This window comes from Cinclus cinclus, chromosome Z (genome assembly GCF_963662255.1).
Source record: "Cinclus cinclus chromosome Z, bCinCin1.1, whole genome shotgun sequence".
NCBI lineage: Eukaryota > Metazoa > Chordata > Aves > Passeriformes > Cinclidae > Cinclus > Cinclus cinclus.
Window position 1 is genome coordinate 24996582 of NC_085084.1, and position 218379 is coordinate 25214960.

The 218379-nt window shown below is 39.3% G+C and overlaps 4 protein-coding genes across 10 annotated transcripts; 1 reads left to right on the top strand and 3 right to left on the bottom strand.

Annotated features, from left to right (window-relative positions):
- Nucleotides 1–1809: 1809 nt before the first annotated feature.
- DCP2 (decapping mRNA 2) lies at nucleotides 1810–28346 on the bottom strand. The gene is made up of 11 exons (XM_062513107.1): nucleotides 28264–28346; nucleotides 17373–17524; nucleotides 15555–15682; nucleotides 15048–15146; nucleotides 13435–13587; nucleotides 11741–11853; nucleotides 11529–11636; nucleotides 10644–10767; nucleotides 10001–10108; nucleotides 8240–8291; nucleotides 1810–7573 (listed from the first exon to the last, which is right to left on the bottom strand). Exons 1-11 carry the CDS (start codon nucleotides 28314–28316, stop codon nucleotides 7410–7412), a joined length of 1254 nt encoding a protein of 417 aa, XP_062369091.1. The 5' UTR covers nucleotides 28317–28346; the 3' UTR covers nucleotides 1810–7409.
- A 7922-nt stretch (nucleotides 28347–36268) lies between these two features.
- On the top strand, nucleotides 36269–57442 carry REEP5 (receptor accessory protein 5). Its single transcript, XM_062512899.1, has 5 exons — nucleotides 36269–36393; nucleotides 36497–36590; nucleotides 48627–48765; nucleotides 53265–53433; nucleotides 54846–57442. The coding sequence occupies exons 1-5, from the start codon at nucleotides 36276–36278 to the stop codon at nucleotides 54893–54895; spliced, it is 570 nt and encodes a 189-aa protein (XP_062368883.1). The 5' UTR covers nucleotides 36269–36275; the 3' UTR covers nucleotides 54896–57442.
- Nucleotides 57443–63762: 6320 nt separating this feature from the next.
- Nucleotides 63763–68271, bottom strand: SRP19 (signal recognition particle 19). Its single transcript, XM_062513399.1, has 5 exons — nucleotides 68228–68271; nucleotides 67116–67191; nucleotides 66093–66164; nucleotides 65003–65114; nucleotides 63763–64083 (listed from the first exon to the last, which is right to left on the bottom strand). Exons 1-5 carry the CDS (start codon nucleotides 68269–68271, stop codon nucleotides 63950–63952), a joined length of 438 nt encoding a protein of 145 aa, XP_062369383.1. The 3' UTR covers nucleotides 63763–63949.
- A 12038-nt stretch (nucleotides 68272–80309) lies between these two features.
- APC (APC regulator of WNT signaling pathway) lies at nucleotides 80310–143892 on the bottom strand. 7 transcript variants are annotated; one of them, XM_062512682.1, is made up of 15 exons: nucleotides 143399–143892; nucleotides 121343–121427; nucleotides 120201–120402; nucleotides 114455–114563; nucleotides 112805–112918; nucleotides 107415–107498; nucleotides 100810–100914; nucleotides 97085–97183; nucleotides 94228–94303; nucleotides 93034–93129; nucleotides 92321–92460; nucleotides 91235–91312; nucleotides 89210–89326; nucleotides 88346–88560; nucleotides 80310–87948 (listed from the first exon to the last, which is right to left on the bottom strand). In XM_062512682.1, exons 1-15 carry the CDS (start codon nucleotides 143531–143533, stop codon nucleotides 81393–81395), a joined length of 8211 nt encoding a protein of 2736 aa, XP_062368666.1. In that variant the 5' UTR covers nucleotides 143534–143892; the 3' UTR covers nucleotides 80310–81392. The 7 variants fall into 7 exon arrangements, with proteins under 7 accessions (XP_062368666.1, XP_062368665.1, XP_062368662.1 ...); XM_062512681.1 differs by having other exon boundaries at nucleotides 92998–93129; XM_062512678.1 differs by having other exon boundaries at nucleotides 94228–94606.
- Nucleotides 143893–218379: the final 74487 nt, after the last annotated feature.

The following is a 218379-nucleotide window of genomic DNA, read 5'->3' on the forward strand; positions in this document are numbered from 1 at the left end:
CTTGAGGTCACCTCATAATGTCCACGTGAAATACCTTTCACTGGAGAGGACAGAAACAATACTGCACTGGGCTGCCTCTTAGGCTTTTCCTGCCTAGTTAGAATAATGGAATTACAGAATGGTTTGGGTTGAAAAGGATCCTAAAAATCATCTTGTTACAATCCCTTTCTGAGGGCAGGGACATCTTCCACTGGACCAGGTTGCTCCAAGCCCATCCAGCCTGGCCTTGAACATTCCTGGGACAGGGAAACCACAACTCCTCTGGGCTACCTGAGCCAGTGCCTTAGCACCCTCACACATTTAACTTTCTTCCATAAAAAAATTCTCTTGGATACTATTACACAGAAGCATAAAAAACTGCAGCCTCAGTGCATTTTCCAGGCCTGACACTTTGCTGATTATTTCACTCCATTTAGCATGAATTTTCTGAGTCAATTGTGCTTGAGAAGTGCTTTAGAACAAATTATAAACCATCAGTAACTGTAAGCCACTCCCATTTTTGTCCCATAAGGATTGCACTGGTACTATCCAGCCTCAGTAGTAGCCATACTTTGCCAGACCACCAGCTGATATATTTACCTCAGCAAGCAGCCACTGCATCATTTGTTGGCATATGGGAAAGGATCAACAGGGAAGTGGTCACAGGTTTAATGTTACTGTGAAAACTGTTCAGTAGTGATAATCAGCTGCAGCTCCAGTGTACTCCATTAAAATGGCACCAACACACAGAAAAAATGTCAAAAAACCTTGAAACTCCTTTTATACAACTCTGAAGTATCAGCACACCAGAAATACCTTGAGTGTGGAGTGCACCATGAGTTACAGCAACTTAACTCTCTTAACTCTTGTTGCAGAAATAAATTTGTAAAGCAAGAAAAAGAGGTAATTATTGCCAACCTAAGTCCATTCATGAATTAATAATTGGATTTTTTTTTATTTTCTTAAGTCACCAGAGTGCATGGAAGTTTTTGATTTCACAGAGTGCTCAGAAAAAAGTTACGTTTTTTCTAATTCTATAATGTATAAATCTTCACCTTGAATGTAGTGTTAGCTATTGCAAAGCACATGTGACTAAGTTTGCATTCATGTCATGTTCTACTGGTTTTATTAGAATTTTCTCCTCTTTTAGTACTGCACCATGCATTGTAACTTCAGACACTTTTCACCTTACTGAATTAGCCTTAAATGTGTTGCTACCTTTTTGTTTCCTAGCAGCTGTAAAATAGCTGTTTTTGTTCATTTGATATAGAATTGTAAAAACTGCATTTATTTATACAGAGGCATTTATAATACTTATTTTACAAATGTTCTTATATTCTGAATAAATTTCTAATGCTGTTTCTTTGCCTTGGGAGTTGTTTCACCATGGCTTGTATTTGCATGTTACTCTTCAGTGGGACTACCTAGAGATACCTTGGCACAAAGCTACCTCATCTCTAAGCTAAGTTACTGAGGGAGATAGTTTGACATTGTCAGTAAAGTTCACTTAATAGAGCCATGAAAATTTGTTAAGAACTCAGATCTGGCCACAGATTTTAGCTGGGCTCAAGAACATCAGTACTTCTTCCCACGAACCCTCTACATCTTCAACAAACACTTTATAGAAATGGAAGGGTGCATGTGAAACTCTTACCCCATGTCCAGTTCTTTCAATAACACGTTATATGGACCAAAACAAAAAGAAAGTAAAATACCCAGTATTATATAAGTATTGTAAAAGCATTGATTGAACTTCACATAATTCCTTTCTCCAGTTTGTCTAATGCATTTTATTTTTTTTCCATTGCGTTGAATGGACTCCTCATTCACCTTTGCAGCAGACATAAAAAAATACTTAATCTCCTGGCACTTAGATTTAACAGCAGCTGGCTTAAGGCAAAATGTTATACAGTGAACGAATAACCTGTACCAGCAGCACAGGCATCACATTTCATGATGACCAGCAATCCTTATATTCATAATGCAGTACTTGATTTATTTATAAAGTAATTTAATTTTACAGAGGAAAAAATAACAATATAGAAGAAAATGTCAACTTAGTCGTAGTCTCTTAAATGATGTGTTTCAATTTTGAATCAATTCATAACAAACAAAATCATCATCATGAGTACAATGGATGTTACAGATGCTTACAGATTTTACTTAATACAGTTGAAGAGCTGACTAATCAAACTTTCTTCAAAAGAACATAATGGAAGTTGAATTAAAACTGCATTGATTTTAACTCTTTAGCTGTATGCACTTTCTACTTAATTAGCACCGACATGCCACTTACACACAGAGGAAAACAGATTAAGTTCTTGAGCTTTAAACACCCAGGAGGAAGGTATAACCCTTCATGCCTGAGCCACACCACAAAGCACTGGCTCCTGTTTTTTGCGAGGCATGCAGTGCTGCCCTGAAAAGTGTCGTCGTTTGGAATCAATACCCAAGTCTGGGTCTTGGAACATTAACAATAACACCAATCTAACATTCTGCCTGAATTAACAACCCCACACCTTTTTCTGGGGGGTCTGTTTTGCTTTTTAATGGTAAAAGTGCCTTGCAAACTCAGCTAAACTGCTCCTCAGGGATGAAGTTCAACTTCCACATAGTGCAGAAAAGTTCTATTGCAAGTATTGGCATGAGAAGTATTTGCTGAGAGCTCCTAATCATGCAGTTTTCCATACTTTTGCTGCATAACAAAATAATGTACCCCACCAGTGAAAAACAAATTTCATGCCCACAGTTTAGTAATTTTGATCAAACATGCTTTCAAAAATTTGCAAAGTTTTTCCCACCACTGGAAACATGTCACAGAGAACTGTGTTTGCAGGATGTGTTTTCTTAAAAAGCTATGAATGCCTTATTTTAAAATGATTAATGCTCCATGAGCTGTAATCATTTTCTTAAAGGCACTGAACTATAACCCATTCTGGAAACAAGAAGCTAGAATTCTTCTTATCAACAATATAAATGCTTAGAAATGACTAAATACTCTGTTTTCAGTAAAATCCATAGAGACCTGTCCAAATTTAAACATGCTGTACTTTGTGAAATGTTAACAATTACTTAAAAGGAAGTGCATTTTTCCCTGGAAGAACTGAAGGAGGACTCAAAGACACTTCTGACTTCCCAGAAATTTTGAGATAAGGGTTCCTGTAAAGCTGAATATGTACAAAAAAGTCTTGCTAAATCTGTACAAAAAAATATTGCTGAACCTAACATTTCAATGGAAAGAGAAGTTAAACTCCAAGTATTTTGTTGTCTTGTACTGCTACCAGTCTGGAATAGTTCCTCTGGTACAATTTTGAATTTAGCCAATGTCACCGTTGCTTAATGCTGACTTCCTTTTAAGTTCACAAGCTACATGAAAAAGTGAAATGCACACACAGCACAAATCCTACTGCATCTATCAGTGCTTACAGATGGGATTAAGAACAGTGCAAATACTAGCATTTAGCCTACTTCCATTATTGAACTACACTATTGCTATAAATGCATATGAACGCAAACCTATTATGGAAGAGTTTCTAAGTCTAATTTACTGTAAAAGCACCTTCAGTTAGTTTGTGTAAATTTACCATGTCTTAAATAATTTTGGTTGTTTCAAAAGCCAAAATATTGTAATAACAAAAACAGTTTGAAATTATGAAGTTGTGTATAAGCACCAGATTAACATTTACAGTGCAAGACTTAAAATCAGTTTATTTACAGAAATCAATGTCAACAAGACTGTTCTACTAATTCTCAATAACTATGAGCTTTCTAACAAATATAACCTTCTAACTTCAAACATAAAGGCACCTGCTTTACCTCTGGAACAGAAACCTGTTGCTCAGAATTTGAAGTAAAACCCCAACTATCTGAGGATTAAGCAGCCCATTGACCCCACAACTGGGCAGACAGTTACCCCTGGAGCAGCAGTGCTGTCTTGCACCACAGGATATTGGAGCTTGGATTCTTAATGTAGACTCTTTGCTCTTCACACTGTAATGGTATGAGTGCAAAAGCAAATCACCACATTAAGTAAAGGTTGGAAGAACTGTGTTCTTACCTGAAATTACAATCTGAGAGCAATTATGTTAGAAGTAACCAGACGCAAAGCCTGCCTTGTTTTTAAAAGGAACTGTTACATCTATAATAGCCACAGGTAGGTGAAAGAAAATCACTATGTATTGTTCTCAAATCACCAAATTAGTTCAGGAAGGTTGGAGCACAGCACAGAAGCCTGGAACAGTGATTAGGCCCAAAATTTCATTAGAAACTATTTATGCATGCTTGGTCTAGAGAATTTACAATGTGTTAAAAAATAATACTTTGTGCAATAAATAAAACTATTTCCCCCTCTCCTTCCCAGAACCACTGTTGCCAGACTTGAAACTATGCAAGATACAGTTACTTTCAAAAGCTGGATGATTGGTGTACATCAAGGAGCTGAAGTCGGCAGCACTTACAGTCACTTAACTGGGCAGGCCGCTCTTCAGTCCAAAGTCAAAGTATAGAAGCATCCTGAGGAGAGATGCTAAAATCCTCATGCTAAAGCAGGGAGTTGATGTAGTACTAGAAACTACACACTAGTACCAGACTGCTAGCACCACACAGCTGTAGGACTTTTGCTAAATATTTGTTTACTCTGCAAGTTGATTCCAAGAACACTGACTGACCACTCATTATCTGAATAACCTCTAATATGGCAGCATTCTCAAATTGACAGTTTTTCTTTTTCAAGTATCTCAACACCAGTTCTTGAGTCAGATATGCAAACAGTTCCAAAGTCCCTGTGTCTAGCTCCTGTAAAGTAAAAACTCACAGAACTAAAGTCTGTATCTCACTTTCTTCACTGTTTTATGGAAGATAATGTAAACAGTACTTCTAAACTTAGAAATACAATTATAAAGGGATGATGAAATAAGAACATGAACAACAGTAAACAAAATGTTAACAGTGCAGGGCATGATGGAGCCCACCAAGTGGATCACATGCCACCAAACTTACATAGTTTTAGGATAAACCTTACTCAGAAAGCAGAAAGCAATGCTACTACAGGAAACAGTACCCTTATACAAAGAAGTAAGTTATTGCATATTTATTACATTTATTTGCAACTCACATTAAGGCTAGGTTTACTAAAATCAATGACATATGTATAAGCTTCACTTTGGGTTGCTTAATGAAGCAACCAATGTCTCTTATACTGAACCAACCTTTCACTAAGAAGAAAAACATGACACAGTAAACAGAGCCAGCATCTCCTGTTCCTAGAATAGACTTCCATTGTTCTAAACACTTTCGCTTGCCTGGGACGGGACTTCCCACACAGAGGACAGATGCTCCAAGTTCACTGTTTCATCAACATCCCCATTATTTCACAGAGCACTAAATGATCTATAACTAATTTATCTGAAAAGTCAATTTATTTATAAGATTTCCACAGCCTGTTATTTAATTATGCCTTAGGAGAGTCCTGTTACCTCCACAGGCAGTAGCAGCCTCAGGATATGATACAAACTTCTGCCTCACCATGAGTAAAGGCACTTTTGCTGGGAAATCAACTAAAATAGCATAAAAAAGGAACTAAAGATTAGTTTTCACCTGAAGCTGAATAACATAACCTCCTCCAGCATTATCCTAACTTCTCAATTACTCTTCTTTGTCATTGTATGGCCTTTGGATACATTTAAGGAAAAAAAATCCACAGAAAATAAAGTGAGTCAAAGCTAGATTGAGCTATTTCACAATTTGGTCTTGAAAAACAAGGCCCTCAGAACCCTTGTCCTCCAGAAGGAGGAAATGCTGCATTTCTCCTGTTGACTGATACAGAAGTTGAACACTCCCATGGCCAAAACTATTACAGCATTAGAGTTCCAAATCACCTGGTGCCAGGCAGGTGAATAAACTAGGAGAAAGTTCTAAAGCTATTTCTGAGGAAAACACTAGGTAGGGTATATGAAGTAGGGTGGTTGAAGGAAGACCACGATTTTGGTTTTGGATGACATATGAGTTGCATAAAAACTCAGTGCATGTACATACACTACAAGGGTGTAGTTCATTCAAGCTGTGAAGTTATCAATTACCTCTATTCTAGAGAAAAGTCTATTTTTAAATCTGGGACATGCTAGCTATCACAAGCTGCTGTGACAAATTATTTCAGTGCATTTCTCTCCACTGCAACACACATGCTCAAAACCCACTGACTTGAAGATGATGTAACAGCTCATCACCTCAACTCTTACTGGTTTTCTGTTCCTCCCCTCCATCCCCATCCCATCTTTCACGTTTTTCCTAAGAAAGCACTGTAGCTGAAAATGACTGAGGCTAGATCATTTAAATGCTAACTGCAATATATATACAGATATATATTCTGGATATATACAGAGCAGATACACTACACAAGATCTGAGGACAACAGCATAGAATACAATACTGAACACACCCTTGGAATAGCTATTGGAAGCCTGATTAAGCTGTTCAGTGTCACACAATGCCTCTATTATCCATGCACCTGCCTTCCTCCTCAGCAAGATCTACTGAGGCTTATTTACATCCAGTATAAATTCTACACCAGTAACCTCTCACAGACAAGTTTAAACTTCTCTTTTTTTGCAAGCAGCTGCTTTGTAACATCTTCATATGCAGCTGTGGGCAGTGCACAAGAGCTGTTAGACATTGAAGGGCTGAGTTTTACCCAGTTTGAGTGTCATTATCAAAGACCAAGGAAGAGTAGCTACAAAAAGTCAACATGATATAAATTTGACTCAAGTACTAGTGATTGCCAACCAACAAAAACTATCAGTGTGAAGGAGGGAAGGTATTTGGGGCAAACAATCAGTACAGAGAAAGGATGACAGGCTGAGGCTAGGTTTGAAATGTGCAACTTGATTTCAAAATCACTAGGACTGAGGTGTCCTTTGTGAATTAGTTTCTTTGTCACTGCACAATATTGCAATGTTCTACAAAATAATGACTAACAAGTCCAATAATTTACATCAGAACAGTTAAAAGGTTAGCAAGCTGGTATACTCCAAAAAAAAGTCAGTGACATTCTACAAAACACACAGCAAGTTAAGAAAAAATTAAAGCCACAAAAAAAAAAACCCACAAAAAATAAAAAAAAAAAACCAAAACAAACAAAAAAAAGAAGCAAGTAAAAAGAATGCCCTCTAATGCACAGCTAGGAACAAGTGAACTGAACATTGGAAAGGTACTTATGTGGACAAAGGCTAGACTGCATTTAAAGTGCAACACTTGACTATGCCACTCCCATACTGCAAAGAGAACAAACCCTTCCAAACCAGCAGTCAGTCCCTGCATTGCATTTAAAAACAAACAAAATAAAATAAGAAACTCCTGAGAAAGAGTAAGGCTGGATAAGAAACCCTCTCAATTACAACAGGCAAGTCTGATTCTTATTCCTAATAAGTTTGCTGTCAGAGGTCAAAACTTTTCATTATGGCATCATGGTCAAACTTGAAACTCAAGAAAGCTCTTGATGAAAAAGCGAATTTATAATGGCCATTGCATGCCACGGAATGTCCCTCTACATGTTCTGGCAGTGGGTCTTCACTGGAGCAACACATCTCATATGCTGCTTCTGGATAAAGAGAAAAAAGTATGAAACAAATTTTAAATGGGCAGTTGCCAATAAAAGTATCAATAACAACAAAAAACCATACCTCAAACCATAAATTCAATTAATATTTATATCCAAACCTGTATGTTTGGTGATAAACAGAAGAAGGTAACTCAAACAGCCATATTTACAAATTGTCTAGAGGCTAGAATAAATCTTCACATTCACTGCAATCTGAAAACACCTTCATTAGCCAGTTTTACATATATAATACTGTTTCAGTACTCAATTACCATTTCTTAACAAGGAGGAAAAAAATGGCACTGTTTCATGAGCAGTAAGCAAATAACTGTGTGCACTCTGCTGCAGCTTATTACTAGCAGGATAGAAAGCCTTGAAACAACATCCAATTACCAGCAGTGTTGACTCAGATGCTGTTTTTCTAAACTAGTTTTTACTTTTTTACTCAGACATGCTGTGTATCAGTCAGCCGCTAAAATTAAGGAGAAGAATTGCAAGACCAACATGAAGCAGTTTATTTTGCCTTAAACAAAACCTCAGACTACCTTGGGCAAACAATGGCTTTATAAGATTTAGAAGACTGGCATAAGGGAAAGCCCTAAACCGTCATCATTTGCCTTCAGCCTGTAGCACAGAACAATGGAAGAAAATTCTGACTGCACTTGCCTGTTTCAAAATTATCTTGAAGTCTTCTTGGATTAAGCCTCTTTTCACATTTCTGGTGAAGAGAATGACCACACATCACACATTTTATGATAAAGCAATGGCATTATATTTAAGCATCATCTAACAGGCATGCTGGTTATATTTGCTTTGACACACCTCATGTGTGAATTACTTTACCTCTAACTAATGAAAGTATTAATTCTGTCACGTTACTTGATGTAGTAAGTCCAGTACTACATGATGATGCATTAAGTCCACAAGTCTTTCAGAAGCATGCAACCTTTTAACAACCACTAAAATGTTTCTAACATGTAGGGTTTTAGAAGAAAATTTTGAGTACTTTCTAACCATTTTAAGATGGAAAGGTCTTGCATATGATGGTGAGAAATCAACACTGTGCATGCATAAGCCCACTCTTCAATGAGCTTGTCCCAAAAAAGGCAAGGGGAATGCATTTACAAACATGCTGCTGCTGCCATTTAAATTAACATGCTTTAGAGACACAAACTTAGAACTCTCTGGGGAAGAGCTGTTTTAGCCCCAGGTATTGCTGCTGTAAGTACACTGATATAGAAAAAATATGGCTCTTTGCACTCTCTGCAAATTAAGAGTTTCTCGGCCTTCAAATTACATCAGAAGGTTATCAATGGGATTCAAAATATTTGAACTTCAAAAGACTGACCATCATGAAAACACAAGTGAAAGAAAAAGAGAAATACTTAGAAAAGCTTTTGAAGAGCCTACAAGGTAATTGTGGAGCATTAACAGTTGTTTCCATTAAAATCTTATAGATTACCATTACAGTTTTTTCCTCTCCATCCAAATTTCTGGGCAGTCAATTCACTCTTCTACATCCAGACTCAAACATAACTAATAATTTCTTACTGCAGTGAGGATTTTAGGATGAGCTTTTGGTTTCTGTATGTTTACATGAATAAGAGAAAGAAGGCAATAACCACAAGCCTGAATGGGAAGAATCTAGTTTAAACCCTGTAAACAAGAAAAACTAAAGCCTGGACAAGCCAGCTGAGCTGCATGAAGAACTGGGGTCTCACTGTTGCACAAGAGCAAACAAAGTACCCTGAAAAGCCATAAAAAACAGGGAAAGCACATTCTGCTATTAGAGGAAGCACAGCCCAGTGAGTCTACTCCCATTGAGAAGAACTGGACAAACACAGTTACTGCAAGGGAAAGTAATACGCAAAGAGTGTGATACTGGGATTTACAAACTGCTGTAAACAGCTGTACTGTATAATTTAAAAACTACATGAGATTCTGCATCCAAGCCAAGTCTGTGTCTCAAAATTTTTTTGCTGGAGAGAAGACAAATAATAAGTATTTGCATCACCACTTTCTAACTGTTGCCTAACAAAACCCCATGCTTACATAAGACATCATACATGAATAAATAAGGTATGTACTACACTGAGTTACTACTACACACCACAGAAGGCTTTTACATGACAGGAACCTGAAAATCTGCAGGACTGTGTACTAAAACAGCTGACAAATTTTCAACAGCTAAAATCAATTATTTCTAAAATGAAAACCTTGACATTCAGTATGCTTGTTTATAGATGTATATGCATACAAGGTAATTAATAAATGTTATATATACATCTACAAACACCTACCAAATACTCTGATCAAACATACTCTTAATAGATATGCACTCTACCTCATTTCAGCAGGACATTATCCTGGACATTTGTTAGGCATTACTGGAACCTACTAATGACACAGCCACTGTATGTTTCTTACCAAGGTGTGGTTTTGCTTAACTGGTTGACTGTGCAGTCCATTTGTTCGCTTCTTCAGGCTGGAAGTGTCTTGATTTTGCTTTCTGCCATTGTTCCTCAGGCTCTGACTCTGCAGTTAAGTCCAAAATAAGTAGAGGGAACAGTTTACATGTCAGAATTGGACATCATAGTGTTGACACTTACTACTTAGTAACTAAAACTTCACTCCAAGTAACTTCAAAACATGTAAACATGTTTTGCAGAAAAACTGAAGCCCACTGAAATTAATCAAACATACACTCAAGCTACAGGGCCGTCAGCTGTTACTCATTCTATTCTCTCTTGCACCATGACAGAATTATTACACAATTAATTCAGTTCAGTGAATTCCCATGCACTGAGGCAGATACACTAGAGATAACACCAAAATGGAAAGTACTAATTACTATCTGTACATGAAACAATAAAATTACTACCTGATACCACCACTTCTAGGGTGAGATAAATCAAAGAATTCCCAAGAGTATTCCCCCACTCCCCGTTTCTATTTTTGCATTCTTTGGTAATGAAAATGACTGTTTTTGTCCTAGAGAGGAAACCCTTATGAACAAAGACATCTCTTTTAAATAGTCCAGATGCATATGCTTGCCTAAAAAGCAACCTACCTTCATTTTCAAAACTTCAGACACCTCAGGATGATTATATGGCTTCTGTGGCTGTTTTGGCTTCAACAACTGCTCTCCTGAAAAGCCATCTGTAAACACCTGTTGACTACAGCGAAGTTTGGATCTAGTACAGGAAAACAAAGACAGTTTACAACACACCTTCAAATCTACTGAGAGCAGAAGACAAGCATGAAAGAATTTTCTGCTTTTTGAGAACAATCTGGAAGACAATCTTAAGTAACCTAGTATGGAAACTCTAATAATGCTCACTGCCATTTGTAATCTCCACAAACAAGAGGCCAAGTCCACATTAATATTGTCCTGTTGTTCTCAGGGTTGGTGTTGCCCTAGCTCAAATTACTGAAGTCCTCTCATAGGGACTACAGATTTTAAAATTTCCTCTACCATTTTTCATTCAGCTGAATCTAAAGCCAGCAGCACTTGTTCCCCACCTGGTTCCCACAGATTTTATCTAGCTAGCCACTTCTTAGGGTACTTTACAGCCCTGCTTTACAGAATCCTATTTCTCCTGTGCAGAAGTGCCAAAAATATTGAACTTGAAGCACTGGATGTTATCTATTTACTTTAGCTTCTGGGCTTTTTTTTATTCCCACAAACAATACTGAGGAAATAATCTCAGGTCTGACACCAGTGTACCATGACATTAATTGAGTTTTCTCCTTACTTACAAGCTTATGATACATACCTACACTCTTTTTTTATTTATTTACCCATTACTGGAACACAAATCCTTGGAGAAAGAGAAAAGGACATGCAGTATTGTATATAAATGTAATGGTATAATATTGTCATATTGTCATATTTGTATGACACCAGTGTTTTATAAGAAAGAATATAGAGATGTTAAACTGACCTGGTTCTTACCTAGCTTTTTCCAAGTTGGGCTTAGAGGGTGTGCTCCCTGCAGATGAAAAACCATTGTCACTGTCTGAGGAGTCTCCATTCCTTCGGGAAATCCATTCCCTCAACGGCCTGTGAGCAAGAAGTACAACATAATCTACTTACCAAAACAAATCTAAAGAATTTAAAGTCATCTGGAAGACCTTGGCCTAGCATTTGCCTCATCTCAAACATACCTGATGAAGGGAATTGCCATAAAAAATTTGTTAGGTGCCAAGCCCAGCTTGGACTTTGGGGTCATGTCATTTCTGTGGCATGGCAACTTGTCGATGGAAAACCACTCAATATTCTAGAAAAACAAGAAATAAAATCAAAATACCCTCTATTGTAGCCTTAGCAGAATGTTACAAATGTGTGTCAGCCACAAATATTTCCCTTAATTAAAAAATTACCATGGAAGACTTAAATTAACGGGCCACAACAGTGTTTTTCACAAAAGGTTAATTAACTCTTCCGACTGCTACTACAGTAGCAGATGGTACAGCACAAACTCATTGCATGATATCGCATCTAAAATATGAAAGGCATTAATCAGCAACTAAATTCTGAGCAACAGTTTCATAAACAAACCAACCAAGCCATTGCACACAGAACGCCATAAATAAATGTACAGGCTTTGAATAACTTTCAGTAACTTTTTACTTAAAACACCATCAATACTGGACCACTTAATATCCATTCAAAAATAACAAGGGTGTTTAGTTTGACAGTAAGTTTCAGGTTTTGTTATAGAAGAAAGAAACCCCTGGGGATAGGATAGGATTTGTATTCCTGCTTATACATTATAGTTTTAATAATTAAAACTGTGTATTTTGCAGAAGGGGGAACAAAACAGAAATTCTACCACAGACAGTGTAGAAGAATCCACATGAGATTTGCTTCACAGAATCTGCTCCAAAAGCCCCAGGTCCAGACAAGATGCAAATTACACAAGTAAGTTACAAACCAAACAAGTTTTCAATATAGTTCTACAGCCTGCCTGATGGCATTAGATCAGATGAGGACAAAGCTTCAAAACTCTGTCACTGCAAGAACTCTTTAACATTCCCACACATACAGTCACTGTTCTACAAAGTACAATATTTACTGTTTATTTTTAAAAACCCTCAAATTTCATCTCATGTCATATTTCAAAATACAGGTCTCTAATACAAGAAACTAAGACCTGTCCAGTCAAATACTTTCCCTATTTAGAAAACATGATGCCTTGTTCAGTGACACACTCTGCATGGAAATATAGCTGTTTTTTAATTGAACTGCCATAAAAGAAAAAACATATTCAAAGATTATAGATACCACTTACCAAGATTCTAACAGGTTGCTACCTAAGCCTTTGCCTTTCCCTTTCACAATACCTTTTAAAAGCCTAATGGTACACAATACATCCAAAATAGTTCCTTGTTCTGTCTCCTTCCCAACCTCCTCCTTAAAATATACTATTTTTCAAATCTGGACAGCATGAAAGAGAAAAAAAAAATCCTTAGTTTGTCCTTTTGATACATTGTAGGCTTCTGCATGTCCCCAACTAATAGTTACAATTTGAGAATATATAGTTACATATGCATCTGTAACTAGGAATAATATGAAATTATTAATATATACACCACCTACAAGAAAATAAGAGAATTGTATTTTAACAGCATGCTCTATTGTCTTTTCATGATGAATGGAGCTGTCAGACAGATGGTCAAGTATCAGACTTGCAGGTGAGCTGCAAGAAGTCAACACAAAACCCTAAAGTGCACAGATGCCACTGGTACCTAGCATTCGAGGTGTTCATTGTGCTTAGTGAGTTCATTATTTTACACACTTCTGGCTTTATAAATCAACCTTTGCAAAGTTCTATAGATGCAAACAAGGTAGCACATACCCGAATTTCCCTTCTAGTTTTGGGGTTGAATTTCGTGTTCTTGGGAACTCCTGGAATGATGTACAGCCGTGCTAACTGATCATTGATTCGCAACTCAATATAGTCCTCTTTGCAGATATAATCTTTTATGTCAAACCCAGTTTCTTCAAGCACCTGAGAAATATTTAGATTAAATCAGTGTGTGTGTGTGTGTGTGTGTGTATTCAGAGTTATTCTTTCACAGCCTATTACCACAAATGAAGGACTGACTATTTTTCTGATATATCCATTAAAGCTGCTGGGAAAAACAAGCCTTTACACATAGATGTTTGCTCAGAAAGTACCTACATACTTGAGATTTCTCTAAGATGGCAGACCTGTAATGCAAGTTGAAACAATGCTATTACACTTTCATGTAGCAATTTACTAATATGGATGGGGTTAGTCCTCATCAAATTCTGAAAAACTACTGAACTCTGTAGGCACTGCCAAGTGAAGACCTCTTTAACTAAATTTTACTCCAAGGCAGCTTATACTTTCAGATATGTGCTGACTTCATTGAAAGAAGCTGAAAGATTTATTTCAGATACAAAATAAATTGTCAATTTATCCACAATGATGATCTAACTTGATGGAAAAAAGATGGTAACAACAGCTGTTCACTAGTGAAATCTAAATCGATTTTTCAAATTAACAACACCATCAAAAGATTTCTTTCCCCATAGTAACTGTGCCCCCTTTAATGCTTTTGCTGGCATAACTTGAAGAGAAGACATACTTCATGTAACTCCTTTTTGAAGCAGCTATGTCTTGTTTATCCTTGATAGGTATACTTTAAACAAACACCAAAACCCTGTGATTTCTCACATCCTGATTCAATCCAATTGAAGAACACTAAATGCATCATACTACTTTCCCTCACCTTAATTTTCTCTCTCAAAAACTCTGAATGTATTATGTTGAATGAACACTGAATTTGTACCAGTAATGTTCTTTTATAGGCCATTTTGAATATGCAGCTTCATATATCTAGGTCTCCAGGGGCAATAAATACCACAGATTATTTTATTTTTAAGATTTTACTTGCCATATACATTGATTCATGTACAGTTCCTGCATAACTGAATATAAAAGCAAAGTTCTTCATAATTTTTACATAAAATTGTACACCATCCAACTCAGCTCCTTAGCCTCTTTACACAGACCAGTGTACATAGGCTAAATTTCCATTCCTCCATGTTTTTAAAGCTATGGTGACCCTTGAAATGAATATGCCAAAAGCCATGAATTACATAAGATTTCCCAAGCACTACAAGTAATTCTTAAAAGGAAATTCACAGATCAATAGAGAACTTTGAAAATAGTATTCACTTAATTTAGCACATTAGTGCAAGAGAATGTGAAACATAAACTTTTTTTTCAATTATTTTTCAACCTCAACCTTGATTACCTTTTTGGAACTCAGAAAGGCACCCGAAGGTACAGTCATCAGAAGATGACTGCAAGAACAGAGTATTTATTCACGCAATTTCAATAATGGGATTACCTAAGTAAAGTGCCTTCCCATCCAATACATTTATCTGGACTTCAGCAAAATTTTACTTCTTTATCTTAAAGGAGTTGATATAACTTACCTCTCTAGCAGCACAGTCATGAGGTGCCTCTTCTTTATTTACTTTCCCTTTTGGAAATCCCCAACCAGATTTTGCTAAATAGCCCTGAACCAAAAGAACCTACAAAATACAAGGTAATGCAACTGTCAAACATGCAGGTGTTCTAACCAATTTCATTACATGTCTTTCCTCTACCATCTCCTCGTTCTCCAAAAGAATATGTTTGACTCAAGGAAGAAAACCATTAGGTTTGCTGTGCTTTAGTAAGAACTGCAAAATTTTTACAGAATCATGTAACCCAGAATCAAAAAATAAAAGCTGAGAAGGAAAGCAAGCAGAAGTGTGTTTACTGTCTCACATACTATATTTCTGCACACAGCCACCAATACCAAGTAATGTCAGATCTCTGTGAATCTGACAGTGAATGTATATTTCTTCAGAAGAAAAATGTAAACAAGAAGAATTATTTCTGCCAGCATAAGCCATCCCTCATTCCAGACAGTCCTTCACAACTATTTCCATACTTACATTTTCAAGTGTCTCATCAAGAATAATTGCACCATAGGTTGGCACTCCCATTTTGTATTCTTTCCACTCATCTAAAACCTTTTGTACATCTTCACCTTGAGGCAGCAAAAAAGGGCAGTGATTGAAGAGTATAGCAACATGTTAAGGAAGATAAACTTAAGCAGCCAGTTCCAAAGCACATATCGAATACAAAACATATTCACTCAAAATTTAGAATAAACACTCCCTCCCATAAGTCTTTTCAATATATATTCTTCTGGAAGTAGAAAAATATTATTAATAATCCATAACCAAGCACTAAAATTTGGAGAACATACAGCAATTTGGCAATTCCTATACAAAGCAATCTAAATAAATGAAAAAAAAAAAAAAACAAAAACCCACCCACACAAAAAAGACACCCACAAAGCAAAAAGAAAAAAAAAAAAGAAAAAACAAATACCCCAACAAAACAGGGAAAAAAAAAAAAAAACAGCACCAAGAAAAAAGACTGCACAAGGCTACTTGTACGAAGGAAGGTAACCTTGGGAAAAAAAAAGGCACCCCATAATAGTTATTTTGAATATGCATTGTTGAAACACATTTTCTTTATTTTGAAGTTAGTGAGACAGAAAAAACTTCAGCTCCTTGTGCTTGAAATAAATGGGAATAAATTTTTACCACAATCATTTATTAAGAATATGGAACAGAATCCTGTCTTCAGTATTTACTATGCAAAAAAATTACTTTAATGGCATATAGTTACAGAAATCTAAATTCTAATTCACTTTATCAAGACTCACCATGCAGGGAAAATATAAACAACCCCTCTAAGTCTAAAATTCTGAGAGAAAATCTGCAAGTCCTTAATAAAAGTATGAATATTATATATTACATATATTATACTACCAATAGAGAATACTCCACAGCAGAATGCTTAAAAATACTGTGCAGCAGAACTAATGTTTGTGGCAAATATGGGCTAGAAAAGGTAATATGTAATGAACATAAAACATCTGTTATTCTGCACTCCTACAATTACTAGGAGAATTTTGTTGGTCTGAAAATACAATTATAATTTAAAATATACATAAAATAACAGCATAACATCAACCAATAGAATATTACTTTATTTTTATAGTTTACTGTTAAATCTGTAATGATTCAAAGTAAATATATATTATGAAAGTAACAGATAATTATGTCATGTAGTGAAACCATGGATAATACTATCCTTAAAGTTAGAAGCAATATTCCAATCTTGCATCAAGAACATATAGTAAAAGGTTAAAACCAAAACATTTGCTGGATGAAAGCCACAAGGTTTTCTCTAGCAAGGGCTAGACAGTACACATTCTGGCAGCCCTTGCATGCTACAAAAAGCAGCAGAGGCTAGCCACTTGAATTCAGTAAAAATTCAGCCTTTACCCTACAGAAACTTCCAGCTTTCAACACTGTCCATGGGGGAACACATACCACCTTCAACTACTTTAACATTTATGTCACTATTTACTTGAAAATTCATTAAATTGTGGAGTTCAGTTTGAAGAGCACCAACAACTCAGCCTTGAAATCAACCTAGCATGCAAAGTGCAACAATGAGGAAAAATCCTCAAACATCAAAAGGTATTTTCTGTAGTTCTTTAGCAGTCCAAAAAGTATCTCTTTTGCTACAAAATTACGGAAGTAGTGAACTCAGTACCATCACACACCTAGCAATACTAACTTTTAATCATTAACACATGAACCAACGTTATGATACTATGAAATACTGTTAACAATATTCAGTTTGCACTTTATCACAGAGACAGAAAATAACAGGAGTAATAAAAAGGATATCAGCTTTAGCAAAGTCTCTTATCCCACACTGAGGTAATCCTGGTGTGTTTTGCATGTAGAAATCCAAATAAAACCAATGGGCAAGTTCAATCTGAAAACACACTCTGATTGCATTGTCTCTCTCTTCACTTGGAATGTGCAAAATAAATCGGCTGCCAGGAAACAAAAAGTAAGTTTAGCCAAATATACTGATTTAAATACAGCTAACAATAAAAAACTGCAACAGTATGATTCTTGATCCATTAGTACATACCAACAGACCACCAGATCCTCTTCATGTTCTACAAGTACAGTAAAAAGTTTTCACAAAATAAAATACAGCTTTTAAAGTCAAGAAGGAAAATTGATTACATTCTTTCAGAAACATCAGTTACAATATACTAAGTAAATTAACTGTTGTGAAAACAGGCAGTGTGAAGACAAGCTACTTAAATGGCTGTGTTACAAAAATGAAAGCATTTTTACAAGTCCATTAAGGAGCATCTGCAAACTCTGATATTTCAGTGCTTTTTTTCAAGACACAAGTTGAACATAGTTACATGTTATTACTTAAAATCACAGTTAACTAATAATTTATGTAGATTTTAAAATTTAATATGTTCCTACTAATTTTCAGTCTGAAACCAAACACAGAATTGGATTGAGCACAGAATACTGGCACACAAACAGTCATTGAGATAAAAGTTTAAGCAGCACTGTGTGATAGTCCATTTTAGTTAAGCAGAAGAATCTTTATTTATATCTTCGTATCAAAAGCAGAACTTCCTTTTTAGAAATTTAAGGTCATACATCCCACTGAACTGAAATAATTTGATGGAGATCTTTGACATTCAGTTCCTGAGTGCCACAAGCTAAATTCCAAAAGGGCATAATACCATTGCTCAAACCAGAAATACTGTATCTTTACTTAAAATCTGATAAATATGAATTGCCATAGAATCTCAGAATTGGTTGCTCCTCCAAGGCACTCTGGCCAAGGACAGAGGCAGAAAGTCACTAGTTCAGGCACACACTTGACACTCCTCAGGCTTGTAGGCACATTCACAGGTCCTTAAGTACTAGCACAGGTCTCCTTTTCCACCCCATAACCCTGCCCAGACCCTCACACGCATTACACAGGTCCCTGCCCCACCAGATGGTTCAGTTTGAAGTTTGCTAGTGAGTACACGTGCATGACAGGACTGGGGAAGACACCTGTCCCACTCCCACCCAGTGCATGGAAGGTGACCCACAGTCCTACTGCACCTGCCTGTGCTCTGCCCCTCAATCCCCTCACTCACACCGTTTCCCCCACAGAAGCTGGTATCCAGGACACTCATCATTGCCACCCCAGACACTGGGAGCTGAGACCCCCTCCCTTGGGAACGGCTGGCACTGAGAATTGCACTCCATCAGCTGACATCTTGCCCACTCTCACACACAGCTTTCAGCAGCAGCTGGCACTTCATCCTTGCAGCACACATATACAGGGTGTAGAGAGAGGAATTACCCAGACAAAAACAAATGTCTACTGAGAAGATGTAAGACAAGACAGTCTGGACACTTGGGCAGAAGGGTCAGACAGAGAAGTGTACTGACATGCCCAGTTTTACAGCCAGCATTTTTTATACCCCTTTCTGCCTATCCCTGCTTTATCCCTCTCTGCTTCTCTTTGTCTGTGGCACTCATTCCAACTCAGAGTGTGGGATCCCCCCAGGTCTAAAACCCTACCAGAAACAAAGGCTAGGCTGATATTCCTGGGAGTGGTACCTATGGTTTCTTGGCAGCTGGTAAATTAGTGCAATTAACAGGTTTGTTTCTTGTAATTACATCCACTTACGATTTCTTAGGTCTGTGTCCACATATTTTTTCATTCTGATTTCTCCACTTTTTTCCTGTTTTCCAGGAGTAGGTCCATATTCAGAAAAACTTGCTGAAATGAACATTCCTATACTGCCTCATCAGCCAGAGGCCAGGTTTGGTTTTCACCAATGCCTTTTTTATCATTCCTCTGTTGGGTTTGTAGCCTTGTATGCCACAACTGACAGATGGGACTTCAAAGGAGGGGTGCAAAAACTAATCCAACAAGAAGGTGAAGTCACTGAAGTAATTTATTGTTCTCTCAAGTCAGCCTTATATACTCTTGCAGCCCCAAGCAGTCACATCCTCAAGTCAGAATTTCCCCCAGTTACAGAATCAGCCTATTGCTCGCATTACTTGGCATCCTTATAAAACCACATAATTTCAAAAACTTGATAGCTACACATGAAGCTCTTTCCTTCATATCTGTGCTTTCTTATTCCGTGGTCTGTAGCTGACCAAGGCCAGAATATCTCGATCAACTGTGCACTCTGTTCCATCTCCCATCTGTTCTCCCATACTTCCCCCTTCATTTTGCACCAATAAAATTTTCTTTACTGATTTGATCAACCTCTGTAAACACTGCAAAATACAAGGCACTACAACAATTACACATAAAATAATGCCCAAAACATAAATGGCTACTTTAACTAAGTTCCTTATCCAGTCACTAAGCCCCCAATCTCCCAAAAGCTGTCCCAACCAATCTAAACTGTCATCAAACTGTGATTTACTCTCAGTGCCTGAATGCTAGCGTGAACAGCTTGAGAATGGTCAGACAGATTCACACAATACATCCCATCAAAATCTTAACATCCATGGCCTTGCACTAAAAGCAAAAAATCTATCATGGCTCTATTCTGCAAAGTAGCTTGTCTAACAGAGTCAGCATCAGTCAGCAGCCCTATCAAAGCCAGGGACCTTTAGCTAGCCAACAACCTAATTTGTTCAGCAACTCTAAAGCCTTCCCTATGGCCACTCCTGGGACAAAAAATGATGCTGCCCAGCACTGCCCTTTAGACCAAAAATCAAGCTGGTCATCACAGTCTTTGTTGAATGCATGCAAACTGCACCCCTCTCCACAGGGATATCTATGCCAAAAAATCATGGATGTATCAGGGGTCAGTACGGACAGCCTTCCTAAACTACAAGGACCTCCTTTGATGTACGAGGGGATAGCTGCCCAGACTTGAACCCCACAAACTAAGAGCACTCCTGGTGGTAATCCCAAGGTAGTGTTACTGGATTTGGAAACACTGAACATGGTATGATTGCACCAAAAACTTTGATTCTTATACACAGGGTGATATGGAAACATCCCGCATTTTTGATTGATCTTTCTTCATATAGTTAAACCTAACACAAAAATCCATTTTCTCAGAACCAAGAAGCTCTAACTCCTGGGGCTCCTAAGGTGCCTTAGGAAGGTAAGGGGTCCATTGGTTCTACACCTCACCAGGATTTTCTATGCACTTCGTAGTGCAAGCAGCAGCCTTTGGTATTGGCTAAACATCCACCAGCAACCCAACTATACAGGTTGAAAATGGATTTTCAGGGGATGTAGTAGCTAAGCATAGGGTATCTTGTCCTGTTAGATTTGCCAGGGTTAGCCAAACATGCATCTTGGATTGGTTAATAGGTCAAGCTGTGCTAGTTAAAACAAGCAATGCTAATAAGCATAAGCATAATATTCAGTTTAACTTCATGCTTTTCCTTAACTATTTAGTGGCAGCAAGCCACTGCTCATGAGATAATTCTTGCCCTTCAGAAAAATCAAATTTATGTCCACATACTAATGAATTTGTATGAATTTGTATGTTGCTTCAGCTGCCTCTTAGGGGGTCACGCTGGTAACAGGCAGCTTGCCTTCTGTGAGATGCACAATGAAACAACACTCCACATTCCACACGTTTACATTCAACCCAAACCTGGTGATGCCCAGTACGACAAACTAAGCAGGGAAAAGAAAGTAGCAGTCCCGCACTAAATTCTCACTCAAAAGTAGTGACTGTTCAGCTAGGACCACTATGTTCCCAACCTAAAGCAGGGTCAGATTCTTCAAAAGGAAACTGGGCACTGTATAGACCACTCCTAGATGTGAGATTCACCAGTTCTCGTAAAGTGGATGACCTAATCTTGGTGACCTTAACACCTCTAGGTAACCCAAAACATCTTCCCAAGGGCATAAGTCTGTCAGTCATCACACAGTTGCTGATGAGGCTCTTCTCACAGGTATCCTCAGAGGGCAAAATCATGAATCTTCAGAGGTCAATGTCAAGGCTGGATCCTCAGGTGATGTCACCACGGATTCTCAGAATGGTTCCACATTCCTTGCCAGAACCCACTTTGGTCCAGCTTCTATGGAAACACAACCATAACTTTGACTCTAGGTTAGTGAATCAGCTAGGCCTCATCACTGTACACTCAATTAAAGATTTTCATGCAAAAACTTTCGGAAATTTGAAGATTTGCACATGCAAATCTTCAAAGTAGTATCACTTGCCAGGCAACAAATTTTATTTGATTTCAAAATTTTTAGTGTAAATATTAGTGTAAACGTTCTTGAGGAGCCCTACTCCTCCTTCTTTTGTTTTATAACAACGTGTGTCCCTCGTTATGAACATGAAGGCAGCATAAAAAGCAATACAACATGTGGCAAAACAATAAACTCACACCAAGAAAAAATTAATTAGATAATACACACAATTAGTAGTACACAAAAGATAAAATGGTGATTTCAAACAATGCATTATCAATTCCCTAAATACTGTACCATCACCCAGAGTCTGCAGTAACTGACAAGCCTCATTTTAGAGTGAGGGCTTGGATAACCATTCCCAGGTAAGATTTTCAAGTTCACTGCAAAAGGGGTTCCAGCTATTATAGGACCAAATTCAGCAAGCCAGAATTACCTGAGTATAGTTTTGGCGCAGGAAACACCTGGTTTACTTGCTGGTTTACTTCTCAACTAGATAAGGTCAGGACTTGGCCAAGACCTGGGCCTTAACTGGAATAGTCTCCCTAACACATTCTAAAAACCTGTCAGTAATACTAATTAGGAAAGTTTCTTAAAATTATACATGTCTTGTAGATAGCTATACAAAGGCATATGAAGGCTTATAAAGCAGCCAGCTTTGTCATTTATCCTTAGCTAAGTAGCAATAAAGAAAAAAAAAAAAACATGAAACAGTTTATAAGCAATAACAGTCATAATATGTAATTGTTACTCATTTTTCAGTGCTACCTACAAAAATAAAACAGCAGAGAATGTCTTCATTTCTATAACAAAATAGCTGTATCTATAATTTATATCATTTAAATGAGAAAATTTTAACAAAAATTCATTCAGGCTTTATGCCATTCATCTGTATAGTAAAAGAAATGTATCTTAAAATTTAAACAACCATATTTTAACAAAACTTAAAATCTATTTCACTGAAACTTCACTGAAACATAACAGAAAATATACCTAAAAGAACTTAAAGTTAACATCACTGAGACTGAACAGAAATTATTCTTAACAGAAATTAACTTATTTAGACTCTATCATTACAAATAAGATACTGAAAATTTGTCATACAACAGCTGAACATCAATGAACAATATATAAATGAACTGATTTGTAACTGAAATATCAGCAACATGGATTTGCTGGTGAGAGTATAAAGGTGTGACAAATATGTTGTGATTTTATGTCATTTAGTTTTGAGACTACCTCGTGGTAACTACAAATAAAACTGAAAATATCTATTTGTAGTCAAGACTTTTCTGGTGTCAGTACAACTTTTCCAGGGTTTTTTAAAGTACAGCATTACTCAAAAAAATGACAACAGCGTAGATTTTGGCAAACTGCCCTTTCCACCTGCACAAGAGATTTGAGCTTGGCCTAATAAAAGTAAAGGGATATATATATATGCTTAAGGCTAAACCAGTAAGAATTTAGTCACATAATAGGCCACGAGTTTTACACAAGTAACTTGGTTAGGTTAGTGGGTGTGTAAGACTGATACTTGCATACAGCTACAAAGCTAGGGATTCAGTTTATTCTAAAGAGTAAGCTACTGTTTATTGTATTTGTGGTCCACCAATATCAAGTCTAATTTGAATTTAAATGTAGCAAGGAAGAATAATTATACTTGAATCATTAAACAGCTGTATCAAAAGATTCACAATAAAATTACCTTGTTAAAACTGTGGAGTAAAAGGCAAGCAACTGGTAAAGCTGACACTGGAGCTTCATGTACTAATTATAGCTAAGTCTCAAATAACTACCACAGAAAAAGCTCAAAGTTAGCTTTGAATGTAAGCAAAATAACATTAAATTTGTGACATAGCTAACTATTCTCAGTAAATTCATGTCATCTTGCTGTGTTACCAATATGCAGAAAGACACCACATCCACTCAAACACCTTTAAATCTTTGCAGTAACAATCCTGTTGAAAATCACAAATCACAGGTTAGTGAAATCAGAAGGTAAATTTTAACAGAGTTTCAATCAGTACGTATCACTGTCCGCTGTAACTCTTTTACCTCCTGAAAAGACAGCGGCTCCCAACCAGGATTATGCTGCTTACTACCGTGACATATGACAGGGGCCATGTTCCCGTCGGCCATTTCCAAGTCTCACGCAAGTAAGACTTCCCTTTTTAAGTGAACCCAGTTATCATGAGGGTGTGGGGGAAACACGTCTGGCTCATCATCAGAATCTACAGAATCAGGATCAAAGGGTTCTTCTTTATCTTCCCCTTCTCCATTTCTTGGGGCAGCGGCCGGCAGCAAAAGCTGCCACAGATTGTCATGCCTAGTACCTTTCTTTCGCCTCCGGTGGGAGAGGAGGAGTGGGTGGCTTTAAAAAAGGATTTCTAGCCTTCAGGGGGTCTTCCAGTCCTACTGGATCATTACCCACATCTTGACACTTCTTGTTTTTCCACAGTCTCCTAAATCACCCTCCAAGAGGGGAGCATCTCAGCCGCTGCCTTATTCCCTCCTCTTCGTGGCACAGTCCCTGTATCGTTCCAAAAGTCTTTTGCAGAAATAGTAAACAGGGTGACATATTTTCCTTCAGCAGTTGCCGACTTCAGTACAAGTTTTAAGTCATGAGTGGGCAAGGACTTGCTATGCTTCTTAAGCAACACAAGCATAAGCATAAAAACGCCTTTCCTGGGTAGACATTCTCTGACCCATATTTCCTTTCCCCGGCTCACCTCCCGATCCTGCGGAGGGATTATGTTGGGCACGATCCTGTTTTTTCCAGCAGCACTTCAGTTCCGGGTGGATGTCGCCAGCTGCCACACAGCCAGGCAGAGCATCGCTTCCTTGCACAGGAGCAACAATTTCCGCAACTGACAGACTGGACTTCAAAGGAGGGGTGCAAAAACTAATCCAAGCAAGAAGTCGAAGCTGAAGTCATTGAAGTCATTTATTGTTCTCACAGGTCAGCCTTATATACTGTTGTAGCCTCAAGCAGTTATGCTCCCAAGCAGCCACATGCCCAAATCAGAATTTCCCCCCAGTTACAGAAACAACCTACTGTTTGCATTACTTGGCAGCCTTACAAAACCACACAGTTTCAAAAAACTTGATAGCTGCATATGCTGTACTTTCCCAGCTCTTCCCCTCATATCTGTGTTTTTTTATTCCACGGTCTGCACACTACCAAGGCCAAAATATCTCAATCAACTGTGCTCTCTGTTCTGTCTCCCATTTGTTCTCCCATACTTGTATGCTTTATTTATGGACTTCTCATCTTCTTATCCAATTTTCACACTGAAAAAGGGCCTGGACCAGATACCCTTAAAGACCTTGGCACTCTGTGTGAACCTCTTAAATTTCAACACAGCCAAATGCAAAGTATTGTGCCTGGGTTGGGACAACCCCAAGCACAATGTAAATACAGGCTGATCAGAGAATGGATGGAGAGCAGCTCTGGGGAGGAGGACTTGGGGTGTTGGTAGATGACAATCTTGACATGAGCTGACACTGTGAACTCTCAGCCCATTCTTTTGATCGAATATAGTGTGCACAGCAGATTGAGGGAAGTGATTCTCAACCTTTATTCTGTTCTGGTGAGGCCTCACCTGAAGCGCTGCGTCCAGCTACTGGAACCCCAATAAAAGAAGATGGGGACCTGCTGGAGCAAGTCTTCACTGAGGCCTTCCTGGACCTGAAGGGGGCTACAAGAGCGCTGGAAACTGGTGTTTTACAATGTCATGTACTGACAGGACAAGGGGGGATGGCTTTAAAGAGAAAAGGGGCAGGTTTAGATAATAAGAGAAAAAATTCTTCACTGTGAGAGCCATGAGGCACTGGCACACATTGCCCAGAGAAGTTGTGGATGCCCTGTCCCTAGAAGTGTTCAAGAGCAATCTGGTCTAGGTGTCCCTGCCTACAGCAGAAGGGCTGGGATGAGATAATCTTCAAGGTCCCTTCAATTCAAAGCATTCTCTGATACCCCCTTGCATAAATAACCTTATTCACGTCAACATCTTACCACTTTTCAATTTTCAATTGGCACTACCATTCCAAATGTCTTTTGAAGGCTCTATTCTGACTGCTGAAAAAGATTCCTTATCTATAAAGCTGCTGTAACTAAAAGATAAAAACTTAAAAGTCTATTTTATATCTAGTTGATTATATTTTCTTGCCCCAGTGCTACAGCTGAACATAAATCAAAAGATAAAATAATGCAGCAGTATCAAAGAGGAGTAAGAACATGCCAGGCATCAGGCTTAGAAAACAAGACCAAAGCTAAGAGCAAGTTTTATTAATCAAAAATTTAAACTTCTAAATTACTTGGAATGACTGCAGTGCTAACAACAGGAATCTCTAGGTTGTTCTAGGTGCAGGTGCCAAGTGCTGGCAGTGATGGGCTGATGCTGGACACACTGTGGGACACAGCTGAAGGCAGCAGCTGAGATGGTGGTGACTACGGGGAAGTGTATTTAAGGACAAAAATGCCAGACAGGCAGAGGAAGTGAAAAAAACAGCATGAAACAGCAGTGCAAAGTTGAAGAAGAAGGAGGAAGAGAAGATATCCACCCTATAGCCTGTGGAGGATCATGTGCTGGAGCAGACAGATAAGTCCTGAAGGAGCCTCAGTGCATAAGAGTGATCCCACACTGGAGCAGGGGCAAAGCATAAGAGGAAAGGAGTGGCAGAGAGGATGTGTTACAGACTGGCCACAATCCCCATTCCCCATCCCCTGAGCTGCTCACAGGGAGGAGGTAGAGGAGAGTAGAGAATGAAAGGATGAGATATGAAGTTTCCCTGGGAAAAACAAGGATGCAGAAAAAGCTGCCTTTCAAATGTTTTTTGAAGAGGAGAAGTGTGTGGCTGGGTGAGCATCTGGTTACTTGAGCAAGGTAAACCAACCACAGTCCTGAAGTCAAAATACGGCATAACAGCACTTGCTTACAAGACAAAGGGAGTATCAAGAAGCTGCTAAACCTACATTACTTCTCTGCACCTCCACTTCTTAGTTAAACAACTCCACAGCACGAAGCAGCATGACAAAAACTGACATGGATACCTGAAACTTGTTATTTAACAATACCCAGTAACTGAGTAGGAAAAATCACTAGTCACTTTCTACCAAAATTCCCACTAATACCATATATATAGATTGAAGAATGTAGGAAATTACACATATTTTTATAACACATTTATAACATTACCAGAAATATAATACAAAACAGTATTTTGAAGACAGAAGATGATAGTATCTCAAATAAACATAGTGAGACAGTGGGACTGACCCTATTACAATGTAAGATTCAAACACCCATGTGCCCTTCTATCAGTCATCCTATGGAAGTGATACTAATAGGCTGTATCAGTTCTGTAATCACTACAATTTCCCTCTGGACTTTCTGAATGAAAATCCTGTGTCATATATGAGCACTGGTCTGCAAGACAAGTTCCTCTCTCTGCAGGGAACCCAATGGAAACACAAACATCCTTCAGAGGCCAGATTTAGGGAATTGAAAATTTACACGCCTATCGAAAACTGACTCTTACATTAGACAAGTGCAAAACAAAACTTGAGCAGGACAGTTCTACCTTCCTGTGGTATTCTCACTTCTAAACACTTTTGCTCATTTGAAAACCGTAATTACAGTAAGTGGGTTATCTTTCCTCTTCACTAACCTTTCCTTCTTTTACATAAATATGTCACAAGGAGTCCCTTGGAGGCGATAAAATAGAAGGATTATTTCATGCCAAATATCACATGCAGTTTGTGTCATCACATTCTGGGAATGACAGACAAATTACAAAGTTGGAAGGGCTGCACCACAGATGATTAGAGGTAGAGACTATACGGGGAAAACGCAACCTTCCCCTTTTAAAGAACACAGAATCCACCCTTTATGAAGATTCGAACGCAAAGCCCCCGGAACAAGAAAAGCATTTCACTCTGAAAGGATCGACAAGCAGGAGAGCAGCTTCAACCGAAGGATGTCCCTGTGGCTTTTCCCTTTCCGTCTGCCGGCACGTTCCCTTCCAGCAGAGGCAACTCACCAGAAGGGATTCCCTGCCACTCCTTTCACATGAAACCAAACCTCGGAACAGCAAGTACCACACATCAGTGCTCGGCTATACGTCACGCCAGCCCCACGCTCCCAGCTCTTCTTTCACCTGCAGAAACACCGCCGACGCAGTTCTACCTTTTCCGGCCCAAACCCCGCAAGAAATCCCGCAGATAATATTCTTCCACTTCCCCCGTGCACTCGGCTCCTAGCCCGCCGCCGGAGCAGCCCCACACCAGGTCCAGAGAGTGCCGCGGTCAGCCTTCCCGCCCTTCCAGGACGGATTCCATCGGGAGGGCGGAGCCTCGGGCACGGAGAGAACGGGGCGAGCTTCGTCCTTCCGCTTCCCGGCCGCCGCGGGACGGCTGCAGCCGCCCCTCAGCCCGTGTGGAGCCGCACCCCCGCAGTGTCCCGAGCATGCCGGGCCCCGCGCCCCGCGGGGAACCGGGCAGGGGCAGGCGCCCTTCCTGCCCTCCGTCAGCAGTGGCACCACACCCCCGGGGCCACCCCCACCCCATGGCCATACCTGCATAGGTCGTCCAGGACGCTGCTGGGAATCTCGGCCCGTTTGGTCTCCATAGGGAAGCGCGGCTCATCCCGACGCGGTGGAGGCCGGGACGCAGGGAAGCAGCGGGGGCGGGGCCGAGCTGCGGAGGGGCGGTGGAGCGGCGGCTCCCGGGGCCAATCGGCGCGCGTCGCTGGCGGAACGGCAGCCAATGGGGCGGGGCGTGGGGCAGGACCGGCGCGCTCAGGTGATCGCGAGCGACCAATGAACGGCGTGGGGCGGGGTCGCTGCGAGAGCGCTGATAACGCCGCGCGCGGGGACACAGGGCAGTGGGGTAGGGCACGGCTGCGATAGAGGGAGGGGACTCTGCCCGACCCTGGTGAGATACAAATGGGGTGCTGTGTCCAGCTCCGGGCTCCTCAGCACAGAGATAGGGAGCCACAGTAGCGGGTACAGTAGTAGGCCGTGAAGATGAGCATGGTGTGGAGCATCTCTGCCTTTTGAGGAAAGGCAGCAGGAGCTGGGCCTGTTCAATCTGTAGAAGATTGAGAGAGGATCTCATTAATTAATATAAATATCTCCAAGGCATGTGCCAGGAGGATGGTACCAAACAGTTTTCGGTGAAGCCCAGAGACAGGACGAGGAGCAGTGGCCATAAACTAAAACACAAGAAATTCCACCGCAATATGAAGAACTTCACGTTGAGGGGCTGGCAGAGCTGCGGAACCGCTGCCTGGGCAGGGCGTGGAGTGTCCCCCCTGGAGACATTCAAACCCACCCGGACGCGTTCCTGTGTCACCTGCTCCAGGTGACCGTGCCTTGGTAGCGGGGGCGGCTGGAGGGGATGTTCTCCGAACGGGAATAATTCGGTGATACTGCGAAACAAAACCGGCTCCGGTGGCATTCACGGAGGAGCCTCCCTACCGGCAGAGGGCATCGCTGCTCTCTCCGCGACAGTTGCTGCTGGCATTGCAGCCTCTGAGTTCAAGCAGCAGCGAGAATTTCATGCATTTCTTCTCTCCTTCTTCCCCTTCCTTTCCTCGCCAAACTCCCTTAACTCTGTCTGGCTGCTCTTTCCTTCAGCGGGATTGGGGAGAGAATCAGAGAAATGAAAAGACTCGTTGGTTGAGATAAAGACAAAATTGTCTAGTAAGTTATTAGTATTGCCTATTAAGCTATAGGGAATGCAAAAGCTTCACACGCAAGAAAGCAAGACAAGAAGTTAATTCACTGCTTCCTGTGACCAGGCAGGTGTTTAGCCATCTCCAGAATGGGGCTCCATCATGTGTAACAGTGACCTGGGGAGACAAATGCCATCACTGTGAATGTCCCCCCTTTTGTTCTTCCCACAGCTTTACATCCTGATAATGATGCTATTTGATATGGAATATAATCAATGCTGTGTTCAGCACAAATCCAAAACAAGGCTACATACTGGTGAATTAGCTTTGCCCCAGCCAAAACCAGCACACAGAAACAGCAGTGAAGCTTTACCCTGAAGACACCAAAAATATCATGCAGACAGTTGAGTTATTGACTGTCAGGCACAGAGAGTGAGAGATGTATCCTTTGCCTCTTTTCCAAAATTATAACAAAAAACAGGAGGTTCCATGAGATCCAGAAGTATAAGGGAAGGTTATCCAACTAGGTATAGAAAGAACAATATTGTAAGAAGACTTTGTAGTCCAAACTTAGTAGGAGCAGAAGCCATAGTATTTACATATATTGATGCCTCACTCATAAGCAAACTCCACTAAGGGGTATTTGACAGTGACTTTTGCTTGACTCCCTTTATTGCTGTGACGTTTGAGGTGATGGGTGGATCAGTTTACCATTGACTTACAGAAGTACTTTGGTAGGGAAAGTAAAGTCCAGTAACCCTTCTACTGATATGTCTAGACAGAGAAACAGCTGGAAGGGTCTGAGTTCAAACTGATCAATCCTATTGCTCAGGGACCCAAAAATCTCAGTTTTTACCAGAAAGAGTAGATGTAGGAGGTTCTTTAAAAGTTACATAGTCTGGATTATTTAAGGTATCAAGATACTGTTGCTGTTACTGTTTTTCCCTGCTTTGCTACATTCACCAACTGCCCGTGTTCCAGTCCCCATCTTCCACGTGGATTTGGTATCAGGAGCTCCTGCAATTAATAAAGAGGAAAAAAGTGGCTTAGAAAATGCACTTTAACATCACATGACATCTATGGTACTTTTAGCCCCATTATGGTTTCTGGAAAATACCCAATCTGATACAATGAAGAAGCAAATGTGTAAAATGTTATCTAAGTTATAAATCACTCTTGGATAATAGAGATCCTTAACATAAGAGAAATGTACTACCTGAAGAACATAATGGAAGTTTGTAGACAGTGTTCCAGGACAAGGGAGAGGGGAGAGGCACATTTGAACATTTCTGCTCGCTCCATTTTGGAGACATTGCTGGAAGATTAGGTTAGTCAGAACATGGACATAAGAAAAACTACATTCATAAGTAGGATTTGGAACTGTGTGTCATTGTAGTTTCTTCTTCTTGCTGTACATTTTCTATTTTCTTTGATACACTAAATGTACTCCTTTCACCCATTAGCTAGCATAAAGCAAGTTGAGTTCAAGCTGATACATTCAGGTTATATTTCCCCAGAGATAAATCATCCAGGGAACCTGCATGCTTTTGTGGCAAAGTTGGCAGTAGCTCTTGTCAAGCTCCAAGGGCAATTAAGAGAGTAGGAAGGCCAGGTATAAGACTGAGAAGCTCACTCAGTACCCATAACACCTCACAGCTCCAAGCAATGCACAGAATCATGCAATGGTGTAGTCAAATTGGTTTTTAATCACTGCTTATCAGTCAGCCTTGTCAATTAGAAAGGCAACAATAAGATATTTGGAAAATAATATTGTCTGTTTGCTCTGAGCAAGAAGAGAAGGTGGCAGAAAATAAAAATGGGGCCAGCCATTTGCACATTCAGAAAAGGATCTCAGAAGAGATTGCACAGGACAATCAAGAGCTGAAAGTGGAGAAAATTTTGTTTGGAGAATCTCACTGAAGTGAGAATTGATTGGATAGGAAGACTCCCAGATGCCAAGCAGCAGCCAAATGCACTACTCAATAAACATTTATTTGCAGTTCATGTGAATTAGAATAAAGACTGAGGCAGGGCCTTGAGAGTCTGCGATCAAGAGACTGCAGACTTCAGCCTGTCTAAGTAATCAGAAAAAGGCATTAATTCCACTCAGTCCTTCAATAAACAAATTCTATACTAAATCTCCAACAAACAACAGATATGGCAGGTAAGTGGATGGAAAAGCAATATCTTCTGTAAACAGTATGAGCTCAGCACCCTCAGTTGCTACAAGATGGTATTTTGGGTCAAATTTGTATGCAAGGAGACAATGCAAGCACTAGTCCCCTGCTTTGCTCCGTGTATTATATGGTAAAAGGTGAGTGAAAAGCTGACACAGACCATCAGGAGGACAGTAATAAACTATAGAAACAGTACCATATAACCCACGTGGAGAAACATAAACACTTAAAATACATTGAAACAAGTTTTAGGTAAAGCAAATGCCCACATAAAAGTTAATGAAAATTTAGGCTTAAATTTGTATTCATCTCTGTTCCCTGACTGTAAAGGGAAGAGAATCATAAAGATCTCAGAATAATCTGGAAGGGTTTTTATTAAGTGAGAAGCACCAGAGAAAGGGCCACATTTGTGATGCACAAGACATTATAATAACTAATAAGATGCACTCAGTAGCAGACTTGGATGAAGAGTGGTACCTAAACCCTGGAAAGGTTCTCTGAGCCTTGCAGAGGAGATAGAAGATGCACAGAAACAGGTAAGCCAGCGATCGTGTGATCACTTTATGTATAGAGAGCTGTGGTGTATCTGTTCAGAAAACTATGTACTGGGCTTTTCCTAACATTACAGTGCTTTCATAATCAGACCAAATAACTTATGATTCAAGACTTTGTAGGTAATCATTAATTTAATGGCAATAACATGTGCATAGTTCTACATATAAGACGTGACATGCTATAGGTCAAGACAGCAGGGCTTGTTTAGGCAACACTGATCTCAAACAGGCTTAACCAGCTGATCCAGATAACACAGATACCCCTTGGGATGTGTTCATCCATTCAAACTTCAAGTCAAGCAGACTTTGGAGAAAGTCCATCTCTGGGATCCCCAAATATCAGCAGGACATGGACCCCCTGGAGTGAGTCCAGAGGACCACAAGGATGATCGGGAGGCTGGAGCATCTCTCCTGGGGAGACAAGCTGAGAGAGACAGGGTTGTTCAGCCTGGAGAAGAGACAGTTCCAGGGAGAGCTTATAGCACCTTCTTGTACCTAAAGGCAGCCTACAAGAAAGATGGGGAAAGACTTTTTGCAAAGGTATGTAATGACAGGACAAGGAGGAATGGTTTTAAACAAAGAGAGTAGGTTTAGATTAGCTATTGTGAGAAATCTCTTCACTGTGAGAGTGGCAGGGCCTTGGTAGAGGTTGCCCAGAGAAGCTGTGGATGCCCCATCCCTGAAAGTGTTCAAGGCCAGATTGGATGGGGGTCTGAACAACCTGGTCTAGTGGGAGATGTCAGTGCCCATGACAGGGGGGGTCAGAATTAGATGAACTTTAGGGTCCCCTTCCAACCCAAACCATTCTGTGAGTCCATGAGGTACACACCTGTCCTAAAGCCATAAGCTGACCTTTAACTCTCTGTTGATTATAGCAGTGGACCACAGCTCAGGGTGAAAAGACAGTTGTAGTGTGTTGAAGACAGATAAAGAATTAAGAGAGCTTACCTAGTGACTAGGCCAGTCTGATCCTAAAATCAGATTAAATAGCTTAAAACATCAAAGAGAAAAAGATACAGATTTGTATTAAATGGAAAAATAAAGGAAGAGAAAAAATTAGGACACAAAAGGGAAAATAAAGAATGGACTATGATGAAAAGGACATAACCCTATGGACACAAACCATACACCGTTTTCTGTTAGTTTGTTTCATAGCACAACCCTCAGCAGGCAGGATAGACAGCCTGCCATTCAGCCTGTGGTGCAGAATTCTAAGGGTGCAATTCCTCTCCCAGCCCACGTGTGTCCTGTAGCCTGATGTCAGCTCTGGTACTTCATGGCAACCTAGAGATAGTGGCTGGGCAGTCTGGGCAAATGGGCTACTGTTGCACATGCTTAGGTTCTGGTGTGTTTAGGACACTACTTTAAATCTTTCTAGGTGGAAAGGCACTTAATCCTCTTGGTCCTCCATGGGGTAGTTCTGCTACCTTTTTCTAGTTTTCTTCTTCTTCTGCAGAAGCTCCTTAAGCAGGTCATGTGATTCACCTTTAACCTTCCTCTCAGTATCTTTCAAGTTACAATATTCCTTCCCTGTTCATATTTTCAGGTTTTTCTGGGAACATGAAAGACCACTGCCCAATACAGCATGTACTCCATATTGAGCTGCACAACTCTGGTTATGTTTTAGTACAGTACCCTGCCTTTATTTTTATTTGGCTTTCCAGTTTCTTTCTTCTAAAAACTCATTTTTCTCTTGCCCCATAACATAGGTACCTTAAACAAAACAGTTATGCACCTGCTATGAAGAGTTTACACAGCACGTTGTAGTGCACTGAAAATATTTGTCAAGCACAGATCAGCTGGGGGAGCTATTAATGCCATGTTTTATAGTTTAGTTTTAAATAAAAGAAAAAAAAAAGCAGACAGTGAATTATTATGAAAACTCAACAGGAATTTAGTTGGTTTTAATATTATTATTAAATTCTCTTTTCTATAATACTTTTGTGTCTTACCTGCTCTCCTCCTCAGTCCTTTACTCTTACAGGGTATGATCTAAAAAACCCCAGATTTTTAGAGGGACCTTATTAAGTACAAAGAGAGTGAGCATGTGAGAGAAACAAACCCCAAAAGACCAAAGTAAGACCAAAGGCTTTTGCACTCCTGCAAACCATAATCCAAGTCTGCAAATCTTCAGTTTGAGAATTGCTCATTTCAAGTTCAGCAGGTCCTGTACTTTCTCCACATCCAAGCATAATCATAAGTAAAATGAGAGTGACACTGCTCTCTGCAGCTTTTGGTGATGCTTACCTTTTTTCACTTTTAACCCTTAGGCTCATTAGAACATCAAAGTATCATATAAAACATGTCAAATCTACACAGCAATGTCCTCATACTTGGCAAAAAAGGATTCTCACTTGAGTTGCTAACATTTTTAATATGGCTGTATTTTAAATTAAGGTGTAGAATTTCACTCTGCTTGAAGCCAAGACTTAAATCTCTCACAGTTTTTGTTAAGGACCATTTCTTAAGGCTATCTAGCACTGTTACTAATCTTTATTAATTTGAAAGCACCGGTATATGCCCCTCCATGCTATGTAGTTCCAGCCCAAACAGTTCCCCACATTCTCTGTAAAACCCAAGGCATATCAGATGAATCCAGCAGACAAAGAAAAAGGAAAAGGAGGGGGCTGGAACACATGGTGTAGGAGGAGGGGCAAGGATCTGGGACTGTTGTGCTTCTTCTCAGAACTGAAGATTAAGTGAGGACATCGATTGCTACCTTCAGCTGACTGTTTGGAGGTTGAAGTGACCCTCCTCAGAAGTATAAAAAAATCAGGGCAAAGGACAAGATGAAACAATCACATGTGACATCAAAGGACATCTCCATTTCAAATATGAAGGAAAATATCTCTGTGGTAGCAGTTAAGCACAGGGAAGGGCTGTCCAAGGAGGCTGAAGGATTTCCATCCATGAACATTTTCAAACCCTAGGGGTCCAAATCCTGAGCATCAGGATCTAGCTTTAGCATCAGCCATACTTTGAGCAGAAGACTGCACTACATAACCTCCAAAGATCACCTTTAATTCTATTTTTTTATTACATTAAAAAATCAGACAATCAAAACAAACAAACAAACACTGGAAACACTGTATTATAAAAAAAGAGAGAAAAATTAAAATTACAAACCTTTTGACCATGGTTATGGACTAAAAATTATTCTCCCTGTTCTCCAGACCTCTGCTTTAATAAGACAGTTACTGGAAAGAAGAAAATATATTTCAGCAATTAAGTTTAAATTCTTTCCAAGATGCCTTCCCCCAAAATATTGACAGTTTCAAAGCACTGTGCAATGTTTACATTTAAAATTTTTTTTAGGCGAAGATAAGACATACACAGAAGAAGACTGATTAGTATTTTGTGGCACATTCAGGAGCAACACAGATTTGAAGAGGGCATAAAGAGTTCCAGTAATGCTGAGTCAGACACAGAGGAATTGCTCGAAAGGGTTTGCCCAGCAGAGGAAGTTCACAGCCAACAAATTATATTTAGTTGGCAAGAACATTGCACACACCATCAGTTCCAGGGTACAGTTACAGCAAGGCGCTACTGCCCTCGGTATGGTCACACACGCCTTTTGGGTACCCATAAATTGTCATAATCTTTCTTCTACTTCACATCAGTTCCTACCATCTGTTTCTGACTTTCGTTCACCGTGTGTGAAATCGATGGGATCACACGCTGATTTTAGGGGTGGGGGGACATTCTTGCAGCTGTAGGGCAATCGGAGCCGGCTACGCGCGTGGCCTCCTCCTTGGTGGCTTTGGCACTGGGGACTCGCTGTTTGATTACTTCAACAAGGCGCACCATCCTTGCAGGGATCTATGTCCCTGACTCCCCTCCAGGATTAAAAATCTACTCCTGCCGGCGGGGCAAGAAGGGCGGGAGGCCGCGGGGGGACATCGGCTGCGCGCACCGCGCCGGGTGCCGCATCCCGCCCCGTGGCCTGGGCCCCCCAAAACCATTTGAGACAGCGTCTCCTCCGGCCGGGCGCGCCTCCATACCTCCATTTCGCGCAAGGGCGGGCTCGCAGCGCGCCCGAAGATGGTCGCCGGCGGCTCGCCACCGCCCCCGGGCGCGGCGCTACGGGGATGCGCGCTGGGTGCCGGGGCGGCGCCTGCGCTGGGCCGCGGAACGCGCGGGACTGCGGCGAGGAGCGGAGCAGCGCGGGCGGCACCAGCGCCATGACCGCGGCGATGCGGCAGCGATTCGACCGCTTCTTACACGAGAAGAATTGCATGACCGCCGTACTCGAGCGGATCGAGAGCAAGACCGGCATCAGCCGCACCTATATCGCTACCGGTGAGCCCCGGCCCCGCCGCACCGGCTCCCCGCTGGCGGCCGCGCCCTGCCCGTGCCTCCTCGCTCCGCTGTCTCGGGGCTGACGGCTCACCTCTCTCCTCAGGAATCCTCGGGGTCGTGGCCGTGTACTTGGTGGTGGGATACGGCGCGTCCCTGCTCTGCAACATCATCGGCTTCGCCTACCCCGCCTACATCTCGTGAGTGTCGCGACTCCTACACCCCTCGCCACACGATGGTTCCGGGTGCTATCCGCCGATGTAGTTGCAAAATCGGATCTCTTGCGGCGGTGCCGAGCCTATCTGGGGTGGCATTCGGGGACTGTGCTCCAAAGTGGTGTTTTTGCCGCCCACCCCTTTTCCTGGAGCAGGGACAGGTGCCGGATGTCAGGTGAAGAGCGAGGCTTCTCCCATCTGGCGAGTGCTACGTCCGGAGTTACAGCTGGGAGACGCTGGGTGGTTTCCACACTTGATAACCAGTTCTTGTAGAGGGTTATGCTTTGGGGTTGGATTTCCGGCTTTGTCATCTCCAGCAGAAAGCTGGATCGTACCCGGCTGGTGATCGGCGCTTTGAGGGTGTTTATTAAAACTCACGCTGATGGTTTGAGCGGGGGCAGGAAGGCACTAGCGCATCGTCAGCGTGTGCCTGGTACAGAGTGCTGGGTACTGTGGTGGGCTAGAGACAGAGGTGCATAAAGGAGTGCTGTTTACTCCAAACCTGCCTCGCTAATGGGTGTGGGGGGGAGGGGAGAGGAAAATGCTGTGACTCCTCTCGAGCGTGAAAGGCTTTTAATTACTTCCTTTTTCAGAGGAAGGGCTCCTTAGATATTCTTAAAAACAAAGTGACTGTTACCTTTCTCATGCCTTATATACTCCTTTAGACCAAAATGCATTTCCTCTTAGGCAGGACCACAGTCAAGTATGATCCAAAAGACTGCAGAAACGTACTAAAACCTGTGTAACCTCACATATCCATAAAATGGAAGTCCTTCCCAGTAGGACTGCTATATTGTTGAAACACAGTGCTTGCCTTTTATGTAACTCTATTTAAATACAGTCAGCAGCTTTTAAAAATATATTCTCTGTAACTGGATCCTGGGCAATACAAAGTCTTTTTTTTTTTTTTTTTCAGAGATGTGAGAGTTTGACTTAGACTGTTGAAACACCCTGTGGTTATGATGCTTTATAAGAAACAACATTTTTCTAAATGCTGTTCCTAGTGTTCACTAACTTTGGAGATTACAGGCCAATAACTGGAGAAATTTAGGTTTTGCTTCCTAGAAGATGTTTATTAGTGAAAATACTAGTTTAAAAACACTCTTTCATTGTAATCTGAAAGGGGAAATATCAGTCAACAAACCTTCAAAATATTTAAATGATTGTGTAGGAATTACTTTTATGTACCATTTTGTGTGTGACTTAGTTCACTTTTGAAATTATGCAATTACTTTCTAAAATCCTATTTAAATTTTAAAATTTGTTTTAAAACTGCTTTAGGATTTTATTTTAAATGTTCCATTATGCAGTGATGCTAAATAAATTGATAATACAAACTCTTGGAACTGTGGAAGCAAAGCAGTAGCAAATCAAATGTGAATAATAAGGTTTCATTACCAATTTTTTCTTTCAAATCAGAGATTTAAAAAAAAATCTTTTTGTAGAGTGTCTCCCTTTTTCATGTTGGAATGTGGTTTTAAATGTTTCTTAATGCAAAAAGTTACTCCCAGATCTTACTACTGTGGTGTGTTTCAGTTTTTTTACTTTTTAATAATTGGAGCAATGTCCTTGGCTTCAAGATTTACTTAAACAAAAAGCACCCAAATACAATGCCAGTTCTGTTGGGTTTTTTTATTTGTTTGTTTTCCCCTTTCATACTCAGGTAATGCTTATCCTTTAGCTGCCTTTTTAATGCTGGAAAACATTTATAGTAGGAGATTATAATCCTGGGTGAAAATCTAATTTAAATTGCGTGTGGTGTGCTGCATGCCAATGTCTTTGTGGCAGCCTGCTGACAGCACAGGTGGGTTCAATCCCCTTCCCCTTCCGTCCCTCCCAAGTCCAGAGCTGGTATGTAGAGTTTATCCACATTTCACTCCGCCTGCTTTTGTTTTGGCTGCTCTGAGTCATGTGCTGTAGTCAGGGTGCTGCTGAGTGTATCCCCCATGCTTATAGAGCATAGTGACCCAAAGCATAAAGAACACTATCCAGAGTGGTTTGTTTATTCCTCTCTGCTATTTGGTCCATTCCCCATGGAAAGGCAGATGAAGAGCCTGCTTTATAAACTGACAGTAGTGGATTTGCTTTCTAGCACTGAGGAGAAAACAGTTTTTAGCTGTTCTTACCAGCTGCACACACCCTCAAATGCCTTTTTGGTCTAAAAGCTGTGGCTTGTGGAAGAGGTCAGGAGCTGTAAATGGAATATATTGTGCAGTATGTTAGTTTGATATTTACACAGGTGTTTCAACAATGAAACCAAGCCTGAAATGTCTCAGGCACTGAAAGAGAAAAAGCAGATTACTTTTCCTTGGTTAATTTGCTTTCTTATTTTGTGAAGTAGGCCAGTGTATAATTTCTCCATTGTCAGTAACTGAATTGTTTAAGTGAAAAACAAGGAATGGTTTGGGTTAAAAGGAACCCTGAAGGCCATGTAGTTCCAGCCACCTTGCTACTAGGGACAAAGTAGTGGGTCAAGCTCTTTGTCAGTGGAGAAGGCACTCATGAAGGAGTGGGAAAGATGTCTGTGCTCAGCAAGGGACATCGAGTCTTTCCAGTTGTTTAAAATGGCAAACAGGCTACCTAATGGGTGTTCCACTGGCATGTTTCCAAATCTGCTTTACTGGGATTTCAGTTCAGGGTTACTTTAATAATGTAAATGACTGTCCATCTCTATGCTTTCTTGAAAGAAAATATATTGGAGTCATAGCAAACCCAGAGACCCTCAGCTCAGAGTTAACTCCAGTCACACATTAAACCAGGACAGTTTTGTGCAGGTATCTGCCTATCAGGCTATGTATAAATCTGCAGTTTATTTTCTTTGGTCTCTGTCATTCTCTGTATTCACTGTGAGTGTGTGCAGTGCAGCAGGTGTGAATTTCAGTGGAGTAATGCTGGAGGCTGTAACTGCTAGACCAAGCAGATGGTGTGAAGTGGTGCAGCTGCACTGCTGCCTATTTTCTTATCACTGTGGTGCAAACCAGTGCCAGGGGAGGGGGCAGCTCCCTGCTTAATGCCTTAAACAGCTTCAGGCAGGCACAGCTGTTTCCCTCCTCATTCCTCCTTGTTCACCTTCAGCTTTGCCTTGGGTAAATCTTCAGCGGTTTTATACATGGAGAAATTTATTCCTTGGCAATGAAAAATCTCCCCGTAAATACAAGTCTATGACATGTCACAACAAGGGCCCACCTGAGTCTCTTAACATAAGCAAAATGAAGCAGTAGTTCTCCAGCTGTTTTCCAATAAGTCAGACAATCTCTACTCTCATGCCTTAGAAGTCTAAGTGGTATGTAATGAAAGAGAACAAATAATTTTAAATTGAAATCTAATACTTAATTTACAGGCTTTTGTGGTTGCAGTAGATGAGCACTGAAAAATTTGCCACAGGTGATAGACACAACTTTTTAAACTTCTATCAAGCTTTAACTGCACAAGCAGTAATCAGACTAGAGATGGAAAAAGTGAGTGTTGGCAAGTGCATAAATATCATTGCCAGCGTTTTCAGTGCTTCTCTAAACTTTCCAGAGCTAGCGTGTTCAAATGTAGCTCCACCCATAGTTAGTGGTGGTTAACTGGCTCAGAAAACTTAAAGAGTGCAAGCAGGAAGGGAGCCCTTGATGACTAAGAAATGCGTGCAAAGGATTTAATATTTCTTAAGTGCTGTCATGCTTGGTTTAAAAATTGCAAAGATGGAAATAGCTTTGGGCAGTAAAATGTCTGAACTTATTACTAATGTCTTCAAGGGAAAAAACCAGTGTAGCACAATAATGCCTCTCTCTGCTTTGGCTAATTTTATGCTGTTACTTTGCTTTAGCTGTTTTTACTATGTAAATGTTGATCATGGCATTTTACTAGCAGGAAGCAACCTAGATTGATTATAGAGAAGTATAAACACTATTTAAGTTTGAATATTGTCATGGTGTCTTGAGTCTGTCTCCTAGTTCCTTTTCCTCTTTCATTCCTTTAAAACGGGAACACTGCTTTTCTTTGGTCACAGTTATTTAGAAAAGATAAAATGGGTTGTGTATTTCTGGACAACTAGGGCAGCAAATTTTCTTTAAGATGTCTTAAGGTGGATGTTTACTTTCTTCCATCATGAAAAATGATATATGATATGCTGAGGTTCAGAGGTAATGCTCTGCTGCTGCTTTATAAGTATGATTTTTTATAAGCGTGATTTAATATCTAACAAGTAGAAAAATTTCAAATCTGTCTGCACTTGTGCTGTTTTTTCTTGTGCCTAATAATCTGGGGTTTCAGACACTAAAAAGGGTATTTAGAATTTTTTTATTATTTTATTTTTTAAATTATTATTATTGTGGGTGTTTTGTTTATGTCCTGCGAAATTGGTCCCTCCAAGCATTATTCACTTTTTGGTCTTTAGGTTTTAGAGTGCTATGTTTTAAAGCTGTCTTAGCAGTCACTTGGACAAATTATGTGCTTTCCTTTCTAAAGAATGCAATTTTTTAGGTGCAGGGAGTTTAATGCTGTGATAATAGTATGAAACTTTTGATTTTATTTCCACATCTTACATATAGGTTAAAAATATAAAGGTCTTTCTTTGTTATACAGATGGGTCTACTCTGAACTGAGGCAGTAACACATTAATCCCAGCAGAAGAGCCAAGGTGTGTGGGATTGTGTTTTGGGGAAGCTGGTTTTGACTTGAGTCAGAACTGGGGAACTGACTCATTGTTGGCCATACAAGTACTTGTTCCAAGAGAGAGGGAGCCAAGAATGAGCAGAGAGCAGTGAAATGACAGGATGCCTGTTTTTTCCCCCCTCGCTTTGTTTCAGGAATCTGGCTTTGTGCTGAGTTACCATGTAGGCTGTAGGACTGCATGGGTGGGCAAAATGACATGTGCTCCTCTTGCTGCCTCAGTCCCCACTTCCTTTCAAGAAACACAGTTAGAACCCTGTGTACTACTGTCACGTATCTTTTTGGTGTCTTCTAAAGTATGTCTGTGCATGGTCAGTGAAACCCTCCGTTACTACCCTTCGTAAGTTTTTCTGCTCCCATCTGCTACGTGCACAAAATTGAGAGAAGGGAACTGGTACACTTAAATCAAAGCAATTATGTAAGTGCAGTTGGCAGGAAGATCTTTTCTATATCTGCAAATGCATCAGTCTGCTACTGCAGTCAGTGAGGAGGAAGAAAGATGGAAAGCAGAAGGCTTTTAGGTGATGGATAGAAACATAGAAGCCAGAATGATAAAGCAAATCCAAGGGCACAGGTACTTGTTTCACTGAAATGATGTAAGATGTCAAGGAGGCAACCTGCCAGGATGAGTCTAACATGAGGATGACAGGGAGGCACAAAGCTAAGGAAGTCTGTGGTGCAGTGGAGTGTTGATTCTGTGTGGGTGGATAGATAGCTAGAAGTAAATTATTTTACAACCTTCTGTAAGGAGTTGAGGTAGACCAGTAGGCATAACCTCTAGAAGTATAGGTGATTTCAGGGGTTTTTAAGTTAAATGAAAAAAAAACCCAAACCAAAACTTACGTTTGGCTAAGGGTGTGACAAATATGCCTGCCTAGTCACTTTGTATAACACTGCCCACAAAACTGAAGGAAGGGAGAACAAAATGGTCCAGTCTTTCCCAGCTACAACATGAGCATTGGGTTTAAGGGAGACTGATCTTTTGCCTTGAACTTATAACTATACTTATACAAGAATCTTCAGGTACACCTTATAAATTGCAGGGATAAGGGTGATCACATGAGATGACAGCAATAGAATTGGGCATTTCTTTATTTCTGCCTCCCACATCTGAACTCAGCTCAGTAAAACCCGCACTCCAAACTCATAACTTAGCCTGTGAGTACCGTATGTGTGAATTTACTGTAACAAATGATTTCTTACGTCAGAGCTAATTGAGGAGCAACGGTCTGCTCTTGGAAAAGAGCTGATTTTTTTGTTGAAATGAGTCAGATGCTCTAAGTGAAAGAACTCCACTTGGCAACTTACTAAAATTAGACCAGTGTCTGTTACTATCAGTAACAGGATAAGTAACCACACTTGATACAGGGTTCAGTTTGGCTGATTTTTAGGATTGTCATGGTTTAGTTTGTTTGCTTCCCAGCCAACACACCAGAAATGTAATAGTTAGAGTTTGCCCATTGTAATATATTTACCTTTTGTTGTGAAATATAATTAGGAGTAAAAGTAAAGCGGGCCTAAAACTTAAAAGGGAATAAAGAAAAACTTTATTAACAACACAAAGAATAATGAAAAATTCAGAACAGATTTTCAGACCAGTTCTTCTTTTCCCCTTTGTTGCACCTTAACAACATACAGGGACACTTCAGTCAATTTCTTACTTAAATAATCTTTATAAGTTCACTTTAGAGAGAGGAGTTTCTTCTTTTTGTTTCGCTGTAAGGATCTTTTGCCAAGAGAGGAAATCACCAGTTCTCTCTTGACTCCACTTTTTCATGATTAACAGCCTCCCGGGATCTGCCATCATGAATTTCCTCCCACTTCACAGTCTTTCCAGAACTGAGTTGTGGGCCATGTGAAAAAGTAATGGAGTATTACTTTTAAGGATGGGCTACTCAAAGGCAAAAATTCTTTAGCTCATTCTCTCTCTGTTCATCTATTATTCCCAGGAACAGAGAACCCCCTCTTTTCCTCGGGGCAAAGGATTCTTCAAAAGCTTTACAACTTACTCCACCCCCCATGTCTCTCTTTCTTTCATGGTTTAAAGGAATTTTTTTTGTTAAGTACAGTCCACCTCTCTAACTTACAAAAAGATATTTAAGCCAACCTTCATGGCGTCTCCTCATTCTCCTTCCATTTAGAAACTAAGCTTTTACTTCATTGACTTTGGTGTATCCTTTCTCCTCCCTCTCACACAAGGAAAGATGGAAGTCTGTAAGTCTTATCTGAGCATTGGTAAAAAAGTTAAAATCTCACCCAGAAGTTTCAGGGGCTGTGCCAGGCCATGCCGGAGCTGTGTCAGGATCTCAGGGTGCCCAGGCCACGCTGGAGGGGCAGGACGAGAACTGCAAAGTGCACGCAGAGGAGAAATGGGTGCCAAGGCCGTGTGTCCATGGCTTTTCCCCGGCGCTGCCCGCCCCCAGCTCCAGCCGCAGCCCGGGGGTTCTCCCTCTGCCCTGCCCAGCACACAAAGCCCTGGGGGCTCTCCCGAACCGGGCCCGGCTGCCTCCCCCCAGCCCGTGAGGGCGGCCGGGCGGGCTCGGCCACCCCAGGGCTGCTCCGAGCCGGGGCAGGGCAGGGCAGGGCCCCCCGAGCCACGGACACAGCGGGAAAAGGGCGAGGATCCCAGCAATGGGCTCGGCTTCTTTTGGTTATCGGGGCTCCTGGTTGGAAACGGGGCCCGGCAGCCTCTGGAGCTTGGCCCTCTGCCTGGCCCAGGCTAGGCTACTGCCACACCGCAAGAGGCCGGAAATGCAACAGAGCTTTCCTGCCGTTTATTTGCTTCAAATGTGATTCACGGCGCGAACCGACTTTTTCAATTGGTTTTTCAGGCTGTCAACAACTAAGCCAGCCTCCAATTGGTCCCATCAATCCACAGAGGAAGTTCTCATGGAGAAAAACTTCCTAGTGTGCCCTCCCCTCAGGGTAAAACCAGCGCAAGGATGCAGAAGGTGAAAGCGAAGCCAGTGCTCTGACACTGTAAGTCAAGAGTGCATGGAAGCCCTGGGCTACTACAGAATGTGACAGCCTCCACTCTTCCCTCTTGGCACCACCAGCTAGCAGGGTTACTGGGGAACAGATCTCACTGAAATTGAAATTTTTCTTGGCACCCACAGTGCTGGTCCATAGCAGGTAATTTTCATTATTTGTCAGGCAGCTGTTTTTAAAATAATGGTGCTGTGATATTTACTGTCCAGACTACTGGAGCTGTTCCTAGTGATTACTTTTACCTCTAAGATGCAGAACTACTGTAGGTAGTTGTTTGAGGCTCCATTTAAAGTCCTCTACAGTTAGTGTTTAAGCAGTATAAAAAATCCTTTGGACTATGTTATTACTGTGCATATCGAAGGTGGAATTTAGTCAAATCAGCACTATACAAAACGGTATAAATTTTAAAAATCTGAAGCTATTGTCTTTGGATGGTCCGTCATTTGTTAGAAAATAATAATATTATGCGTTAATGAGACTGACTTATTTGCTCTCGCAACACAAATAGTTTATAAGAAGGACATCCTAAAGTAGGATGTAATGTCAGCGCCTCTTGCTCTGTAACTTTTCACTTATTGATGGAGATTGCATTTTGAATATCAGCCTGCTCGATTGGTGACCTAACATGGAGAAGAATGAAGTGTTCTTGGCTTGAAATAATGTTTATGATGCCCCTTCTAAACTTAATAGTATAGGGCGTTACACCAGGATAATGCCTCTAGAATAACTTGAAAGACTAAGTTTAATTATCATGTGATTCTCATGCTGAGAAGAGTGTGGTTATAAATGGATAAAATAATCCCCCTCTGTTCAGATATTCTAAATAACTTACAGTGCTTGTTCTTGGACAAGAACTATTTTTTGTGACTTACTACTGAAATAGTGTGTAAGTAGCAAGGGATGGAGGTAACTTTTGCCCTTTGATTCAACAGGGAGATGTTATGCTGGATTTTCCTGTCTCATCTAAGGGACATACTCCCCCGTTCCAAAGCAGGATATTTCTAAAATACTTGCCTTTCCTTGACTTTAGTTAAAACTTTCATTCACTGATGGCCCTGCTGTAACCTTCTTTTCTCCCCCTCCCTCTCTTCCTGACTGGGACTGGAGTCATGACCAGCAGGAGTAGTTTAAGCTGGGCTGTGGTAGGGGGTTGCCTCTGACCTTGCCCACCAAGATCAGACCACTACAGAAGGATGGGAGGTTTGCTGTTCCCCACTGTGTGTAGGAAAACAGCCACGTGTGGATTTAATGCTGCATACATTAGTTGGCTAAATTTGACTACTTGTAGTGCTGTGCTTGTGTCTGTCTGACAATAAAAGTGTGTTGTTCGTGTATCCCCTAAGGAACCACAGCAGCAGATGGTGAACGTTCAAAGGGAGCACACCCATTTAGGCGCTGCATTTAGGAACTCTCAAAGGCTGTTTGTTTCCAGAGGAGAGAAGATAATAGAGCATGGCCCATTAAAACAGCGATATGCCATCTGCCTTTTGCCACAAAATTGGAAATTCTCAGCTTTTTTTTTTTTAATGAAAACTGATTTTTGTGGTTACCATGACTTTAGTAAAGTTAAAAAGGAAAATGAAACAATGCTCCCTTAAATCCATATATGACTTCATATGGTGACTGGAAAACAGGAAGACTGCTGGCAGTTTCCCTGCAAAGTATTTTCTCACAGTTACCAAGCTAGGATGCTTATTGTGGTAATATAAGCCTTCCCCTCTATGCCTCTAATGGTGAAGTTGTCAGCAGAACTAAAGGAATTCACATGGTGACCCTCTACAGCAAGTTTTCCTTAGCACTGAGAAACTTTGCAATTGGTTCTTTTCTCTGCTCCATTTATGCACCACAACATCCCTACTATTCCATGTACTTTTTTCATTCCCTCCAGAGTGCAGCTTCACACATTGAAAATAGCTTTATGGCCTTCTTCCTTAACTCCTGTACTGTCCAGTGTTTTAATACAGCCCCCTCACCTGGTCTTATTAGAATACTTCAGAGGCATGGGTTTGGAAAATATGTGCTTTACAGTGGGAGTAGGAGCATCTGGAGTTGTCAGTGCCTTTGAGCAGACTACTTGGATTAGGGCTGCCTGTGATGCTAGGAGTAGCAGGAATTAGACCTGTTGTTGCAAAACCCATAGAAAACCTATTCTTCCAGTTGTGCTGATGCTGTGCCTCGTGAAGATCCCCTTATTAATGGGGTATGGCAAGGACTACTGCTTTTCCCACTGCAGGACACTGCTGGCCAGTCTTACTCCAGCAGAAATAACTCATGAATTAAGTATCAGATCCTTGTATTGCATTTCAAAGTAATCCAATCCGGCAGCTGTGCCAGCTCTCTCTGTATGTGGTGGGTTTGCCAATGCTTTTGCTGAAACATACAGCATGTCACAGGAATTATTTCCCCCAACTCCCTCTGCTCCCCTCTGACTTATAGAGCCTGGAAGTGACAGAATCCACAGCATTTCTCAATTCCCAGACCAGGAAATGGATTTACAGACGACTTTCTGATTTCTGCCTTGTAAACCTCCCTAACTCTGCCTTTTTAGGGAACTAACAGAAAACTTGGCACTTCTGATACATTTCACACCTGCTGCTTCAGAAACAATATAGCTGATATTAAAGGAAAAAGTGATAGAAGAATTTAAACTAAATTCATTAAACTGAGGCTACAGATTTTAATCCTCCAGCATGAGGGGAAAGGACAAATGCTTTCTGTCACTCTTAAACTCGTAATTATCAGGCTTAGATTTGCTAGTATTTTATTTGAAAACTTCTTACAGTGCTAATTTGGAATTTAGTGGCTCCAGAAACTCCATTCCTTTTGCTGAAAGAGCACATATACATCTTTTAGTGTCTGGTTTTTAGAACTGTATAAACTTGAACTGGATTCTCATAGCAGGTGGAGAACAAAAGCCCATTAAATCATTATGCAGAAAGCCCAGTACTTTAGTAGCAGTTGTTTTACCCCATTCTTAATACTTTCGTCTACATCAGACTTTGTGAGTCCTATAACAATTAATTTATAGACCAGTGCATTGAGTGATGCAGATACATATTCCTCAGCATGTGGATCTGGATTCCCTCTGCTGATGTTGACCAAGTACTTCGTAGGACTTAAAGCAAATCTTATGGATAAGTTTACCTCTTCAAAGAGAAATCTAGTGCATGTATGTTCAAGTACATTTAAAATGCTATTTCTTAGAGCTAATGGTATAGAAAAACCCAAGAGAACAGTACAGACATCTTATACCACTGGTGGTCCTGGGAACCCCAAGCTGTGCAGCACCAAATGAATTTCTGATCCACACACAGCCCACTGTGCAGGCCTTGTCTGGAGGCAAGGCTACCCCATTTTGCTAAATTAGGGTATTGTAGGATTTTTCGTCCAGGACAACAGCTCTGTTCATCATTCCTTTCCGACTGCCAGAGAGGGAGGATAGTCACTGATAGGTGTAGGCAAGGCCAGGCAAGTATTGTGATCACTGGCATCCTGTGCCTCACAAGACTGGGTTCACTCAGGTTATCTGTTACATGGATCAATAATGCTCTGATGTACAGTAGCCTTCTGATCAGGATTATCAAAATGCCTCCAGAACTGGAACTATGGTCAAAGATAGTTGACCCTCCCTTTCTTGTCCCTCAGAATGTTTCATGAGCAAGGTCAGAATGTTCACTGGTTTTGTTTGGGTCTTTTTCTCCTCCTTGTAATCCCAGAGCTAGAGGTAGCTTGAGAACCCTTTAGTTTTGAAGTGTGATATAAAGGGAAAAGTTTTACTGTTCAAAGATCTTGACACATCATCTGTATGATAGATGCTAATTAGTTTTCTTGGCATAATTCAATTATGGAGAGTCATATGTAACAACAAATCTGAGGCATAACATCATCACTATAGATGAGTGTTGCAGTTGTCAAGGTGGACATGACTGGCACCATCACCAGTCCCTTATTATCTTAAAAACTTCTTATGCCTTCTCTCAGTAGACTCCTCATGGGCAGCTCCATACAGCTGACACTTCTCTGCAAGTTTCCTTCTTCCTTTGGCATGACTGGCAAACCCCAAACTGTCCCTTACCCAGCTGCCTAACCCTGTCTGTCCCTGACACAGTATCTTCTTAGATTGTCTGTCCCTTGCACGACCACATGTCCCTTCCTTCTCACAGCCATCAGACTCTGGTTCTCTAACTCCAGGCCAACTTGCCCAGCTTTTTATAAACCCCATCCTCATTGGACAGGCAAGGCTGTCTCTACTTCTCAGCAATTGGTACAGCTGTAATTCACTGAGGAAAATTGCCTTCTGCACTATCCTTACAAACCATCCTCCCACAGATGAGACTGATGTTGCTGTTCTGTTCACTTGATTTGTTTTCCTTGCAGAATCAAGGCCATTGAAAGTCCCAACAAAGATGATGACACGCAGTGGCTGACTTACTGGGTTGTATATGGTGTTTTCAGCATAGCTGAATTCTTCTCTGACATCTTTTTGTCCTGGTTCCCTTTCTACTATATGCTAAAGGTATGTTAATTCATGTGACCCCTCTCCTAAAATGGAACCTTTTGATAATACTGATCTAATGTCTCCAGGAATGGGTGAATTACAACGGATTCATTTGGAATCATTCCCAGGTCACACCTTCTTTTTAGATGTAGGTTATGTGTAATTTATACTGTGCAAGTGATCTGTTTACAGCTGCTGGTTTTGTGAGGAAAGAGGGGAAGTTGCGATAGGTGGAAGGGGAAGGTCTACTGTATTTTAGGGAAGAAAGAGACATGTAACTGTCCCATAAAGCAAAAAAAAAAAAAAAAAAAACCCAGAAAAAACAAAGACAGTTCTTTCTTTTGGTGCTCAGATAAATTTGGATAAATAACAGACACAGTAAGCCCCACAGAGTAGTTCTACTTTTGCTTTGAGTGCATTAGTAGAAGTGGAGAGTAAAATCATGAAGGCTGTTGAGGCAAGTAATAACATCTGTGCTAATGGAGCAAAGAAAGAAATTGGAACACAGGAATAGTTTGTCCTACAGTTTAAATTTAAAATTGAACTCAGTTTTCTGAAAGGAACTGGTAGGTATCAGAGGAGATGGTTGCTAATGTGCATTTATTAGTGTGATTTGACTGCCAGCAATGATTTGGTTAATGTGATTAATGTTTGTGATCTAAGGTGTCAGTCAACTTTAACATGTTAAATTCTTCTAAGGGATGGATGATCACTCTGTGCTGTTGGGTAGAAGACATTCTGGCTTGCTGCAGAGCCTGCTCTTTATCTCAAAGAACTGATACATATTTTCTGGTTCAGTGGGCTGTTCTCTTCTTTCTCTTTTGTTTTGTTAGCCTGATTTAGTCCCACCAAAGCTGTTAAAACAATTTGTTTGCCAGCTATTCTGGTGAGGTCATTTAAAATTTTAACTATAAGACCTGACAATGCCAAAAGCTGTTTCCAGGAAATGCCATATTTTATAGACAAATTTGACTATGACAGCTGGTTTACACATCTGCTGTGTTCATTTTCAGTCTTCAACAAGCCTCAACTGTGGTAATCATTTGGACACCTTCTACTTTAGTAGAATTATGACTTCAATCCATCATCTGCAGTGGTATATACTCACAATTCTGAATTCATACAGTGTATTTTCAGAGCTTCTTTTCTAAATTCTTGGTGGAAAAAGATGTGGCAATGTTTTCTTCATGCCACCACAGCTCTCTTTCTGAAGAGCACATGACTGAAATTCAGGTTGAATTTGCAAATAAAGACCACAAATGGCTTTGATAAAATGGTATCAGGAATGCCACAGTTACATGTAGTGTTGCAGTCAAGGTAAAAGCACTCTTCTCAGTTCTGCAAAAGCAAACAGAAGGAATTACGTGAATACGCAGCTTTCTATGGTAGCAGAAAAAGACAGAAGCACACAGAAGGCACATAGAAGTCAAGTGTTTGCTGTCAGTAGTGGCTGATAGGAAAATTTTACTTTTGTGGTGCAAAGGCAGGGAGGTGTAGGCTGAGAATCAGAAAGTGTTGCTGAATGGGTGGAAGCATGGAGGTTATTCCACAGGGAAAAGGAGGAATCAGGCAGCTTTGGCACTTCATTCCATCCACGAACTAAAACCTCTTGGAGTGTAGTTATGATGTCTCCATATCTCTTTCATGAAGTAGAAGCCCAGATATGTAATTCATGAAAATTTTGAGCTTGCTTTCATTCTCAAAATGTGCTCAAGTTGCATATTCACATTTATTTGGTACGCCTTGTAGCTTCCACTCCAGCCTGAGATTTAGTTGCTCATTGTTTCAAAACAACTTCATGAGACATTTAGCATTGCTGCTCCCAGAGTCCCCAAAGTACAGAGTTTAGACTCTGTGACATTAAAGTTTTCAGCAGATTAGAAGATTTTATGACTGGGAGAAAGGCATGCTGAAGAGCTCCTTTAAATATGTTAGGATGTTTGTTCTCCACATGACATTTCTTGGATTTTATGGGCTTTTTTTTTTTTAATTCTTTTTTGTAATGGCCACTGCTTATTTATCTGTTTGGGGCTTTTTATCTTTGAGTGCATGCAACTCATAATTTATTGTGTATATGATAAGTTTTTAAGTACTTCCATTCAGGATTTAAAGATTTCTGTGACATTCAAATCTTTAAATCTAATACTCTCAGATGTTAGAGTACAGCAGCCAGTAAAAGTAGCAGAGTTTTTATCATCCTATGAGTGTTCTTGGTGGTGGAAATGAGAAAGATTGCTTACTCCACTAATGGCTGTGCCTTGGAAGTCCTGTAATGCTATGTCTCAACAAAATTGGTGCTGCCAGGGCAAAAACATCTGCTAGGAGCAGGTCTAAGGAAGCAAGTCAGTGAGCTCAAGTGAATTCCATTCCCTCTCTCTGTTTTGGAGGGTTGCAAAGAATATATTTTGGGTTTGGTTTTTGGATTTTTTTTCCAGTTAATTTTATCATTATGAGCTTCCTGGAACTTCTTACAACCCTCTTTATTTTCATTAGCCTATGTTTGTTCAGTTTCATGAGAGATTAAGGTAAAATAAACTAAGTTAGCAGTATAACATTCTCAAGCTTTGAAAAGAGTGAAAATCTCAACTTTGATACATGTCAAATAGAAAAGGCATATAAACATCTGCTTCAGTACAATTCAAATGTAATAGGTATTTGAGAAAAAATCTAAAATTACTTTTGTCTCAACTATACTGGAACAAAGCTGTCAAATCAAAATTACTTTTATTTTCCTAGGCAGGGAAAGGGAAATTTCAATTTCTTTTGGTTTTAGAGGAAGTTGGATTCACATCAGGGATTTTTCTGAAACAAAGGAGAACAAACTTTTCTTGTGTAGAAGTGGAGATACTTGTAAAGTTTTATGGGAGAAATCACTTACAGTAATTGATCAGATATTCTTGAACAGGAAATAAAGTCAGTGTATTTCTCAGCTTTTAATGAAAGATAACAAGATAAGACAGCACAATGTATTCTTTCTGTTATATTAAGTTCCAAAGAATTAAAGCTTTTGAAAATCAATATTTATATTGATAAAGGCACTTTTTGGTCTTTATTTTCTCTGACCATACTTAATAATTCATCAGTTGCTACTTACTGGTGCCAGATTTTATTTCATGTTGAATTATTTTTTTAATTCACTGGAATTTTCCAGATGGGCCAATCTGTCTGGTGAACACTTTACTTTAAAAAACCTTTCTTTCTTGTTTCAACAAACACTCAGTCATTCTGTTTCAACATCACAATCAAATAGTTTAAAGAAGAAAGCTTATTGCTTACCCAAAAGGATGGTGGTTTGGTTTGGCACTGCAGAGAAAATATACCCAAAATTTTACATGTGTGAAGAGCAGAATATACAGAAATTCAATCTCACTATACCTTGTTGGGAAAGAACAGAGGAAATATATTCCAAAATATTTGAAGGGAGAAGACTTGCTTGAAGAAGACTGTGTGGTTTTTTTCCTTTCTGCCCAGAAATGTGTGTAAATCTTCAAACTTGGAATCCAGTCTAACATGAAAACAAGGCATGTTTTGAGGCTGAGGTTGTTTTGTTTTGTGTTTCAGGAAAGTTTAAGAATGTTATGCCTTCATTCTCTGGGGAGGCTTTTGACATGGAATAATATTGTACTATTTGTGTACAGAAAGAACTGTACAAATGCTAAGAAACTGCACTTAGTTTTGTTGCAGTTTTATTCTATAAAATAATTTCATATATATTTTCTAAGCTCAAGTGAATTTAGTTTATGGCACTCCCTGTCCCTTAAATGTTTCATCTTGTTCTGCATGGCTGCCTTTGTGTGGTGTATGGCAGTGAAACTGAAGCCAAACAAAAGTGCTTCAGTAGTAAAGACAGGGATTTGCAGTACATGTAATAGCTCTCTTTCCAGTCCCCTCTTGTAAGATGCAGAAACCTGATCCCACACTGTGGTCTTTGATTTTTCTAGTGCGCAGATGGTGCGCAACTGTAGTCCAGCTGTAGTCAACTGTAGTCCAGAAGCATTTCTCTTTTTTGTACGCTATATGTAGCTTGGATTTATCTCTCCTCTTTGTAAATTTACCTCTAGGGTACACAGAGTCCTTTTCTTTCCACCACTGTGTTTTCAAGGCAGGGAGGCAGAAAGGACAGGGATGTGTTTTGGCTGAATTGAGGTCATGTAGGGTCCTAGGCGTTCAGTCAGGCCTGTAACGTATTTTGGGAATATTGAGAGACTGATGTTTTTGTAACCAGAGTTTATAGTTCTGCCTTAAAGAGAAAAAGAAGCATGTAATCATGATTAACCTGACAGAAATTAGATTTACTGCTGCAGCCCTCCTTCTTTGTCCTTACACTATCCATGAAATTATTCCAGTATAAATATTCACTGTGTGTAGCTGTCCTGGTGTGCAGCCTCCTGGAGCCCTGACCCCACAGGGAATGTCTCACTGTCCTCAATGCACTCAGTTCTGTGGCACTTTGGAAAAGCACCTTGTTTCCTACTCATGGTTCCTTCCACTTAGTTGATGTTCTTGTTTTCTTATAGTGTGGCTTCCTGGTCTGGTGCATGGCTCCAAGCCCTTCCAATGGGGCAGAGTTTCTCTACCACCGGATTATCCGTCCTTTCTTCCTGAAGCATGAGGCCCAGCTGGACAGTGTTGTGCAGGACCTGAAAGACAAGGCTGCAGAGGCTGCAGACACTGTCACTAAAGAGGGTGAGCAAAAGGCTTTTCACTGGTCACAGCAAGTAGGGGGAATTCCACTGGGGAGCTCTTATTATTGCACTTAATATCCATCATTTAGAGGAAACATAAATAAATTGCAAGAAGACAATGTAAATTATAATGGAGAAGTTAAATTTGGGAAATGGGGGTTGCAGTGGATCTTACTTTCTAGAATTGCAGTTAGGCTAGAATGAGTGGAAGAAATTGAATTGTCTGTGTCATACATACCACTAAAAATGTTCTCTCTAGAGGCAGGTCCAGACATACATACATAAATACAGTTATCGTTTCAGTGTATCCTCATATCTCCAAAAATACTCTTTCAAATACCTGGTAGTATAGAGGGGCTTCCAATTGTGCAGTAAATAATTAACAGCAATACACTGCAACATGGAAAGTGCAGTTTTCCCATCTATATGTTTTTGCATCTTTCCTTCCTCTGGAAGTCAAAGGATTCCTCACTCCTAAAGGAATTACTTGTGTTTTATTTGTATACGTTATCACAGCCTGTAGATTGCTTAAGTTTTTTATTTCCTTGCATTCTGTAGTGAACCCTTGCATTCTAAAATATCTGACAATGGTTTTATGTAAAAGAGAAGGAAATGTATTAAGTTGCTAAAACAAAGGATTTTTAAAGTTTCACTTGAAAGGGATTTTATCTGTATGCTATTTTAAAACATCTTAATTCTCCTTTCCACAAAACAATTAATGCAGTCCTATTTCATCTTACCAATTTAAGCAGTTTTCCTGTCTGCATAGAAGATCTGTCTTGCTCAACTATTCATGCAAATTTTGCTGCATGACTCTTTCCAAGTTCTTATTGCTAGGCATGTATCTTCATGTTCTTCCATGTTGCACGTGTGATTTTCCTATCCTCATTTCATCACTCGTTCTTTCTTTTTCCTATTTTTATATATAAAGATTTCCACCAAAGAAAACCCCAACAACCCAAACAACAACAACAAAACAAATCAAATCAAAACAAAGCAAAAACCCACCAAAACAAAACAACAGGCTTTCTTCTTAAGAAACCATGCACACACATATGTACGTACACAGAAATATTAGCATTATTCCAAGCCTGTTTTATCACTACGGTATGTTTCTTGCTGCAAACCTGTATGTCCTTAACACTATGAGTAGCCCTGTTTTAACAATAAAATAGGCATATGTCCATCAATCTTTAATGTTTATTGTACTGCTCCTTGCTTATGTTTTATTTCTTTAAATGTTGTTATGATCAGTTTTATCACTGTATCTATGTGTATACAGAAGCTATGATTTTCTTCTGTGTTCTTTCTCTCCTGAGAAAAAAGGAAATTTTTCTTCATGAAGCTCAAGAAAATTTGATAACCCCCTTTGTCCGTAGGCATATGACTAAGCTTGATTTTATTTTCCTTCAGCCAAGAAAGCAACAGTGAACTTGCTGGGTGAAGAAAAGAAGTGCACTTAGACTGGCTAAGTTTCCTTACGACCTCCTTTGTGCAGCTTGATGTTACTGGGGACTGTGGTATAAGTTCAATAATATTGCCTTGGAAACATTTTGATATATTAAAGGAATGTGCTGTAAGTTTACTTAATATTTTGCTGTGACTGATAGAGAGTATGCATTTTTATTTAAAAGCAATGCAGTGGGCAGCATCTAAAGCTTAATATTTTATTAATCTTCAAGCATAAGAAATCTTTCGGTAATCTCTTTCTGCAGTAACATAAATAAAAAGTATATATCCCTCAGACTCTGCACTTTAGTTGTCTCTTTGTCTGTGAAATTACTCTTAACACTTTGATTCTGGTACATCTAGTAGCACAAAGCTATTTCATAGGGAAAATTCTGAACAGATCTTCTCAAATATACAGGGAATCATTGTAAGAGATTGCATAATGGATGTATCCCCCATTACTAAAGGTGTAAATCCTGAAATTACAATTGTGAAATTGTGAAATTGTGAAGTCAGTTCTAGGCACCTGATTATAGAGATTATTCACTGTTGCATGTTTTGTTGTAACACAGTATTTGGTACAGTGTGTGTATTCTTAAATGGATAGATACTAAATATAGGAAAGAATAACTTCCTTGGAGTGATTAAGCTTATATTGCCTAAAGTGATTTGCTAGAAATGGATGCATTAAATCACACAAGATTAACACAGTGTCACTGAAGTACTTCTTCCCTATTCTTGCTTAAATAAGTTGTTACACGAAATCATTAATAGAGTGCTTTTTAAGATCACACTCAAAAGCACAAGCCATCTTTAGCTAAGGAGTGGTATCATGACAAACACTTTCTTCTGAATTCCTTTAAAAATATTAACTGCCTTGGATGTCAGTCCTCAAAACTACATCTTTAAGGGGACAGACTACAACTCCTATGAGCTTTTTCTGTTCATAAAGATCTGCAATCTCTTCTGACTTTACTAAGAACAACTCTGTATGAGCACTTAAACTTCCTGAGTGGAGATGCTCTTCTTGTTACTTGATATATTCCTGACCAATCAGTAAGAGTGCAATCAAAGTTGCTAAGAGAATAAAGGGATTTTTTACAATCAGTGTAAAAATATATATATATTTTTCTTAGATTTGCATCTGTACTCGTTCACACTGCAGTATTTTCAACAAAAATAATTGCATTAATTAATTAGGCATGAATTACTAAAATTCCCCTATTTTATTCTCCAGGCTGACATTTCTTTAAACCTAGAATAATGGTATGGCAGTTCTGAGCTCACAGAACATGCAGATAGGAAGCATAAGCTTTTGATAGGATAAAAAATTATTTCCAGTCCACAATCTTGAATTCCAAAGACTTAATCTTACAATAAAGTTTTGAGGACTTCTAGCTTTCTGCAACAAATGGTTGTATAAACATTCATGGTAAATTTTCATATGCAAGAACTGCAAAAGTGTGAAGCACACAGTGCCACTCAGCACCTCAGTTTTAACCTGGAGATGTATATTTTATAAGAGGGGATGTAAAAGCATCATAAGAGAAAGCATTTTAAGCTTTCAGCTGGAAAAATAGCCCTTGGGGCTAGCAGCTTGGATAGGGAAATACAAGACTTGCTGTACCTCGTGTTCTGTAGGGTAGCATGCAGTTTGTCATTTGAAGAAAAAATGCAAAATTTCACAGTTCATAATTCCTTGAAAACTTTTTGTTGGGAGTGGATATGCTGAAGAGGATAAAGCTTACAGCAGTGTTCTAGGTTTTATGCAAGTAAAAACTTTGAAGTATATCAACATTTAAGTGTTTTAATTTCTTGTCTTGCCTTCTTCTGTCGCAAACCCACTGGACTTTCATGTAAGCCTTACTAAACCTTAGTTCTGTGTTTTAAACTCTATCAGCTGCATGTGAAACACTTATGTGGCTGCTGTAATTTAGTTACACTTCTTGAGATTAGATGTAACTAGATAAAAATAAATGAGGATTCTTAATAGATTGTTAGCTTTCAGTGCAAAATGCTACATAACCTTCTTATCTAAAAGCTTACAGTAAATTTTACTTTACAAGCCTAATGACATCTGTAGTAGAAACAGAATTTGCTTTTCATTTCTTAGAGTACTCAACAGTTCTTCCATTGTTATTAATGGGGATAAAACATTCTAGGTAGATGTTAGGTAAGTGTTAAAACTGTCCCTTGCATTTATCTCGGAACTGGAAAAGCTTTAAATCAACTTCTTGTCTTTACCAACTCGATATTACCAGCACATGCAATCAGTGCTCTTTTGTCAGATTTCTACTTGAATTAGAACTACAGTCTATTGTTAATAGAAGTTGCCCTTGTTTTTTTGCCTTGATGCAAGTGGAAATGACTGAATGTCTGCAGCAAGTTATCCTTTCCTGCAAGTAACTCCACTGGGCTGGGCCCGCAGATGAGTGGTTTTTTTTGGGTCTTCACAACACTTATGTACAAATGTTGGTACACGTTGTCTTCATGTCTTTGCTGAAGTTGTAATGTGCTAAATAAAATTGGACACAAATAAAGAGATTCTTATGGGACTGGTATGATGCCTCAGTATTTCTTAAGAACCTAATACCTCAAGGGTGAAAACCTGGCTGCTTTAGGAAGGTTCATTACTTTGGAACCAGTGGAAACCTCTTGAACTCCAAAGGAAGTGTGCTTCTGCTTCATGCCAATCTGAGGGTGCAGCCGATCAGATTTAGAGCATCAGGTCCTTACAGAAGAGTTTGGAATGGAGAAGTCTTCCCAACAGTAAGCACCACAAGCATCTTTCTAGGCTTCATAGCCTGGCTTACATGAGGAATCATCAAGGTTTAGGATTCTCTAGAAACAGAGAGGAAAGACTGTAAACTACAGGGATTTTGAAGTTTTTCTCTCGCATGGGTTTCCTAGTGATCCATAAATAACCTCAATAAAAAATGCTGAATAGTTATTGGCAGTGTTACACTTTCTTAAGACTTCTGTTGCCACTATTTATAGATCACTTCATCTATTTATCTGACTCCTTTCCAAACTCAGCAAAAAAAGGAAAATAAGTTCAGGAAAACATAACCTCCCCCACAATGATAACATCACCACTAGCAATAAAATAATGAAAACTCTTCAAACCAGAGCAAGCTAATTAACAAGTATAGAAATTCTTCTAAGCAGTGGAAGGTGGGACTAGTATTTGTCAGGTCAAACCCTCACTACTTTTAATTTGACAAATAAAACTAAGTTTCTTAAGTTTACATTCCAGTCTTGCTGACTCTAAATAATCTGACAATCAACTAATTTTTTTATTATTAATTCCTTAGTCACCTTCCACCCTTATTTCATATTCCAGAAACAGTTGTTTCCTTATGCGAAGGAGGAAGAATAGTTTTAAAAAACAAGATCACACATCCCTGTGGGTCATGAGAGACTCTCATTTTCTGTAGAAAGCACCTGACAAGTATGTTGAACATCTTGTCTTCTAGAGAATTTCTACATCCAGTCTCATGGAATTAAACAGTACTTAAGCAATGACAACCCAGGGCTACTGAGGAAATCCTCAGTTGTTGAACCACGTTGTTACAACTTTTTGAAAATTTTGTTTCCTGAGGGTACAGAAACCATTAAGAAATTCTGTAGCAAAAAATCTTCAGAAGATCACATGAACTCATGAACTAGTCAAGTAAAAATAATTGAAGATGGACTTTGAATTTAGCATACTTTGGGAATGCTCTGTAGTTAACACCTTTGCCCAGGCTATGGAATTCCACAAAACTTTATATTTTGTATTACTGCATCTTTTCAGGAGATGAATACTTAAAGACTTCTTAGATATGTCTAACTTCAGCTACTTGAGAAGCAAATAGACAAAACCCAAAAAAATACATGCCAAGCAACCCCCAAACCTTGACAGATAAAGAGGCACACATGCTGTTTAATAGGAAATAGCATTACAGTTTAGGCTACTCAGTTCTTGCCTGGAGTGTCCCCTGCTCTTTCCCACATCCTAAACTACCAAAGTCTTGTCTTATATATTAATTAATAGCCTTATTATATAATAATAAGGCTATTTAATAATAATAATAAATTTTCTTTAGGGGAAAATAACACCTTTGAAAAGGGTATCCCTTATCCTAAGAGAGAAAATAGCCCCAAAAAGGCCAGTCTGTAACAGGAAGAAGCTAAATAACTGGTGTCCAGTGAGAGAACGTGGGAATCTTTCAAAGCTGTGTCAGGGGAAGCTCAGACTTGACACTGGGAAGCATTCACCAGGAGGGTGCTCAGACCTTGGAACAGGCTTCCAATGCCCCAAGCCTGTTAGTGTTGAGGCATTGGGACAATACCCTTAATAGTGTGCTTTAACTGTTGGTCAGCCCTGAAAGTGGTCAGGCAGTTGGTTTAGATGATCATTTTAGGTTCCTTCCAACTGAGATATTATGTGCCATTCCATTCCATTCCATTCCATTCCATTCCATTCCATTCCATTCCATTCCATTCCAATGTGTAGCTCCAGAGAAGGAATCAAGGGAGCCACCATTTCATGCTCCCAAGCAGAGCACATACAAATATCCCACAGGTATATGTTCCCCAAAATGGAGTTGTGGCTAAAATTTCTCTTAAGTACACACAAGGGACAGGATGCACACAGAGGAAAGTTAAGACCAGCTGTTTTTCACAGAACTGGTCTTTGAGTTACTTCATGGCTGAAGGCTGGCAAGTACATATAGTCATACATTATTGCCACTTTCAAAGTTAAAACACATTTCTAAATAACCTTTTAAAGCACCCTATATTTACATTAAGAATTGAGTCATTATGGTTGTGCTTCTGCTATAGCAGCTATATGCTATATATGCACCTGAAAGAATAAACCACCTATCTCACATCTGTGCTGAATTCTCATTTTAAGCCATTCTGTTATTGATTGTCCATATCATCACACATCCCTGATGCTCAATGTCAATGTTACTATCCATTCCCAACACAGAAATTGTTGTATGGATTGTTATAAGGACTTTGAGCTCATACATCCATTTCTAATGCTTAATTTTTGCTTAGGTACATAGAAAACTGTATAGGGAAATAACAGACATGGACTTTCAGAGAGCTAGACCAGGACACTTGTTCGTTTTCCATATCCCTCCTGTCCTGGATGCTGAGTAAATTCCCACTCAAGGATGCATGCTTTGTTACTGTTGCCACCTACAGGAAATCTCGGACCAGATTGTCTTTTTAGCAATGATGCTGCATAGGTAAAACCTCACAGAAAACTGTAAAGTCAAGGCAGGTGGAATAAAAAGATGTTCGTTATCACCCAGTTTCCCCCTCAAAAGTAAAATAATAATTAAAAAAATTATTCACAGCATTTATACTAAAAGTTTCAATACTTCTGTATTTTTACAGAAGACTTGTCTCCACTCCCACAATGGTCCATAAGATTTTGCCTGTTCCCAGAAATGAGGCATAATCTGTTAACTGAGGAAGAACTGAGGTGGTCTTGACCTGCTTGTTTTTAATCCTCCAAGGAACCTAGTTTATTAAAATACAGTAATGAAAGTCTAATTTATAACCTTTGTCAGGAAAATGGGAGTTATGTTTAACTTTGTGCTACCTCATTTAGGAACAAATATTGCTCATATAATATACTTAGTCTAAAGCCAGAAATCATAAAGAGCAAAACAGTCCCATTAAAAGATGGGAGAATAAGCAGATAGGAGTTGAGGAAATCAGTCTTCAACTTCCTAATGGTAGTGGTCATCTGCTTTCCTAGTAGGACTTAAAAAAAATAATAAAGTCAGCTTTACCCAAAATACCCACAGAGGTTTCTTTGTTAGTTTGACTAATTTACATTTTATGTATTTGAGCTCAATATTACCCTTTTCAGAAGTCTTCCTTGTCTTTCCTTGCAAGATCCCTAGACTTTAAAACAGCTTTACTATTTTGGGTTCTTAGAGTGGGAAAATTTAATAAGCAATGCCACTAAGATTTTTTGCACACAGGTCAGACTGCTTCTGAAGGTATTTCATTTCAGACCACAGTAAATTATATCACATGAGACTTAACCTCCACATTTTTCAGCTGTCTATAGTCTAAAGTTCTGATTTACAGAAGTTAAGCATAATGTGATCATAACTTGGCTGGAGTCATCCGCCTTTAATTTACATCTTGATGATGAGTTACCTTGTATGAATCAATTTTCACAGAGCTCTCACTTTATTTAAAGTTTCAGAAAAAATATTCATCACTCAGAAAATTCAGAAGTAATTTAAGCCTAACAATCTGTGGGCAATTACAGTCTTTTATATCACATGTGTATTTTCCACTCCTGGTATTTTTCCCATGTTGCAACTAACTGTAGCACTTCCCTAACTACTATAGAGTAGATGTGCCTTAACAACCTCTAACCATGTCCAATTTTTTCTACTATAACTACTCAAAAATCAAAAAAATTTAGGCCAGACACTCTAGAGAGAGCTCGTATAAACTCTTACATCAGCAGAAAAAAAACAAAAAACAAAACAAAACCAACCAAAAAAACCACAAAACCCCCAACAAACAAACAAACCCACAAACAAACAAACAAACAAAAACCACCAAACCACAAAACTGAAGATATTAGTATATGACCATGGTCAATTACAGCCTTAAAACACAGGACTTCCTCTCCTAAACACTCCTGTTTGAGAGAATCTGCATACTGCTCACACTGAAAGATGAGAATTCTCCCTAACAGTGAGAAGAGAGCAGGAGGGATGTGTATGCACACAGACAATCTTTTCCTATAGAATCCAACATCGCTCTGGAAGGAATCATGGAGTGACATGGGCAGGGTCCTGTCCTGGCTAAATTGATGCTCTGAGGGGTAGATTAAACAGACACTATCACAGAGGTTATCCATGGATGTGAAACAGGCAGTGTGATTAAGCCAAACAGTTAAAGCCTCTCTGGTATGGACGATGGCTGAAATGTCAATATGGAGGGGCCAGGCAGCTTGAATGTATCAGTCTCCCAGATCTACCAAGGCAAGAGCCATGTGCTCACAGTGGGGAGATCAACCACTGGATGGCTGGAAACACCCTTTGTACCACACTGTCCTGGGCCTTGAAAAGTAGGTCTTATGTGGGCAGAGTACACCGGAAATAATCAAGTCAGACAATGGGATTTATTTCTCAAGAACCTCATAGACACCCAGACCAAAGAGCAGGCACTGAGTAGGAATATCACATTCCCTGTCATGCATCAGCCTCTGGAAAGATCAAAAGATGCAACAGATGGTAAAAGACTACTCTGAGAGCAGCAGGTAGTGGGACCTTCACACCCTGGGGTGCATATTTAGCAAAGGCCACCTGATCAGTCAACACCCAGAGATCGCCCACTGGCCTGGTGCAGCCCAGTCTAAACTTTTGCTTATTGTACAAGTCAATAAAGTTCCTGCAGCGAACATTAAAACATGCTGGGGAAAGAACCTGAGTTATCCCTACCTCAGGCAAAGGTAAACCCTTCCCTAGGATTGCTTTTGCTCATGAACCTGGATGCATGTGTTGGGTCCTGTGAAAGGATGGAAAATCTGGCATGTGTCAAAGTATTCGATTTTGGGAAAGAATAGCCAATTAATTAAATCAATTACTGTGTAACACTGTGAATTATCACTTCTGATGGCCCTGTGCCCATCACCACATTGACAACCTTGTGGTGCATGTCTTGTGCTGTGCTGGATAGGGGGCTCTGGTCCCCACTCCCTTTTGATCGCACACTAATGAAGAATGAACTTTGATGGAATCATGAGTGCAGCACTGGTGGATTCAGAGAGGCTTTCCACATGCAACAGTCCAACACTACACACCTTCTTTCCTGCCTGAAAACTGGTTCTGACAGATAGAGCCCAGGATCATGCACTCAGAACTCAATGGGCTTTTATAGGGATGGTCCATAGTTTAAGGGAATGGTGTCTGTGTGTGCATATGTACCAGAAGAAAGTGATGGGGTTTTGGGAAGTGGGACCTGACATTACAGAAATTATATGGAATAAGGGGTTCCTGGTGTCCCGATTTCAGCTGCAATCCAGTGAATTTTCTTCCCAGCACCTGTCAGTGCTATATTTTGGATTCAGTGGGAATAATGTTGCTAACACACTGGTGTTCTGCTTGTTCCTCACCAGTGCTTGTCTTAAACCCAGGACTTTTCAGTGCCTCATGCTCTATGAGTGAGGAGGTGTGGCAAGAAATCAGGACAGGTGGCCCAAGATGGCCAGAGGGTATTCCCATATTACAAAGTAGCAGCATATAAACAGGGGGAAATTGGCCAGGAGGGACTGATCTCTGTTGGGGGTAGGCTGGTCAAGTGAGTCAGCAGGTAGTGAATAATTGTATTGTGCATCATTTGTTTCCATTTTCTTTCTCTCCTTAAAAAAAATTGTAATGACAATTATATTTTATTACAATCATTGTCACTTTCATTATTGCCTTTTTTTAAAATTTCAATTATTAAACTATTCCTACCTACACCCACAATATTTTTCTTTCCTTATTATCCTTCTCCACATCCCATTCAGGGTGGGGAGTGAGAGGGGCTGGATGGTACATAGCTGCCAGCTGGGGTGAAACCATAACAATTAGGTTGCTCCAAGTCCCATCCAGCCTGCTCTTGAACAAAACCCACAACTTGTCTGTACAATCTGTGCCTTCACTACCGTCAGAGAGAATTTCTTCCTAATATAGAATAGCACAGAATTAAGAAAATTGCTTCACTATTAAATAAAGGGTTTACTAAGGCAACGAGATTCCAAAAGGTGCGATTTCTTCTGGAAAAAAAATAATTCTCCCACCCATCCCTTTTGCTTATGTTCTTCCACTTTTAACATGGGTGCTAATGTCAGACTTGCAGATTATGTATGAAAAGAGATTTATTGTTACACAGATGCAAGGCAGTTACATGCACTCCAGTTCCAAGAAAAGCAAACAGTTCTACTCAGCTTCGCCTCTTCATGTCTTGCTTGTAGCTTCACTTCAAAGTCACGGCATGGTGTCCATCTGCACTTGTTGTAAGTACAGCTATGCGATGCAACTCCAGATGTCAATTCATTTCTTTTTCTTCCCTTTACCTTTCTTGCCTCCCTCTCCTTGCTGAAGGCTTTGATCATTACCTCCCATCTTCTGAGTTCTTGTTTTCAGTTTGGGAATGGTTTCTGCAGCATACAGCATCACTGATTTACCTAAAATAAGGGAGAGCTCAATGCATGCCTGCTATGTTAAGAACCAATATAAAGCCTAGGGGATCTGCTTTCTTCCCCTGGTACCGCAAGCAACTTGTGAAAGAAAGAAAGAAAAAATGTGCAGGACAGATAAATGTCATAGTAGAATGGAAAAGCCACATAATCTGACAATCTCCGAAGTGTCTACATGCTTCCTGCTACACTTTCCCTCCCCCTCCTACTGGCCCAGAACACTGGGGACAGAATGATCAGGCAGAAGCTACACGCATTTTTAGAAAGGCACTGCTGCCTTCCATCAGGACTCTGGTTTTAAATCATCTCCCTCTGTCATTACTCTTATGCTACTGTACACCCAGAACTCTTCTTGCTCTTTCCTTAAGATATATACTGTTTCCCTTTTACACAGGCAATCATCTTCAGAAAAAATGCAAAAGATGAAATTGTCATTCAAGACAATGTATTTCCTATTAATTAGCTAAGGGCAGCTGGTTCATTTTTAATTTATGAAAATGACCAGTGGAAAACTCAGCTGAACTCAGTATTGTGTTATATAAATCTAGCATCCACTCTGATGCCCAGATGATGTATGTATCCTAAGAAATCAGTGGAATTTAGCCATTTAAGCACTGAACTGTTTTAAATGTCAACAAAGCCAAAACCATATAGATGCTTTGTTGAAAACAGCAATCCTCACAAGCCCCTGTTGCAGAAGCAGCAGAATCAAAGGCAACTATATTTTACAAATGTTACTAAATGTTCACAACTTACTTTTGTGGACTTATACAGGCAACAAGATTTAATGTTAAACTGTAGAATTTATAATAGCTAAAACTAATTAAACAGGCTGTTAGCATAAAATAAAACAAGTCTTTCTGGTTTATTCACAGGTGAGGTACCTAAACCCAGGCACTCTACTCACGTGTTGGAAACTGAGGTAAACATGGGTTGCCATCATCTTGCTTGAGCTGGATTCGTACTCTACCTCTGTACTGCACATCTCTGTTCCACTCTCTGGGATACATCTTGTTTTTCTGTCACACAAAAGGAGAAATGTATTATAACATGCATTGGAAGACACAACTGTTTCATAGGCACTGCTGAAAACAACTCCTGGTACTGAGCAATTCTGTGAGTAAACCGTTACAGGGACCATTTTATATCCCCAGTGGTCTGCATCACAGGGGCACAGGTTTTTGTTTTATCTCCACTGCTACAAACCCTTCCGGACACCTAGGGATAGCAAGTGACAGGTCACAATCACTGGTTTTGGCTAATCAGAGCCTTCATTCTTGATGAAACTTCACAGGTTTCTCAGTACAGATGGTGTGCACTTTCCAGATACTTCTGAAACACCAAAGTGATTTTGTACTAGGCTTTTACGTACTTCAGGATGAGGACCTATATTCTTCTTAGAAAAAACTACACTGATCTAAATTAATAATTAGTTTTAAATTAAAAATTACTTCAGGAAACAACCTGAAGTTGAAGTGAGGTCTAGAAATCCAGACTCATTCCCTAAGGAAAAGGTAACCAATAAACTATTGCATGTGCTGCAATAAAAAACTAACATTCTCTGGCTGAAACATAACTCCAAAGGACTATGGGGATTCCAGTTATCAGAATCCTATTCCTATACATGACTCATTGCAAAGGTCATCACCTTCCATTAAAAATATTCCTTTTTAAAAGTTTAATTTGCAGAGTTGCAGCCTGCAAAAGCAGCTTTTATTCTGATATAATTTTAAGCATCTAGGAAAGTCTTCTAAGAAGGACAGTAAAACAGAAGTAATCTTTTTTATAAACTTTAGAAGTCACATTGTCTGAGAGATCTGAGGTATTCCTGACTTACATCAGTTCTCCAATATTTACTTCATGATTATGGTCAGTTATCATATAAAGCAAGCAAAGCTAATAACAAAACTTGTGAACCACAAGCTATAAGTTCATGAAAGAACAGAGACACATAAATTTGGGGGCTCTTTATATGTGGGGATTTTTTTTAAAATTACCTCCAATAACACGTTGAATCCTACTGCTGCACATACATCTTGGATTTCTGTAGATGTGGGATTCTCAACAGCCTGTTGAAACAATTTATTAAAATTAATTCGTTTTCAACTATGATCTGCTTATACAAAAATAATCACCAGTTTCCCACCCTATACTCTGTAACTAGGAAAAGCTGGTGGGGAAAGAGAAGATGCAAATCTAGTGTAGAAGTCATCTGTCAGTGCTGCTGTGGTTTAGAAAACATTAAAATAAAAATAAAAATTAAAAAAAAAGAGCTAAGACATCAGGAAACAGATGAAATAGAATTCACTAGGGCAGGGGAGCAAGTTAAAGAATGGTTTAGAAAAAGTAACTGAAATTAATTAACAGTTTCTGTATGTACAGAGATGCCAAAAGCTGTGAATCAGCAACAGCAAACTTATAGCAAGGACTGAGTGAAAAACAACAAAATTTCTACCCACAGGGCAGCATATTCCTCCCACAGGTAGACCTTTGATTGGCAACTTGCATACCCAAGAAAGATTTTATTAGGGAAAAAAAGAAACAAACCCAAACCCTAAGCAGTAAGAAAAGCCCTTCATATTCCCAGAACAGCATGCTAAAACGATTACAAATGAGTGAGATGACAAAAAGCTATTTCTGGACAGATTCAAAGCAGCAGTAACTACCATGCCTGTGTGTCACACGCACAGAACAGAGTTTAGGCTCATACAGTCAGCCTCCAGAACCCAATCATTAGCCAGCTGCTCTTTTTCTGCACTGCTTTCAAATTCTGCAAACTACCTGCATAGGCATCTGAGTGCATTCAGTTTCTCATACTTTCATCTTGCTCAAGGTGCTGGTCACATGAAACCAAACACTTCAACCCAGGGCTCTCCTACAAAATTCAAATGCTGGGACTAAGTTACCTTCAAATAGGCTGTAATTTCCACGCTGTGGGGGAATGGAAAGATTTCTAGCACTCTAAACACTGCTACATAGTGAAACAAAATGTCCTTTTTCCCTGCCACGCATGAAATCACCTTGTCTATAGGTATCCTTCTTCCTTCTGCTATTGTCTTCTTGTTATTCAAATAAGCCGGATAAATGCAGATGAATCTAAGAAGAGAGAACAGTGAGTTTAAGCAAGCTATATAAACTCCTTAATGCTTATCCAGTATTTTCTGAGTAAAACAGAAAATAAATGTCATGGCTACAATACAGAAGCTCCCACAGCAGCTTAGAAAAGCCATTTATTTTCCCTAGACTGCTTAGTAAGATGCTGCAAAATCCCAACCACTTTTTGGGGCACTATGTGTACAAGGGATGGCACTACCCATCCTGAGGAGAGGGAAAAAAAACATTAAAAAAAATAAAAGGAGGCTGAAATAGAAACTTTTGACTTATTTCTTACGAACCTGAAACCTGGAACACATATATTTCCCTGAGAAGAGGTAACATTTCCTGAAAAGGTTTTACTGTGCTATTAGATAACTAAGTTCTGTGATTGTTTTGGTTTTTTTTAAATTCACACACAGAACAACCCAGATTTAGTTACATTTATAAAAGCTACTGAAAACAGCGCTTAGAAACTTGCTTAAGATTTTTCAATAGATTCAGACCTGTCAAGCACATACACGGAATTAGCGTAATAGAACCTCAATTACGCTATTTAGACAATTTCAAAAACCAGCTCGCTGAGACCAAGGAGATGTGGAGGAAGGCCCGAATTGATTTAAATAAGGATCTATGACTGCATAAGAAAACAGGGAAAATGAGTAAAACGTATGGTGCACAGATTCAAATTACCTGAATAGCAAGAATAACAAGGACCACGTTCCTTGCTGCCGCTGCATCTAAAAACCAGCCCAAATCACCTCAACTCCTACTGCTTTCTCCTTCTCTTGTTAAGCGGTTTTCCCCACTCTTTGCTATCGCCGCCTTTTGAGCCGACTAGGTCTGGGTTCTGCCCGGGAATTCCAGTCTCTTGACTGACTTCTCAACCACACAAGTATCACCACCACCCCTTGTTCCACGGGGATTTAAACCACCACCCCTTGCTCCGCTCTTGCTTTCTTTTTCGAGAGCCCTCAATGATAGGTAAGAAAACGAACCCACGAGAGACCCAGCCGCAGAGAAGCCGCGCCTACAGTACCTCTCCTTGTCCGCCGGGGACGCGGAGCCAGCGGCGGCGGCCATGACAGCAGCTCCTCCCCCGCCCCTCGCCACGACGGCCGGGAGGGCCCGCCCCAGCAGCCCGATGCGAAATTCCATTGGTCAAAGGGCTGTCTGTCAAGCGCCGCAGCCTGTGAGAGGGCGCGACATCAGCGCCGGGGCCGCACGCGTGGCTTCTGCCCGGCTGAGGGAGTGGGGGTGGGAATGGCGGCAGGAAAGGTGAGGGAGCTCTTGGGATATGCGGAAACGCCGTGTCACGCACCCGTGGGCAAAGGGCTTCAGGCGGGAATGAAACACGAGCGCAGAGAGTGGCGGTGGGGGACGCAAAGTGTGTTCGTAGGGCGCCAAGCTGCGGTGTGTGGCTTCATTTACAGAGCTCCAGCAGTGTTTGAATCAACGATCTAAGAAATGCCGGGAAATGCTTATTTGCAGCTTCCGGTACATGTACAATTACATGAAAAAAATTGGCTAAAGCTTAAGGAAAAAACTACGGGGTCAGTACGGGATCCAATCCTGTGTGACACCTTCATGGACGCTGTGGATGAGGGGCAGGTGCCCCCTTAGCAATGGTGACACAGTGGTGCCGCACCCTTGCTGGTGGCATCGAGTGAGTGGTGGCTGATACACCAGAGGGTCCTGGTACCATCCAGAAGGGCCTGGACAGGCTGGAGGAAGGAACTGACAGGAAACTCAAGCGGTTCAGCATGGGAAGAACCAAGCTGGTAACAACCCCCTGCATCAGCACGGGCTGGGAATGCCCAGCTGGGAAGCAGTTTGTCAGGAAAGGCTGTGAGGCTCCTGCAGGACCCCGATCTCAACATAAACCAGTAACATGTCCCTGTGACAAGGCCAGTGATATCTGGGCTGCACCACAAGAAGCATTACCTGCAGAGCTGGGAAGGTGATCCTGCCCCTCAGCACTGCAGAGGCCACACCAGGAATGCACTGGTCCAGCACTGGGCTCTCCCAGACAAGACTGACACAGATAAAATGGAGAAAGTCCAGTGACCATTGGTCACCAAGGCCATAGAGGGACTGAAGCAGCTCATCCTGGAGAAGAGAAGGCCCAGGGGAATCTCACCCATGTCCGTAAACACCTGCAGGGAGGGTGCAAAGAAGATGGATCTAGGCTCTTTCCAGGGATGCCCAGTGACAGCACCAGAGGTAATGGGTACACACTGAAACACAGGAGGTTCCCTCTGAACACCAGGAATCTCCTTTTCCCTGTGAGGGTGACCAAGCATTGTCACAGGTTTCCCAGAGAGGTGGCAGTGTCTCCATCCTTGGAGATACTTAAAAGGTGTATGGGAATGATCTTGCACTACTAGTTCTTGCTGAAGCATTGGTTGGACCAGATGACATCGAGGTCCCTGCCAGCCTCAACCATTCAGTCACCCTGTGAATTTCACAGGTCATGTTTTGTGCACTGTTACACACTTCATAGAGCAACAATGTACCAGGACAAAGAACTGAAGGTATCTATTCAGTATTTATCTGTGGGGGTGTCTTTTTTTATTTTTGTTTTGCCAACACATCCAGCTGGCAAAAAAATATTGAAGAAGGGATGCTAAGACCCAGTGCACACAGTGGTTTCCCCATGGGAGAACTGCAAGTACCATTCATAAGAACTTGGAAGAGTTAAGAGTTATGGAGAAGCTTCAGAAAGAATGAGGGTGGCACAGATGAAAAAGTTATTGTCTATTCAGGCTTTTGAATGATGAGCAATTTTGTTGTCTTATGTCTTTGCTCTCATTCTGTCAGAATGAATGCACTGCACAAAATAGTGCAGAAAACACCAACAGCACAACAGTGTGGCATCAGCAGGAGTAAGCAGCTTTTGGAAGTGCGACTGCAGCTGTCTGGGACCAGCTCAGCGATTTGGCAGCTCCTCACAAACATGGCTCAACAAACTCCTCAGCTGAAAAACAAGGTTATGTAAATGAGTTGTGCCAGTTACGAAGGAAGTTTTTGATGCAATACTTGTCCAGTGCTTGTCCAGACAGGTTTTTTTGAGGCTTATCTCCAGATTACCATCGAAGTGACTGATAAAGAGGAAGGTGTAGCTTTCTAAGAGATAATCCATTACAAATAATTGCTTAGATTTTGTTGCTTAGCAACAAAATGTTCTCATCTTGTTAGCTCGATAATGGATTTCCTGTGTTTTCATTTCTTTGCACAGTGTTATTTTAAATCTCCATTACTTGCACACACTTGTCTTTCTATTGAATGACTTTATTGAGATTCCTAGCCTCTAAAAGGTGTCAAGAGCTGTCATTATCTTCGGAGGTGTCCCGTTGTCCAGGTTTTCACTGCTTAAATCAACCAACATGGGCAGAAGCTTCTTCTGTCAACTGCTGTCACCTGCTTTTAGCAAGACAGATGTGGGCTGTCAGAGAGGGGCGCACAGTGTCAGAGAGGAGAGGGGTGAACTGTGGACAGACTAGGGTGCAATATATTCATTGTGTGCAGGCATAAGGTGTGCAGGGCACGTTCATGATCTCACCATTTCATGAGACGTGGTCATCCTAGACCTTGTTACAATGCCACCTGGGTTTGACCATTATGTGTTGTCCTTTTCTTCTGGGACACAGGTCTGAGCCCACTGAAGGGGTATAAACATAAATCTCTCTCTGCAGGACAGTGCTCTAGAAGGGTCTGAATCGATAGACAATAAAATTTAATATTTCAGGAAGTAATGCTAAGAAATATTTATTTGCCGCTGCCACAGCTTAATTTTTTTAAATTGAAAAACAGGCCAGAAATTAATGAAAAAATACTAAAATTTACTTCATACTATTCCCTTAGATTTCTGTAGTGATTTTAGTTTCTCAGTTAGATTGTAAAGCAATTTCTGGTGCATCACCTTGAGAAACAGTGCTCTAAGAGTATGTTAAAGGCAGTGAACACGGCTGCAATTTTTGAGTACCATCATTGCATACTAAGATTACTCTCAGTTCACCTCATTCACTGAGAAAAGTTTTTTGTATTTTAATGTTGTTTTATGTGAGTTGCATGTTATTTTTTTTCTTCAAATTCACATAGCTTTTAAATACCAACATATTAATGGCTTATCTTGTAAAACAATATTTAAATTTAGTGTTGCAAAAGATGCATGGCCTGTATCAGCATTTGTGAAATACAGAGGGTACAAAGGCAAAAAAATATTTTCCACATCTTTTTCAGATGGAAAAATTTTTAAAATTGTCAGATAAGGAGGTTGTGAAATTACAGATTGCATTACATGGCAAACATAACTGACCACATAGGGGAAGCATAGTTGTTTGTTTGTTTTTCTGCAGATCTTATTACTTACCAATCTCCTTTACAGGTGCTAGAATTCACAGTATCTTGAAACCAGGATGCCTAAAATGAATCAGTGAGTAGACACATGTCAGTTTAATCCCCATCATCACTGCAGAATTACTTCATTGAGTATATGGCATCCAATCACTGCATTTGTTCTAGTGTTGTAAGAAATACATTTCAAAGTCGAATTCTGCATATTTTCAGCCTGAGGAATTCAGAGACAGAAGTAGGTCAGGAAGCATTCCTGCTCAGGTGCTTTGTAGCTGCATGCATTTCCTGAGTAGATGCTGACCTTGAACTCAGGCATGGAATGAAGCATTCAACACCTGACAGCTTTTAAGCAATTGTGAATGAGGATTACACTACACAACCCTAAAGCAGAGAATTCTGTCCCTGTATACACTGTGACTAGCAAGTCAGGTGTCCTGATTGAGACTATTTTTACTGTTAATGGTGTTTGGAGAAGAAATCTCCAACAAAAAACAACCAAAATGCCCCTAAAACCTTGAAGAAAACCTATTCCCAAACAAAACAACTCAGCAACAAGAGCCCTGTACAAATATGAAATAGCAATGCAAAATTCTTGTGATAGATATCTGCAATTCTGGGGTAAATGCAAATGCCCTAACTGGAACTGAGAGCCCAAGAAAATGAAGAGGATTTGAGGTGACACAGCTTGTATGTGACAGTGTTTTACTGGAAGTGTCACATGCACCTGCATATTCAGACCTTGCATCCATATTCAGTGTCTTCTCACTGGAAGCTACACTTCAGTCTAAACATGCTAAAAATGCCTACATAATAATAGTACAAGTGAAGTTATTCAGGAGAGGGCAGATTTTCAGTTGGACTGGTGGAACAGCTCTGTAGTGAACTGCAGATAAAATGCAGAACAGCCATGTAGAGGGAAATTATGATTGGTCCAATGATCACTGAAGGGAGGGGAGCAACATGGGAAGGTTTTTCTTCACTGTTTTTGTAATGAAATTCCAGAAGGGTATTTTAAAGTAAAATATAATGGCTGGGAAAAAAACTTCATTAACTCAAGCTGGAAGTAGCAGGTAGGTCCATCCAACAGTGAATTTTCCACAGCATAGAAGAGAAAATTATGCTGTCTTTTAATTTAGTTTCATTTTGCTGGTATTTACTTAGCATGAAACTTCAACACACAGAATTAACCACATTAATTTTACAAGACTGTGCACATGAACTACCATGAACTACCATGGCATACAAGACTATGCCATGAACAACCCATGGCAGTTTCAACCCAGAACTGGATGATTTCTAATGTCCCTTTCCTACTCAAGCCATTCTGTGATTCTGTGATTTTAAATCCATAGACTACGTTTCAGTTTTAATGATCCAGAATCCTGTCTGCTGCATAAGGGCTTCCAGAAGAAACACTGCCTCATTCCCATACAGAGAATACCAACACAGCAGTCTTTATGACAGCAGAAGCACCACTTCTGTGCATCTCAATGGCAGAGGACTATAAACAATGTCAATAGCTTATTTAAGGAGTGTGGGATGTTCTTAAGCCACTTAAAGCCACTGTGTTAAGTACTGCACCACCAAGAACAGCTGACAAGTGGCCTTTAAACAATCAGCCTGAATTGTACTGTTTGGAACTAAGTCTTTTGGATTTTGTCACCTAGACTCAAGCTTTGATTTGCATAAATTAATGTAGGAAGTACAGCAAACAATATATACAGTGTTTCACTGAGATCCTGAGGAGAATGCTGGGCACAACATTGCCAAGATTCTATCCAAATCCCTATAAGCAGGCCACAATGGAACTGGCAAAGTGGAAAACCATGGATTTCTACCCATCTCTCATTCTGATTGCAAAAAATGTATCTCTTAAGTACAGAACTCAGTTTTACACCCATTCTTTGTCCTTCTGCTTTAGCCTTGTAAAACAGCTGACAGCTGTGCAAATTCACAGCTGTGTACAGCCAGATTCCAAGATCAAAAGAAACCATCAGTCATCTGTGTGTGACATCATAATACAGTATTTCCACTGAATTCATAGCTATTACTTAAGCTAGATTTTCACTTCCAGCAAGGTCAAATGATTTCATGCTCTGGTTTTGGCTGGGATAGTAAATTTTCCTTCTGGTAAATAGTACAGTACTGTGTTTTGAATTTAATATGAGAATGTTGAAAATGCACTGATGTTTTTGTTGCTAAAGTAAGTTTCTCATGTCCTGCCAGGAAGAGAGCTGAGGGGCACAAGAAGTTCGGGGGGGACACATAAACCAGCCAAAGGGATATTCCAAACCTTATGGCATCATGCCAAAGATATACCTGTGGAGAAAGCAGGCTGGAGGCTCATGTTCCGGGATTGCCTAGGAATCAGTCAGCAAGTGGTGAGCAACTGTATTGTGAGTCACTTGTTTTTGTATATTCTTTATTATCTTAATAACTTTCTTGCTTTTCTTGTTATTCAACTGTCTTCATCTGAATCTACAAGTTTGCTCATTTTTACTCTTCTGATTGTCTCCCCCATCCCACTGGAAGGGAGTGAGCAGCTGGATAGTGCTTGGTTGCCAACTGTGGTTAAACAATTCCACTTAAAACACTTGAAAGTGCCAAATAATCTATCACAGCTGTTCAGCTGCTCAGTATAGTCAGGAAAAAAAAGGATGCCAACTCCTTTTCATCACCCAATAGAATAACAAAATACTACTACAAAAAAATAAAAATTGGGAGTTTTCTCATATCATGGCTTCATTTTCACGTTTTTTTGTGTTCCAATGTGAATGTGTGCCATTCCAGACCTCAGCAACAGTCAGGTAAGATGCACAAGCATTTCCCTGCTACCAGTGTGCTTTTTGTAGAGGATTGTTAGAGACAAGAAAGAGCAGAATTAAGCTTAGCCTACCTTAATTTTTATTTAGTATAATCATCACTCATAGCCTCCTTGTTTTCATGATCCCTACTGACTTTAAATTGCAGGTGACAGTTATAATGCTTTTAACTATTATTATGCTCAATAAAACATTTAATTTCTAGCAAGGCAATTTCATTTTCTGCACATGTACCAAGACTTAAGTGCATTTTTTTCTAGAACAACTTGAAAATCAAATACCAGTTAATTAGCCCTCAAATTAGAACTTAATATGAAAAAGTGGTACAACTATTAGAACTCTTAAAACTATTAGGAAACAAGGGACCTCAGTAATCAGCAACGTTTAAATACTTTATTTTAGTTTACTTTTGTTAAAGTGTGAAGTGAACAGGGGAGTGTAAAATATGTATGTAAATATGCATGTGTGTTGGGATTTAATTGACTTAGGTTCCTTAATAGTCTAACTGGGGATGAAAAAACATTCATTACAGGAAAGAAAGACTGTAATTAATAATCTCTGTTGTGCTGTTGAGTCTTAATGAACTAAGCCTTGTGAAATTTTATAAGTTACAGAAGAATAATAAAATTACATTCTGTCAGACTAGATATTGTTTTGTGCAGTTCCTTCTAAGGTGAAACACAAAGAGAACAGAGAACTCTACTGATGAACCAGATTTTGAAGCTTCTTTTCTCCACTTATTTATCTAAAATGTATCAGTAAAATGAAAATGCACGGGGGTTTTTAGAGCATTTGTTCTGATATACTGAATTACTTAAGTATCTTAACAAAAAATTCCTTTTTAAATGAAATTGTATTTCTAATACAGTGAACAGACACTTAACTTTCAGTAGTAGCCAAGAAAACAACTTCACTCTCACAAGGTGCAATCAGGAAGAAATTTTATGTAACACTGCAAGTAATAAATAAATTATGCATAGCAAGACTAAATTCAGAATAAGTATACCGTGAAACAAAATACATTAGAATAACTGAAGAAAGAATTAATTACAGAGTTAGGATATAAACAGTAACGCATCTCAGGCAGAAGCAAACAACAAAATTGAAGGAAAGATAATTGTGGGCTGAGTTTGTTCGAGAAACATTTACAGGTGGGCAAAAATTCATCTGATTTCACAGGATGACAGTTTACTTGCCAAGAACCAGCACAAGCTTTATTCATGTTAGATCCCACCAGAAAGGATGGTATTAGATATACTGTTTATATGCATGGCTTGAGCTCTGGACAGAAGTGCATTTTACTGAGTGAACCAGCTCCCTCTACATCTCCCTGATAATCCTAACTGCAATTCTACAGACACTCAAGCTAAGGATGCTTTCACAAACAGCAAAATTCTAATAATTTCTTTGAATCTTGAAGTGGCATAAATTCACTCATACATCAGCCTGTAACTGTGTGGAAATTTCCTAAGAAAGGTAATTTGCAAAACTATGTTAGGGAGGTGTTCCCCAATCTTAAGAGTAAGCAAACAGCACATCTGGTAAACTGAAACTTTAGAGCAGAAAATTTATCATGGCATCACAAGTTTATCGACACTGCATTAATTATGTTGTGAACTCTTTAAAGCTCTTCTGCACCCCAACTTCCCTTGCACTTCTAGTATGTAACCAAACACAACACATAAGCAGGTAACTTACCATTCTGACTAAAAACTCAACCTCAGCTACATAACATTCTCTATAAAAACACATTTATAGATACAAACTGTTTTCCTGCAAACTATGATGCAGCAATCTTAGTTCTACATGTGATCTGAAATGAAATTAAAAATGGACATCCCTTCTGGCTAAATGTCTAAGTGCAAAGGAGATGGCAATGGAACCAGTAAGTGAATACACTTGGCTAATTTGGTATCAAGAAGGTCATCAAGTTTTAAACGTGTGGAGAAAGTAATGCATTACATTAAATAACACTTCACTTCTGATTCATAGCTTCATCCAAATCACACAACTCATCAAGAACAAAGCTGTCACACAGGTGGATCCAACTTTGCAAGGCATTACTAAAGATGTACAAAGTTACATTAGGTGGAAGTCTACATGTGACTTTTAGTGATGCTCTTATGGCTGTTCATACTTTCATGAAAACTAGATGGGAAAAGACATTCGGGAGGCATCTAGTAACTGTAGAAGAGCTTGTAAGAGTCCACCTAAAGATCTTCCAGACCATCCCTACAATACTGACCTCATTAAGAAAGGGAGATGTTACCTCCTTCTTCAAGCCTCTTTAGGTAAGAAATAGTTGCAATAAGTCTTTTTACTGGAAGGATTTACTGCATTGAATTTAATATTGTAAATCTAAAAAATGTTTCCCAGAAGTTTACATATGATTGACTTTTATTTGGAGGGGTAGTTTTGATGAAGAAATAGATCTTTTCCACATCCATATACTGATACTTCTGAAGTTGTCAGAATTTCCAGGATTAAGGACTTACCTGAACATAAAATATTTAAATGCAAAGCACTAGAGGCCATTAGGCAAAAAATGTCTTTAAAAAAAATAAATCCAACTTTAATTTGCTTTTGCTGTGTCAAAATGGGTGAAGGTCTGAAACCTTGGCCTATAGCCTTAAACTGCCTGTAATGGGTCAGTCCAATGACCTCCTATAAAGGAAACTATTCCAACTCTTTCAACCAGCCCTAGTTTTGTTCTTTTTTGCTGACTCAGGTGGCACTTGTCCAACTATGTGCTGAGCAAATTCAGCATATCCATGCAGCACTAATCCTACTTACCCCATCAGGGGAGCAGGTAAGAGGTGAGCAAGTCCATTGAAAGGTCACGTAAGAGCCAGGATTCATAGCCAGGAGCATGGAATGAAAAAGAAAACTTCTTTAAACAGCACATGCCATTTCTTCAGTTCTACAAATAGTATGGATCATTATCTTTAAAAAGTAAGACAAAGCTAACACAGCTATCTTTCTTGGTAATTGCAACTTCTATTAAGAGGATCAATGAGTGGACAGCTATGAAGTACTCCAAAGCTGACATCAAATAACTCAAGTTTTCAGATTATAAGGCAGAGGTTCTGCTGTTTTGTGGTCATCTGGTATACTTCAAAATAATGCCTCATTAATTTGTGTACAAGCTGTTCTCTCTCTTATGCAGCTTATGTAATTTAATGAGGAAAAAAGGAAAGTACATCCCTACGACAACATGACTTTTTTTTAAACCGTCCCTTTTCTATCCCTCCTCCTTTAACAGACAGTGCAGCTAACTTCCCAAAGCCATCAAAGGTACTAGTCTGTGTTGAAGAATACTGCATCTTACTGACAATGATAGCATAAACTAGTTGTACTCTGCAGCCAGATCCTGCTTGAAACAATATTCCAGTCTCATCAGGAAACTGGGGCAAGGCTTTCAACTGCTAAGCTGTCATATCTGACAGAGCTGTGAGCATGATCATCTTTCAGGGGAAAATACTCTTGATAGATAACTGCACATGAAAAATAGAAACAGGTTAGTTCCCCTTCAAAGACTGCAATATTTAGTCAGGGGAGCTTTCATAGAAATTGAGCAGTAACCTTAACTGTGGCACACTGCAAGAAACTGAAATGGAAGCACATTTTAAAAAGTGAACCAATTACAAATTTTGGGGAGCTCAGATCTCTGCTTTTCGCATCAAGAGGACAAAGCTAGAAGACAGTCTGAAATTAGCTTTACGAGTTATTTTTCAGCAGAAACTGATTTTTAAGTATAAATTTTGAATGCACTAGATATGATAAGCTAATTCAAGGATAAATAAAGGTCTGAGTACAAGTCACAAAAAAAATTCTACCAAAATTGGTAGAAAGGCAGTGCATCCCAGAAGAACAGTAAACTCAGTCTTGGTTTCCTTAACTTGCTACTCTTTGTTTAGCCTTGACATAAAAATGTCCTTCTACCTGCTGTGGCAACTTCATACAAATGAAACCAAGGAACGAGAGGTTATCTTTAGCAGCATAAATCAAATCTGACTGTCATGACTCTGACATCATTAACAAAATCCAAGACCAAATATACTTATTGCAACCATTTTCCATGTCTTTGATTTTATATTTCTGGGATTTTTATTTTTTTTTTTAGTTAAGCTTATAGACTATAACTTTATATCCCCATCATAAATCAAACATCATGGATGTCTTTAAATATTCTGAAAGGCTCTTAGTGGATACGAAGTATTTTAGATAAAGAACCAGAGAAATGTAGATCTGGAAGAGATTTCAAAAGATCAACCATCTCTGCACACAGGCAATAATGAAATATACTACAGTCCATCCCTATGAGATGTTTCATAAACCTCTTCTTAAAACTTCTATAATGGAAATTTAACAACTCCCATGGGAAGCATATTTTAGTGTATCACTACCCTTATAGTTGGAAAGTTTCTCTAGCCTGTCTTTGCTACAAATACAGGTTTACTTAAGTGGATACTAAGAGAAACTTTCCAATTATAATGATCATGAAGTATCCCCAAGTCTGCATCAAGAAGCCACTATAATTTTCAAAGACATTCTGGTGTTTGATATGCATACACTTATAGTTTCATGTTATCTTCTGATTAAAAAAGTGATTCCACTAATTTCTCAGTAACAGAACGGAAACCAGAATTTATTTTCTGAGACTGAGTTTATCCTTAATTCTTAAATGACAGGACAAATATGTAATGCTGGTGTTAAACAACTATTCTGGATTATGTCATATATTTTTGTATTAGTTGTTAAAAGCCCAGCACAAAATAATGATTTAAAAAAAAAAAAACCACAACTAAAGTGGTCTTTAATTTCACACTCAAGGATGGAGTTCTGTATTCTACCCCAGCAGGAAGTCCTGACTTTAAATATACCATAATCTGTTTCTATCTCATCTTTAAAAGGACACTAATATTATTCATATTGGAAGTTTTACGAAGACACTGTATGCAAAAGATTTCAAATGCTAATGTGAGGAGTGCTGCCTAACAGGTTCACAAGGTGATACAGGAACATGGCATGTCTTTAAGTAAATTTGATAGGAAGCAAAGAACAAAAGAGCAAGTAAGATACCACTTCTGCCAAACAGGTATTTTTGGTACTGGCTTTTATATAAATTGACTTCTGTCTGCTGATAGTGTCTTGATTGTGTTCCTAAATCAGTGCATGATTTATAATAAATTCAGCTGATTCATTTCAGTATCTGAAGTACAAAAGCCACAGAAGTGATACACTTTCCAACTGTGTTCAAGCTACCATAAAGGTAAATTGCTGTATTTCAGGGCTTCCTGAAATCAGGGCATTCTGACATATCAGTTATTTAGAAAACTACCTTTAGGTCAGGCCAGTTGAGATACAATGAAACTGATATACCACTTCATTTCATGGTTTGTTTAAACATGCATAGAATGTTTAATGTTCTGTTCTCTCATGTTCCTACTTTGAACGTAATCCTCATCTGAATTCGCACTATATTTGTATTTAAAACACAAATCTGTTATTTTTCAGCACTGTTCTAGAACAATCTATATTTGCATCAAAAAGGTTTGAGGCAGCAAATGTCATGTTTTGCATAACAACCTTTTTCTACTACAGTAACAAATGTCTTGCTGCCATGGGATTCTTCTGGTATTTCCACTTCATAATCTTTTGAAAAACAAAAACAAAAACAAGCAGAGAAAGCACAAATAGAAGCAAAATTTCATCTTACAGTCACTATTTCACATTCTACATTATATCCCCAATCAAAAAAATGGTTTGTTTTACAAATATTATTTGTATAGATACAATATTTTTTCAGGCTTGCAGTCATGAGAACAATTATACTGCATGGCTACTGGAAATACCCTGCCTTTAGCATCGTTATGCACCTGAGATGTGTGAAACTGTCTCAATTACAAATGTTACAGAAGATCTAGGGCCTGATCCTGCAAGTGTTAAAAGCATCCTACAACAGCCATTTGCCAGTGATAAGGAAGAACAGATACTAGAAGTGCAGATTATCCCAAATCAGGCCTTAAGTGTTAAGTGCATACAACCACATTATACAGTGACATCTCAAAGTAAAATCCTGTATTTTTATGTAATGCAGAAGTAACACACACAACTTAGATATAGTAATAATTTATTCTGAAATGTTCATTTTAGTCTCTGTTGAGACATCTCCCACATCTCATTAATAAAAGAGCAGCCATCTCACCTCAAATACCAGAATATACAACAAGTTACAGCATAGCAAAAAATTCTACCTACATTAAAATAAAATCTAACTCGGGTAAAATAATTTTGTTCAAGGTTTTACAGTTACACAGGGTTATTTTTTCTGTTGTTGGGTTTTTTTTTTGGTTTTTTTTGTTCCTTCTTTTTCAGAGCACAAAGAATGTGTAAATTGTTACACCATAACTATCTATGCACATTATGTGACCACAGAAATTTTAATCATTACTCCATAAAATGAACCATCAGTTCCATTCATGCAGAAAAGCAGGCTAGGAAAGCTTGTTCAGAAGAAACCATATTACTGTGAATTTCACAGCCACATGATTAATTATTGGGTTAGATGAACTCACAAATACTAAACATGAGTACATTTTTTGCATAAATAATACCAATTCTTCCCTGATGTAGTTGAGTTGGTCTGTAATCTAGAAATTATTTGCAAATCAGTACGACTACGTTATTTCTATCTGTTCTATTCCATGATTTCAATGACAAGCAATATATAAAGGATAATGGGATGGGATGCATGTTAAACATGGGAATACATGTTAAACATACTGTACAAACTGTCAATCAGGTATTCCTACAAAATATCACCAGTGGAGACAAAGTATACTATCAAATATGGCTTCCAGAACAAGGACCATCTAACAAGAATCAAAGCTATTTACAACAAATAAAAACAAAAGCAAACAAACAAACAAAAAGCAATCCCCATTTTTTTTGTTTCATTTGAAACAAAGTTTCTAAGTAGCTGCTGCATATAATACATCAGTTTTAACTTTGTTGTTGTTGCACTTAAACAGAAGTTACCAGATAAGAGCCAGAGTGACGTTTAGGGCTTTGTGTTCCACTGGAGTCAGTGTTTTCAGACTTGGTGTCGCGTTTCTTGGTGCTGTTATTCACTGGGGTTGGTATCTGTGAGGGCCGAGCAGAACTATTATCCATGCTGCTCTTCCTGCGGCTCGGATTGTAGTTGAAAGGAGTCACCCTTGCTGCCACAGCACCGATGGGGGAGCTGTGCTTGCTTGAGCTACTGGAACTGAATGGAGTACGCTCACTTACAGTACTTTCATTAATTTCTGGTGCAGGAATGGGATTATTCTGCAGAGGCTTTGTTTCAGTGCCTTTCTTGTCTGGACTGTCTATCTGAAAGAAAGAGTTCAGACGGTTTTCTAAGCCAACAGTACGAACAGGAACACCTCCATTCCCTGGGGTTTGCTTTTCTTGAATCTCTTTAAGATCTTTACCATTCACATACCCTTTCTCTGAAACAGTGTCAATAACAGGGGGAGTATTTCCAGTTGGGGACTTTCCAGATCGAGGGTTGTTAATTGGGCAGTCCTCTATCCTCACCCACACATCCTCTGTCTTAGAGACAGCTGGAGCCATCTGATAGATGAGGGTTTTGGAATCAGAGCCATTTGTGGTACCTGAAGAAGAATGCTGAGGATCATTCATTATCTGAGGAATTTCATTTTCTTTTATTTTTCTCCAAGTACCTTTTGCTGGTGCTTGGCTTTCTTTACTTTGCTTGTGTCCAGTGAGAGAACCTCCATGCTGCTTTTCATCTTCACTTTTTGCCTTTTCACTGGATTCTGAAGAAGCTGACAGGATCGAAGAGGAACTTCCAGTTCTTCGCCAAGTGCTTACACGAGGAAGTGATGAGGAATGCTTACTGTGCTCGCGCTTCCACGTTCCTGATCTGTTGATCAGCAGCCTAGATGGACTCTCAGAATGGGAACGAGCTATGTCATGACGCTTTGCTGGTCTCCCATCAAATTCTATAGTAGGACTGTGATTAGGGGCTAATTTTCGCCAACCACTACTCTGGGCAGGTGAATGAGTGGATAAAGACATATCAGGAAGAGAAGGACTTAAAACTGGGGTTTGCAGTTGGGACCTTGTGGGAGAATCTGGCCTGGAAGGTGACAGAGATTCAAATGAAGCTGACTCTTCTAATTTCCGTCTCAGAGTTGGGCTCGGAGCCTCTTTAATAAAAGTTGACTGACGAACGAGAACAGGTCTCTCAGATCTGTCAGATTCACTTCCACTAGACTTTGTGGATGACATTCTGGATAGGTCAATCTTTTTGTTTGATCCACCAGTGCTGAGAGTTTGGTTTAACCCCTTTGAAGCAGATTCACTTCGTGGAATACTACTGGTGCTCTTAGGTAAGGCAGTTTGCTTTGTAAGGTTTTGCTGGCTCATCTGCCTGCCTGGTGGTGTGTATGACATTCTACCTGAACTTGAGGATTTAGTTGAAGCTGTGCTAGGAGATGATGTTCTTGGCAACTGTGACAGTTTGTTGGGAGGACTAATACCATTTCTTCCTGGGGAAATGGAGTTTCGTCCAGGAGATTGCAGAGGCCTACTTAGTGGCTGCTGTTGAGGTCTAGAAGGAGTGGAGTCTCTAGATCCTGATCTAGAAGGTCCTTTACTTGATCCACTCTGGTTCAACCCTGATGGCTGCCTAGTCACAGGAGCTGGCTCAGGTTTCACTGATGATTTGGCTCCTCTTGGAGAACTAGTCAAACTTTGGCCTTCATTGGGACTCTTAGAGTTAGTATTTTTCAGTGGGGGTCCTTTCTTGGAAACAGGACTAGTACTTGAAGAACTATTTCGAACTCCTGGAATATGGATCATTGTTCTACCACGTGAAATTGAAGGCACACTTGTCTGTTGGGGTTGCTTCAAACTTGAAACTTCTGAATTAGAGCGTACTTTTCCTGTGATCATACTTTTATACACCTTCTTCCCTCCTTTGATACCCCTACTTTCTGATTCTACTTTTTTAGACTCCAGTGTACTCTTCTCTCCTGGCTTAATAATTCTTGGACCTTTATTACTAGTGAAAGTTTTTTCTTCTTGGTCTGGGGTAAGATGAAATGGTGACCCTAGAGAAATACCAGATTTTAATGAAAGGATAGAGTCGGAGTCTGATGAAGCTTGTCTAGACAGTGATGCAGCAGCTGCAGCTTGATGCAAGCTACTAACGATAGAATTTGCACCTTCTTGTATAGCTTTCCAGTCGAAGTTCTCCGAATCAGGTGAAAAACCATGTTCTGAATCTGCCCTCTGTACCTCTCTCAAATCCAGTGTTAAATCTTCTGCTAGAATACCACCTGTGTTTCTGGAATTATTTTTTTCACCATCACTTTTTATTCTTGAGGGCTTTTTCTTTTTAGGCATAGCAGAACTAATGCATTCTTGCAGAAGATCATCTTCTGAGTCAATACTAAGAGAACTCAGAGAGCTATTTCTAGAGAAGCACACAGGAGTATCTTCAACATGAAATGATTTAGGTGCATAACCAGAAGTCTGTGGTCTGTTGGATTCTACCTGTGACTCAGGGGCCTCAGGACGTTTTGCAGGTACCCCTTCTTTGTTGTTGTTGTTTTCTTGATCAATATCACTAAGGGAGCTAAGAGATGAGTTGAGAGAAAAACAAACAGGTGTGTTTTCAATAGCAAAATTCTGCATTTTCTCATCTGTAGCTGCTCCTCTGTCTGGAATATCTTTAGTTGAATGAGAGAAAGTTTTTGTCTGGCTTCTGCCTGCTGGGTGTTTTTGACAAACTTGTGTCCTGTTACTTGGCTGCTGATTTGAAGACTGTTCTGCAGTAGAGGACTCTTTACTTTCAGTTTCCTTTCCTTCTTTTCCTTTCCTTAATTCTGCCTTTTCCCTTGAAAGGTCAACATCATCATCATCAAAATCTAAAGAACTCAGGGAATCATTCCGTGAAAAACAATAAGGAGTTCCCTCAATAGGTGTGTAATGATGAGGGGAATCAAACGCAAAACTTCCTCTTACACGCTCTTCATTATTTGGCAATTTATCATGAAAATCTCTTGAATTATTTTTAAGGTTTTGTTTCTTTCCATCTCTGTTCTCTGGATAGCCTCTTTCATTACTAGCATTGCTTTTAGGGTCTGTGCTTTTTCGCATGCGTGCTCTGTATTCATTGTTTTGGGAAACAGGCTTTACTGGTGATGCTGGCTTTTTCTCACCTTCAGGTTGTTTTTTATTACTTGGGGATGAAGATGCTTGTTGAATTTGATCCATTATCTTCTTCACTCTGAAAGGTTTGTGACTTTTTCCTTTTGGCATAGCTGAGTTAATACACTCAGCCAAAATATCACCCTCTTCTGTTTTGTCATCATCCAGGCCAAGGGAAGTTACAGCCGAGCTTTTTGCTCTCTGAGAATCGTCAGTACTTCTGCCTTCTGTAGGAATAGTGTCCCGCTTTTCAAACTCTCCTGATTCTGCTCCCACACCCACATTGTCTGCATTGGCCAATTCACTTGGGGGGGATTCTATTGTCAGGTCACTCAGAGATGTAGCTGTTGAAAAATTTATTGGTGTACCCTCAACACAATATACCCGTGGCATATCATCTCCTGGTGTAAAAGTCACATGCTTTTGTGATTGCAATCTGCTTTGTGAAGGCAAAAGTTTGTAAACTGGCAACTGGCTGGGCTTTCTGGCTACAGGAGGAGGTATTTTTGGAGCAGATGCTTGGGAAGGCTTTTTGGTTTTACGTGAAGACTTTGTTGGCATTGCAGAAATAATACATGCTTCCAATATTTCAATGTCATCATCAGAATCATCCAGAATGTCTTTGTCTGCTTCAGCTGGCTTCTCTGCTTTCTTCTCCTGGTTGTCCTTTGTATCACTTGACTGTTCAGGTTCTGCTTCACTTCCATGCTCATTTTCATGAACTGGAGGCATAATTCTTAACTCTGCATCTTTCTGTATAAATGGCTCATCCAGGCTCAGAGCACTCAGGCTAGAAGAGCAAGAAAACCCATCTGGTGTGCTTTCTGTGGCAAAATGTAATAGTGTATCAGCATCTGGCAGTACCTGAACTCTTTGAACAGCTGCATTTACAGCTGCCTGTCTAGGGCCAGACTCTCTCTTCTCTGTAGTGGTTGCTTTTCCCTTAGGTACCTCTCTTTTTTCTTGAACTCCTTGAGCAGGCGGTGGTGTTTTACTTCTGCTTGGAGGCATTGTTTGTCCAGGGCTGTCTGGAAGGTCACTGGGACTTATAATACCACTTACTATTCCACTGCAAGGCTCACTTTGAACTGAACTAGCAATTGAACGACTTTCAAAACTATCCAGGGAACTTACAGAAGTACATCTGCTGAACATGAGTGGTGTTTCCTGTACATAATGTTCTGGTGGGCTTTTAGGAGTTTGGGCACCACTCTTTGAGGGAGATTTGGCACCTGAAGAAAATTCAACAGCTTTATGTCTAGAGGAATCAGAAGGAGACAAGCTAGAAGTCTGAAGTCTAGTGGATTTTGTTCTGATGTGTTGTGCTGCTGATGTGATTTCATTTGCTGCACCTTCTGTAGGTAGAGTCCCACTATTCTCCTTCAGTTCTGCAATCTGCAGTGTGTTACTGGCATCTGTGCCACGTGTAGATTGATCACGTCCTATTTCATCTTCAGCTGATGACAAGGACGACAAAGAGCTACACCTTGAAAAACATATCGGGGTATCTTCCACGCAGTAAGTTTGTATAGTTTCCTGATTAATAGAGGGAGTCTTACAGGATGTGTTCTTTGTATGACCATTTCTGCTCTCTGCAGAGCTCGGGTGAAGCTGGTTCTGCCTCTTTGAACCAGCTGAGGGGGCTGATGTGCTCCCACTGCCTGGGGGAATATGGTCAGTTTTATTAAGTTGCACTGAAGAAGTCTTTGGAAAGGTGTAAGATGGCTTCTGAGAAGGTGCTGGAACTTCTGTTGAATATTTTAAACTGTAATCAATAGGCTGATCAACATGATGTTCCTCTTCATTGTACTTTATGCTGTAATTAGTTGGTCTGTCATCCTCTTCATGTTGCTCCTCCTCAGAAAAACGTTCACTATAGTTGGTTGGCTTGTCATCATCATAATCATCAACACGACACAAGGACTGGTTTACTTTCTGATTCATTCCAAGAGCTGGGCCTACTCTGTTCTGATCTGAGCCACTGGATCCTCTTGATCTAAAGGAAGAAACGCACTCCTGCTGTCCAAAAGCTGTTGAATATTTCATGTGTTTATCATCTCCACTTTCAGTGTACACAGGATAGGCTGCATTTTGGTTCCTTGACTGTCTTTGTTCATTTGGTTTCATTTCATCATCTATTATATGTTTAGGCCTTGTCCATCTTTCATTCTGGGAGGGACTTTGCCTTCCAGAATTTAACTGCTCATCTGAGTATTTAAGACTATAATTAATAGGAGTGTCTAGCTCTCCATCATTGTCATCCATGTGATTTGCACTATGAATCTTGTGTGCCAAGTCAGCTGGATATTTGCCATAACTACAGAATTTACTTTCATCATCTTCGGAGTAAGACTCAATGGAAGGTTTCATTTGGCCTCTTTTACCATAGCCATCACTGCTGCTGACACTATTTAAACTATCATTTGAAGCTCTTTTATATTCCATTTTTGTGTAAGGCGCAGGACATGTCCTGTTTGAGTTCTCAGATTTTGGAAAGTATGTATTTGAATGAGTATGGGCAGAGGCTGATCTCCTCTGGGCATTTCTGTCTTCTGTCAAACAGTTTATTTCAGAAGTGGAACCAGAACTTCTGTCTTCTTGTGGAATGTGTATGCTTGTTACTTCTTCCATAACTTTGGCAATCTGAACTGCAGCAGTAGAAATCTGCATTCCAATTCTCTTAGAGGAATTACCAGTATTCTCTGCAGCTTGATGATAAGTATTTAAACCTACTGTTCGATCCCTTTCAACACTCCTGTCTTTCTCAGATCGAGAATTTTCTGCGTTTCCTCTACTGTTAGAGGAGGAGTTAGGCAATACTGTAGTATTTACATATGGTGAGAGCACAGTCATATTGCCAGCATTAAAGCTCTCTGACCTGCATACCCCATTGTCGTGGCAGCTGGCATCCAGGACATACTCACTGTATATATTTTGCTTATGTCTCTGCTTACTGCGGTGAGATGCTTTCGGGCTTAAATTATCAATGTTGTCAAAAGTCTCTGATAAATGCTGAGCATCTAATTCTGCTTCCAGTGCCTTTTGCTTTCTGACATGGAGAGATGGGAGGCTTGATCCTGGAGACATAATGTTGGCATCCTTGTACTTAGCTGGCCTGTTTGCCATGAGGTTCCGCAGAGCCGCAGCACTACCCATGGCTATCATTTTGTGTTTTGAGTGAATCAGGTTTTTCAGCATGCTCACGGCTCCCATGTCCCACAGCGCCTCCTGATCCTTCGCATTTCGAGCAGAGAGATTCCACAGGGTCCCACATGCATTACTAACTATTGTCAAACTGTGTGACTTCAAATGTTGTAACAAGGTTTGTAAGCAGCTGTTCTCTCGCAAGATTTGCCTGGTGTTGAGTAATTGAAAACAAACATCTGTAAGTGGCATTTCAAAAGGATAAGAGACAAAGCAAAACAGAAACGAGTTTGCTCTTACAAATGATAATTAAGAATTCTCCAGTGCAAGTAACTCATATTTCCAGTAGCTTTTATCTGAATGCTAACCAAATCCTATTACAAATATGAACAAGTTAGCTTTTAGTACAGTTCATCATTAACAAGCAGCAGCTCTTAATCTGCATATTCCTGTTACTTAAGTGAAATACCCACTCTATCAAATGTACTACATATTAACTGTTTTTAAGTACTATACTTAATGCATGCATTTATATTAAGGCTTGGTGATAGAAACTGTCTACTAAATAGACATATGGAACTGCTAACAACTGTCAGAAGTGTACCTACCTATGGTCCTCATTAGTAGCAATTAGGCTAGAAACATTTCTTAATATTCCTCCTCCACTTTCTATGATGGCTAAAGTATTTGTTTGGCTCCGGTATGTCAGTGTGCCGACCAGAAATCCAAGAGCACCATCAACAGCACATATGTCAGCTTTGTTTCCTGTGCAGTGTGCTGACAAATTCCATAAGGCACTCAGAACGCTTTTCAGGGTGGACTCCTACGAAAACAGCAACATGACAGAAGTTTTCAGCTATTGATTTGAAGCCCTCAGAAACACATTAAGTTAGCTTCAAGGAGCTGTATACATTTTGATTCTGCTCTCTAGGGTGTTAAGCTGGGTGTAGGCAGCAGTGCACTCATATTTTGGTCACTTTGCTCCTTCCTTCAGCCATGGATTTGGTACTGCCTGCCCCAGAGATACCAGAAATATGTGTTTCAATACTTGTTTGGTGCCACAATGATAGAAAGGACTTGAAGACCTTTGAAGTTGGCAGGAGTCTCTGGTATGGAATATACTCCCATCTACACACCAAAGAAATGGTAGATACCTACTAACTAACTGAAAAGAGCTTTTATTAAATGATAAAATTATAAAAAAGACTATTTTAACAGCACAACTCATGAAACTGAAAAGCAAAAGTGGTCAACCCTCATAAATAAAATCAGAACAATACTAGTTTTGAGGTGCCATTGCTCCACTGTGGTCTGCTGCTATGCTAAATCAAACTATTCTTCAAAGCAAATTACCTCAACCACATCAACTGGTTGACCAACTGCTGTTACCAAAACTGGTAAAACAGTATTAGTATCTTGTATAAAACAAATGCATCTCTCAAAAATTCAACTATATCAATTATAGAAGATACCTTCTTAACTTCTAAAGCACATTCCATCAATGCTTTCACACTTCCAACTTCTCTCAGAGTCTTTTTGCTGTTTACATCTGCTCGCCAGGACAAGTTCCTCAACACACTTGCAATGACCTGTAAAATGTGAAAGAAAAATAACGTATTTCAAGACAGATACTTTTTTAGCAGGTTATCAGGTTTAGCAGGTTTCTTCCTGGACTCATCAAATGCTATGATTAATTAACAGTGGTCATGTTGAATTACTGAAATAAAATTTGCTAACATCATCTTTTTGTTGTTATCATCTGCTAGACTGGTCTAATTTTTCAGCATCAAGTTTGATCAAATGTACTGGCTTTCGTGTGTTGGTACTTAAAACAGATTTGAAATCGGTTTCCCTGCTTCCCACACCAGTAGAACATTTGTAGATAGATTTCTTTCTCTACTCTTATGTCTGTTCTAGAATTATGTTGTCTCAGGGGAGAGATTTATATAATCTTTTTACCAGCTTTTCCACTTAGAAAATAGAACAATATCACTTGCCTGTCTCTCAGATGGCATGATTATTTTGATGTTTATGAAACTCTTTAAAGTACATTGTACCTTTTACAAGCAGAATAGTTATCTCCAGAAGATATCCTTGTACTTGGCAGCATTTAGACTGAAATAGGTTGTCACTGTAGTGGACAGTCATTACACAATAAACTCCATCCATTCATGAACAGCTGCAAGCATGCATATCCATGAATTTGATAGAAAACTGTTGCTTGTGGATGCTCTCATTGTCATAGAAGTGCATAAACTCTTCACGTTACTCCCCCAGTGGAGTGAGCCAGTGGCACATGGAAGGGCCTGGGAACACCCTGCCCTGACTGCTCCCAAAGAGCTCCAGTTCCTCAGAGCCCACCTCAGCACAGCCAGAGGAGCACAGGAGCCCAAAAACAGGTGGGAACTGTGCCCTGTCCAGGCTCTTCCCAGGACATTTCCAGGGGACCCACCACCCTATGGCCCAGCTGTCACATTCCGGTCAGTCAAAGGGAGCAGCTCTCTGCCCATTTTGGACTTGGGATGTGGGACACGTTGTGGGATCCAGGGGAAGAGCATTCTGGAATGCAGAACACTTATTGTGGGATGCCAGGACTCAGAGGTTTCAAAAGCAGGAAAGCAGATGGACTGACGTGATCTTTCAGCACTGGAAAGCACAGGGGACAAAAAGGCACAGTGACATCTCTGGCTGATACAGTTGTGTGGACATGCCTTTAGAGTACACTCAGTCTCATATTCTTACTAAATCCCATTTATAACTTGTCCTGAGTGGAATACTTCCTGCTCTGTGTGTGTGGTGTCTAGGTGCCAGTGGCTGGAGACATCCTGGAGGTCAGAGGGCTCATGGGGCTGTGACTCTCTTTTCAAGAAGACTCAATACCTGTCCTAATAACACATCACAGAATTTATGCAATAACCTCTACTGTAATTCTAATATTTTCCTCAACTGTAACTAGCGAGCTCCTCCTGTTAAGGAAAGAATATTTTGTTAACAGCATTTTAAGAGATAAGGTCAATTTTATTTAGAATTTTTCTTTTATCTGGTGATTCACTCAGAATGCAAGGAAAAATGGGTCTTCTTTTAGACAGCTGTCCCACTTTGTATGCAATAAGCACTAATTAAAGTTGATCATGATTTAATATTTAATAATTTCACACAAGTTCCAACAGTACTGCTCTCTCAGCCCTGAAGATTATCCTAAGCACTTCCTAAAGGTTTTATTTTCAGGACCCATTAGAAGAGACACTAACAGATCTGAGTCATAAAAGTTAAGATTTACAGCCCACGCATTATAATTAAAAAAAAAACAAACCAGAAAAAAACCCCAAAAAATACCAAAGCACAAAAAGACCCAGAACATGATCCTACAGATAACATTTTACAAGAAGAATGAACTTCCTAATTAATGAAATTATTTCGAGAAAAAATTTGCATCAAACTTAAGGTAGACAAGACAACAGAAGAAATATTTTATCTCTAAAGAGGTAAAATCTTACCTGCTGTAAGTCTTCACTTTCAGATTTCAGCTGGGCTACAAGGGCTCTCATGCAGCCCTTCATGGAACATAATGTAGCCTGGTAGAATAAAGAGAAAAAAAAAGTGAGCAGTATTAAACAGCAGGTTAGATGGCTGCTTCTGCACAGTATTTTGATATTTTAAGCAAATAATATCTAAGTTCTATAAAAACTTAGTAAATATGTTATCAACAATAAATACATGGTTTACAACTACTACAAATTTCAGCATAGCTATCAGTTTCAATACGGAAGTGGTAAAGTTGTGCTAAAATTTTATATTTTTTGCAGCAGTTCTAGGACATGATCTGGACTTTCATAATCTTAGAAGCCTTCTTTCCTCTGCACCAGATAGAAACCCCTGTGAGCCAGCAATGTATTGTTACCTAATGCCTAGTGAGAACAAATCCCGAGATCGCTGAAGTCTATTTACTGCTGAAACATCTTCCCCTAGAGCAGAAAGGTTAAGTCTTCAGCATGGAGTTATTTTAAGATCCACAGGCTGGTAAAATTTGGGGCAAAAATCTATCTTTCTAGCCTTTGAAAGAAATGTCGGCATCAGAAGTTAGGGAAACCATTTTTTCTTGTAATTTTTGAAGTTGTGTCCAGTTTCATCCAGATATGCTCCATGTATTTCAAAACAAGCTCCAGCTTGAAGACGTTTGAAAAATGTCATTAGACAGTGACAGTATAGTTAAATAACTGAAAGCTTAAGAAAACTTGACCCAATTATGAATTTTAGTTCAATATTCTCAGAAAGAATCAGTTACTATAAAATCACTGTGAGCCATACTAACCGAGTTCTCATTAAATTATCAGGCCAATAGATAAAATACTTGCTTTCAGTGACAGAAGTGATTTGAGAACCAATACCATACTTGTATGATGCAATATTCTGTTTGTGGTGCTCTCTGTCAGCAACAGGATGCAATGTGAGAGGTATGTGAAACTCCCGCCTTGAGTTTAAACTCAATATCCTATCCTGGAGATTTTAATCACCTGTGTTGAAAGCTGTAATTCAAACAGTGATGAAATTAAATTTCTGCAAGTTTACATTTCTGCTCTCACCTTGTTTGCCACATCTCCAAAAGTCAGGTTTGTCAGAGCCATGCCCGCATACCTCCTTAGAGTAACACTATAGTGATCATTTGTGAGTCCATACATTTCACAATCCACTTGCAGCAGTTCAGCAATGGCCTGCAAACCTCCTTTAAGAAGATTCAGGTAAGAAAATAAAAATAAAGTATCTGTACTCTAGTATTTTAAGTACAGGACATATATAGCAGGGAACAAATTGCATTTTTATGTTTACCAAACAAACCTCAAACATCTGAAAACCACAATGCTCAGAAGGACATATGAATTGCTAAAACTCCATGCATGGAATTTACTGAGCATGGACTAAAAAAATTCAGACTAGCAAACAAGAACAAATGCAGGATGAAAAAACCCCACTAAAACACCAACCAAAAAACCACATATTCTGGGAAGTAGTCTCCATTTTAAGTCCAATACTTGTAAAATTGCAAGTATTTCCACAGTAAGACTACTCTTCCTAAATTCACAATTCATGCCAGAAAAAAGAGTAACTGACATAATAATTTATCCACAAGGAAATGGTGTGTTTAATTTCAACTTCTTTCAGCACTTAGGGGGCAACAACTGACACAAATAAATTGTTATTAACAGCTTAAACTGTCAGTGAAAAAAAGCCATATATGCAGTGACATGCACAAGGTCATAGCCACTGTTTCTAGCAAGCTGCTCAAATCTGATCTTACCAAGCTCATTCATTGCATGTCTGTGCTCTTCATCAAATGAAAGTTTCATCAAAACACACACTGCAGGACAAATCTGATGATCCACTGGAGCAGGCACTGATTCAGAAACAGGTAACAATTAGTACCTCCCACATGATTTTGTCTAGATCTTAAGTTTTCCAGAACAAATCTAATCTTAAAAATAAATCAAGCTGCAGTTTTGATCAGGTTTGTATCCTCCCAGTAATCCATGAATACACAATTAGTTAAGATTATTACTAAAGAAAGTGTGTACTATAAATATATTTGATACTTCAAAACGTATTAGAGAGAATCCTGAATGTATGTGCCGAGTTAGAAACACAACTTGCAGTCCAAAAATATTACCTTATTACTCTCAAAAATTAATAATCTTTGTGAAACAAATCAATATGGTCAAATATTCCAGTGACATTAAATAGTATTGTTTCTTTGGGTGCTGTATCCTTATGAATGGTTAATTAAACCCTTTGCTTCATAACCTAAAAGTTTTTAAGTTCATACTTTTGTGAGCTAGGTTCTGGATAATGCAGAAATGGCACTGGTGCAGCTTGTGTAGAACCCACTCCTGAACTGCACCAGGCAGCCCTGATTTCAGTCACACACCTGCAATGGACACCTACAGGCTGCACTTATGGGATGCCCTCAATTCAGAAAAGCAACTAAGCTAACTCTAAGGTTAAATCTATTTTTCTAACAATTCCCTGAGAAAAATCCGATTAATTTACATTTACTGAATACAACTTTATAAATAGTGGTTCATTTTGATAGATGGAGATGATTTGTGCTCTCTGACCCTCTCCCAAATGGAATGTGCTATTTCCTAAACATCTGCAGGAAAAGCAATTCAGGATTGTTTATCCGTAAAAATGTAGAACAGAATTAATACATATTCAGTATTATTTTGCAAATTACAAATATAAACCACTAGAATGTCTATCTGGAAAGCACACCGAAGTCTAAGATTTAAATAAAAAAGCTTGTAGGTAGGGTACCATATCTGACACGTACTATTTCCTAACAGTAGCTGAACTTAAAAAAGAAACCACACACACACACGTATATAAGAAAACTTGCATACATTCAACAAGAAGTCAGATTAAAGTTGAACTTTCTCTAAATTCCCTCCTTTCAATACGTCCTTAGAACCATTTTTATATAGCTTGCAGAACCTACTTGGGTTTTTGTCTTGGTCCATGCCTTGTTCATGTGCCTCCTGCCATTCCCAGCACGTTTCACAGTAAGCACGGATCTGCTCCAAGAGATGGAGCACACGGATTTCCCGTCTGCCTCGCTTATCATCGGGCTGGGAGTGAATGATGTTGTGCAGCGCTGCACTGGCTCTGGCACGGGCCTCTTTACTACCACGGGAATTTCCTAACAACACAGAGTCCTTATCGTTGCCATGTAAAAGCTGGATGAGGAGAGGAAGACATCCAGACTGACGCATGGCTATGCAGCTGTCCTGGGAGCTAGACATCGCTAGCAATGTTCTTGACATGTCATCTTTATCATGAGTACCAAGCATTGATAACAATGAATACACCATTTCCACCTGCAGGTCAAATGATTTTAAAAATACAGTTATGTTTCAAAAACACACATCGAATTGAAATGAAATTTGAATGGTACATATGAGCAAAACCCCCCCTTATTTCATGGTGAAAAAACCTGTGCTACTTAAAAGTAATTAAATACTATTACTATTTCAGCATTCATAATCTTAATAAAATCCACTTAGTGGTTAAATGGCTGCAAGTGGGGGGTAGCTGTGCGTAATTGTATTAATCTACAATACCAATAGCTAAGACTTCCATATTTTCACTGTACAAAAAGATTAAACAAATGTATAATGAAAACATTTCATTTTGGGAAACCAAAATATCTTCAAACTAAATCTGTCTTTAAAAAACTGTCTTCTGTGTGAATTAATTACATATTATTTATAGTCTACATCATGCTGGAAAAAACCTGACATCCACATTTTTTAACATTTTCCTTTAAAATACCTCAAATTAATGAATAATTTTTTGTTCTGATGACTGACTTTTATATGGACCAGATTATTTAGAGCAAATGCAAAAGAGTTAAATTAATACTTTTTCAAGTTTACAGGGATAGAACAATAAAGCAAACAAATGCTTATTTAGTATGTATAAAATACTGAGCGTTTGTCAAATTAACACATGCCATGAAAATCCAACATTACCCATTTAACTTGGAGTAACCTCATTTTTTAAAATTAAAAATAGTGATTTTTGAGTGATTCCCTTGGCTTTTGTGTAATATTTTGGTCAAGGCACTATTTGGTTTGTACTCCTGCTCTTCAGTAACAGTGTTCAATAAGGAAATGCATCTGATTCTTCTAGTCAGCTTTTAGCAGAATAACAGGATGTAGAGGATGATCTTAGATACTACCTAAAAACTCCAAATTCCTAAAGCCAAGATAAATAGGAACATTCAAAATCAAAGCACAACATAAAGAAACTATCAAAGGGAATTATAAAGTAGTAGTGTGTGTGTTTCTCTAGAATATAGTAATTAAGGAAGAAATGAGACTTTGGCCCATTAGACAAATTTTCATACTAATAATTACATATTTCCATTGGTTACCCTATCAGTGAATGATTTGCTGTCTTCAGTGACAATTCCAATGTGCTTAAAGATTAATACACATACTGACTTTTTTTAAAAAATAAACAGCACTAGGCAGACTAAACAGTGAGTCTGGTAACACAGACTTCTCTAAACACTCCAGGACTGCTGAGGCAATACAGATCTGAAGAGTTTGTATAGTCACATGGCAAAACCCACTGAAACAGGAGCCTCTTCTATGACAGTCTAGCATCTCCCAGTTCGGAGATCCTGTCTTCCTGGTCTGGGAAACCCCAAATGCAGCATTTAAACAACCCCTCTGATCCTTAAAGAAAGTGAATTTAATTAGCTTCATGCGTATCTCTTCGCAGATATCTCAACTGACAGGTATAATCCAGTGTTACTTGGATTTGGAAGGTAAAAGTTTTTGCCAGAGAATAAAGCTGAAGAAGCCACCAAATCAGGCCTCCAAGTTGCAGCTCATGGAAAACAAACAAAAGAATCTGTTTGTTTCTCTTGTTTACACAAACTGCCCACAGACTCATATCTTTTTGTACCTGTAAATGCACTCGTCCATTTAGAATCACTACCATTTTCCCTTTTTGGGCATTAAGATTATTAACTTCCTACCCCAGAGCACACTCAGTTCAACCCATGTCTTTGCCTATATCCTTCCACACTGACTCCTGTTCCTGCCTTCAGGGCTTTCACACTATTGTAACTTTGTGGAGTTCTACAATTTGCAGTGAAAACTGTAAACAGCTGGTGTCATCTCCATTTAGGATGTGCATACAGCATGGGACTGAAATAACAACATTACAACACTATTTGAGGGCCCCAAATCATTAACACTATACAAAATGAATAGGTCCAGCTTCCCAGGGGACTGTGCTCAGCACAGCACCCACAGTATCCATACTGCTGCTGGTTCCATAGGCAGTGTGAGATCCAGTGGCTCATGAATTCAACATTTTCTTCCCCTCCCTTTTCACGCTGCGTATGTATTTTTGAGTGCAGTCTTAGATTTGCAGATGTTGTGAAGGGTTACGTAATTTTGTCTGTTTAATTTCTTGGGAACTGTGTCTGTTTTGTGGATTTGGATTCTGTAAAAGTATTTGAAGAAGGGCTCTTAGAAAGGTTAAGTTTAATCACTGATTATAAAGCAGCATCACAAGGTTTTTAGATATGCCAGTAACTTCTAGGAACTGCTTGTTCCTTACTGTAACAACTCATAACTCATCATCAATAAGTTGAAAGAAAGTACTTCTCTGCATGTATTTTCAAAGTTGAAAAGCATACTAAAAGTTTAACTTAATAAAAATTACTATGGGTTGACAAGACTGTTCAGATAATATTAGTACTACTGGCAGAAACAATGAGGTTATTGTATTAGTAAAAATGTAGCATTAGCGACCTGTGGTTTGTAATCTTCGGTTACCTTGGTACCCAGGTGACTTGTCAGTCTGCGAGGAACAGAATAGTTACTACTAGAGCTCATAACACTGGCTGTCTCATGGTCCACTCGAGCAGCAGAACCCTACAGATTTAAACAACAACTCATATAAAACAGAGTCTGAGGGAAAGAACAACATTGGCTAATTCAGTTTCAGCACTGGATGATGCTAGTTGTGCTGACAGCAGTGAACTGCCAAACTGCTCTGTTAGGTCTTCTCTGCCCTGACACAACTTAAAGGTCACTGTTAAATCTGGCTTTATTAACCCCCTTTCCCAAGATTCAGTCTCAAGAGAACTGTATTTTCAACTGAATGGATTTACAATTACAATTTTCACCAAGAAGAAATGGAATTTAGAACAAAATGAATAATAAAAAACAGCCTCCATTTTTATGACAGATTTTGCAGTGCACTGGAATAGGTATCCAAGAGCCCACCAGCAACAAGACACTGATCTGGGCAATGAGTAACTGTACCTGAATTTCTCAATTTCAGAAGCAAACTAAAAATGGCTGTGTATTTTTCTTTAGTGAAAATTATACAATAATGCTGACAGTACTGGATGTAATTTTTCTAGAATATAGGTATCCTACCTGTATTAGCAAGACTCAATTATTAACATCGTTGTCCTCTTTTAATTAATTTAATGTATTTATATTTTTCCTTTTTCTGCCACTTTTTATCCGCTATTATTCTTTACTTTTTTATTTGCTGTTGTTTTCTTTCTATCTGAAGTTTTCCTTACTGTCACTCCCTTCCCATTTGCTTTGGGAAATTAAAACATGTATTTATTTAGAGAACGCTTCTAATATCAATAGCTGTTTTCCTGCAGTAGTCAACAGTTTCTCTTTGATCCTCTAAAAACGCTAAAATCCGTAAATGGAATTACTAGCCTAATTTGCACAACATTTACAAACTATCTGGATCAATGAATATGATTTTTTTTTTCAGTAAAAATAGGTAACACACTGAAGAAAACTCCATGGAAGGCACTTTGAAAGAATGTCTTTTTCTTCTATGTGCTCCTTAAAGAAAGGAATTTTGCAGTTCATACAGTTCAACATCCTAAACGTGACACTGAAAGACACTGTAAGTACAAGGTAGGAGTAACTTAATGAAGTGTTTGTATAGACAGAAAAGAGTTTAGTCATACCGCAATATTTAAACACATTAACATTATTACAATAATTTCACTCCCGCATTTGAATCCAGAAAATGTGATACATGTTCCAGAAGAAATGTTTTATGATACAAGTGTGTAACTGGAATTATTTTTATTAGCACCATTTGTTTCAATCTGTACTTCCTGTGTAAACAAACCCTTATTTCCTCTGTTGACTACAGGGAAAAAAATAAAAATCTAAAAGTTTAGGAAGATAATCACACCACATTTTCTCCATTATTCACTTAAATGAAGTACAGTGCTAGGAATATGGGAATGATTTCCCTGATTTTTAGACCATGCAATCCCTTCATATTTCCTCAAATTGCATGCAGAGGATTACAGGTTCAACTTAATGTACGTACCAGAATTGTCCATTATTAAAATCAGTGTGATTGTTTCAGCCAAGAAGGTAAAAATGATGTAAGTCTGGGGCATTACCTATTAAAATTCACTATGGTGTAGACAGAAACAGCAAAATTTTCCTATCTTTTCCCCTAAACTATATCAACCTCAGTTCAGGTAAGCAATTTCTTCAGAACCACCACATGGTTCTGCTACCTGAGGGACACCAGGATACTCAAATGAAATATAACTACATTTCTCATGGCTTGTAAAACCAAGGAACTAATGTCAGGTGAGTAGCCATTCATGCAAGAAAGTGGGAAATGACAAGGAAATATTACACAGACTTTTCCTGGGTAGAACCTCCTCCTTCAAAATATTTTCCTGTCTACTTCATCTTGTTTAAGCCTTTTATACATCAGTGTCTTTCACTCATTGTTTTACCCTGCTATTTACCATGCCAGTTGAGTAATTTTTTATGTTCTGTGACGTATTTTCTTAATAACATGGACATTCTCAACGACTTCCTTTATAGAACTTGAAAAACTAAGCTATAAACAAAATTTTACTTCAGCGGCAGAATAGCAACTGCAGTGGAAAAGACAACTGAAAGATGGTGCTGAAAAGGACACACTTGAATAGTGAAAAATCCTAGATCCAATTAACACTGACTACAAAGCCAACTAAAACCAAGTAATTTGGTGAAAACTTTTTCTTTCCTTCACTCCACTGAATGGTGATTGCTCTAACTATACTAAGCTGGTTTATCAGAAATAAATGTTATGCCAAATCCATTAAACCCCCTCTGTCTGGACTTGCACTGAATGCAAATAACCCCAGACAGCTGTTTTAACACAGATACAGTACACTGGCTCTATCCCCCACCAGGAGAAAGGAATATCCACATTTCATACATTTTTGTAACGCAAAGGTCAAAACTGGATAAATCCTCAACATTAAGGCCTCTACTGAATTAATCTTCCATTTGTGTAAGTCTGCCAAGACATGACAATCCCTTCTTCCTTCCTTCTCTTTAAAATACATTGTCCAGGAACAACTCCTAATTCATTCTCTGAAGATGGATGATAGAGCAACAATGCAGCAATTATTTAAACACATTACGCTTTCAGCCCCAAAGCAGGAGTAAACTTTTCTTCCCAATCAATAAAGCTGTGATAAGAATTAAGACTCACTACCTCAATAAGATACAGATGATAGAATTTAATTCCAAATGGTGATCAAATTAATTTCAAAAGCAAAATTATGGGCTGTGCTTAATGTTTAATCAAGTGAAATACTCCAGCCAAACCACAATTATTTCTGACACTTTTGGAAATATTTAAATAATTCTACTTCCCTGGAGTAACAAAAATATCCTGTATATTAATTAAGCTATTAAATCTGCACTGTGAAGTTTTAAAACCCCAAATTATTAGTGGGAATGTCTAAACTACAGTTGGAAATCATGAAGGAAATAATCATGGTAAATAAATTAAATAAATAAAGTATTTTTAAGCAAAGATATAAGTAATAAATATTGATAAATACTGGTTTTAAAAGAGAACAAATTTAATGTATACCTCAAAATATTCCACTAATGTATTTCAGTAATAAAAGGAGGAACAGCAATGAAAGATTATTTAGAAGCATTTCAATAACCCTTCAGCCAACTTTTAGGAGACTACCTCGTTGTTACTTCATTTCAAAGCTTTAGACAATACAGTATTAATGAAACATTTAATGACAAACCTGTCATTTACTTACTTGCTTTTTTAAAAATCACCAATATCTTAGCAGTAATTTCTAAAATGAAAATTTGAACTGTTTTCCATAATTTACTAACACTTCTTATATTCCAATTCACCCATAATGCATCACATTTTCTGTAGTCTTTCTTGCTATCTCTTTCACACCATTAGGCTCATTAATCATTTAAACAAAAGAAAAATGTTCCCTGCATTATTGAATATTTATACTTCCCTTTATTAAAACACTTTCTTCCAGTAAGTACAAGAAATTTCCCAGATATAGACGAAGGAAGGAAAATGTTCTTTCTTTGAATAAGTAGCCATGCAAACACAGGAAGGAAAACGTACTTTCTTTGAATAAGTAGCCATGCAAACACAGCAAGTTAAATACCAACATGAGCATCATGTGTCTCAAATATTTAATTATATTAAACAAATAAAATACTCTATTTACCTGACCAGTACTGCTGTTCGCCACACTGATTTCTGCTGCTCCTTGACCTTCATTCTGCCTCTCTGTATCATGGGAACCTGCCTCTTGCTTGCTTTGAGGTGCTCTCTGTTAATACAAGGGTTTATGAAATTACAAACAGAAATGAGGTACAAATAACCATTGAAAGCTTTCTCGGGTATGAGCACATCAATACTACATCCTCAGAAAGCCACTGAGCAGCATTTCGCATTTCATAAGCCCGAACCTCAAAAATTAACAGCAGAGACTGAGCACCTTCAAAAAAATGAGATGAAAGAGAAACATTTCCTCTGAGGATTACAGCCCTACAAGACAAAGGATCTGCTGTGACACACAGCAGCACCATTTTCCACCAGCTGTGCTCACATCCCTATCAGAAATGTAACAGAATCGGAGCAAACAACTGTCTACTCTTCTCAGCCACGTGATCCCTGCTTTTAGTGGGCTTTTACATGGCCAGCACTGTTCAATTAAGCTTCATGTTCAAAAATGAATCATTTCTGCTTGAACAGAAGGATATTTGTACTATAAGAATCCTTCTAAATGTCAAGGACAAGTAGTGCAGGAATTACCACTTCGACAGAAAGTAAATTCACATAGCCTGATACTGATCCATCTAAAATTTTGTCAAAATAAATTTAACTGTTGTGGCAAGGTGGTACAGACAGGTTTTAGTTCCCTTATGAAAAAAGATTTTCATACATCTACATAAAAATTATACTGGTCTTCCTGCCATTGACAGGCACTTAAATGAACAGTTATGAAATATGTGAAGTATCAAACATCATATTTTAATGTGTTTAAAATTAAAACATTTAAGATTTTCAGAAAGACACAAATAACCCCTGGAAATGGCTGAAGTCTGGAGTTGAAAGTAAGATCATGTGCTAAGTATAGTTTTTGTTGTCAAGCTTCACTTCACAGACTGGGAGGCTACTACCTTACAGACAATACAATCTTAATTAATTTGTTTAGCCACGTATGGTATATGTCATGCAGTTTCTATTTGGGTCTGCAATGTTCTTGAGCTGCAGAGCCTAAAGCACAGTCTACCTCATCTTGCTTTAATGATATTTATCTCTGACTTTTAGCAACAGCTATCTTTAATGTATACAGCCTGAAATATCTTTGGATACTCTCAATGATTAAGTTCATACAGTATCACTGGCATAAATAACTGTTTCATTCATCTAAGAGAGAAGAGTCTCATTTAACATTGAGCAGAGTTTCAGAAACCAGTAATCAGCATCTGTAGTGATTTAGGGATAAACTTAAAAATGTTAATGTAATTTAACTGAAGGAATAAGGTATATTCAAAAATGCAGGCTATTACACCAACTAGTAGTATTAGAAAATGGGAAACAACTATACATAACAAATTTCTTGACATTGTATCTTCACTTACAGAAAATGAGTAAGGCACACAGCAAATCTCCAAGTATTTTAGGACACAGTGTCACTACTTTTTAAATGCTGTCACTGTGTATGAAATGAAACTGCTGTTGAAGCTCATATGTAACAGAAGAAACTTTGGTTCCCAGTACAAGAGTGGGGCACCCAGTCAAGATCAGGCCTTGCCATACATGAGGTGAATTCAGTATAATGCTGGATTCCTGTCTTGCAACATATTGAATTTTTAATAAAATGTAATTATGAGTTTGACAAGATCTACATCTAAGCCTTCAGCATAAATCAATACACAATTTTCCAGTCACTAAATGACTTTTTGAATCCCACTAAGAAAGCAGTACTGAACATGTCTAGAAGGTGAAAATCTGAACGGTTCATTAGCAAGGCTCTGACCCACTGGGTCACCTAAGGAGACTAATTCTCCTCTTCCAAGAACACTCCTGGGGTTGAGGCAGGGTGGTGAAAATGGGGTGTATCTATTAAATAGTTCTGCTGAATCCGAAGGACAGATGGGGATATTTCATTCCTCGACAAGAAAAGTTCCTGCTCTCCTTTAACACTCTGCTCCTATCAGTATATATATTTGTTTGCTACATGCTACTTATGCATGAAATGCCTTCCCATTCCCCCTAAGCACTCTCAAGAAGGGTGCCAATATGCCAATACACAAAAAAATAGTCAACACCCAAATTAATTTAAGGCAGTTTTTAGCAGTTACTAGCAGGCAGGGTTTATCTAATTTGAAATGCAGAAGGTGGTTGCAATGTGCCAACCCATTACTGTCGTATTGTCAGCTGGACTTGAACATCAAATATGCAAGCTCTCTGTGAAGTTCCCTACCAGTGAAGTCATTTGCAGTGAGCTGTCCTCTTCATACAGAGTAGAACAAAGGAGTTAAGAGTAGCTCAGGCAGCAGAAAGCAGATAATTGAAAACTGATTATTTCTATAAGCATGCGTTGTCTATATACATGATTAAACATATTTATTAATTATATATGAAAACAGCGTGTATCCATGCACATGGATAATGAAAATATTTTTGTATACACCATTACTGACAGAGTGCAGATTAATGGTTAGAAAGGCAATATAACTACTAAAAGTATGTCCCCTCTTCATGGTGCCTTTCAACACCAAACACAGAACCTGTGCAAGAAAATACAGAAGCTACCAACCACATCAGTAAAGAACCAAAGCACATGAACACCAGTAGGCTCTGTAAGGCACAGCTGCCACAGAACGGCACTCAGGTCCCCCATGTTAAAATTGCACTACCTGTTTTGAGGCACAAATTTTGAGGAGGCCTAAGCTGAATTTGTAGCCTCTGTCATTGCTGAGTTTTGGCATCAGATAAGGAAAGTCAGTTTGACGGAGTTCACTTGTTTGCTTTTGTAGTAAAATTTTGGGACACTGCATGTGCTGATTACAGGATCATGGAGCCGCTTCTTCCATCACATTCTAAGTGTTTCTGAAGAACTATTATTATAAATTACCAATTTCAATTATTTATTAGTAGAAAATTATAAACTCTAGCTAGCATAGTAGACCTTGACTATTTCTGCTAAGAAAACCAACGACAAATAACTTTACCTAACATTTTGTCAACCTGAGTTGCCAAAGCAGACGCTTACATATACTCTATATTAAACACAATATACATACATGTGTAAGTAAGACATATATAAGAAAACAGAAAATGCAACAAATGAAACTAAGAAACTGTAAGAAATAATTTTGCTACAGCTGATTTGAAGACAAAAGAAAATCTCATGAGTTAAATCCTTGAGAATACTCCTGTCCATCACCTGCTGAGCATAATCTCAGGAAGAAAAAAATCCCTTACATTTTATCTACAGTGACACTGCCTAATGGAAGTACTTCACATATTTTTAGTTGCAAACATTACAAAACAATGGTATGTTACCACTACTACCAAAAATTTCCTTTTTGTCTTTTAAATAATTTCATATTGTACCCAACAGCTGAAAATTCTTTTTGGACAGGTCTAACCCTACAGTAGATGAAGACACCACCACTTGCAGGTAAATCACTTCAATTTTTCTAGAATCATTCACGAGACCCAGCAATTTGCCAAACCTTAAAAATGTGATTAAAACGTGTGCGAGAATTTTCTCTGCTCACTGATTTCCAAAAGCTGATTTTATGTTGCAGCATTATATTTGGGCTTACTCTTCAAGAGATATTGCACTTGGATTCCACAAGGACTAGCATCACCATAGGGCCTACCGCATCAGCAGACAAGCTGTGATATTTACTGTTGATGTTACCAGATCTTTATAATGCAAGGAGCACATTCAATTTGGTTACTGGCACTGAAAACCAGGAAATAAACTCTCCACCCATTTTACCAGGTTAGAAAGCCAACATTTCTTTATTACCAGTGCTGAATGCATGGGGAATTCCCATTGAAGCATGCTCAGTAAAAGACTAACAGATAAGGCTATATTCCTGAAACAAATACATATTCATCACATTTCCTGAATACATGCATATATTATAATTATTTCCATGGATTTATCTAGATATAGTTTGAATCTTCTGGTGAATCTTTTCTTGAGACTATCTCAAATATGTGATCAGGCCCTCTTATCATTCTTTGCTGTCACATACAATCCTTGTTCTCAAAATTAAGATATCAGCTAGTACATATTAATCACTAATGTAAGTAAATGAGGAAGTATTGGTTTGGAACACAACTTATTAGTCACAAATGTAGGGTGTAAACACAAGGCCGTGCTAATCTCTGGCATTTTTACTAAGCACTGTAGGCTACAAAACTAAGCATTAACCACAAATATAGGCATCAAACACTACTGTGCTACGGTTAAAGGAATTTTCCAGCATTTTCCCACTGCTTCACAGACTTCTGAAAGAACGATACTTGTTCAGTAACAGTAGTATAATGCACAGGTTAAAAATATGAAAAATATCTCATATGTTTGTATTTTGCAGTTATATGGAATTTGCACTCTGACTGCACCACCAGACAATTTCAGAATTAAATCTAGCTGTTCTCTGTAGGAGACAGTCATCACTTGGAAATTATTAAAACACACTATTAAGTATTAGGGTGTGTCTAGTGATTGCCTCCTCTACCACCATCAGCACCATGGTAGCTCTGTCCTAAAACACGTAATCATGCAACCAGATATCCAAGTATTTCCCAGATAAGACACATTATATGAAAATTTCAATATATCATATCTTCAGTGTATGAGGCAGCCAAGTAATTTGGTGGAAAGGAGTGAAAAACTAAGACAAAACCTTTTTTCTGAAGTCGCATTTCAGTGCTGTTCAAGTCCTTGAGTTCAAGCAAGTTCAAAATACTGTTTTTTTTTTTTTCTTTTTCCTTCCAGGGTAAAAGACAAACACTCCGGGGACAGGATGTATCTGACTATATGGGGCAAAAGCATCTGTTGAGAGCCTGGTCAACCAGGCAGGGAGAACTTTACACCAGAAATGACAGGGGACAGAGAGTAGAGCTGGCAAGGCAGGAGCCCTGGCTGGTGGGAACACAACGGCAATGCACATGGCTAAGAGGCATGTCCTTGGGCACAGGCACACAAAGAAGAACAAGGTGAAGCAGAGGTGTCTTGCTGGGAAAGCTACCAAACTTGTGTTGGGCAATGGGCACAGCCCTGCACCGCTGCTCAAGGCACAGGCAAGGAGGTGAGGGCACAGGGAAGTGGACTGAAAACTGCTGGAACAGCTGGGAATCACGGTGTTGCACCAGTAGTACAAGGTACACGTGGAGGCAAGCCAGAGTTAATACTGAGACCAATAGCGTCCAGCATCTGCACAACAGGACACAGTGCAGCCTCCCCAACTTGGAGAAGCTTATACAGCAGCATAGGATTCAGCTGCCTTCCAGAGGGACTGGGACGGGTGGGAAGAATTGGCTGAAGGGAAGCTCAGGCTGTTCACGAAAGGGAGTGCATCTGTGAGGGAGCAACCCCAGGCAGCAGCACAGGATGGAGCTGTCCAGCTGGGAAGCACCTGGAGGTCCTGGTGAGTCATTGTTTCAAAGGCTTAGTGGCAAAAAGTCCAACAGTGTCCTGTGCTGCAGTGAGGGGCATATTACCAGCAGGGCCAGGGAGGTGGCCCTTACTCTCCATTCAGCATTCAAAGTCCTGTTCAGGCCTGCCCAGCACAATAAGGCTGGATTTACAATGGACTCACTGAAACAAGTCCTGTACATGTTATAGCAGTCCTTAAAGTGTCCTGAGCATCTCTCACACATAGAGAGGGAGAGAAATGAGACACTTCAGCTGGAAAAACAGAAGGCTCAGGGAGATTTTGCCAATATCTATGAACACGTGGACTGACTCATGTCAACAGACCAGGAAACTTTAACTCCACACACTACGGTCTGTATCACCTATAAGAACTGATTTCCCCCCAAATCCTGGAACTATGAAACCAATATTTTACAAAATGGAAAAATACACATCCTTTAGTGATCCAAATGATGCTCTGAGCTTCTTCTGTAGTTTTTCTTTTCTTTTTTCATGAGTCATAAAATACTCATGTCAAATACACAATTTAATTTACCAGTACAAGAAAGGGAGTTGACATCCTAAGTGAATTTCCATGAGAGCAACTTTTGAAAATGGCAATTACTGCTACGGACTTTGTAACTTACAGGAAACATCCCGCATTTCCTAATATAGAATCCTGTACTTAAACACTAAAAATCTACCAGGCTTCTATAATGAAGTCTGACAGAAGCTTTATTTATCCTTTTTTAACATCTTAACTCCTTCAAAAGACAAGCAAACCATGAACATGCTCATCAGAGATTCTTAATTAGAAAGGCATGTACAACAGTTTGTTTTAATTACTTCTAAAACCAGGACTCAGCCTTTATAAGCACATTGCACACTGACAATTTTACTGAAATTTCAAGCTATATTTTTAACTTATATATAATTATTGATTGTAGCGCCACAGTAGTATGAGGACTAATCCAAGTATTCCATCCTCAGTTCATAAGAAAAAGAGCAAGTAACAGTCTAAGAATGTTGACTACCTGATTAATTGTGACATTGAGAGCTCATGGGAATTATCCTGCCTACCACTTTATCCAAGTATTTTTTGTTTTTTTAGTGAAAACATACACACCAAAATAAGAAAAGGGAAGTTATTGCTCACTAACCTCTGCTTCAGCTGCTTGTGACTGCAGAAGCTGTCGTATACGAAGAATGTCCTTCTCTATTTGTTGAATTCTGGCCACCCTTGCCTGAAATGAATGGATTTTCACGTTTGATTTTGTTCAAAAACTCCTTTCACTTACTATACAGAGTGACAGCATGAAGAATTCTTGACAAATACTGCTGACTACATAAAAACAAACTTCTGACTAAAATAAACCTACTTCAGTAGTACATGCAGCAGGTATTACATGCAGTAATTCAACTGTTTATCATAATGGAAGGAATGACTGCAAGCATTCAAAACGTAAGTGAGCAGTTGGTGTTTTAATAACACTGAATACTCATTTGGATGTAATAGGTCGTTCACACAACACATTTTGGTATTAAAAAATGTTCCCTTTAATTTGCACAACATTCCTGTTTCTGAAACTGACATTTTATGCTGGTCTTTAGCAAATTATTTCACTTTTGTCTCAAATATCAGAATTTCTTATTTCAAATATCTCTTGCCTTACAGAGATCTGAGAGATACTTTTATTTACACAGTGTCTTTGAAGGTATGACACCCTGACAGATTTCTATTATATTCAGCTGCTACATTAATTTGGGAATTTTGCTTATGCCCAACCTCTGGGATTTTCTGCTCCTACAAATCTCAAAGAATTTAACAGGCTAACTATTAAAAAAAAAAGAAAAATCTACATACTGCTCCTTTAGTTTACCTGGGATTTTACAGACATCTCTGAATCAGTCTTTAACAGACATATTGCTACTCATTTCCTGCTGCAACCATTACATGGTTAGAAAAGGGAATGTTAAAGAGACTCCAAATGTAACAGGATACATACTCCACACAAACTGCACAGTGAAGCCCAGGATGCATTATTAGTCTGTGAAACAGTAAGTGCATTAGCTTGATAATTTAATAAATTCACATTATTTGATTCTAAATGTGGGCAGAAGTCCAAACCAATTAAACGCTATTTGTTTGTGCCATGGACAGATTAGTAAAATGGACATATTGTTGAAAGAAGTTCTGATGCCTTTACTCGATCAACGTTTACAGTGCTATACTAGAAAAGCAATCTAGTGAAAACTGCAAAGATCAGCATTATTACCAACCTTATTTGACACGTTTATAATCTGAAAATGGAAATAAGATGAACTTTCAAAAGGTGCTACTGCCAAAAGATGCACATGCAACAGAAACACAATGCTATCTAAAAAATTTATAAATATAAAAGAAAATTAATGTTAAATGTACAAAATATGAATTACTGAAACACACATCAGAAGCAGCTGTGGGAAAAGCACCATAAGCATCATTTAGTAGAGCCAGAAAGCTGCAACTTTATAAATTCGATTTGATTTTGTAAAGCAAGTTACTGGAAAACACACAAAAGCTTCAGCACAGAGGCAAACATAATTTATCCCAGCCTTTGCTCCTGGTTCAAGAAATTTTTAAACATTAGGAAATAATAAAATATTTCTGGGAATATCTATGCATTGGTGACATGATGCTGACTGACAAAATACATCTCTCACTGTCCTTAAGAATTATTTGAATTTCAAAGAAATTACAGAATAGTCTGGGTTAGAAGGGACCTTGGAAGGTCATGTATTCCAAACTCCCTACCAAGGGCAGGAACATCTTCAAGTAGATCAGGCTGCTGAAAGCCCTGTCTGACCTTAATTGTTTCCAGGGATAGGGCTACTGCTGCCTCTTGGCAACTTCATCCAGTGTTTCACCACTCCCACTGCAGAACATGTCTATCTTGTACCTAATCTGAACCAACTCTCCATTTAAAACCATTACCTCTTCTCCAATCATTATTCCCTGCTAAAATCCTTCTTACAGATCCCCTTTAAACACTCAAAAGACACAGGTCTCCCCAGAATTTCCCATAAATTGAGTTTCTTTATGTGTAACCAGCAATGTATCTAATAAATGACATAAAAAATAGAGTATATTGTATGTGCACCTAAATACAGGAAGAAAGTTTTGTGCAGATGAAAACAATTAAATACTGCATGATTTGCCAAGTATTACTGACTGAGTCCTCCAAAGGGACAGGAATTCTATCTGCCCTTTCCAATTTTAGTACAGAGATTTAAACATCAGATCATTCTTCTAGTTAATGTTTTTCTATTATGGGGAAACTGAGGAGCTCCCACTAACCAGAAGCGTATTTTGTGCCAAACACTGCAGAAGCAGAAGAAAGGAATACATTTCTTGCCACAAGGGGTAGAATCCAATGGCAAATGAGCAAAAATCTGAGATACACAATGGAACAAGCAACAGCAATGTTTTTAACTTTATAACCTACTTGAGAAATATTACCTATGATTTCTATTTGTTCATATTACATTCCCATTTATTGCTATATTTGCTTGTAACTTTTATTAACAAATAATAATAAATTTATTATTTATACAACACAAAATAAGTTGTATAAAGTAACTTTACATTTGAAGTTACACATTATTTGACTTTCACAGCCCCAGTAAGGTGTCTAGCAAAACAAAAATAAAACTTCTCTACACTCACAGTGACAGAAAAATAACCACTATATAGAAAGTAAAAATAAGGAATAATATTATGTTTTTAAAATGCTGTCAGCTTTTTTTGTTTGGTTGGGTTTTTTTTCCAAAATAAACATATATAATAGACAACTGCACTAATGCCTTAGCATACATACAAGACCACTGTATAAATATAGTAGTGCTGAAATGTATATCTGTGTCAAACTCCAGGATTTAAATTTTCTTGTATCTTTAGTGATCTGCTGTTTTAGCAAACTTTCAGAGATCTTGGGATAAATTCTTCTACGAGTGGTTAATTTAATTTAAGATTTTAAGGAACTCAACCTCAAAAAATTAGATCCTTTTTGTTCTGACTTGAAGGAAAAATAAATTCTACATGAACATGAATTCAGTCTTGGAATGGAAATATTTTTTAATGGATCTTACAGAAATTAAGTTTGCTTCTACTTATTACCAAATACATCAGCAACAACCTTTGAACAGCATAAAAAATGTCTAAGAATCATCTTTTCCTTTTTTTAAGTAAGCAATACTAAGTAAGATTATCAGCTTCACACAGTAATTACAAGTTTACAAGTTAGTGTAAATCATTCAACTAGCTGAAATAAATTGCCAGAAGGCTTTTTAACCATCTTTCTGAACAACTGCTGGGCATGTGCTTGTGAACAATCTTCACAGAAGACAGAAGTGATTTGCTGTGATTTAAGTTGCTTCAGAAAGAAACAAAGCCAAACCATGCCAGACAAAAAATTGAAACAATTGAGAAAGCCATTGTTTCAAGGCCCACAAGAAAAGGGCAGCCACAGAAAAGTGCAATGACTACTTGGGCAACTGCAGGTTACCAGCTCTCTCACAGAATAATCTCTGGGACTCTTAATTCAGAGATACCAGCCTTTATATAGCTGAAATGTTCCCTCCCTTCAGCCTACATTTTACATAACACTGTGTATCCCAGTCAGGCCAGTTCGGGTGGAAAGAAAATGCTGAGCAGAAAGAAAATGATAAAACTAAGTTGAGTATCCTTGCCAAATACAAATGCTTCATTCTGCACATTTAAAGATCACAGTGAAATAATGCAGAAATTGCTCTTAAGTATCTGTACATCAGTGAGTTACTACACATTCTGGCACTGCTCCTTGTCAGAATGGAACCAAGGGGAATTACCAGCTAAATTCACAAGAAGCACATGCAGTAGTTACCAAGGGGAATTACCACTTAAATTCACAAGAAGCACATGCAGAAGTAGTTACTTTGTATTCAGTAATCTTTATATAATCACAGTAGGCACTCTAATTTCTACAAGATATATATAGCACATATACAGAAAAAGAGTGGAACAGCTGCAACAAACCTCATGTCAAACATTTGATTCAGAAACCCATAAAATGCTTCAACATCATCTTGGCAGCATTTTTCCCCCCACTAAATTTAAACTGCCCCAAAAATTAGGAGAAGTTAATTCAGAGTCAACTTGATTATTTCCATATAATGATCTAACTACAGCCGAAGTGTGTGTCTGAATAATTTCTTTTGATCCCTGCCTGAGTGCATTTAGAATGCTGCCAGCAGCCTAGCCTGACTATTTAGCTTAATTCACCTTCCTCTGACTTAAGCCAGTTTACAGCAGCACAACTTTCTCTAGAGTTTTGCTGGGCAGGACGTTCACTTGCGACAGGCTGACACAAACTGCACAGCTGAATCTGTGGAGGGCATCACCTCTGCTGATAAACCTCGGTAACAGCCCTGCAGCTCCCAGATCAGAGCCAGCCAGCCACTCTCCAAGCAGACTGAACTTGGGTCTGTCTGAGAACATCAGCACAGAAAAATCCCTGTACAGCCCTGCACGCATAACCCAACAGCTGCAGGGTAACTCTTCGGCCAAGTACTTTTAACAGTAGGAATTTTCTGAAAAGTCCTGCTAGATTACTCACTTTAAAGCAGCTCTTCTTATTATCTCTTGTAATCAGAACAGCTGTCTTAAATTGAATGTCAAACCAAATTAGAAATGTTTCTCATGTAGCAATATTTTGTGTTGAGTCAACCTAATGAGGGAGATACAGCCTATAAAAACACTTTGTATTGAAAATACAGATTACTGCTGTATTCACCATAAAACCCACAAATCTTACTAAAGTGGTCATTTAACACATCTAGAAATAAACGGTAATAAGTAATTCAAATTGTTGCTTTCCTGCTACAGGGGGTTATTTTTTTATAACCAGCAACCCACCAATTATTTAATTTATCATCTGCACCTGATTACATTCTGATTTATACTTCCAAATGGGTGTGCCATGTGGTTAGCTATGTACATATCCTCATCACGAATGTGAAACAACCCTTGGCGAGAGTAAACACCTTCCAGATGTGTATGCGAATTACATTTTTCAAGAGCCCTTTGTTTGAAAATATCACCCTGATACAACTTTTCTGGCTAAGGAAACTTAAAAACAGTAGCTGGATTTCACTCTAAACTTACAGTTATGAAGAAACCCAGCAGAAAGATGCAAAATAAAGCAGTTGCAAATGCACTGGGCTTTTCTGAAGATAAAAACATACTAAATTGTAAGGAAATGATAATTTAAAAAGTACTTTCTCTTGAATAAATGGTCTACATCTGCTGAGTCAAAAGACTTTTTTATTTACAACAGGCAGATAAGGGTAATTTTTGCTGAGCAATTATTTCCTATGTCCTGATTTCTATTTTTTCAGTTAAAAGGCTAAGTGCTTTTACATTTAGACTTTTACAGAGTGTTCACACACAGTTTGAAAATACAATTACCAATAATTTAATAAATATGCGGGAAAGCCTTTTCCCTTGGTTCTACTGGTGAGAGACAAACTCTACCTGTGCTCGCTTCTCCATGTCCTGACAAGTGCCCAGTTGTTCTTCCATTGCAGCTCTGATTTGCCGGGCCTCGTACTCCAGCTGCCTTCTGGTCATATCTGTTTGCAAGGAGAACTGAAACCATAGCACAGGGAAGGCATTTAGGAAATACTATTTATGTAAACAATGCATTTCTCAGAACAAAAAGCGGAACAATTACTTTTCTACAACAATTTCATAAACATACAAAACAGTAATATTTAAAACATGACTGCGTTACAAAAAACAAGAACACAACGTTTTTCAACCAGCAGATTACACTTGAGTTTTGTCAAATGACTACATATAATAAATAAGCATTAAGAAAGTATCATTCCTTACAGGAATATCTGGCTGCTCTCAACAAAATTGTGATGTGTGCCACCTGAATTGGCATTTTAAAAATATTCAGAAGTATTAAGCTACTGCACACAGTGATGGTATTTATACTGCTTCTATTTACCTTATTTTCAACTACCATGTGAAAAGAGTACAAGTGTTAAACCCAGGAGCAGCAATGCAGCCTAAGGGAAGACTTTTGAACTAGAATAAATTTTGAGGCAGGAACAAAGCTCTTCACTGGCTTTGGACAATTACTCAGTCTGCAAAAAAATGAGTCTCCAAGAGCAGTCCTTCCAGAAGAATTCACCAAAGTCAATTCAGAGAGTCAAAACTCAACAATCATCTGCAAGCACCAAATGGACCCGTCATTTTGCTGTGTCTGGACTGAATATTAATGGACATAAATTGCCAGAAAACTCCTTTAGTGGAAATGTTAAGTAATGCATTCTAATCCTAAGAACAGCAAAGTGAATTAATTGTCTACGGAGGAGGTGAGACAAAATGGAAACCTACGATAGAGTGACACAGATACAGCTGACAGTGCTTTGAGAATGGGCTGCACTTCCTCAAAATCTTTTTCAGGCCTTCTCCCTTGGTTCTGGTGCTCTTCTAATCTCAGCCATTACTCAGTGTTACTTCTGCCCACTGAAGTAGTGTTTCTGTTATGTTTCCATTTCCAGAATGCTGACTGATCCTTCATCAGGTGTGACTCAGCCACACCTTACCAACTCAATGTGTGAAGGAATGCACTGCAAATGCATCCAGGTTGCTTACATCTAACAGGAAATCCTGCATCATGTGGCATGTCAGACATCTCCACTATCCCAGACAACGGTGACTTGACTATAGATAGTTTGAAGGTGCCAAGGTAAACGCTTGCAACACCTGCATAGTCTATAGAATCACTTTACTGATTGTCACAAAGTAACAGTTCTTGTGTACATTGTCTTATGCAAATATGACTCTCAAAACTAGAAAAATTCCCCTAAAAAGAACAGGGTGAAAGAGAGTTAAGGAAGTGTACTGACAAGCAATTAATTTGTCATGACTTCTCAATGCTCCTCTGTTTTCACTGACATTTATATTGATATGTATGAATTTTGACATGTAAAATTCTAGGTGAAAAAATGCATTATTTAGGCTAAGTTATCACTGCATACTGGAAAAAAATTTAAACTAAAATTTGGAACTAAAGTGATAGTAGAGAATGTCACTGAATAAATAAAATACAAAATTCTAAACAGAGACTGTAGCACTAGACACTTCACCCAGTACTCAGAAGGTACTTACATTTTCGGTAAGGGGAAGACTATCAATCCTTTTAGTCAGGTTCTGAAGCTGGGCATAATACCAGTCCTTTTCTTTCTCTTCCTTCTCAAGCTCCGCGAGCAACAGAGATCTATTAAAAGCAGAAGGAGGAAGTGTCTCACCATTAACACCTCATTTCCATCTGGATGTTTGAAGAAGGCAATAAGAAGACATTTGCATTCAATTCCCTGGCCCTCTCTAATCAACCTACCCAATCCTCTGTGCTAAGCATTTCAGGGCCTCATCTAAGAGAGAGAAAAATAGACATATTTTTCTAAAAAAACCACTTTGAAATCCAAAGCTAAGAGACCTTTTATGAAAGCAAAATCATAGTTATTAGTTGTGTGTTAACCCGTTCCCTGCTTCTTTCAAAAATACACTGCATAGTGCAAACAGCATTTAAGAAAAGATCTGTCACATAAGCAAGTACAACCCTCAGTCCTGAATTACTGAATTGAGAATCTTCACCTTTGGACTGTTCTTTCACCCATTTTGTCACCCATAGCAAAATATGGGTAAAGCACACAAAACGAGTGAGTGCCTGAGATACTTTAAACCAGTATTTTCCACTGAACTTTTTATACAAGATACATTTGCAGCTGTTAAAAACATGTTAAATGGGTATTATAAGCACACTGCATACGTGAGTAATAACTGAGAAAGACAAAATTAATAATATATGCAGACTACCAAGGCATAAAACCTATTAGAAATTTCAAATACTATTTTAAAAATCCTTCATGAGCTGAGTTTTACATAATTCCAAATCTTATAAAAAATTAAATCATTCTCCTGGCTACAATACTCCTCAAAATATGTATATTTAAATTTTCCAGCAACATGTGGCTAGTAGGAATAAACAGAAAAGCCATTCTTTAAAAAAAAATTACAAGTTTATTATTTTCTTTCTAATGCTTTCTGCAAGTACCATTTGTCCTTCTGATGTTTTAACATTGCTCATTAACAGAAATGACAAAATCAATACTTAGCCAAAAGACAGAATGCTGCAAAAAAGTTTGCCCAGTATTATCTCCTAACCTTTAAATTTTGCATTCCTCTCTGGCTGTAGCCTTTCTGAGCAAAAGTACATGAACCTTCATCAAGCACCAAAACACATTATGGATAATTACTGTAAGTCACTATGGAACAATTACACAGCATACAACAAAAGCTCAAATTTCCTCTGACTATTTTCATAATACAGACATGCTTTGAGAAGGTAATCCATCTTCCACACAAAAGAAAGAATTTTAAGACTTGCATTTAAAAGAATCTGCTTAAAAATGTTTCAAGCTAATTTTTAGGACTTAACATTTATTGCATATGCAATATAAGTGGCATGGCCTGTGTGAAAATGGAAAACTGAAAGAAAGGATCTCTCCTTTCGATGTGAGATTAAAAAACTACACACAGCTAAGAGTGTTAAATGTCTGTAAATATGAACATAATTACATAAATTTCCAGATTTGATGCAACAGTCAGGTTGAAACAGATTTGTTTTAAGGATGCCAAGGTTTACAATAAAAATGATTGAAATGAAGCAAGAAACAATTACCATAATTTGGCAGGTAAATGGAGCAGTACCACAAGACAGCAGTAATTCTTCAGTCACAAGGATGTGGCTGGCAAAAATTCCTGAAGTTCTTTAGACAGACTGAAGGCAAAAGTAATACATGGTGCTTGGGGAATGCTAGTTGAGACTACCTCCCACCTGCCTATTCTCTTGCTACACAGCCCTGGTTCCTAATCTCTGGACAGAATGGAATTCTGTACAGCTTCCCTTTTTACCACCTTGAGTATCCATGCACCAGTTGTGTCCAGGCTATGAAATAAAATCTGCAAAAGCACAATTAATGCAATACTTATAAAAAGTATTTTTAGTTTTGAGGACTTGCAAAAGTGAAAGGACTGAAAAATTCTGCCCCAGGATGTCAAAGAACTGGCAGCAGAAACTGGAGAGATTAGTTTCAGATAAGTAAACATACAATTAAATTCCTCTTATGCAATGTAGAGTCTTCAGTATGTGAGACAGTGGGTCATTCAATCTGTTTTGACATGCACAATGGATGCTAAAAGCAAGAAAATAACATAAGAACCATCACTGCTGCATAAACAACACAGTGCATGAACTGAGGGTGACCTGTTTATTTTAACATTGTCATTTTGTCTTCTGAAGTGATGCTTCGTTTGGGAATACTAGTTTGGTATCACTGCTCTGTGAAAATTCAGGTTTTAAAAGTATTTAATTCTCTCAGCACAAAACCTGAAAGGTCACTACAACTACATGAGGTTGCACTTCAATCTTCCTTGAAAATAAGCAGCAATAAACAGCAGTTCTCTGTAGACTTGTCTGGTAAGCTGCTCCACACATTTAACATTACTCTCAGATACTATTCCAACCAGAAGTACAGCTGCTTCTCAGTCTCTGGGAGCTTCTAAGCATTAGGAAAGGATTTAAAGTGAAAGAGCAGTTACAATGATCCTGAAAAAGATGGAAAAAAACAGGGCAGTTATTCCATCTTTTTATACCCCCAGGATTTTTACATTAGGACTTGCACAGCATCAGAAAAATTCTGTTCTCTGTCATACCCTGTCAAGTTCTCTGAGAATTCAGCAAAGCAAATGGAGACAGCTCTTGGAACTTTACACTGTTTCTATGAGTTAACAAAAAGTTTTCAATTTGAACTGGTTTTCTGAAGGGTGGGTTTTTCAAAAACTTCTCATGTAGCATTTTTGAAACTCCCAACAACAGAGGAAACTGAATGAATGTAGAAAGCTCTCATTCTTTGGGGAGTATTTTCTGCATAATTATGTCAATATTATTCCTGGCTAAAAGGGAGAAGGGAAACAAACTATATGATACTCTGCTTGGATTATGTAAATTACAACTATAATTAATACTTTCACTTCAATTGGTGGGAGATGGAATAAAATCTTGAAAAGCAGTGCTGATGTTGTAAAGTTTGAGGTAAGTTTTACCAGTAAGCCTAAAAGAGATAAGCATAGTGGAAGAAAGAAGTCATGTGATAGAAAATGTTCCAAATCGACATTACAGAAATAAAAAAGGAATGGCATAAACCAGAAGGAATAAAGAGGGCATACAAACATTTTCATATAAAATTCCTCAGAAGACTCTCATCTTTAGTGGCAAATTACAGGATTTAAAAAGGTGAGATTATTAAATTTGCTAAATTGCCGAGAGCAAACAAACACAGAAATTAACCTACAGTATACTCTGAAAAATTTTGTTGTTGATATAATGCTCTTACCAAGTATACCTGCAAATAGCCAGAGAAAGCAAGAGATATTTCATGATTAAAGTATTCTAAAATGGCAATTTAAAAGCATAGCGCTGCCACTGCCCATTTGCCTCCTTTTTTTTCCCTTTGTTTTTTTAAACTTTGGAATTAGAGGAGAGCCAAACAAATGAGATATATGCCAATAACTTCATGTTTATTCTGGTGAATAAATTGATACATTTTCTTCCCCTCAGAAGTTCACTTTCAGTCAAGTGCGGTAGGTTGACCCTGACTGGACACCAGGTACCTACCAAACTGCTCTAAATATTTAAATATATCGTTTAGTCCGCACACAAACACTGTTGCCTGTATGCAGCACATATTGTGCCAGCATGTTAAAATACTGAAATTTTCTCTTGTTGCATATTTCTGAAAAGCGTTAATTTAGTTTAATTTATTTTAGGCTTGTCAAGTTTCACAAGTTCTTGAAAGTCTGTTTAAGTGCAAAAATCCAAAACTGATTAGCAAATATATACATTTAGATACACAAAAATTTAGTAAACGTGCCAAACAAGTTTAGAGACAAACCACAGGAAAATAAGTGGTCAATTTTCTTTAAGAAATGGTAGTGATTTTAGATGCTCATACCCCGCCAAGTTCAGATTAATTTGGCTACCCAGGGTTCTCATCAATGCTCTACATGCATCTACATGCACCCTGAAACAGCTTAACAGAGTAGCTGTTTCATTATCCATCATTTTGCTAATAATGAAGCCGGATGTGATCTGGCCAGACCTCCACAGATGCATCTTCTCCACAGCACAAATATTTACCCCATCAGCTACCCCATCAGTAACAGTGCCTAAGCTTCTCTGAAATTTAAACATCCTTATTCCCTTTTCTTCAGTGTTATTTGGAACACAGACTGGTTCACTGCCTAAGCTCTCTTCACTGCCAAGAAAAATGTCCAAAGAACTATCACCTCAGAATCCACCAGGGTGGGGAAGGATCACAGATCATAAATCAGAGGTGCTAATCACCTTGAAGAACTCTGGCTGCTATAAATGCTGCTTGTTCCAAGTGAGCAGGAGCTCACTGGAACCACACTGAAAGTTCCAACTGTGTTTAAAGATTTTAATATTATCTGTAGTAAAAAACAGCACTGGAAGAATACAAACAAACACACAGTTTTTTAAGACAGTAAACAACAGACACATCAGACTCTTGAAGACTAAGATGCAAGCAAGTCAATTGATTCCTAAATTCCTAAATATTCTTATACAGCTCCTCAGGAATCTATATTCAACAGAACATTAGTGGTGGTCCTGGCTAGGAGAAGGAAAAAATAAGAGTGGCTGCTAGAACAGGCTCAGTATGGACCCATGGGAAGCTACTTTCATTCTGCTGATAGGACCGAAGAAAAAGGACCTGGACATAATATCCTGGAAGAAAAGGATACTCCTTTCAGGTCTTGGCTGCAAAAGTTTTGCTGAACTCTAGAGAAAATCCTTTAGAGGAGCGGTTTCTAGAGTGCTGTCCACAACCCACTCATTACTCAGAGCTTTTCTACTACAACTTGAAAATGCATTTTTTTGCTTATTAATGTCTATTAGGCACAATAATACTCTGTTGCATTTTATTTGGTTTTGCAGCCCACAGCTTTATGTCCCATCCATTAAATAGGAACAAATCTTTAGGAAACCCTGTCTTGCAGATGGGATTCTGAAACCATCTGGTATTTCAGTCAGGTTACTTTTAAGAACTAGAGATGACTTCAGTGGAAACAGCTGCATGTCTCTTACTTTGCATTTCCTTTATAAGTGACTGATAAAGTGCTACAACTCTGTATTATGACCTGAAAGCATGTTCTTCCTAAAAATGGATACCACTGCCTTTCAGGAAAAGAAATTCCAAGATTTTGTCAATACAAAACATCTGATGGGAACAACATCATGAAGATAAGAACATGTATTTTGTTTAGCTGATACTTTTTCTGAGAGAATAGTCACCAGGTAAATGTCCACTAATAGTAAATAATTGATAAACCAGTTAAAGTGCTTAATAACCATCTGCAAAAGAGAGAACGTGATTTCATCATCACATTGTTACAGCTTCAGCATTTACCAAGAGAGGTGAGGAGATATGGAGGTAGCTTAGATTGCTCCACCCTCACTGCTGAAATATACTTGAAACAGTGACAACCTGCTTATCAAAATTTAAAAAAATCTTCAGCCAACAAAGAGTAACAATACACACATATGAAGAAGTAGTAGAAACTGAACGATATTTCACTTTTTTTTGTATTTTCCTGCATGTGCATCTAAATAAAATGCAGATTCCTGGTTTCTTACCTGTCAAGATAAATGACAGGTAAATATACCACTGTTCAAAACCATATTCATGATAGCTAAATACTACGTGTGTTAGCGAACTTCCACATTAAAATCAGATGTCAGTCCATACTAGAGGAATAAAAAAAAGAAATTTACCGCTCTTTTTCTAGCTCTTCTAAGTAACCAGTGCTTTCTCTGCTTCCATTCATAAAGCCTCTTCTTGGAAATGACCCCAAGGGGACTGGACTGCACTCCCCAGAGCGACTTGACACGGACCCTTCCCGGCTCCCATAGGAACGCATGGACACCTTTGGCCTTAACTTCACCCCAGCAAAGCTGGTGCTTTCCAAATTCAGTTCTAGAAAATGAACAGCAAACATCCTTCAGAGCTGAAGGTTCCAAGTTAAAATATCATTTCTATCTTGATTTCTTACTTCCTGAACAAATCCACGGGGATTTTTAACAGAAACATTTTGCACAGAAATGCAGCGAAAATACTGTGAACAAAAACAATGGATATGGTGGACTTGGAGAACAGCAGTTATTTGAGCAGATGGCCAAACAGCAATCCTGGCAATCAGAACAGTATCCCCACAAAAGCCTGCCTGCCTCCTTCCCAGAGGACTTAAGAAACGGGTAGAGTTCTGCATAAATATCATGTGGCCCACTTCCCAAAAATTTCTTTCCCAGAGATCCTGCAAATGCTTCACCATCACGTAACAGATGACTCATCACAGGGGCTCTTAAAGATAGACATCCCTATCAAATTTCTTGGTCAGTGACAGGGATTATGTACGTAGACAGGGAGTTAATGGTCTGGGCTTGCTGGCACTTCCCATACAACGGGATGATACACACTCCAGCACATGCTATAGGGAAGGGGCCATCAATTTGCAGCATGACAGAAATAATTCTAGTAATATGACAAGGAGAGGGCAGGACATGCAAACAAGTTCAGATAATTGGTGGAACTACATCAACATTAACTTCTAGGGATTTTTTTCCTAAAAAAGGAAATGTGAGTTATATCAAAAGTAATGAATATTAAATCCTAGAGGAACAGCAGCAAAAGTATGAATGGAGAAGAATTTTTTTGTTGTTGTTTTTTTCTTTGTTTTTGTTTTGTTTTAAAGAGTGCGTCTTAAAATGTTTATCAAAAATGTTTAGGTACTGAGAATATGCATAATCATCAAGGTCCACAATGGAAAGAAGATATAAATGACTTCCAAAATTTTATCCCAAATTAAAAACAATGGAGAAAGAAATGAACCTACTTAAAACACAAATTTCAGATTTACCTTTAAGTCGTTCCAGTAAGTCAATTTGTCCAGAAGATGCCATTGCCTCATCTTCAATACTTCCTTGCAGCTGTTTCAGTACCTCCTGTAAGAATAAGCGTAATTAAGAAATCCTTACAGTAATAAGCCACAAGGTAAATACGTGCTTTCTTACCCAAAAGAGCACACTCATTTCTCAGCTGCTGAGACACTGATGTAAATTATATTTCATGTGAGCAGTGATCAAGCATCATAATTTTAACTGTTATCAGATATAGTCTACAATGGTACTCCCAGCATTGTCATCTTGTAAAGCGTATCCTGCATAAACCAATCTGGCAGTTCAATCTATTGGATTACTTGGAAGTTCTTCTCAAAATTACTACCAGTTATTTTGAATTAAGAGATGGAGAAATGCAAGCACAGAGAAATCAGTCAGTCTTCTAAAAATCAATTTTTGCTATGTAACTAACAGAAAAGTATCTTGACTAGAAGAAATCCCCAGGATTTGTTTTCTCTGAGGTCTTAGCACCACTGTAAGCCGGCAAGAAGAATCATGTTATTTGCACTACAAATGCTACCATTATTATGCCTGAGAGCAAAAGACCTAGGTTTCCTTCAAGGCATCAATTATTTTTATTATTACTACTTCTATTTCAACCACCATCAGACCCACCAGAAAGAGATATAGACTCCTTCATGCAGCTGAAGCTTCAAACCCAAGAATACTGCCATGTGCTACTGAAACTATGTATGATAAAATTATACAGCTGAAGGAACACAATTCTGATGCACCAAAAACCCCAAAACAAAACAAACCACAAAAACAAACAAACAAACAAACCCACCCAAAAAAGCCCCAAAAAACCCAATTACTAAAGTGGCCTGTTAAGTTCCCAAATGCTCAGTGGCCTAAATTCACATAGAAAATTAAATGCAAGTTAGTGAAGGTTCTTTTCGGTATCATCATGACAAATACATCAATAGCAAGTACAAATAAAAAAGACTGGCTACAAGGCAAAAAGCCCTTACTGGAACTTTAAGTATCACTTTTCATACTGTGGTACAGAAAATATATTTAGAAGCAGCAACAATCAGGAGATGAAAGCAATTCTGAATAATGGAAGGTATTTTGCAATGTATTTTCATGCACAGACTCCACACACAGGATTGTACTTCTGTTTAGATCTGAAAACTAATTAATTCTAGACAATTTAAAAAGATGTCTACACCAAAGTTTTGTTCTTTTAAGAGTCTAACATACCTCACTGTCAATATTGGCAGGTTTTGCAACTTACAAGGTTGGTACCTTCTAAATGCATTGGTACCTTTGCAACTTACAAAAAGGTACCTTTTAAATGCATTTTTCTCTTGAAAAGAGAAAAAAACCTGTGGCATCTATGAAAACTCAGGATTCTTTAAGCAGTGGAATGATGAGCTTTCCTGTATTCAAAGTGCTGTCACTTGTAATTAAAAGGATTTTGAGTACAGAACTGTACAGAGCTCTATGGAAATAATCTCAAGCCTTAGACCAAATGGTAGCAGCCTAATTGCGGCAGCCTCTGCCATTGTGCTCTGGAAAGAAGCATTCTGGACTACAGACACCCAAATTTCCAGTTTACTGATAGAGGTGTTTGCCCACATTCATGTCTTAGTTTGGACCAGTTTGATGCCAGACTTCCATACTCCCACTCTAGCTCTACCTGGATTCCCATAGCAGATATCTCAGAGCATGAATCAAATTTCTTTTGTAACAAGCCAAGCCAGCAGTTAAAACCAGGAGTGCTGATGGGCATTCACTCCCCAGGAGGAAGCTGAAGTTAGTCCAAACACAAACTATCATGATACATATATATACATATACATACACATATATATACATGTATATACACACACACATACATATATATATATATATATATATGTATATACATACCGTATGTCTGCTGGGTCCTCAACACAATTCACCTGCAGAGCTGCTCCTACTGCACTGCCTGTTAATGTCAGCTTTGCCTTTAAGATCAAGCCTGGGGTGATAAAATTTGTACTCTTGTGAAGACATCTTTCCTTTGCTTGTGCTCTTAAGGATGTTCAAGGGTACCCTCATCAGCTTTATGGTCCAGATATCTTTATACATAACATCTGCCCTGTCAGTGTTGGGGGTTGGTTCTTTCTTTTTTTCCCTCTGTGGAATTTTCCCCATTGTCACGCTAAGATACCTGTTGACTGGGTCCTGGTGACAAGGAGGAGGGGACGGGAGGGAAGAGAGAAACCCCTCGAGATTCAAACAGCCAGAAGAGGAAGCGGAAGGCTGGGCCTCGGCCCATTTCCCCCGCGGAGTTCGGACGAGAAGGACGATCGCCACCGGTGTCTCATCCCTGCCATCCCAGCGTCGGGAAACCATCATCGGACCCTGTCCGGCTGTCTTCTCGCTGTGAACTACCACCATCCAGCACTCTACTGAGCACCGGGACCGACACCGTGAGCGGAGGGCTCTCTCTCCATCTCTCTCTCCCCGAGACAGCGCTGCCATCACCCCCAGCCCTCCTGCGGCTCTGCGGGACCTGCCTGCCCCCAGCACTGGGAACTAAAGCTCAGGGAAAAGGTGCCTGCAGCCAAAAACACTGGGACTGAGTTACTGTTCTGTTTGTGGGTAATTTCATAGCTGTTGTTGTTCTTGTTTGTCGTGTTAAATATACTAGTAAAGAACTGTTATTCCTACCCCCATATCTTTGCCTGAGAGCTCTCTTAATTCCAAAATTATAATAATCGGAAGAATCACAATTTCTTTCAGTCCAAGGGGAAGCTTCTGCTTTCCTTGGCAAACACCTGTCATTCAAACCAGGACAGATTTTGGCCACCCAACGTGGGGCCCGAGGGCATTGAGTGAAAAGGGTGAAAAAGGAATAACAGTTCTTGAGTTACCTCAGTTTTGTGTTAGGTGGCATCATGTTGTCCAGCTTACCGTGGTTTGGGCTCCATGTGGCCACAGCTTTATCTCTCCCATTTGCAATCCCTTACTTGAACATGGGTCCTATAACTCAGGCTGCTGTAACTATTATCCAGTTCCTTTTGTGGGCTGATAACGTGAGAAATTCATGGATTTTTAACTTCCTCTGGAAGGTGGGCACATGGATTCGGAGCTATCACACTCTAACTGTATGTTTTTGGGGCTACTTTAATAATGGTACATACTGTGAGGATATGACACCAGGGAAAATTTTGTCCCAACCCCTTACACAGTTTTTTGGGTCTGCTCCACCAGCTTTTGAGGGGTTCAAATCTCTTCTAAGCAGTAATGATATCATACAGTGGCTGACATTGCTAATAGGCCTTGTAAACCTGTTCTATTTAACATTCCGAGATGAGGGGAGATTGACTTGGATGACAACCCTGATACATCCTCCAAGGAATAGGGATCCTGCCCCAGAGCCTGGCTCTGCCCCAGAGACTAAGGACTCTGCCCCAGAGCCTGACCCTGCCCCTGCCCCAGAGACTAAGGATTCTGCCCCAGAGGTTAAGGATGTTGCCCCTGAGCCTGATTCTGCCCCAGAGCTCACCTCAGAAAGGAACCATCCAGAGTGGGTGGGGTTTCTAGTGAAGGAGATGGGCCAAATGCTGAAGGAGTACCTTTCCCCAGCTCTTGAGAAACTCTCCCCCTGCCTTAAAGAGGGAGAACCTGATGGTGCAGCAGTGGAACCCACAAATGTTACATCTCTCCAGGCTCCAGCTGAACTGCAAGGGCACTCACAGCCAGCAGCAGTTGCCCCCGTGGAAACTAGAAAGTCTAAGGTGAAAACAAAGCACCTAGATAATAATGATCAGAAAGCAGGGCCCTCACAACCAGCAGGGGAGCCAGAGGTTGAGATCATCACGGAGTCCCTGTCATACGAGAGTCTCTGTAATCTGCGTAAAGATGTTGTATGAAGGAGCCGTGAGGCTTTTACAACGTGGTTACTGCGGGTCTGGGACCTTATGGGTACAGGTGTGCAGCTGGATGGTACTGAGGCAAGGAATTTGGGACCCCTGACCCAGGACTCAGGTGTGGATCACATATTCGTAAGGGAACCAGGCCCCCTTTCCCTCTGGGAGCGGCTTTTAATGAGTGTAAGAGAGAGGTTTGTCCACAGAGAGAGAATGCAGGAGCACCACCATAGAATGCGCTGGAAGACCGCTGAAGAGGGGATCCAACAGCTGAGAGAAGTAGCAATACTGGAGGTACTCTTTGGGAGGGGTGGACAACATGACAATGACCCCGACGAGGTCAGGTGCACAGGGCAGATGTTGTGGAATCTGGCACACCTGGGGCCATCCCAATTCACCACATTCATTGCAGCCATTAATGCTGACAACAACCACGAGACAGTGGGTTCTGTTGCCAATAAGCTCAGAAATTTTGAGAGTATAATGAATGGCCCAATGCAGGCTCAGGTCTCTGCCGTGATTAGGGAACTCAGAGAGGAGTTCAAGGAGGAGATAAGAGGGGTGAGGGAGGAGATGAGGAAGGTCAATGCAGCACCAGTGCGAGTCACAGATCCCAGAGTTAGAGCCCAATGTCCCCCAGCTAGGGAGAGAGGATACACCCCACGAGCTGACCTGTGGTTCTTTCTGCGTGACCATGTGGAAGACATGAGGAGGTGGGATGGGAAACCCACTTCTGCCCTGGCAGCACGGGTGCGTCAACTCAGGGAGGGAAACACTAACCAAAAGAGCTCCACTAAAGTGAAGGTAGCCTCAACTTCCCATAACCAAGATGCAGGGTATTACAAAAGGGAGGATTTGTCAGATCCCCTTGAGCGAACCTCCAACATGTATGCCCAGGAAGGAAATAATAACCAGTGCTAGAGGGGCCCTGCCTCTAGCCAGGGAGAGGCACAGGAAAACCGGGTCTTTTGGACGGTGTGGATCCGATGGCCTGGCACATCAGAGCCACAAAAACATAGGGCATTAGTTGACACTGGTTCACAGGTCACTCTAATACCATCAGAACATGTGGGGGAGGAGCCTGTTTCTATTGCTGGGGTGACAGGAGGATCACAGGAATTGACTTTGCGGGAGGCTGAGGTGAGCCTGACTGGGAAAGAGTGGCAGAAGCATCCAATTGTGACTGGCCCAGAGGCACCGTGTATTCTAGGCATAGACTTCCTCAGGAATGGCTATTACAAAGACTCAAAGGGACTCAGGTGGGCTTTTGGAATAGCTGCTGTAGAGGCAGAAAACATTAAGCAATTGAACACCTTGCTTAGACTGTCAGAGAACCCATCTGTAGTGGGACTCCTGAAGGTGAAGGAGCAGCAAGTGCCAATTGCCACCTCGACAGTGCACCACCGGCAGTACAGGACAAATCGAGATGCCGTGATCCCCATCCACAAGATGATCCGTGAGCTGGAGGGCCAAGGGGTGGTCAGCAAAACCCACTCACCCTTCAACAGCCCCATCTGGCCTGTGCGTAAGTCTGATGGAGAATGGAGATTGACTGTGGACTATCGTGCATTGAATGAAGTGACTCCACCGCTGAGCGCTGCCGTGCCGGACATGCTGGAACTCCAGTACGAGCTGGAGTCCAAGGCAGCAAAGTGGTACGCCACCATTGACATTGCCAATGCATTTTTCTCCATTCCTCTGGCAGCAGAGTGCAGGCCTCAGTTTGCTTTCACCTGGAGGGGCGTGCAGTACACCTGGAACCGACTCCCCCAGGGGTGGAAACACAGCCCCACCATCTGCCATGGATGGATCCAGGCTGCACTGGAAAAGGGTGAAGATCCAGAACATCTGCAATACATCGATGACATCATTGTGTGGAGGAACACGGCAATGGAAGTATTTGAGAAAGGAGAAAAGATCATCCAGATTCTGCTGGGAGCCGGTTTTGCCATCAAGAGGAGCAAAGTCAAAGGTCCTGCCCGAGAGATCCAGTTCCTGGGAGTAAAGTGGCAAGACGGGCGGCGCCAAATCCCCACTGAGGTCATCAATAAGATCACCGCGATGACTCCACCAACCAACAAGAAGGAAACACAAGCTTTCCTAGGTGCCATAGGCTTTTGGAGAATGCACATTCCTGAGTACAGCCAGATCGTGAGCCCTCTCTACCTGGTCACCCGGAAGAAGAACGAATTCCACTGGGGCCCTGAGCAGCAGCAAGCCTTTGCCCAGATCAAGCAGGAGATCGCTCATGCTGTAGCCCTCGGCCCAGCAGGACGGGACCAGAGGTGAAGAATGTGCTCTACTCTGCAGCTGGGAACAAGGGCTTGTCCTGAAGCCTTTGGCAGAAGGTACCTGGTGAGACCCGAGGCCGACCTCTGGGATTCTGGAGTCGAAGTTACAGAGGGTCTGAAGCCAACTACACTCCAACAGAGAAGGAGATCTTGGCTGCTTATGAAGGAGTTCAAGCTGCCTCAGAGGTGATTGCCACAGAAGCACAGCTCCTCCTGGCACCCCGACTACCAGTGCTGGGGTGGATGTTTAAAGGGAAGGTCCCCTCTACCCACCACGCCACCAATGCCACATGGAGCAAGTGGATTGCCCTCATCACACAGCGCGCCCGTATCGGAAACCCAATTAGCCCTGGGATTTTGGAAATAATTACAAACTGGCCAGAAGGTGAAAATTTTGGTCTTGCCGATGAAGAGGAGCAAGAACAAGTGACCCGGGCTGATGAAGCCCCGCCATACAACCAACCGCCAGCAGATGAAACTCGCTACGCTCTTTTCACTGACGGTTCCTGTCGCATCGTGGGGATGAACCGGAAGTGGAAAGCAGCCATATGGAGCCCCACATGACAGGTTGCACAAGCTACTGAAGGAGAAGGTGGATCAAGTCAACTTACTGAACTCAAAGCTGTTCAGCTGGCCCTGGACATTGCTGAAAGAGAGAAGTGGCCAAAGCTTTACCTTTACACCGATTCATGGATGGTAGCCAATGCTCTGTGGGGCTGGCTGGAAAGATGGAAAAAAGCTAACTGGCAACGTAGGGGAAAACCAATCGGGGCTGCTGATGAGTGGAAAGACATTGCCAGTCGGGTAGAGAAGCTACCCGTAAAGGTCCGTCATGTAGATGCCCATGTCCCCAAGAGTCGGGCTAATGAGTAGCACCAACACAATGAGCAAGTAGATCAGGCTGCAAGGATAGAGGTGTCACAGATAGACTTAGACTGGCAACACAAGGGAAAGTTGTTCCTGGCTTGATGGATCCTTGATGCCTCAGGTCATCAAAGCAAAAATGCAACCTATAAGTGGGCACGAGACCGAGGGGTGGATCTCACCATGGACAGTATTTCCCAGGTTATCCATGACTGTGAGACGTGTGCTGCCATCAAGCAAGCCAAGCGAGTGAAGCCCCTCTGGTATGGGGGCAGTGGTCCAAATATAAGTATGGGGAGGCCTGGCAGATTGACTACATCACACTGCCTCAGACACGCCAAGGCAAGCGCTACGTGCTGACCATGGTGGAAGCCACCACTGGATGGTTGGAGACCTACCCTGTGCCTCATGCCACTGCCCACAACACCATCCTGGGCCTGGAAAAACAAGTCCTTTGGAGACATGGTACCCCTGAGAGAACTGAGTCAGACAATGGGACTCATTTCAAGAACAGCCTCATAAACACCTGGGCCAGAGAACACGGCATCGAGTGGGTGTACCACATTCCTTATCACACACCAGCGGCTGGGAAAGTGGAACGGTGCAATGGGCTGCTTAAAACCACCTTGAAGGCACTGGGTGGGGGGACTTTCAAGAACTGGGAGATTAATCTACCAAAGGCCACATGGTTAGTGAACACCTGAGGTTCCACTAATCGAGCAGGCCCTGCCCAGTCTGAGCCCTTGACAACACCAGATGGGGACAAGGTTCCAGTGGTGCATATGAGAGGTATGCTAGGAAAAACTGTTTGGGTGAACCCTGCCTCCAGCAAAGACAATCCAATTCGGGGGGTGGTTTTTGCTCAAGGGCCAGGGTGTAGCTGGTGGATCATGCAAAGGGATGGAAAGACCAGATGCATACCCCAAGGAGACCTTGTTTTAGGGTGAACTACCTACAATACTGTGCCTGTATCTGTAACTGTATGGATGTCTATAATTTGAAGATTTTTAATTTGATTTGGCATGATGGTAGGGGAAATTTGGGGTGGATAATGTTGGGGGTTAGTTATTTCTTTTTTTTTTCCCTCTGTGGAATTTCCCCCATTGTCATGCTAAGATACCTGTTGACTGGGCCCTGGTGACAAGGGGGAGGGGACGGGAGGGAAGAGGGAAACCCCTCGAGATTCAAACAGCCAGAAGAGGAAGCGGAAGGCTGGGCCTCGGCCCATTTCCCCCGCGGAGTTCGGACGAGAAGGACGATCGCCACCGGTGTCTCATCCCTGCCATCCCAGCGTCGGGAAACCACCATCGGACCCTGTCCGGCTGTCTTCTCGCTGTGAACTACCACCATCCAGCACTCTACTGAGCACCGGGACCGACACCATGAGCGGAGGGCTCTCTCCATCTCTCTCTCCCCCTGGGACAGCGCTGCCATCACCCCCAGCCCTCCTGCGGCTCTGCGGGACCTGCCTGCCCCCAGCACCGGGAACTAAAGCTCAGGGAAAAGGTGCCTGCAGCCAAAAACACTGGGACTGAGTTACTGTTCTGTTTGTGGGTAATTTCATAGCTGTTGTTGTTCTTGTTTGTCGTGTTAAATATACTAGTAAAGAACTGTTATTCCTACCCCCATATCTTTGCCTGAGAGCTCTCTTAATTCCAAAATTATAATAATCGGAAGAATCACAATTTCTTTCAGTCCAAGGGGAAGCTTCTGCTTTCCTTGGCAAACACCTGTACTTCAAACCAGGACAGTCAGCAAAGGCAGACAACAAACTGATGTGGTGTTTTTCAAAGAAGGGCTCCTGCACTGCCAGATGCAAGGGCAGATCTGCAGAAAAAAGACTTAGCCTAAATGGCCAGTGTGGATACATGGAGTGGTCTTGAGAGTTTTGCAGTCTTACTGGATACCTGTCAACTCACGTAATTTTACAAATAACTAATGAATAATTTTTGTCTGAAAACGGCATTGTTTAAAAGGAAAAACCCACAAAATCCCACCTCTCCTTCCATTCCCTATTTAGAAGCCTCTCACACATTTGTGGCATATCTGCTGTTTCAGCATGTTCAGGATACTTCCCTATGTAATGAGTTTTCCTGCTCTAAGAGCCAATATGAGAAACTAATGAAACTATGATCAGCATTTCCTGCCCTACCAAATGACATGACCGAGGTGTCCAGGCAGCAAGGGATTGCTCTTTGTAAATACTCGCAACAGTTAACGTTAGCAAGGATCACCTTGCTCAAATTTTGCTTCAATTAATTACTTAAAGTTTTAACTTTTAGTTTTTGTATCATCCCCTTTTTCCTCCAACAGCACATGCATTTTTCTCAAAATCAGCTTTTCTGTATTTTTCTACATTTCTTTTTTACAGTACCATTGCTAAGGCAACAATGTCATTATTAGGCTATGACATCAACTTCAAACTCCATCACAGTATACTACAAAACGTAAGCTGACAATTCAAGAGGCAGTTTAATAAAGGAGGCAAAGGTTACAGAAGGAGATGCAGCCCCTGGGCCAGGTACTGGTGGAAAATGAGGCTGTGTGCTAAGATGACAAGTCAGGGAATTTGCAATTTTACTTGAATAAGAAGCAGAGAAGTGTTGTGCAATAATCCTTCTGGAGGAAACACGGCAAGTTATGTTACTGTGCTAATGAAAAGTTTTATTTATTCACTATTTATAATCTAGGATTCAACACTAATACTGTTCACATGCATACAGTGCTTTGAAAACTTAGTTTTCTGTAATAATTTTATATTAAATTTTATATCATGTTTGCTAAAGCATAAAATAGTCCCCAAGGTTCAATTGGTATCTCTTTAGTTATGCAAATTTCAGTATGTTAGTAGTGATTTACAGCATTATTCTAAGCAAATTCTTTACTGACTTAGCAGTGATTTACTGAAAAAATACACAAATGTAAGTCTGTAAGAAAAGGCTGCAAGGTTGGGTTTTTTTAAATTCTTTTGCAGAATGCAAGTCAAATTATTTTAATGGTCACTTAAGTATAACCTAGTTTATCTTGTCCTGCGCAGAAGTACGAAGAATGTTTTAGGAAATGGAGCAGGCCCTATGTCTCATCATCATTTAAAAGGGCTTCTGTCTTCACAGTCTCTGGACTGTGAAGTACTGAAGCTGTCTATTTTTGTCTGGTTGGCTGGTTTTTTTTTGTTTGGACTCTGTGAATATAATCCTGATGTAAAACCTACTTTATGAATACTTAAATAAAAGAGTTCAGATCCGTCAGCATGTTACTGTACAGCTATGGTAAATAAAAGAACTTTAACTAACAGTAGGTGCACCCAGCTACGTGGTAAGGGTTCTTGTAGGGCTGTGAACTTACTCAAGCTGCTAATAAGGAAATGAATCACAGAGGAATAATGCTTATAATAGCAGATTTTAAATCCCAAGGAGTTAAGACTTGAAGTGTATTCAAGTTTTGGGAACTGTATGTATAAATATTAATAGTTAGGAATGTTTCAAAATATGGTAAATGTAAAAGGACATTTTGATGACAATTCAGATATGTTTAGTCTTCTGTAAACACTATTCTCTCCTCCCACCTTTAAAGATTAAGCTTTATTACTTGTATTCACTTTTGTCATAGCTATGTGTATTCAGTGAAGGCCAAAATATATGAAAATTGCAATGAAAAAATACATTAAACTCCTGGACATAGCACACCAGATATACTTACAGGCCAGTTATGTTGGTTATCACTGTGTTTACAACATTTGAGTATAAAACCAGGTTTAACTGTACAAATACAGAAAGTGTTCACAATTTCAGAGAGCAATTCAACTTCCATTAGCAGCATACAGGATGGGAATATGCATATTGAATGAACAGGAACTCATGGTTAACCAAATCAGCATTATTTTTAAACTACCGTATTTCTGACAGCACTGGTACTAATGTTTTTTTCCTGGTAAGCTGAAAACTTAACATTTCTAAATTGAAAGTAATTTTTGACTTCCAATGGAGCTGAACGTTGTTTCAGTTACTATTGAGAAGAACAGGAAGAAAGGTAACATATACTAAAAGAACATCACTAAAATTCCAGAAAACCATTAAATGTCAGAACCAATGGGGGGGGGGAAGGGGGGAGCACACATCAGAATACCGTTTGGGTTTTTTTTAAGATAGCAGAAACTTATGTTCAAGGTCTTACATGACCTGTCATAACCACATGAATTTGACAGTGCATTCATTCAGTCATACATGGTACAGCATTCACAGGGGCTGAGAGTGCTTGGAAGGAGCTCCTTGTTCCTACACATTTTGGTGAATTATGCTGCTGCTTAATCAGGCTTGGTGGGAGCCCTTATAACTGCCCCAAGTGCTCTGGCTGCTCAACCCTGTAACAGGTCCAACACCACCAATGACAGAATTGCTGAGTGAGGTGAACACGGGGGCAGATCAACTTTCAACCTTGCAGAAAGAAGAAAACATTTATTATGTGAAATGATGCTGTTCATTTTAATTGCCAGCAACATTATTTTCTAAAAGGAAAATATTCACCCAGTGCCACGATGTTCAGAAGCTGTCACTTGCTGTAACCACTTAGAGAATACAGTACCTAGTTTTTAATGCAAGCACACTGTCACAGGTCAAATAAAGTTATCTGATTTTATGCTCAGAAAAAGAGCTGTCTAAAGTAATGCCATTAACTATATACATCACCAGCTTCATTTCATCTAAATTCTAAAAAGAAAAGTAAAAAAATTATTTTCTTCAATTTTCCAGCTGATTTGGATACTGGTAGAAACTTCAGAATTGAAAAGATCCAAAAATATTACTGTAAAATTGTAAAAACACACAGACCTCCAACAACATAACACCACTGCTGCTCTTCACAGATGAAATAAATTCATTGATATCTTAAATATCTATGTTTTGTAGGATTTTAAATGACTTTCATAACCATATTTTTAGTTCATGTGAGCTTAAGAAGATACCTGACTGCATTAATTGTGCAGTCACTGAATTCCTGCAACTTCTCAGAATTCATCACTTGATACAATTTGTAAGAATCAGTTCAGCTTATGACAGTTTCTTCCATTAACACATTAGAATTTACTGAATGATCAATATGCATCGTTGTTTTCAAAATTACTTACATTTTGCAACATCTGACCACTGTGGATCTCAATGATAGCATTATCTACCATGCTATCACTATTTTAATTCCCTGCATCACTATCCTGATGTGAGTCTCCTTCTTGTGCCTTCAGAACAACACCTCTTCCCTTCTGAAATGCCAGACTGCATGGGGCACAAAAAAAACCCCAGAAAAAACATTCTGCAGATGCAAAATCCAACTGAGAGCAAGTGAAATAATTTGAGAATGAAGATGCAGGCTCACATGAGGGAGAAAAAATAAATTAGAAGAACATACAATATTCCTGTGATTACTATTTTCCCTTGCAAGACTTCAGAAGTTCAAGAGCTTACATGGTGGGTAAGGATGTATTGAAATTAAATGAACACCAGGCAGATATAAAAAGGAAAATACTGGATGAATTCACACAGCACAAGTTACAGAAACTGAAAATTTAGCACCTATTTCATAAATACTAACACAGACAAGGAATGCTACTGCTGAAATCAATCCCTTTTCTCCCCATCTGTTCACCAAACAATGCATTTGCTAAGAAGCAGACATCATTTCACTCTCAGATAAGACCAGCTATTATCATGTACAGTAAAGCTGTTCATACAAGCAGTTATATACAACAAATATGAAAAAAATCAGAAACCTAGCATGGCTACTCAAAGAGAAAAACTAGGTAACCCCATATTCTGTCCATTTTTACCACACTTATGCAGAATGGAATGAATCCAAAGGTAAAATAAGCTCCCACTGAGAGGAGGGGCATATGTGCACCTGCTGTGCAAGTTCCTGTGTAGCCAACCCTCTGGAAGGGACCTGACTTTTAGAGTGTCAGACACTCTCCGACTCTTATGTTTCCAATGTTCTCCCTTAGTAAGCAGGCAAAACGTTAAATTTCTACATCTAGATGATTCACAGCTAAAATTTTTAAAAGCTGTATTATTTCAGAATAGAGAACACAATTTGGCTACCCTGAAAGCAAAATATTTTGTTAGCTTGTAATGAATACAATTCGATTTTGAGCAATGTTCAATGTCTGTTCAGTGCTGCCTGAGGTGCTTATCTCAGAATTCTCACTTAATTCTACCCTACTAGTTTGGCTGTCCAAAGACAGTGTTTCTGATGGGGACTGCAGTGGTGCAATTATCAGAAGGTATGTGACCCACTCATAACAAGACCACAGTCATTCAAGGAGACAGTTTAGCCAAGAAATCCATCTGACAGAAGATGGAGTTTTAGTTTACTTTTAATAATGGGAAAAAAAAAAAGTATTTTCTAGTAAAAAAATGCTCAATTCTTCCTGTAGACTAAATTTCTATGAAGGAGAGTAACTTTAAATTAAATACGTCACTAGTTATGCAACACTATATGCTTGAAAATATGGAATTAAAAACTTCCTTCGCAGAAGTAAATTACAAAATAACACTATGTTACATGAGGATATATGTTCATCCATCCTGGGAGCATTGAGCACGTCAATGTTTTTGTAGAACAGGCAAAACTGTATTACAGGATGCAGTGACCAGCTGGCAAAATCAGTATGGCATCATCTACCTGAAAACTGTCATTTCCTTAATATTTCCATCTGCAAACCCAAATAAAATACCTTTGTTTGTTTTTGTTTTTTTTTTTTTAAGTCTAAAAATGAGGAAGAGTAAAAATAAACTCAGTTGTGCTAATTACTAAGGTTTTTTTTATAGTTTACCTCAAAGAAAAAGTTTGTTATTGCTACATATAATACACATATTACATTCTGTATACAAAGAACAGATCTGGTGGTCAAATTCACTGCAACTGATACAAACATTAATTGCACACAAGTTTTTTAAATTTTTGCTTTTAATTTACTGATTCCCTCACATGGCTTCGTTCTCAACAGAAGGAAACTTATTACACAAACGCCTCACTTATTACTGCATCTTTAACTGCTCTTGAGAGCACTTCCAAATCCTTCTGCACTTCCTTTTATTGAAGGCCAGAATTTATGTTCTTGTTTAATGCTCTTCAAAAGGGAACAACAAAATCCAGTGAAGTATCAGAGAAATCAAGACATGCACCTCCTGTGTGCCAGACAGTGTATGGATCACAACATGCTTTAAAAGAACTAAGTTTAGAGAAGAAAAAAAAGCTCTGTTAAGACAGCAGAGCCCGCAGTACCATATAAACAACTCCTAAGAGCCAGGAATACTGAAGTGCTAAAAAAACGCCAAGCCCCTTAACTTCGGCCACATCAACAAGAATGCTGAAAAATCAGTAAGACAAAATAAAGTTGACTCATTAGAGTTGGCTAGAAGCTGCAAGGAAATAATGCCAGGACAAGGGCAGATTTAACACAGGTACCACTTTCTAAGGTGCATTCCTTGCATAGCAATGAGCAAATGAAGAGTGTGCTAGAAGGTTCTCATCACTTGGTGACACAAAGCCTAATTAAGGAGGGAAAATTTATGTTCAACTACTTCAAGAAAGAAGCAAAAAGAAGGAAGTTTCTTTCACTACAGTCTCTAGCCAGGTAAACAGGATTTTTCTCCAAAGAGCTGTAAACCATGTATGCACAGACAGACCTAGGATGATGGGAAACAAATACATGCCACAGCTGAAGGATGCAGTAGAAGTGGTAACTTGTCTGCAACCTCACAGCAGCATAGTACTGACATAACAGAATGATCACAAAATCACTTAGGCTGGGAAAAATCTTCAAGATCAGCCATTAAACCCACCACTGGGTTAGTCCTACATGAAACCATACCCCCCAGTGCCACATCTACATGTCCCTTAAATACATCCAGGGATGGTGAGTCCATCACTGCCCTTGGCAGCCTGTTCCTGGGCTTGACAACTCTTTCAGTGAAGGAATTTTCCATAACATCCAATCTAAACATCTCTGGTACAACTTGAGGCCTTTTCCTCTTAGCCTCTTGCTTGTTGCTTGGGAGAAGGGACCTACCCCCCAACTCACCACAACCTCCTGTCAGGAAGTTGTATAGAATACCAAGGTCCCCCATGGGCCTAATTTTCTCCAGGCTGAGCCTCCCCAGCTGCTCCTCGTATGACTTGTGCTCTAGACAAGAAGTAAGAACAGAATCAAGAACAACACCAACCCTAACACAAAGAAAGACCAAACATCTTTCCAAACCAACCTCTTTCCTCCCCAACAGCAGGAACCTAGTGAGGATACATGAACAAAACCTACTGTTCATTCCTCTTGCTTGTCCACTCCCCAGATTCCCTCTGGTCTTGACTTGCAGACTTCCTGAAATCACATTTCTAGTGGTTCTACCTCCCACAGCAAACACATGACACAAAAACAAGCTCTGTTTTGTTTTCCACTGTCTATCTCACAGTATTACTTGGTGCCCTTAGATCTAGTATTCATGAAAACTACTAACTCCCTAATAAGTCTCCTCATGACTTATGATCTTCATTTAGAGCTCAACTATCTTCTTCACATCCTGTTTCTTTCCTTTCCCAGTGTCTTCACCTGAAAAGTCACATTTTACTCAATCATGTAACTTAAGGAACATTTTCAGATTACTTGATTTTTTTTTTTTTGGCATGTAATATGATGAATGCTACTAGGTCTTTCCTGAGGAGGTTCATCATAACAGAATACCCATCTTCTGGACCAGCATGTACTCATCCTGACACAATGATAACTCTTCTGTTTCCATATTAATATCAATATTAATTATTAATTCAGTCCTCATAGTGTACATAAAGTTAAGGCTCTTTTCTACAAGCCGTGATTCTTCTACCCTTTTGACCACGGAATTTTATTTGCCATGAATTCACTTCACTAACTCAATACCAGAAGATATATTTGCAACTGTTCACACTCCTGTCTTCATTTTTGCCACTATGAAAATCATCAAACTCTTCTATCTCACTCTTTTTTCCATATGACTTAAGACTACGCTGAAAAGAAATACAGGTAATGGCAGAAATCTCACTTAGATACTACTGGTTTTCTAAAGTAAAGACCATTTATTCTGCACTTCATTTTCTACTTTTAAGTTGAATAACCATCAAAGAACCAAGAACCTTAAAACGCCAGACAGGGAAATATCCTCAAGTTCCCTATGACCAGTTGCTGTGGAGATAACAGGGATATCGGTCCATGAAGCAACTATAACCCACTATGTTATGTCTGACTTGACCTCTTAGCAGAAATAACATACCAGATAACTCAAATCAGTCAGAAATCAGAATCCACAATCTAGTTCTGGAAATAACATTAATATTCTAATGTGCAACAGGATGCAGTAAGAAATGCATGCTGTACTACATTCAGGATTCAAATAAAACATCCCAGGTTACACTGCAGTTTAGTTACTATGTGTAGCCTACTCACTAACAGCAATTCCAGATCAAATATATATATACATATATAAAAACATATTTTAACATTCATATCTGAAATGTTTGCTTTCATAGTTTAACATAATTTTTCAGTTGTGTTCTTCTGTATATGCCTTGGCGAAACATTTCACTGTACACAATACCAACCAAAAATCTTTTCCCTGAAAAATGAAAAGAATTTGCACAGAGATGGAAAAGTGATGTTATCCGACACAGTAAGTATCCCCAGCAAAACAGGTAATTTCTGGTACCTTAGAAGAAAAACTGTTGTTAGATTTCTGAAGACCATATTGCAAACCTGTTTATCTGTCAAACATATTTATCTACCACCTACTTGACAAAGCACACACACAGGCAGATGGACACTGCATGTCCATATAGCACAAGACAGTCTGTTAAGCAGTGGATATTAGAGGTTTCTGTGAATATGCTGGGCTTCAAATTCTAAATTGCAAGCACATGCAACAAGACATTGAATCAAAATTGGTGTGCCAATTACAGTAATATCTCCAAAATCTCCTATGTCTTACAAGGATCAATAAACACTGATGATTAGAGACAGCTGGATCAGAACAAAACAGGTTTTCAAAGTTAAAAATCAAGAACTAGTGGCTAAGCAGACTGTAAGGCCAAGTGTGGTTTGTCAATTTATAAGAAAATGGAATCACCTGCTCACCTGATCAGGGAGACATCTAACAAGAGCAGTTACTCCTAAAAGAGAGAATTGCCCAGTTGACATTTAAAAGGAAACCTTAAATTTAGTCAGGAAGCATAACGGGAACAAATAGTATCTGAAATCTCACTCCTAAAAAGGTTGTGATTAAGCCGCAAGTATATCTGATGTAAAGGACCAGCACTTTTAAATTTTTTTTGAACTCTTATGTTTTATAGATCACAAAGTGCAGCTTCCATGTCAAAACAGCGCAAGACAGTTAAGTTAGTTTCTGAACATCCATCTTCTTTTTTTTTATAGACAAAGACAGGCTAACAAGGTCCAATCTGCAATCACCACATTTTCCAGAGTCCCTCTTCTTAAAATGAGCCAAAAAAAATCACTGCAGCTGCTAAATTGCTAACTTGCTGGTCAATCTGCTATTCCTGATAAGGATTTGTATATTATTTCCAACAGCTGTAAAAAGATAAAATGGGAAGCTGAATTTGCCAATAAAATAAAATGCAACTTAATCATATTTAGACATAAAAGTATCCTGTAGTTCTTATAGGATATAAGCTTTTTCACAATTTTTTCAAAGCCATCAAGACAGAAGATGAAAACCAGGCCCCATGGCATCTTCTTTAGCATTGTTTTTTAACTTTTAAATTCTGTTAATTTCATGAACATACCAAAGTATGCACAACACTGAAAAAATATGCAATATTATACTCTACAGACTTAATATTCCTTTTGCTACCACATTAAATTACTGTAGCTTAGTATTTTACAAACACATTTAAAATAGAAATCCTCAAAATAAAATACCTTCGTTCTTGCTTTTTTATTTAATGAAAATATATTTCAATCCAACATAATAGCATCACAATTTTTAAGCTGTCTAATTAGCAGAAGAAACTCACAAACATAATCAATGTAAAAAAAACCCTCTGGATGTGCAATGGATGTGATAGTAATGAGCTTTCTAGGACTTTGTCTTTCAAACATGCAAACTACATGAAAACAAAAAAACAACAGAAAAGTATTAAAACTAAAACGTTTATATGAAGAAAATTATCTGCCTAAACACCACCCTCCACAACAGGTCATGATTTTCTGAAAACATTTTAACCACTACCATGTTTCTTTATAATATATATTTATCCAAACACTTCTAAAAAAGTCAACAAATTTAAATCACTTCTAGCGAACAGTCTTCCTATTTTATTTCTGATACATGTGGACACAGTACAGAAGACACTGAATAAACTGAAAAGCCGTATGTAGGATAAAATTTTAAGTGCACTGTGTAAAAAAAAAGAGACAATATCGTGCTCACAGAGCATCACATATACTAAAAATGGCTTTCTTACACACATCATGAATTACTGATTTACTATAAAAATCAAAGTACTCAGTGAGTGTAGAAATCAAGTATGTTACACATAAGATGTCACTCATAGACATGTATTTCTAGAGTTCTAGAGATTAACGTAAATATACCTATTTCCCCCCAGATTTTATATGGGGAAAAATGCTGGTATTAATTAGCTACAACATTATAAATGAATATATAAATAAACAAATGGCATCATTAAAGAGACGAATACTTGTCTTCTAGAAGAACCAGGCAAGAAAGTCTCACAAAAGTCTTCTACGAATATGGGAGACATGCAGGTATATGCACAAAGTAGTATAGCTGATATTAGATTACTTCTCGTCCCTCCATGAATTTTACAGGTTTTTGAATTCAGATAAAACTGTTCATATTTTTCTAAATTTGTTCACAGTCTGTGTTTTATGCAGTTACCCTTACATCTAGACACTGACACCATTTTTCTTTATTTATAGGTCAACATTGTTATTTCATTGATCATCAAATAACATATTTGTTGATTTTGAGAGAACATATTATCACACCAAACTGCTGTATTTCATCTGACAGTAAGCCAGTAAAAACAACTGCATTTCCCAAGTCAATCATAATACTCTGAGGGAGTCCTAATACTCTGAGGGATTTCTTTTGTTTGAACAGTTAATCCCTAGGACAACGCAAATTAAAAAACAAAGTGGAGATTGTTTTACTGACCATTTTGACACCTCCCCCCCCCATTATCACATTTCTCTTTGCTTTTCCATCATGTTGTTTTCTGGTCAGCAAATGGAATTTTCACTTTTAAGTAAGAGATTTTGCTTTAAACAGGAAGCATTCAGACATAGTTCTTATATAGGTCAGTAGTAGTTTACAATAAATACATGAGCAATATGAGCTCATGTTAAGCTTTTAATTCCCGCATGATTACCTTACAATTCTGAAATGAAGGGATTATAAAGATGGGGCACACTTACACAACGTTTTAACACTGTACTTCCCAAATATAATTCCTTCCATATTGTCTTTAAAATGCCCTTCCTAACTACTGCCCTTCACAGCTGATTAAAGAATGTAAGGAAATTAGGAGGCAGACAGAGCAGCAGTCCAAAGAATCATTGTGCGATGTCCCTGCACTCGGCCACAGACCCAAATTCACACTGCAAGAACAAGGGATGTTTGCCACGGAACCACAGCTTGTTTTCCCCACTGCTGCTCCCCTTCCTCTGCTAATATCTGGGATTTCACTTGGCAGGACAGGTTACAAGGGCTCTGTGACACTTCTGTGCTCCCAAAAGATCATTTTTTTTTCCCAAGGCATTCGGGAAATTTTTTGACTGTATATATGGTAGCCAAAGGGCTTTCAATCCTGGCTGTTCTGGCTTCGCTATTGACTTTGCTTACAATTATCCGTAATTATGGCACTGGAACCATCCAAACCATGTCATTTCTTTCAGTTCAAAAAAATCCACACATACCTTCTCCAAAAGCCTGCAAAACTAAAATTATCTTCCAATTTAAGAGAATGCAGCAATGATCCCCATCAAACTTCACCCACAGACCCCAATCTGATACCAAGATCATTCCCCACCATCTTTCAGGTTTGAGTCAAATCAAAAAGACGCTGTGACCCTTTCCAAAGAAAAGGGTCTGAAACAAGTAAGGGAAAGACATAACTTCTTGGTTCTGGTGCAGGAGAAAATACACTCAAGGAATGAACCTGTGACTTACTAACAGAACACGGTTTAAAAAAAAAATACATCTAATTAATCTGAACAACCTCTTTGCCACCCAACCGCCAAAGTGAAAAGAAACATATCGAGTTTGATATTTGAGCTGGAGGTTTTTTTGTGTTACATTCCTTAGATCTAGAAGGGAACTTTGGGACAAAAAAACATGAGACCTCTACTTTGGGTATGTTCATAAGCACAGAGGAGTGCAATAGAGCCAACTGCTGTCTGGTGGTCTGTCACATTTAAAGTAAGAACACAAAGCCATTCCACATCCCAAATTTATGCCCTAGAGACCAGCTTGTACAGCTGGACTGTTTTTACGTCTGGAAATTTAGTATCTACACAAAAGCTAAAAAAACCTCAAACAACCAACCAAGAACCAAAACACCTGTAGGTTGACAAAGAAGAGGAAAAAGATATATTTTTACTCTTCTTTTGTAAAACTAGCAGGAAGATCATCCCTCCTGTTCTTTCCTCCCTTGTTTTATACCTTAATGACAGGGAGTAGAGGGGAGTTACTGACAAATTTGTTGCAATATCATCTTAGGAAAATAATATAAATGACAGAACTAGTTTTCAGACATGTAACTCGGCAAACAAACATTTTTTTCTGCAACTCCAAATTCTAACCATTTCAAGTAGCTGGTGTAGAGGACCATAATTTCCTTCTCATTTAGGTAGCAAAGCCATTTTCATTTTACACTGCAGTCCAAGGATTAAATGCATCTGAAGTATCTATGCTTTTTTCAAGTGTTGTAAGTAGTGTTTCAGAAAGAGGGAGAATTTTTCTTCTTACAGTGAATATACAGTCTACATGCTGGAGGAGAAGAAAATGGAGTTAAAATATTTTTAATTGCTATATTAATTAAATTACCGTATTTTAAAAATTAAAGTTTGTTTGTAACAGAACAGTCTGTCATAAGAAGATTGGGAAGCAAAGCAAGGAGATGGAGAAAAAAAAGTTTACTATTTAGAATATGCCCCTACAGGAGTATACACAGAAATAACAACAATTTCTGAACCCTTCTAATTGAGGTAGCAAGAGCAGACGGGTTTTGCTGGCTGCTAGCAAAAAAAGCAGCAGGCTTTGTCAGCTTAGGAAGAGCACTTCATTAATGCAGCTCTAAGGTTTGCAAAATTCTGCCTTGTTCAGTATCATGGATCACACAGATGCAGCTGAAGGTGCTTCCTCCTACTGATTAAAATCCATCTAAATTCCACTTGAGTCTAATGTTTACTCCTGGATGGGTGGCTCTGAAGGCCTACGTTCAGCCAACAAACACCATCAGGAACAGACCTGACGGAATTTTTTAAGTATTAACATAGACTTTGGGAGAGATTGGAGAACTAGTGTTTTTATGTTAAAAAGAACTTCTCCGGTTGAGGCCTTAAATATTGTAATTATAGTAAACACCACAATTTTTAAAATTAACTGAAAACACTGAAAACCTCCAGTGTTTCCCACGTTTTCAAGAGCTGAACAATTCTTGCTTTGTCAACCTTGGTCAGCACTCTGGACTTCCTGCTGGGAAGTACAGCTGTGTTAAAATGCCAGTGTTTATCACAGCACACTGGAAGCTGTTTCTAGAAAACAGTTTTGAACTTAAGTAACAGTAATAAAGAAACGCAGCTTTGATAGATTTTCCTTTACACAGCCTTGACATGGACTTCCATAGGAATCTAAAAGCACACAAAGTCTCTGAGCAATTCCTAGTCCATGACACATAGGGCAGTGACAGAAACCCCACACAGGCACAAAGCTTGCAATACCTTCATAGTGGATGCCTCAGTTTCCAGTTTTGTGAGGTGATTTGAGTTATCCTCCAGCTCTTGCCGAAGGTTGGAGTTCTCCATCTTTAATGCCTCAACTTGCTTTAACAATTGATCATATGAAGCTGCGGCCATCCTGGGCTACCCTCAGCCCTTAAAAAAAGAGAAGATATTAAATTTAAGCAGTTTAGGAAAAAAAAAAAGCCTTCACTACCCCAATGTATCTAACCACAAAATCATTTCTCTCTCCCATTTACCATGACTTTCTAAAGATTTAATTTAAATCCATTACACCAAACTGTTAATGACTAGAACTAATCCCAGATCAAGACTTCATTTTTTCAGTGGGCTTCCATTTGGTATGCATGATTAAGAAAATGAAAAAAGTTCATTGTTAATTGCATCAGATATTAGGGGAAGCTAGAATACATGAAAGAAAATCACTGCATCACACAAAAGCACCTTTACTACTGGCACTTCAGTTTCAACATGGAGAAATTGTAGATAATAGACCATATATAGTAATTTTTTGATAGATACCAAACATCTTCACGCCTATCTGAAAGATGCTGATTGCCTACTTATTTTAGGAAATGAATGGTAGTCACAGATGCAAAATGTTCCTAGAAATAGCACACACTCTGAGAGAGATGTTACATGAAAAGAAAAGCAGTAAATACTAGGGAATTTTGACTTTGAAAAACTCCACATCATCAAATGTAGTAAATATGTAGATATTTTGTAAATATATCCTTCAAGGCACAAAATTAAAACAAATTTCTTTCACATAAAGTGGTCATACTACACAGTTCAATTCAAAGATGAAAAGCTATTCTTGATATTAAGGTATCCCATACTGTTTTGAGTAAAACTGTAACACAGTCCCAGAATACCAGCACAACTACTCAGCCATTATAAGGGAGGAAGAAACAAATACTTCAATTTCAATTATAAACTACAAACTGTTCCCTACTTTTCAAACCAAAATCTGACAGAGTTGTTAATCTAACAACATGAGTGAACTAAGACATGGCTAATGAATGTTTGAAGCTCTTTAGAATTAATGCTATCAGTTTCTTATTCATCAACCATTGCAGAGAAAAAAAGGAAGCCTAGCACTCCACAAAACACAAGTTACCCTTTCATGTCAAATGCAGACATTTTCTGAGTATGCGGCCTGTAAAACAGAGGAAAAAAAAATTTAAGAAGCTTACAGGGTAACATTCCCTTTCGTCATCACTGCAGTACTTTGGAAAAGACGAAACTATTAAAAGCTGTTATTTAGCATTTTTATTGTAACCTCTGACCAAACTTTGACCTTACTGCTTGTGTAACCCCTTATAAAATCAAGTTTCTTCTTCCCAGTGAAACTCAATTGAATTATCCAGTCAACGAAAAATTAGGTAAAATTTAAAAAAAAACATTTTAGTTCCTCAGTACAAATTTTAAAAATTGAGTTTAACCTTTCTAAATTTAAACTGAACAAAATGTAAACAAGAGTGTACACCACCAAAGACAGGAACAATTACAAAAGCTGTAGTGCATTCAGTATGACTGGTTTATTTCCTTTCCAAGCACCTGCCACCAACAAAGACAGGAGGAGAAAGACGCCTACCACTTATGAAATCCAAGAATGAAAAGAATCTGTAACATTTATTTTTCAAAAATTGGTCAGGCTTTACTGAAGACCTCATTTTTTGAGAAACAAAGGCAATCTGAAAAAACTACTCTAAATGTGAATTCTGAGATTTTACCATCAGGCTGTTTCACCTAAAAGGTTGATTCTTGTCAAGGAAGAGTTGTAGCAAAAACAAACACAAAGACACCAAAAAATCAGTAAGGGCAGACTGCCTCTGTTTCATTTCATGTGTGCTTTTAAGTAACAGTTTCCATTATTATTAAGAAAAACAATAGCTATAGTTCACATTTCAGAACACACTGCATACACAAGCCCAAGGAAAGGCAGACAGAAGTGAAAAAGAATGGAAACTTTTACCCATTATTTGTCATGAATTAGCACTATATAGTAATATTGATAGGATGTTTTTACTGAAGTGTATCAGTAAAATATATTCCATTTATTCATCTACATGTGATTTACAGAAGCTGCTCTGTGCTATATAGGACATGCATTTTGTTTCTATATAATCTTTTACTCCCATTGCTATAATTCATTACTAATATCAAAGGACAGATAATAAAAACAAGTATCCTTTCTATTTCCTGTCCATTTTTAGGAATTCTAACTTACAGATTTAAATTTAGAACAATCAGCCTCATTTACAAGATGTACACATAAAATAAAGGAAATGCAGAAAAATGGATGACAGGAGGAGCTACAGTAGAAACACATAAATTGCATAGCTCTGGTATCTTATATGCATAAAAAACTTAGGTATATTTTTGTTGAATGAGCAAAGATGCTGAAGGAGACATTTGGTTTAGCTTCCCACCCTTCTAAGTTCCTAAACTTCCTTTATTCTCATAACATGAATGTAGGATATCACCACTAAGAGACAGTATCCTACCTCAGACTAGGAGTCACTTCCTCATTTTCAAATGTCAAGCTTTGTGTGTTTCAGATTAAAAAAAAATGAAATAAGTTAGCTGATTACCACAACCTGGTAACCTAGAACTTTTTTTTTTTTTCTGCTAGAAATGCCCAAACGAAGCAACACTGTCACCACTGTTGCAAAAGAGATGAATAGAAAAGCTCATAGGTAAGGAGCAGCGCAAAGACATCAAGACTACACAGGGCAGTGCTGAAACCCAAATTATTAGGCTGAAGGCAGGCTGTCAGCAAAGTTCCCCCAAAACTAGACTGTGACAGGCATTTAAAAATGTTTTCTTATTGACTTTGGCACAAGAAGTAACCTCAAAACTTGCTCCCATAAATTCAAGAGGTTGCATAACATCAGAGGACTCCACAGCAGACACAATGAATTTGATTAACTGAGAAATCAACAGAAACAGGGTGGAATTGCAAAGCATAGCGACACAGGGTCAATCACAAAGGAGTCTTAGCCTGGAGCAGCGAAACCTCAGCAGCCAGCCTGCAGGGCACCGTGTGCTGCCAATGAGACTGGCACCAGGAGAACAAACACAATCCCCAGAGTTATCAAATGATTTTACAAAGAGGTGGGTATGAAAAGTGATTTTAAGTGAGTGCAGATAAACTTGTGAAGTGATCAGGGGATGAGAGAGTATCTCAGAAGAGATTAGCCAAGCAAACCTTGGCTACCTTAGCACATCAAAGGCTGGAATGACGCAGCCATACTTCTTTATTAGGGAAGGGAAAACACTGAAGAGAGAGAGCAGTATTTACATTAAAACACAATACTGACATAGAAAAAATCGGTGTCAATCAGACAATTATCAACCTAGGCTAGCAACTTCAATTAGAACTTGTAATTCAGCAGGATCCTTGCCAAGCACACTACACAAGAAGGAGCCAGACTTCACGGCTCAAGAAACCCAATCCTGTATTCCTAAACATCAATACAGACAAATGCTGTACTTTCTTTTGGTATCTCCAAGATATTTGCTGCTTCTTCTGAAATAATGCAATGATGAAGACGACACCATTATTTAATTTTAAAACAGGGGAAACTGACAAAGGTAATGTATGACCGCAAAGCAGCTTAGGCTTTCTGATGCTGAACGTTGTGTCATCTCTCAGGCACATGATCTATACAGTGAAATCACAGGGCTCCGTTACACATAAGCCGTTCCATGTATGAGATAAACCCCTCAAAATTAAAATCTGCCTCTCTTCTGGAAATATGTTTTTACCAACTGCCTCGAACTTGACACATCAGATCAGAATTCAGGTCCCCAAAACAATTCTTGAATTTATGCTCCGAGTAAAAAATTACTTCTAAACTAAAAATAATTTATAAATTATATATTATACGTTTTCTAAACACAGAACCATCAGCATAAATAGAAACTGACTGGATCATCTCACCCCCTTCTTGAAGTTTCTCAGTGGTCAAATTACTTGAGGAAAGCATTAAACTCTGGACCCTCCTGGCGACAGGTCTCCTAGCCACATCCCACCTCATCTGGAGCAGAATTAACCAGCTCAAGGAAAAACAATGAATACCTTAGACATGGCCAACTAGTCTGAAGCTCTACCACTGGACATGCACACATGTTCAACACCACCAGTGTCAGAATCAGCTGGATGAAGAATAAACAGCTCTTCTTTCCCATTTTAGGAAACCACTAGAGAGAAGGGAAGAACTCTGAATCCATTTAACATTTCACCCAGCCTAAGGGAAAACACATCACAAATGCAACACAACCAACCTTTGTGAAATTCTCTATTATGCTTCAAGTTAAGCTCCCTTTTACACCCTTAACTGCATTGTTTCTTCACAAAGTGGTCATCAAAGACAAGAACAGATCCCAAGTTCTCTAGATTTACCCAAAAAGTAACTGTATTGGAATACAGAAACTTTGAAATTCAATATCCTCATGTAAGAGACATCCAAAATCTAGCTGTGTTACTTCCCTGACCCATATTTCTCATCTTTAAGAAGCTTCTTCTCCATCTCCTATCAAAGTAAAGTGAAATTGTGACAAGAAATTTCACGCCTTACTGAATCAGCGCTTTGCGTGAATACACATATCAAAGAAGAATTTCAAACTGGGTAGAACCCTTTTATGCACTAAAATCAAAATTAATGAGAAGCCTAAATTTATGCAAACATACTGTTAAGATTTAGATATGCATTCTCCTATATTAAGAAAACTGTACCAGTAATCACTGCCCAGACAGGAATTTACACGCACCCATTTTGATCTCAAATCCCAAGTGACAGGAAAAAAATGTAACGTGCCTGAAAACTCAGAATTTCTTAATTGATCAGAGCCTTCTTCTCTGAAATCAGCAAGCGTATATACTCAATATATCCCGAAGAGGTTCTACTTAAGAACCCAAAAAAATTGTCATATATTAAATCTCATTATACAAGTATTTCAGACTTCCATTATTGCTTTTATCCATACATTCTATCAACACTACCATCACATTCTACTACCACCAGAAAACATATATACTGCTCTGTAGCTCAGATTTTTCACAATGTTATCTTATCTACTTTGATATTTTTCATCTTTGTATCCAAATTGTGAGGGTTTTTTTGGTATCGATTCTGTCCAAAGTTCATTAATATCTAGAATATAATTTATTAAGGCTAGGAAGGACCATCAACTCTGATTTCCTTCTATATTCACAAATTCTATGCAACTGTTCAGTCTGGAGCCCAGTATCTCATCCTTGTTATACTTTACCATTCTGTCAATTTTTGTCATTCACTTCTGGGAATGTCTCTAATGGGCAACTGTTTCTTTAAGGGCACTCTGCACTGAATTCAGGGAGAAAATGGTGATAACTGTCATGACATTTTCCCAATTAGTTTCTCTATGCTACCTTTAGAAACAATTCTTTTTAAGCACTAGGCCAAGGGGTTCTGACTTGCAGCGGTCCTGGCTAGTGGTGGGGGGGCCGAGAGAGCTGTGCTGGTGCCTCCCCAGATGTCTGCCCCACCCATCTCTGCACAGCTCCCACCCAGGAAAGAGGGGAATGGCTCAGCTGCTCAAGTGGCAGCTGTTAAACCACTGCATACGACTGCCCGACTGCCAAGGTAATCTGAAATAGATGTCAGTTTAAGCTTACTGTGCTTGGTCACTAGCCACAATGCTTCAGCTGCTGTTGCACAGCTATTTCCAAAAGAGGGGCAAGACTGACAGGCAGGGGCAAAAAATCCAGCACAGCTGTTCCAAGGTAAGTGAGCTCCTGAAGTGGACAATTCTCACACAGCCTCCTTATCTATACACTCAGAAGCATGGTCGGGGCTTTGTTACTCTTATTTTGTACATACCAAACCACGCCAATTTGCATTAGTTCCATTTCTCTGTTGATTGAATCCTGTATTGAATTTTCCATTATTTTATTTGAAGCTTGCGTCCAGGTTTTCAGCCCTGGCAAAATACCAGCACTCCAAGAACTGTGTTCAAGAACTTATCAAAAATGAGTATCACTGTGTCAGGGGCTGTCTTATCCATTTCAGTTTGGGCAGGCTTTCAAAGTTTGCCAATCTAAAAATGTTTATCCTTCACTAGCATTGTTTAATTCTCTCCTACCCTACTCACTGAAAATTACTTAATGGGACTCAGATTATGGAAGCCCATTTTCCTGATTCTCTCCAGACAGCAGAAGAAATATTTCTGCCTTCTCCAGCAGAAGTTTTTCACACTGAAAAACTTTCCATCTGGTGATAAATTCATCCTTTACAATAATGGCCTTTGTTGCCAACATGTTTGATCCTCCTATCCCCACCCAAATTTAAGAACAATCCCCACAACTTCAAGCCAGGAGCAGCTGAAAGGGAAGCCATTTTGGTTGGGGTCTCTTCAACTGAGCAATAATGCAGGCACACAAATATAATGAGCTGTCTGGAAGTGGCTTTGAGTGTGGTTAGAGACAACTAAGAAAATAATCAGCCCAGAATGGGAATCACCAAGGAGAGGGGCAGCAGATTTGTTCATGTTCTCATTCACTCTGCTTCAGCACCCCTAGCTGATCAGAGATGGAGGAAGAAGTACAAAAAACAATCATCACAGAAAACTGCTCTTCATCTAGTTTCTTTTACCAATAAGGGCTTTGATAACAGAAAATTAATTGCAAGGTATATAACACTACTCATTTTAATGAATTTGAAAAGTATGACATTGAAAAAAAATTGATAACTAATCATACCAAATTATAATCTCTAGATTACATGTACTGTGGATTCCTGGAGTTTTCAACCATGTATAAAAAAGGCAAAGACCAAATGAAGAGCCGTTACTGTTATTAGTTATCTAACACAACTTGTGAAAGCTTTAGTCCCTTTAAAAGAAGACCACCAATAAGACAATTTTCTCTAAACTTCAGTTGCATAAATAAGATTTTCTTTTTAGCTTTTTTATCCATTTCTGCATGATGGCTATATTTTTGTGGACAGCAGACTAAAACACACAAAGGTTACTATACCTGACATTCCTAAGGGTTCCTTTTGAGTGGGGACTGGGTAAAGACTTGGTTTTTGTGTTTAATTATTTCAGAAATTAATTCATAACTTGGCAAGAGCTTTCAGTCTATCATTATATTTTGGGATACTTCTGTAAATTCAATACTAGGCCTATACTCAGCAATCACAAACAGAAGCATCATCTGTTCTTCTTAACCAAAAGTGATAAGTGATGCACGTTCTCAGCATTTCGTAAAAGACCGTGAGGAGAAGGAATGTGAACACCATGGTCTGAACTCTTGTGCCTCATTACATGTCAAGAATGATAAAGGTCAAGTGTGTGTTTGTGTGAAAAACAGAAATAATTTAATGTTTGGAATTTCACTAAAGAATCCTAACAATGAAAAAAAAATTATTTACATACAAAATAATTTAATACAAAAAAGAGTAAAATCAAGAAGTCGTATGTTTCGGGCTATGAACTGCCAAGTTCCGCTTCTTTACACTATCAAGAAAATTCCCACTTCTTCCTTTATAATTCTGGGTTGCGAAGTTCCTTTAGCTGGTTAGTCAAGCTGTATTTAGAATTGACTGTGAAAATTCGAAACATGATTTGCATTTAAATACTATATTGAACACAAACCACTCCAGACATCATATGAATCATAACTTACCAGGAATGATTCACAAGCTTGAACTTGTCACAAGTCACCCTTCAAGATGATCATCTTTGTTATTCATGACCAATTGTGTATGCCCTCATTGCACATGACTTGCTCCTGTTTACTTTTACATTTCTTGTAATCTTTAAGGATTCAATTCTAGAAAGTTTAAGCTATTAAAAATTGAGACAGGTATTTCCTTTCCTATTTTACCTGAAATCACAATCTCAAAACAATTAACATTAAATAAATCAGTTGTAATTAAAAACATTATACAAAACATATACACACACTATAAAATTATTTACAATAAATATTTATCTATCTTGGAGAAACCTTCAGGGCCATCTTCAGAGCTCCTTTCACCACTTTTAAGGACCAGAAAACCATTTGTCTTGCAGGAAATCTATCAACACCTGGTCACACAGGTGCTGCATGAATTTTGGAAAACCATTAGTGAAAACCAGGTCTTTGCTGACAATAACTTACCATCATGGCACATCATTAGTAGTATGGCCTATTTTAAACAGGATTTTGCCACATTGATAATAAAAGAATTTACCATATGTCATCAATGAACACTTCACCAACTAAATTAAGAAGCATACTGAAATCCAACATAAGAATTTAGAGATTAACAGAACCAGTTTTAGCCACATGCATTTCCAACTTCTGCTGTATTATTCCATGCTGATATAACAAGGGCATACTGTGACAAGATGTATCAGAACATTTATCATAACCAAGTATTTTGTATTTCAGGAATGACGTTTAGGAAAGTCTGCACCCATAAATAATTTAAAGTGTTATATTAAAAAGTGATCTTGTTACCATTTGATTATGAAGTGATTCGTTACCATTTTCAGAGTGTGACTAACAGAACTACTACAGTGGTTACACAGAATGATACTATTTAAGAGCTGAAAAGGTATGGCAAGAAGCATTGCCATAAAAGTCACCATAATCGCTGTGCTTTTATCTCGTTCTTCCCTTTTAGGGAAAAAAAAAAAGGGCAAAAACACTTCTTCATATTCTGTTTCTTTTAACAGTTAAGCAGTTCTAACGAAGATTCAAAATGCCAAAGCATAAATATCTAGTATCACCAATTTACCTTTTGAAACCAGTTATTCCAATGAGTAAGTTCTCAAATTACGTTTTAAAATGTAACATTATTCAAAGCCACTCTTACTGACAAGACAGCATACTCACGATTTTAAAAATAATGGCATATACAGAAAATGCTTTGAGGGGATGTATAAAGCAGGTATTTAAACTGAGACTTTTCTTCATCAAACCTTTTTTGTGTATCACTATATGTAACAGAACTGAGAGGGATAGGAGCATTTTAACAGTTATTTCAAGTCTCCTTAAAAATACAGAATAGTCTGGTTCCACGAAATGGCTTTCATTATACATGCTTTTGTGTATTTTCAAAGAACAATAATCTTGGCAAAACACTCATAAATCTGTTATCTGCATTAGATAACAGAAAAAATAACAAATTGTAAAAAGGCAGTAGGAAAAAAACATTAAGAAGCATTTTCGACAGAACAAACAGCAAAGGATGGAATAAATACTTAAAACCGGAAAGAGATCTATACTGTGCCATTTACATATTCACTGAAATGTACTGAAAATACTTCCATGCACACTACGAAGCTGTGTGTTTCTTACTACGCCATTAAAAGGCATTTTTCAGGGTATGACTCTCCAAATCAAGTCAAAACCAGGCCCTACCGGTCCTTTCAAGAAAATCCTATCAAACGAAAAATGCCCCTCAGAGCCCGCAGACAAGGTCCTCCACGAAAGTCAACAGGAACAATATTTTATCTTGACACGAAACCCGAACAGGACGAAATGATCAGGAAGTATATGCGTCCTCCAAAAATCGCCATACATTTTTACAAAAGCAAGGAGAGCTCTGATAGCAGTGACCTAATTACTAGCATAAAAGCTGCATATCTGACAAAGGGGAAGCAAGGACCCACTGCTTCATACATAATTTATTAAAATTTCCCACAGCATTCAGGTTAAGTCGCGGACCCAAGCACGTCTTTGTGATGTTAAATACATCTGTAAGAAGTCAGCGGATCCCAGGGCGCGCCGAGGGCTCAGCGCTGCCCACCGAGCGCTCCCGCCGGCCGCCCACCCGCGCGTCCCCCGCGCTGCGGCAGCGGAGGCGCCGCCGCCGCCGCCCGTTCGTAACAAAGCCGGGCCGGTGCCACCCGGGGGCAGCGCCTCGCCGCCCCTCGAGGGACACTTCCGCGGCTCTGCCCGCCCCAAGACCCCGGCCCGCCGCCGCTCCTCCTCCTCCCGGCCCTGGAGCCCGCGCAGGGACTCCGCAGGGCTTTGTGCCTCCGGCCGGCGCGGCGGGCTGCGCTCGGTCCCGCCCGTGGCAGCTCCCCGCCGTGCCGGCCCGCCCACCCGTCCCCGCGGCTGCGGGGCTCCCCTTTCCCGCCGCGCGACAGCCCTGTCTCGCACGCCAGGTTTTTTCTTTTTGGCTTTTCGGGAGGATTGGGGGGGGGGGGGGGGGGGGGGAAACGAACGACGACGGGGGTGGGGGGGGGGACGACGGGGGACACGACGACTTGTTTTTTTTTTTATTGTTCTTTAACCTTGAAACCGCTTCCTCCCCCTACTGCCCGTCCCGGGCGCGGCGATCCTCGCCCGCGCGGGAAGCCGCCGCTGCGGCCATACTCACTCACCCCATGGCCACGGCCGCCGCAGCTCCATGCCCGCGCTAGCGCCCGGCCCTGCCCGCGCCACCGGCTGTGCCAGCGCCGCGCGCACGGCGCGGCCCCGCGGGTCACGTGCGGCGCAGCCAATAGCGCGCGCGGCCGCCCCCGCCCCGCCCCAGGCGGAGCTCCGCGCGCGGCCCCGGGCGCGGCCCCTGCGCTGCCCGAACGCCCGGACACCGAACCCTCGCTGCGTAAATCCGCTCGGGCCGCGCCGCTCCCGGCCGCTGCTGCGGCTCCTCGCCGCCTGCCCAAAACACAACACTGTACATTTTTCATGTAAAAATGAAACGAGGTTCTGCGTGTACTTTAAAGCTGCTACAACAGACGTAGAAATAAATCGAGACATTGCTTATTAAAAAGGCAGCAGGAAGCGTGTCCTTCAAGGCCATGTCAGATTTCTCTGCAGTTCAGTAAAACGCTGCATTCATGTGCTTTTCAGATACGAAGCTGTTACTGCTACTTGGTAACTTAATAACAAATCAGATATAGATTTGCCTAACTACTAGGTGGAAAAAATCTAAAAGACAAATTTATGAAATGAATAAATGTATGAAACTATTTTATAATCTCCTTTCAGAAAATAATCTCTCTCCAAGGGTAAGGATGTGACAATGTGTTCATGAGGATGACTTAAAACCTCACAGAAGCCCACCACTAAAATCCAAGAGATAGTGGAAATCAAGCCATATTTCAGCTGTTCACATTTGTTTTACACTTTAAAAATCAACATTTATCTGTGTAACAGGTACTATAGGAATATTTGAAAAAACTATGATATAAAAGTCACCTTCGCACAACAGCACAATATTAAACCTTTTAAATCATCTAGAATGATTCAAGAATAGATCTATGGGAAATGCAACAAATCTCAACAAAATAGGGCATCACAGAAGACATCTGAAAAAAGTGCTAAAAGGTGCAATGGCTCCTCACCTAGAGCAGAGCAATGCCTTTCCCTGTGCTATGTTACATAATATGGAGTTACATGCTTATACAAGGGGACATAAGGATAGGTAACTCATTACAAACATATATCCTGATATGCCTTCTTATAATCCTTCGTTCTGCCTATAATAATTTTTTTATTTCCATAAGACAAGCAGACATGGAGGACCTCATGGTTGGGGTGAGATTAAAGGCACTGCAGGCCTGTACATGCATGCGAGCAATTGCACCACACATTACTTAAACACTACTAATTTCATTTCAGCTGTTTCCTCACACCTCCTTTTTCAAGTCAGAGAAGGCAACAATCCACACTCAGAAAAGATGCTCTTTACCAGATAATCTTTTATCAAACATCTTCACAATTAAAAGGATGTCTGACACGTCATCTGCCACCTTCAGGATAGTTTTGCAAAAAAGTCTCTCAAACTTCACCGCTCAGGTTAACTGCAGAGGTACTGTCACTTCAGCTGTTATGGTAAAACACATTAAGCCAAAGTTAACTGGCCCATTAGTCAAAGGTGTTCCAGGCTTTATGGTTTTTTGCTGTAAAGCTTCTATTAATTACAGTAATTGTTGACATCCTATGGCTTATGGTGGTTTATGAGCCACTTGATTTTATTTCACAGCAACCCAGTTCATCCTCCCTCAGCTGTAACAAATTGTCACAGTGCTCTTAACAGGTTCAAAATTTAGGACCTAGCTAGGCATTAGACTTAAAGCCATCTTATTTGATATCTTAGTGATATATACCACTGCTTCACCCCTCAGAAACGCAAACCAATATGCTCCCAGTTGTTACTGTGAAGCTCTCTCCATCCTAATTTTTTTTACATTAATATAAGTATACGTTGAAGTAAATACAGACACCACTCAAGACCTGTGTTAGCAGTTGGCAAGTTGTTGCAACAGGAGTTGTAGCTTAATACCAAATCAGGTTGCTCCAGTAACAGTTTAAACCCGAAGAGCCGCAAGCCTTCAGAAGTGGCAAGTACCACACATCCTGGAATGACTAGGTTTGCAAAGATGGCATAGATATAGAGAAGCAAAGAAACTGAAATACTATGTTCAGCTTTAAAGCTGAACTCCCCACTTGAAAATGAAAAAAACTAAGCTTTGAAAAATACAGTTAATTTTCTGGAACCCAAACCAGGTGTATTAAAGATGGAAGGCTATGTAATGTATTCATTTACACACACCATAGTGCATTTTCTGAAGCTCAGAAAAACTAATTGTACTTCCCACTGCGTGAAAAGATTTTTGCTACTCCTGATACTGGTTAATCCTTTTTGAGTCTGGGAGTCACAATCTGAGCAAATTCACTGCTCTGTAGCCAGAAGTCCCATGTTTATTTACAGAACAAACAGAAGCACAAATTCTTCAATGCCTTCTGCCAAGATGACAGCCGAGTGGGAGGGAAAAAGCCTTCCCTTCCACTTTCATAGTAATGCCCACTGTGTTATGATTTCATAAACATGGCAGTCTGTGTCAGTGTCACATGCACTTGCCTCTGCAGCAAAATCCAGTATTAAGTGAAATCAAGTTTGCTTTGACCCTTCCCATATTGCATCTTCCAGTAGTGTCAGACCACTGCTATACAGGTGACTATATTCCCTCAAAACTGCTTTCTATGTACAGTACTGAGTTTTCCTAATAAAACTGATACCAACAAAACACTATTGTAGAAAATAAAAATAAATCGGGCTCTCAGGCAAAAAGAAAGAAATTGCACAGGAAAAAGTCTTTGGACTAAGTTTATTTTTGGCTAGTTATTTTCTGTCTGACAGATGGAACAAGATGACTTTTTTTGTTCTTTGAAAGAAACCATTACCAAGACAGACTTAGCAATACCTGCATGATATTACATAAACCCACCCTTTAAAATCTTTTAGAAGACTCAAATGCCTGCATGAATCCATGTAAGGTATCAAAATCAAAGGACAGAGATTTTTAGTATCTAGAGATACTGGTTCAGTTTCAAACTACTTCTATGATTTTGGACAAGATCCCTGCAGCCTACTCAGCCTATCATTCTCAAACAGTCAGATGGGAATTTGGGTCCAGAAATGGAATTGGTAATATTTTTAATGAAATTTTTGATGCAATCTACGCAGTGTTTCCCACTGCATTTAAGAATACATTTTGCGACTAAATAAAATTAACTCTTAAACCCCACTACTAAATCGTGCTAATTAGAATCTCTGAGTAGATTAAGGTCTAAATTTTTAAAAACATAAGGTACATTCCCCAAAGCACCTATTTACCTCATAAAATCATGACTTCTACAACAGAAAATGCAAGAGGTTTTCTGGTTTTAGATAACTGTCTCATAAATGGGACAATTTTCTCAACCTTTGCAACCTCACCCTCAGCAGTAATACTCTTCTCCCTAGATTTTCACTATTTAATATATTTAAAATGATTGATATTTCATTTTTAGTCATTTAGCATGTACAGAACTACCTACCTCAGAAACCCTGAGCAGAGAGTGGCTGGGTAATGAGCTAAATTCTCTCTCTGGTGCCAGGAACTATTTTGGCATTACTTGCAAATGGGAAACAATAGTGCTGCTGAGAACTTTCCTTCAGAACTTCCTAGTGCACGATTTAGGCATTGACTTGTATTATACTGCACTTTTTAGAAAGGTGGTATATTAACAAAATAAACTAAAGACATTTCACATCTGTTTTACATAGACAAAAATTTCATCTCAGCACAAGACCTGATGATGAATTTTAGCAGCTGCTGTAGCCAAAAGTTGTCGTGTGCCTTTCAACTTGACATGGGAACAAAACCCAAAAAAAACAAAACAATGAAGCTGAATATTCTCTTTGTTTCTTATTTTCTTTAGTACTGTGAAGGTACATTCACATCTCACTACCACACAAAGACCAGGTTTCCTCTGAGGCCTGTCCTTACCATGTGACCAGGACCAGTGAAGTTTGTATACACACACTTGAGAAAACTCATCATTTGCTTCTGTTGGCATTAGTATCACTGTTTTTGCCATTAAGAACTGTAGCCCTGCTTTTTCCAACAAAATTCTCTCAGATATATTGCATATTTCCCTAACTACAGGAACTTCCAACTATGAGAACTAGAAAGGTCATCAGAAGAAGGTTTCCTGAAGGTCAAGAACCTAAAGGACTGCCTCTCTCATGCAGATGAAGAACAAATGAATAACTCCATCATTGTTCCCCACACATCATCCAGAACATATGCAGTCCTACAAAAACAGACAGGAATTTTCTGTACTGAGAACAGATTTTCTACTATACTAATGTATTAAATTCTACTTTCTTAAGTTTCAGAAGTTCCTGAACTTGAGAAGATTTTTCCACAAGCAATGACAAGGTCTGTCTTTCACAGGGGTCAATTAAGTACCCCACAGACATATACCATAAGCTAAATGAGAAAAGCAGAAAATGGATGCTGTTTAGTTATTTCATAACTAAGTCAGAGGTATATAAATACATCACTTGCTCTTTAAATCCTTTACTATTTAATGCTCTCTCCTGTTTGCCAATTCCTTACTTTTGTCCAGAAGTAGTCTGCTCTCTGGGGCATCTCCTACTCATACTTTCTTCCCTCTAAGTTTTTCCATTTGCATGACGCTTTCTTGCTTGAAATAAAAAAAATTAAAAAAAAAATCAAGGAGAAATACTGCTTCCTTCCTCACATCTGTTAGCTCTAGTGTGGAGCCATGGCCCAGTTTGCAATATTAGTCATATTTTCTAAAGACAGTAAAGCAATAATGAAGAGAGTTTGTTTAGAAAACCATCAATCCAGTGCATCTCACTATCCACTCTTCTATCTCAGCTACATAGTAAGCATCACCTGACAACTTTGTGTCACATTACCTATGATTTCCTCATCCACTGATTAAGAACATCACACTATCCTGGCATTTTATCACTTCATTTCCTCGTTGTACCTCTTTTAGGCTTGTTAGGTAGTTTACTGTATCTGCATATTGTAGTTTTCATTTCTTGCTTCATGGACGGTGCTTATTTAATCCACTAAATGGCTCAACCTTTGAAGAAATTTGGAAGCTGATTTTAGAGCTATGAGCTTGGAGTCCCGTCATATGTCTGTATGCTCAGACAGTGAATTCAGAGTGATCAAATGAAGAGCTGACTTTCAAGTGTAGCTTACCCCACTGACCATGCTGTGTTGGTGTGTGCCAACTCACTCACTCCAGGTGCTTATCCAGTGAATTTGAAAACTTGCAATTGCACCATTTAGCCCATCTGTAATTGTCTGTTAATGATATTGAAGGCTGAACAGCTTCAATATTAAAGCCCTTGGTCAGCATACCTCAGGGACTCTTGTGATTTTTTTTCAGACTTATGGTTATTCCTAGAAGACTTTTTTCATTAACACATACTTTTTTCTACATTGGGGCCATAGACTAGAAGAAAGATAAAAAAGTATATTTTCCCATATATTTTTCTTCAGAAGTGACAGACTCTGGATCTGTCTCATGGCAGATCTGCACTAAGTGCACACTCAGAACACTCACATGGCCTGGGTTACAAGATAAAGCCCTATTTTGCTGCTTCTTCATACTCACCATTAACCGTAAGAAGTCACAGTGCTCACATGACACATGGATGACTGCATGTGCAAGTGGATGGTCAGATTCAGTTTCTTGTTACGCTTTGGTTGACAGAGGCCCCTGCTAAAAGATGGACGGTTACATGGTTATGTAAGCTTTATAGTACCCAGAAGCATCCCAAAATTCTACGCCACTCTGACAGATGTAAGCTCTATCAGTGGAACATTTACCTTTTTCTTCACAGTCTTCGTCTCAGTCCAGATGTTCTTAATGCAAGAGCTTGTAAGCGTTCTGACATTTTAGTAGTAAGAATTCAGTAAGCTGAAGGTCATCTATTTAGCTAAAGGTCATCAACACTTTTTTGCCAATGGTATTGAAAAGGAGGGAAAGTTAATACTCATGGAATCCTGTAGGCAACAACCTTTTCCAAACAATGTATGTTAACCATGGCCATTCTCTAAGTTTGCTAAGATTAAAAAGGTTCCATCTAGAGAAAAATTTCTTAAAACCCACTGCATTAAGAAAGGCTGTGACAATCTAGAAACAGAAAGCTCTTGCTAAGTCATGGCTGTGAGATTTCTCACCATAATCATAATATTTTGAACACTTAGAATTAAGAATCAAGCCTTAGAGGTTCTTAGCTACAACTGGGCAACTGTATCAAATCAATCTAGGAAAACTATAATTTACAAGATAAAGTGTGGGCAAGGAATCTAAGGACACATTTATTATACTCAAATATATTAAAAAATTCTACATTTCAGTACATAAAAGTAATTACTAGGGAGTTTGAAGAAAGACCACAAATAAAAACGGCTTGTCAAGGAAGATTTATGCTGTATGGTTTAAGGAGTCCAACTAAGCTGGTTTAGAAAAAGGTAAGCTGTTTTTTATCATTCTACACTGAAAATATTTTTTAAGTGTCACAAGTTTAATGAGATCCATCAGCACAGATCAGACAAACTATAAATGAATTTCCCAACATTGCTGTGGTTAATCAAATCACAAAAGTTCAGTAGGAACTGAGCCCACAGGTTGAGACAAGGTATTTCAAAAAACACCAACTTCTATTGTTCAACAGCCTCTAATATGAGGGTCACACTGAACAGAACTGGGATCTACTCCAGGACTGAAATACACAAAAATTAACAATTCAGTTAATGCTGCAAGAATTTAATTCTTTGCAGTGTGCATATACCCATAAGGTCATGGAACAAATATAATCAAGTCTCACACCACCAATATTGAGCTGATTGCTTGGTAAGGTTAAGAAAGAAAATCCTCCAGCTCATTTCTTGGGACCAATATAGAACTTCACCATTAACTGATTTCTGTGCATGTAGAGATGAGCTGCTGTGGAAGGCAGCACTCATAGAGAAGGAAGAAAATTTTCTCAGCTGAAAACCAGGACAAGAATGGACTTGTGCTCTCAGGCAGCACAACCCTCCAAGACACCTGCCCAACATGCAGGTTTTCTGCTCACTGCCATATTAATCATTGCAAATATTGTTTCATGTAATATTTTTGGGTTAGCTCTTTTTTTGGAAGCATTCTTACTCTTTTCAGCTTATTTATTCACCGTAAAAATGTGTCATTAGACGATTTGGGTCTCACTCCCTCAGGGAATTGCTGTTACACAAGCCTCTAGACAATGGCGGCATACTATTTTTTTCCCCTCCCCTTTTGGCACACAGTTTAGTCAGTTTATTGAAAGGTAAAAATACACAGCCTCAATTCAAAATATGTCTTTCTGGTGTGGGTGCTAGGAGTTACACTTCTCTGTTGAGGTTTTGAATGAATGACATTTTAAATCTTAATTTCAGTAACACTAGTGAAGTGGAAAAAACTTTTTTCCTTTCATTGGAGAGGGAAGTGTTTTTATAAAAGTCTGAGAAATCCGTAATATCTTTTGAATAATATTCTCCTAATAATAAAGGTCCAACTTACTGAATAGCCGACCGGGGATAAAAATTCAATCATAAGCTGCTCTGCCCAGTATTCAAACAGCATGAATAATTTTTTAAAATTGATCTACCTGCAGAGTAAACAAGGAATACAAATTTCAAATATTCACTTTATTTCTAGACAAGCTGCTTCCAGTACTCAGCTCTACACATGTAGCAACAGTGCTCTATGATCCACATTTTTTATGAGTGACACAAAACTGCCCTTTATTTGGGGCCATTCATCATCTTTGAAATCACCATGCATCTTCAAAGTAACAAAACCAGCATGTGAGACAGCTACTACTGAAAATTTACCACTACCCAAGTTATTTCAATACAATACTGGGAAAAAGCAGTTGAAAAAAAGGACTGATATCCATTCCCAGAACAAATAGAGCATCAGTGGAGTAAAAGAGCAGAAAAAACACATGTAAGTCTGTCAAAAAATCAAGAAGACAAAAATTCCTTGATCTAGACAGAATACATATTTCAGTGCCAGTTTCTCTTTTCCCAGCTTGAATCCAAGGTCACCAGCTACTCAACTAAAATAATTAAATTGCATGCACTAAATCTTAGAACTAATGATAGAATTGCATGATTAAAGTACATAATGCAACTCCATAGAAAAAGTCAGGTTAAGATGTAACAACTTAAAACTCTAAGATTACTGGTGTACTTTACGTCTTAGATTCCAACCCCTATAGACATGGGAAGGGAAAATTTTAATTACTCACTACAATACTTAAAAAAACTCTCCATCACTAAGTGTACTAGAAAATTACTTTTTCTCCTAATACATTACCCAAATACTTCAATCTTAAATGAAAAGACTGTATTTTCAAAAATCTTCAGTGCAATTCAGCTAGAACACCAGCCCTTAGTCATATTTGAAACAAATGGTCCTTCTTAGCATGAATTTGCATTTCATTGATCCATTACTCTTTTATAAATGCATGTATTTCTAATAAGTACAGAATCCCTTGCTAGAAGTAATTTGGAATGTTTTAACATTGAAACTCAACTATTCAAGTTTCAAGTTTGCCTCACAAACCCAAGTAAAATGAGCAATCCCCAGAAAACTCTGGCAAACAAACATAATAGGGAAATTAGCAGGGAATTGCAGGGGAAACTTAATGCCTGCAAATTAAGGTAAGCTGAGAGCTCAAGAATTTTAAGTATTTCCCATAACACTGAAGGAGTTAATTTTGTAAACTCTATACCCCAGGTGGCAAGAGAAAGGCAGAAATCTCCACAATAGGTAATACTTGTTCTAACAAGGAAGAAAAAACAGGAGAGATCTTATGCCATTGACAAAAATCCCTTCTGTCACTTGAACAGATAACCAAAGTCCTTCTCCAGAAACACAATAGGCAATAATTGAAATCTTCTTATTCAAGACTATGAATGAGCTGTTCTCCAGTCTCACTTCTTTATTTTTCTGCTTTACTTGATTTTTTTTGCCCCATCTTGTGACCAGACACTTGGAAATTTTGTGCAACATTCACGTCATGCTACTCATTCATCATGTTATCACAAATAGGTGTGACTAGAGTCACCTGGATGAATGACTCGCCCAGAACTGCCCCTGTGTGCCCAGATGTGCACCACCACACACAAAGGTGGGACAGCACCTGTGACATGGTCACTCCACTGTGTCCAAGCACTTCCAGGAAAGGCTGAAGTCACAGCATGACTTCACTGAGTGAGCCACAAGAGCAAGGGCTTTCTAGTCAACACGCGGCTGACACATTTCCTGGTGTTCTCATATTTCCAGGTTTTTGCACTTCCTTTCCCAAAAAGCAAATGCTGCTAAGTGCCGATAGTGAGGCTCATGACAGCCTTACTGCCCTGTCTAAGTGCCTGCTAATGTTCTGCACCACGGGCCATGAGCAGCAGAATTGCTGTAGCACAAAAACTGTGCCTTTTTAAGGACTTGAGGTTTCCACAACATAAAGCAATTCTGAAGCTTATGGAGCTTCTAGAGAACAGAAGCAATATAATTAGAACTTAGAAAATTCAGAACAGAGACAAGAATGATGAAAAGCACTACCCATTCATGTTCAGAAATGGTACAGCAAACTTAAAGGAACACAGATTGAACAAAATAGACAGTTTTTCTTCAAACAGTGAACTAGGTGGCAAACTGCCCACACAAACAATTGCTAGGCATTCTAAAGAACTCCATTACTTCTATGTCACTAGTCAGAAAATTTTCAATCAATAGACACTGACTAAGGAAGTAATGGATAAGTACTTTCCAAAGTTGCCCATATTCAGAGCAGCTGACTTTTAAGATGAGAATTAATATATTGGCAGAGAACAAAAATAAAACAGTCACAGCAGCATGAGTACCTTGAAGGTAGACACATCTTCCAGTATTTTCTGAACAAGTTCAAGTATTCTAAACCACCTGAGACTTCTAAATCAGAAAACAGTGAATTACAACCAGGCTTTGTCACTACAACTAGTTTCAAGTCTTCCTTGCTGCATGCATACCAGACTGTCACATGGACTCTTCAGTAGTTTCACATCATTCTGGGCACTATTTCACTGGTGGAAAGAAAAAAAAATAGACCTGGACATCTTGCTCACAAGTAAAATTGACAGAGTGATTTGGAACACTATAAGGACAGTCATGTATGGATAACTACTCTTTCATGGAGACAAAGCAATACACAAATCCACTGGTTTTAGAGGAAGAGAAGTTCTCTCTCTCCGTCCAATTAATTCTTTTCAGCTTCCCGGCACTTGAAACATTTTTTTTGGGAAAAGCTTTATGAATCAAGTCTAGTTCTCAAGGTCTTAATGACATTTAGACATTTAATTAGCAAGCCTTCAGCTGGACTGGCATATAAAGCTTTTGTCAGAGACCTAACTCCATGCCAATTCAAACATCCCATTAGTCTTATATTAACTAAAAAGAAGCCTTATAATGTTCTGGCTACTTGATTGCATGGACATGCATTAACACAACAGCAGAATGAATCTAACTGAATGCAAGATTTACAGTGTATACATGTTAAATTAACAAATATGTTCTAGGACAAAAATATAATAACCATATATGTATATGAACTGGTACTCAGGCATACTTTGTGCTTCTTGGTACCCTGTATGAAATGTCAGTGACAGTCTAGTGAAAAAAAGGAAAAAACCCCAAAAAGATTGACTTAATTAAAACTGTTTCATTTATTCCCAGCAATGTCCTGGTTTTAAAACTTTCTAGAGCTTATTCTGAACACATTTAGACACTTATACGTGTGAAGCAATTATCATTAATCTGTGCTGTAATTTCTCCCCCAAGACATGTTCAGTACGTCCCATATCTGAAAAGATATTACCATATATAAGAATACATATAGACAAATAAGCTACATTTGGGATGAAAGAAAAATCACAGTAGCAAGTTCCCTTTTCCATCTTGTATTTCTAATTTAGACCTGTAGTTTTCACTGAAATAACGAAACAAAATGTAGAAAAGCGCTAGACCAAATGCTAGAAACCATTTGCATGCATTCTGTAAGGTTTTTTCTTTGCATTTGTGGAAATAGAGTCACTGCTCCACTACAATGTACAATGAAAAGCTTGTAGTTGAACAATTTGAATACCATAGAACAAAATCCTAATATAGTAATTCTGCTGAAATACAGAGGAGAAGGAAGACTGGTACCAAGAATGAATAAAGAAACAGGTATATAAATAAATCAGGAAGTATTCAGTTGTCTTTAATTCTGGTATTGATAAAGTCTGTCAATAAATTTTGTAGTATACTGTCTTGTTTTTAAAAATCAGTTTAGCTTTATGTTAAAAAGTGTGTGGAAGGATATATGATCATACATTGGACTAACCTTGGAATTTCATGTATTTCAGCACTGCCTGCTGACACTATCTTCTCAGTAATGACAGGTGACAATTGCAGCATCAGTGTTACTGGCCCTGGAGCTTTTACTCCAAAACTGCTGACAAATGTGCATTTTAACTTTTTTTAAATTGCTCTAGATCCTGTACAGCAGGTGCTATACAGCAATTATTTTAGTTGCACAGCACCAGCTGATAGCCAACAATTTTACCCAAGCTTCAATCCATATCCAAGTCTTTCATGGCTAGTCCAGAGTGATCAAGGAGACTTGACTTGAGCCCTTGGATTGCAAATCTGTGGGAAACATCTTAGAAAGAGTAGAGATCTTAAATGCAGATCTTTCTGAGCAGAAAATACAGATGTTGCAAGCAATCTCAGTGAGAGGAGGTAGGCATTTAACTCCAGAAATCCCATTATTCAAGGCATATACAACATTTTCTTTGAAGAATGTCTGACTCAAATACCTGTATCTCTCCTTCCACAACACAGCTGAATTCTAAAAAATAAACAAACAAACAAAAACAAACAAAACAAAAAAAAAAAAAAAAAACAAAACCCAACCAACACCCACCTAAAAAACAACCGAAAAAAAAGTATTGAGGAGTTCAAGTAGACGTTTTTTTTTTTTTTATTTTTGTCGGGTATCTCTTCTACTATACTAGAAACAGCACAGCTTCCTAGCCCTTTACAACCTATGCTTTGCACATCATAAATGGAAATTTTTCACTCAAAGAACCTCTAAACATAAAGATAAGAGACACTCTTTCCTTTGTGTAAACATTAGGGGCGCTGGAAGGGCACTGGCGCAGGCCTGAAAGTACAAACTTTTGTTTCACAATGAAAGCTGATTTCCCTTTGTCATGAAAATGAAGTGTCTACTTCTGTACTTGAAGCTTTACTGAACAGGAAAATGGTAAGATGGCCAGCATTTTCACTGAAATAAGCAGGTTGCTACAGAATACCAGAATTTCAAACACTGAGCTACATCAGCGGCAGGAAAAATATTTTTTACTAAATAGGCAAGAACAGTGTAAAGGTCACCCACTTGTACCCTTGAAAGACAGTAAGTAGACTTCTCACAATGTTTCAAAGTGTTGGGCACTAGAACTCATCATTTAATTGCATTAAAAAGCTAACAAATGAAAGCACGCCAAATACCTGGTCCTTACATTACATCTGGTCCTAAGCTTACATTTTTTTGAATAGTAAAAATCAACATGACCAACCATCCAGATCAATATGATTACAAAAAGAATTTGTGACACACAAATAATACTTTCAAATGTGTATTTTCAAAACACATCAAATATTAGGATGGTGTTTTGGAAACAAATAACCATGGAAAAGACATATGAAATATGAGCAGCACTAACCAAGATGGACAGTAGCAGTATGACACTAAGTTGTCAGCAACGTGAGACAAAGTGGAAGTTCTTTGCAAGAGTTGCATCTGAATTTAGAACTGCGAAGACAGCACTACTATGACCAGTGTCCAAGAGCAACAGCTGAGGAACTCAGTATAAATGCAACTTAATAAAACTAAGAGCTTGTTAGAGCAAACTAATTCATTTCCAAAAGAAATGTCTTGTTTCATAATTTGATGAAGCTTAGCCCATTCCAAAGGACGTCAGACTTCTGAAAGCAACGGAGGTAATTGTTAATGACTGAAATGACAATCAACACTGCTGCAGTTAAAAAATGTTGCACTACCCAATAACCTCTTCACAGTTGGTTCAAGCAGGCAAGGAATGGATTGCAATACTAAACTACATCAAAGAAATTACGCAATTTTTACTCCACTTTTTTTTAAATTAAGATGCATTTAAAATGTTTCAATTATCAGGGATAACTTAATGTTTCAGTGGTTCCATTAGATGAAAATAAAAGCTGTTGCTACATCACACTAGTAGAAGAAACCTTGACCATCTATGAGGATACAAGCAGTATGACTGCTTCTGGTAGAACATGAACATATCTGCTCAAATTCTTATACAACAGCTTCACAAAACACTTTTCCTATAGCTAGTGAATTGCATGACTGTCCTGTTAATATGTCTGTTTCCAAACAAAGTTGTACTTTTTTCAAAAAAAGAATCTATGTAGCAGTGGGGGAAAATGTTGGAAAACTCTTATAACCTTCACACAATAGTGTTTGATCCTTGTCCATGACCAATGCATAGTTTTGTACCACACAGTGCTTAGTTAATGATAAAACTTTCCCAATAATTTATCTAATTGTTTAAAAGAATTTTTCTAATTTATTGTTTTAATTTATCTTAAGTAGTGTAAATTTCCGCTCTGTCATCGGCTACTGTAGCCAGCATTTAGCAAGCTTTGTCACAGCCTGCTGTTGTGGCAACAGAGTTTGGGAAAATTAAACTTTTCTAAACCAATTCCAATCAACCTGGATAAGTTTTAGTGGTCTCAGACCTAGGAGGAGGTTAACAAAGCCTGTAAGAGAGATCTATTGCTGAAACTGGACATAAGGAATGCAGAATTTATGGACCAAAAGGACATTTTGCAGAACCCTGAAATAAGAAAGTAACAAAGAAAATTCAGCAATTGTATTGAAACCCTCTCTATCTGGGAGAAAGATCATAAAAGGAATGAAAATGTGGGCTAATTAGGATGAGAAGCAAGAAATCAATGACCAACAGAAGACAGACTACTAATGAATGAAGATAATTCCCCAATTTATAGACAACAAACAAGTTAATTTGCTTGCTGCAATGTGTAGTGAAAAGTTCTGACGTGGATGGATCGGTGGAGCTATGCCCATGCACTCAGCAAACTGAGTAATGTTGACCTCCTAACCTAACAAATTGGTTGGAGAGTTTATTTCAATGACAAGTCTGAAACAAAACATATTTCTAAAAAATTAAAAACTAAACCAGTGTACTCTCTAAGCTACTAAATTCTAATGTCCCAAAGCAGGTATCAACATGGTATATTTCCTTCCCATTCCATTTTACATATGCTCCCAAACATAGCCATATAAAGGTTAAATGTTAACTATGCAGCAGGACTTTCCTAAATGTATGTTCAGAATATAAATAGTTTGTACATTAAAAAATAGTACCCACTATCTGTGAAAAAAATACAATCCTCTTGCATAACAAAGAGCCTGCATACCTGTGGAAAAAGCCATTTTGATAGGCAGTCCTCTTGGAATAGCATTATACTATTGCTTTTTTAACAGTGTAAGCTTGATCTTCAGGTCTGTGTTGCCAACAATAAGTAAATTTTCCCCTTCTCCCTGCAAACAAAAACACTGAAATGGAGGTCTAGCTATAAACTCGCCTCAATTTCACCTTTCTCTGCAGCACTAACTTTTTTGTAGACAAACCAAGGAATGGCATGAAAAGCAGAATTACTTCATCAAACTCGACTACCTGACAAATGAAAAAGTTCTGAAAACAGAGATCAGTTTCAAGCAAGAGCTTTCTATGCACACTGAGTAACAACCATCTGTGGCAACCAGGAAAACCATCTTTAAAATTACTTGTAGAGAATGAACTGTAGAGAAGGAAAGAGTCTACAACTCTATCCCAACTGAGAAGGACACAAATTCATTAAAAAATTACTTATTAAAAAACTATTAACTATAAAACCCAGAAGCAAGTATCTCTGCACACTACATGCTGTGTTTCTTTGTTTCTAGTCACACACTGGAATTTCCATTATATTATTCCAACACGAAGCCACATGACATATAATGATTAGACTGGCCAAATTCCTTATAATAATTCTGATGTATTAACACTTTGCTCCTATCACTCTGAAGTTCATTCTGTTTCTCCAAGCACAACACAAGCAGTAACATGGAATACAGATCTATTCTGTATATATCTGAATATGAAGCTTGTGACCTAAGATGTTCACACAACTTTTGCACAAAAAACTCTTGCAAGACTCTGATGGGTAATATTCACTGAAGTTCTATGGCTATATTTAAAGTTACAGTACTTTTTATTAGCTTCTCTATGTTTGAACCTCATTTCTTATTTCTATAATCAGTATGTATTGTATTTTTATTCACATTCCCACCTTTCCATATTCCATAAATCAGTTACAAAATAATGTACACTAAAATCACGAACTCCAAAACCAAACAATTCAAACAGCAGAAGACAAACGAGAATAAGGAGCAGAAATCCACTTCAGCATATACAATGACAGCCAAAAAATTCTATCCTGACATGCTTACTCAAGCATACATTTGCCATTTTTTTTAGGCTCAAAGATTCATTTAGGTTGGAAAAGACCCTGAAGACCATCAACCCCAATAACACTGCCAAGTCATCACTAAACCATGTCCCCAAGTGCCACAACTACATGTCTTTTAAGTACCTCCAGGACTTAGAAATGGTAAGGCTTTTTGCCACTTTGTGATATTCCATCACTTCCCTGGAAGCTTGCTCCAATGCTTGACAACCCTTTTGGTGAAGAAATTTTCCTTGATACCAAACCTAAGCTCCCCTCTGATGCAACTTGTGATTGTTTTCTCTTGTCCCATCATTTGTTACTGAGCAGAAAGATCACCCCACTACAACTTCCTCTCAAGGAGTTGTAGGGAGCAACACAGTTCCCACTGAGCCTTCTTTTCTCCAGGCTACACATTCCCAGCTCCCTCAGCTGTTCCTCATTTGACTCATGCTCCAGCCCCTTCTCCAGCTCCATTCCCTTCTCCAGACACGCTCCATCCAGTCCCTCAATGTCTTTCTGCTTCAGATGGGCCCAGAACTGCTCACAGCACTCCAGCTGCGGCCACAGCACCGATGCCCAGCACAGGGCACAGGGCACTGCCCTGCTCCTGCTGCCCCACTACTGCTGACACAGGCCACCATGCCCTTGGCCTTCTTGGCCACCAGGGCACACGGCGCCTCATGTTCAGCTGCTGCTGACCAGCACCCCCAGGCCCTTTTCCCACAGGGCAGTTTTACAGCCACTTTTCCCCCAGCCTGTAGAGCTGAAAGGGTTGTTGTGACACCAGGCAGACTGTGCACTTGCTCTTTTTAAACCTCAGGCCGTTGACCTCACCTACAGATCTAGCCTGTTTTGATCCCTCTGCAAATCTTTTTGACATTCTGGCATATCAACACTCCTGCTCAATTTAGTGCTGTCTGCAGACTGACTAAGGGAACACTCAATTAAAAAGAACTGGTCCCAACATGGGACCCTGGGGCACTCCACTGGTTGGTGCCCAGCCACCAGCAGGATGTAACTCCATTCACCACCACTCCCAGGGTCCAGATGTCCAGACAGCTTTCCACTCAGTGACACAGCACCTGTCCAAGTCACAAGCAGCCAGTTTCTCCAGGAGAGTGCCACAGGAGACGGTGCCAAAGGCTTTATTAGAGTGCAGGCAGTCAACAGCCACAGCCTTTCCCTCATCCACCAAGCAGGTCCCATTGTCATAGAAGACCAGGTTGGTGAAGCCAGACCTGCCTTTCATAAATCCATACCAGGATCCCAGGAAGGTTGGGCTTGATCCCCCTGGTTATCCTGCATGTGCCCCTGGATGGCACTCAACACAATCTGCTCCATGGCCTGCCCTGGTACTGAGATCAGATTGGCACACCTGAATCAGAAGTCACTTCACTGTCTATACAGAGTCCTCAACCCACAAACTCCAGTACAGTCTGTAACACAACAAGCCAGTGGGCTCTTGATGGAAATGCTTCTCATTCCTCAGCTGAATTTCAATTTCTAGCAAATAAATTTAAATCTTACTGCAAGAAATAGCAAAGCACAATCAAGTACTGTATTGAGTTTTATGACTTACTTCACTTGAAGTGAAAGAACAATGAGACAAAGTAGGCATATTTGAGTAATACACCCAATTTTCTCTAAAAAGTGTGTTAAATTGGAATTTTTAATACTGTTTTACAGCAAAAATTATTGTTTAGTTCTGAAAAGATTCTTGGCTGGGGTTCTTTAAAAATAGAACAGCAGCAATGTGGACTCTCCATAGCAGGGGTTGCAAAGAAGAGAAAAAGCTCATGTGATCCTGAGAACATTTTTCCATTAATAAAGGCAAAGACAACTCACACAATTTATGCTTTCATGATTTCTTTGCACTCTTGTCACACAACAATGAGAAGTCCCAGTTTCCTTCCAGTTCCTTCCACATGCCAGTTACTACAAAAAAAGGCAAATCTACTAACAGCCAAACTCAGCTTTGTGAAACTCAGCACACTTCACAATCTATTTAAAGCAGACAACAATCATACTATTAACAGCACAAATAAGAGCTATTTATTGATATCTGATTTCCAGAAAAAATAAGCAACTTTCACTCCAAGAATTTAACCTACGTGTGAAAAGCTAAGTCTTAGGTAATGTTTGACTACGTCACAAGAATTCTATTATAGGGTAAGAATATAAAGTTTGTATCTTCAAAAAAAATCACTGCATTAAGAGAGGCATAATTATACTATTTTGCATAGCCTAAATTATTTCTGTTTTGAAAATACCTTATTCATGTAGACTGTATCTTCTTCCTTTACAGATTAATATTGTACCACCTTAGGGTTAAAATGCACCCCTGAAAAATAATACTACCTACTAAAGCCAGATCAAAATGCTATTGATAATTAAACTCCAATGTCTTAGTTTAACATTTCCATAGAGAAATCAAACTACTTGTCCACTAATAAAACCCTATTTACTTATTCAGATAATAGTCTTGTCTACTGAATTTTACTCATCCTCTGAAAATCCATGTGGAAGTAATGGCAAAATGAATTCTTTCTGATCTCAAAAAGCATTAATGTTTCTAAAATTTCGTGTTTCTACTAAAGATGACTAATATTTAATAAAGAGCAACTGCTTTAAGACACAAATTAACATAGTCATGTACCCAATTAATATTTGGCAGTCAGTTCAAATTACTATCTCTGTGACCATGACCAGCAAGCAATATCAGAGGTACTGTAACAATAGCATATGGTGATACCAAATCCAAACATGTATTTATCTTTTCAACCTTTCTTCCAACCACATACCTCTCCCCTATCCTTCACTATCCCTGTTAAACTGAAGTACAATATTGAGCAAATGCTCACTGCCCCGTAGCTTTATCATCCAGCTACAACTGATGCAACTGAATGCTACCTTTCAACTAAAACTGAATGGCAATCACACAACAACTCACATTCTATGACAGCACACCATGATTTGCTGTTGAAATAACCATCATAGTTACTTTTAAGACGATTTTAACCAAAGTTATATTTGTAGTCATAATTCAAGTTGATTAGAACCAAAATCCCAACAGTATGAGGTATTGAAACTTTTTTAGTTGGGTATGTTAATCTGAAGGGTGTCAAAAGTATAGCTATGAAATAATAGGGGTTTGGCTTTGCCAATACTGGTTCAAAAAGGATTATGAAAATAATACAAGCTTGAACAGCAAACAACTAGAAGATTCACTTAAAAATCAGTTGCAACTATTTCTTACCTGAGTTCACGTACATTTTTTCAGTATGTTTAGTACATACATTTTAAAACTCACCATGAAAACTTCCAAATGCACTTCAATGATCATAAAACAATTCTGATATACTTTTTTCTTTTAACATTCATAAAATTGATACTTCCATTAAAACATGAAATGTTAAAAAGCCCATATTTTATTATCCAAGCTCATTACCTACATAATTTCAGTTCATTGAACAATTGGTTGGTTCATCAATATCCTGTAAGTTATTAAAACAATACTGTGAAAACAAGGTAACTTGATATAAAAAGACTACCTATTGCTTTCTAATGTCGAAATTATACTGAGACAACTCAAAGAAGAACATGAGGCACAACAAAAAACCCAAACGATTCTTACACTAGGTCTCCAGTAAGTGTCAGAGAAGATCACACAATTAACGGATTTCTACTGTACAGTGCTATGGAACAACTTGTGAGAAGCTGTTGAAGTAGAGACAGGATGCATACTAAACCCTAAATCAGTGGTGTGTTTTCACTTCCCACTCACAGGATGCTTAAGGGAAGAAAGGACACAGTAGCTCATCTAGTTCCACCTCTCTACACAAGCAGGGTCATCCTAAAGCACACTGGTCAGGACTGTGTCCAGGTTCTGGAATATCTCCAGTGAGGGAGACTCCACTACCTCTCTGGGAAATCTGTCCCAGTGTGTGATCAGCTGCACAGTAAAGAAGTTCTTCCTCACATTCTGGTGCATCAGCTTCTGCCCATTCCTCTTTTCCTACTGTTCAGCATGATGGAGAAAAGTTTGGCTCTAGTCTCTCCACACCCTCCTTTCAGACAACTACAGACATTGATGTGATTCTGGTCTTTTTTCCTCCAGACTAAACAGGCCATGCTCCCTCAGCTTTCCTCCATGGTATTTCATGCACTCATGATACTTCAGAACAGCTTGTCAATATTTCCAAAAGCATATATCTAATACCCGTGTGAATAATTCTGTTTGTTGTTACCGAGCTGCTTGAAACACACTACAAAAATTAACTGCTAGAAGCCAACCCTATTTTGCTTGTGCAGATTAGAGTGTAGCCACTATAAAGTAAGACAAATCAAAATTTTCTTTCTCAATCATGACAGGATTCAGGAAGATTTATTGTTAAATAAGCTGTTTAGTTTTAAACAGAACAAAAGAGAGCTATAACTGCCTTACTCTAGAGGTTATCTAGGTAGAAAAGATTCTAAAAATAACCTGAAAGTATTTATGAAAAGTAAATTCTTCACTCAGTTTTAGATATAAAATGTATATATTTGCATATTAAGCATACTGGAGATACTGCAAATATAAAATACAGGTGTTTCTTAGGGTCAATAGCTACTAGTTTAGCATTAATATAAATCAAAACAGTATCAGAAATTCATTGCATACACTAGCATAGCACACTGCTGGCGATATTTACTGTATGTTCTAAAAAACTGTATTTGTGATGTCAGTGGGGAATATTTTGTACAACAGATGTCTGGGTACCAACACACGACATACCTGAGCATAGGTTTCATTGCATAGGGAATGTGCATAAACAAGGCAGGCTGTAATACATGTTTTATGCTCAGCAGAATTTCTTACTGTATTTCTTAGAAATAAAAAATAATAATTCAACTATATCACCGTATGGTTGTCCACTATTTTTTTCTCCTTTATGCAACCAAGTACATACACACCTTCAATCAAATATTATACTTCATCTACAGCTAAAGCATCTAAGGAGAGCAAGTACTTGGCCTTTTTCAATGGGCATAACTACACTATAAATAGTCTTCACTGTATCTAAAGGCAAAAAACATATCAAAGAAGTTAAAGCTGAAGCATAACAATGATCTCATGATGTTCATTTTAATATTTCTTGAGTGCCTAGGATTCCATGAACCCATATGGCATACAAGTTGTTTCAAAGCCAGTTTAAAAATGTAGTATTACAGCACATGGAGAGGAAAATGTTCCATTTCTCTGCATTTCAGTTAATGACAGAATCTCGATTAAGTATCCATAGTCTTAACGTACCAAAATGTTAGCAGTACTCCTGAAGCAGAGTTTTCAAACTTTGCTTCTTCACTTCTGTGTAAAAACTATCTCCTTCTGTTCAACCAGTAGCTGGTAGCAGCAACTACATGAAAACAGATTCCTGCAGAACTACGTTTTCTTTTCAGAAAGTTGTAAGTTTCTGTGACAGCCTTACCAAAAGGATTGTCTTACAGCTCTACAGGTGAGCACCATAATACTGCTTATAGCTGGGGGCAGGGGGGGGAACGACGACGACAAACAAGGTAGCAGCAGACGAGTAAGCAGATAGTTTAGTACATCTGCATCTTCATTTCTCTGCACTTACTCAAGGAAGCCTGATGTTTACAAAAATCTGAACTACTTTGCTTTCCGAAGCTGTGAACGGCCGCAAAGGTTAAAATTACTAGAATCGGAGGCTGTGGTCACAGACACCTGTACACACCCACCCTTCATCACTGGAGGTCAGAGGGCACATAACAGAAGCAACAAAGCCTCCTGACGCAGAGTTTCAAGGTTAATGACTCGTTTAGTACTAGAGTTTTTAACTAAGGTTTTTGCAGGTCAAGGCCTTTAAGTATCTTCTCAGAACAGACAGTGGCTCAGCTCTTCCTAAGGTGTATCCTTTGTATTCCAGGGGTATTCTAGCTATGGTGTATCTGACTGCTTTCAGACTTATTTTGACCAAACCACTAATGACGTCAAATTACATTTTACTACTACAAAAAAAAAAAAAAGGCAAAAAAAAAAGGCAAAGGGGTTTCACGGGCTTTGAGTGACACGCATTGGACCGGACGGGGGCAGCGCCCCGAAGGCTCATCCCGGTGCCGGCACTCACCTGTCCACCTTCCCCTGCTTCCGCCAGCGCCGCCGCGGCTCCTCCGACGCCTCCGCCGGGCCGCCGAGCTGCGCCCCGACCCCGGGCGGTGGGGGGCGACAGGCAGCCGCGCATACAGGGCAGCCCCGCTCCCTCCTCACCGGCTCCCCGCGCCGGCTCCCCGGCTCGTCATCCCCGCCGCGGAGCTCCGGGCACCCACGGCCGCCTCCTCCCCTGCCGCTGTCCCTCCCTGCCAACCACCTCCTCTTAGCCGCGGCACAGGGGCCGCGTCGCCCCCGTCCCTCACTCGCCGCTCCTGGTCGGGGCCCCCGCGGCCGCCATCTTGTCCAGGGGGAGAAAAGGGCGCGCGCACGCGCGGCCGCGGCGATCCCGGGTCCTCCGCGGCAGCTGCGCGCACGCGCGGGGGCGCGCTCCGCCTCGCCCCGTGAGCGCTCATCTGCCGCGGCGAGAGGATACCGGGGAGCGGTCGCTCGGAGTCGGTCAGTCCGGGTCAGCCACCTGCCGAGGATCGGTTATCCAGGGTCAGTCACCCCTGGAGGGTCAGTCACCCGGAGTCTGTCACCCTCACAGGGCCCGTCACCCCGAGGAGAGTCGCTCACTCAGGATCAGTCACCCGAGGTCCGTCACCCACAGAGAGACGGTCACCCGGGCTTGGTCACCCTCGAAGGGTCATTCAGCCAGGGCCGGTCACTCAGGGTCGCTCTCCCGAGGCTGCGGCGTGGCACGGTCCGAACGGCGGGCGGGGAAAGCCCGAGGCCGCCGGGGAGCAGCAAATACAGGTCTCTGCTAAGGGGTAGGTGTGAACAGCTCTTAGGCGTGGGATGCCAAGGAGGGAGGGAAGGAGGGCATACCGAAGGAAAGCTCAGAGTGCCCAATGGGCAAGGAAAACACGGGATGGACCCTCACGAAGCAGGCAGTCGGGAAGTTTACCTTCTAAAGATCACAGAATCACGGGATGGGCAAGGTCGGAAGATACCAAAGCAGCTCATCTGGTCCTACCTCCCTGCTCAAGAACGGTCACCTGAGTGGCACAGAATTGTGTACAGGCAGTTCTAGAGTATCTCCAGGGAGGGAGACTCCATAACCTCTCTGGGCAGCCTGTCACTGGTCACATATAGATAAAATCTTCCCAGCCAGCCCCTCTTTGTCTATGTGCTCAATCAGCTTTGCCGCAGGTAATTCAGTTCACAGTGGACAAAGTCAGCCTCTTCAGTTTTCTCTCTCTCAAGATGGGTTCTGTCATTGGCTGGCAGAGTTGCTTTGGTCGCTGCTTCCCAGCCATGAGGATGGTTTCTGTGCCACAGTCAGTAGTTCCACAGCTTGGTAGCTGAGGTCTCTCATTACGTGTGCCTCAGCGTCGCCAGGTTTGGATGATTTTCTTCACTTACAGGTAAAATGTTTACACAGCCTTTGTGTCTCTTCCCTATTTAAGGTCGTATTTCCTGTGAAGTTACTTAAAGTTGATGTAGATCACATCCTCCTCAGTGGGAGGCATGTCTGGTGTAATTTATCCCCAGCATCTCCAAATGCAGCCTGGGGGGGACAAGTTTGTGAGCTTCTCTTCTAGCTTTGTCATCCTTGACCACTCCCTTCTATTCCCTACCCCAATTAAGACTTTTGTTATTAACCCATCTCATAAGTTTTGTTACTACCTCCTTTCTTTTGATGTATGTAAAGACCTTTTTACTATGAGTTTGAGCATCCTTTGCAAGGTGTTCTTCAAAGTCTTTTCTAGTCCTCATTTGCCTTGATGTGACCTGCAGTTTTACAGCTTTCTGCTTTCTTTATTTTGGTCTAGACAAGTTCTGACCCCTCATTATTAAAGGAATTTCCTTGGATAAAGATCATGCTAGAGCCTGTCACAAGAGGCTGTCAAGCCACAACTGTTTGTGAGTACTAAACACATATTTAGGAAAGCTGGTACATACTGATGAATAGCTGTGTCTGTGCATTTTAAGTTTTGATACTGTTTTTTTCTGTTTAATTTAGCAATGACATTTTCCTGGGATTTGAATATAATTTTTAATTGCAATTTCTGCCATTGCTGTGTCATTATTATCCCTGTTTCAAATGTAATAAAATTGTATCCTACAAACCATGATCATAAATAGCTAAGTACAAGCTGATACAAATGTGACCAATATTACAAAAACTTTTAAGGCACAGTTAAATATATGGAAAAAATTCTTTGCTATGAGGGTGTTGAGACACTGGTACATGTTGCCCAGAGAAGCTGTGGCTGCCACATCCCTGGAAGTGTTAAAAGCTGGGTCCAGACTGGATGGGACTTTGAGCCACCTGGTCTAAAAGGAGGTGTCTCATGACAAGTGGTTTGGGAATGGATGATCTTTCTAAGGTCCCTCACAAACCATCCAATGAGTCTGTGATTGAGCTCTTCATATGATGTATCACACTATTACAGCTTTTTGAAAAGCAGTTATTCTCAGTAATATTTTTGTAAATTCAGTCACTTTTAGTTTTGCTAGCATATTACCTAAAAGTTTAAGGATGAGAATCATAGTAATTTTATATTCTAAGGAGTTAGGATTAAATCAAAGAATATTCAGCTGTGTGACAGTCTAAATTAATGCAATTTAAAATGTCTCTCTGGTACACACAATAACCTTCCACTTCCTTAAAAGAGAAAAGCCTTCAACTTTTCTTAAAACAAATTTATGAGAATGTCTTCAAGCAGATTTCCTCCTGACTAACATAGTAGCCTCTATAGTGGAGTAACTGTATTGGTGGACAAAGATGAATTATCGATGTCATCTCATGGGGAATGGAATCCCCAAACACAGGTCCTTGGTTAAAACAGTATTTGATTGTTGAAGGTTTACTTGTTGAATGTTAATGTCCTAAGGTTGTAAAGATTGTTAAATGCTAAGGTCTCAAGATTGTTGAGGTTCAATTGTTAAATATTAATGTTCTAAAATTGATTGTTAGTCGAAGCTTGTACCCCTTTTACCACCTACCCTGTAACTGTATTCCCTCCCCTGGGATATCACCCCTGCTGCTCCCAGGAAGCTGTGCACCCAAGGCTACATGCAAATTAGAGACATCCAGCATCGTTTGGAACAAAAAGACCCCAAGGACAACAAGCCAATATAAAATTAAGACTGAAAATAACATTCTTGGGCCGGCAGAACAGTGAGGGACATCACATTACCAACCAGAGTTTTCTTTGGTTTGTCGCCATGACGTAAATAGCACCTTACCACCCTAAGCCGAGAGCCAGCAATTTTTTTCCTGCGGATTCTTGTGAGAATAGAAGTCCCAACTCTGGTGTGAGACAAAGCTGAGCTCATCTCCTCCTTTGGGTTGTCCAGTGGGAGCAGTGGTAGTGTGATGACCCCCTTGGACTCCAGTGCAGAGCTGGCCTTAATAATAAGCCTCTGAAAGGGAACTGTTCTCCTGGCCCATTCATAACAATCTGACTGGGCTTCTGTAAAACTCTTGGTACAGTCCTCCACAACATTCTTATGTCTAAAATGGAAAGATTTGATCTTGATCAACTCCATCTTGATAGATGGACTGTGTGATGGGGAAGGAAGTGCCTGGGTGGCCACATCCAAGGAGTTACAGTGAATGACTCAATGTCCTAGTGGAAACCAGTAGTGAGGGATGTCTCTCAAGGGACTAATCCTATTTAATGGCTTTATCAATGACAGAGACAGTGGGAGTGAGTACACCCTCAGCAAGTGGACAGCTGACACCAAGCTAAGTGATGAAGTTGATGTGCTTGAGAGCAGGGATATCACCTGGGCAGACCTTGACAGGCTTGAGGAGTGGTCCTATGTGAACCTCATGAAGCTGAACAAGACCAAGTGCAAGGTCCTGCACCTGGGTTGGGAAAATCCCCACTTTTAACACAGGCAGAGGGATGAATGGACTGAGAGCAGAGAGAAGGGACTTGGGGAAACTGGTGGATGAAAAATTGGTCATGAGCCAGCCATGGGCAGTAGTAGCCCAGAAAGCCAAGTGTGCATCCAGGGCTGCATCCAGAGCCCTGTGGGCAGCAGAGGAGGGAGGGGATTCTGCCCCTCTGCCCTGCTCTGGTGAGACCCCCACTTTGGGTTCCCAACACAAGGGACATCAAGCTGCTGGAGTGAGTCCACAGAAGGGCCCCAGAGTTGGTCTGAGGGCTGGAGCAGCTCTCCTGTGATGAAACGCTGAGGTTGTTCAGCCTGTAGAGACCATGTCTAAACAGCTGTAGGAAAATGAAACTCCAGCAGTAGTCATTTACAATTTGCAGTCCCTTGGTTCCTTGAGTTAATAAAGTGAACATATGCATTTGAGTATGACCTGCACTGTTGTGCTGAAGTGCAGCATAGGATTGTTCCCACAGGTAAAAAGCCAGGAAATGTATCTGCCCCAGCAGTGTGAGCCAGCTCACTGGTATGCTGAGAGCACTTCAAGCAGCTGCTGCACAGCTTTTGCAGCTATAGATCCTCCCTGGCCCCTGTGACTGAACACCTGCAGCTAGTGGAGAAAAAACTTTGATTAATACACCATCTGTCTTCATGAAAATGGAGAGTAAGGCAGTCTCAAGCTAACGTGCCTCATAGAGGACAAAGACATACCAAGAGAGGCAGGAAAACAGCAACTAGTTAGGATTCTCAAGGGACCTGTAACTGCTCTAAATTGTGGCATAAGGAAACATGCCATTAGAAATCAGTGAGAATTTGTCCAAGCTATTTGCCCTAGGAAAAAAATACAGCCATGTTAGAATCTGTCTCTGTTCTTCTGTATATGGGAGTAACTTACTGCTACAACCTAGCTGTGACCTTTCCTTTCCCTGCCACTGTGCCTTCTGCTGCTGAGTACCTATTCCAGAAGTAAACACAGGATTTGCCTGTGTGCTGGATGGGGAATTCACTGAATAGAGGCGAATGTATCCTGTGGTAGCATAAAAGTTGTGGATGAGAATGTGTTTCTCAAAAAAGTCTTTGAAACAATCTGCTTTCTTGTTTTTTCAGCTTGCTGGCTAGTCACTCAGCTGGACATTATTACTGCTTGTTTAGTTTTTAAGACAATGTTCAGATGATGATCAGATTAATATTCCATTGCACTTTAAAGTTTGATACACATACATAAGTCAATTTCTGCCCTCAATCAGTAAACATAAGATACACAAGAATAAGCCCAGAACCTACTGAACAATATAAAGTAACTGAAGCTCTAATTTAGTGAATTGGCAGTTGAACAAGATGATTATACTGAAGATTCACTCTTTAAATTTATAGTGTATTCTAAGGGGAGTTGCCCACCAAGACAAGTTCTCTAGCCATTGGCCCATATATTCAGATGTTTGCTGTAAGATGGATGTTTTCAGAAGTGCTTTCATTGGGGCACTTCTGTGGCTCACTGTGAAAAAATTTTCTGTAGGATTACATTTTAAATAAAGGCATGAAAAATGTTGATGTTGTTAACTATAATACTAAGTAGAATAATACTCTCCTCACTCTGGAGAATATAACTAATGGAGGAAAGTGTTTCTCACAATTGGCAGTTTGCTGTGTTGTGTATTTAAACAACATTTTGTAGGAGCCATTTTGGCAACATTTGTCTTTCAGGACAAAGGACAGTCTCGAGACACTGAGTAAGTAAAACTGCAGACAAAAAAGTTTAGATAATTTTACAGAGCTAGAGAGGGACTAGCCTTCTCTATGGATTGCCAATCACAAAGAAAATTCACCTCTAAGAAGAATGATTCCCTTTTCTATGTTTGGTTTGAGCAATTAATATTTTAATATTAAAAATGTATATATATTATACATATATATATATATATATATATACTTTTATATATGTATATATTAAATATGCACTCATTAATGTACTTAGTTTTGTACTATATCTTGGGTTCAAACATACAGCAGAGGAAAAATTAAGAGATGATCTCCAGGCTAAATAGTCTAAACTTGGACATGCAGTAATCCCAGAATTCTAAAGGTATAATTAGAACTGTAAGCTTGTTACTTTTTTTTTATAGTTTAATTTTTGGTGTTGTTAAATATCAGTGTGTTATCTAATTAGATCAGAGAACTTGAAGCAATAAAGCATGTGTTGGGTAGTCTGGTTTATGTTAAGATTCACATTTCTAAAAGAAAAGGGAAAAAGAAAAACACTAATATTAGGAAAGAATTCCCAACTCGGGGTCACAGGATCAAAAACAACATTTTTTTGTTTTGTGGTGTTAATCTTATCCTGTCAATATAAAGGAAAGAGATAGTTAAATGGAATATGTCCAAGTTTCCTGTGCTGGAACTGAAATGGGAAAGAAAATGAGATATCAGGGTCTTGAATATTCATGAAAAATGGCTTTGAGTTTAGTCCAGAGAATGAGTCATTTTGAGTTATGCTCAATTCCTGACATCAGAAGAGGTCTGAACTTGCATCCTGAATTTTCAACTTTCTAAAAGAAGGGTGTTTTTTTCCACAAAAGACAGATGTCTGCATCTTTAAACAGCATTGTTGCTTCCCTTGGGAGATACCTCTATCCCTGCTATCTTAAAGGTGAAGTTCAGCTCATGTGCTTTGCTTACCCAAGTCTGTTTAGTCTAGAATATCCTTAAATAGTTCTTGCTTTGCAACAAGAGGCATCATTAGGCAAAGAGATAGAGTAAAAATTTTTCTCTTGGACTACTCAAAAGTACTGCAAAGGGTAGAGAACCTAATAGCTAACAGATGGGCAAGGGAAACTCTTGAAAAAAGGTTGAGATAAAAGTCTGGTATATCTACCAAAGGTCAGTACAGAAGTGACAAAATCTTTTGGAGAAATCAGAACCCAGTCATTGCATCTGAAACTGTGCCCGTGATAAATAGAAGAATTACATATGGTGACCTAAGATACTCTGATAAGAGCAGACAGGCAGCCATCTGCATGATAATGTTCCAGCACAGAGCAAACAGTAATGGTAAACACTTCAAAGTGAAGACACTAAAACTGAACTTATAAAATAAAAATAGATGATTTTTTGCTCATGTGGTCATTTCCAAAAGTGGAAAAAAATACAGTTGTGTTAAAATCTTGTCTTTCTTCTTCTGTATGTAGGAGTAACTTGCTGCTATGAATAGCAAGAATATTATGGACTTCATATGAACTCTAAACCCAATAGAATTAACAATCTTATTGAACAAATTTTTTATATATTCTTCCAAAAGAAGCAAATCTCTGTTCTCTTCCTCAATTTTTTCTCATGATCAGAAGTGACTACTTTACCAGGGAAACAACTGTGCCAGCATGTGGGCTAGAGGGCTTGACAAACTTTTCTTCTTTATTGGTTTTTATGTAGAATAAATGAACTAACACTGCTGATACCTGTAATTGCAATTTTCTTGGAGGAAGAGTTAAAACTATTAGGTGGGGAATGAAGTGTTCTCCAGATTATGACATTTTATGTGAAAGTCTTCATACTTTGTTTCAGCATGTTGATGCTTCAATACATACTGAAAGAAGCAATCCCATATTTAGCCTTAATTACTGTGAAATTTGAGTAAATATGTCAGATAACACAGTGCTGTTAGGACATGGTTTTGTACACCCTATGTAAGATTCATCTCAGGCATCTGAAGCTGGGTTCAACATATCACATGGGGCAATTATTCTAACTAATTTTAGGCATTTAAAAAAAATTGCTTGCTAGAGTTACCTGATTCTGCTGATTATTAGTAGAGTATAGAGGGACCAATTTAGACTCATAGTTTAGTATTCATCTTCTTAAATGAAAACGCAATAATCTTGTATTATATATCAGTACATTTTAAGATATGATACAATCCAATGAATTAATGCAACTAATACTCTTCTAGAAACTATGTAAGAATTAACACATGTAGATAACTTTCTCTAAATGGCGTACATTTTGAAATTTGAAATGTTTGAATTTCTGATTGTTACTGTCGTTGGTCTTTTCTTAAGTAATGTACCCTTTATCTGAGATATTACTACTGTTTCCCTGGGAAAAGACAAAACCAACACAGAAGCCTAATTTATTAGATGTAGGTCAGATATAAATCAATTTAAACTAACACATCAGTATCAGTGTAATCAAATAGCTACACTCATGACCATCTTTACATTCTTTGTTTCTGAAATTCTGCATCATAGTTCACTGATGGCAACAGTATTTGCATTCCTTTTGTAAATTTCAAGATAACCATAATTTCTGTGTCCACACAGTATTCTGGGAAAATCTTTGAAGGCTGCCTATATGAAAGTTCCTGATTTTAACTACATCATTGATACAAGTGGCAAATTTTGAGGAAAAAAAAAAGTTAGAAACAAGTTGTTTCCTTGAAAACTTGTAGAAAGTCTGATTTTGTGTAGTGTCCAAGCGTCCTTCATGTACACAATTGTTCTGGTTTGAAAGACAGGTGTTTGCCAAGGAAAGCAGAAGCTTCCCCTTGGACTGAAAAAAAAATGTGATTCTTCTGATTATTACAATTTTGGAATTAAGAGAGCTCTCAGGCAAAGATATGGGGGTAGGAATAACAGTTCTTTACTAGTATATTTAACAAGACAAACAAGAACAACAACAGCTATGAAATTAGCCACAAACAGAACAGTAACTCAGTCCCAGTTCCTTTCTGGCTGCAGGCACCTTTTCCCTGAGCTGCAGTTCCTGGTGCTGGGGGCAGGCAGGTCCCGCAGAGCTGCAGGAGGGCTGGGGGTGATGGCAGAGCTGTCCCAGGGGGAGAGAGAGATGGAGAGAGCCCTCCGCTCATGGTGTTGGTCCTGGTGCTCAGCAGAGTGCTGGATGGTGGCAGGTTACAGCGAGAAGGCAGCAGGGCAGGGTCCGATAGTGGTTTCCCGACGCTGGGATGGGACAGAGAGGCAGGAGGCGGCGCCGAACTCCGCTGGGGAAATGGGCCGAGGCCCAGCCTTCCGCTTCCTCTTCTGGCTGTTTGAATCTCGCGGGGCTTGCTTCTTCCCTCCCGTCCCCTCCCCCTTGTCACCAGGGCCCAGTCAACAGGTATCTTAGCATGACAATGGGGAAAATTCCACAGAGGGAAAAGGGAGAGAACTAACCCTCAACAACAATTCATTTACTGAAGTTCATATAAAAATTTATATTATTTACAGGGACATTTACTGTGGAGGAGTGTGTAGGAATCTTAATCTATATAATTAGAATTTATTTGGTTGTTGAGAAATGGTAGGACTTGAGGAAAAATTCAGGAAAAAATGTTTTGTTGTAGATTAGCCCATGCACCAAAAATATTGCCAGCACCTCTGTGACAAACCACATTTTAATACGAGTTCTTGTGCAGTAGAAGCCAGCTGAGTTAATCAATTTTCTGAGAAAAAAATAAGAGAGTTAGAGTTAGGCTTTTGATATCAGTACTGTTGAATTCATCATTATGGGAAAGACCACCCAAAAGGTCACATCTGAAACCACTTTAAAAATTCCTGGCATATTAGTGAAATGACACATGATAATCTTATTTTAGAAGCAAAATAGATATTTTTCTAGTACACAACCTGTGTATTTCAGCTCAAGTAAGATATCTAGTGTCCTGCTCTTACATGTTTCATGTTTTTGTGGAAGATGAACTGCAGGAGTTTTAGTAATGATTCAGAAACAAATACTTCTGGTAGATACTCAATTAGTTACTTGAAAGAGAAATCTGTTCTGACATGCCCATCAGTCTAGACCATGAAGTGGCAACAGTGTTTCCACATTCACAGGTGTAGATTTTTTGAGGCACTGGTCGGTCACAAATAGTGCAGATCAGCTTGTAAATTCCAGCACCAGGACAGCTGACAGAAGATGTCATGCAGAATGAAAGTCACAATTGAAAATCAGTTATGAAACTGATGACAACTGCAGTGGGATGCTGCGGGAGTATTGGAGAGAGATGTATATTTCTTCAGAAATACATCTATCAGAATTCTGCCATTTGCAATCATTTCAGGATCAGTGTGTACAATTTCATGGAGTGGTAAAGCTCTTAGGCAGAACATACAGACAACCTTATAAAATATTATTTGCAAAGAAAAGCATTTAAGTATTAAGAAATCTGAAAGTTGTTTGTACAATATTAATTAATTTTATTTGTGCCTCATGCTATGAATCAATGCTTGTCCATATAATCATGAAATCTTCCCTGCAGGGACCAAGAATCAGTCAGCGAACCACATCTACTAAGAGAGAGAGAGAATGTGGTGTGTCTTAGTTTTGCTCTCTGTGAAGAACTCATTGTTCTGTTTGTCCTGAATGGGTATAACTGTGAGTTCTGTTGTAATTCTTGCATCCAGAGAGATAGCAAAGCATTTTCTAGTAATCCTTTTTTGATATGAAATGCCCTGTCAGTCATATTTTTTTCCCAGGATGAACTGTTCTAGTTGACCTAGTCAGACCCAATGTGGAAAGTATATCAAGTCTTTCACACTCCTTTGAGTTCCTCTTTTAGTTTTGCTCTTTGCCTTTTGAGACAGAGGCACTGCCACTGTGCCTAATCTTACAAAAACAGGGGTACATTATTTGAAAATTGAAGTAGACTGTATCAGCAGGACCTGTCTAATGCACATGATTTCTAACTGCTTTGAAGAATGCACTGAATTTGTGTGCAAAGTCATAAAATACCCATACAGATTCTTTCCCAGGCATATTCCCATTAATTTTATTCGTTTGGATTACTTCCACCAACTTGCCCTGTGAAGAATTTAGGTTTTCTATTCTGTAGTTCCTCTTCTGCAGCTTTTTTGGAAGCCTTTTGAAATCAGTGTCATATTGACCATTTTGCAGTTGAACAAAGAGAAAAGAATTTATAAGTTTTGAAATCTAAGGAAGTAATGGAGCCAAATCTTGCAGAATTTGATAGTCCAAGTAGAATTGCATACTAGTGAATCTCTATTAAGCAATATTGTCAGAGTTACACTTCTGCATACTTACTTGGTTGTGCATACTTCAAGTCCATTTGAAAAACTAAAATGTAGTAATGTCAAACCACTGAATATAAATATTTGTACCTTTTAGAGTGCTCAAACTAGCTTGATAAACATAATTTAATATTTACATCACAGTTTAATTCTCTAAGTAATTGTAATCTTAGATTTCTATCCCTGGTCAGTTTTAGTTATCTGAGTAATATTTTAGCCAATGTTTTTTTCTGAAGATTTTGGTAAAGTTAAACAAAAATGCATTCCGGCTATGAAGAGGCATGTGTATTTGGAGGTGCAGAAGATAACATGAAAATGTTTAAGCAAGTAAAGAAAGAGAAAGAACCGAATAAACTGAAATCTAACTATATGTGGTTGTTTATATTAATATATTTTTTGGTGAGGAAGGAAAGGAACCAGTTATGGAAAATAATTCCCTGTAAGGACCTTGTCAGCTTCCCTTAGACCTGACAAAAGCCAATCAGTGGCTGATTTTTAGTACTGACACATTATTACACCAATGAAAAAATGTTAATGCACCTTTGTGAACACACATTTTAAACCAAACAAACCCCGGGAAGCAAGCTTGCTCCTTCCTTCCTTCCTTCCTTCCTTCCTTCCTTCCTTCCTTCCTTCCTTCCTGGAATCCTTCCTGGAATCCTTCCTGGAATCTTTCCTTCCTTCCTTCCTGGAATCCTTCCTTCCTGGAATCCTTCCTTCCTGGAATCCTTCCTTCCTTCCATAACCCAAGCAAGAGAATTGGCTTCTATCTGAGTGCTTGATTATTATTGTACTTGACATTTTCTTCTTGGTAACAGCATTATAAAACCAGCACAGGACCTAAAGTCAAAATTGTCAGAAGCTTAACTTTTTATGGAGACCTTGGCAGAAGCAAAACACAAGTTAATTGACTTGATTTTTTTTATTGATGTGAATGTGCAACAGGAAAATTCCAGTCTTAGTAAAGTTTATCAGGATAAATTTACATAATTAGCAACTGGAGGAAAAATCAAATATGGGATGCAGCACCATGCACTTTAAAATTTATTTTTAGGACCTGGGTTTTATTACCTCTGGCACTGTCACAGCTGCTACACAATTCTTAAATACTTTAACTGGCCAGTTTTCATCCTAATAGAGAGGCTGTCTCCTGTACACATTCTATCCACATTCTGATGCAATTTAATGAAATAATCTATCTGGCTGGGTTATAAATACCCTATTAAAAAAAAAGGGCATGGTTCACTTCTTACACAGTTATTAGGTGGAGATAATAAGGGCAGAATAGTGCAGGAAACCAATTTTACCCCTTTTCTGACCTGTAACTCTGTAGTTATTATGGGTTATTTAAATAAATAACCAGAGTAGATTATCCATTACATATTTGAAGAGTGGGTAAGTAACTGTGTCCTCATCTCTGACATAAGTGAAACCTCATCTGGTAACTTCATTTAACAGTTATTCAGAAACGGGCATCTAGAAATTTGGGAACTCACAGATAATGTTTTATACATTCAACCCCCCCAAAATTTATACAATTTATGACTTAGATATTCAATCAAGCCTAATATGATTATGTTAGAAATTCTGCCAGTTTCTTAAATGAATCCATTAGCATCTATTATTCAAAATATAATACACAACTTCATCAAAAAGCAGCCTAAATTCCTATGTGTTCTCAAGAAAGAATATTAAATTAAAGAAATGGGAAAAAAATTGGAGACATTAGATAATGATAAATAATTAGAAGTATGCCTGAAAGACCTTATTTTGAGACCTTGAAAACATACGCAAGCTTACTTTTTACAAATCAAGTTGCATAATTGTTCAATATCTACAGCTTTATGTTTTCATGATATTGAAGAATAAATATTTATACCATTTGCTTTGACTAAAAGTTGTGTGGTCTTAAAGTAGTTGTTGGGGGTTAAGTTACTTTTCTTTTGTGCCTTCTTACCTATATCGTTTTCCCCATAAGTTCCTAAGAAAAACTGGCTACTGGGCACTTATGGACACTTAACAAAACAAAGACGTGACCAAACTCAGGGGGAAGGAGGCATCTGGCTGCATTTCCTCTCATCTGGGGAGTTTCTGAAGGACAGACATCCCGGGGGATCTGGGGCAGCTGCAGCTCCCTCGCTCTGTGGCTTCAGAGGAGGATGCTCGGAGCTGTTACGGCTTGGGGGAAGGAATTCGCCATAACCCAGCCCGGAGCTGCTGCTTCTCTTGCGGGGTGAGCCTCTGTTCGTGAGATCAGGGGCCTTATTAACACCCCGCCTCACTAAGTGAGGGACCTATCCCCATCTGCTCGTGTTCCCGGGAATCCTGAGCCCCCTCTCCCTGCCCTGCTGGGAGCCAGGCCGCCGCTGCCCGACCCCTGCCGCTCTTTGGGCGCTGCTCTGGGTTTCTCTGCGCTGCCGCCCCGCACCCCCTGCCCTGCCGGGGCGTCCCCCAGTTCCAGCTACTGCCGCAGAGCTTCTGAGACATCTCGTCCGCCAGCCCGGCATTTCTGCTCGTTCCTGCATTTCAGCTTGGCGCTCCTCCGCGTCCTGCGGGGGCACCGGGATTGACTGCCCCAGGGCTTGTGAAGCGAAGCCTCTCCTCCATCCTCTCCTGTCTTGGCCGAGAAGGCTGTCACGGGTTCCCTGGTTCTGTTTGTTATTAATTACACAGTTGTTGTTTGTTGACAAGTTATACATACTAGCGAAGAACTGTTATTCCTATCCTCACATCTTCGCCTGAGAGCCCCTTAATTTCAAACGTATAATAAATCAGAGGGAGGGTGTTTGCATTCTCCAATCCGAGGGAGGCTCCTGTCTTCCCTAGCAGACACCTGTCTTTCAAACTGAGACAGTAGTTCTTCCATATAAAGACCCATATATTGCTACTATCTCCGCTGTCTTCTCTAAGTTATTCCCTGCTGTCTTGCTGTTTTTCTCTTCTCACCTTGTTTACTTGCTCTGCTCGGCTGCTATGATAGGTCAGGAAGGAGAGAAACAAGAAAGAGAACAGAAATGCTTTAGCTCAACCATCAGATATGTGAGATTAAAAGAAATTCAGGCTTCAGTCATGGAAACATTTGATCTTTTACTTAAATGTGTTTCGGAGGAGAAATAGTGCTTTGAAAGGCTATGGGTTTGTGCAAGCACTCCCGTGATTACAGCCTATGGATTATGGATTAAAAATTTGCATGGTGGAGTCAATAGAATTAATTTATTTAATTCTACTGAGGTCTGAACTTGCAACTATTGCTGAAGATAGAAAACATGTATAAACTTTTTTATATAAACAAGAATTTTAAAAGGTCAAATGCAGAGGATAAGCTTTACGAGAATACCTGTTTCTTTCTGTCATATACCTCCCTGTTCTATGTGGGGGGTGAAAGATAAGAGTTGAAGTGAGGGAGAGATGGTGCATGGTGTTTTCTGGATCAGTAAAAAAGGCTTTGACAGCAAATGGCTTAATAAGATAACTGTGTTAATTAGAAAAGGTAAGAAGGGTAACATAGGTAGGAGAGAAACCTGATGTTTCATGAGTGGCTGGGGCACCCTGAGTTTGTGCACCATGAGATGTAACCTGGATGGATTTTCCCATGGCACACTGTTCAGAGCAGATCCCATCTATGGAGAGAAGATCTCCTTTTCAGTACTGTGAGATATTACAAGAGAACAGCACTATTCCTAAGGCATTGATGTAATGAGAACTTCTTGCTGCACTTGTAGGTAAAGGTGAAGCCAAGCAAGTGGTGAAATCACTGGCAACCTGTGGGAGCTGCCCATGGGCTCCTCTGTTCCAGTGTTGGTGAGTTAACCCTGCAGCCAAGAGCTTTGTGCAGCACAGAACAGCCCTGAAAGCTACCCAGTATATTCAGCCCAGCCCTCTGCCTATTCCGGTGAACTTTTGTGTGGATCACTAGCTCGTAAACATGGAATGCTGTCTTGGTCTGGATCAATACACTAGCTAGGAGGAGCAGGCATAGTTTCTTTGAGAGCTCTCTGTAAGCAAATCCTCATTCATTCCTGTTTACTTTGATAGGTAAACTTACATTTTTAAGACTGTAAAAGCATTCCTCCTAATGAGGGTCTGCTCTATCAAACAGTGTTGTCTGAGGAAAAGGAGGAAGACTAGATAGACTGTTGTCCTGGTTTACAATACAAGATACATATTCTATTAACATCTGAGAAGGGTGATCATCCTTATCTCCGTGGGAAGTATCTTCTGTTAATGGGCCATTCAGTCCTACAGTAAAACTGATAAGATTACATCATCCCATTGGGAGATGCTCCAGCCAGGAGGACGAGCCAAGCCTTTCCTACCTAGATAAAAACTGAGGTTTAGAAGGCTGCCAAAGGCAGCCTTTTTCCACTGGAGTCCAGAGGAATAACCCGGCTTTTTTCCACATCATCGCTGGACCCTTTGGAGGAAAACTGCACCAGCACCCTGACTGACAGGGTATCAGGTTGTATTCTGAATCTGTCAGTGGTTTTATTTTTATTATTGCATGTGTTTTGTTTTTCCTTTTTTTTTCTCTTCCCTATTAAAAATTGTATTACTGACTTGAAGTCTCTCTGGCTTTGCTTTTCAAACCAGTACAATTGTCTAAAATAAATACAAATTCTCAAATTTAATCTTATCATCTAACACCTTGTAAAGTAATTTTAGATCAATAAACTAACCATCTAGCAAATAAACAAAAATAATTTTCAGAGTATAACAGAGGCATTTCTGTGTGTGCATTATAACAAGGATGTTTTCTGTTTCAGAAATGAACCACTGGCTGGAAGAAAGTAATTCCGCTATCTGCTAAGGGGTACAGTGGACCTTCTTTAACTCTTCCTAGTCTGGATAACATGGTATATTTCACTGCATATCCTATCACAAGACCCTGGGCATTATACTATTGTGTGACCTAGCATTGTACTTTCTTGTTGATTAATGGGAAAAAGAAGAAGCATAGTAGAATCCATCCTCATGTTTTTTTCCTTGAAAAATGAATGGGATACCACAGCAATGAGACATCAATTGCCCCTGTTGACATTTGCTCAGGTATTTGTGAAGATTTCTAATTCTAAACTTGCATATGTGATTACATATATTGTTTATTCACCTTATGATAATTTTTTCTGTGTAAGATTCACTTCTTCTGTCTCCCTGTCATAGCACCTTGTTCCACATTTTACAGATTAGTAATGCATATCTGTGTATTAATGGTATTTTTACATCAGAGGGTAGGTTAACACACAGACTTTTGTTTCAAGTGCAGTCTTACTGTCATGTCAGCATGATTTCTGGTGTAGCTAATAAAAATGACCATTGTAAAACAGGTATCTGTTTCCAGGCATAAAAATTTATACTTCCAAAAGCAATCCCTTGGTTGCATCTGTCCACTGCTTACACACTAACAATGTACCTTCATTTCTGGAAGTTAAATTAATTTAGTAAGTATTTCAGCAATAAACACATTAGAAAATCTTTGTTGCATTTTTAAATTAGAAGCCACTAATTCTTAAAGAGTTTCTGTACAGGAAGGAAATGGTAATGTCAGTTAAAATAGTAAAAGGGAATCAAGCTTAAATATGAAAATATTAAGGCTGCTTTTCACATATGAGTAGTTTCAATTCAGGCCTGTTTGTCTGACATCTAAAGATATTTTTAAATTAATTGTTTTGTTGTTGCCTTAAAATAACTGGCAAAACATATGGGATAGTGAGTATCATATTTTTCTTTCTTTCCTGCTGTTTTATTTTTTTATTTTTTTATGCTAAATGGAAAGGACAGGGTACAACAACTCTGCTCTTATGTATTCTCTCTTTTTCTTCTGTCTAAATAGTCGTCTGTAAGTCCTTCTGTGCAATAACATATGCTCTTAAATAATGTGAAATAGAATATAAAAATTGAAATAGTGCAGATTACCCTGAGAGGTGATAGGTGGTCCATCCCTGGAAACACTGGAGGTCAGATGGATGGGCTTCTGGGCAGTCTTTCTAGTTAAAGATGTCCCTGCTTGCTCCAGTAGTGTTGGACTTTAAAGGGTCCTTTTCAGCCCAAACAATTCTGTGATTCAATGAAAAATTACAGCTGTTGCATTGTCACTGGCTTCTTTTAAGCTTCTAGGCTGCAATTAGATCCTCATCAAGCTATCCTCAAGCTGTTTCATCCACATTCTAACCAGTAAATGCTACACTGAACTTATCACATCAGGATAGCACTACTCTCATGGAGTTTAAGCTGAAGATAAGGAAGTGTGGATTTTGGACACAGATGGGGATGCAGACAGTGTTAAGCTAAACCAAGAGGGCCATGGAGGCTGCACAACTCAGAGATTTGTGCTTCCACTGTATTCCTGTTATGGTACCAAGTACTGTTTACTTACCAAATACCAGTGGGGTTTAAGTGACACAAAATGCAAATACTGAAGGAGGGGAGTGGGACTGAGTAAGTGACATTTCCTCTGAAAAACGGGTTGTTCTTTTCTAACAGATTGGACTGGTGCTTTAGTTTCCCATGATGGTCACGTAGGTTTCATCAGCCTTGTCTTTCAGTGTGTTGCAATGCCTCAGGTGACTCGATTGGTTTTGAAGCTCACTGGAAGCAGTGACACTTTCCAGGGTGTTGGCTGCTGTGCCCAAACACCATGGATACATGCATATATCCTGATAGCTTTTCCTCAAGTACACACCTCCTGCTTATTCTAGGTTGCCATCCAGTCCTTTTGTAATGGCTCCTCATGTGTATACATTTTACAAAGAGAACATTGCCTTTTGCATTGCCCTTTTAAATTTTCAGTTTCTAAACGTCTCCTAGTAAGCATGCATACAAAATATTATGTACAAAATAATGTAACTAATGTCACAACTGCATTTGAGAGTGATTGTATAGGAACATTTGATGGTCAGACTGCATCAGTACACAGAAAATTGAACATGGAATTGATTGCCATAAAATCTTTATCCCGGACACTTTGTAAATTACAGTATGCAGCTCTACTGCAATCTAAGGAATTTATTTACCCCTTTGTGGTGCCAAATAAGTACAGTGGAGCAACTTTTGCTTATTAAGCAAATAGAAATGCAAAGAAGCCCACAAAATGAAAGTGAGCTGAAGCCCTCTGATTTTGTTAGTCCAGTCTGTTCTGCTTTTTCTACAATGATTTTTCCTACAGTCTCCTTCTTCCGAAGAAAAGGAACTGAGAAAGACCTCTTTGCTTTCCTCCTGCACGTACATGTTCACAGGAGAGCAGCTGGGCAGGGGCTGAACCACTCTCAGAGCCACGTTTCTGATACAGGCAGCCTGAGTGCACTCACTTGGAGTAGGAGGCACTTTCCCTCACTGTTTGTTTGTGTCCGAGTATTAGCGAAAATCTGTCACTTGTGGTGAATCATTCCCAAAATATAGGGATTTTTTAATATTTCTTTTGTATATCCTCTTAGTGGAGTTGATGAGAAAAACCAAAGCCACAATGTTATTGTCGATGGGAAAACAATAGGAGGGAGGTTAGGTAAATGAAGAGGAGGAAGGATGGACTAAGGAAAGGGAAAATGCAATACAAGGAAGAGGAGAAAGAAATGAAAGTAAGGAAACCTGTATCTTAAACAACTCCAAAACACCAAGGGAGCATTTAATTATCTTGTATTTATCAGCCTCTGCATATTGGCACAATCACTGTGTATCAGTCTTGTCATTGGTATTCTACAGCTTCCAAAAACACAAAGTGAACTCAGCTATTTTATGTGAGAAAAGTAAAATAAGAAACAAATAAAGCTGAATTATGAAGGAAATTACTGTATTCAGTGCGTGAATGAAGGGGAAAGGTGAAAAAAGCTTCACTAATTTATGCCTTTTGAACTATATCCATCTAAAGCTTTACCTTAATGGAGAGCTTCAAGGTGATGGAAAAGGGGAATGTTACTGCCCTACATAATCCAGAAATCTTAGATCTGTTTCCTTTGATGGGATGTTGAGATACATTTTAGAAATAATGTCTAATATATTAATTTTTTTATATACTTCAGAATTTTAAAAGTTAAATGTTATACAGAGACCACTGTCATAATTTCGTTCACTTTTCTAATTCAGCCTCATGTATTCCTGTAGTTTCAAATCTGACCTGAACAACTGAAGAGCTAAAAAAAACTTGAGAAGAAAACATTCAAGTTTTACATACTTCTGGAGTCAGTGAGAGGAAAGATAATTTGTATGTATTTTCAAGGTTAAAAAATACAATGCACAAATTGCTTACAGCGGTATTTTACCCACAGTTTTTAGCTGGGTTTGTCTGTCAGAGAGGCAACTATTAAACTGAAAAATAATAAGGTCAAGAACTGAGCTGTTTTATTTGTAGCATGAGGACATTTGAAATTTTTGAAATTTGCTAAGACATGATTCTAACCAGAAATGGCATTTACTAATAGCCCAAAGGATTTTGGCCAGTATCTCACTGTGTTTCATAGACATCTGGGGTGGTCACAGCCAAATAAGAGGCTGAGGAACCCTGAGGTTGTTTACTTGCAACACTGTCAGAGCATTGGTCAGGGAATCAGTTCTTTTTAAGAACAGCCCTATTAGAGACATATTTCAGTGTGTCTCTGTGGTTGTATAAACTCATAGCCAGCGTAGTTGGAGGGGTCATTGTGATCATCTGTTCTGGACTTGTGGGAGCTTACTTCTATTTTATGCTGAGCATTTATCATGGAAGACATAAACAGTCTTGGGAGGACAAGATAAGGGCACAAATCACTGGGCTTTGGAGAATATATCTGTGTGGTGTGCAGCAGAAATACAAGCCCTTTCCAGCTGTTTGTCCAGCATCCTGCCACTATGAATCCTACAAAGCTACAGTGATGTGCAACTAACTTAAAAAATCACCAAAACCCATTCTTAAAAAAAGATATTTACCTGTTTGTCTTGTTTTTTTCACATCTTCATCTCCAAGGCTCCTATTTTTGGAGTCGTATCTACTAATCACTCATTCTAGTCCACGTTGTGGTTTTTGCTTTGTTTATTTTATTTTTTCCCACAGGCCAATATTGACTGACAGATTTCTCATATTTAAATACTCCAAGTGCTATAACCATTTTTGCTTTGTACAGTCACATTTTGTGCTGTAAATACATCATGCACGAAATGTTAATTTATGTAACTGCTTTACCAGATACTTCTTAGCCCTGCATAAGTGACTTAAGCAAAATTCATGATATTAAGTATTAAATCTATACTGATATTTTGGCAGTGCACTTTGGAATTTTACTGCATTTTTAGAGATATCTGTCTTTAAAAAGTGAAAATTCTACCCCTATATTAAAACACTCAGTGTTTCAAGACGGGCTGCAAAGGCATGAATTATGTATCATATCTTCCCTGTGCCGGATTGGAAAGGGATGTTTCTCATCTTATTTGAGAGATTATAACTGGAGAACTAAATTAATGCAAAGTTTAACTTTCAGTTTTGTTTCAAAAATGCAGCCATTAGTTTTTGATGCTGAAGGAAATGTATAGGGATATTTGTCCCCATTTACTATTCCAAATTCAAAAAGTTGTGACCTACAGGGCTTCCTGAGCCTTTTAAACTACAGGTCAGATTTTTTATTCCATATATTTGTCCAATTGATCTTTATGCATTTATGGTTTTGATGTTCAGAACATACTATATTAAGAAATTCTATGGTTTAACATTATCAGTATGCAAATTTTCCTCCTATTTTTAAAAAATGCTTTGAATAGTAATACAACTTGATACTCCCTCAGATTAAAATTGTAAACAAGATTTTGGGGAAAGAAAAACTGTCACAGATATGTAAAAAGGTATGTATTTTATTTAGCTGCTATTAGTGGAGAATTATCACTGAGACAGCTTTTGTCAAAGCAGTACCTAACTTTAAAATTTTGCATAGTAAGCTGCTTGGATAATAGATTGAAGACTGCTTTGAGCACATTACAGTATTTCCTGTATATATGACATGCCTCAATCATTCCTCAATCTCTGCTCTTTCTCCTCTGCAGAAAATTAAATAGAAAGCTTATTTTTTAAATGGTTTATCACTGTATTATGAGAGAAATGTGGTCAGATGTGGCTGTCAAAAATTCCATAGACAACCATTACTTTAGGGTATTCTTCATCAGGCCCTATTGATTTCAACTCCTTATGTGTTTAAAACATTTAAAAATACTTTCATTTAAATATCCTTTAGCCTTCATTTCCTCTTCTGAAACATGTGTTACTACTACTTTGCTATTAGACATTTTATTTATGAAAAATTACATCACAATACTTTTTATTTTAAAAGGGATAGTGAAAATAGCCATCAAATATTTCTATTTTGTACCTACATACTTCAGCTATGATTTTATATTGTACTGCAGCAGTATGTCATTACTTCCAGGGGATCTCTTTCGATTTTCAAAGCATTAAAAAGAGTCTTGTATAATAATTTTACTCTTGTGACATTCCTCCCAGTTTTCTTGTGTATTGGAATAATTATGTTAAAACATAATTGTTTTTATGTTATCTTTTTTAGTTGGTAGTTTGATGCACCATTTTAGTTTTAGTTTTAGTTTTCATTCTCATAGCAGCAAGTTCATTGAATTGACATGTACTTTGGGAGGTGGAAAAGTACAACTGCTGTGGGGGGACACAACAGAACCAAGCCAGCTGGGCAATCCATGGCAAAATAGATAGAGATGGGAATGATGGAATTGTTGAAGAACAAAGAACTTTTAATGCAAAAATAACAAATGTAGAAACCACATGGTACAAGGGCAACCCCCAAACATCTCAAAACCCAGAAAGCACAGAGGTGTATAGATGAGGTGGAGGGCCCAAGATCCAATTGATAGCAAGGATAAGGAACAAAACCATATGTAGCTGGCAGCCAGACAACCATATATCAAAACCAAGAACACCTTATTTGTAACAAACTGGTTAACATATTAGTTCGCATGAGACAATTCTTCTTTTTGTTCTCTCACCATGATGTAAAAGGATGTCCTCTTTCCTAGCTAGGTGTCCCCCAGGGCTTGAAACTGAAGCATTGTATCTGCAGGTGAAGCCAGCTCCCTGTCCACCCAAATTTCCACAGAAAAGGAAATTATTTTGTTGATGTTATTGTTTTAATGTTCATTAAACATTAAAGCAAGTGGCATGTTTTTTGGGGGACTGGCCTTTTGGTTTTGAATCCTCAAGAGTTGACAGTATCATGGTATATTGCTATCTAACAACACAAATTTCTTTAATTAAGACTCTGCTATAGTTATCTTTCTTTCTTTTTGTTCTGCTTGTATACATTAATTCTGCTATCAGTTTATTGCAGTTTGAAATAAATATTTATCCTTGAAAAAGTAATACCCAGTTAAATGTGTTCCACTCCAGGTAAGGACAGTAAAATCTTAAGCATCAGTCAGGCAGTCAGTCACTAAGACAGCAAACATAACAAAAAAAGGCTTTAATTTCTATGCAGAGGAGCTTTGGTACCATTTTTTCACCTTAGAACATAGTGAGAGTATGAACAGCTGGGCATAAGATATCATTCCCCGCCCATTAAACTTCATATGGCAGAGCTTGATTTTTCAGAGCTTTTCACTCAAGGGAAAATAATTTTTCTTCTCTGTGAACGCAAAGGGATCCTTGCTGCTTTTATAGAACCTATCTGATCCAAAAATATTACATGCATAAAAAGTTGAACTTAAAAGGAAACTATTTAACTATAGAAAGAGCTCGCATCACTGAAAGAGCTCTCTGTACTTATGATCAGAAAACATACAGTGTTCTGATTAAACAGGTTTCATCTTAAAAGGTCTGCTCCAAGTGCAGATTTTGAGTTTTGATGAGTTCAAAGCCTGCTGGGCTAGCTTTCTGAATTATAGGGAGATTAAAGTTTCATCAGAGGATGATGATTCTGCTTCTCTGCTTCCACGGAGTTCAGCAAGTAAGCAGAACTGTGAATGAGTTCCAGTCCAGCAGAGCCCCTGATCACTCAAAATGATGCTCAGCAAGACTCTTCTTGCTGCAATGTTGCCAGGCTCCCAGATTTTTGCAATGTCGGTATGCTACAGAGCTAGATCCTTTCAGTGCAATCAGCTCTTTCATCAGTCTTAGCAATGACACAGGACATTTTGTTTAAATATTTCTAGGTAAAGGAAGCATGGATATTTATGTTTTGGTTGGATTGTGATAGAAGTGTGGCCTGTTTGTATTTCCTGCAGAATGCACCAATCCTAGCTTTAAAATAAAATAAATCTAAGCAATTGTCTGCATAAAAAGAAAAAGAAGATTGATCAGTATTATCAGTAAATTAAGTTTTTTTAATGTGTTTTGTGATTCAGGAATGAGAAATTATATTTCTGCTGCTAGCACCTATGAAAGCATTATTTATATGTTTTTGGTTTTGTTTTATTTAATGGAAAGAGAAAGTATGTTTTGAGAAAAATATAAAAGAAAAAGGGCTTCTTTTTAATTTAATATAGAATTGAAGATATATGGGTGTCTTGGTTTGAAAGACAGGTATCAGCTAAGAAAGGCAGAAGCCTCTCTTTGAACTGGACAACATAAATCCCCTCCCTCCAATTTATTAGATTTTTGAAAATAAATGGGCTTTCAGGCAAAGATATGGAAATAGGGATAACAGTTCTTTATTAGGAAAATTAAAATGGAAATACAGTATTACAAAGAACAAACCCAAAACACTGACAGAGTCAGTGACAGAGTCAGAGTACAAGGTGACACCCAGTCAGTCAGGATAGCAGTCCCATTAAATGGTGGCTGCAGTCCTCTTGGAGTGACAGATGTGGTTCAGTTGAAGCAGCGGTAGAAGGGTGCAGTTTTCCTCCAAAGGTGCAGTGATGATGTAGAAGGGTCTGGTTTTCCTTTGGAATCCAGTGGGAAAAGGCTGCTCTGATGTTCCAAATCTCAGTTTTTATCTAGGTAAGAAATGCTTCACTCCTCCCTCTTACTGGAGTATCTCCCAGTGGGATGATGTAATGTTATCAGTCATGCAGTAGGACTCAATGATCCATTAACAGATGATATCTCCCTGGAGGTAGGATGGGTTCTGGAAAAGATAAAGAACACTGCCCCACCTGGTTTTTAACAGATGGTGATAGAATACATACTTTTGGTCACATCCTGTATTGCAGCCTAAAACAATGGAAACTAAATGACTCTAAATACCCTAAAATTCTTCCATTGCTAGCCATTGGTGTGAATCAAAGACTACAGGGTCAGACTGACAAGCAACGGAAGCTTAACTTGGGATGTCTAATGAGATGCTCCATTTCTCCTGCTCTGCAGACAGCTCAATTTCTCAATAGCCAGACTTTAAAACACCATCGCTTAAAGTACAACTTTGAAAATGAACCATAATCACCCCCATAGTTTAGAAGGTGTAGCTGTCACGTATTTGTGCCCTGGTAGAGGATGGGCAGATGACAGGAGGACCTTTTTAAACAGTCTAAATCTGAGGAGCCCCTGGTTACAAGTCAGGATCCAGAGCAGCAGGTTTATACAATGATTGTTCAGTAGCATAAATAAATTAATAGAACAGAATATCTTTTCTTGTCAGTTGAAACTCTGACATCTTATGTGCTAATAGGAGCCCTACACCAATGGACAGCTGTAGGGAAGACAGACGGGTTTAGAAAGAGAAGTGCATGCCACTTTTATTACTAGTCTGCCATGTATTTTTCAATTTTCTTGGGGAAGCTAAAATATAAGCCAGGAGATAATCAAATATAGGTATAATGCTTCTCATACTGTAGTATTTATAAACTTTTTGGCAGACCTGAAGCTGTTAGTTAATTGTGGGAAGGTCCCTTAAGATGAAAAGATATGTTTCATTTGTTCATTATTTATGTAATCTGGCAAGACTGGGTTTTTGTGGGTTGAGCTAGATGCCATAAGCTATTAAGTCTTTTCTTAGATATCATAATTGTTTTCTTGGTGGGAAATGTAATAGTTCACCAAAATAATGGCTGTGTATGGAAATAACAAAATCATAACATTCTAATCTGCATCTCTTTTATGCTTGTAAGATAATTTAAGGTTATAATGACTTTCAATTTTAAATTGAGTATAATGGCAAAAACCATAATAAAAACTGTACTGTTTTCAAAGATGATCTGATAGGATTGACTAGGTAAATGGCTAAACACAAAAGTGTGAAGTCTCCAAATAGCAACACAGCCAGAAACATTGTCACCTGTTCCCAGAATAACTGAATCATAGAATGGCTTGGGCTGGAAGGGAACCCACAGTTCGTCCAATTCCATGGATAAGGACACTTGCCACTACCTCAGGTTGCTCAGCGCCCCATCCAACCTGGTCTTGAACACCTCCAGGGATGGGGGGGCAGCCACAGCTTCTCTGGGCAACCTCTTTTGGTGTCTCACCATGGTCGCAGTAAAGAACTGTTTCCTGATATACGAGGCCAACTTCCTCTTATAGCAAACAGAATTTAAAGCTCATTTTAGTATTTTTGTTCACTGAAATAAAATGAGAATCAAAACTGTAAGGATAGTAATTTAGAGATTCATGTTTTGATGGATGAAAACTTGGTATTTTTAATATTTTAATAATTTATACTTGGGAAATTCACAACTAAGGAATTCACCAATAGCATTCTAGTTAAGTTTTCAGTTAGCACACCATATTATAATTTTTAAGTCCTATAAATTTACATTTTTAACACAATCACAAAACTTGGTTAACAATTTGAGAAAGAAATGTAACTTCTTTTTATTTTATGTCTTACAAAAATTAAAAATCCCTGCTAATGGGGAATCTAATCAACTCATGATTTCAAAAATCTGTGAAGAGTTGCAGAGTATCCCGATCGAAACTGACTACTGGGAAGATAGAGGAAAAATTATATCTGACTGTTTCAGAGTATATGGATAATAAAGCAGTAAGACAGAGCCTGCATGGATTTATCTAGAATAAAGCATACCAATTCAATTGAATTTCTTTCCTGACAGAGGGACAGTCCTAGCAGACAAAGTAAGAAACAGCCGTTATATCCATGGCTTTTTTTCAAAAACTTTACTGCTACTGCCTTTGACAATTTGTAAAGCAAACTCTTGAAACATGTTCTAAATTAAATTACTGTTACATTCATGTACTACTGGCTGAAAGGCTGCTCTCAGAAATTAGCAATTAATGCAGCGCTCTAAGAGAGAGAAAGAATTTCAGGTTGGGTTAACAAGTGTTTGGGGGTTGATTTTTTCCCTTTTCCCTCTGTGGAATTTTCCCCATTGTCATGCTAAGATACCTGTTGATTAGGTCCTAATGACAGGAGAAAGGGGGGAGGGGAGAGAAGAGGGAAACCCCTTGATATCCGAACATCCAGAAGAGCAGATGGAAGGCTCTGGCTCGGCCCATTTCCCCCACAGAGTTCGGATGAGAAGGACGATCGCCGCCTCAGCCCCATTCCTGCCATCCCAGCGCCGGGAGCCATCCTCACTGCTGTCAGACCCTGCCCTGCTGCCTTCTCGCTGTAACCTGCCACCATCCAGCACTCTGCTGAGCACTGGGACCCACACCGTGAGCGGAGGGCTCTCTCTCTCCATCTCTCTCTCCCCCTGGGACAGCGCTGCCATCACCCCCAGCCCTCCTGCAGCTCTGCAGGACCTGCCCACCCCCAGCACCGGGAACTGCAGCTCAGGGAAAAGGTGCCTGCAGCCAGAAAGGGACTGGGACTGAGTTACTGTTCTGTTTGTGGCTAATTTCATAGCTGTTGTTTTGTTGTTGTTGTTGTTGTTGTTTGTCTTGTTAGATAAAGGATAGGAATATTAGAAAGGAATAAAATTAGAATTATCTAATAGAATTAGATAGGAATAACCCTGTTATTCCTATCCCCGTACTTTTGTCTGAGAGCTCCCTTACATCCAAAATTATAATAATTTGTAGGGAGAAGGGATCACACTTTTCATTTCAGAGGGAGGCTTCTGCCTCTCTTTAGCAAATACCTGTTTTTCAAATCAGGACAACAGGTTACCATCCTAAATCCTTTGTGCAACAGTATTTCCATTCATGGCTGAATGTGTACTAGTGAAGTTTCCAGGTAACACCAGGATTACACCAGGTAACAACAGGATAGGAGAGTTTGCAGTCACTCTGAGGGGCACTGTTAGAAATTAAACTTGATGCTTTTGCACAGAAAAGTGAATGCCATTTTAATTATTTAGTTCAAAGACCAGATTGAAAACCACCAAAAGTCTCTGCCAGAGAATGCTCTGATTTAAATAAATTAAATTAAAAGCTCTGATTGAAATAAATTAACAACTATTATTGCCATTGCATGAATGCCTATTTCATAAGCATAGACAGTGTATTGCTTTCTGACACTGGGATGTACCTATGCTCGTCCTTTCCTTTCAAAATATAAAACGATGGCAATATGGATGCAGATGAGATCTTACTCCATTTCAGAGAAGGACCAAGTGATAATGACATTGAAAGCTGTAAGTTGCATTCAGCTGGCATTTTTCAGTATTTCTCATTGCTGCTATCACCTATAATGCTGTAAGTGAAAGCAGGAGCAGAAAATCAGATAAAAAGGGTAAGTTTAAAAGCAGATCTAGAAGACCTAATTAATACTGAGGCTGTTCTCTTAGTGCTGATGTTGATGCCTTTGCTTTTATCTCACCTTTTTGGTTTCCATTTTGCCTCAAAACAAAATCAGCAAAATTAATCCAAATCTTCCCATGTAGCATCCAGCATTCATTAAAAGAATAGTATGAAAAAAAATCCATAATGTTTTCCCCCAGTAATTTATTTTCTGGAGTATCAGAAGAGCCCACAATGTAAAGCAGGAACTTTTCAAATACAGAAGTTAACACATCGGGCTCTTCTGTCTTCAGCGCTTTACATATTTGTTGCATTTACTTTAAATCCAAAACTAAAAGACAGAAGTAAGATAGATTGGATTTTTGACAAGCACAAGCCCAGTCAAAAGCTCAAAGGCTAGTAATACTCTTCCAAAATCACTCAGTTTCAACATATGAACTCAATGGGATGTGGAGAAAACTGTTGGAAAATGGTTCAAGGAACCTAAGAAACAAGTGATTTCATTACCTTTCTTCCAGGAGGGAATAGATGGAAAAGAATGGCAGTACTGTATAGAGGAAAATTGCAGTCCTTACAAGGTGGCTTCATAAGGAGCAGAGCCAGGACCTCATAATCTTGATTTGCTGCTGTTAAAATATCCAGGGATTTTGTGACATTTGATTTGCTTTTCTCAATGAAAGTTTTATGGTCAGTCAAAAAATAGTTGTTTTTTTTTCTAGACTACTACAGTTTCGCAGAAACAGGCATAGGATTTGTAGGTAGTCCAGAAATATAACAGAAATATAAAATATCTGATATTAAGTTCTATAGGGATTATTTTTTAAATATTTTTTTGTGGGGGATAGGTTTTGGTTTGTTTTTTGTTCTTTCCTTTTTAGGTTTCTTTTTCAGCTTTCTGGGTTGTACTGTTGGCATATTAGCATGACTTTAAGCTCACATCTTCACTTCTTAGTGTACTGCTTTGATGGTGTATTTTATTTTTCCAGTCTTCTCACCTTTTCCTTTGACCTGTTTTTATTTTATTTAAATATAAAGTATTTTATAATACTTTATGACTGACTCAGAACACAACACTCAAAAAATCTAAAACAGTGACTAAACTCTCCTATCTACACTAAGCTGAGTATCATGGAGATATGAGTCCCAGGTATTCTGAGAAAGGACACTTTGCATGTTTATTTGTTGCTTATAGTCCCAAGACTCACATTCCATATGAGCAGACCTGAAAATTGTAGCAGCCCTGGGGAGGGCTGAGTAAGACTACTGTGCAATCAGCAGAAAGGAAACTAAACCCAGGTCTGCTTGAAGATCCTTTTCTTCAGTGTGTCTACCCTGGCACATATTCCAAAGAGAAAGCACTTTCTGGAGCCAGACATCACAGAACTTTCTCATGTGACCAACGTTAAAATAATCTCAGTTTATTTGTACCTCTTAATTAGGCTTTTTTTTTCTGGGTGGAAGAAGGAGCTACACCACTTGAGTCAGACAAAAAGGCAAAGAGGCTCACCAGGCACAGTCCCTGGTAAGCCCACATCCACACTGAGTAGCATCACAGTCCAGCAGAAACACAGAAATCTAGATCAGAGCAGGCCTCTTGTGTCAAACTTTTTCTCCAGCTCTTCCCTTCCTCACTCTCTGCCCCAAAAATGCCATTCAAAATAATGTAGAAGAGCTGTTGCCAGGAAACCTTTCACCATACCTTGAAGTCAGTTTTTTATGTGGATGCTAGATGCTGAAGTCTGTATGGATGTATTAGGCACAAGATAATTATTGAATTGCTAATGAGAAAAGAATCATACCTTACTTAATTATATATGCACTGGATAGAGATCAGGCTCATGAATTATTAACTACCTTTCCAATCAGCTCTTTCATTAATCTTCATAGGATATGAGTTTAAAGTGTAACAAATCCCTCTATATTTATGGGCCCTGATGAGATTAATCTGTGGATACTCAAAGAACTAGCTGATTTCATTGTGGGGCCTCTCTTGATTTTTGAATGGTTTTGTGAATCTGGAAGTCTCTGTTGCCTGGAAGCTGGAAAACAATGTCCCAGTTTTTAACAAGGATATCCTTACAAGAAGGATAACCCTGGAGACTACAGGGCTGTCAGTCTTAATTCAGTGCCTGGTAAAATTATGGAGAATATTATTTTGAGAGGTAGTGAAAAACACCTAGAGGACAATGCAGCCATTGGTCACCATCACCACAGTCTTCCTGTCAAACCTAATTCCTTTTGTGACAAAGTAGGTACCTACAGGATCAAGGGATGCCAACTGATGTATTCTGGATTGCAGTAAAGTTTAGGATCCTCTCTGTCACAGGATCCTACTGGACAAAATGTCCAGCTCACAGCTGCATGAACACACCATGTGATGGGTGAGCAACTGGCACATGGGTCAGACACAAATGGGGACAGTGACTGGGGTGACATCACACTGGTGACCTGTCACACTAGTGAGATTCTGCAGGGCCCCTTCCTCAGCCCTGTGCTCTCCAAATCTTCATAAACAACTTACATTACAAGACTGGAAGGGAGACTCAGCAGATATGCAGATTATGCAAGACACGGAAGAGCTGTTGACTCCCTCAAACTCAGGGAGGCCCTGCAGAGAGACCTCAATGAATCAAAGGGCTGGGCAATCACCAGCTGTGTGGAGTTCAACAAGGGAAAAGTGCTGGATTCTGCACCTGGGATGGGGCAGCCCTGGATGTATGGGGGGACTGGGGAATGAGAGGCTGGAGAGCAGTACTTTGAAAGGGACCTGGTGAATGGCCTCAAGGAGAAGCATTATGATGAGTGGCTGAGGACATTTGCTCTGTTCAGTCTGGAGAAAAGGAGACTTGAAGGGTGACCTCAGCAGGGTCTGAAACTTCCTGTAAGGGGAAGAGGAGGGGCAGGATTACTTCTTTGTCATGACCAGTGACAGGATCAGAAGGAATGGCCTGAAGTTGTGTTGAAGAGATTTATGTTGGGTATCAGGAAAACGTTTTTCACCCGGGGATGTTTGGGCACTGGAACAGGCTCCCCAGGGGCTGGCCACAGCACCTGAGTTCAATAAGTGTTTAGACTGTTCTCAGGCTCATGATTTGATTCTTGGGAACTGTCCTGTGCAGAACTGGGAGATGGATTTAATGATCCTGGGTCTCTTCAAACTTGGGATATTCTACGATTCTACAAATGAAGTAAACAATACACCAGCCCTCATGTCAAAGAAGGTGTACCCATGAATGCTGGTCTACTGGTAATAATAGATAAAAAAAGGCTGAGAAGGCTTTCTTGCCTCAGTCTTCACTGGCAATCTCTACTCCCATACCTCTCAAATAGATGGACAGCAGGATAGGGCATGGGAGCAAAGTGCTTCCCACTGTAAGAAAAGATCACGTTCAGGGCCCCCTGAAGAACCTGAATGTATCTAAGTGTATGGGACCTGATAGGCTTCATCCCAGGGCTCTGAGGGAATTGTCTGGTGTAGTTGCCAAGCCACTCTCTATGATATTTGAAAAGTCATGGCAATCAAGAGAACCAAAAAGGGAAAACATTGCACCCATCTTTAAAAAGGGTAGAAAGGAGGACCCTAGGAACTCTAACCTATCAGCCTCTGTGCCTGGGAAGATCATGAACAGTTCCCAGAAACTCTGCTAATGCTCTTGGAGGACAGGGAGGTGATTCCAGATAACCAGCACAGCTGCACTAAGGGTAAGCTCGGCCTGACCAACCTTGTGGTCTCTTTGATGGAATGACTTCATCAGTGGACAAGGGAAGGGTTACAGATATAATTTATCTGAACTTATGTAAAGCCTTTGACACAGTTCCTCACAGTATGCTTCTCTCTGAGTGGGAGAGACATGGATTGGATGGATGGATGGACTGTTAAATGGACAAGGAATTGGTTAGATGGTCACATTCAAGTGTTGTGGTGAACAGCTCAAAATGCTGATGGACATCAGTGACAAGTAGTGCCTTTCAAGGGTCTTTACTGGGACCATTTCTATTTAATATCTTCATTAATGGTACAGATGAATGGATCAAGTGCACCTTTAGCAAATCTGCAGATGACACCAAGCTGAGCAGTGAAGTTGACACTCCTGAGGGGCAGGATACCATCCAGAGGGACTTGAACAAGATAAAGAAGTGGCCCATGGGAACCTCGTGAGGTTTAACAAGGCCAAGTGCTGGTGCTGCACCTGGGTCAGGGCAACCTCTGGTGATAGCCCAGGTTGGGGATGAACAGATCGAGAGCAGCCCTGCCCAGAAGGAGTTGGGGGTCCTGCAGACCAGCTCATGAGAGCTGGACATGAGCCAGCCATGGACACTCCCAGCCCAGACAGCCAAGTGTGTCATGGGCTGCATCCAGAGCTCCATGAGCAGCAGGGGAGGGAGGGGATTCAGTCGCTCTGCCCCACTCTGCTGAGGGACATGGAGCTGCTGCAGAGAATCCAGAGTGAGACAGCAAGGTGATCAGAGGGATGAAGCACCTCTGCTATGAGGAAAGGCTGGCATAACTGGGATTTTTCAGCCTGGAGAAGAGAAGGTTCTTAGGGTTTCCTAATTGTGTCTTTCCAGTACCTGAAGGGAGCCTAGAAGAAAGATGGATAGAGACTTTTAACAAGAGCTTGGTATGACAGGACAAGGGGGAATGTCTTCAAATGGAAAGAGAGTAGGTTTAGATTGGATATTAAGAAGAAATATTTTTCTGTAAATGTGGTGAGGCACAAGTTGCCCATAGCAGCTGTCCCTGGAAATGTTCAAGGCCAGGTTGGATGGGGCTTTAAGCAACCTGGTCTAGTGAATTATATCTCTTTCCATGGCAGGAAGTTTCCATCTGGAAACCAGACGATCTTTTACGTCCCTTCTAACCCAACCATTCTATGATTCTGTTAGGGAAGGTAACCAGCCTCCTGAATAATTAGAAAAGGAGAAGAGCATTTTAACTGAGATTCTCCACTGCAGTATTTAGTCCTCTTGCTGCCTAACCATTAATTCATCAGTACTTAAATATGTATAAAAATAGTTTCCTTGAAATGCATGATTTAAATCAAATAGTTACTACAGTGCTCTGGTTGCATTTCTCAATCAAAAATTTGCATTTTAGCTCAATAGTCTATTGTAACAGATCTCCCTGCTTTCAGATGGAAATAACAACTAAATAATGTAATTACATTTTAATCTTAATAATGAGGAGAGGGGAAAAATAAGAATAGGAAGGTCTAATTGATCACCTAGGGAGAAAGAGACTTTACTTAATTTCCTTTTTCCTTATTAAATAATGTAATAATGAATGAGTTAAACATGTATATGGTGGAGATGACCCTATCATCAGCACAATGTCAGTATAAAATGAATGTTTTCCTTCAGTTCTAATTGCAAAATTGTAATGAGCACAAGAAGCATTTATTAAAAGCCATACTAAATTGATCCGATTCAAAATAGCAAGTTTTCATTTAGTTTTCATTTTACGTATATATTTTGTTTTTGAAAGTGAAGACTGATATTATGAAAAAGGAGTCATTTAAGCAATTCTTCAAATTAAAGGTACAATATATATGGGGTGTTATTCTGAGAATGCCACAGTGATTAGATGCATGGATATTCTATTCTATTGATATTTGTATTTTGGAAGCAGAAATGAAAAAAACCAAACAACCAAACATCAGAAAAATCACTGCATTGCCATAAACTACCTGGTTTTGTCATAGGGAGTTTTGTTTGCTATGCCAGAAGCAGGGTTCTGTTGCTGAGTGCCACACCTTCCCTACTGGCCCCTACACTAATTAGACCTCCATAAGCTGATTTAATTTGTTGATATGTCAGAAACCATCATAGCAAAAGGAGAGTGGTTGGTTGTTTCATGCTTTACTGTTGCTGTGTTGCATCTGAAGGACCTGGCAAGTGCCTGAGGAGATAAGAGGTCATGGGTGAGACCATTCAGCAGGTAGGCAGAAACGAAAGGGAGATGGGTGTTGGAGAAAATTTCATCTGATGCAGATGGCATCATGTCCTAGTTTGAAAGACAGGTATTTGCTAAGGAAAGCAGAAGCTTCCCTTTGAACCGGAAAATGTGATCCTTCCTTCCTACAAATTATTATGATTTTGAAATTAAGGGAGCTCTCAGGCAAAGATACGGGGGTAGGAATAACAGTTCTTTACTAGTAAAACTAACAAGACAAACAAGAACAACAGCAGTTATGAAATTAGCCACAAACACAACAGTAACTCAGTCCCAGTTCCTTTCTGGCTGCAGGCACCTTTTCCCTGAGCTGCAGTTCCCGGTGCTGGGGGCAGGCAGGTCCTGCAGAGCTGCAGGAGGGCTGGGGGTGATGGCAGCGCTGTCCCAGGGGGAGAGAGAGATGGAGAGAGAGAGCCCTCCGCTCACAGTGTGGGTTCCAGTGCTCAGCAGAGTGCTGGATGGTGGCAGGTTACAGCGAGAAGGCAGCAGGGCAGGGTCTGACAGCAGTGAGGATGGCTCCCGGCGCTGAATGGCAGGGATGGGACAGAGGCTGCGATCGTCCTTCTCATCCGAACTCTGCGGGAAAATGGGCTGAGCCAGAGCCTTCCATCTGCTCTTCTGGATGTTTGGATATTGAGGGGTTTCCCTCTTCCCTTCCCTCCCCCTTGTCACCAGGGCCCAGTCAACAGGTATCTTAGCATGACAATGGGGAAAATTCCACAGAGGGAAAAGGGAAAGAACCAACCCACAGCACATCAGAACTTTTGTAAAATGAACAAACACACAGAACAACCAACTGACTAAAAAACCCAAACCAAACCAATAAAAAAATAAGAAAGCAAAAGAAAAAAACATCCTTTCAAAAAGCCACAGAGTGTTGTTCTGACTGCCCTTGTGCTCTGGAGGTCTCAAAGGCAAACCTCCTGCTTCCCGCAGTTTCTTTAGCAATAAGGCTGTTACGCTAGACTTTCCCTGCCTCTCCTCTGGCCCTAGGCATGCCAAGCAACTCAGCCCCTGCAGAAGACCTGGCTGTGGTGATACCCACCCATAGGGTGAAACCTGGCCCTACTTATGGAACAGGTGCCTGGATAATTAGGTGAGGCAGAGGTACTCAGGGTTCTATCCAAAAATCTGAAAAATTTAAATGTATATAAGGATCAGAGTATTTTTTTCCCAAGAAAAATAAATTCAAGGAGGATACTGAAGACACTGGACCATCTCCCAGTGCTTGCATTAGCATTATGAATGCCTTATCAAATGGATAACTATGCATTCAACAAGAAGATTATTAAGCAGTGCTGTTTAAAATATAAATAAGTTCTAAAGTTAAAATTGTGTTTTTCATCTCATTTCCCATCTCAGTAATTCCTGTAGTCAATCAAATGTGAAGCACCCAGCACTGTGATATTTATGCATTTTTGTGTTTTATACATTGTATTTAATTGTTTAGGGAAAAGGATAGTCAAACAAATATATGCTGCATGCTAAATCATCAATTATATTTAGGTAGAATTAGGGAACATTCAGGACTTTTAAATCCCTCTTACCATGTATTGTCAGCAGTTGGAATGACACGATGTTCCAGAGTGGACAGAAACATGATCTTAAAGCAAGTAATTTCATCTCCAGCAAGTATTAGGAAATCTAAAAATAGCTTAAGCAGCTGCTTCTGTTGCATATCTAAGTAGGTTGCACCAGTGGAAATGAACAAGAAATATTTATAATGGCTCCTTTTGTTGATTGCCTCTCTCTACATCTTCTCCACCTGGTACAGAAGCTTATATTTTAAATCCTGTATATTCACACGTGTTTTTATTCACCTTTAATCTTCACCCATTTTCTGATTTGACCTTCAGCTCTCCTGATGTCTAATGAAATGGAGAGCCACAGACATACAAACACATTCTTTACACACTTTCTAAATTATTTCTTTCATTTGCAGAACATTCAGCTTCTAAATGTTAGAGAAGTTTCAGTAAGAGCTAGCTTTAGCTGGTACTAATAATGACTTTCTTCTTTGTGCAATTGATCCAAGGATTCAGGCCTTTTTTCTTCTTTTTGGTTAGCAGTGGTGAAGTAAGCATGTGAAAAGAACTGAAAAAATGAATTAAAAAATTAAAAAATGAAATTAATACATAGCATATGAAAAATTGAAAAATACATAGCAAAAGCTGCTTCAATTCTGAAACATAGTACCCCTGAATTCCATGTCTAAGATACCACACTCTGAGATATCTTTATCTGCTTTGCTGTGGTCACCCAACCTATCTCTCCCAAGGCTGATTAAAGCTGTTGAAAGGGCAAGGTACATGGATGACTAACACAGGTCTGATGAGAATCTGCACCACCTTTTTTGGTGAAGAGAACTGTATTCATACAGCCTCATTCCCACCAAATGCCAGGATTTAGTGGCAAACTGCCCTCCAAACTAGTCAAAAAGATTCAAAGGGAAACAATGGATAGATGAAACACAAAATTTTGACCCACAATATGATGTTAGTAATTCAAAAATGATTGTTGTGTAATATTTTGCTTGAAGTATTGTGGGGGTATCTGGATCAAACCAGATCTTATAAGCATTTGGTGTGATGATTTCAGTCTCTAGAATAAACCACGATTTCTTTTCCCCCTCAGGTTAACCTCTACCAGTTTCATGGGTGCTGGTTTACCACCCCGTTGTGTTATGGTGCTCTTGTTTTATTTGCTGTGATTCTAGGAAACTCCTCTACGGAGGTTCCACTTTGATAAAGCAGATGTGTGAAACAAAGTGAACACATTTTTGTGTGCTTAAGAGTTTTCTCTAATTTTCTAAGAACAAGCTTAGAAAGATACAGGGAGGAATTAAAAAGTGTTCTGTACATCTGCTTGCTTTTTATGTGTAAAACTCTCTAAACACCCCATTCAAATGTTTTATTTTAAGCAATGGGATTCAGAGAAGAAGGGCTAAGCAGCTAAAAGGATAGAACAAAGTCTCTTCAAGTGGATTGGCAGTAGAAAACAAGATATTGAAAGGCTGTCTCAGCCAGGCACAGCTTCATAGATGAGATGCACCCACACATCTGCTGCTAGATTTATTGGTGGTTCAGTAAATATGGAATGGTATAGACCAGAAAGGTGTTAGTCTTACAGTATGCACAGAAACTCAAGATGTTACTAACACTAGCAACAGAAGCTCAGCAGATGTAGAACCATTTCAGGACCTGCCCTGTCTTTTCAGTGGCAACCTTGCAGTGATGTAGAGTCTCTTCAGGAACGCTCTCCTGTATTCTGCTACAGAATTCTTCATGCTGAGAAGGAACCATCCTTCTTCTCCAACTAAAAGGACAGAGATAGCCTCTCCTGTGCCTTTCCAGTTGGTCCCTTTGCCTCTAGTGATCTGGGATCCATAGGGTGTGTTGGCAGTGCAGTACAACCCCACAAAACCAGCATTTCCCATTTTCTGGTGAAACTGGTGTTTTTCAGTGTTGCACACTGTGCTAAGAAAATATTAAGAATTAAATAAATAGACAACCACAAATAAATAAATGAAATATTAAGCAGGCCTTCCCTTAGTCAGCAGGCCATATTGTATATTTCCCCTTTAAAGGAATGAAAATTCTGTTTCCATTCTGTGCCTGCTTATTTCTTGTTGAAAATGATTTTGCTTCTTCCCTCTTATCATTCAGTTTAATTCACCATCTGTTCACCAAGGACTTAGTATTTTCAGCTGAGATTTCAAAAGGGAGATCACATTAATCAAACATTAATACTTTTGAAGCAATTAACATCTAGAAGAAACAGATGTATAAATCTTGACACCTAATTGCTGATCACATTTTTTTTTAGACTGGCCTGTGGGAATGTATGTGCTTCACAGGTTGCTACATTATCCAGAGCTTTAAGGACTAAGGATGAAGAGGCAGGAGAATTAGATTATTTTTTGGTGACATTAAGAGGACTCAGGTGTAACTTCTGCTTACAGCTAACAAGGTGAAACCAAAATTAGTGGTATGTCAGCACACACACAACAAATCAAAGTAAGGTTAATAAATGCACCCAGGGAATTAAAAAAAAAAAAAACACAAAAAACTCAGAAAAGACATCATTAAAAGTCCAGCTTTCAAGCAAAAATTGACTATTTTTTAAAGTATTGCGACAACAGAGACAACCATAGTTGAAAAAGGTCATTTTGAGATAAAAAAGATCAGAATGGGTAAAGAGCGAGAAAGAATAACCAGCTAACTTGTGAGCAATTTTTTTCCACTCCAGTTAACACAAGCAGAGTTTTTCTGACCTCTATTTTTCGCTTGTCATCAATCAGTTTGGAACCCTTTTCTATAAACTGTCCAGCTTTGAAATTTTTATCATACAGCTTTTCCTGTGGCAGCTTTTTGTAACCAGTTTTCTAACATTTTATCTTGTTTTCACTGGAATTTAGTATAATTGCATTTTTCTGCATATTCTTCTTAAGGACGTTTTTCCCCCTTTCTTGGGACACTTCCAACTTTTCCTGATGAAGGTGTTCTCTTTAGTATTGGAGCTAGATGGGTGTTCTCTGAATGACTCCTCCAAGGGGGAGGACTTGTGGTGGTCTTGTGGTCCCACAAAAAAAAAATGGTCCTGGCCAACCATCAGAGTTATGTGGTATATTCAAGACCTTTCCTTTAACCTTTTAAGAGCTCCATAATATATGAACATCATGGCGTTAAGAAATGCCATGTTATACGTGTCTTTGCTGTGTAGCAAGAGGATGTACAAAGAAAACATTATCTGCAGTCCAACCTGCCTATATTTACACAAGAAAACATTTGAAATTTCTTGGAAAAGCAAAGTTTGACTTAGCTTTATATAAAGTTCAAATTCTGTGAGACCTGGCAATGTGAGGAGCTGCTTTCACTGTTCACCACATCCTGAGTGCCCCTAATACCATGAATCCCATCCTATTTCCTTTGAATTTTGATGCTACCTCCATTATGTTCTCTCTGAGTTTATGTCGTTTGTTCAGCTTCCACTGAATCAGGTGCAGAGGTCAAGACAGAAAAAGGTTGTTTAGATAGTGGTGTTTCTATGTTTACTCACTACAGATCTTCAAGTATAAACCTTGAAAATTATGAGTTTTCCTTTTCTTTGTCAAAAACTGACATCTGGGATCTCACTCTTATTTCGCGTGTATCACAGCTCAGTTAATTTCATTGTACTGGCCCCAGATTTATCTTGCTCTAGGGGTCGGATTGGTTTTAATATCTGTCATCAAGACTGATCTTAGGTATGCCACCAATTGTAAATTCAGTTCTAGGAATCTAATTCAGTAAGTCAGAACTGTTGATGGGTTGTTACAGTCTCCTGACATTCATGTAATAGATGCAGCTTGAGAGTTCATTTCAGATAATAAACCATTTAATTTCTAGGGTTTAACTCACTGCAAGTGTTGACTACGTAAATATTTGCTTTTTATGAACTTCCATTATCAGAAACTCATAGGTATGTTCTCATACATGCCAGACAACATCTTCAAACTGTGTGTTTTTAGAACAAATTGGAAGCTGTATCATGAACCCAGGATTTTCAAGGATGCCTTGTGGCATTACATTTAAATGTTTGCCATGGTTAATGCAGGAAAAATTGTGAAAGATACACGACAGATTTTTTCCTGTCTGGGAACTTTGGACTGTGTAGAAACCTTAGTCACCCAGAGATCTCCTCTGGGCTGAGGCTGTCTGCCTCATGAGGCAATCATGAGGCAATGCAATGTGACATATTCATCTTTATGGAAGTTGTTGGTTATGACGGGAGATGTGCAGTAAGTTTTTGTCTTCAGAGGCCAAGCATAGGCTGTGTAAAATGGCAAAATAAATGGACTTCATTCTGGTGTGCTCAGAAACAGCCTCAGAACAGCAAGGACACTGTGAATCCCACACACCAGTTATGTATTCCACACTCATCAAGGGGTTAATTTATTTTAAAAAAGCAACTGTCGCTGGTTGCTACGTAACTGCGTAGTTCACTCAGGCTTGTGATCAGCAAATGAATTTTTCTGATGATATAATATTAGTACCTCTTTATCTTGGTTCTGGGACCAGAAAAAAGGAAGATGTTTTCTGAAACTACTGGCAGTGGAATTAATTTTAGTTGTCTAGTTTACTAATATAATTTATTTTACCTTAATGTAATTTACAGTGTTAATAAAGAACTAATTTTCATAACTTGTTCTGCATGAAAATATGGTGTTCCACAATTGCGAACGATGAATTCTTCAACTTTTTGCTGTCTTTACATGTTATATTTATATGCAAAATTGGGTCAATATACTACTCAGTTAGCCTTCTAGACAAAGGAAGAAAAGGAAGAAGTAAGGAAGTAAATCGAGGTGAGGTAAGGTAAAGAAGAAAGTTACATGAAAAACTGAGTGGCAAAGAGAGAAAGCACAGCTGTTGCATAATGGATCTGAATCTTCTTTACTGTAGACATTGCACTCAGGCACAGGATTGAAGGCTTTCTTTCTATAGCCCCTTTCCCTAAAAAGTTGTGGATGGATTTTCAGTGAGATCAAAGCACTGCTAAGGGTAGTACACTGGCCCAGTCCCATTGACCTCTTGAGGGATGCAAGCCTTGCAGCAGAATCCGAAACTCTGTGTCACACCATATTTTCTTATTGTATGGAATTTTAAATATTTCATCCTGTTGTTATCTACCACATCCTTAATGTTTTCCTCATTCTTGTAATAGCTGCAATTGTCCATTATTTGTGTGAGAGGAAATAATGTCTAAATGTTGGCCCCAGCCATAAATTTTCACATTTTCTCTCTGCATATACTGAGGACACTTTCCTGCACTCTTTTTGTTGTATTATACAACATGCAAATTATACAACTAATGCAAATTAGTGAGTTCCTATAGCATCACTGGATTAATTCTTCCTGGGGAAGAAAAAAATACAACTGGCAAGAAATACTAAAACCAGTTTCATTGCAAGTTGACACTTTGTGGGTGCCTTCAAATTTTTTGTATTATTGGCATAAACTGGTGCTTCATGGGGAAAAAAAAAAAGCCTGTCAGTTTTGTTTGCATGCAAGTTTTTGCCTCCCTCGCACAAGCAACCTCATTCTCTCAGAAAAGGTGTTATCCAGTCAAACAAAATGTTTTCCTGTGAACAGACACTGTTTGTGGAATGGGATATTACCCCATTACTGTTGGTGACACCGAGGAGAAGTTTGTGGCAGCAGTGTGAGGCTGTGGCACTGTCTGCAGTCTCCCTTCTGATGGAAGGTTGTTCTGCCCTAGCAGGGTGTGAGGGCTCTTTGGCTGTGCTGCCGTGACGTTGGTATCCAATTACAGGATGATTCAAGGTGACAGACAAGTTATGTGTTAGGGCTGCAAATACAATCATGTGAAAATTAAGAGTTTCCTGAAAAGGAGTATCTGTAGCTGCATCTTGTGATGCGTATCAGTCTGGGGTGTGACTGTAACAGAACAATTAATCATTAAAATCATTGCATTCAACAAAGGGTGGAAATTAACTAGCAAGAGATTGTATTCAACTATCTTTTGTAGATTTCTCACTTGAAGGCACACAAATTCATTTATCCCACAATTGTGTACATGAAGGAAGGAAAAATCACCCCAAGCTATCAAATAGTAATAGCAGTAATAAAGCTTTTGAATGAAAGGTTGTATTAGATGAATCTTGCTGTAACTAGAAATTAGGTCACACTGAGAGAATTTTTCTATCAACAAAAGGTTTTTTTCTGATTTGATGTTAACCTGGTAGGAAAGCTCAGTAGGTTGGTAGAATATCCTCAGGGGGAATGCTGACCAACCAAAATCTTAATAATCAACTTGATTTCCTAGAACTATTTCCTAGAATAAATATCAAAGGATACTGCTTGAGAAAATATGAAGCTTAGAGCTGACCATAAGGATGACTTCTAAGTATATTTTAAACTCATTGCAAATACTAATTTATTGTCAGGGTTTAGTGGCAGAGGCAGTTTATTCCTCCAACCCTTAGATAGACAAGCTGCAGAACATTCAAAAGAAGATGAACGTGCCTTATTCAAAAGCTGAATGTAAACAGTAATTTCTGTTCTGTGAGAATTCCAACATCTGAAAATTTAGTTTCATCTCAACAGAATTAAGTCCAGGCTTTTAATTTTCTATGAAGAATATTTTTTTACCAATACTTAAAGAAACCTGAAACCAAAACAAAAATAATACCCCAAAACAACAGAATATTCAGTTTAGATAGAAACCAAACATTTGTTTAAGCTCATGACTTTTTCTTTCCAGAGCAACAACTGTATTTGGGGATGTTGACAAACTAGTATTTCCTGAGGAGAAATATAAATTATTGTAAGTATGTTGACTTTTGAAGCAATTTGTTGTCTAATAAACAGAATACACTTGATCAGCTGCTCTTCTGACCCTTTCAAACAGAGGAAGAAAGACTGGGTCACGAGAAAGAAACCAAGGAACTGGCACATGTCTAGTGTATCACCTTTTCTTCATGAAATTCCGTATCATCATTTCTTATCATGTGTCGGGGTCATTGTCATGTTGTGCACCCCTCCCAAAGAGTATCTCCAGTACTGCCACTTCTCTCAGCTGTTGGATCCCCTCCTCAGCGGTCTTCCAGCGCATTCTATGGTGGTGCTCCTGCATTCTCTCTCTATGGACAAACCTCTCTCTTACACTCATTAAAAGCCGCTCCCAGAGGGAAAGGGGGCCTCGTTCCCTTACGAATATGTGATCCACACCTGAGTCCTGGGTCAGGGGTCCCAAATTCCTTGCCTCAGTACCATCCAGCTGCACACCTGTACCCATAAGGTCCCAGACCCGCAGTAACCACGTTGTAAAAGCCTCACGCCCCTGTTGTACAATGTCTTTACGCAGATTATGGAGACTCTCATACGACAGGGACTCAGTGATGATTTCAAACTCTGGCTTCTCTGCTGGTTGTGAGGGCCCTGATTTCTGATCTTTATTATCTAGGTGTTTTGTTTTCAGCCAATAATTTCTATTTTCCATGGGGGCAACTGCTGCTGGCTGTGAGTGCCCTTGCAGTTCAGCTGGAACCTGGAGAGATGTAACATTTGTGGGTTCCACTGCTGCACCATCAGGTTCTCCCTCTTTAAGGCAGGGGGAGAGTTTCTCAAAAGCTGGGGAAAGGTACTCCTTCAGCATCTGGGCCATCTCCTTCACTAGAAACCCCACCCACTCTGGATGGTTCCTCTTTGAGGTGGGCTCTGGGGCAGAGTCAGGCTCAGGGGCAGCATCCTTAACCTCCAGGGCAGTGTCAGGCTCTGGGGCAGAATCCTTAGTCTGTGGGGCAACATCCTTAGTCTCTGGGGCAGGGTCTGGGGCAGAATCCCTATTTCCTGGGGGATGTATAAGGGTTGTCATCCAAGGCAATCTCCCCTCATCTCGGAATGTTAAATAGAACAGGTTTACAAGGCCTATTAGCAATGTCAGCCACTGTATGATATCATTACTACTTAGAAGAGATTTGAACCCTTCAAAAACTGGGGGGGCAGACCCAAAAAACTGTG

Excerpts from the sequence above, each read along its gene's own strand:
- DCP2 (XM_062513107.1), bottom strand. The coding sequence starts at position 28,316 with ATGGAGACCAAACGGGCCGAGATTCCCAGCAGCGTCCTGGACGACCTA. Across the intron at positions 15,147-15,554 it reads TTGATGAGACACTTGAAAAT|GTTCTTTTGGTTCAGGGCTA; the intron begins GTAAGTATGGAA and ends TGTATTTTGTAG. Across the intron at positions 10,768-11,528 it reads CCCAACTTGGAAAAAGCTAG|ATCCAAACTTCGCTGTAGTC; the intron begins GTAAGAACCAGG and ends TTCCTGTACTAG.
- REEP5 (XM_062512899.1), top strand. The coding sequence starts at position 36,276 with ATGACCGCGGCGATGCGGCAGCGATTCGACCGCTTCTTACACGAGAAG. Across the intron at positions 36,394-36,496 it reads CCGCACCTATATCGCTACCG|GAATCCTCGGGGTCGTGGCC; the intron begins GTGAGCCCCGGC and ends CTCTCTCCTCAG. Across the intron at positions 53,434-54,845 it reads AGACACTGTCACTAAAGAGG|CCAAGAAAGCAACAGTGAAC; the intron begins GTGAGCAAAAGG and ends ATTTTCCTTCAG.
- SRP19 (XM_062513399.1), bottom strand. The coding sequence starts at position 68,271 with ATGGCCGCCGCCGCTGGCTCCGCGTCCCCGGCGGACAAGGAGAG. Across the intron at positions 66,165-67,115 it reads GAAGGATACCTATAGACAAG|GCTGTTGAGAATCCCACATC; the intron begins GTGATTTCATGC and ends TTGTTTCAACAG. Across the intron at positions 64,084-65,002 it reads TTTACCTCAGTTTCCAACAC|GTAAATCAGTGATGCTGTAT; the intron begins GTGAGTAGAGTG and ends CCCTTATTTTAG.
- APC (XM_062512677.1), bottom strand. The coding sequence starts at position 143,533 with ATGGCCGCAGCTTCATATGATCAATTGTTAAAGCAAGTTGAGGCATTA. Across the intron at positions 100,915-107,414 it reads CACAAGCAGCTGAAGCAGAG|AGAGCACCTCAAAGCAAGCA; the intron begins GTTAGTGAGCAA and ends TTGTATTAACAG. Across the intron at positions 92,461-92,997 it reads GCAGCTTGCTAGAAACAGTG|GAGGTTTGCAGGCCATTGCT; the intron begins GCTATGACCTTG and ends ATCTTCTTAAAG.